The 272,610-nt window shown below is 41.0% G+C and overlaps 3 protein-coding genes across 4 annotated transcripts; 1 reads left to right on the top strand and 2 right to left on the bottom strand.

Moving 5' to 3' along the window:
• Positions 1 to 70,573: 70,573 nt before the first annotated feature.
• Positions 70,574 to 93,405, bottom strand: SLC18A1 (solute carrier family 18 member A1). Of its 2 annotated transcripts, XM_055300275.1 has the most exons (15): positions 93,282 to 93,405; positions 92,223 to 92,580; positions 91,549 to 91,607; positions 88,126 to 88,209; positions 86,907 to 86,999; positions 84,626 to 84,715; positions 84,135 to 84,178; positions 82,053 to 82,113; positions 81,865 to 81,960; positions 75,068 to 75,146; positions 74,087 to 74,138; positions 72,429 to 72,492; positions 71,855 to 71,974; positions 71,504 to 71,637; positions 70,574 to 70,687 (listed from the first exon to the last, which is right to left on the bottom strand). In XM_055300275.1, the coding sequence occupies exons 1-15, from the start codon at positions 93,403 to 93,405 to the stop codon at positions 70,574 to 70,576; spliced, it is 1,572 nt and encodes a 523-aa protein (XP_055156250.1). The 2 variants fall into 2 exon arrangements, with proteins under 2 accessions (XP_055156250.1, XP_055156251.1); XM_055300276.1 differs by lacking the exon at positions 81,865 to 81,960.
• A 22,045-nt stretch (positions 93,406 to 115,450) lies between these two features.
• On the top strand, positions 115,451 to 140,719 carry ATP6V1B2 (ATPase H+ transporting V1 subunit B2). Its single transcript, XM_055300282.1, has 14 exons — positions 115,451 to 115,623; positions 122,045 to 122,100; positions 127,164 to 127,262; positions 128,024 to 128,117; positions 128,245 to 128,322; positions 128,750 to 128,889; positions 129,264 to 129,365; positions 129,708 to 129,805; positions 130,940 to 131,063; positions 132,633 to 132,783; positions 134,710 to 134,792; positions 136,168 to 136,272; positions 137,131 to 137,260; positions 139,286 to 140,719. Exons 1-14 carry the CDS (start codon positions 115,488 to 115,490, stop codon positions 139,423 to 139,425), a joined length of 1,536 nt encoding a protein of 511 aa, XP_055156257.1. The 5' UTR covers positions 115,451 to 115,487; the 3' UTR covers positions 139,426 to 140,719.
• Positions 140,720 to 159,706: 18,987 nt separating this feature from the next.
• On the bottom strand, positions 159,707 to 211,194 carry LZTS1 (leucine zipper tumor suppressor 1). Its single transcript, XM_055300212.1, has 4 exons — positions 211,078 to 211,194; positions 168,672 to 169,149; positions 166,591 to 167,391; positions 159,707 to 164,218 (listed from the first exon to the last, which is right to left on the bottom strand). The coding sequence occupies exons 2-4, from the start codon at positions 169,014 to 169,016 to the stop codon at positions 163,535 to 163,537; spliced, it is 1,830 nt and encodes a 609-aa protein (XP_055156187.1). The 5' UTR covers positions 169,017 to 169,149; positions 211,078 to 211,194; the 3' UTR covers positions 159,707 to 163,534.
• Between the last annotated feature and the right edge of the window lie 61,416 nt (positions 211,195 to 272,610).

Raw genomic sequence — 272,610 nt, forward strand, 5'->3', positions numbered from 1 at the left:
GGTAGCAAATGCCCAACTGTGCAGTCCTGCCTCCTGCAGATGGCCCTGTGTGTATGCTGGGAGCAGGGATGGAAAATGGTGCCTGTGAGCTCCCCTATTTTTGGAGAAGTCTCTGAGCATACTCTGAAATCAGTATGAACAGATGTTTCCCATTTGCCTCCAGCATTGCAAAAACTGCCATTTTTATGTTGTTTCTCTGTGGAGGCTACTGTCTCTTTAAGAGTAACAATCCTGCTATCACTCACCCTCCCTTCTAGACCAGTGTTGAGTTAGACTTTTAAAGCTTCAGGCTCCAAGTCTCACTGGTTATACAACCTCTGGTTTTCTTTTTTCTTTTTATTTTTTTAAAGACTTTATTTACTCATGAGATACACAGAGAAAGAGAGAGAGAGACAGGCAGAGACACAGGCAGAGGGAGAAGCATACTCCATGCAAGGAGCCTGATGAGGGATTCGATCTCGGGACTCCAGGATCATGACCTGAGCTAAATCGCTGAGCCACCCTGGGATCCCCAGCTCCCCTGGTTTTCAAAGTCATACTTCATTGGGATTAGTCTTCCCCATGTGAGCTCCCTGAGACCTGTTTTTCTGTGTGCACAGCTCTTTCTGTCTTACAGGCAACCTTCTTTCTGACCTTCCTAATATTTCAGATGCAGCTTCTTCTCTGTATTTAATTGTGGAGTGTTTTCTGTCAGTCTTCTGATCACTCTCTGGTTTATTGACTTGGATGTGACTGATACCTAGTTGTTAATGTGAGATGGGGTGAGATTAGGTCCTCCTACTCTTCCCATGTTCTCTAAATTTTTTGAAATAAATTTAGATAGTAATAGAACAGTATCAATAAAAGTTAGTATTTATTGAGGCTTACCATGTGTGCTAAGAACTCTTTTAAATACTTTACAGATACTGGCTTTCCCAATATTCATAATTACTACAAAGTAAATACTATTATCTACATTTTACAGATAAGGAAAATGAACTCCAGAGAAGCTAGTAGTTTGTTTCAGCTGAGTTAGCTAATGAATGGTAGAAGTGGAATTGGACCTGGACAGATTGGAAGCAGACCCCTAGAACTTACACACTCCCTACGTTTGCCTATTTCAAATCTTGAGTGGATTGTTGAAAAGATAATTTGTAAATTGAAAGGTTAGAAATCTGAAATAAATCTAAACAGAATTGTGTGCTAAATTCTGTGCAAAATTCACAAAGATATAAACAAGCAAATAGCAGGTATAAAACATACTGGATAAATAGAGAGGGCCCAATGTTTATCTATTAAAAGTTCTGGAAAAACAGACTAAAAGAAATTAAGTTAAAAGACCATATTTGAAGAAATCATTGAGAATTTGCCAAAAGTAAATGAAGATATAAATCTTGAATGGACTGCTAAAGAGAGAATTTTTGAATTGGAAAATTAGAGAAATGAAAGAAATTGAAGCAAAATTTAACAATGTGCTAGAAACAAAGGGCATGTCACCCATGAAGAATCGGACATATAAGATACTTCTCACCAGCTACAATAGATGACAATGGGGTAATATTTTGAAGTGTTGAAGTAATGTAATTGTCAACAGGATTTTGTGCTCAGTAAATATGACAAACAAGAAAATTTATCAGCAATGGATCCTTACTAAAAGATCTACAAAATATCAGCAAGAAAAAAAGTGAACTCAGGTACAAGAAACAATAGTAACACAAATTGACAACAAATAGCAATTTAATTAACTACTGAATTAAAAAAAAAGTTTTATTTTAGGCTAAAATTAATAACACAAGAAACAACAGGTATTGGCAAGGATGTGGAGAAAGGGGAACACTCTTATACTGTTGGTAGGAATGCAAGCTGGTGCAGTCACTCTGGAAAACAATATGGAGTTTCCTCAAAAAAATTAAAAAATACCCTACAATCCAGCAGTTGCACTGCTGATTATTTACCCAAAGAATATAGAATATTAATTCAAAGGAATACCTACACCCTGATGTTTATAGCAGCATTATCTACAATAGTCAAATTATGGAAAGAGCCCAAATGTCCATCAACTGATGAATGGATAAAGAAGAATACTATACATATACAGTAGAATATTATTTAGCTGTTAAGAACAATGAAATAAAAGAAAAAAGAAGAATGAAATCTTGCCACTTGCAAAGATACGGATGGAGCTAGAGAGTATTATGCCAAGCAAAATAAGTCAGTCAGAGGAAAACAAATACCATATGAATTCACTCATGTAAAATTTAAGAAACACAAAGAATGATCATAAGGGGAAAAAAAGAGAGGCAAACCAAGACCAAACAGACTTTTAACTATATAAAACAAACTGATGGTTACCAAAGGGGAGCTGGGGGGAGGGGATGGATTAAATAGGTGATGGAGTTTAAGAAGTGCACCTGTGATGAGCACCCAGTGTTGTATGGAAGTGGTAGTGGTAATTTTTATGCATGATAAAATATTTTTTTTTATGATAGTCACACAGAGAAAGAGAGAGAGGCAGTGACACAGGCAGAGAGAGAAGCAGGCTCCACGCACCGGGAGCCCGACATGGGATTCGATCCTGGGTCTCCAGGATCACGCCCTGGGCCAAAGGCAGGCGCCAAACCGCTGCGCCACCCAGGGATCCCCTGCATGATAAAATATTAACAATTCATGAATCTATCTGAATCTAGGTGAAGAGTATATTGATGTTCTTTGTACTGTTCCTAAAATATTTCTGTAGATTTGAAATTTTTAAAGTAAAATGTTGGGGAGAAAATATAGTAGGAAATACACCTGGATATCTCTTAAATTTTAAGGTAGAAAAACATTTTAAATGACAAATATAAAAAAAGATCATATAAGAAAATATTTATATATTTAGCTATATTAAATTAGAGTTCTGTTTACTGAAAGAAACAATTCTATTTATTATATTTTTGATAATTTTTGTTAACTGCCTAACACTCCTCATTAGAAATGTAGATTTTGTGGAAGCAAGAAGTTTTGTGTATTTTGTTCACTGACTTATTTCTAGTTCCTACAACAATGTTAGCATATAGTGGAAACTCCATAAATATATGGTGATTAGTTACTGAAAGAAAACGTGATGATTAAATTCTAATATTAGTAGTCCTTTTAATAAATTATGAAGCACTGTGGGTCAGTAGGTGTGGTTAACATCTGGTTTTTGGTCACAATTCTAGAACTCTGACTTAATTATGTCACTTAATACTGAAAATGTTTCTATGACAGTCTGCCTGGGTTCAAATTCTGATGCTCTCACTAACTACGGAGCAATGATCACAGATAAATCATATAAATTCACTAAGCCCCACTTTATTTATCTTTAAAATCAGGGGAAATAATTGTAATTACTTCCTAGGGCTATTGTGAGTAGTAAATATAATCAAACATGTAAAACAAAGTGTTGGATTCATACCAATGCTCATGTATGTGAGCTGCTAGGTTTGCAGAACTTTATCTGGCCCTTTCTCCCTCCATCATCATCCATACCGCTTCCACTTTATGTTTTATTCTTTAGTCACTGTGAACCTCTTTTCCTTGAATATTCATGCTCTTATTCACGTATAGACCTTTACATATACTTTTGTTACCCATGATATAGAACAATTTTTCCCTAGGTTTTTTGTTATAATTACTACCATTGTGAACGTCATATCTCAGAAATATTTCCCTTGGGGAAGGGACCTTCTCTATGTCCCACCCCCATTTTAGTTCAGGTGCCCTCCTATGTGATCACAGAGGCTGTCATAACCAAACACTATTGAATAAAAGCTCAATATTTGTTAAATTAATGAGTTGAAGTACCATTCCCAAAATGACTAGACAGCTTTCTAAATGCACTTACCTGGCACAAAAGTGCTCTATGAAGAATTTTAAAAACTAACAGAGACTAAGAGTTATTAAGGAGTGATTTCCTTTTTTCCCATCCCTATAACATTCTCTGTGCTACTACTGTTCCTTTTTTAAAATCTATGTTCTGTCTAACCTAAATAGAAGGAACCATTAAATCACTCCTTGACCAATATTTAGGCACAAGCCTTATTCCCTGGCTTGGAGAAATGTAGTTAGTTTTTACATGACTCAAGGCAGGCCTTTTTGAAAAAAAGAACTTAGTGAAACTTTCCTGCCCACCTAGAGCAGGAACTCTCAGCTCTGGGATTTGTACATTTGGGAAGTTAACAACTACCCAACATGTGCCATTGTTTTTTCTCCTGTGAATCACAGAGCCTGAAACCTGAGCTGATAATATTCTATTAATATAAAGAATAAGTATACATTGCATGAAGAGGTAAGTCAGGATCTGCCTCCTATCACTGTAACCTTGATAAGAAGTAGCTTTGAAGACGATTGCTTGCCTAGAGGTAGAAAAATGTTGGCAAGACAGAGTGATTCCATTACATCCACTACCATCTGACTTAATTCCTGTTCCCTGTATCATTAACACATTGTTCTCTCATGTTTGAGGTCAGCTGGTGTCATCTCTGTCCAGCTTGCTTTCCAGGGCAGGCACCCAAGCTTCAAGGACTCACAGTTTGTACTCAAACCATCTTATAGGCATCTGAGGTGGGGCACACATGTTCTCTTGGAACTGAGCTCTGCTGACTTTGAAGGGTCTGCAAATCTGAGAGATATGAACTTGTCTTCTTACAGAGAGTTTGTGAGGGTAAACCATAATAGTTGTTAGCCACATAAACTGAATGCAGTATCAAAGAAAAATGTGTTGTAGAAGAGAATGTATATATTAGAGAAGAGCAAAGCTGCTGTAATCCAAAAATTGACCAAAATTTTACATTGTATTACCTATTCTATTATTCTAATGATTTCATTAGTATTCGTGGAGTCAGAAAATTCTTACATTTGGTTCATTTCAAGAAATAACTCATGAGCAATAATTGTATGCCCGTAATATGCAATGTGCTGTAGGAAATTAAACACACACACACACACACACACACACACACACACACACACACCAAAACCTGCTCCTGTGTTTGAGAAACACAATGACCAGTTACTCTAGTCATAATCTTATCTTTATTATCCCCTTGGCAAAAACTCACGTTTTTTCCTCCTTTACCTAGAGGTTATCTATTTCTTTAGTAAATTTAGTTCCCCATGTCTGAAATCTTCCTTTACAGTTATATTAAGACTTCCTTGAGGTACATTGTAAAATTATACACACAGTCTTCCTACTTTAGCCAAAACATAAATTTCCACAAGATAGAGTCATATTTTCTGTTTATTTTTCACTGCTTATACATGGTATCCAATAGAATATTGATGCTTCTTGACTTTAGGAGAGCTTTGTAATCACTTCTTCAAGGATATCTATATCCATTTCTTGAGTGATGAACTAACTATTGGATGCAGCTTAAGTCTGTATCCAAATCTGGTTTACAGTACTTATGCCTAAATGTGATACAGTATATTTACACATAACCACACCTAAGCTCCTATGCCATTTTTCTAGCAACTTTTTTTATTAAATTAATTTTTATTGGTGTTCAATTTACCAACATACAGAATAACACCCAGTGCTCATCCTGTCAAGTGTCCCCCTCAGTGCCTGTCACCCATTCACCCTCTAGCAACTTAAAGTACTTTTCACTTTGGTAGTTTATCATATGGTCTACTTAAATTCTCAGTGGCTCAGTAATGATTCTACTCTTTGGTGAATGTCCTTTTGAGACACTTTTTGAAAAGAAGTTTCCACAATTAAAAAAAAAAGTTTCCACAATAAGAAGTTATAATCAAGAAACATGCGGCAAAGAGAGAAAAAAGAGGTTAGGAACCAGACCAAATTAAAATTGTGACCTACCTTTGCCAGTTTGTACATGAACTTGGACAAACCACGAGCCCTTCTGAGGTTTGATTTTCTTAGTAGCAAAAATGCGGTAATAACATTTACTATAGAGATGTGTGAGAATTAGGAATAATGCTCATAAGACATTAGAGAGTGCCTGTACCACAATCTAATAGAAATTTCTACAATAATAGAAATTCCCTATTCTTCCCTGTCTTATATAGTAGTTATTAGTCAGATGTAGCTACTGAGGATTTTCAATGTGGCTAGTGTGACTGAGGAATTGAATTTTTCATTTTATTTAATTTAAATGTAAATAATTCCATGCTGTTACTGTTTTAGAAATCACAGGTCTAGACTATGACAGGTCCTCAATAAGTGATAGTCATTGATATGATTATTAATGGAAGTTTGGATTTTCTGAAAGATGGTCTAACATGGAGAAGAAGAGCAACAACAAAAATAACTCCGACAAACTGACCAAAATTCTCATTAAAGTTTTCTGATATTTTCCTTGAGAACCTGTGGAATATTCACTTAAGAACATCTAAATATGGCTTGCTAGATTCTTATGGCCTCATATCTCCATGTCCTTTCTCTAGCCCTGGCAACAGCAAGACTTCCTTTCCTCCTCACTATTGACATGGCCACCTCTGCTACCATTATATTATGTCCATTAAGGAAGAGTCCTCCTGAGGTCCTAAACTGAGAATTCTGTACCATTGAAGCTGCAACCATCAAGTTACCAAAGGCATTCTAAAAAGCCCCTAAGAAAGAGTGTGCACTCTTTTGGTAGTTGAGGTCAGCTTCATTTAGAAACTTATGGAAAAAAATACCTCTGAGTACATTAGATCCCATACTCTGTATCCCACACTCGTTCACCTAGTCATCACAACACAAAACAAGCTTCAAGATTATTCAGTTCAGCCAAGAAATACTGCTGGAAGTAATTTTATCACACTCACATTTCTCAATAGAAACTCTATACCAGTTTCTAAAAATACCAACTATTCTGGGCCAGGTGACCTTGGACACTTCAAGGTCTGGGTAACTTGGATTTCAATAGTTCCAACCTCTCCAAATTCTAGTGAGTCCAGCCATGAAGAGATGGTACTTATTTTGAAAATTCCTTTGATTATAATTTAGAGACTTGGTCCTATAGTCTGGATAAATAGGGTTGATTCTGAAATATAGCAGTTAAAGCAGAGAAAACTAGATATTAGTTGCATGCTTTATAAACCAGACCTAAAGGAACTAGGGAGAAATAAATTTCTGTTGTTGATAAGACATCCACTTTGTAGTGTCTAATTTTAGCAGCCTGAGCTGACCAAGTTAGGCATGTACAACTACCTAAAGTTGTATACCTTCCCTTCAGAGATTTTCAATACTTTGTAGGGCCTAGGGAGTAGGGAAAAGATAAATATGAATGCAATTCAATGCTAACTCAATTATAACTCAGTTACACTTAGAAATGAGTTACATATGAGAAAATGCAATAATTAAATCAGATATTTGATAAAGAGCAAGAGCAGTGTAACTGAAAGGACATCATGAGAAAGATAGACAGGGTAAAGCATGAGTGTAGGCAGAGAAAAAGGATTGAAGAGGAATTGAACCTAACTAAAATGAAGGGTGAGGGTTAAGTACTGAATAAAAATTTGTTTTTGCCACATCTGCTAATTCTTAGGTGCAAGAAAAGTCAAGTTGGAACTGTTTTCTAAACCTATATGCAATTCTGGCTGTACAAAATTATTTTTTAAAATAGCTAATCTAAAAGGATTCTATTCAGGGCCCTACTAGTCAAAAGAGGTGACTGGGGGAGGACTTTGACCTCCTCCTCCTCCTCCTCCTCCTTCTTCTTCTCTTTCTTCTTCTTCTTTCTTCTTCTTCTTCTTCTTCTTCTTCTTCTTCTTCTTCTTCTTCTTCTTCTTCTTCTTCTTCTTCTCCTTTCTTCTTCTTCTTCTTCTTCTTCTTCTTCTTCTTCTTCTTCTTCTTCTTCTCCTTTCTTCTTCTTCTTCTTCTTCTTCTTCTTCTTCTTCTTCTTCTTCTTCTTCTTCTTCTTCCTTCTTCTTCCTTCTTTCTTCTTCTTCTTCCTTCTTCCTCCTTCTTTCTTTCTTCTTCTTCTTCTTCTTCTTCTTCTTCTTCTTCTTCTTCTTCTTCTTCTTCTTCTTTTTTATATTTTTAAATTGGAGTTCGATTTGCCAACCTATAACATAACGCCCAGTGCTCATCCCTGTCAAGTGCCTCCCTCAGAGCCTGTCACCCAGTCATCTCATCCCCCTGCCCACCTCCCTTTCCACTACCCCTTGTCATTTCCCAGAGTTAGGAGTCTCTGGACTTTGACCTTCATTGTGGGAAATTGGTTCTCAAACTTTAGCTTCCATCAAAATCACTTGGGGAGGGGATCCCCAAGTGGCTTAGCGATTAAGCACCTGCCTTCGGCCCAGGGCATGATCCTGGAGTCCTGGGATCAAGTCCCACATCCGGCTCCCTGCAGGAAGCCTGCTTCTCCCTCCACCTGTGTCTCTGCCTCTCTCTCTCTCTCTCTCTCTGTCTCTCATGAATAAATAAATAAAATCTTTTAAAATAATCACCTGGGGAGCTTGTTAAAAGACACTCCTTGACAGTTTCTGATTCAGTAGGTCTTAGTTGCATCTGAGAATATGCATTTCACACGTTTCTGGTGATGCTATGTGCTCCTTCAAGATTGAGAGTAAAGCTAAATGTGATCTTCTATTCCTGCTTATAAAACTGCATAGTGATGCCAAACAAAGACATGCAGAAGCTTCCATATCAACAAACTCTAAAGTATCCAGTTAAATGAACTGAGTTTGTTTTTTGAGATTGTGAGACATAAAAAATAAACTTCACAACATGACTTTTAAGGATACTAAGATTTTTCCCCCTAGCCTACTAGCATCTTCTCCTTTAAAAAAATAAATTTATTTTATTTATTTAACTCCAGTAAAGTTAACATACAGTGTTATATTAGTTTCAGATGTACAATATAGTGATTCAACAATTCCTCACATCATCCAGTGCTCATCATGACAAGAATACTTCTTAATTTCCATCACCTATTTAACCCATTCCCCCAGCCACCTCCCCTCTGGTAACCATCAATTTGTTTCAATAGTTAAGAGTATGTTTCCTGGCTTGCCTATCTCTGTCTCTTTTTTCCCTAGCTCATTTGTTTTGTTTCTTAAATTCTACATGGAAATAAAATCATATGGTATTTGTCTTTCTCTAACTTATTTCACTTAACAAACTTTCTTTCTCTGTCCATGCCATTCCAAATGACAGGATTTTATTCTTTTTTATGACTGAATAATATTCCATCACATATGTATCATATCTTCTTTACCCATTCATCTGTCAGTGGATACTTGGGCAGCTTCCATAGTTTGGTCATTATAAATAAGGCTGCTATAAACATCAGAGTGCATGTAGATGCACAGATGAATGCAGAGTGCATTCAAACTCCCTTTGAATTAGAGTTTTTGTATTATTGGTATAAATACCAAGTAGCATGATTACTGAATCATGGGGTAGTTCTGTTTTTAAATTTTTGAGGAACCTCCATACTGTTTTCCACAATGGCTGTACCAGTTTGCATTCCTACCAACAGTACATGAGGGTTCCTTTTTCTCCACATCCTCACCAACACTTAGTATTACTAAGCCTTTTAACTCAATAGTAAGAAAAGCCATATCAAATTATTAAGTTAAAAAAAATCAGTGTTTTTGCCGTTGGCTTTGTGTTTGGCCTTTGGTACAGCATGAGTGCAATAATCAGAGTTCTTCAGAGAAACAGAACCAATAGGATGTGTGGGGGTAGGTTGAGGGGGTGGGTGTGTGTGATTTATTTTAAGGAACTCACTCATGCATTTGTGAGCCTTGGCAAGTCCAAAATCTGATTGAGATCAGCAGGCCAGAGTCTCAAAAAAGTTGCAGTTTTTGTAAAAAGGCAGTCTACTGGCAAACCAGGAAGAACTGATACCGCAGATGGAATCTTAAAGCAGTCTGCTCCCAGAATTCCCCTTTGCTTGGGGGGAGGTCAGCCTTTTGTTTTCTTCCTGCCTTCAGAGATTCACTCATATTACAGAGAGCAATCTGCTTTACTCAAAGTACATCTATTAACTGCAAATCTCATCTAAAAAACACCCTACAGAAATATCCAGAATAATATTTAACCAAATGTCTGAACACCATGGCCTGGCCAAGTTGACACATAAAATTAACCACAGCAATAGGTTTATTCCATTTTTGTTTTCAGATTTGGTTCAATTAAATTCACAAATATTTCATGTGCCTGATAATTTCAGTAGACTGTAGTTTAGTAAGGAGGGGTTATAAAAATTTTGATTATAAAAGTAAAAGTTTATAGTTCATTCATTTCTTCATTCAACAAATATTTATTGAGTACTAATTTTGTCAAAGCCTCTTGATGTAGCTTAATTTTAGACAGAAGCAGTCACCTACATTTTGGTTTAAGGATGCATCTATGGTCAGGGATGGGAGGGGCTGAAGAGAAGGTCCTGGCTTTGCTTCAACTGTGTTCATTCTGGGAAAACTGTTATGTCTAGGCATATGGCCAACACTGGAGGAACATCAGAGTTGATTTCTTAGCTAACTCCATGAGAGTTTGGGTGGAAGAGGTGTGAAGGAGTACTAGAGAAGGTGAATGGGGAGAGTGATAAGATATAATCTCAGGGATGGATCTTTCAGTCCATCATGGAATTTATCTGGGACCTGGGAAATAAAGTCTTTGGGACTAAAACTAAGAGAGGTTGTGGGGTTTTGTTTGTTTGTTTGTTTGTTTTTATATTTTACTCCAAGGCCAGGGACCACTTAAATGCCCAGGTAAAAAAATGATAAGAATGTGTGAAAAGAGAGTATAGAGGGCTGAATAGTGCCCTCTACACACACACACACACGCGCGCGCGCACACACACACACACACATATGCACACACATGCACACAAGATATCTTGTCTATATCAATCATTGGAACCTATGACTGTGGAAAGGTATCTTTTGTCAGTCACATGCAGAAGAATGAAACTGGACCACTTTCTTACAGCATATAAAATATACTAAAAATGGATGAAAAACCTAAATGTGAGACAAGAATCCATCAAAATCCTGGAGGAGAACATAGGCAGCAACCTCCTTGACCTTGCTAGACACATCTTCAAAGGCAAGGGAAACAAATCAAAAATTAACTAATGGGACCTCATCTAGATAAAAAGTGTTTGCATAGCAAATGAACAGTCAACAAAACTAAAAGACATCCTACAGAATGGGAGGAGATATTTGCAAATGAGATATCACATAAAGGGCTAGTATCCAAAATCTTTAAAGAACTGATCAAACTCAACACCCAAAAGACAATCCAGTCAAAAAATGGGCATAAGGCATGAACAGACATATCACCTAAGAAGATATCCAAGTTTTCAGACACATGAAAAGATGCTCAACATCACTCAGCATCAGGGAAATGCAAATCAAAACCACAATGAGATCTCACCTCAAACCAGCCAGAAAGGCTAAAATTAACAACTCCGGAAACAAGAGATGTTGGCAAGGAAGTGGAGAGGGGGGAACCTTCTTACACTCTTGGTGGGAATGAAAGCTGGTTCAATCACTCTAGAGAACAGTATAGAGGTTCCTCAAAAAGTTAAAAATAGAGCTACCCTATGACCCAGCAATTGCACTGTTAGGTATTTATTCAAAGGATACAAACATAGTGATTGGAAGGGGCACATGCACCCCAATGTTTATGTCATCAGTGTTCACAATTGTCAAACTATGGAAAGAGCGCAGAAGTCCATTGACAGATGGATAAAGAAGATGTGGTATATATTTACAATGGAATATTATTCAGCTATCAGAAAGAATGAAATTTTGCCATTTGCAATGACATGAATGGACCTAGAGGGCATTATGCTAAGTGAAATAAGTCAGTCAGAGAATGACAAATATCATGTGATTTCACTCATACATGGAATTTAAGAAACAAAAGTGCTCAAGTAGGGGAAGAGAAGGAAAAAATAAGACAGAAACAGAAAGGGAGACAAATCATAAGAGACTCTTAACTATAGGAAACAAACTGAGGGTTGCTGGAGTGGGGAGGTGGGTAGGGGGATGGGGTAACTGGATGATGGTCATTAAGGAGGGCACTTGATGTAATGAGCACTGGGTGTTATATGCAACTGATGAATCACTAAACTACCTCTGAAACTAATAATACACTGTATGTTAATTAAATCGAGGATTTATGTAAACTAAAATCTTTAAAAAAAATCTTTACCTTTTGCAAAGTTAAAGTTAAAAATCTTGAGATCATTCTGAATTATCTAGGTGGGTTTTACATCCAATGACAGTGTCTTTATGAGACATACAGAGACTAGGTACACGGAGGAGACAGTGATGTGAAAATAGAGGCAGTATTGGAGTGATGGGGCCAGAAGCCTAGGGATGTTTGTAGCCACCAGAAGCTGGAGGAAGCCAAAGAAGTTTCTCCCCCGTATCCATGGAAGAAGTATATCCTTGCAGGATTTCAGACTTCTGGCCTCCAAAAATCTGAGAGAATAAATTTCTGTTGTTTGTGATTGTTTGTTATGGCAACCTTGGGAAACTAACACAGAGAATTTGCCTACTCCTGCTCAGAATACCAGTTGGCTTTGGTTCTTCAGGGTCCTGGGAATTGTTAAAAAGGAGTATTTTGCAAGTTGCGTTTGGAGCTGGAAACACTTATTTCATTGTGAAATACTGTGACATTCCTTGTGTAAAAATAAACTCCCCCCCACAACCTTCTTCCTCCCAATCATCAGGGTATAGATAGACGGCAGATTGATGGTAGATAGATATATATATGTAAACATACAATATATACACATTAATACTTAATAGTAATACTATTATTAATATGTAGTATTCTTAATTGCTAATATTCTAAGATGGTACTTAATACTATTTCATATCCTAACAATACAAGAGCCACTTGTAGCTCTTAATAATCTTTTAGCAATAGGATAAAAGCTTCAGCCCAGGGCCTTATTCTGAATAATTTACATTTTACACATTTCCATCCCTGAAGGAGGAAAGTAGCTGTTTCCCACCATTTCAGAAATTCTATCTTGTGTCAATATCATAAGAGTCAGCTTGATCTGCTTTGTGTTTTCTTTTGGAGTATTTTCAAATCTCGATTTGAAGCTCATCTCAAAGCAAGAAAACAACACTTATGAATTAAAATAAAGATATTTCACTCATACTTAATTCACTGGAAAAACTGGAAAACTGTACCTCAGGATAAATCAGAGAACTGAAAGCACGCATGGACAGCATTTGGACCTCCTTATTGTGGGAGTTTCCTCTGATGACTTGTACTTGTGTTGTGGTATAAGGGTATTGCATGCAATTCTTTTATCTTTATTTCATTTGTTAAGAGATAAAAGATGCCTCTGTTTTCTCCAGTGGGGGCCTTTTGGCTTGAGGTTATGAAAACAGTATGATCAAAGGGGATCTAGGATTGGAGAGTTAAAGGAAGGAAAAAGAGGTTTAATTGAGAAAGAACAGGGCATCCTCAGTGGAGAAATAGGATGCTGTGTCAGAAAACAGCTCTCATGGTGACTAAGACATAGGAGCAATCTGTTGCCAGAGGTCTCAGTTCTGTTGCTTCAAGGATTCTCACATCACTTATAAACCCAGAAGTCAGGAGATGGGGCATGGGAAAGTACATGGCTATGGGCACCCCTCTGTAAATTGGAGCAGTGACTAGGGACCCAAAGACCCTTGAGAAAACAGCTGCTTTCTTCCCCAGCACAACTTGATACCGTGAGAGATTTCATAAGAGGAAATTTGCTTAGCTTATAAACAAAGTTTATTAACTTAGGAGATCTGTTTGTTTAACAAATGTCCATTTCTGAACTCCATTCATCAAATTGACTCAGGCTTAGCGATCTGTGGAAACGACTGTCAAAGACCCTGCAAAGACAGCATAAGGAAAAAAACTCACACCCCAGGGCTTGGGGAGGTTTGCAATAAACACAAGAATTGAAGATAAATCCTAACTGTTTAAGATTATGAGCTGGATAAATAGATGTAGAAAGGAACTACCCCATGTCTTGTTGGGCATGGGGGTGAGGAATAGGAAGGAGAGAGGAAGGAATAGTAATGGCTAATTTGCCTGCCAGGCAAGTCATTCCAGATGAGGTTCAATGCTGGGCTGGGTTCGGGCCAACTATTTGCCAAAATAAAACCATGTTTTATCTAGGGGATATTAGAAATCAAAACTGGGAAGATGGAATTCTGCTATTGAGTTCCGAGGGCAAATGTGGAGCTAGAAATAAGAGATAACATCAAGATAAGGAAAGCTGGTAGTTGATGGCAGGGCCAGCCCTTGGTTCAACTCCAGGGAGCACCATTCATGCTGTAGTCTAATATGTATGGTGTCCAGTAGGGCTGGGCTGTGTGTAACCTACACTCCCTTGTAGCTGTGGATAGTTAAATAGACCATGGCACATGGGTGATAGACTGCATCAAATCTAAAAATGGCCTAGAGTTGGGGCACCCGGATGATGCAGTTAGTTAAGTGGCTGACTCTTGGTTTTGGCTCAGGTTGTGTATGTTGACCAATTCTGAGTTGATTCTGTGCTCAGCAGAATCTGCTTAAGTTTTTCTCTCCCTCTCCCTTCGTGCCTCTTCCTCCCCACACTCTGTCTTTCATTCTCTCTCTCTTTCTAAATAACTAAATCTTTTAAATAAACGATCTAGAGTTTTGCATTTTTATTTGTTCCCCATTGTATTTTTATTTACTTGTTTGTTTGTTTGTTTATTTTTTATCGCTCCCCATTTTAAAAGCATAGATATCCTGAGATAAAGTCAAGATGTTGTGGAAAGAGAAAAGATCTAGGAATGAGGAGACATAGGGTCATATCCAGATCAAACAACTTTCTGAGAAGTTGATAAATTATTCAATATTGTCTGAGTCTGGTTCTTCATCTCTAGTTCAATGGTATCTGCTACACTTTTCTACCCCACCAAAGTAGGTTTAAATTTGATCAAGAACATAAACAAGCACAAAATGCTTTGCTAATGATAGGGATTACAAATGAAACTATAGTTGGTGTAAGCAGGATGCTTTGATGGTCTACACAGCCCCACACATTGCCTGTCCCCTAACACCTCACCTCACCTCCTTCCACCCTGACTTCCTTCTCTCTGCTCTAGCCACTCCAGTCCTTTCATTACTGTGTGCTCCCCATGCCACTCCAAAGCCTAACCAGTTAGTCTTTCCTCTGCTGGAAGGCTCTCCTCCAAGATACCAGTTTGCCTTTCTCCCTCAAACTCTTTTAGGGTTTGTTCAAATGCCAACATCTCAGTGGAGTTTTCCCTGATGGCACTCTATTTTAAATTGCCTACCTTCTAGCACATTTTAATTTTTTTTCCAAAATGTATCACTCTCCAATAGCAATTTAATTTACTTGCTATTATGTGTAAATTCTGTCTTACAGAATGCAAGCTTATTGAAGGCAGGGATTTTTATTTGTTTTATAGAGTAAAGCCTAGAAAACTGTTAGGGAGATAAGGAGATACATGGAAAGGGAAAAACCATTAAAAAACACAAATTCTCTCTCTTAACAGGATGCCTTTTGCACTTCAGTTGAAGTGGCTCTACCCAAAATAATGTGTGTATCTGCACTTTGCTAGCTGTATACCTGACTTTAGCTCTGGCTCCTTTTGACATTACAGGACATTTTACTAAAATTTTAATTTATCCCTCTTGGTTTTTGCCCAAGATAGAGCATTAGGAAATGTAAACCAGTTATTTACCCGATTTGCTGACTAATAAAATGAGATATTCTACAGAGAAGCCTTGAGTTAAATAAGATGAGCAGTAAGAGCCTTATGAGGGAGAGAAAACAGGTAGCAGCACACCACAGAACAGAATGTTTACTAAGTATTCAAGAAATACTTATTGGTTATTGTAAAAGAAAAAAAAATGATGTCCATTGATTTCTCTCTCATGCTTTAGGTTTTTCTTATAAAACACATTGTCAGAGCTCAGTACCTTAGAAAAATCTGCTATGCTATAGAACTATGAAGCATATATGAAGTTCTACAAACAAGAAACCTATTTCCCTTTGGAGATTATGTTCTAATTTTGAATTATTTTCTTCTGGCCTAGAACATGGTGCTAAATTATTCTTAAATAGCTTGCTGCTGGATCAGTTTTGTACACAAGGACAGAATCACCTCACTGTGACCTTGTCAAAGTCAGTTTCTGGCCGGATGGGGATAGAAGAAGAGCTGGAAAGAAACACCACCCTTTTGCCACCTGAAAATACATATTGATAGCTTATTTTCTTATATAGGTGGATACAACATTAGGATTTAAATGTTCACACCATATGAAAGCATCTATAGGGTTTATAATATACTGTGGGGAAGCAATTAAACAGAAGTCTTTAGAATCTGCTTTGGACTGAGTGCATCCCTCCAAAATTCATATGTTAAATGTTAATGTCCATGTCCAATGTGGTGATATTTGGGGGAGGGGCCTTGGGAAGGTGATTAAGTTATGAGTAGATCCATCATGAATTGGGTTAGTGTCCTTATAAAAGAAACCCTAGAGACACCCCCCCCCATCTCTTTCTGCCATGTGAGGAACTGAGAAACCAGGATATCTACAAACCAGGAAGTGTGCTCTCAGAAGACACCAACCAATCTGCTAGAGCCTTGTTCTCTGACTTCTCAGCTTCCAGACTGAGAAATATATTTCTATTTTATTTTAATAAGATATTCATTCTATTTATAAATCTCTCAGTTTTATTCTATCAGCCTGAACAGAGTAAGAAAGAATCAGTCTTGGATATAAATCTTAGTCTTTCTACATACTGGCTACATGACAGAGCCAATTACTTAACCTACCTGAAACTTCAATTTTTCATCTCTAAAGTGGGTTTAATAATGGTCAAATGAGATAATGTACGTAGAAAGTTCAACAAATAGTACTTGCAAATAGTTATTCTTCTAAAAACTATGAAGCATAGTTTTGTTAACCAGAGAAATTTCCTCTTAATTAATGAGAGAGAGGACCAGAGCCAGAAAAAGGATGTAGCAAGAAAGGTGATATAGTCCCCTGGTAAAATTTTGACCCAATGACAAAATGGTATCACTCTTCTGAGAACTGTTTAAGGCACCCCACAGCAGACCATCAGAGCTTTTTGTCTGTAGATGAACAGAAGGAAGCCAATAGGCAGCTGGACCATACACTCTGAAGACAAGGAAAATGGCCTGCCCATCCTTCCTTCTGTTTTCCTTTTTCCTTCTCTCTCTCTCTCTCCCTGTTTCCATCCTTCCCTCTCTCTTTACCTCTCCGTCTCTTTCTGATATATCTTTGTAACTTCATCATAGTTACCATCTTTAATCAGTGTTGGTGTGGCTACACTGGATGCTCTCTGGACTTCAATGCAGAAAACCTCAACTCTAGTCCACTTGGTTCACTAGTTGAGTTGGACAAATCATGCTACCTCAAAGTATAAAGGTTAAGAACATGGATTCGAGGACAGCCTGTCTGGATTGCAATAGTCTGCTCTACCACTTAGCACTAGGGTGACTTTATTAACTTTCTTAACTCTCTTTGCCTCAGTTTATCCACAAGTGAAAAGGGAGGCATAATAGTATCTACTTCGTTAAGTTGATATTTGAATCAAGTGAATTATTAATGTGAAGCACTTAAAATAGTACCTAGTACATAGGCTTTTGAAAGTTTCCTATTGTAATCTGTAAAATAAGGAATTGTGCTATCTCCAAATTCCTACTAGAGCCAATGGTTTGTGAGTCTTCTAGGATTCTCCCTTCAGTGACTGGGTTTCTCACTACCTTTTCTATCCCCCTTTTCTTATCTATTCCACCCCATCCATCTTTCATGTTATGACTTTGCTCCTTGTCAAGAATTAGGAAGCTGTCCAAATGTGCCACAGTTGGCTCAATTAATTAAATAATATAGCTGATCTTTGCTAGGCATTTGGTTCTTTTGATCAGGTGTTTATTATGTCACATGATAGTCTATGTTCCTGTGCAGGAAGGAGACTTTAAGAGACTTGATTTTTTTTTTTTTAAGATTTTTATTTATTTATTCATGAGAGACACAGAGAGTGAGAGAGAGGCAGAGACACAGGCAGAGGGAGAAGCAGGCTCCACGCAGGGAGCCCGATGTGGGACTTGATTCCAGGATTCCAGGATCATGGCCTGGGCCGAAGGCAGACCCCCAACCACTGAGCCACCCAGGCATCAGGAGCTTTGATTTGAACAGGATCAGCATATGAATCTGTATCATCACTCAAGAGAATGAGGATGGGCTGCATTCCACAGGACAATGGAAACATGTAGAGTGTAGCCACTCAGGCAAGAAGAGCCAAGGCCAAGTGCCTCAAGGCAGCATGACGTGATAGAATGAAGTCAACCTGAAGCAAGGAGGCCCAGATTTATGTTCCAATCTTTGTGTTAGTGCATGGCAGTTTTGGGGATTTGTAAACTTTAGAGACTCAATTTTCTCATCTACTACTACTAAGTGGGGACAACAAAACCAACTTTGTAAATTGTTCTAAGAATTAAAGAAGAAATAAAACAGTCTAAGGAGATCAAGGAGTAGAGGGAAATACTTTATAAATGTATAGGCTCTAAAAATGGTAGTCATATAGTTATTCTCGTTAGAATTTCAGCACATGGAGGGCCTTGAATTTGTGAGTTTTCCTTAAAAGAGAGGACTTTTATTTTATTTTTCTTATTTCTCTGATAATTGTTTTAATTATTACTGTTTTTGCCGAAGCAATATATTTAAGTAGTTCAAAAAGTAAAAACAAAAAACAAACCCCCAAAAAACCAACAAAGCAAAAAACCATAAGAAAGTATAAGAGTGAAAGATCTTCCTTCCCCACTCCTAATTCCCACGCTCTTCCTGTTACTATATTAGTTGGTGTGTGGGTGTATGTGTGTAAGCTCCCACAACTTTTGGATGCATAAGCTGGCAAAGATATTTATACATTTCCAAATATGTTCCCCTCTGCCCACCCCCTTTTTAACCACAAATGGTGACACACTATACTCATTGTCCTTTACTTCGCTTTTTTCTTAAATCTGAGAGAAACCTCTGTTTCAGTACATAAAAAGCTTTCTCATTTCCTTTTTCTCTTTAACCACTAAATGAGTTATATTGTATGAAGGTACCACAATTTAAGTTTCCTCTGATGGAAATTTAATTTGTTTTTAATCTTTGTTATTACAAATTATTTCATGTATATGTGAATATATTTATAGAACAAATTTCTAAAAGTGTAATTTCTGGGTGGAGAAGTTTAAGCATTTATAATTTTAACATTTATTGACAAACTGGCCTTTATAAGGATTGCACTAGCTTATTCTCCCAGCAGAAATCCATTTCCCCACCACATTCTTGCCAAAAAAAATCTTGAAGATTTTGCCAACAAGTTTGTTCCTAAATGGACTATATATAGGAATCATTTATTATTTTCTTTTTTCTCAATTGTTTTTCTCAATTGTTGCATTTTCTCAATTGCATTCTTTCATTAGGCTTTCTTTCCTATTCTTTCTTTTTTTTTTAGGGAGAGTCACTTTATATCTGTGATATAATTTGAAAAGTATTTCTTCTCAATTTGACACTGTCTTTTGGATTTGTCTATGGCATGTGCATGTATGTATGTGTTTTATCATATACAACTCACTAAACTTTTATGTTGTCACTTTATCAGCCTTTTATCTCTATTGATTTTGAGTCATAGTAAGAGCTTTTCCACTCAAAAGGGATAACAAATCTTCCATGTTTTGCTCTAGGTCTTTAATAAATTTGTTTCTTACATTTTAATATTGGATTTATGTGGATTTTATGTTATGTAGTTATGTTTGGAGTATAGATCTAATTCTTTTGTCCCCAAATGGTCCCCTAATTGTCATTTAGTACTTTCCCCCACTGATTTTGAGATGCCATCTCTATCATAAACAAAATTCCCATGTGCACGGAGTGTATGAGAACTGTAACTTCCAACAAGTGACTCCACCAGAAAGTGTAAAATTGTTGGAAGGGAAACAAGAAGAGCATGGGACTTTGTCAGGAACATTATCATCAATATGACCCTGTGTTCTATATTCCTGCTATTACTTTAGAATCTTTTTTAATACTCTGGAGGAACTGTGCTACAGGAGGTGGAAGTTTCTGGGCAGGAACTGGTTCCACATTTGTAGAGAGTAAATTCATTATGGAATCACATCAAAATAAATATAAAATCTACTGTGGCTGGACTGAGACTACCTGTGTCTGTTGAGGGTCATAAAAGTCATAAAAAGATACCTAACAAATGGAGTCAGATTCAGCCTCAGTTCCAAAGCTTCTAGTGTCCCTAGGAGACAGAGCAAAAATCTATTTAATGCCATTTTTCTTTACTTTTCTCTCTAGTTACCCCTTCAAAGTTCAAGTCATTGTAATAATAATAACTAAATGTATTGAGAGTTCTTATGGGACGAGACCCTGCTAAGTGCCTCATTTACATTATCTCATTTGATCCTCACAGCAGCTCTGTGAAGGAGCTTTTCATATCAGGTTTTTTAAATGTAGACAATGGAAGCCAACTCTACCCAAGTCAAGCCCAATGAGAATTTATAATAATGACATGAGTAAAGGATGGTCACAGAATTCAAGGAATTGCTGAAGAAACAGATTTGGAAAGGGCAGGGAAGAGTAAGTAGGATTTGGATGAACAGGAACTAATTAATATACTGGTCTGTTGGAATTTCCCTGAAGAAATGAATTAACGTTAGCCCTTTCTCATCATTTTTTTTTTTACATCACTTGAGCCAAACTGTCCAATAAGCCCAATTCTTTCCAATTCACCAGCTAAATTCAACCACATAAGTGAACTCAGGTGAAACCAGTAGAAAAATTGCCTATCCAGAATTGTGAGAAATACCAAAATATTGTTGTTTAACTGTTAAATTTAGGAATAGATAGCTGATGTTGTTAGATTGATCTAATTTGAGTCATATCTCCCTCTTGCCTCATGCCCTTTAAGAGAAAGCAGAGAATATTAACTAATAGTTCAATCAGGACTAAATACAAATGAGTGATTTCTTAAGGATAGGGGAATGTATACCGAGTGATCAAAAAAACCAGCAAATATATACTAGACTATGGTCTTATGTATATGTATATTATAATCATGGTATATATAGTATATCACTATAACTATTATGCTTTATAATACTATAACCATTTTATAGAAAATAAAGGAAATTAAGACTTGGAAAGCAAAGTCTTTTTATTTTTTAATTTTTTAAAGGTTATTTATTTATTTATTTATTCATGAGAGACATATTGAGAGAGGCAGAGATATATATAGGCAGAGGGAGAAGCAGGCTCTCTGCAAGGAGCGCAATGCTGGACTTGATCCCAGGATCCTGGGATCATGACCCAAGCCGAAGGCAGATGCTTAACCACTGAGCCACCTAGGCATCCCAAAGCAAAGTCTTTTTGGTCTCTAAAGCAGTGAAATATTATGGGATTCTGTTACAGATATTTTTCATTTTGAAATAGTTTCTCACCAAAAATTTCAAAAATAGTATAGAATGTCATTATGTACCATTCCCTCAACTTCCTCCAATGATAACATCTTATACACCCATAGTCCATTATCAAATCAGATGGAATTGGTACCAGTTTTATCTGGTTCTGAAGTCCTCATTAATAATGAGGACTCTAAGTCTCAGAGTTGTGCTTATTACACAATAGCAAGAAAAACCATCAATTTATCTCAAGCCTTTTTCTTTCCTTCTCCTTTATTACCTGACTGCTTCTAGCAAGAAGAATGCTACCACAGTGGGGTGTTCTCCAGCTTCATGAGTGAAACCATCTTATAGGGCCTCACATGGAGCCCCAGTAATCATCTCTCCAACTGGGAGATACATTCTACATAGTCCTAAGTCAGCATCTATGTGAGACCTTCCAGAGAAGAGTTAATAAGTTCTTCCTATTTTTGAAATAGCTGATACACAATTTGTATCAAAATTATTTGAATTTCAATTAGATCATGAAGCTTTCAAGACTGGCAGACATTTTATTCATTCTTATAGACCTAGAAGTTAACACATTCTCGGTAAATGTTTGCTGACTTAAAAGAAAAGGAGAGGATCTTCTATGATTTACTATGGCAAAGGACTTTTTAATTTATTGAATACTGGGATCCTTGGTCATCTTGACTTTACATTTGCTTGTTTCACATCATTAGTATTGGTTGAAATACAGGTTCAGTCTTTTTTATTTATCTCAATTATTGTACAGCAAACTGCACACCAGAAACCACTATTGACTTAGCTAAGAGACAACAACTCAAATGACTAGAAGTTCCATCATTCTCCCCACCATCACCCACCTCCATTCTACCTTTTCCAAAAAATGGAACAACAACAACAAAAATCCTCAACACCAAAAACTATGCAAGATGAAAATGGGTTTTTTATTTTAGTTATCTTCAAACAGTGCTTTGAAAACTAGATGTACATCTATTTCATCTTGGGATCTTATTAAAATGCAGATTCTGACTCTGTTGATCTAGGGCTTAGGAAATATGGTATCCTACATTTCCAACAGCTCCCTGGAGGAAGTCAAGGCTACTGGTCCGTATATCACACTTGGAGCAGCTTGAACCTAGGGAGACCAGCTGATAGAGGTGTTAGATAAACAGATGAGCAAAAAAGATCAGAAAACCTGGGAAAAACTTATCTCAAAGTTAATGGATTGCTTTTGGGTCATCTGTAGCTGGTCTCCCGGTTTAGTTGACTAACAGAGTTTGCAGCTGTTATAAATTGAGAAATGTCTCCTATGACAACTCTTCCACAGGACATTCAGAACTTGGAACTCAGCCCTAACACACTGATAAATTTCATAAAGCTACAAATGTGTGAAAAGAGCAATGGATGGCGGTTTGTGTGTTTTTTATTTCAACAATATGTGCCAAAGCCCACAATTTTGGCACTTGAACTTAATTTCTTAACTCAACTGGGAAACCCTTGACTTGTTGACATTATTCTATATGATTTGAACCCAAAGATGCATCAGATATTATAACTGATTCTATTTATGTAAGTTGATAAAATATAAGACTACATATGTAATCTCTGCATCTGGTGAGCACCTAGTATTTACTCATACTGTGAAGGAGAAATAGAAGTCTCTATCCATAAGATGCTTGAAACCAAAATGATAAGTTAACTATAATATAGAGGGATCCATGGTGATTAGTATAAGGTAGAAATAATTCAGTGCTGAATTGTGTGGTACAATCCACACTAAAATCCCAATGGCCTAGCATTAATCTAGTTTTGAGACTTCAGCTATGAGTTCCATAATAAGATAATTAGAGATAAAACAATTAAAAAATAATAAATGAGTCACTTTCAAAGAGTACAGCCCAATCTCAAGGGCAAGAATAATCTGACCAAGGTAATAACTAGTTCCCACCAGCACTTTGCTATTTTAGATCTACATCCTTAATGGTGTAGTTAGCCTCTGTCATTAGCTCTTGGTAATGGTAATGGTAATAGTCAACAGGTTGTGGTGGGCATGCAGTAGTCACCCACTTTCCCACCCATACTTTACGTAATTTATTTTGCCTTGACCAGAAACAAAGTTCTTTATCTCATCAGACTATAGGCAAGAGTGGGTGAATAAAATAAACATGTACATATTGTCACCTTCTAATAGTAATGAGAAAAATAATTTTAAGTCTCTAAGAGATGATTTCCCCATGTGAGGGTAGTTTCTTCATGTTGCTATCAGGTATCTCAAGGGAATAAATGAAGGGATATTAGCAGTAGATGAAAAATCAGGCTCCACCTTAATGTTTATGTTTTATTAAAGACTGAAAGTAACCTTATAGTGATAACAGCTAGCCCCTCAAGGTCCTGAGAACATCGCTTCCAAATTCCTTAGAGACTTACACTATCTGTAACCCCCACTAATTAAAAAAAATTTTAATTAAAAAAATATAATCAGTTCCTCCTCACAATCCCAGTGCAGTTCTTTCTGGCCACAGGTCCTGTCTCTGTGCTATAATAAAACCATGTTTTTGCACCAAAAATGTCTCAAGAATTCTTTCTTAGCCATTAGCTCACAAACCCCAAAACTTCCAAATTTCATCATTACCATCTTGGAGAGATAGCCATGGGGCTCTCCCTTTGATGAGTCTGAAAGGTAGAGTGACTAGGCGTTAGGTCTTAGGTAATTTTAAATACAGGTGTTATTACTTAGGTACAGCAAGGCCAACAGGTCAGCATCATTGAAAAGATCATCTGTTACGCTCACAGATCCCAAGAAAAAGGGGCCCACGTTATGCTATACAAGGTCACAAGGGAAGTATCAGGGTTGGTCAAGAAACACAGGGAATGGGGGGAGATGAGAGCAAGTGCTTTTATTGTGGTTTCCATGGGAAGGAGCAAGCAAAGAAGGATGAACAAACAGGCTTTAAATTCACTGGTTTGAATAATTTCAGCATTATAGACTGTGGCTCAGATTGTGAGAGCCAGTTAGGAAAGGTGCTTATGAGTGTAGGCTCTGGATTGGCTAATTTGCTTTTGAAAGGCCTTCAGTGTGAATTGTTTACTGTCTTTGTTAGAGCTAGGAGGAGCAGTATGTTGTTTAATAGGCTATCAGATTTCCTGGCAATGAAAATATCTGTGGCTGAGGTTGGAGCTCCAGCATTAGGTAGGTTTTTGTTTTCCAATTTAGCCAATATGTGTGTGGGCCCTTTTTCTCAGTCGTTGGTTTCATCAGTGACATTCTTTGAGTTATAAGGCTTGTCTTACGCAACTAGAAAGCACATGGGTCTCAGTATTTGCCATGTCTGGTCAAAATAATGGCTTACTTGGAAGATTTGGGCCTCTAGATTGCAAATCAATGAAAGCCACCAGATCAATAATAATGAAACCAACAGTCAACAGAAGGGTGTTGAGCTGCGCTTGACAGTTTTTGTTTTGCTTTGATTTTATAAGGCAGAAGTTTATGATCAAATGGATTCCACATAGATGAGTAGGTACCTGGGTCATGGGGCAATCTATGGTCAATGAGTCCTTGGTTAATATTAGGCATTCTCCATCTGGTCTTTAGCCTTTATGGAACAGAAGCAAGATCAAACATGTATAAAGAAAGAGGAAGACAAAGGATCTCATATATATTGAGTCTTTATATACACAGATGTGACACATATCCTCCTTTACATATAGGGATAGATGAGGAGAAAATTTTTTTTAAAAGATTTTATTTATTCATTCATGAGAGATACAGAGAGAGGCAGAAACAGGCAGAGGGAGAAGAAGGCTTCCTGTGGGGAACCCATTAGGGGACTTGATCCCAGGACCCGGGGATCATGACCTGAGCCAAAGGCAGATGCTCAACCGCTGAGCCACCCAGGCATCTGGGGGACAAAATTTTTTAAGTTGGTACTCAATGCAAGTCATTCAAGGAATCTTCGATTAAGAGAGATTGAAGCCTGGGGCAAGGTGCAGATCTTTTTAGGGATACCCAATGCTAAAATGACTGAATAAAGTTTGGCTAATTGTGTTGATCTTTGGATCCTATTATTTACTGGGGACATCCTGGCCAAGGAATGGAAAGTAGCAGCATTTCACTGAACTCCATTATTTTGATGGTTGGCAGTGCAATTGGTATGATCTATCAATTCCCATTGCTGTTTACTTAGTAAATCCCAAGTAGCCAAGGGATCTAGGGTAAGGGTGACCACCTCTAGCACTATGGAATCTGGTAAAAGGTTGAAGTCAAAGGAGACCACCCCGTCCTATAGATGGAATATGCCAGAGACCTCAGGTTTGGCTCCGTTATGTATTTCAGAGATCTTGATAGACATCCTGAACTTGTGGAAACTGTTTCCATGACTCAAAGAAAAATGGGCAACTAGAAATGGAAATCACAGAGGTTTAGCCTCTATAACAGCCTCTAGTTCCCACAAAATCCAGTAAATAACCAGTCATTTTGTTTTTTGTTTGCTTGTTGCTATTTGTCTTTAATGGTATATAGCACGAGGCTGAGGAGGGCAGTTTCTGGCATCAGAAGCCCTTGGGCAATTCATGGACATCAGAGGTGGTCCAAAGATTTAAGTGGGAAAAGTTTGTCAAAGTCCTTATAGTGAAAGAGTCACTGAGGCACTAATGGGAGTGCCTGTTGATTTCAACTGGGACAGTTTTTAAGTCTTTTGTTGGAGTGAGCCCAACTTAAGGTGGGCTGATTTGTGGCAGCACTAGTAAGATTAAGTAAAATTTGTAAATGAGGAATATGTTGCCACCAGCAACCAAAAAAGACTGAAAAATGTTGGACATCTATGTTCTTAATTAGTCTGTCAAAGGAATCTCCTTGGAGGACAATGTCATTAATGCAGCAACATTCATGTGCTTCTGGAGAGAGGTGGGTACAGTTAGATCTTGTCTGCAAAGATGGTGTGCCATGGCAAAGTAGTTGAGGTGCCTCAGGGGTAGCCTTGAAATGTATTGTGCGCTTTTGAAGCTGAAGACAAACTGTGGCTGCCCACCTGCTGAAATGGGCACTGAACAGAACATATTAGCCAGATCTATATTAGTAAGATGTGTACCAGTTGTGGATTAGACAAAGCCAGTGATTTTAATAGTGGGTATTGGGTATGGGGACCCCTGCATTAGGGTTTTAATAATCTACCATGAAGCACCATTTATTTTTTCCACAGCTAAGAATCAGAAAAATTGGGCTTTTGACTGGAGAGGCAATGGGGATAATTATCCCTTTATTAATGAGATTTTATATAAGTTTTAAAACTTGAAGGCCCTATTTTAACTTAATTTGGGCCATTTTAACTGGGAGTCCATGGAGTTCCATTTTATCAAGGCCAAATTGTAAGTGCCAAAGACTTGATTCATTTTAATTTATTACTCATGGTGTTGAGAATGTCCATGCCCAATATGGGACATTTTAGAGCAATAGTTACTACGACTATGAGAGATTTAGGCAAGGTTATCATTAAAATGAGTCATACTTACTTTTCCTCTATTCTATTCTTAGTTACTTTCTTAAAATTATAGGGCATACAGTGTTCAAACTTAGCAGTATCTCCAGATATAACTATAATTTGAGCCTCGGCATTAAGTCTATGAAGCTGTGTCATTTGATTGCATTTTAGCAAATGCAAGAATTATTTAGAGACTATGCTATAGACACAAAAAGTTGATCAGCACCCTTTTGTATTTTTCTGTTATTCAAATTAGTAAGCTTTGGTATATGTAATTATTATATATCATTTTTACATCATTATTATACATACATTTTAGTATATAAATATTAATATAACCCTAACCCTCATCCTAACTCGAATGCAGCAAATATTTTCAGCCACAACACAAATGCATACCAGCAGGCAGGGAACCTTCTCAGGCTGCCGCTACCATCTAGTGAAACCAGTTAGCAAGCCAAGAACAGTCTAGTGCTATGTCATTGCAGTTTGAGACCAAACCTCCCTGCTCACTGCATCAGTTGTTTTAAATACAGGTTTTATTATTATTTAGGTGTGACAAGGCCGACAGATCAGGAAATGATTGCCATTGAAGAGACAGTTTGTTGTACCCACAGTTCTCAAGGGGAGGGGCCCACCACACATTGGAGGGTCATATGAATAAGCACAGGGTCAGTCAGAAGGTAGTGGGGTTGGGGAAGTGTAAGGAAGAGCCTTTATTGTGTGCCAAGTTTCTATATATCTCTTACAGGGACATTTGTCATTGGATTTAGGACCCACCCAGATAATCTACGATGATCTCCTTATTTCAAAATCCTTAAATTCATTACATCTGCAAGGCTCCTGGGTGGCTCAGACAACCAAGTGTCCCACTCTTGATTTTGGCTCAGGTCATGATCTCAGAGTCCTGGGATCAAGCTCTGAGTTGGGCTCTGTGCTCAACAGTGCTGTGTGAGGATTCTCTAACTCTCCCTCTGCCCCTCCACCTGCTTATGTCTGCTCTCTCTCTCTTTCTCTCTCTCAAATAAATAAATAAATCTTAAAAAAATTAATTACATCTGCAATAAGTTTTCTAAATAAGGTAATACAGGTTCCAGGGATTTGACATGGATTTTTTTCTCTTTTGTGGGAGGGGGAGGGAGATTCCATTCAACTCACTATAACTGCCTTTTAATTATATCACAAATCTGACCAAATCTCACCATCTCTACTGCTACCTCCTTGGTCCCAGATATCATCATCTCCCCCTAGACAAGAGCAAAAGCTCTTTACTGGTCTCTCTGCTTTCATTCTTGCTCCTGAAGGAGTTCAAAACAATCTCCCCCTCCACCCTCCCTAAATATGCCACTTTGGCAGGAGGCTTGTTTAGAACTAAAGAAAATCTAAACCCATCGGACTCAGGAAAAGCTCTTTACCACCTTTTTCACTGCCTAAAAGAAATACAGATCTCCCCATACGTGGGAAAACCTGGAATTATAAAGGAAATTTACACTGGAAAGGAAGAAATTTACATTTACCGGGAAGAAAGCTATTACCAGAGATAATTTTTTTTTTTTTTAAAAAGACAACTAATCTACAGGGCAGGGCAACCTTTGTTTGTGGAACATTTCCTCCTCTCAGCTTCCTATGAATTGACTTCCTCCTCTGTAGCCCCAGCTCCCTACTCCTTTCCTTGGCTCAGGATGGTATAGAAGACTCAATTGTTAGCTGCCTTTTGAGTCTTCTATCTTTATGGAGATCCCCTACATGTACATAATTTTATTTTTCTCTTGTTATTCTGTCTTATATCATTTTAATTGTTAGAACAACTACAGAATCTAGAACGGTAGATGGAAAAGTTTTTCTTCCCCTACATCCCCTATGTATTCTCTAAAATGCAGCCAAGATTATTCTTTTAAGATCCAAGTCAAGTCAAAATCATATCACTAGTCAGCTGAGAAACTGCATTGGCATAGGCCTCCTTCTCATGTAAAATAAAATGTGAAGCCCTTATTCTTGCCTTTGTAATTTGGCCTCTAGATTACTCTTCAATTTTTATCTCCTACAACTTTTTTCCTGTGACCCCATTCTCCAGCTTGCTTGCTATTCTCTCAAGCAAGCCAAGCAGCTCCAAGGCTTTCACATTTGGCCCCCACCACAGCTGGACTCCTCTTCTCCAGTATGTATCCCTGGCTTGTTCTAGTACCTCATCCTGGTTTCTACTCACTTGGGTCCCATCTCTTCAAAGAAGCCTCCACTGAATACCTTACTTGACTTAATTCTATATCTTGCAACTTTTTCTTGGCACTGTGCGGTGTATAATATTCTATGTGTTCACTGTCTGTGCTCCCAGAAGGCAATAGCTTCTCTGTTCCCTGATAGTACCTAAAACAGTGCAGGGCACATAGAAGGCTTAAAGAATGCTTTCTGTTGGAAGGAATGAACAGATGAATGAATGAATGAACAAATAAATCTGTTGAGGGTTTTCCTAATTAGAGTCATCTTACCATTTGCCAAATTACACCCAGTGGCTGCCCCATTTCTGAACTAAAGTCCACATAAAAGCACTACCTGTATTCAAGGGAACAATGAGAACGTTAAAAATAAAAATTTTTATTGAAGTATAATTTTATTGTTTTTAATTTATGTTTTAAACAGTAGAAACTGGGCTTATGTTGAAGAAACTAGGACATGAGAATTATGTAGTTTATTACTTAGGAAAATGTGCAGCGATATCATTGTTGTTTACACAGAGACAAGGGAAAAGCAACCATAAGGATAATTCCTTTCAAATCCTGCTTTCTAGGGATATGGGAAATGGCCATTTCTGACCAAACTCAAATTGAGTTTGAGTTCTCTATAATGGCCAATTCTATTGAAATTAATTATTAATAATTTACTGCATTTTTACTGAGTTCGTAGGTACTAGATTGAGAAAGAAAAACTGTGTATTCTGTATAAACAATTATGTAAACAATAGACAAATTAAATAAAGAAATGAAAACATAAGAGAATGTTAAGTGATACAGTAAGCACAGTTGAGAGAGGCAGCTGGAGATGAGCTGCTCAGAGCCAGGCTAAAAGTGTTCAGTATCATGCAATGAAGGGCTCAGGGGCTCACCTTAGATCCAGACCCTTCTGTGCCATGCTCCTCTATCAGGGCACTGCATCCTGGTCCACATTTCTCCAGCTATTGGCTGAGAGTAAACATAATTCTTAGAATAACAAGGTACTTTCATATGATGACTCTCTTATCACCTACTGCTTGGAATTCCTTGTCAGCTTCCCCACTGACTGGACTGACCTCTTAATGTGCTTTTGTAAGCAATGCCTGATTTAACCTCTGCCTGAACAAGGCCAGGCCAGGGCTCTCTGACTACATGTGCTAGGACTGACCTCTGCAGTTGTATGGGTTTCCCCGGCTGCTCTCTGCCCCTACCTGGCACTGTTCTCCTCCTCCCTGGCGCCTCCACCTCTCTCACTCATCATGTTATTGGCCCTGAGCAGAGCCAAACTCTCTCTTGGTCCTGTGCCCAGCCAGTCTCATGTGTTCCCCAAGAAGTAGCCAAGAACTGGAAGTCCCTTCTTTCTGTGTAATTCAGATAGACCTGCAGGCAGACTGTAGGCAGGCAAGTGCCCCAGGCCATCTGTCTGCCCTGGAGGCTTCTGTTCACAGCATAGATTGGTGGAGGGGGTGGGTGATTTGAGGCAGGCATAGACACAGGATTTGCATTTTTTCACTTCTGTTTCATTTCTCAAACCTCTCCTCTGAAATGCCCCTTGCTAAGGCCTCTAATGACCATCATGTGCCCAAATCTTATTCACCTAGCTATCAGTCCTGATTTTTTTTTTCTTTCCTTGCTTATTTTCCTGTGGCTGCCATAAACTGAGTGACTTAAAACAACATAATTTCTTTTTTCTATCACTTTTAGAAGACTTTTATTAATATGATTGTATATATTGTGACCTGTGAACCACAGTGTGGTTAACACATTGGATAAAGTTATACTGAACTCTCTAAAAAAAAAAAAAATACAATGAGCATTCTTGGAAATTTTTTTTTCATACATGTGCCATCACAGAGTATTTTAAAGGAAGCACCTTCTGGTAAACACCTTCATTCATAGAAATAACACTACTCTTTTTTTTTTCTTCAAGATTTATTTAAATTCCAGTTAGTTAACATACAGCATAACAGTTTCTGATGTAGGATCTAGTGATTCATCATTTATATACAGCACCTGGTATTCATCACAACCAGTATCCTGCTTAACCCACAACCCATTTGACCCATCCCACTGCCCACCTCCCCTTCAGCAACTCTCAGTTTGTTCTCTATAGCTAAGACTCTGTTTCCTGGTTTGCTTGTATTTTTCCCCATATATTTATATGTTTTGTTTCTTAAATACCACGTATGAATGAATTTACATGGTATTTGTCTTTCTCTGATGACTTATTTCACTTAGCAAAATACACTTTAGCTCCAACTGCATCCTTGCAAATGGCAAGATTCCACTCTTTTTTATGGCTGAGTAATATTTCATCGTGTGTATGTATGTGTGTGTGTATCACATCTTCTTTATCCATTCATCAGTCAATGGACATTTGTGCTCTTTCCATAATTTGGCTATTGTTGATAATGCTGCTATAAACATCAAGGTCAATGTACCCCCTCTTTGAATAGTATTTTTGCACCCTTTGGGTAGATACCTCATAGTACAATTGTTGGGTTATAGTGTAGTTCTATTTTTAACTTTCTGAGGAAGCTTCATGCTGTAAAAACAACAGAAATTTATTTGCTACGGTTCATGAGGCCCAAAGTCTAAACTCAAGATGTTAGTGGGGTTGGTTCCTACCAGGGACTCTGAAAGAGAATCTATCCCATGCTTATCTCCAGCTTCTGGTCATTACTGGCAATTCTTGGCTTTCCTTGGCTGGTGGAGGCATCTGTCTAATCTCTGCCTCAGTCTTCACATAGACTCTTTCGCTGAGTTTCTTTGTCTCTTTTTGTCTCATGAGGATACCAATGATTGGATTTAAGGTCTTCTTTATTCAATATGATCTTATCTCAATCCTTAACTAATTATAACTGAAAAATATACCCTATTTCTAAATAAAGTCACACTCTGAGGTTCTCGGTGGATGTAAATTTTTTGGGCACACAATTTAATCACTACATCTACCTAGTAGCATTTAACAAACTTTCCCACTCCTCCTCATCTTTCTGTCCAATTGTCTCAGTACATTTTCCATCTATAAGAAACATTTAAAAAAAAACCACACATATAGTTTCTCTTGAGAAATCTCAGAGCCTATGTTTCTCATAGCTGCTCCTTTTAGATGATGGCTACCCATTAGTACTTGCCTAATCCTATGAGTATTTGAGTTTGTGATTCCATTATATGTAAAAGACTCTCTGCAGTTAGTATAAGATGAGCTGAAATAGCAGTAATGACACAATAAAATTTCTATCATGCTGGGAAAATCTATTTATTGATTTCATTATATATCAGATAGTGCCTAAAAAATGAATGTCCTCTATAGGGTAAAATCTATACTTGGCACTAGATATTCCATTTTCAGCAAATGTTGATAAACCTGCCTTAGTGGAGCTTCTCGTCTAGTAAAGAAGAAAGATACGAATTACACAAATAAATAAGAAATACACTTATGATAAATCTTATAAATGAGAGGTCCATGGTGCTGGAAGATAGAATGGGAGAGATTTTAATTAATCTGAAGAGTTAGAGAAGGCCAAGATATGAAGGATGAGGGATTTAACTAGATAAGGAAAAGAAGCAATTCAGGCAAATGGAACTATGTGCAAAGTCCTGTGGCTGCAGGGAACATTATATTCAAGACTAAAAGAAGAACAATGTAATTGAAGTGGGAGAAAAATGTGGAAGAAATAAGGAGAGAGAGGCAGCAGCCAGATCATGCATTACCCTGTTAACCATACTAAGGTGTTTATATTTATCCTAAGAGCAATGGGAAGCTGTTAACATGTTTTAAGAAACAGAACATGTGTAGATTTGTCTTATTAAAAAGATTACACTGTATGCAATTTGTAAAGCAGATTAAAGAAGGGTGAGGGCAGCTAAGGGTACGCAAATTAAGAATTTTTTGATAAAATCTAAGTGAGAAATCATGGTATTTTGGAATAGGGTAGCCTGATAGACATGGACAAATATGAATAGATTTGAGAGAAGCTTAGGAGGAAAAATCCACAGAAATTGATAATGGGTTAGAAATAGGAGGCCAAGGAGAGGGAGGCAAGGGTAACTCCTAGGTCTAGGAAGTATACAATATGCTATTCACTGAAGTGAGGAGCAAAAGCTGGTCTTAAATGGTGGGGCAGGGAAGGGGATGTGAGTATGTGCTTGCTTTAGGACTTGTTAAACTTGAGATGCTATTGAAAACCTCAAGGGGAGATACTGAGGTAGGAGATGGTGATTTGAGTCTAGAGCTCAGAGAAGTTTGGGTTAAATTAGATAATGTGTAAAATGCTTGGTTCAGCATTGGTTCATAAGCTCTAGCCAACACTATTATTTTCCAATAACATGTTTAACATGTTATTAACCAAATGTTTAACATGTGGTCAAAACTGACTTGATAAAAATTTATACGATTAAATGTGATAACATATTTTAAGTACTCAGTGCCCGGTACATATTAAGAGCTTAATAGAAATTAGGGAGAAAATAAAAGAGATTATCTTTCTGGAAACCTTTTTATTTGTACCAGTACAATAAATTATTATGAATTCAAAGTTTGGCCTAGCTTTGGGAACTTCACAAAAGGGATAAGTATTTGAACCCATCATTTAGAAAATCTTACTTTGCTTTCTACATAGAAATTTAACATTTCTTAAAAAAAAAAAAAGAGCCCTTCATACTGTTATTTAAAAGCACTGAATAAAGAGACAAGAAACCTAGTTCTATTTTTAACCCAAACTTCCCTATTTGGGTGACTTCCTTTAGGTCTCCTGAATGAATTATATAAGATGATCTCTTTCAGTTTTAAAATTCCATATCTGATTTCTAAACATCTCAGTAAAAGACAGCTTTTTACCACTCGGATGGGGGAGCCCACAGGAAAGACACAGAAAACTGGACTCCAACAGAGAAACTGGGCCACATGCTCCATTACTACATTTCCAGTTGTGATGATAATACAGAAATGGCATGATCATATTATTAATAGGCATTTTAGACTTTGTATGTCGAAGGTCAGTGATTTCCCCACTTCCTGCTTCTGAGACTGACAGAGAAAAATGAGAAATGCAAATACAGCAGGGTTCAGAACTCTGGCGCGTAGGGACACATTTGTTTAAGGAGCGAGGATGTGGGTGTACTGAGGCATCACTCTGGGCTCCCAAACCCTTGGGACACTTGAACCCTGGGAAATGGGTGAGGCAGCAGCAAACAGCTGAAAGTAGATCTAATTGAAGACCATCTCTACCAGGTGACACTTCCAAGAGGAAGCAAACATTTAGGAGAATACTTGGGGACATTGATTGCTCACAGTGACTTACTGACTACTGTGTACCAGAGTAAGACTGCAGATCACAGAATTTAGGGGAAAGCAAAGGTCTGTTGGTGGATAAGGTGAGTTGAAATCCTAGCTTGGCCACATAGTCTGTGGCCCTCATCAAGTCACTTTCTGAACCTTACCTCTGTCATCTATAAAATATTCATTATTCGCCTGATTTATCTCACAAGATTGTCATAAAAATAATAGCATTACAAGTGAGGGAGCAAACCTCAGTACCTAGCACACAGTATGGACTAATTTCTCAGTAAACATCTTAGATCATCTACAAGGCAGACTTAAAATTTGACTTATAGTGTTCAATGAGAAACTTTACTGTTGAGATGTTTATAGGGATACATTATTTTCTTGGTTCTAATTCCCTTGGCGTGATCTTTTCACAGAATTCTGTTGGGATAAAGGAAATAAAGGAAGAGGAATAAAGGAAAAAGAGAGAGGCAGAGAGAGAGAGAGACAGGCTCTGAACCTGTAAACCCCAAACTCTGGAAAGCCTGAAAGGGGTCAGTGGAACAGTTTTGGGAGTGTTCCGCCTGTGTTTTCAACCATGTAGAGTACTACAAATGTTTTTTGGATCATGGGTCTTTTGGAATGCATTTGTAGACAACTTTTTGGTATAAACAGAGCTATTCTGAGAGTGTGCCAAATCATTAACTCTTCCCAGTGTCCCAAGAGAAACAAGAAAATAGATCTAATAAGTAAAAAATTGGTTTTGTCAATTGCATGTAAACTTTGAAGACAATTTCTTACACTGATACACAGAATGTTTTCAAAGTTATCATCTTTTTATTTTCCCTTTAACTTTTATTAAGTTCTTACTATGTGCTAGCTACTGTTTAAGTATTATCCACGTGTTACTGTGTACATCATGTAAATTTAATCATATTAGTTTTCATTACCACGTTCCCTCTCCCATAATTATTAGGGCAAGATATTCCTACTTTCCTCATATCCTCTGTTGGTTGATTTGACAGAGAACATCCGCCAAACTCCCTGTGCCTCCTCTGCCAACCACACACCCATTAGAGTAGCTCAGGGGAAGATTCATAGACTTCTGTCTACTTCTGTCAAGACCCCTGCCTCCTCTCCAACACCTACAACCTCACTGCTACATCTGCAAAAAAAAAAAAAAAAAAAAAAAACAAAAAAAAAACCATCAGGGTTAATCTCCTGATAACTGGTCCCAGTTAGCCTGCAAAACAAATGCCACTGGGTCACTCCTCACTGCCTCTTGCCCAGACAACCCTCACATTCCACAGTCTGGCCCAATGCCCTCTGTGGCCTATTGCCCCTCATCAGGAAAATACCATCTAATCTTAGAATCTTCCTGAACTTTACCTTCATTTTCTTGCCCTAACTCAGTGGTTTTTCCCTGGCTGCACATCTGAATTGCCTGAATGTGTAGAAAAAAAATTAAGTTTAAAAATCCATCTTCTCTCTCCCACTAATTAAGTCAGAATTTGGGTGGATGGGGTACAGTACAGGTACTTTTTTAAAGTTCAAATAGGAAGTGGTTTATCAAAGAATATTAGGTATTAATATTAGTGTACAGGATTTCCAAGAGAGTCAGAGCACCAGGTGGATCAGCTGGACCACTAAGAATAAAGCTCAACTCTCCTCCCTGGGAGCTACCCTGGAGATGGGGATGTTTCCACCACCACCTTCACCAGAAAATTGAATCTACTCATTGCTGGCTTCCCCACAGCCCAACTACTGGTAAAAGGGCTGTTTTGTTGTTAATTTTTTTGTAATTAATATATAGAGAAATTGACATTTTAAGTTGGCATACAACTATATGATTTTTAACATGCATACACAAAACTATTCCATCACATCAAATAACTCAGGAACCCCTATGTAGTCACACTCTCCTCCTGCTGTCACCTACCTTGTCCCCATGACTATAATTTTGCCTTTTGGGCAGTGTGATATAAATGGAATCATACAGACTGCCTTTATTTTCACTCAACATACTGCCCTTGAGATGAATCCAAGTGGTTGTGTATCAACAGCCTGCTCCTTTTTATTACTGAATTGGTGTTCCATTGTATGAATACACCAGTTTACATATCCATTTGTCTGTTGAAAGACATTTGAATTATTTCTGGTCTTTGATCATCAGCAATGGAACTGCTATAAGCACTCATATGTAGGTTTTAGTGTGAAAAAAATTATTTTTCTTGGGTCAATACCTGGGAGTGGGGTTGCTGAACCATATGGTAAGAAACTGCCAAAATATTTTCCAAAGTGGCTGTACAATCTCACCAGCTGCTCTATCTCCTCGCCAGAAGTTGGTATTGTCAGTATGTTTGTTTTTCTTGTGATGTGGACTTTTTATTGAGGTATAGTTGACATATAATTATATTAGTTTCAGGTGTGCAATGTAATAATTCTGTATTTGTGAATATTGCAAAATCACACCACAATACGTCTAGTTAACACCTGTCATCATACATAGTTATAATTTTTTCTTATGATGACAACTTTTAAGGTTGACTCTCTTAGCAATTTTCAAATATGCAATATAGTATTATTAACTGTAGCCATCATGTTACACATTGTATCTCCATGACTTGTTTATTTCATATCTGGAAATTTGTACCTTTTGATCCACTTCACTCATCCCCAATCCCTCACCTCTGGCAACTACCAATCTGTTCTGTATTTATAAGCTTGTCTTGTTGCTTTTGTGTTGTTCCTTTTGTCAGTATGCTCCATCTTAGCCATTCTCATAGGTGTGTAGTACTATCTTTTATGGTTTTAATTTGCATTTCTTATCAGTATTTTTTAATGTTCTCATGCAACTCCAATATGTAGCTAGAATTGCAAGCCATTGAAAAAACTAAAGTTTGTTCACTCAACAAGGCCAGTTTTCCGCTACAAACTCTATTAATGCACCTGCACATTTATGCTGTGTTTGCAACTGTGACAATGAGTGAACTGCCCATATTCCCACCAGATGATCCATCTAGATTCTATCTACACACTGGAGTTTGTCCCTTCTTCCCTGTCCAATGATAGTACTTGTGTAGTTGTTCCTTCTATTTCTTAATATTATCATTTTATCCTATGGCTGGATAATATTATCAACTACAATTTCTTTACCTCACTTTCACCTACCTCTGTAGCTACCACTCCATTTCTCTACTTTCCTTTCAACAAAAGTCTGTTGAAATAGCTGTCCATATTTACTATCCCTACAACCTACCCCATTCCATCTTTTTCTGCCATCATCTTTTATATCTAGTGCAACTAGATTTTTGCCTCTCTCCTCCAGTCCAAGAAAACTACTCTTATCAAACTCACCAGCTGCCTTCATGAGCCAAATTCAAAGTTCAAGCACTCTCAGTACTATGTATTTATTCATCTGTAATCTTCAGAATTGATCACTGTTTCTCTTTTTTCATTTTCTTTCTACTTGTATTGTAGGCTACTCTCCCATCTCAGTAGGTAGTCTGTCTCTGCTTCCTTTTCTGGTTCTTTCTTATCTTTCTGACTTTTATGATTTGGAGTAGCTCTGGGCTCAGTTCTCAGATAGCTTCTCTTAACATTCATTTCCTAGATGGTCTTATTCTATCCTATAGCCTCAAATACCATCTACAGATTAGTGACTTCCAACCATATATCTCTTGGCCTGTGCATTTGGATGTCTAATAGGCATTTAAAATATGGGCATGCCTGAATTCTTAATCTCCCAATTATCTTTTTTCCATATAGTCTTCCTTATTTCAAAAAACAGCACTTTCATTCTTCCAGCTACTCAAGCTAAAAACCTTGGAATCATGCTTGATTTCTTTCTCTCATACCTTACATCTATTCAACCAGCAAATATTGTTGCTCTATCCTTGAGTAGATTCAGAAGGCAAATAATTCTAATTCCACTGCTATATTTTAGTATAAGCCACCATCAAATCCCATGGAATTATTGGAATACATTTATAAATAGTCCCCTTTTCCCACTTTCCTCCTTCAGTTTATTCTTCACATAGCTCAAGAATAAACATTAAAAACACTCAAACTTTAAAAACATTAGTCAGACAATACCACTCTTTCACTTAAGTTTCAGTGGCTTCCCACCTCATTGTGAATAAAATGTAAAGCCCACTGACTTTCCCAAAACCTTGCCTTAACTGCCTTGTTAACTTCATTTCTTCCTACTCTACTCATAAGCAATCACTATGGCTGGTAACTTACAGCAGATACAATTACAGTTGCATTCTTTTTTTTTTTTAAGATTTTATTCATTTATTCATGAGAGACACAGAGAGGCAGAGACACAGGCAGAGCTCTGGAGAAGCAGGCTCCATGCAGGGAGCCGGACGCGGGACTCAATCCCACGTCCCCAGGATCACGCCCTGGGCTGAAGGCGGCACCAAACCCCTGAGCCACCTGGGCTGCCCTGTAGTTGCATTCTTAGTGAGTCTGATTTGGGGGAACAGGGATGAAACTGCATTAGTGTACTCATTGGCCATTCTGAGCAACCTTCCACTCTGGAGGGCCTGCACCTGCTTTTCCCTCTGCTCAGATGTCCTTCCCACAGATACCTGCTTGAATCATCCCTCCCTTTATTCAGGTCTCTCTGCAAATACCTTCTATCAAAAAGGTTTCCCTGACCATCCTTTCCATATTCTAATTTATTTTTATTTATTTTTTTATATTTTTTAAATTTAAATTCAGTTTGCCAACATATAGTATAACACCTAGTGCTCCTCCCATGAACTGCCCTCCTCGTTGCCTGACCATCCTTTCTAAAACAGCATCTCTCTCCTCTGTCACTCTCACCCAGTTTAGTTTTTCTTCAAGACACTTAACATCACCTCACAAAGAATTAACTCCCCTTGAAGTTCCCTCTGCCTTCCACCTTGAATAAAAGCCCCATGAAACAGTGATCTTTCTAGGTATTCTAGGTTTTAGTCCTTGATTTAATCCATGTGCCCGGTATTAGTGTATAGTACATTGAAAGAGTTTAGTATGAGTTGAATGAGTAAGTGAATGAATCTTTTAGTGATAATTTTTCTTTCTAAAACTTCTCTAAGTTTCATTTGAACTGGGTTATAATGTGTTTTTCCCAACCACATTTTCTAGAAATGACTCTGAGACTCTAAGTCATGCCTAGGAATGCTCTAGCTCTAAATCAATTTATGATGGCATCCCTTCAGAGGAGACTCCTATTTGGAAAATTCACGTGAATGGAAATTAACCACAAATGCAGTGCTCTGGGTTGACAGTTTACATACAAAAATGCAATGCATAAATATTCACAAACATTCACCTACACACACACATAGTCTCATGAACTCACATATGGACAGTTTGGTCTCTTCGGTAAATTATATATTTTGTCACCAAGTAAGATATATGTTGTATTTATTCTCTGGAATGTGTATTTTAGCTTTTCAAATGTTTAAAATAAAAACCAAAGAGTTTAACTCTATAGGGATTTTTTTTTAAGATTTAATTTATTTATTAATGAGAGACAGAGATAGAGAGTGGCAGAGACATAGGCAGAGGGAGAAGCAGTTCGTAGGGAGCCTGATGCAGGACTCGATCCCTGGACCCTGGGATCACGACCTGAGCCAAAGGCAGACACTCAACCACTGAGCCACTTAGGTGCCCCCATAGGGATTCTTACAGAAATAAGTTGGCAGCTTAAGTATTTAAAAGCAGGTCATCCACAATGTAGAAATAACTAAACACAAAACGAAATAGAAAGGAATTCAAAATGCATCCATTCATGTAATAGACTTCTACTTTTAGGACATAAATTGAGAAAATTTTAATCGTGTTGATTTTTTTCAAAGTCCTAAACTGACATTATAGCAAATTACAAGATTACCTGCCTACAAACGTGCTATGTGTGGATAACACTCTATAACTCAATCAATGTTATCACTTTCATGTGTTTCTATATGGAGTTATATTTTATAAACTTAGCCCATCCTGGAAATCTGCATTTACTCCATAATGCAGGGAGATTATTCATGGATGTAATTATGGTTATGTCTATAGTATTTAGGCTTTAGAGGAACGAAGGTAAAAGTAAAGTAGTCTGAACATTTGCATCTTACTGGCTTCTGAGTATTCTTTTCTTACTAAGTTGTTAAAGTGTTGTTAAGGATTTTGTACCATTCTAATATAATATCCTTATTCCTTTCATCATCCATTCAACAAATATTTATTATACTTGTTATATTATTATACTACTATGCACCTGTTCTGAAAGTTTGGGGCATATCAATGAAAATGACTAGAAAAGATTTCTGTCCTTATGGCAATTTTTATTAAGGAGAGACATGTAATAAGAATGTATTATTTTTCTACTGTTGCATAAAAAATTATCACAAACTTGACAGTTTAAGAAAACATACATGTATTATCTCACAATTTGTGTAGGTCAGGAGTCAGTGCACAGCCTGTCTTTTAGGAGCTTCCAATATCACTAAAAAAAAGAGTCATGTGAAAGTATTACTAACAGTTTATTAGATACTAAAATCTCCTAAAAAATTAGCAACTTAAAAACTAGGTCATCAACTTAATACCATTCAATTTTAGTTTAGGGATGAAAAGACTATAGCTATGATTTCAAATGTACTTCTTAGGGTCGGATTCTAATCGCTGTCTTTATAGCAATTTACTAGGACTGGTATTTATAGTGATGACCTTTAATCATATGAAAAAGTTAAGAATCTGCTCAGTGTCATCTGTACAAAAGTCTGCAAACATATATTTTAAATTGATTTCTATCCAAAACAGCTAGAATGTATTCATATTTTGGTGCTTAAAGGCATAGGCCTTCTCTCATTAAAATTAAAATTGGTCCTCAGAAATGACTAATTCCCTAATGTTAACTATTCAAAATTTGACTACACTTTGAAGTTGAAGAGGAAAGGCTGTGAGAGTTTTCTTGGAGAATGCTCAGTGGGGACTTTCCTCCAGTGTAGGTAATCCTGAGCATGTTTAGCTTGTAACCTATGTCCCAATTTCTGGTGGACATATGTAGGTTCAAGGCATACTTCCCTGTTTCTCCTTAAATTATTTCTCACTTTCTTTTTAAGTCAAGTAGCAGCATGATTCATACAATTACTCCTCCCACAAAATCTTAGAAAATGTCTTCCAAATGAGAACAACAAAAAGATTACTATGGTTATTTAGTGGCAGGTCAAGATTAGCTCATTGAATTGCAAAATTTCCCCTTCTGCTTTTAATTCTAAAATGGAAAGAGTTGGGTGGGATTCATGTAAGCATTTAGGTTCTGATTCATATCCGCCCCCAATAACTCATTCCTTGTGACATAAGGGACAGTTTCATCCAATAGTACACAGTTATGAGTGGCAACTTTAATGAGGATGTAGACATTCTAGCATTCACAAAATATTTTCCTTTCTACTTGTTAAAAGTGATTAATTACCTTAAGTTAGACTACAAAAGAGAAACAGGTAAAATTAATAGTAAAAGGAATGTTGGAGCTCGGAGATATTACTCTATGATTAAGGAAAAGTCACCTAAACTCAGTCATCCTCACTTTGCTCACCTGTAAAATGGTGTTTAAGAATATATATTTTGCTTACCTTACAGGCTTGTTTTGAGGATGAAATAAGCAGTATTTTGTAAGCTTGCCTAGTCATAAGAACTACTTGAGCTGCTTATTTTTTTTTTTTAAGTAACAGTTTACCCAGATTCCTATATTTTCCTGAGAACTTAGTAATTCTTATCATTAGATAGGTTTGGAAAACAATGAGATAATAGGAAATGTAATTTGCCAACTGGAGAAGATTACAGAAATATAAGATGCTTGCTTTTCTGATAGTGTCTTATAACTGTACAAAAATTATTTAAAAAATTATTTTACATTTGTCCTTTATCTACTCAGAGTAGAGATTGTTTTGCTATGGTTATTGTTGTCATTTTTGTTACTTAAGACCTAGGTTCCAGTTGCAACTCTGCTACTAACTGGTTGGGTAATTTGGGTGATTTTTTTCATTTTTCTGGGCCTCACTTTCTTATATACAAAGTGACTAGGTGGTATTCATGTGTGAAGTCCTATCTTCCCTAGATAATCTTTCCAGCTCCTAGTCTCTAAGCGCCTACCATTGTGAAGTATTTGATTATTCCAGAGTTTAACATACCATCATTATTAAGGAGTGGTTGTAATTCTTCAGTTATGTCATTTGAGGACTTACTATTTTAAGACTCTATGGTAATATCACAGGAAATGCAAAAGAGTTCAAAACATTCAACAATTTATTTATTTTTTTTTAAGATTTTATTTATTCACAAGAGACACACACAGAGAGAGAGGCAGAGGGAGAAGCAGACTCCATGCAGGGAGCCCGATGTGGGACACGACCCCCGGTCTCCATGATCACGCCCTGGGCCATAGGCAGGCCCTAAACTGCTGAGCCACCCAGGGATCCCCACATTCAACAATTTAATTGGGGAGAACAGAGATAAGTGAACAATTATGTGTGAACTCAAAAGAGGATACTGATAAGAATGAGATATAAGTGAATGTGCTATGAATACAGATACGAGAGATAACACTGTAGGTAAGAACAATTGCTAAATGTTTTGTGAAGGTTTTATTCCTCTTTTTATTTTTAATGACAAATCATGTGTATTTTTAAAAAATCAATACTACACAAGAATAAGCAATTAAAAGTAAATCCTCCTTCATCTGAAACTAATGATGTAGTATATGTTGGCTAATTGAATTTAAATAAAAAAAAAAGTAAATCCTCCCACCAATTAGATTCCCAACCATTTATTCCTCAGAAGTCAACTTAGCGAATTCTGCATCTCATTTTCCAGAAATATTCTATACATACACACACATGCACACACAAATCCACAATACACACACATACAATGAACAAACCTTCACACCTTCCTTTTTCCTAAGAATTTTACTAACATATCTTGTAAAACTATCCATTTCAGCACATAGAAACATTGTATTTCACATCTTTAAAGTGTTTCATATAGTTCAGCATCATTTACTTTATGATTCCTCATACTGATGAATGTTTGAAGGTCTTTTGCCTTTTTGCTATTAACCAGTCACTAAATAGACCTTCATTAAATATCTTTGCACATATGCCTTTGCATATATCATAGGGATTATCTGTAGGATAATTCTTCTAAATGGAATGGTTGAGTATGTGCATTTAGAACTTTGAAAGATACTGACAAATTATTTTTCCTTTAAGTTGTAGCTATGTAAGAGTGACTGTTTCCCTACACCCATATAAAGATTCTGTTTATGAACACCTTTTGCTCTTCGGCATTTTAATAGATAAAAATGAGGCATTATTTTCCTTTATATTTCTTATAATAAGGCTAATTTTGAGAATATTCTGTTTTTGCTTCCTCATTTTCTGCAGTTCTTATTCATGCCTATTGTTCATTTTTAATTTGATTTTATTCTTATTTATAAATTCTTTAATAAGAAATTAAGCCTTTGTTTTAACCACAGGTCTTACAAATATTGTTGCTAAATATTTTTGTCTTTCAACTTTGGTACAGTGTTTTTGTGAAGCACAAAATTTTATGAAATAAAACTATCAATATTTTTTTCTCATAGTCCTGAGTTTTGCTTCTTACTTAGAAATTCCTAACAAAATAATCCCATTTTTTCTTAGACTGTAGCTTATTTTTCTAATGTTTACATTTATGAACTACCAGGGAAATAATGTAGTGTGAGAAGTAAGTAGGACCCACAACTATATGGTCAACTAATCTTCAACAAAGCAGGAAAGAATATCCAATGGAAAAAATACAGCCTTTTTAATGAATGGTGCTGGAAAAACTGGATAGCAGGATGCAGAAGAATAAAACTAGACCACTTTCTTACACCATACACAAAAATAAATTAAAAATGAATGAAAGACCTAAATGTGAGACAGGAAACTATCAAAATCCTAGAGGAGAACACAGGCAGAAACTTCTTTGACTTTGGCTGCAGTAACATCTTTCTATATACATCACCAGAGGCAAGGGAAACAAAAGCAGAAATGAACTATTGGAACTTCGTCCAGATAAAAAGCTTCTGCACAAAGAAGGAAACAACAAAACTAAAAGGCTACTATGGAGAAGATATGGGAGAAGACATTTGCAAATGACACATGAGATAAGGTATAGTATCCAAAATAACTTATCAAATGCAACACCCAAAAAACAAATAATTCAGTTAAGAAATCAACAGAAGACATGAAATAGACACTTTTCCAAAGAAGACATACAGATGGCTAACAAACACATGAGAAGATGCTCACCATCACTCATCTTCAGAGAAATACAAATCAAAACCATGATGAGATACCACCTCATACCTGTTAGAATGGCTAAAATTGACAACACAAGAAACAACAGGTATTGGCAGGGATGTGGAGAAAGGGGAATCCTCTTCCATTGTTCGTGACCATATAAACTGGTGCTGCCATTCTGGAGACCAGTCTAGAAGTTCCTCAAAAAGTTTAAAATAGAACTACCCTGTCATCCCTCAATTGCACTACTTAGTATTTACTCAAAGGATACACAAATACAGAATCAAGGGGATGCACTGTGATGTTTATAGTGCCATTATCAACAATAACTAAACTATGGAAAGAGCCCAAATATCCACTGACTGATAAATGGATCAAGAAAATATGGTATGTATACATATAATATTATGGAATATTACTCAGCCATCAAAAAGAATGAAGTCTTCATTTGCAACAACGTGGATGGAACTAGAGTGCATTATGCCAAGTGAAATCAGTCAGAGAAAAACAAATACTAAATGATCTCACTCATATGTGAAACTTAAGAAAAGAGATGAACATATGGGAAAGGGAGAAGGGAGAGAGAGAAATAAACAATAAAAGATTCTTGATGATAGAGAACAAACTGAGGGTTGATGGAGGCATGTGGGTGGAGGCTTGGATAGATGGGTGATGGGGATTAAGGAGAGCACATTTTATGATGAGCACTCAGTATTGGATGTAAGTGATGAATTACTGAATTCTACTCCAAAAACCAATATTGCACTGTATGTTAACTAAGTAAAGTTTTAAAAAAGGAAGGAGGAAAAAAAGAAAGAGAGAGAGAGGGAGAGGGAGGGGGGGAGAGAGAAATAAAGACAAACAGAAAGAAAGAAAGAAAGAAAGAAAGAAAGAAAGAAAGAAAGAAAGAAAAGAGGGATTGGGGTTCAGTCAGTTAAGCCTCCAACTCTCGATTTTGACTGAAGTCATGATCTTAGGGTGCTGGCTCTGTACTCAGTGTGGGCTGTGCTTGGGATCCCCTCTCTTCCTTTCTTTCTGCCCCTCCCCCAATTCATGTGGCTCAATAAGTAAATAAATAAATAGATAAAGAGGTAAATAAATAATTAACAAATAAATAAATAAATAATAAAATTCTTAAAAAAAAGGTAAGGTAGGGATTTATTTTTCTACAGATGAGTAGCTTGTTGTTTCCAAACTATTTATTGAATAAACCATCATTCCTCCAATTAATTGCAATACTTTTTAAAATTACATATTAAATTCACACATACATTAAGTCATATTTCTAAAACATCTATTTTATTATATTGATTGAACTGTAATTATACATCCCACTATAATTGTTTCAATTACCATAATTTTATAATATATTTCAATAACTGGTAGGATTTGTACCTTGATACTCTTCTATGCAGATTTTTTCTAGGTACTCTCACTAGTTTATTTTCTATATTAAAATTTAAGAGAAGTTGGTCTAGTTTCTAAAAACATTTATCTTGGTATTTTTACTGGGATCATGCTAATTATAAATGATTTTGAGGAGACCTGACTTCTTTACAATATTGAGGTTTTTTTTTAAATACAAAACAAGTTATATCTTTCCACTTACTCAAATCTTCCTTGGGTATTGGGAGCAGAGAGAAATGGAAATGCAAAGAAAGGGCAGTAAGATTGAAAAGCTGTAAAAGAAACATTTTGGGAACCTGAGCAGATCTATTGTTTGGAGTCAAAGGGAGAGTAAATAAGACTGGGGGTGTATAGGAGTCAAGTTGTTGAAGAATCTTGAGTGCCAAGTTAAAGAATGTAGACTTGATTCAGGTTATTTAATAAGCTTGCTTCAGGAAGATTCTTAAGAGCTGTCAGTGGTTCTCAACAAGAGGTGATTTTGCATCCAGGGGACATTTGACGACTCCTGGAGACTTTTGTATGTCAGAGTGGCATGGAAAGTACTACTGGCATCTAGAAGTATTGGCCAAGGATGCTGTTAAGCACCCAATAACACACCAAACAGCCTACAACAACAAAGAATGATCTAATGCAAAAGGTCAGTAGTGCCAAGGTTGAAAATCCCTTAACTGGAAGGATTAAAAGGCAAAGAGATTCCAATTAGGAAAACAATTTAAGAGGCCGGTGCAGACACAGTGGGCTCTGACCATGCCTTAATGTAATTCCCATTGTCATCTCTCCTTCCAGCACCTACTATTCAAAAGCAGTGAGGCCTAGACAGTTCTAGTGGACCCCACCGCTGCAAAGGAATTGTTATTTAGTGATTTGCATACTTCATACTTAGCTACGTTAATTAAAACAAAGAAAAATCTTAATCCAGAAAACGTTTTGAACAATTCTTGCTGTAAAACTTTCTTTCAAAAGAAAAGCTTGCTTAGAATTTAAATGCTCCGAATTACAGAAACTACATTAGGCTAATTTTAGAAATTCAAGTAATTGTGGGTGGCTTTTCCGATCTTGAGAAAAACGAACAGCATTTCCTGCTAAGGAAACACATCCCTGAAAATGTTATACTTCCCACTGTTCAAAGTGGGCTTAGTTCCTGGGCCCCTAAAGTAACAGCATAATACACGCAAATAGTAGGCACTGATAAATAAAAGTGAGTACATAGTAAGGGAAAAGTAAATAAATATATATAATTATGCTATATGGAACAATTGAATATTATAATTGACTTACAACAACTAAGTTTATTTTGCCTTTAATATGAGCAAACACTCTGAGTGGATTATCTCACTTCTCACAACAATGAAATGATGAGGTAGGTGTCGTCATTGCACATAAGAAAATAAGGCCCAGAGGGTAAGTGGATTGTCAATGGCCACTTAGCTAATGAGTAGAGAACTGGGATATAGGAAATCTGTCACTAGAATCTATCACATTAAGCATTAGGTTGTATTGACTTTGCTACTCCTCTTACTAATGATACACAAATCCCACCCTCTATCTGATTTGACCTCAACAATGTCTTTGAGGGATAAGCATATGGTCGTGGAATTTGAGGATCAGAGTTGAACCTGCCTGAGGTCCTACATCCAGTGAGTCGCAGTATTATGTCTATAGCAGCCTGATGTTTTTATAAGATGTCACAGCCTATATCAGTTTTCAATTCATTGCCTCTTAGATCAAAATTCACACTTCACTGCTTTGTGAAAATTCATTTACTGCTTTGTGTAAATGGAGCTGGATCCCATAAATATATCTCCTTTGCCAGTTGACATAATGTTAGTTTTTGTTAGTAGAAAATGTTGGAGAGACACTGCCAGAGGAGGAGGTTTTTCTTTTCTTGGTTCTAGAGTGCTTCTTTCTTGAAGTTCTGGCAAAGCATGATCTGCCCAACATCCAACTCCTGCAGTGAATGACCTCTTTAGCACCCAACACCTACTAGGTCCAATGACTGGTACCACTCTTTGGCAACCTCTTGGGAAGCTTTGCAATGAGTTTTGAGACATGGCATTTTCTTGTAAGCAGCTGTCCCTCATAACCCAGAGGTCAGGTTTCCAGCAAGTTCAACCAGCATGTTACCTGAGCAACATCATGGCCATCCAGTGAGTTATGGCTATGCCCTCCAAGAGACCTCAATCTTAGCCTTAGGGAGAGTGACTGCTCTTTATATCTGCAATTCTATATTCTTCAGGCCTCTCTTTCCTCCTTACCAAACAATTCCCCATAAATTCAACGTCCTGTTATAGTTAATCACTCTTTATTTTAAACTTTCTCTATTCCAATGACTGTGGAGTCTCTCTCCTGGTTGGTTAATTCCCTTCAGAACATCTTATTAAGAGTAAGACCAGAAAATTACCTGGCATTCCATAACATTAGCAATAGAATCAGAAGATAGGAGCCAAGGGAAATTTGCTTTTATCTTCTTTTCTTTGTCTGTTATTTAAGTTTCATGGAGTGCAGGAGAAAAGGATAGACCATATTGCACTTTTTATAACTGACATGTATGAAATATATAAATATTAATAGTTTAATGTTCTAAAATAATTCAAAATCCTATTTATATCTAAACTTATGTTTCAAATACATCTCTAAGTTCAATAGCCAGCATCCAATTCTCCAATCATGGACTTGATTGTTTTCTATCATTTGTAATCTCAGTATGTCCCTTCTTGCAGGAACAAGTGCTTTTGATCACCAGCTCTCATGAGAACAATATCACCTCACATGAACATGGCAACTTTACATATGTTAGGTCATTAAGCTCTCAAAGAACCTCCTGGGACATCCACAGCAAGTTTCCCTGCAAAACCTGTCATTGGGAAAGTTAAATGACTTTCAAAAGAACGAGTGATAAACATCAAAGCTGAAAGCTAGGACTAAAATTCAGACCTTCCGAGTTTTATTTTATTATTTTTTAAATCTTCCCCTTTTTTAAATCTTCCCCTGCTCCCTATCTCCCTGTTTCTTGAACAGAAGCTTTGAGGAATTTCAAAGATAAACATCTGAGAGTGTATAGAGGACTATTTGAGAGGCCGCAAGGTTTTTCTAGCATCCCTCCTATCACTGTTGGGCAGAAAGTATCTCAAGTACTGGACCAGCTACACCTCCAGCCTGAAACAGAGGCAGTGACCGAGGAAAGAAAGTTTAGTGATAAAAGGTGAGGTGGAAGGATAGTCTCCAAAACCGAATGTATTAGGACCCTCCTATTGGAACAATAATCACTTTATCAATCTCTTCCTATTAGAGTAATAGTGAGCATCCCTCATATCAAATGCAAATAGTTTCTTTTTCCCCTTCAAATGGCTTTTGCATCCACTCTCTGTCTCAATCTTGATGCAAAACAAAGTTGTTATTGCTTAAATCCACTTAGGGATGAGAAAACTGAGGTACTTATAAGACCATACAGGCTAAAGTGAATATTTAGATGTCCCTGATATAAATGCCTGATTTTACAGTTCAGGTCTTTCTCCGGTCACATTGTTCACCAAGTCACTTTCCTTCTCTTGGCTGGGCTCCTCTAATACACAAAGCTGTGTTTGGATTCAGATTATGTTTATTCTGGGAGGCATATCAGAAATTGGTGGGTAGATGATATAAGACTTAAAAACAAAGCAGATTGTTGGTGAGAATGCAAACTTGTATAACCACTCTGGAGAACAGTATGGGGGTTCCTCAAAAAGGTAAAAATAGAGATACCGTATGATCTAGCAGTTGCACTACTAGGTATTTACTGAAAGAAAACAAAAATACTAATTCAAAGGGATGCATGCACTCCAATGTTTATAGAAGCATTGTCAACAACAGCCAAATTGTAGAAACAGCCCAAGTGTCCATTGATGGTGGCTAGATAAGGAAGTTGTGTATGTTGGTGGCAATGCAAACTGGTGCAGCCACTCTGAAAAACAGTATGGAGGTTTCTCAAAAAGTTAAAAATAGAGCTACACTATGACCCAGTGATTGCACTGGGTACATATCCAGCCCACTCACACCTTCTTCCTCCAAACTCTTGGATCCTGGGGAGAGGGGATTGAGGGATTGGGATATGAATCAGCTTTCATTGATATAAATGATCCAGAAATGGTTCCAGGTATGTTTTTAGAATGTTTGTGGTTGAGAGGTAGGAGTTAAAGGGTAATTTTTGCTAGAAACTAACAGCAAATTTAGCTCAGAGCTTCTCTCTTTTCCTTCTTCTCCTGCCAGGATTGGAAGGAACAGAAAATTAGGTGTTTCTTGGCTTTAATCATAAATAATCATTATCAGCTGGTTAAAAATCAGGTCAAATATGTAATATAAACAGCTATTGTAATCACTGCTTTTATAGATCATTTACTCGGAGAAGGAAATAGGTTCACATTTTAAAGAATCAGGAATGCCTGGGTGGCTCAGCGGTTGAGCGTGTCCCTTCAGCTCAGGGTGTGATCCCGGAGTTCCAGGATCAAATCCTACTTTGGGCTCCCTGCAGGGAGCCTGCTTCTCCCTCTGCCTGTCTCTGCCTCTCTGTGTGTCTCTCATGAATAAACAAATAAATCTTAAAAAAATAAAATAAAATAAGGAATCATCCTTTCAGTGTTCAGAAAGTACTGTGGCCTGAAGTAAAGGAGACCTGATTTGCATTCTGACTCTGCCATCTGTTCGTTAAGTGACCTGAGCATGACACTGAACTTCACAGAATGTCTGTGTCTCCATTTACATAGTGGAGCAAATAATGCCTGCTGTGTGCAATCTGGATCAAGGGAGGGGATTTCTATATGTTGTAAAGTGTCACAAAAATTTAAGATGATATTATTATTTGCCATCAGGGACTTTCATCTGCAAAACCTATGCTAATTTCCATCTCTCCCAAGACCAAAGGAGACCCTGTCTGTGGTTTTGTTGGTCCCAGACCCACAAAAAGATAGAAGGTTGCCAGAAGCTCTGTTGTTCCCCTCCTCAGAACTGAATGTGCTGTGCGGCTCAATACCTTCAACAGAGACTGCCAGAAACAGAAAGCTCTGTCTTGATCTGAACACAATTTGACATATGATAAGATATAATACAGTGTTATTGCTTCGATGGATCCAGTTTCAGGCCACACAGTTTTTCAGCCAACTTCCTGTCCTGGGGCTCTGCAGAGCAAGGGTGATTCGACCATGGACTATACTCCAGAAACCACTGACTTTAGTGTCAGAAATGACTACATCTTTACCACATCTAGCGCCCTGAAGCAGCAGACTTGTGGGAAAAATCAAGGCAGATACTGCTTGCCATTGGTTTGGATTTTTTTTTTCTTGATTTAAGATTACAGAAGTGTGTGGAGAATTTGATCAGGCCCTCTTTCACCTAAAAGGATGTGCCTCTAGCTTTCTTTGCCAAGCATAATGAAATGTCTTTACCACAGCTCTCAGGGGAAAAATGGTCATATATTTTAGAAACATTTGGCTCAGCACTGTGAATTATGAAATGATTTTGAGAGAACTATCCAGTGATATCCATTTGGATAGAAAAAGAATGTGAGTTTTTTGTTGTTGTTTTGTTTTTTAGTGGAAAGGTGAATCTTACAAAATCAAGCCAATTTCCTCTGCTTTCTCTATTTCCCTTCTCCTGTATGTAGGAGAGACAATATAGAGGTTGTCAGTGTCTTCATACTTCCTACTAGACAGAGAAATCATATTCCTACCAGTGAGCACATTAATCCCATAGTGACCTCTCAAATGCAGTGTATCTCCTCAAAATTGTTTGTCTCTGGCACCTTGAGATATGTGCTTATGATCTGTTTCTCTGGACTGCCATATGCTTCTTGGCTCTCCTCATGCTGTTCTCTCATTTCCTTGATCCAAACAAGATAACGATTTTGAAGAGTCCCTTGGACTTCTGCACCCTACACTAGATTGTGCCATTTTCTCAATTCCGAGAGAAAACAAAGTCAGAGATTAACAGCTATAATAGGGCAACTGCAATGCAAGACCTGAAGCTCTGGTTCAGGCTCTGCTTCTCCCAGGAGGAGGCACTGCTGCAGCCTCCTTCCCAGTAGGCCTGTCTCCTACTGCCCCCTCTCGGTCTTGCATAGCCCTGCCAACATCATCTTCCTGGACCATCCTTGTCATGGAGCTCCTTTCCTATCATCAGTAAGATAAAAGCCAACTTTCCTCAACCTGGCTTTAGAGGTTTCTTATAACCCAGGGTCAGCACATTGCTCCTTTGGTTCCCATTTTGCTCAACGTGAAATTTATTTCCTATCCCATTGCCTCCTTCTTCCCATTGTCACTGGTGTTTTGTTCAAAGCATCTGTTTGCTTTCCTAAGATACATTTCTGAGCATTTTTGCTCAGCTGAAAATAAGCTTCTTTTTTCTTTTTTGTTTTCTAGTTTTTATTTAAATTTCAGTTAGTGATATAGAGTTATAAATTCTATTAGTTTCAGGAGTAGAATTTAGTGATTAATCTCTTGCATACAATTCCCAGTGCTCCTCCTAAGTGCCCTCCTTAATCCCCATCACCGGTCTATCCCAGCCCCCACCCACCTCCCTCCATCAACCCTCAATTTGTTCTCTAACATTAGGAGTCTCTTATGGCTTGCTTCCCTCTCTTCCCCTTCCCTTATGTTCATCTGTTTTGTTTCTTAAATTCCACATGAGTGAAATCATACAGTATTTATCTTTCTCTGACTGACTTATTTTGCATAGCATAAAATCAGCCTTTTTTTTTTAAAGAGTTTATTTATTTATTCATGAGAGACACAGAGAAAGAGAGAGAGGCAGAGACACAAACAGAGGGAGAAGCAGGCTCCATGCAGGGACCCTGATGCGGGACTCAATCTCGGGACTCCAGAATCATGTCCTGGGCTGAAGGCAGGTGCCAAACAGCTGAGCCACCCAGGGATCCCCCAAAATCAGCTTCTTCTTGAGACTACAGTTCAAACCTTACAGCTTCCATAGTGCCTTCCTTCACATGAACTGATCTCTCCATCCTTTGAACTATTTCAGAAATTTTCTCTATTTTTCACTTCAGTCAACCAATCTCCCACAACTGTAATTTTCAATAATGGCATGGACTGAATGTTTGTATTCCTCTAAAAGTCATTCGTTGTAGCCTTATTCCTCAATGTGATGATATTTAGAGAGGAGCCTTGGGGAAATAATTAGGGTTAAAAGAGGTCATGAGGGCAGATGCCCTGATGAGATTAGTGCTCTTATAAGATTATAAGACATGAGTTCTCTCTATTCTCTCTCTTCCCCTGCCCCCTGCCTCCCTTTTCTCCCTGTAGGCAAGGACTAAGGAAAGTACATATGAAGACAAGACAAGGTGGTGTCCATCAGTAATCCAGAGAGAGGGCCATCACCTAACCATGCTGGCCCTTAATCTTCACAAGGAAATTTTGTTCTTTGTTTTATTTCTTACTTTCCCAATGGGATAAGCAGACTTGTGGGAAAAGGTCTTCAATACCTTAACACCCCCCCATAGGGCTTGATATTAAAAATATTTTTTAAGATTTTATTTTTATTTATTCATGATACACGGGGGGGGGGGGTGCAGAGACACAAGGCAGAGGGAGAAGCAGGCTCCATGCAGGGAGCTGGATCCCATGATCCAGGATCATGCCCTGAGCCAAGGGCAGAAGCTTAACCGCTGAGCCACCCAGGCATCCTTGATATTCAAAATATTAATTGGTAACATTTGAATTCAATTTAGCCTTTCAGGCCAATAGAAGAAAGATCTATCTATATTTATGGAAGTATGTTTTTAAAAAATAACCCAAGAGTTATTTATATCCTCAAGCTTTATATCCTCAAGATCATACCTTAAGTAGAATAATGATTCCTAAAAATATTGCTCAAAAAAACTGTTTTTGAGTCTTTAATGTATAAATAGAAATTATTTCCTGATTCCCTTAGTAACTGGATAATCATGTGTAGTCCTTACTCTTAACAAGATTTAGTTTTTCACCCTTCCAACAGTTTGAAACTCTGACCTTCCATCTTGTTTATATGACATCTTCACAAAAGCCCTTTATAATCACAGAGGTTAATGTCAGTTTATCCTCCATCCTGAACCACTGTGACTTTTCAGGAAGCTGAGTCAGAATTGGTGAGGTTTAATAATATAAGCATTTTACAAAATAAGTTTTCTTTCTTTCCCAGTCCACATTTTGCAAAAGCTTTATTTTTTTTTTCTTAGCATGCCTAGTACTATGTGGGAGAGGAAAAAAAGCCCCGCCAAATGGCCAAGGATATGTTGCCCACTCCTCTCCTACAACTGAGGTGGGGTTCTGACTCTTTGAAACACGTCCTGAAAAAACTCCAAGAATAGCAGGAAGGAAAGGACTGACTTCTGGGAACTCATTGCACTTCCACTTAGAAATTCAGGAAGACCAGGTGGCCCAGAGATGTCAGCAGCTGATGAAAATAAGTGTGTAAGTATTGGACAAGTGACCTAATTCAGTGGGGCTGCTGTTCGCTCATGGGGAAAAAGTCCACAATGCATTTTCTGTCCTTAAGTAAATGTCAGTTTGTCAGATGTTATCCATAGAAAGCATATGATTAACAGCTCAGTCTATTAACCCCAAGGACCTAGGCATGATTTAGAGTGCTCTCCAATTTCTCCTTCTTTACTGCAGTGGCTGCTTTCTGGGGATTCTGTTTCCTGACTCTCTGACCACTGCTCTCCCTGCACTTACTGGTCCCAAGTGACTGTGCTCAGCATACTTATTCAGAAGCATTTGATGGCCTTTAAGAGTCTACAACATTAATTCTAAACAAATTCAGAACGCTTTTGAAAGCCCTCCACAACATCTCTTCTCTAACCCATTCAGGCTTCTCTCATTATATCTCATACATGTTATCCATAACCCAGTGGATCTGAACACACTCTAGTGCTTCCTACCTTTGCTCAAGGTATTCTTCTTTCACATGCCCTTTCCCTCTTTACTGACTTGGCCAGTGTTGTGCCAACTATGTTGGAGTCAAGGCAAAAAGGAAGAATACACGCTCTCAGAGACACTTTTCAAAGTATGCTCTCATTTTTGGAAGCAAATGCAAAAGTCAATAAAAATTCTACAATAAAAAAACTTGACTATCTACAAAGCTCTATGTTGCCCACTCTATTTGCAGGTCATTGTCAATCCCCACCATTTATATGGTAAGGAACTAGGAACTAGGAACCTGGGAGCTGATTGAAACCAACGGTTCCCATTATACAAGAATGCACCATTATAAAACAGACAGACATCCTTTCTTTATTGAAATTTTGATGTTCTAGTCATCATGGGCTTTTTTTTTGTGTTCAATTTTTAAAAAATATTTCATTAAAATTCTATTTATCTCGATAACTGAAGTTTTTTCCCCCCTTATTTTCCACTTCTTTTTCTTGGAGTACAGTTGACACACAATACTATATTAATTTCAGGTGTGCACCTTAGTGATTTGACAAGTTTATACATTATGCTATGTTCACCACAAGTGTAGCTACCATCTTCACCATACGATGTTGTTATATTATCATTGATTGTATTCCTTGTGCTGTGCCTTTTATTCACATGATTTACTCACTTCATAATGGAGACCTATATCTCCTTCTCACCTTCACCCATTTGGCCCAACTACCCACCTCCCTCCCCTCTGGCAACCATGAGTTTGTTCTCTGTTTATAGGTCTGATTCTGCTTTTTGTTTGTTTATTCATTTGGTTTCATTTTTGTTTTTAGATCCCACTAGTGAGTGGAATCATATGGCATTTATCTTTCTCAGGCTGACTTATTTCACTTGATTGAATGCCTTCTAGGTCATCCATGTTGTCTCAAATGGCATAATATCATCATTTTTTATGGATCCATAATATTTCTCTTTCTCTCTCTCTCTCTATATATATGTCTACATGTGTATACATATATACATTTTCTTTATTCATTCGTCTAATAACTGAGTTTTTTAGTAGCACTCTTTTACATTTCGTACCCTAGTCAAAGTGTCTTACTTGCCTTACCTGAATCCTTGCCCTGACTCTGGCAAAACAGGGCTCTTAGATGCTATTTCCTCTAGTAAGCCTTAGCAGATCGCATTCATTGGAATCTCTCTCCATCGTCATACTTCTACAGCATGCTGCTTGGGCTGTGTCTTGGTCTTAACTACTCTGCTCTTTCCCAGGTTATTGGCATGTGGATCTTGCTCACTTACCACTTGAGGGCTCTTAGAGAAGTTAGTTCACACCTTTTTCATCTCGATATTCTTTGCTGTGCTTAACACAGCATTCTGCATGTGTAACTATTCAATGAATTTTGGTTTGATTAAATAGCAAATACTAATCCTCTGACCTGAAATCCCATTCAGATATTATTTGTTGTAAAATACAACTTAGTGTAAATCCTCTTATTGCAACTGAGGGGAACTTGGTTCCTGAAGTTCTGAGGATATTAGTTAGAAAGTAGTCTCATTATAGACTGGAGTGTAAATGTACGGCACAGACAAGCCTCCCAACGGCCTCCTACTCTTCTCTGTTAGTGTCTCTTTCCAGTGAGCCTCTTCCTATTTTTCCCCATTAGATCAGTGAGGGATTCTCCACAATGTAGGCTGCCCACATTCTTTACTCTCTTTGCTAAAGAACTATGCCTGGGCTCAGTATTTCTAGTGATTCTCATATTTGTGCTTATTCCTGATGCTTTCCACTGATCTCTTTCTTCCGGGTAATATCTCTCAATGGGATAGGCCACTGTTTCCCCAGATTATGGGGGAAGAAGGGAGCTCCTGATCTTCACTAGTGTAGCCCAAGGTGCAACTGTCCCTGATTTGAAAGTCTTTGGGCCTACTGGTAATTCCCCAGGAAATTTGAAAACATCTCTCCATATGTTTAATGGCATGTTTTTGCATGCTTAAATTAAGTTGCTATGAATTAAAGCAACTCACAATAGTGGAAATAAATTTTTAAACCAAGAGAATAAATTAACAGCTGAGTAACTGTCTAGGTAAAATGGTCTCAGAGACCTCTCTACCACCCTAAAGGTGAAATATTCCTAGACTCCAGGGAAGAAAGGAAGGAAATGTGGGCCTTTTTATTTGTGGCAGCGTATAAGGTTTTATAGCCTACATCCAAAAAAATTCAATTAGGGACACAGGGTCCCTAAACAGGATAAATTCCCCCAAGTCAAGCACTGTGACTAACCTGTTGCTTCTAGGTCCAAGAAGCATTGAAGCATCTTTTAAACTCTGTTACAGTTTGCTGTTGCCTGCTGTGGACACCTATCACAGACTCTTTTGGCCATGTGACATAGCTTCCTGGTGGCCACTGCTGATACAGCCAAAGCATGCAGCCCAACTCACTGGGCTAAGCCTGGAAATTCCTCAAGAGAAACAAACCACAATGCCATGAAAGAGTTACAATAGCCTTTAATTTGGGTTAACACTATACTTGCTCTATTCAATCTTTGCATCAGCCAATTCTACAGATTCCCAGAGAAAGTCACCAGAACGCTCTCGTTCTCAATCCCACATCTGACAGACTGCATTTACATGTCCCAAGGGAGCAAGTATGATAGGTGGTTTTTCTAGAATAAACCCCTACATGGCCTCTCAAGCCAAGAACAAGCCCTGAGAAGTCTCTTTAGGAAAGATTTTCTCAATATTCTAACTTCTACTTTTCCTACATCACATCAGTGTATATGAAGTGTGAGTGACACAAGCACTCTATGAAGTTGAGCACACCAAATTCCAAGGCTGATCGGCTTTAGACACACACTGAAGCATACATGCTAGCCTGTTTATTCACCTTGCTCTATTCCCAGTACTATGTTCCATCAGTATATCTCTTTCTCAGCCCATTTCCGTTGCTATTCCATGTTGGTCTTTGTCTCTTGAGTAAATGAGTCAAATTTATTCATTCATACCCTCACATATTCATTTCTTCATCAAACATGTTTTAAGTAACTTCTATATCCAAAGCACTGGGCAGGTGCTGTGAGGGCCCTGTCAGAGACGACTCCCAGGGCATCTGTGAGCCCTGCCAGCTGCCACTCTCTTTTCCCTGTCATCCCTTCTCACTGCCAACACCCTTTAGGTTCAAATAACCTATTCCCCTTCCTCTATCCATAATTCCTTGGATGAATTAAGTTTAAGTCTCTAATAGGAAACATTCTGGCGACATCCTTACAGGAAGAGGAAAAACAAGATTCCTGAAACCAGTAGACAGGTTTTTCAATTTGAAAATAGAAGTTTGGGTTAGTTAAATACTACTAGGCACCGGGAACTGTGTACAGGCAGAGAAATTGTCTGCAGCAGGGCCTGTGCCAGGAGAATCTGCTGCTCAGCTCCTGTGGGAGTTCAATACAGGCCAATGTACTGACTCACCAGGGAGGGCTTTCTAAGAAAGATGGCAGGACCAGTATTTTTCTAATGGCAAATATGCTGTTTTTCTTGTGGCTAGTTCAGCCAACTCCCACCCTAAGCCTACTGAATAAGACAGTTCATTAGCTAGGTTTTTGAGTGTTCAACCTGCCTCACTCTATACTAAATATCCAGTACCCTGCAGTAACTAGAGGCTCCATTTCCTGGCTGGGAAGAGCCCAGACATTGATGTGCGTAGAGAAGATCTACAGGTACATATAAATAGAAATAAGCAAACACCATCATGATTGCAGGCAACACTTGAGAAGGAAGAAATATTATTGTCAGGAACCCCTTATTAAGAATAAGCATGAAAATAAGAAGCTTAGAATTTGCTTGCCACATCTAAGAAGCTTAGAATTTGCTTGCCACATTTCAGGTGCAATGTTGCTAAGCCTCACCACAGCCCCTGAAAAACAGATGTTAATCTCATTTTCCCACAGGAGAAAACTGAGGCACAGAGGTGACCTTGCTTGTTTCATGTGACTGTAGACAGGGATGCCAACCCAAGACTGTCTGACTCCACCTCTCTCTCAAATCTTTCCCGGAAATCAAACCCTTCATGCAATACTGTCCTCTGGGACATACAAAAGCCAGGGCTGCCCATTCAGGCAAGGAGGAGACCATGTTTTTTGACACTTCCTTTTATTCCTCAGTCTCCGCATTCACCCACACAAAGTCCTATAAATTCTACTTTCTTTTACTTATCCTGTCCCCTGTGTTATTTCTGCTACTGCCCCTTTTGAGTCCTTGTTTTTTCTCATAATAAAGAGACTCCCAATGGATCTTTCTGCTCATAACATCCCCACTTTAGTGGAACCTCTACATGACTGTCAAAGAGATTCTTCGACTGTATAAACATGGTCATATCTGTACATGAATAAAAACCTTATACAACCCTGATTCGCTATAAGATAATGTCTGAATTCCATGGATTAGCCTTGTTACAGAGTCGTTTGCTGGATGGCCTGCAACCACTTCCACCATTTACATAGCTCTCCAGACTCTCAGAAGGACTTGTCACTCCTGAAAAGCTATGCCTTTCCATTTGTGCTGCTTACCTCTCCTTTGTGAGGAGCACACTCTTATCCATCCCTCAAGGTCCAATCCAAGTATCACCTCTTCTGGCCAAGTCCCTCTACTCTCCCCAAATTCCTTCCCCCAAGAATGATGGAACTGAGGTGCCCTTTGTACATCCACAGCACTTTCATCCCAGCCCCCAAGCCTTCTTTAATGAGTTGTTGGACAGGTAAGAGCCAGGTTTTGTTTAACTTTGTATTTTTCTAATACAGTATCCTATGATACATCATAGGAACCAAATAAATGATAATCATGATCATTAAAATACATGAGTGAATAAACTATGAATTTAAATTCTTCTTTTAAGGGCTTTCAGGAAGGAGGGAAAAAGAGAGATGGAGGTAGTTAGAAGGGGAAGCAGAAGCAATGAACAGGGTAGCATACCTTAGTTTACCAGATTACCAGATTTATTTATTTATATATATTATACCAGCTATATTTAAATGAAAAGGCTATATTTAAATGAAATGACTTTTATTTCACAGGAAGCCAGCTGGCAGTTTAGTACTAGAGGCTGCTTAGGAACCCCAGGCCAGGTAAGAATCTGTAGAGAGATGACGCCAGTCCTAAAAATGGGAATGGTTATACCAGCCTCTGGATGCCTGTGCATTCTGAATTGAAAGAAGATAGAAAAATGATTAAAACAAACTCTTCACAAATTTCCGTTGGGCCTTTTTGTGGAGTGACAGTTTTCTATGCCTGAAGAAAACTCCCTAAAATTGAAAAAGCTGGAAGTTTCCAAGGAGAGGAGCTAGGTTTCCATAGTGTGATCAGGGCTCCTCCTGGTGGATCTCTATAAAATGAATCTTTCCTAATTTCATCCTCTTATCCATTTATTTAGCATTCTCTGTCTTCATCAACTATTGTATGTATATCAATTTTATACTGCTACTGTAACAAATTATCACAAATGTAGTGACTTAAAACAATATAAATATATTATCTTATAGTTCTGTAGGGGTCAAGGGCCCAAGATGGGCCACTTTACAGAAAGATTATTTTGAGCTGAAGGCAATTGAGACTCTGTAGGTTGTCAGGAAGGAGGAATACCTGTCTTCTCAAAGGTCCTTCTAGCTGCACTAAGAATAAAGTTTACATGAGAACAGATTAACAGGAAAAAAATCAAATTTAACATGCATATGTTTGAGGACTCCAAATGCACATGCAAAAACCAAAGACAATCAGACAAAATAATATTATAGTCATTCTGAACTAAAGAGAAATGGATGGGGTCTGGGATTTCAGAGGAAAAGAGTACACTTGACAGGAAGAAAAGAAGTGCAGATGTTTGATAATTAGATGTTTGCCCTAATATACAGATGGACCACTCAGATAAAATTTATCTCCACGAATAACATTTATTCTGGGAAAGACTCCCAATTTAGATTATTCTGTGTGGTTAAGGGAGGGACAGAAGTTTCTTTTGAGCCCAGAGGGTCTCAAGTGACTTCAGCTCAAAATAATCCATATACCAAAGTGGCACATTCGTGGCTAGGGGAGAGGGAAGCTGTCCTGAACCCCATCAGTCCCCCGATCTGAAACTTCCATGGGAGTATCACATATTAAAAGTTGGGCTGGTAGGTTGTTTCACTCATTGATTCAGTCTTTTTGTCCTAACAATAGATCAGTTTAATTAAACTCATTTCAGGAAACAGTGGTGCAGGTGTATTCTCAAAGCTAAGCTTATGGTTCAATTAAACAGATATTAAATGAAAGACATTTCTATGGAAATAAAAGAACACCAATAATTATTAATTGGATTAAATGTTAAGCCAGTGCCTGAGTTCTAAGGGTAGCCAGTTGAGAAGATTTCTAGATGTCAGACTTTAAGCATCTTCACATAGAGTGAGGGCAGGTTGAGGAACTCTGACAGATGTTCCTGGTTTGTAGTTCAAATATTTCTGGGGATCTTGTGAGTAGCCCATAGAGCAACAGGCACAAAGATTGTCTATGAATTTGTTATTATGGTGATTTCTTTACCTCAAGTTATTGATATTTAGGGAGCCTGGTTGGCTCAGTCAGTTAAGAGTCTGCCTTCAGCTCTAGTCATGATCTCAGGGTCCTGGGATCCAGCTCTGTATTGGGCTCCCTGCTCAATGGGGAGTCTGTTTCTCCCTCTCCCTCTTTCCCTCCTCTCTGTTCTCTTTCAAGTAAATAAATAAAATATTTTTTAAAAAGTTATTGATATTTAGTTTGCAGGGCCTCAGAAAAATAATGGGCAATTTTAGTTTCCAAATGATTTCAAGTCAGAAAGTTCATATCAAAATGTTAGTTAGGTACTACTGGAGGACACTAGAAGAAATCAGGATCTAGTCAAGTTTATAATGAATAGTATTAAAATCTAACACCTAAAAAGATTATTGTTGAAATATATTTTCTTTTATTATAATCACTTTCATTTTTACCAAAGATAGCCAAATTGACACTAATGTGTTTGCAAAATAAGTCTAGTCTCAGAAAAACTTGTTTATTTACATAAGTGCAGCAAGACTAGTGGTTGACAATATACACACTTTAAAACTTGTTTGCTGAGGGAAACAAAAGCAAAAGTAAACCTTGGGACTTCATCAAGTTAAAAGGCTTCTACACAATGAAGGGAACAACCAACAAAATAAAAGGCAACCTTGGGAACTGGGGAAGATATTATATTATAAATGATGTATCTGATACGGGTTTTATATCCAAAATCTATAAAGAGCTTATCAAATGCAATGCCCCCCAAAACAAATAATCCATTTAAAATGGGCAGAAGACATAAATAGATATTTTTCTAAAGAAGACAACCAGATGGCTAACAGACACATGAAAAGTGCTCAACATGTACTCATCAAGAGGGAAATACAAACCAAAACCACAATGAGATACTACCTCACGCTGATTAGAATGGCTAAAATTAACAACTCAGGAAGCCAATAGATGTTGGTAAGAATGTGGAGAAAGGGGGACCCTCTTACACTGTTGGTAGGGATGCCACTAGTGCAGCTACTCTGGAGGACTGTACAGAAGTTCCTCAAAAAAGTTAAAAATAGAGTTACCCTATGACCCAGCAATTGCACTACTAGGTATTTACCCAAAGGATACAAGAGACATGAATTCAAAAGGATATATGCACTCCAATATTTATAGCAGCATTATCAACAACAGCCAAATTATAGAAACAGCCCATGTGTCCATTGACTGATGAACGGATAAAAAAGAAGTGGTATACACACACACAGGAATATTATTCAGCCATAAAAAAGGAATCTTGCCATTTGCAACAACATGGATTGATCTAGAGTATAATGTTAAGAGAAATAAGCCAGTCAGAGAAAGACAAATGCCGTATTATTTCACTTATATTTGGAATTTGGTCTGTTAAACCAAGTAACAGACTCTCAACTACAGAAAACAAACTGAGGATTACTGAAGGGGAGATGGGCAAAGAGATAGGTTAAATAGGTGATGAATATTAAGGAGTGCACTTGTGATGAGCACTGGGTGTTGTACATAAGTGATGAATTCTACACCTGAAAATAATATTATACTACGTTAAATAACTGGAATTAAATAAAACATCAGAAAGAAAAATAAAAAATTTGTTTGCTGGAACTTTTCATAAGAAAGCTCTAGATGAAACTCATAATAGCCTCCTCAGGCCAGAAGCAAGCCAAACACTTGCCATCAGACTTTGCCTGTAATACCTATAGATTTAGTGAATTATTCTCTTCTCAAGGTCCCCAAAATATCCTGAGGTTCCTACACCTAGCAAGAAGTGACATTCTTTACTTATCTGATAAAGATGTTGGGAACTCTGTAAGCAAAGTACCAGGATAATATTTCCAAAGGGTATTTATTGGCTCCATAAAGTCAACATTTGTTCCTTAAAACTGTCTGATCATATTTGAGTCTATGTAGGTCTTTCTCAAATATGACATTATGGTCAAAGCCAGGTAACATAACCAGTGTTTCCAGTTGTATCTTGTTAGAAAGAGAACAGATTATAATTGAATTTACGCAAATAAATATATTGCCATAAAAATATAAGAATATTTGCTGAGAGTTTCTGAGTTCTGGAGAACTCAACTAGAGAGAAACAAATAAATATCGCAATATGTACACAAAGGTATATTGTATAAAATTGCTGACTGTTCACTTAAGAAAAAAATGTTTTCTATTCCCCAGTATAAGCAAGAAGAAACTGTAGAAGAAGGACCATTGGGAAAGAGTAGCCTAAACCCAACAGCAGAGAGTATACGTGGCATACACCTGAAACAGTTCTTGAAGTTTTTATTGTTATTACTGTTGTTTTTCTGTTTTTTTTTTCTTTCTACCTTTCTTTTCTGGACACAATGACAAGACAGAGAAATTCACCCAAAAAGAAAGAGCAGTAGATAGTACTCAATGCCAGGGATTTAATCAATATGTCTGAACTAGGATTTAAAACAACAATTATAAAGATAATAGCTGGGCTTAGAAAAAACATATAAGACACTAGAGAATCCCTTTCTGTAGAAGCAAAAGAACTAAAATATAATCAGGCTGAAATTAAAATGCTATTAATGAGATGTGGTCAAAAATAGAGGCTCTAGGGATCCCTGGGTGGCGCAGCGGTTTGGCGCCTGCCTTTGGCCCGGGGCACGATCCTGGAGACCCGGGATCGAATCCCACGTCGGGTTCCCAGTGCGTGGAGCCTGCTTCTCCCTCTGCCTGTGTCTCTGCCCCTCTCTCTCTCTCTCTCTGTGTGACTATCATAAAAAAAAAAAAAAAAAGACACGAGTCTCCAGGTAGTATACCTGGTGTCTTGTTATAAAAAAAAAAAAAAAAAAAATAGAGGCTCTAACAGCGAGGATAAACAAGGTAAAAGAGAGAGAGTCAGTGATACATGAGACAAAATGATTGAAAATAAAGAAGGTGAAAAGAAGAGAAAGACAACTACTGGATCACAAAGGAAGACTTTGAGAAAATAGCGATTCCATAAAGCAAAATAAAATCCTGGTAATAGGGGTCCTAGAAGATGGAGAGAGAGAGACAGAGAGACAGACAGACAGACCGAAGGTTTATTTGAATAAATTATACCTGATAACTTTCTTAATCTGGGGAAGGAAATAGTCATTCAAGTCCAGGAGGCACGGAGAATCCCCCTCAAAATCACTAAAAGTAGGTCATATAATAGTGAAGTTCACAAATTTCAGAGATAAAGAGAAAATCCTGAAAGCAGCTCAGGACAAGAGGTATTTAATCTACAAAAGTAGAAACATAAGGCTGGCAGCAGACCTACCCACAGAGACCTGGCAGGCCAGAAGGGACTGGCATGATGTGTGCTAAATGGGAAAAAAATATGAAGCCAAGAATACTGTCATTCAGAATAGGAGGAGAGATAGAGTTTCCAGATCAAACAAAAACTAAAGGAATTTGTGAACACCAAGCCAGCCCTGCAAGAAATATTAAAGGGGATCTTTTGAGCAAAGAAAGAGCCCAAAAGTACCAAAGCCCAGAAAGGAACAGAGGCCATCTACAGAAACAGTGATTTACAGGTAATACAATGGCACTAAATTCATATTTTTCCATAATTACTCTGAATGTAAATGGAATAAATGCTCCAATCAAAGGACATAGGGTATTCCGGATGGATAAAAAACAAGACATATCAATATGCTGTCTACAAGGAACACATTTTAGACCCAAAGACCCTCCAGATTGAAAGTGAGAGGGTGGAGAATTATTTACCATGCTAATGGACCTCAAAAGAAAGTTGGAGTAGAAATCCTTATCCCAGACAAACTAGACTTTAGAGCAAGGACTGTAATAAGACACAACGAAGGACACTATATCATAATAAATGGGTTTGTTCAATGAGAAGATCTAACAATTTTAAATATTTATACCCCTAACATGGGAGCAGCAAATATATAATCTGATTAATAATAGAATGAAAGAGGGGATCCCTGGGTGACTCAGCTGTTTGGTGCCTGCCTTCGGCCCAGGGCATGATCCTGGAGACCTGGGATCAAGTCCCACATCGGGGTCCCTGCATGGAGCAAAAAGACAAAAGACAAAAACTAACTAACTAAAATAAATTACCTAAAATTTGAAACCAGAGTATAGAGTATAATGGATTCAAGAGTGAGGAAGCAGGAAGCAAAAGATTCTGTATTTTTTTGTATTATACACTTGTGGAATTGTTTATTTAGTTTTTCATTTTAAGTATCTGATATATTAAGACAGGATACATTAAGCAAGACAGAGAGATGCTGATATAAAGATTACATTAATCAAGTTACTTTAATCAAAACAGGGAGATACTGGCTTAATGAGTAAAAATAGATTAATGGAATAGAAATAAATTCCCAGAAATAAATTCTGACACATGCAGTCAATTGACTTTCAAAAAGGGTTTTGAGAAAATCCAATGGTAGAAGAAATAGTATTTTCAACAGATGATGCTGGGACAACTGGATATTCATATGTAAGAGAATGAAGTCACATCATATACAAAAACAAATGCAAAATGGATATCTAAATGTAAGAGCTAAACCTAAAAACAGTTAGAAGAAAATACAGATATAAGTCTTCACGACCATAACATAGGCAGTGATTTGTTAGCTTTGATGCCAAAGTACAAGGAACAAAGAAAACATTGATACATAGACTTCATCAAAATTATAACTATTTGTGCTTCAAAGGGCACTATCAAAAGCATGAAAAGACAACCCACAAAATGGGAGAAAATATTTGCCAATCATATATCTGTAAGGGATTTGAATATAGAATATGCTTCATTCTGGTTGTGTGATCTTAGGCAGCTCATTTTCCCTTGTTGGACCTTTGTTTACTCCTTGAGATAAGAAAGTTGGAATAACTGATAATAGAAAGTAGCACTTGAATAGAACTTTATGGTTTATAAAACGTGTTCTTACTTATTGATTATCTTATTTAATCTTCATTACAACTCTGTTATGAAGGCATTACTAGTATTCCAACCTTACAAATAAAGAAGTTTCTATTGTGACATTGCTTTTATGTCGTGGACTTTTTCCTGTGCTTCACTTTGTAAGACTGCTTTCCCCTCCCCAGACCCCTGACATTCTATGATGATTCCATGGTAGACTGAGGTTGAGCACCATGCCACCTGAACATTGTCATACTTCACTTTCCTTTGTTTCTTGTGAAGATTTGCTAAGCCACCTGTTGTGTCATCCACCCTGTCTGCTGACCCACAGCACACTCAGGACATCGCAACCCTTCCTTTAGGAAATAGTTGCCAGTTACTGAACTGGGCAACGAGTCTGAGTAACCAACACAAGAAAGATTCGATCCAACTTCACTCTTCTCCCATGTGATTTCAGGCGACTGCATGATGACTCACTTTGGAGGATAAATGCAAATAGTCCTTGATCACTCCTCCTGCCTCTGCTAATACTGTGCTCTTCCAGAAAAAGAACAAAGACAAAAAAGGGGGAGGAGAAGGAGGAGGAAGAAGCAACACATCTTATTTCCAGTAATTTCCTGAAAGCAGAAATTCAAACCTAAAGCAACATTTGTATTTCTGGAATGATGTGGAACACTGGACTGACCTCTCAGGTTTGACTCAGGCTCCTCCCAAGGCCCTGCCCCTGGCCCTCACTGAAGGGATGCCCCCAAATGAGCCAGTGGTGGAAAGGAAACACAGAAAGATCTGCAGATGGTGATGCAAAGGCCCAGAGATATGAATGATCTGTACCAGGTCACACAGCTAGATGAAAACATCAGGATTAGGCCTAAAACATTAGGATTAGGTGTACTGCTGGCTTTATCCTCCTATCACTTATGACCAATGATCATTCCTCTCTGAAGACCCTCAAGACAGTAAGTATGGAGAGTGCTGTGTTCCAAAGCTACCTCATTCCAATCCTCCCTTGTTCCAGAAACAGTTTTTCTCCTACAGACAAGACTGTAGGGATGAGCTGTGTAACAGGGGCTCCAGTGTGCTGCCCATGAAGCTCAACCTGTGTGGGGAGAACTAACAGGTTTGTTACAGACCACAGAGGGACTTGGCCACATCCTATCCAGGGACATCCCGGAATGCTAGGTGGAAGGACTGCATTGCCCTTTCTTTCGTGTCAGCCTCAGAGGACAGACTTATTCCTGCGTTACAGATCTGCCTCCAGGAATAGAGTCAATTCGATTTGGGCTATATCCGGGAGTAATGAATTCTGTAAGTAAGACAAGACAGTGGGGTATAATATCCCTTAATATTAACTCTCATCTTAGCTCTCCAGTGCTTTTGGAGTGGCCCTTTGTGGGAGTGTTCTAAGACCTGATCACCACGACTGGGAATTACTTTAATATTTTAGCTATTTTAATCACATCCCCTCAGATTGGGGTCTCTCCCTATAAGAATTTCCCTGTCTCTCTCTACATCACTCTCCTTGCCACTGATTCATCAGCTCCTGTGCCTCCTCTGCATTTTCTCCACCTCCAGTCACTGCCTTAATTTGTGGTGCTGTGGATTTCACCCAGTTTTGTACTTTGGAAACAGAATATCTTCTGGTTTGTTTCTAATGCTCCCTCTGAGAATGCCCAGTATTTCTCTCTCTGGCCTATTGAACACAATGTCTTATCAGTCCTACTGTCTTCTCTGCTGGATCATAATTGATAATTTAGAGCCTATCATCTTTTTTAAAAAAATTTTTGTTTTGATTTATTTATTCATGAGAGACGCAGAGAAAGGCAGAGACACAGGCAGAGGGAGAAGCAGGCCCCCTGCAGGGAGCCTTATTCGGGACTCCATCCCACGACCCTGGGATTATGCCCTGAGCCAAAGGCAGATGCCTAATCACTGAGCCACCCAGGTGTCCCCAGAGCCTATCATCTTATAAATATGTTTATGGCCTCCTCAACTCTTCTCTTTCCAAAGGGGAAAATGCATTTCTTTAACTTTTCCACAGGGGAGGTCATCTGACATTTTATGCTACATAAAAAAAAACAAAAAACAAAAAACAAAAAACAAAAACAACAACAAAAAAACCCCAACAATTTATTGTGGCTCATTTTCACTGGATTGATACTTTCACTTTTCGAAGAACTTAGTGTCACCTGTGAATGTGGGAAGTTTTTAACACATTCTTCTCTTCATATCATTTATAAAATCATCAATAAAAACTAATCTCATTTTCTATTTTTATGGGATTCTCCTTTTAATGCTTTTCCATACCTAGACTATGTTTATGATCTATTTGTGAACTAAAATTTAAAAAATATTCCTGACTTACTTTGTAGTATGTAGTGTTAACTTTTCTATAATAAATTATAATTATACATTATACCCATTGTTTTCCTCCAAATATATGTTTTATACTGCTTAAACAGTGTTAACTGGCAAATCAGGGATGAGTTACTCTTTTAAAAATTCTTCCTATTTTTTAAAATGTGTTAACAATTTTTGCAACAAGCCATTCTTTATTATAAATTCTCCCCCTGTAAGAGTAAGCAGTGTACCATTATCAGTACCCCTGACTCCTTGTCATCCTACCTTACCTCACTCCCACTCTTGTATGGGATCCAGTGGCCATTCACTCAGTCTACATTTGTAGTTATAGCTTGCATATTTTGACAAAGGATTTTCTAATTTTACCCCTGGGTTCTTCAAATTCTGAGAAAAATATCATCTTGGCTAAATGACAGCCTAAACACAACTGGTTTTGAAAATCAAGTAAGCCTTGTTAATGTTAACCCTCTAGAAACATATCCATAAATGAGATATCCATTGTCTGAGTGATAAGGATTCATTGAGGTTCAGCTTGAAAGTGTTCCGGTGATTTGATACTTGCACTGAGCCCACCAAAATTCTGCAAAGTAGTGCAATGATCAAAGCCAGATAGCACTCCAGGGTAAAGTTTGAACGTCTCAATCTGATATCCAGATATCCCCACAACCTGCAATTGCAGGTCTTTCCATTCCTACCTCTGCCTCCATCTCCACCATTATTCTCCATCCAGACCATAAGCATCCCTGCCTCTTCGTTCTTGAACATACAGTGTATCCTCACTTGCAGTATTGATCGTATTTATGCCATGTATATCCTGATTGCTCAAGTAGATGAGTGGTTAAAAGTGGGTGCCATGTCTCCCATCTCTTTGAAACCCCATATTTAATAAATGTTCCAAAAAGGTAATAAAATGTCAAAATATTGGAGTACCTATATATTTGCCCGCATATTCTCTTTTGCTATGAGAGAGCATTTAATCGACCGTGTCTGAATCAGGTATAATTTATTCACTAACAAGTGAGAACAATTCCTCATCATAATCCCCGTATTAGGGAATCCACTATGGAGAGGGATTTCAGAGTGGTTGCTTTCAACTTCCTTCAATAAAATCTTGGAGTTAATAATTTTTTTTCTGTCCTTCTCCATTTATTTCTAAGAGTCACAGAGGTTTAGGAAAGTATAAACCCAGCCCTCCTTTTGCAGAGGGCACAATCACTTTAACAGCTATAGGTTTAGCCACAGAAAAACTACTCAGCTTATAAAAACCAGGCAAACAATTTCCCAAATTGGCAATCTGGCAGCAAGATAATATTGAGGATACTTTCTCAGCTCAGCTGAGAAAACTCAGGAAGGACCACACGGAGGAACAGAGAACAAAAGCTTTATGGTCTGTTGGGAGTGTGCCAAAGAAAATCAGACAACAGATGAAACGAGGTTTGTCAGTCACCCCACTGGTTTCAGGGTCACATTGTGCTCACTGCTGTTTCCATGGAATGAGTCACTCCTTGAAGAACCCACCAGCTCAAGTTTAATCAGCCTTACAACAGCCTCAGAAAAGTATCAATATCTCCTATAAAAGATGGGCACCAGAGGCAGCAAAGCTTAGAGGAAGAGCTATACACAGGTAAGGAGAGAATAAGGAATGGTATTTATGGGAAGGGAGGAAAGGAGATACTCAGGGGAAAGAGAAGTGAAACCCATTGAGCGGCCCATAGTGATTTAGTGATCAGGGAAAGAGGTGGTCACTTTGGTCACTGAAGTTCAAGGCTCATGGATCCACATGTGACAAGGCTCAGAGACCACCTTCTCCTACTACTCCTCACTGCCAGGCTCCTCATCGCTGTCCTCCCTCAGTGGAAATTTCCTTTTGGGCTTCTGAGTTGCGTACATCCGAGTCTCCATGACGCTGTCCTGGCTCAGAATTGCCTGAAGCAAGATGCAGGAAGAGAAATTACTGCGTATCTTTTACAGGATACTGCGTATCCCTGTTCCCTTTCCTTGCTAGCTCATCCAAGTCTAGTGTTGCTCAGGAAAGATTCAAGAAACAAGCATAGGATTCTTTTTCTGCTTCATGTACAGGCACAGGCCTCCCAAGGCACCTGGGTGTAGCAATCCTAGTCAACACAGATATCTGGTATATCCTTAATTAAATCCTAACAGTGGTAGTACAAGTTATAGCAGGGAGCCGTCAGAAACTGGTACCATCCCTGTGGTACCAGCCCCTATGTCCATTGCTAAGCTACCCAAACCATTTAGGGTGCTCATGCTACAATAAAAGGAAAGTATCTTATTAAGTAAAATCACATGTTATGGTTCTCTTCCCTGGGATTTTACACTTAAATGATGACCTGGTAAGGATAATGGAAAAGAATGAATGAATGAATGAATGAATGAGCCCAGTAGAACTTTGCCTACCTTGGGGAGATAATTTGTTAACTCACATTTTGCTGGTAACTAAAATATGGCCCCTCCCCCCAACTCTTTATAAGCTTCTCATTTTTTCCCCCTTATTTAGGGCCCTTCTTAACCACCCAGTATAAGAAGTGGAGTCATTATGTAGAAAAGGTAAAACAAGGAAGAGCACAAATGAAAAATAAAGGTGAAAATTGGATCAGAGAATTTGGTAAAGGAAAAAGACATCCAAAGAGAGGAAATAGCATACAATGAAAAGCAATGAGAAAGAGATGAAAAAACAAACAAACAGATAGATTATTATTCTTTTAAATGATCAGAGCCCCTTACAAGATTTTCCTTCTTAGCTGGGGGGCTTCTCAGGTAGTAGCAGAGAGGAGCATAGATGATGTTGATGACACCAATGATGACCATAAGCCAGGGGAAGCCAATGGCATGCACAATGGCACCCCCAGTTGATGGGCCTGTGAGGAAAAAAACCAAATTCACAATATTTATTTACCCATGATCACACAGAAAACACCATGCAAGGGGCAATGGGTGACACAAAGGATGTCCCAAAGTCAAATATCTTCAGAACCTTGGGAGAATCAGCCTCCTGGGTTTACTTCCAGCTGGTAAACAGTGGATAAGAGAAAATGGGACACCAGGTCCTGGGTGCTCTCTCCCCTGCCAACATACCTATAGCAAAGCCCATACAAAAAGCCACATCAGCTATGGCATAGACACTCCCATATACTGAGGTGTGACGCAGATCCACCAAGTGTCCCATGATGGGCATCACAGAAGAATCAACCATGCCTGTGGCCAAAGGAAACAGAACACTGTCAGCTCTACCACCAGTCCCTTCCCTTTTTGTGGCACCCTTCCTTCCTCTCCTCCCTTTAGTCTATTCCCTTTGCCTGCTATCCTCCCATTCAGCACTAACACCTATTCCTGGTAAGAGTTAGGAGCCCACCCCTTTGTCAGCCACCCTCTTCCTCCTTCTGCCTTTCCATATACCTCTTATGATCTGACCCAAAGCCAAAATTCAGGGGCTTGTTGTCGCCTTTTTTTTTTAAGATTTTATTTATTTATTCATGAGAGAAAGAGAGAGAGGCAGAGACACAGGCAGACAGAGAAGCAGGCTGCATGCAAGAAGCCTGATGTGGGGCTTGAACCTGGGAATCCAGGATCACACCTTGAGCCAAAGGCAGGCGCTCAACCGCTGAGCTACCAAGGCATCCCTTCTTGTCTCCTTTAAAAGTACTCTTACCTATAGAAAAGCCAAGCCCTGCATTGGGGCCAATGAGACCAAATATATTGTGAGCCAGAGGAACCTGCAGCAGGAAAGGAGGAAGAGTTCATTAGGAGTCCAACTGAGTCACCACAAAAACAAAGGGTTTTCACATGATATGCAATTATCAACCATGTGCTATATATCACACGTTTTATCTATCTGGATTCTCACATATCCTCATGAAGAAGAATCCTTGAGCACTGGATGTCATACTATATGTTGGCAAATTGAATTTAAATTAAAAAAAATGTAAAAAAAAAAAAGAAAGGCTATAAAAACCCGTTACTTCTATTTTAAAGATATGAAAGCTAGATTGATGCCATTTGGGTTAAATGCCCTATCCAAAGTTAAAAAGCTAGTAAGTGGCAAGATGAAGTGTAAATCTCAGATTTGACTCCATTATATATATTAATGGTCCTTTCCTATTGCATGAATTCTTCTTCCCCTTCCTTAACCTGCCTCCCAGACACACTCTGTCCTCACTCTTCCCTGAATGGAGTTTCCTCTCTTTTCAACTAGCAACGTTCAAAGGTTTTAGTTAAATCCTAATTTGGTAGCTACTGGAGCAAAAAGACAAAAGACACCAACAACCATTAACCTATAGTCTAGAGGGGCAAGTGGCATGTCTTAGGGTGCTGCATCAGCAAGCTTGTGAAACTCGTTCTTTTGCCTTCCCAATCCTCCACTGAAAGACTTCCTTTCCTCTCTTGTGGATTCCTTACATGCCTCCCTGAGTACCTGTTACCTAAACCTGCTACCCGAACACATTTACTCCTCAGAGGCTAGAGGTTAGTGGTTAATAATTTTAGGGATTATTCCCCAAAAGGTAATTATATTTTAGTAATAGTTTGGGTTAGGATTTACAGTGGGCTTACTGTGTGCCAGACATTGCTGCAGTTTATATGGACAACCCTATGAGAGGCTATCAGAACCCTCTCTACACAGATGAAGATGCTAAACAAAAGGAGGTGATAGATCTAGCTCAAAATCACACAGGCAGCAAGTGGTAGGTAAAGCTGGGAGTCAATGTGGAACTCATGCTCCTGATCAAGACCTCCCGCCTTTCTTGAACACTGTACTCAGTGCTTTACAGCTCTAGTCTTATCACCTTTAAGCCTAGGAGGTAAGGTGCTTATGGTCCCATTATGGGGAGGAGAAATGAAGGCTTAGAGAGCTGAAAGGGGGTTATTGAATATAGGAAAGGACTTCTTTTTTTCTTTTTCTATGAAATATTCTGGCATTGGAGACTACCTCTCAGATGATGGTTCCCCTGGTGGCTTATGGGGTCCTGTCAGGGTGGGATAAGAAAATTATGTCATAAACAAATTTGATAGCTTCATAAATATATATCAACATGAATTGTTTCATGTGCCCATACATAGGGCTTCATACCTCTGTCTATAGCTGCTTCATTGCCCTTTCCTCCTTCCCCACCTTTTTTAATGGGATGCCTAGTGGCATCTCTCCCAGAGCTAAATTCTTACCTATGCAGAAGGTTTTTCTAACAGTCATTCATTGCCAGGTTAACCTTCTGTTCATTTTCAAGGAAAATGGTCCTTAAATGTTTGAGTCTCTCTCCCCCCCTCCCTCCCTCTCTTTCTCTCTCTCTCTCACCTAGACCTTGTTATACTTACACAAAGCAAGCTGGTGCCTACTACCATCATCCCAATCAGGGAGCACAGCCACCTGGAAGAAAAGAGCCATCAGCAAATAGTGCTAAAGGGAGACATCCCTTTCACCTGCCACCCCATCTCTACCACACTAGCCAGTGCTACCACCCCTAATTCCAGGAACCCCTTAGGATGGGAGAGATGAAGACATCTTTGCATGATCTGTTTGTAACCAGGTGAGCCCTTCCCTTGCCCTCCTCCTTGCCTGTCTCCATATCACTTTCCATAGTAGAAGCAGAGGAAGTACAGTGGGACATATTCTTTCTTCCTCTAGCAAAGGAATCAGCTTGCTCAGAAGATACTTGCCCCTTGGAAGTAACCCTCAAACTTAATTCATGCTGTTTCCCAATTCAGACTATCTCTCACCTATTCATATTTTATCTGGTCTACGAAGTGCATCTCAAACCCACAAAAAAAAATACCAAACTTTTTCCTTTTCTTATTTCCTATTACAAGGTTTTTAAACTTATTTTAAAAATCTGTATGCTGAGCTTCAAAGATAAAATTGAGGCTGTTCTCACTGCAGTAGAACAGAATCCAGACTCATACCTTTTAGCCCTCAACCCTTTGCACTTGGTGGCCTCTGATAAACCTCTTTAGAACTCTCTAGGGCTCCAGGGAGCACAGTTTCACGACACTGCCTCCAAAGTACTGAGCTTTTTCATAGCTATTCTCTGTGGGGTTATTTTAGCTCTTCAACTAGATAACAAATATTGAAAAGTAAAGGTTATCCCTCATATATTCACAACCAGCTCAGGGCTATCCTTTGTCCATATCATCCTTAACACCTACCCACTGCTATCCTCCCTTGTAGTCAGCTTTTATCCATGTGTTCTAAAGTTTCAACCTCAGAGAAGCTGTTCATTATGCTAGATGGAGAACAATTTCAAAAGCCTCTCCCATCTTACATTCCTATTACTATCCACAGATTCTCAGGCTACATACCGACCCATCTTGTTGGCCAATACACCAAAGATGTTGGTGCCTATGAGGTAGGACACACTGGCGGGCAAGAAAGCTAGACCTGTAGAAAGACACAGTCCTAAGATGAGGACATGCCAAGTTTACTATAAAACACCTTATTTACTACAATACAGTGAAGTCAGGGCACCTGGGTGGCTCAGTTCATTAAGCATCTGCCTTGGGTTAAGGTCATGAACCCTGGGTCCTAGGATTGAGCCCTGCATCAAGCTCCTTGCTCATTGGGGAATCTGCTTCTCCCTCTCCTTCTGCCTGCCACTCCCTCTGCTTGTACTTTCTCTATCAAATAAATAAATAAAATCTAAAAAAAAAAAAGATAGTGAAGTCTCTCTGTCACCTTCAAGGATTCCAAACCACTTTGTTTTAGGTGTTGGAGGTCCTTGTGCAACCCAGAACAGTTGGCATAGGGCTCTACACTTCCATTTTCCTCAGACGCAGGGCTTTGTTTAGCTTCAATATGATGTACTCCCAGCTCTCTACTTAGACTTCCTAAAGAATGACCCTAATGAGCCATTCTCATGTATAAAATCATTATGATTATCAGCATAAGAATATTACCAGTCTTACAGAAAGAAATACATATTTCCTGGGGCGGGGGGAGTGAAATTCCTGCCTTGCTATTCACCCTTCTTTCTATTGCCCTGGTAATGATCTTGAAGAAGTTACTAAATCTTTCTGAGTTTTAATATCCATATCTGACAAACAACAAAGCTATAATTCTATCATACCAATTTACATTGAGGAGGAAATTGAATAGCGTTCATAAAAGTATTTTATAAATTGAAGCACTGGTCACATTGCTTTTTCTAAAGCAAAGGCTTTGAAGACACACAGTTCTGGATCAAACTGTGGCGTGGCTACTTTTTAGCTCTGACTTTGGGTAACTTACTTTTTCTGAGTCTCATTCATTCATTCAGTATTTTTAATGAGCTTTTACTATGTGCTAGGTGTGCTGGGGTAAATAAACTAGACAAAAATCTTAGCTTTCGGGGAGTTTACATTCCAAGGGAGGGAGCCAGACAATAAATAAGTAAACAGATGAAGGAAAAAGATAATTTTGACAAATGATGAGTTCTGTGAAAAAAAAATTAATGTTGTATCACAGAAGTATGACCAGGAATAGAACTAACTTCCATTCAGGGGCCAGGTAAGGCTTTTTTGAAAAGATGGCATTTCAACTGAGATCTGAATAACCAAAACAAAGCATTCCAAGCAGAAACAAACAAAAACATCTAATGCAAATACAAAGACCTTAAAGAACCAACTATTTGTCTGTTATAGGAATAGAAAGAAAGTCTGTGTAGCTGAAGCACAATGAACAAAGTGAAAAGTAATGGAAAGCGTAGGCCTGGAATTTATAATTTGTAATTTATTCCAAGTGCAATGGAAAACTTTGGAGAGGAATATCATATTTTAATTTATATATTTTTAAAGTCTTCTGGTTGTGGTTAGATGAAGGGTTCACAGGACAAGAGTAGAAGCCAGAAGACTATTTGCAGAAGCCAGGAAGAAATGTTTCATCTTAGAAGTCATGATGGAAAGAAGTAAATAAAGTAAAAGGTATTATTATGGTGGTAGAGTCAGTGGGATTTTCTGTTGAATTGGGTATGGGTATAGTGGGAATGACACAAGGAGAGAAAACAAGTATTACTCATTTTTTTCTTAACTGGGTGACTGGAGATGGAGGAAGAGCTTGGGGAAAACATGAAATGCATATTAGATATCCAATTGGAGATGTCAGGCAGTGAGTGTACAAGTCTAGACTTCCAAGGACAGATCCTAAGCACAGATACAAATAATTGACTATTGGTTTATATATGGTTCTTAAAGCCATAAGAAGAGCTGGGGTCACCTCTGAAAGATCAGAGAAAGAAGAATAGAGATCCAAGTTGTGAGCCTTCAGGAATTCCTACCTTTAAAAGTTAGCAAAGGAAAACAAGCTAACAAAGGTGTTAAGAAGTAGCCAATGAAATAGTTGAGAGGGGATTGAATGAAGAAGAAGAAGAAGAAAAAGAAGAAGAAGAAGAAGAAGAAGAAGGAAGAGGAGGAGGAAGAAGAAGGAGAGGAGGAGGGAGAGGAAGAAGAGGGGAGGAGGAGAAAGAGAGGAAGAAGTTTGGCCTCTGAAGAAGTTGAGATGCTTCAACCATAAAAAGAAGGTAATGAATATAGGTACAAGCACAGGAAAATGAGTATACTTATTGACGGGTACATGTGCATTCCCATCTCATTGCTTCTGATTTCCCAATGACTAGGAGTTGAGAATGATGAAGATAAAGGGATGAGGGTATGGAGGAGGTTTGAGTGGGCAAATATAAAATTGTCATTTCAGAAAATAGGAAGGAGAACATAATTGGGGACTTAGAGGAAGATTGTTGGGCAATGTGAAGACCTACTTTAGATTTGTAGTTATAAATATAATGTGTAACTGATAGCCCAGTTGTGTGTTTACCCACAGCCCCAATCCACCACTCATGCATAGGCAGGGAGTGGGAGATCAGATTGGCTTATTCAGAAATAATGCTCTGCCAGCTGACAACCCCAGCGGGAGAGTAGGGCAAAGGAATTAACAATGGTTTCAAAGGAGTGACATCATGATGGAATCCAAATTGAGTACATAAAGAAGTGAGGACATGAGAGGGGATGGAAATAGAAAAAGAATTGAGGCCAATGGATTGGAGACCTCAGAGTGGCCCAAATTTGTTGATATGGGGATATTAGGATATCTGAGCAGGGAATATGTGAGTTGATAAGTGGACTGCTTGGAATTGAAATTTAAGAGAATACAGTTAATGTCAAGGTCAAAATTATATAAAGGTTTGGTTAAAGTGGAGAGGAGAAAAAGATCATTGTAAAAAATTATTGCAAGAAAGTAGATTAAGGGCTAGACCAAAATGTTGGTAGGGTTATCCACCTGGATATTGAAGCCACCAAAAGTGGTGACAGGAGTAAAGGAGAAAAGAATATGATCCAGTTAACTTTAATGAATGAGAAGGAGTAACTATGAGTCAATAAGTGATTGCAATGAAGAGAGGTGGAGGGGGGTACAATGTAATGGTATGATCTTCAAGGGAGTTGGGGTCTTTGAAGAAGAATTAAGAAGAGATGATTCTGGTCTGCCTGGGTGGTTCTGCCTTCAGCTCATGTCATGATCCTAGGGTCCTGAGATCAAGCCTGGAGTTGGGCTCCCCACTAAGAGGGGAATCTGCTTCTCCCTCTCCCTCTGCTCCTCCCCCTGCTTGTGCTTACTCTCTCACTTAAATAAATAAATAAAACCTGAAGAAGAAGAAGAAGAAGAAGAAGAAGAAGAAGAAGAAGAAGAAGAAGAAGAAGAAGAAGAAGAAGAAGAAGAAGAAGAAGAAGAAGAAATGATTCAGAAGCAGCAAAAGGGAGCAAAGTCTAGAAGAACAGATTTCCATCAAGATGGCTGGGAAACGGTGTTTTCAGGAAACATTCGACTCTCAGGGCTAAGAAGATGAAGGGAGTGTTTAGAGAAGAGGCTGAGGACATGGGGACACTTGTCAATGACAAGAGGTTCCACAAGGCCCAGGATTTTTAGAGGGGGAGATATGAAATTGGGTCAGTTTAAGAAATTTCTGAGAAAAGGGGATAATAATAATTCCTACCAGATAGGCTGATTGTGAGCCTTAAATGAGGTAATGCATGCCAATCATTTTGCACAGTGTCTGGCCAGAATAAGTGCCCTCTGAGCATCAGCCTTAACTATTATCATCATAACCAGTGAGTAACAGGATCAGGACTTGAACCCAGGCCTTCTCCTTCCAACTTCATGTCTCCACTACCCACACCAGCAGTGTGACAGCACAGATGTCTCTGACTGACGTAAGGTACTTTACAGAATCAGCAGTGCGAGTTTCTTCATCTCACCAGCCTCTCTAGGCCTTTCTGTACCTATAGGAAACAGTGCTGCCTAATAGAAACTGCCGTGATGATTACAATTAAACCTAAAGTCAACAATTCACCAGTTACTCGTTGATAGCTTGTTTGATTTTAATATTCTCTTCCATGGGGTGGAAGTTAAGCATATCTTAGTGTAATTGTCTATTTGTACAGGGCTGCAATCTGTTTCAAACCGTACCCATTTGTTTAATTGCTTTTAAAAATTTAGAACTATAACTACTCCACTGTTTACCTGAGATCTGGAGATAGGCATCTCCAGGAAATGCACTAGCTTCTTAGATACATCACCTTACTATTGTTTTAAATGATGGGAAATTTCCTAAATGAGATTTTCCTCAACTCATGTTGTTTGTTCTTTAAGACGGAGATAGAGCTTGCATTTCAGTAGCATTTTGTGGAAAATAGGTATTTCAAATTATATGTCTACAAACAAACATACATTTTTCACAGCATATCTCCCAAGGAGCAGGAAATTACACATAGTTGTGACTGTCAAAATAATTTCAATAAAGGGACGTCTGGGTGGCTCAGGGGTTGAGCGTCTGCCTTTGTTTGACTCAGGGCATGATCCCGGGATCCCAGGATCAAGTCCCCCATCAGGCACTCTGCAAGAAGCCTGCTTCTCCTCCCTCTTCCTATGTCTCTGCCTCTCTCTCTGTGTGTCTCTCATGAATAAATAAATAGAATCTTAAAAATAAATAAAATAATTTCAATAAAAACAATGATGAAAATAGTAACAATTTTTATTTATGGAGTATATCCTGTATTCCATGCACTGTGCTAATCCCATTATGTATTTTTAAAGATTTTATTTATTTATTTGAGGAAAAGAGTGTGTGGGGGTGGGAGGAGCAGAGGGAGAGTGACAGACTCCACAATGAGTATGGAGCCTGATGGGGGGCCTGATCTCAAGACCTTGACATCATGGCCTGAGGCGAAATTAAGAGTCAGATGCTTAATGGACTAATACACTCTGGTGCTCCTTAGGATACATAGCTCAGGGGCAAGGAGGCCCCAAAATGCAGAATAAAAAAATGCTCAAGCCAAAAAAAAAAAAAAAGAAAAGAAAAGAAAAGAAAAAAGAATACATAGCTCTATTTAATCCTGAAAACAACCCTGAAAGCATCTCCATTTCTTCAGTGGAGTTTGAAGAGGTTAAATAACTCATCCAAAGTCACAATCATGCAATCAGGATTGGGCACAAAATGGGTCACTTAGAAAGTACAGTCACGGATTACAAATCACTCTCCTTCAAACAACTGTGACAGGTTGTCTGCATTTAGTCGTATTTTTCAGTGTGGTCACAGATACCATATCAGCATCACTGGGAAACTTAAAAAAATGTAAATTTGATTCTATTGAAATTCTGGGTGAGGCCCAGCACTCTGAGTTTTAACAAGCTCTCCAGGTGCTGTGAGAGCTTCCTGAAGCTAGACTGAGAGATGCAGATAGCATTGAGGAAAGTTGTAAAGGATGGTGGGAGACAAAGCCTTTTCAGCGTTCTGACTTTGTCTCCTGAGGGCTTTCTACTGTAACTTCACCTGCATAAGGGACTGTGTAGAAACAGCCCAGTGAGTTTCTTTGGGTTTCACTAGCTTCTCTATGCTTTTCTGTCCCTAGAAGAAACAGTGCTGCCCACTAGAAATTGTCATCACAACTATAATTAAAGCCAAAGTCAACAATTCACCAGTTACTGAAGGCTAGTTTGCTTTTAATATTCTCTCCTGAAGAAGGGCTGGGGAGGAGTTGTTCTGAGCTGTGTTTGTCCACCTGTACCAAGAGCCTGAGCTGTCAGAGCCTTGGGGCAGAAGATTCTTTTCTGCACCAAGCACCAGCTAACTCAATTAATTGTCATGGTCAGAGGCAGTTGCAGCCCAGAAAAATTCAATTTGAGGCTAGGAGTACAGCTTGGAGACTTGCTTAGAATTGTCCCCTAAAAAAAAAAAAAATTAGATTTAATGCTTTTCATTGCATGCTGAGCCATATCAGGTCCTTATCAGCTTCCCCTCTGGCCGCATAAGCCTCTTCTCTCAATAGTGACTGAATGGCTCATAGCCTTCTCTGTCCTCTTTCCTCAGGCTTCCTGGGAAGGGCCAGAGCCTTCTCTCTAAACTCAAATGAGTCACAAGGACATCTCTCCATAAAGCAGAGGAGACTGGAGGACTTTTTCTCAGGATAACATACTCCATAAGCACCTTGTTAGAGGTTAAAAAAAAAAAGGATAGCAAAAGGGCAATCTAGGAAAAGAGTGGTTGAAGAGAGAAAGGCATGGATGGTAATGGTGGTACATATTAATATTCTACAGGTGCAAAGCATTTCCACATATCATGCCATTTATTTCCTCAAATTACCTTTTGAACTAGATAGTATTCTGATGTCCCTTTCAGAGATAAGAAAATTGATCCTTAGAAAATTGAACTATATCTGAAATTAATGATGTACTATATGTTGGCTAATTGAATTCAAATTTTAAAAATCCTTGAAAAAAAAAGAAAATTGAAATGGCTGCACAAATTTGTATGGCCAATGGAGCTGAAATGAAAACCTAGGTATTTTGACTAAAAATTTATTGATCATTCTACCACATAGTGAGGTCTGTTGCCATTCAATAGCTGCTCTCAACCCCTTCCACCCTGCCTTTCTTGGGCTGCTTCTTGGAGGTATTACCTGCCCACTCAGGTTTGATTTACAGGTGTGGACAGAGAAGATAATTCCACAAAGGAAGCCCAATGTGCTTCCGTGACTCCAAAGACCCAGGTCCCACAGAGCTTCTCAATTACTTGAGAAAGGGCTCATGGTACACACCTCCATCCACGCCCAAGTTGGGGAACATGGTCACTTACCTAACTGCCATTCGGGTGAGCACATGGTCTGCATCATCCAGATGGGCAGTGTGGGCTCCAGTATGGCCACTCCCATGTTAGCAAAGCAAAGGGAGCCTAGAGGGACAGGTCTGTGAGCCATCAGGGCTACCCAGAAGCCCAGACTCTCCCAGCTTACCTGCCCAGAAGCCCAGACTCTCCCAGCTTACCTGCAGCCACCAAGATATAAGGATCTTTGAGAAGTGTAAGGAGAGGAGTCCCCCTGGCATTCTGAGAACATGGACAACAAAAAAACTTCCATTTGTACAGTTTACATCTCTCCTATTGTCAAAGAATGTGAGAATATGCAGACAGGACCTTAGAGACTATATCAACTCCTTTACTGAAGAGACCAGGCACCCAAATCAAAGGAGATAAAGTGACTTGCCCAATGTCACAGAGTCACCGGGCAGTGCACCTCCTGTGTTCAAGGCAAACACTGTGGTAGTCATAAAGAGCAGGACAACATATTCCAGACATGCTTCATGCTTTCAAATGATCATCAACCAGATGAGAGTAGATTGTCAGCAAGGCCAGCAACGGACGATGGCTATCTGGATTCCCAGTCTTGGGTCTCGCCACTAGATCTTGCTGGCACTAAACTTTGCCCTTGGAGAACCACAGGTAGAGAGCTGAATCCCAAAGGTGAGCACAGAGGTATTAACTCAGAAGTCTCCTCAAGCATTCTAAAGGCTTTATTCTGACCATTTTGAGCTATATTGGCAAGTCTAGCAGAACATCTAGATTAGAAGGTAAGCCTAAATGTTCAGTTCTCATTTCCCTCTCCCCTCAGAAAATCTTTATTCCAGTTAAACTCAATCACTTTGCCTTCTTCCCATGCATTCCAGCAGGTTATTTTTGCCTAAACTATGTTCATGGTTAATTTTGCCTAAACTACCTTCTTTCTCTCTACAGGTCCAACTCCTACCCATTCTTCAAAGTCAGCCTTAAATGGCTCCTTCTTTTCCACTGTATTCCCTGACTCAGTAGCTGAAACTTTTCCCTCTTTCAAACTTCCTGAGGACTGTACTCTAATCTGTGGTGCTAACTACATTCTATCTGGCAATAGATTTAATAGTTTTGATATGATTACCCTCTCTGCATACTCACAGGGGTGGATTAAAATATTCAGAAATATTCAAATTAAATATATAATTCAAAATAAAGAGATAGATCTAAATTACAAAATACAAATAAAGAAGTCCAATTAGCCCTTTGGCCCAACAATTCCACTTCTAGGAATTTATTCTATAGATTACCTCCAATGTTATTAAAAAAATGCATATACTTAAGGTTATTGCAGCACTATTTGTAACTGCAAAAAACTGGAAACTACCTAAATGTTCAAACATAGAGGATTAAATAAAATATGGTATGGACACAGTGGTGTTTCATAGAGCCAGAAAAGTAACAATTGAATTTTTTGAATATGTAGAACACTACCATCTAAGTCAAAACTATTCAGAAAGATATTAAAGGGAAATCATTTCTCCTCTCACAACACTTTTAGTACCAAATGTGGGGGGTTTTCCACCAAGAAATTCTTCAGTTCTCTGTGGGCACCGAGTGTCCTATAATATAATTCAATTCTGACACTGATTATTTAGAGTTAGCACAGACCCCACAGGTTAAGGGCTCAGTCCCCCAAGGCTGCTCCCCTTCCAGATCCTAACTGCAAATAATGGGTTCCCAGGTTACCCAGACTTCTGTCTGACTTGGCTGTAAAAACAAGGTTTTTAGATCAAACTTTCCCTTGTTTTCTGTATTTCCTTATCTTTCATTCTTTGTGGTTTGATATGGATTTCCCAGAGCCATCTTTGGCTTAGAGTCAGACAAATACCAACTCTGACATTTAACCATGATAGAATGATAGTCTATAAACATATTCTTGGGGGAGAGATTATCTAAACATCCTCTAAGGTCTTCTCTAGCTCTGAGGAATTATGACTATGAACATACAGGTCCCACTGTCATTGTCTCCTGGTTCTGAGTTTATATGTATACATTTTGTAATGTTTCCTTGGTTCTTCAAAAGGCCCTTCCTCCATCTTTGTCCAACATCAAGCCAGACTCCCCCATCATCCCTGATGCTACCCTAAATATGACACTATCTGGGATTCCAAGTATGTTTTTACTTTCCTTGACTCCATTCTCTTCACCTTTCTTCTTATGCTTTGACAGGGATAATCAAGAAGTCTTAGTACATAGTCATTCTATACATTTTTTGACAATGGAGCTTTGTGTCTACTTACCTCAGGAGAGACTTTGGAAGGCTGTAGGATACACAGCTGGAGTGCTAAGAAAGAAAATGGGAGAGAAAGAGACAGCTTAGTTTGTCTACTGATTAGTTGGAGGCTCCAATAACAGGCACATTGATATCACCTTATCATGCACATGTCTAACTCCCCGAGTTTCTTCCTTCTTTCCCAGAATGAGGCAGTCCTCGATCTTTTGAGCATGTCAAGACACATGTCAAGATACTCAGCATAGTGCATTCCCAACCTGACTTCAGCTATCATTTGTCTGGTGACCTATTTTTTTTTAAGATTTTATTTATTTATTCATGAGAGACACAAAGAGAGAGAGGCAGAGACATAGGCAGAGGGAGAAGCAGGCTCCACGCAGGAAGCCCAATGTGAGACTCGATCCTGGGACTCTGGGATCATGCCGCAAGCCAAAGGCAGACGCTCAACCACTAAGCCACCCAGGTGTCCCTGTCTGGTGACCTCTTATGGTGACTTACCTCCATCCAGTAGTGCTAGGAAAGCCAATATGAGGAAAGGTGAAGACCTCCCAACAAACACATACATCACACTTCCAAAAGGAGCTCCCACTGGAAAAGCAAAACAGGTACAGATTTCAGGAGTAAGCACAAATTCCTAATTTGTGTGACTTGTCACCATTTACCCAATGAACTTCCACATGAGGTTCTGAGGATTCAGAAATGAAGAAGACCTGGTTCCCCGTAGCTCACTTTCTAGTAGAGAAAATGCATGTGGTAGGATGCAAATAATTAGACCACGGTAAAAAGTAGAGTTCAACAATAAAGGTTCAACTTGCAAAGTACTGTGCAGATTACAGTGCAATGAGTTCAGATGGCCACAAGGACTTTGTCAAGTGGATACGACAGGTAGAGAAGAAGTATAAGTGAAGAGCATTGAGGAATCATAAAAGAGAGTGTGGTTGCAATATGGAGGCTCCTCAAAAAGTAAAAAATACAGCTACCTTACAACCCAGCAATTGCACTACTAGGTGTTTATCCAAAGGATACAAGAATAGTGATTCTGAGGGGCACATGCACCCTAATGTTTACAGCAGCAATGTCCACAACAGCCAAGCTATGGAAAGAGCCCAGATGTCCAATGACAGATGAATGGACAAAGGATATATATATATATATATATATATATATATATAGTCATTTGCAATGACATGGATGGAACTAGAGGATATTATGCTAAGCAAAATAAGTCAGCCAGAGAAGGACAAATAAATATGATTTCACTCATATGTGGAATTTAAGAAACAAAACAGATGGACATAGTGGAAGGGAAAGAAAAATAAAATAAGAGGAAAACAGAGGGGGAGGCAAACCATAAGAGCCTCTTAGCTATAGGGAACAAACTGAGGGTTGCTGGAGGGGAGGTTGGGGGGAGATGGGGTAACTGGGTGAGGGGCATTAGGAAGGGCACTTGAAGTAATGAGCACTGGGTGTTGTATGCAACTGATGAATCAATGAATTCTGAAACTCTGAAACTAATAATACAGTATATGTTAATTAAATTGCATTTAAATAAAAAAAATATAAGAGAGAGTGTGGTTGGATAACAAACAGAAGAAAATCAGGATTCGGTGTTCAGTCACTGAATATAAGTATTTGGGAGAGGGAGAGTAGAGGTGGGGAATGTTGAGGCCAAATAGTCAAGGGCCCTGTATATCTAGATAAGGCATCTATTTGGCTTTGTGTGGGCAATGGAGAAACATGTCTTTTAGCAAGAGAGAAATACCACCAGCTCTGGGCATAGGAAGCTTCTTCTGGTGGCACCTTGAAGGAAGGAGAGAAGGCACAAGAGATCAGGCAGTAGGCTGGTTCCAACTGAGATGTGATGAGGAGCCAACCTTGAGGAAGTGGCTGTAGAGAATATAATGGGTTTGCCAATCTGGGAGTGAGAAGTGATAAAGGAGACAAGGACATACCAAAGTTTTAGCTTGGGTGTTTGGGAAAATGGATATTAACAAAGAGCAGGAATTTTGTTCCCTCTTCTCCCATGGTTGTGGTGGGGGTGGGTGGGTGGGTATGGACTGGGAAAGAGACCTTTGGTGTTTTCTCCTCCACTAGCTTGTGGAGCCCCTAGAGGGAAGGAACCATGTGTGAGGCTTTTTATCTATATCCCCTGTGTGCTAACATTGTCCTTGGCATATAATAAGTGCTCCACAAAATGTTACTTTTTGGTATAGTCAATCAATATTTATGAGGGATGAACTTCAAAGAATGTGTTATGGTTTAGAGCTTGGGGTTTGAGTCCAGAAAATCTGAGTCTACATCCTGGCTCTGACATTTTTTGGCTCTGTAACCTTAGATGGCTATTTAACCTTTTTAGTCATCATCTCTGTAATAGAGACAATCATTCCTCCTTCATAGTGATTTGAGGATTAAAAAAGATTATATCAGCAATGTATTTAGCATAAAACCTGACAAAGCACTCCTCTCATTTTGAAAGCACTGACCATGTGTGGAAGTAGAGGTGAGACAGTGGCTGCTAATATGGGGCTATCTGCTCACTGGAATAGACTAGGTTTCTTCCGTTCCCAGGACCTCATGGGCTATTTGCTTCTTAAGGGGAAAGAGATTTTTTCCTTTCCTGGAAAAAAATTTCAGAAGGACTCAAAACATGATTGGACAGAAAAGGAAAGAAAATACTGCCTTCCACGAACCTTAGGGACACTTGCCTCCTGGAGCCATCTTCGAAGAATATGTAGTATCCTACCCTCTGAACCTAGATTTGCAGCCAGGTGCCACTTACCCAGCACTCCCAAAGCCAGACCCCCCAAGGCGATTCCCATGGCACGCCCTCTCTCATAGTCATCAGTGTAGACACTTGCCAGCATCCCAAGACCTGAAAGGAGAGTATGGAGTTAGCATACAGGAGACCTCTGTCTGCCTCTCTCACTGAATCCTTGATCTGCTAGTCCTTAGTCCACGATCCCTATTATGTCTTCAGGGATCATCTTAGATACAGTTGCAGTTTGAAGGATTTTGTAAAACTTAACCCATAGTATTTTAGAAATACTGGACCCCCCAACACCCATATTTTTTTAAAAGATTTATTTTTATTTATTTATTTATTATTTATTTATTTATTTATTTATTCATGAGAGACACAGAGAGAGGCAGAGACACAGGCAGAGGGAGAAGCAGGCTCCATGCAAGGAGCCCGAAGTGGGACTCGATCCCGGGTCTCCAGGATCACGCCCTGGGCCAAAGGTGGCGCTAAACCACTGAGCCACCCGGGCTGCCCCCCCAACACCCGTATTGCTCACTCCTGTTAGCAATATTGTTGGAACTGCAAAAGTCCTTGGCAAGGGTAATACAAAATACCGCTGTCCATTGTTATAGCATTTCATTGTATTTCCTAGCACATTTCCCTGAATGAATGGATATGGAGTAAGTCAAAGGAAATTCTATAAACACAGAACACTATTCTATTCAATGGAGGTGACCAATGAAGAAGAAAGTACAGAAGACATGTAGAAGACAGTATGGGCTGGGCTCTCATGTCATTTACTCATGTGTAAAATGGTATAGAATAGCTACTTTTATAGGATTACATTAAATATTGTATTTGATGATACTTTGCAAAATGTGATAGTGTTACTGGTAGTATTAGCATTATTCTTCTTATAAAATGTTAAGGAGGAGGAAGAGAAAAGGTCATAGAAGGGCATTAAATAAAAGCTGGGCTTACTTTTTGGTTTTACCTTGGGCTTGCCTTGACCTTAGCTGGCTGTATCTAAATATTATCAGAGGAAGTTATGTCAGGGTTAGGGATTTAGAGCACAGATGACAACTCTATAATTATCTTGTTTTTGAATCATAATTTCTGCCTACCAGAATACTTTCCTATCTATTCATACAAATCTTAGAGGGTAGTAAGATATGGTAAGAGATGTGCGTGTGCAAGTGTGTGTGTGTGTGTGTGTGTGTGTGTGTGTGTGCGCGCGCGCGCAAGATGTCAGCATTACCTGCAACAGATGAAAATGAGGATCCAATGCCTTGAAGGGTTCGGGCCACAAACAGTAGGGTATAGGTACCAGAAAAAGCAAACACTGTGTATAGAGAACAGTAAGAATGCTCCGGTTAGCAAACTGTCTTTATTCCCTTTCCACCAGAAAATATGCCCATGATATTGTAGATATGAGCCACCATACATATGTTTTAATAAAGCATGATCACTGCCTCCTGTTTTTGGAGTTGTCTTTCTAATCTCCCACACCTTCATCAGGATTGCATTTTAATTGACGTGAAGACAGAGAAACCACAGAAGTATAAGCCAATTCATCACTTCCAGTGGATGGAAGTCTGGATTTTCACATTTCCTGCCCAAAGCTCACAACATCCTGTCCACTGGAATCATGGCTGTCTGAAAAGTACAATGGCCTTAGACCCTACTTCTCAATTCTTCATATTCAACACTCCGATTTGACCTTTGCCATTGTTGGGCTTCATTGGGTCATCGACAGTGAGGGAACAAAAACTATACGTAATTGAAGGACCATAGGCATTGGGTAGAAAACAGTATCTTGAGATCCAATCAGATATTTCCTCTTATCTTATACTGGAAAATATTTTAGCTAAATCAGATCAGTGAGTATGTAGCAAGTAATATCAAACATGGAACTATACTAGAAGATGTGAAATAAAGAGAATATTCAGTTCATGCTCTTTAAGAGGTTCCATCTACTCAAGACTAGCATACACAAGACTAAGTACCAAACAGGAATATGTTATCAAAAACTAAATTACAGGGCATTGGTGGTAAGCTTGGTAAATCCAGACATGTCTCATCTCCATTTCAGGACAATGCCCTCGAAAGAAAGAAGAATTCCTCCCAAAGTATCTGAATCAGCAGAATTTGAATCCCTTTGCCCTTTCATTACAGATGTATTTGGTTGTTTGATGTCTTATAATCTTCTCCCATTACTTCCTGACATGATCACACTGTCTCCCAAACATGCACATGCTTGGTCTCTCTCTGCTGAGCTTCCAGTGCTTTCTCCTAGGACTTCTGATTTCCAGTCTGTTCAAGGTTAGCTATTCCTATGTCCTTTTTTTTTTAATGTCTTTTAAATATTTTATTTATTTATTTGACAGAGAGGGGGAGAGAACACAAGCAGAGGGAGCAGTAGGCAGAGGGACAAGCAGATTCCTGCCTGAGCAGGGACCCCAACCCAGGACTTGATCTCAGGACCCTGGGAACATGGCCTGAGGCAAATATAGTTGCTTAACTGACTGAGCCACCTAGGTGCCCCTATTTCTATGTCCTTTGAGAATAGTGTGATCAACTATCTCAGTTTGCCAAGGACTTTGCATTCTGGGAAGTCCCTGAATTCCAAAGTAGGATGGCTGGTCACCCTATTTAGGAAAACCAAAACAATTTCTTTTTCACTTTACCCCCTAACATTGGTTATCATTTTGCTCTTAATTACATTACTTATGGCTCTCAGCTGGGGGCCCTTAAGGGTAGTAATGGACATCAGCAACATCAGCAAAAAACTTTTTTTTTTGCACATTTTCTCCAGTAAACATTTATTAATTGATGAGAAGTATTTCTACAACACTTGAGACTCCGCTCAAATGCCATGTCCACTCAGAAAACTTCTCTAGACTTTCCAGCTCTTATTCCACCCCACAGATCTCAAGACTTGTGTGGGTCTCTCATAACAAGCACTTCGTGGTCTTCAACCCTGCATCTCCCCCCAGCTCCACAGGGCCCACCGTGGGGCCCCTAGATGAAGAATCCAGTCCAGGAAGTGGGCATGCAGAACAAAAAAGAGTACACTCACCTATTTTTCTTTTTTTAAATATTTAATTTATTTATTCATTAGACACACACACACACACACACACACACACACAGAGGCAGAGACACAGGCAGAGGGAGAAGCAGGCTCCATGCAGGGAGCCCGATGTGGGACTCAATCCCAGGTCTCCAGGATCACGCCCTGGGCTGAAGGCGGTGCTAAACGGCTGAGCTACCGGGCTGCCCCTTTTTAGTATTTTAAAAATCTTAAAGACATGCCACATAAGATTCCCTAAAGACCAAACATTTGTTTGAATTAGGCCAACTCAGTATAGTGACACTGGTTATGGTGCAGAAATAATGTAATTGCATAGACTTAAGCAAGGACTTCAAGCTAAAGAGTTTGGGATACTCTAGCATTAACTTATTTTGCAGGGTGTTTGTTATATCTCCCCAGGCAAGTATCATAAACTCCCAGGCTGGAACCAAGTCATTTCATTCTTTATCTTTCCCCAGTGACTTTTGCCATCAAGATGTATGCGTGCCTCATAAAGTTTTTTAGAGAGAATTCGAGTCTCTTTGATGAAACGGAGAATCCTATTAGTTTTTAATTTACTGTTTGGCATGGGCTGAGATTTTAGAATTTCAGTGAGCATTTCTAACTTGAATTGCCTCATTTTCTTTGATTTACCTAGAATTTTCACAAGTAAGCTGCAGTTCTCAAAACTTTACACATCAAGCTTCTGCTCTTTCCAGCCCTGAATGCAATGGATTCCTGTTAAGCATTAGTTGATAAGAGTCAAAGCTGTACACTGAAAGGGAAGAAAACTTGAGGAGGAGGAATAGAAAAAGCAGAAACGTAACGAAAAGATGATAAGAAAAGCAGGAGGTATGTTATTGGGAGCAGAGTCAGCAGAGGCATCAGGGAGCCACTAATGGCTCCAGATGCGGCCTTCTCTTTCAATTAACCTCTAACCCCCCCACATCATTCCTTCTTATTTTAATTCTCAGGGTCAATTTCCAAACAATATGTTTACTTACTGTTGTTATTCCATCTGCATTTTATTAGGACATTTATCTGATACTGGATAGACTGTCTTTCTCTTTCTTATTTGTTTTTTTTTTTTTTTTTTTTTTAGCAAATTTATTTCTCTGAGCTATAACCTTTAATGTCCTTACTTGAAGGCAGTAGACTTTTTGGTATTACCCAGTTGCTATTATCCAATTTAGATTCTTTGTTGGTGGCTCTTTACCTCTGTGTATCAAAATAATAAAACTTCTTCCCAAAGATGGGATGTTTGTACTAACCTCATTCAAGGGACTACTGACACACACACACACACACACACACACACACACGCACGCACAGAGTCATATCTATTAAGACAGCTTTTACAATTTTCCCCAGCTGAAGGAAGTGAAATAGCTGTTCTTCTACAGCAGAATATACAAATTCCAACTAGACTGATTTGCCATTAGTGTTCTAAGGCCCATATCCCAAACTGCAAACCATTTAAATCAGTGGCATAGGCCATTTAGTCAAATGTCTAATTAGCTAATTTGACCCTACTCTCTTCACTGTAGTGCATGTGATAAAATCAAAGGTAATCAGTGAGAGAAATAAAAGAGGAAGCAAATTACTTACTAACTGTGGAGAGAAAGAGGATAACAAAGCCAGCAAACATGGGGATATGATATCCAATCCTAAAAGAGAATTAAAAAGAAAAACGATACACTCCCAATAGGCATGCATATACTGAGACTATACTTTTTCATGTAATTCGGAGCATAAATGCAGTTATTTGAGTACATAATAAAATATGTTTCTGAATGCAAGTGTGCAGATGGGATATGACAACATTAATGTGTATAAGTGAATAAGCAAACATGCATATTTACCCATAGACCAGGGTCAAAATCCTCATTTTCAGAAAGGATGGCCTAGTCAGAGTGTATATCCCTTTGAAACATCAGGATAATCTCAAACACTGCTAATAAGCCATTGCTCTAGATTGCAGTAGTCCTGCCTTCAAGCCATGTTCCAGAGTACTGAAATAACATCAACAGTGTACTTCTGATCACTGTTTTTTTTTTTTTTGGTGGGGTGGGGGATCCTCAATAGTCATTATATTACCAAGAAAATTTGAAGCCCATGGCATTTCATCAATATCATGTTATCTTTTGGGCAGCCAGCTTTCCAAACAGCTGATTTCCCTGGAGACAATGAGTTTTCCCTTATAACTACCTTTATGATACCTTAGCCCATCATTTCTTATTCCTGAGCCAGTATCATAGAGAGTATTGCACCCATTGAAATACCTGTTGGTGAGAGGTCCCACAAACGGGTTGACCAGAAGTTGCATCAGAGCCTTTGAAGCAAACAGAACACCAACCCGTACGTTCTCTTCCTCCAAAAACTCTGTGCCTTGGAAGCAGTTGTTTTGTTGTACTGGGATGGCTGCAGTGACTGGAGGGGGGATGGTGCCAGAATTGTCGTCTGTCCATGTTGTGCCACTGGGTGCACTTTCTTCAACAGTCATGGTGTTGTTATCAAAGAAGAAGATGGTGGAAAAGGCAGAAGTAAGGACATGCTGAGAAATTGTGGTGGGGCCAAGGTACAGAGGAGTGTTGATTTCTTTGAACTCTGTGGCGTATAGGAAGTTGGGTATGATGGGCACTGAAAATCAAGAAGAACAAGTGATAAGAACTAAGGATACTTTTTAACACTAATTGGTTCAGGGGGATTACTATGAGCTTTATATTCATGCTCAAGGAAAGTGTCTAAGTGATATGATTTGAAGTCTATTAAAAGACTGTGCCAATATATTGGTTAAGTTGAATTTAAATAAAAAAAAAAAGATTGCCCAAATTCCAACCTGTATACAATTGATCCTCATTCTCCAAAATTCTGTATTGGCCAGTCAGCTACTTGCTAACATTTAGTTGTAATCACAAATCAATACTCACAGAGTTTTCATAATTTTTCTTAGACACACATACAGAATAGGGGAAATTTCAAGTCATCAGATGTTTACTTCCACAGCCGAGGGCAAAGAAGGTAGGCTCTGTCTTACTGTTTCAGCTCTAATACAGGGATGACAGCATGAAAATGGTAGAAGCAAGAAAGTATGGTGCAAGAAGCGCCAGCCCTGGGGTCAGTTGGACAGGACTTGAACACCAACCTGGCACCTAAGGCAAGTCACATAACATTTCTGAACCTCATTTTCTATTTTGAGTTTTCTAAGCATAAAAATAGAAATTCTCAAGTCCATTTACTGCTGAGTTTTAGCAAAGTGTTTGTTGCCTGCTGGGGCCCAGAGCAAATTAACCCAAATTAATTACAATTTATTAATTATGAATTGATACAAACAAACATACCCACTACAGTTAGCAGCATGTTGTCCAGCAGCAGAGCAACAAACACGACCACCAGTACCAGCTTCCGTGACTTTCTCCCCTCCTTTAGCAAGCGCTGAGGAGTGTCCAAAAACATCCTGAGCATGGTGACAGCTGGGGTGGGGGCGTCTTCTCCAGTTTCTTACGAAAGGTCCTGTTACAGCTGTAGGTCTTCTGCAGCCTTTATAGAAGAAAGGAGAAATCCTGCTGGGACAAAAGAAACTCACTATTAGAGTGAAAGGTACAAGTAGTTGCAAATACTAGGATGGTGTTGAACCATTTCTATGCCTGTGTCTCTGCTCACTTCTTATACATCTCAATAATTCCACCTGGTTCCGCCTTCTAAGAAAGCACCGCTTACCAGCTTTTTGTATCTGGAATTCTAAGCAGATTCTAGCCCTGTTCACCTAGCTCTGTGTCTCAAATGCCTATCATTTCAATGGTTTATGTAGATATCTGAGGCCTACTTGTATTATTACTTGTTCAAGCTTTCCTCTAAATCCATTCTTTATAAAAACCAAAATACTGTTGTTTTAAAAAATAAATGTGCCATACCAAACAAATTATGATTTGTGTGCATGCATCAACCCAAAATTATAGCCTATATGGTCTGTATCACCCCCAAACATGTCATGTGCCACAAGTGTTACTTGTGCTGCCCACAGAGAAACTTTGGGCTAGACCAACACTGACAGTTCACAGATGAGAAATCTGAGACTCAGAATGCTAGAAGAGCTGTTTCATACAATTAGTATCAGACTGGAATGAGACTCCAAGCTTTTTAACTTGCAGGGTTATGTTCCACCACCTTCTCTTGTTCCGTGGTACTTAAAACACTTCTCTGTTGTCTGAAACATAAATCCCTGCTCAGGAAGGTGTGTTACTGTGTGTAAATGAAATACTATCATGATTAGTTCTCTACTTAGGATTTCATGTCATTAGTCAGCATTAAGTCACAGTATTTTGTGAAACTTCAGGTAATGGGGATGCCTGGGTGGCTCAGCCATTGAGTGTTTGCCTTCGGCTCAGGGCATGATCCCGGGTCCAGGGGTCAAGCCCCGGCACATCAGGCTCCCTGTGAGGAGCCTGCTTCTCCTTCTGTCTGTGTCTCTGCCTTTCTTGTGTCTCTCATGAATTAATACATAAGGTCTTTTAAAAAAAAATTTCAGGTAATAGTTTCAGGGAAGACTATTTCTGTTTTGGCTTCTATTGTGGTATCAACAATACTAATCATATACATTTTAAAATATACTACTGTCATGAAATGCATAGGTTCTAAAATTTATGTAACCTCTGATTCAATAACTCTACTTCTAAGAACATATCTTAAGGAAAAGTTCAGAAATATGGCCAAAGATTTATGTTTAAAATTATGAATTGCTGAATTATTTATATTAGTGAAAAAAAGCAAACATTTTAGTAGTGGAATATAAACAGCTCTTAAAATCAATTTTTAAAAATAATTTCAATGTCTTAGAAATACCCAATAAAATATTAAGGTAAAAATGGGTATTAAACTGTTTTTGCAGCTTGACCTCAATCATATAAAAAAAATTATGTGTATACTTTAAAAGGCTAAAAAAATATACACTCAAGTATCAGCTATTATAATCACTGGCTTAAATTATTTTCTTTTTGCTTTTCTGTAATTTCTAAATATTCTTTAATTAACTATTTTAATACAAGTAGTAAATAATTTTAAATGATTATCACTGGAGTTCAATAGTGAGCCTTGTTGGGAGTGTCCTAAGCCCTGAGTTACTCTGTTCTATTCTAAGACCAGAGCTAGGAGAGAAACATCATCCACACTACAGTTGTAAGTGACTAAGTGGTCCCAACCAAACCAAAATCCCAGATAAGTTTTAACCAGAAAAATGCATGCAGTGATTTCAGATCTTTTAATTCTCTATAAAAATAAGGTGTTTCTAAATGCAAATTTACCTCAGATACATAAGGAAGAAAATAAGAGATGAAGAAAAAAGGCAATAGACAACTAGAAGATGTAAAATGGATAAGTACGATAAAGACAGATCAAAAAACCACAACCAAACGAAACCAAACCAAACCAAGAATTTGCCAACCAAACTACCGTAGAGTCAAAATTCTCTGTTGAGAGACACAAATTATAAGGAAGGATTAAATGTGTCCAGGGAAAGAAACATCTTACCTTAGAGCCCATCTTGTGTGAGGTACTCAGATATTGGCAGCTGTTAGCGGTATAGCAGGGACTCTGTTCTCTGAGTGGTTGTGCTGATGGATTTATTGCCACCTGTTATCTGAGGATGTCATGTGTGCCCTTTGTCCACAATGATTTAATTGGAACTTCCAACAGGTTTCATTCAGAGCCTTAGTTCCCTGCGTCAGAGGCAGGAAAGCAGGACTGGAGAGGATAAAGAGAGGGAGAAATTATTCTAACCAAAGATGGACTGGGCTGGGCTGTTTTTCATCTGTGCTTATCTATCACTGAATTCATTAACTCTTGCATAGGTCTGAATATAAACTGGAAGAGAGAATGAAGCCAGAGTACAGTTCCTATCCCTTGCTATTTAGTCGAAGAGACTCCAATGTACTCCAGTTGCTTTCCGGGAAGAAACAAATCTTAAAACATCCACCAGACCAAAAGCAAGAAAAAACAAAAACAAAAATAAATCTATGCATGTTGTTCTCAAATCATAAAAATCCAAGCTCTATGTCCTCTGTAAGGCGTAGATTGTGCTGCATCTTTGCATCTCAATGCTAGCTGATTGCCTGGAACATAGTAGCCTCCAGTAAATACTTCTTGTATGAATGACTGAATTAATGGCTACAGGAGAGAGTGTGGCTCATCGTTAGGTTCTTGGAGTACCACTACAGTTCTTTATTTTTCTGAGATTAAGAATCATTAGTGGGCAAAAAAAACCAAAACACAAACAAAAAAAAACACAAACAAAAGAATCATTAGTGGGGCAAAGGACATAAACAATTCACCAAAGAACAAGAGCAGCAGTAGAGGTTTCCAACTTATGGCCCCTCCTAATTGTTTTAAACAACTTGGAGACTTTTACTTTTGGCCAAAAAAGGAGTTTTAAAAGAAACCTAGAAAGAGAAATAAGGGGAAGAGGCAAGGAAATTAAGGGAGCATATGAGTTTCTTATTGCTGTGTAACAAATTTAATGGCCTAAAATAATACAAATTTATTATCTTAGAGATCTGGAGGTCAGAACTCCAAAATAGGTTGTATTGGCAAAAAATCAAGGTGTTGGCAGAACTGCAATTCTTCTAGAGGCTCTGGGAGAGAATCTGTTTCCTTGCCTTTTTTTTTTAGCTTCTAGAAGAGACCTGTATTTCTTGGCTTGCAGCTCCCTTCCACCTTCGAGTCAGCAGCAAGGCGCCAGCTCATTTAACACAAATTCTCTAGCTCCCTAATTCTTAGCTTCCGGTCTATTTCCTTCACTTACAAGAACTCAAGTAATTGCATTGAGCCCATCCAGATAATCCAAAATCATCTTCTCCATCTAAATATCCTGAACTTAGTCACATCCAAAAAAGGCTCTTTACCACATAAGGCAACACATTCACAGGTTCCAGGATTTGAATGTAGACATCACTGGGGGCATTTTTCTGCCTACTATAGGGAGCATAGCATACTACCCCCTCACACATGCCGTGGCCTGAGTCTTTATGAAGAGAGAGGGTTGAGGCCAAAAAATGGAGGAGACATATTTATTAAAATGTCTTTATTAGACATTTACAAGACTGCAGGCATAAGGTAGTGTCCTACAGGAAACCCAGGGGACACTTCTACAACCATGATGTCCACCCTAAGTGTGATTCTGGTACACTGAGGGCTTAGGAAAGCTACCAGCAAAGCAAAGCTATGACTAATAGTGAACACCAGCAGCAGAGGGCTTGGTTGGAGCACCTCCACAGTGAAGAAAAAACTGTTCTGAGTTTTTTTCCCAAAAAACTGGGGATGCCCCACGTAACTGGAAAGCTATGGCTTATGAAAGCTGAGGGCCTGAGAAAGCAGGTACAGGTTAAAAATCATCATACTTTGTGCACTAATAGAAACAACAGCAATAATAATAATAATAGTTATCATTTTTTGAGCATCTATTATGTAAGGTATGTTTCTAATACATGTATATATTTGTATTTATATTAGTACTCACAGGCTAGCCAAGTCTGGGCTGATCTCACAAATGCTCATCACTGTTAATATTCAGAGTGTTATCTATTAAATAGGAATGAGCTTTTGTCTTCCTCTTGTTTAGTTTTTTAAATATTAATTCCAGTGTAGATAACATATAGTGTTATATTAGTTTCAAGTGTACAATATAGTGATTCAACAGTTCCATATAGTACTTAGTGTTCATCGAGATAAGTGTACTCTTAATCCCCTTCACCTATTTCAACCATTCCCTTACTCACCTACCCTTTGGTAGCCATCAGTTTGTTCTCTATAGTTAAGAGTCTATTTTTTTTGTTTGTCTCTTTTTTCCTCCCTTTGTTCATTTGTTTTACTTCTTAAATTCCACATATGAGTAAAGTCATATGGCATTTGTCTTTCCCTGGCTGGCTTATTTCTCTTAGCATTATACTCTCTAGATCCATTCATGTTGTTGCAAATGGCAAGATTTAATTTATTATGGCTGAATAATATTCAATTTCATTGCATATATATATACACCATCTTTTCTTTGTCTATTCATCTGTTGATGAACACTTGGGCTAAACCACTTCCATGGTTTGGCTATTGTAAATAATGCTGAAATAAACATAGGGATATATATATATATATATATATCCCTATATATAGGGGTCCATATATATAGGATTCCAGTGTCCATGTCTCCTCTTGCCATAAAGACCAAAAGAGGCTGGGCCACTCTGCTCCACCTTGGACTTCTGCAGCAGCCACTTCTCACCCCCTTCTGATGCCTGCAATGCGCCCCCACCCAAAGACGCTGGGTTGCTCCTCTTGGCTTTCCCCGTTGTGTCACAAGCCCACTTGTGGTTCTCCTCATTGGCGAATTAGTGTTTTTGAATTAGTGTTTTCATATTCTTTGGGAAAATACCCAGCAGTGCAATTACTGAATAGCAGAGTAGGTCTATTTTTAACTTTTTTAGGAAACTCCATACTGTTTTCCACAGTGGGTGCAACACTTTGTATTCCCATCAACAGTGCATGAAGGTTCATTTTTCTCTACACCAACACTTTCTTGAGGGTTTTTTTTAGCCATGCTGACAGGTATGAGGTGATATCTTTGTGGTTTTGATTTGCATTCCCCTGATAGTCAGTGATGTTGAGCATCTTTTCATGTGTCTGTTGGCCATCTGGATGTCTTTTTTGGAAAAAAATGTCTGTTCATGTCTTCTGTCCATTTTTTAATTGAATTATTTGTTTTTTTATAAGTTCTTTCTATATTTTGAATACTAACCCTTTATTAGATATGCCATTTGCAAATATCTTCTCTCATTCAGGCTGTTGACTTTTAGTCTTGTTGATTGTTTTCTTTTACTTGGCAGAAGCTTTTTTATTTTGATGTAATCCTAATAGTGTATTTTGCTTTTGTTTCCCTTGCCTAAAGAGATATATCCAGAAGAATGTTACTATGAACAATGTCTGAAAATTTACTGTCTGGGCTCTCTTCTAGGATTTTTATGATTTCAGGTCTCACATTTAGGACCTTAACCCATTTTTTAAAATTTATTTATTCATGAGAGACACAGAGAGAGAGAGAGGCAGACACAGGAGAAGCAGGCTCCATGCTGGGAGCCCGATGTGGGACTCGATCCCAGGACTCCAGGATCATACCCTGGGCGGAAGGCAGGCGCCAAACCGCTGAGCCACCCAGGGATCCCCCCCTTAACCCATTTTGAGTGTATTTTTGTGTATGGTATAAGAAAATGGTCCGGTTTCATTCTTTTGCACGTAGCTTTCCAGTTTTCCCACCACCATTTGTTGAAGAGACTGTCTTTTTCCCGTAGCATAGTTCTTGCCTCCTTTGTCAGAGATTAATTGACCATATAATTGTGGACTTATTTATAGAAACTCTCTTTTGTCCTATAGATCTATGCATCTACTTTTGTGCCAGTACCACACTCTTTTGATTACTACAGGTTTGTAATATAACTTGAAGTCTGGAATTGTGATACTTCCAGGTTTTTTTTTTTTTTTCTGTTTCAAGTTTACTTTGGCTATTTGAGGTCTTTTTTCATACTAATTTTAGGATTATTTGTTCTAGCTCTGTGAAAAATGCTGTTGGTATTTTGATAGGGATTGCATTAAAAGTGCAGATTGCTTTGTGTAGTATAGACATTTTAAGAATATTTGTTTTTCCAATCCTCAACTGGGGATTTCTGTTTCTTTGTGTTGTCTTCAATTTCTTCCATCAGTGTTTTACAGTTTTCAAAATACAGGTCTTTCACTTCTTTGGTTGAGATTATTCCTAGACATATTATTATTTTTGGTGCAATATAGGTAAATGGAACTATTTTCTTAATTTCTCCTTCTGCTGCTTCATTATTAGCATGTAGAAATGCAATGAATTTCTGTACATTGATTTTGGTTTTTTAAATTGTTTTTTAAAAGATTTTATTTATTTATTCATGAAAGGCCCACAGAGAGAGGCAGAGACACAGGCAGAGGGATAAGTAGGCTCCCGCCGGGGAGCCTGATACAGAACCAATCCCAGGATCCTGGGATCACAACCTGAGCTGAAGGCAGATGCTCAACCACTGAGCCACCCAGGTCCCCTGTACATTGATTTTGTATCGTGCAACCTTACTGAATTCATTTATCAATTTTTCATCCTCTTTTTAAATTTCTTAATCTAAAAAAAATAAAGCTGATGTATATACAATGAAATGCAAATTCATGTACTATTCATGCTATTAGTAGCTATACAAACAGATATAATTCTTTTATCAACCAATTTGGGTTTCTATCTTTTGTCTTTTAAGTCATAAAATGTTCATAACTTTTGACCCAGCAACTTCATTTCTTAGGAATCTATTCTAAGAAAATAAGCTAAGATATGCAGGGAATATTATAGGTACAAAATTCTTAGCATTTAGGGAAAAATTAAAAATATCAAACATCAAATATCCAACTATAAAAAAATGTGTAAGTATGTGGGCTTGAAGAACTTTAGTTGCTGTTAAAACAGAGAAGAAAAGATTATTATGAAGACTACCTAGAAAAATTTATGCATATACATAGATATTATAATGGAAAGTGAAAGGTAGGACATAACACTTTATATATATTCATGGCAGAATTATGCACAATTGTCAAAAGGTAGAGGTAGCCCCAAATATTCATTGATGTATAAATAGGTAAGCAAAAAGTAGTATATCCATATAATGGGCTATCAAAAGTGGGATATATCCATACAGTGCTTCCTTAAAAAGGAAGGCAATTCTGGGGCACTTAGTGGCCTAGCTGGTTGAGCAACCCTGTCTTGGTTTCATCTCTGGTGAAGATTTCCTGTAGGTTGGGAGACTTAGCCCCAGAGTCAGACTCCACCCTCAGCTCTGAATCTACTTGAGATTTTCCCCTCCCTCTTCCTCTACCCCGCCCCCCATGCTCTCTCTCTCTCTCAAATAAATAAATGAATCTAAAAAAAAAAAAAAAAAAAAAAAAGGAAGGAAGCCAATTCTGACACATGCTCATCTTGAGGACGAATCTTGAGGTCATTATGCTAAGTAAAATAAGCCAGTCACAAAAAGACAAATACTGTATAATTCCACTCATAGAAGGTATCTAGAGTAGTGACATTCATAGAAACAGAAAGTAGAATGGTGGTTTCCAGGGTCTGGGGGAGAAGAGGAAATGAGGAATTCTTATTTAATTCATAGACTAAACTAATAGAGTTTCAGTTTTGCAAGATGAAAAACTGGAGGTGGTTGCACAACAATGTAAATATACTTAATACTACTGAACTGTATGCCTAAAAAATTTTAAGATAATAAACTTTATGTATATTTGACCACAACTAAAAAAGGTTCAAAACTTTATGTATACTATAATTATATACCTATAAAAACTCCACTCAAATAGGATAAATAAACTTATATTAGTGGTTATGCTAAATGGCAAATTATGGGAGATTCTTTATTTATTATCTAAGTTATGTGGAAAATGTAAAGATAAAAAAATTGCCAGTAAAAAAAATAATAGCTCAGTCTATATGTTTTTGGACTAGAGAACTCTGAGTCCCTGATATGGACTAATGATTTCTAGCCAGAGCAGCCTATTGAGAGCAATTTGGGACTGAAATGGAAGTTTAAGGCCCTTGATAATGGTTCTGTTATCACTCCAGTTAAAGTGGCTGGCACACAGCATCATCAGACAGTTTTTTCTCCAGATCAAATAACATGTATAACCTAATTATACCTACCTTTGCTTATGACTGACATGGCCTGCCAGAGCAGATGGTCCTGTAGCTCAAACCTAGAGGGTGCTTTTGTTTCTCATTGTTTCCTGTTTTCCTCACTGTTGAAATATTGAACAATCAGTTCAGACTTCCTCTTATATCAAGTGTATGTCAGTGTTCCGGCCTCAGACTAGAGGGGTTTGGTTCCCTGTCACAGGCTTCTGAAAAGAAGGCCAGGAAGATGTTACTTTATGGCTATGACTTACATGACATTGTAGACCCTATAGGGGTGGATTTATGTCCCAAAAGGCAGGGAATTGCTGTGCCTAGTAAATTGCTGTGCCTAGTAAAAGAGCTCGTTTCAGATGAAGGAAAATGAGGTGGTTTAAAACCAAACTCAAGCTGGAACTTCATTGAATAATTGTATTGTAGGGACCCTGGTGGCAAACTGGATAATCAATGAATAAGTAGACTTGAGATTAGGAAAATTCAGCATTGCCCCATTCCCAACCGATGTCTCTTGATCCCTAGTGCTCTTGAGGACATAGCCCTGCCTATGGAGATAGCAAACTCAGAAATGTTTAAAACCAAAGAAGATATAAAATCTGCCCCCTGTGAAACTAGCTTCCTTATCCGTAGAGCCAGGTCCCTTCAAATTGCCTTGCCTTTAGCCAGGCCTACCAGGGGAGCCTGCAGCTAGCTGTCCCTTGACAATACTAGAGTGCCTTTGTAGAATTTACCCTTAGGGGGCTTTTCTAGCTGTGGCTTTTCACCGATATCTCAGTTATTTCCTTTGTTTCCTCAGTATAGACCTAAGCCTCATACCCACAGGCCTGCCTATCTTGTACTTTTTACATATTTTTACCTTAACCTGGTAAAGTCTCTCCTTTTCTAGTTTCTTATTGCTTTTTAGTATGTCATTTCAAAAATCCTCCCTTCTATCAAGTCTCAGCCTGCTGTTTTCCCCCTTGATTATCAGGGTGCATCCTCTCTGCCTAGATTCATGCCCACCATGCTTAGGAAATGCAGCCCCAGCTACCTTTACCAGTCAGTGTTTCCATCTCCTTTCTTTAGTGCCCACCTTGGAGTTATGCAGGAGTTGGTTAAGAACAAGACTGGCCAAAAGCCAGAGCAGAGATATGATATTTTATAACACTTATGGCATTTTTCTTTGATCGCAGTTACCTGCTTCTAGACTGTATACTACTTAAGGGCAAGGTTTTATCTTCTCATCTTTGCATTCCACGTGGCACCTGGCATCTTGCTCAGTAGAAGTAACTGATAACTATTTGTTGTTATTGTTCTTATGATGATGACAATGATGATGAACTTTCTGGCATTTTTGAGTATCACTTAAGACTGGCAAGGTATTAGATGCCTTGAAGGAGACTTGCACTTTTCAGAACTTCACTGCTTAAGAATGGAAATAAGGAAATTCCACCTTCCATATGGAATTCAGCTCCCAATCTCACTCACTGTGACTGTATGAGCAGAATTCCACAAGCAGAGTTGAGAGTATTGACATCTATCACTGGCTCTTGGGATCTTAGCCTCAGCAATAGCTCCTTACTAGCCATAATTCATAGAGCAGGGATGGAAAATCTACCATCTCATGCACGACTGCACTGGATCAGAGTCTGTAGAAATATTCATGAATGCTATAGTCTCTTAAAAGCAAGGGCCAAGTTTTCCATAAATATCTTTCTATAAATACCAGGAAACAGAAAAGAAGCACCTGAATTAGCAGAGTTTAGGGCCAACTTCTGCTATTCACCAGGTATGAAACCTTGGATAAACTACCTGATTTCTTTGTGCCTCAGTTTACAAACGTATAGAATTGATGTGGAGATTCAATGAGTAGATTAACAAGGAGTACCTGTGAGACTGCCTAGCACATAGTAGTCATATAATACTAGAGTCTGTGAACTTATTTATCAGAAAAACAGTAAAACCCTGCTGCAACTGAACTCTATTTTGGAGTAGAATTTACAAACAATTAAGTTCCCTAAAATAAATTCCTCTTCTTAATGGACCATCCACCATGAACTGCTTCACTGCAGTTCTTGTTTACCATGATAATTTACATGCCTTGCTCAAGACTGTCATCAGACACTGAATTAATGTTCCTCTAATCCAAATGCTCTCCAAATTCTAACCAGAAAGATCTGCCTTTCCATGAAGACCAATGTAACCTAAGTAAATCTTAGGTGACTTTTCCCTTACCAGTTAGACAATCAGTGTGTCATTTTATGCTGTTTTGCACGTTCTTCTGTCAAATCAAATGTGTTAATCTTGTCTCCACCATTTAAACTTAAGCTTCTTAGAAATAAGATTTTAGATACGTCACCTTTACTTTAATGCGACACTGGTCCAAAGAAACTGTCTGCCTGAAAGCACAAGGCTCGATTCAATGGAGTCCAGTCTGCTTACCACTTAGGAACAGAAACATGTCCTCTAGTTCTCCCAAGGCTTTCCAGTGCCTAGCACCATGTTGAGTTCATTATCAGTACTCACTCAATATGCATTTATTGATAGAAAATTTTATTCAGGCTTTAACTGCACCTCTTTAATGAGTACATTGTAAGTAAATCAGGACTTAAGGCCTTCCCATTTAGGAGGGTCAGATTCAGACATTGAGATAGTACAGGTATGTTGCCATGACAACCAGTGGGAAAATAGGGATGGTCCAGATCAGAATAAATCCTTAGAATTTTTCCTGAGAATCCCAGATGTTCTAAGTCTAGCTTGTCCCCAAGTCATCTTTGCAGCCAAAGTAGGAGCTTCAGGCTGACCTTAATTCAGTGCCTGGGCCTTGGATTCTTATTTTAGAGAATTAGAATCCCCCGCCCCTCTGAGAAATAATTTGGTCTTTCAAAGGACCCCTAAATAGGGATGGAATAGACCATCTACAATTACCCTTCATCAGAGGTAATTTCCCAGACTTAAAGAAATGTATACATAGGTGACAGAGCTAGAACTGAGCAGCTATGGAAGCTATGGACAAAAAAAAGATTCTAAAGTTTAGGAAGGTTAGATTGCCTTCTTAGCCCTGCTACTATCTTGCTTCTGGAATTTGGGAATATCACTGTACTTCTTTGAACTTCAGTTTCTTCACCTAAAAAATGGAGAGTAAAGTCTAGTTGATTCCTAAGGTCTATTCTAAGCCAAATAATCATGAACTAATCTTAGAGGTAAAACAGTGAGTTCTCATCAAATGCTGATTCTGTATCATGTCACTACTTTAACCCAGATTACTTCCAGGTCTCTGTAATACAGAACTTTTCACTTGCCTGATTGTATACTTATTTTACCACCCTCTGCCTGTTAAAATAAAAACTCTACTATTTTAACCAGAAGCATCTTAACATTCTTAATTTTATTGCCGATTAAAAATGTAATGAAGGCTCATGCAAAAAAAATATTGACGGAATACAAAACCTCCCATAACTCAGAGACTACCACTGATAATATGTTCATATTCCTTTCCAATATTTCCTCTGAGGGTATGTGTAGATAATAGAGATTATACTGTATATACCATTTCATATAGAATTTCAACTTAATACTGTATTGTGAAAAATTTCCTATGGTTAAAATATTTCTCTTTGTCTTAATGTTTGAATAGTACTCCCACACATAGACACATCAGCATTTATCCAACTGATTTCCTTTTGTTTGGAACATTTAGTATGAGAAAGGCTTTGACAAAGGGCAGAAAAAGAAAGGCTTTTTTTTTTTTTTTTTTAAAGAAAGTCTTTGACAAAGGGCATCGAGAGTTTCAAACTTTTTCCCACTTCACACTACAAGGCATGATACAGCCACTACCTGGTAAAAGAATTTCATTTCTTTTTCTTGGATTTACATGTTTAAACATTTGTACCATTTGTTCAGTAGCCATTGTACTGATTATAGGGGGCTCTCTATTGTTCTCTCTCTTTCCAAACACATCAACGACCCTAGTGACAATGAAAATAATATAGAATAAAATTAGAGATCTATTTTCAGGAGGTCAATACAATTTTCAGCCTATAAAGCTCACTTTTCTGTCTGATAGTCAGAAACACAAAATAACCAACACATCAGCAACAAAGAGAAAATGCGCACGCACACACACACACACACACACACACACACACACACACACATACACACATGCAGGAATTAATTAGCTTCCTTTCCCAACTGCTGCCAAAAATTTTATATTGATGATTTTATATTGGTTTTTGCCATGATACAGGGAAATATACAGCTCTGTTTATTTAAACTGCTGTGGTTTGTCTTCATAATGCTTTCCTTGATCAAAAATTTCCAGCAAGTCAAGAGAGAAACACTGCATATGGGGAAAATTAGATCACTGGCATGAGCTTTTCTTTCACTTCCCTTCTCTGATTTTCTTCCCCCAAAATCATTTGTGATAAAAGAATAAGCTTTTGCATTTCTTTTTGAGATATTGATTTCTAGAAACCTTCTTTTAAATCGTAGAGAACTATCACATAAAATCTTCCCAACTGACATATGGATGTTCAGAGACAGAAGGGATTGAGTCACGCTGTGCATTAGAAGATAGTCCATACTGAGACTGTAGCTGGTGACTCTGAATCTCATGTTTTGACCACATTCCCTAATGCTGGGGCCGGCTGGTCTTGCATTCCTTGGGGATAAAGTAAGGACACGATTTCAACAAATAATAAAGGAACAATAACCAGCATGCAGGATGAATATACCTTAGGGGAGAAAAAAAATCCTTCCACGTGAAAGTATGAGATTGGTGAAAAGCTGCTCATCCTTAGAAAAGGAGTGACACTTTTGGTTCATCTAATAGACATTTATTAAATGCTATGTGCAATTTGCCTTGCTAGGTACTATAGATATAAGACACTGGAAAATTACAACACACAATGTCTGCTTAATACAAACTAGTTAGGGAGACATGCCATTTATAAAAACTCTTAGAAAAGAACCTGACACATAGCAATTAATATGTAAATGTTTGATCAATCAAAGTATATAATAATAATGCTAGCTGATATATATTTAGCTTTTGTTGTTTGTCAAATTAATCTCTTTTAAGGCATTAATATCTCTTAAGGCTTACAAGTTTATGAGGAAGGTAGTCTCATATTTCTCAGTTTACAAATGAGACCTAGAAAGAATAAATAAACAAATTTTTGTCCACGATCATAGGACTAATAAAATCAGGACTTAAATTAAATCTGTCTGGCTCCAGAGCCTCTAAACCATTCCTGAGGTTACACTCCCTGCGTGAGTAAATGCGAGTTTCGATAGTTAATGTCCAGTTAAAAGGAAAAAAAAAGATACCCCCTAGAAACTGCACTTATCAATTATTTATATCTCCTGATTTTTATCAGGGTACAAAAGTGTTTTATGCTATTGCAATTGGTCTATATTTGTGTCTAGCTCTTTTTATTCACTATTATTTTGTACAAATAGTTCCATATACTTAAAATCCACTAGCTATATATGTATACCAGTATCCATTAAATATAGAATCCTTCTACCAAAAATCTATTAGAAGTAATAAATGAACTTACTAAAACTAAAGCACACAGAATTAATGTACAGAAATATGTTGCATTTCTATATACTAATAATGAAGTAGCAGAAAAAGAAATTAAGGAAACAATTCTACTTACAACTGCAGCCAGGAATAAACTTAATCACAGGGGTCAAAGACCTATACTCTAAAAACTGTAAGACATTGATGAAAGAAATTGAAAATAACACAAATAAATGAAATGATATCCCATGCTCATAGATTGGAAGAATTAATATTGTTAAACTTTCCACACTACTCAAAGCAATCTACAGATTCAATGCAATCTCTATTAAAATACCAATAGCACTTTTCACAGAACTAGAACAAATAATATTAAAATTTGTAGGGAACCACAAAGACCCAAATAGCCAAAGCAATCCTGAGAAAAGGTAAAGATGGCAGTATTACTATCCCAGATTTTGAGATATCTTACAAAGCTATAAAATCAAAACAGCATGGTGTTGGCACGAAAATAGACATAGATCAACAGAACAGAATAGAGACCCCAGAAATAAGACCACACTTATAAGGTCAATTAATCTACAACAACAGAAGAAGGAATATTCAGTGGGGGTAAAGACAGTCTCTTCAATAAATAGTGTTGGGAAAACTGGACAGCTACATGCAAAAGAATGAAACTGGGTTACTTTCATACACCATATAGAAAAATTGATTCAGATTAAAGACCTAAATGTGAGATTTGAAATCATTAAACTCCTGGAAGAAAACATAGGCAGTCATCTCTGATATTAGTCATAGCAACATATTCATGGATTTGTCTCTTGAGGAATGGGAAACAAAGGCAAAAATAAACTATTGTGACTACACCAAAATGAAAAAAAAAAAAAGCTTTTGTACAGAAAAGGAAGCAGCAACAACAACAACAAAAAGGACAACCTACTAAATTGGGAGAAAATATTTGCAAATGATGTATTCAAGTTAATATCCAAAATATACAAAAACTTATAAAATTCAACGCCGATCCCCCCCAAGATATTTTTTCAAAGAATCCCCTAGATATTTTTTCAAAGAATATATTCAGATGGTCAACAGACACATGAAAAGATACTTTAACATCACTAATTATCAGAGAAATGCAAATCAAACCACAATGAAGTATCACCTCACGCCAGTCCGAATAGCTAGTATCAACAAGACAAGAAATAACAAGTGTTGGTGAGGATATGGAGAAAAACTCCATGTGCACTGTTGGTGGGAATGTAATTGTTGCAGCCTTGTGGAAAACAGTATGGAAATTCCTCAAAAAATTAAAAATAGAAATAGTGTATGATCTTGCAATTCCATTACTGGGTGTTTACCTCCCAAAATAAAACCATTAATTCAAAAAGTTATATGCACCCCTATGTTTATTGCAGCCTTATGTACAACAGCCAAGATATGGAAGCAGGCTAAGTGTCCATCAGTAAATGAATTAAGAAGACATGATATGTATGTGTGTGTATGTGTGTGTGTGAGAGAGACAGAATATTATTCGATCATAAAAAAGAATGAGATCCTGCCATTTGTGAAATTATGGATGGACCTAAGGGGTAATATGCTAAGTGAACTAAGTTAGATTGAAAAAAAAACATATTATTTCACTTACATGTGGAATCTAAAATAAAACAAGCAACACACAAAGCAGAAACAGATCCAGAGGTTGCCAAAGGAGAAGGGGGTACAGGTATGATCAAAATGGATGAAAGGGAGTGAGAGGTACAGTCTTCCAGTTATGGGAAGAATAAGTCATGAGGATGAAAGGTACAGCATAGGGAACATAGTCAATGGTATTGCAATAGTATTGTAAGGTGACAGATGGTGCTACACTTTTGGTGAAAATAGCATAATCCTTATGTTGTACACCTGAAACTAATGTAACATTTTGTGCCAACTATATCTCAATTAAAAAAATAAAATTGTTCATAGCCATACACAGATATAAATTCAAATTCTTTGTCCAGTTCACTATTTTTAGACATTTGGGTTATTATTTCATTTTTCCTATGATGAATAATAGTATTACTGTAACAAGCTATAAACATGGTTGTATTTACTTTGTTTAATAATCACATTCTTGAGATTACTGAAACAAATTATTGGATCAAACACCATGAACAATTTTGTGATCCCTAACCCATACCAGGTTACTCTATAGAAGGAATGGCCAATTTACAAAGCTAGGAGAAAAGTGTTGGTGTACCTCTTAGTCCCTAATCCTGTCAACATTTTAAAAAATCATTTGGTTAGTTCTGATAACTTTAACAGATGCAGTGAAACCTCATGGTTGTTTCAGTTTGAATTTCTTCATTATTAGGGAAACTAAAATTTTTCTGGATTTTCCTAGCTTTATTTTTCTATATGTAAAATATTTATTTTGGCTTTTGTTTTTTTATATGAAGAAAATGTTTTTTAAAACATGAGGAAAAAATAAAAAGAAAAAAAGTCAAAAGAAATCTTTGTATGTGTCTAAATATTAATACTCTGAGGAACTCTCATGTTCAATTTCAATTGACTAATATTTTTGAGTTATCTGTCAATTATATCATAAAACCCTAAGGAATTTTAAAATAAAAATAATTATAATTGTCCAAGAAGTTGGAGATGGTGCCAAGTAATACCAACTACCTGACACAATCATATAGAAATTTAACACCTGTGAATCTATAAACGGGTATCTCGTTTATCCAATTACTCAGTGATGCTTAATTATTTTTTCTTTAAGAGTTTCAGGTTCCTTTGAGAATCTAATAAAAATTTATGAGTCATTTCCATGAAAAACACTCATATGCATAATGTTTATTTTGTATAAGGATTCTATTCCCAGATAATGACACCTGTTTTACAGCAATCTTAGACTTATCTCTATTATTTTTCCTTTCATAATGTTTCCCCTAAGTGTACTCTTCTCAACCCCATTGCCAATCCCCTTGCTCTGTATCTGAAATTACAGAAAGGTATAGCAGAGGAGAAAAATATAAATGGACACTTATCAGTGCTGTCATTAGAGGTCTGAGTTCTGTGACAGAGATAAAGCCAGAGTGCTGTGGAAGTGCTGCAGGAGAGCCATCAGTCTAGTTTGAATCATTCCTGATCACCCAGACCATTTCAATAGCACCCTAACTGATCTCTCAGTTTCTTTCTCGTCTTTTGTCTCAGTTCTTCACCCAGTAGAACAAGATGTTTTAAAGTCTAATTGGATAACATTATTCCTTAAAACAACTTTCTGCTAACCCTAATAAAATTCAAACCCCCATCCATATCTTCCAAGGCTTTATCTGACCTGGCCCAGCCCTCTCTCCTACTACTCTTTCGTTTAGCTAAATTCTTTCTGGCTGCACTTTAATTCTACCTCAGGACTTTCTACTTACTATTGTCTCTACGTGGTTCACACATCTTCTGGGCTCCCATGACATCCTTTCTCTTTTCATTTGGGTCTCAGATGGCTGAGACCTTGACTATACCACTTAAAATCTTCTATCCTTCACCTTGTTTTGTTATTTTTCATCATACTTGTCACTAGGCACTTTATTAATCTGTTGCTTGTTTTCTGACTTTCCCACTCTTTTATTTTTTTAAAGATTTTATTTATTTATTCATGAGAGGCACAGAGACAGAGAGAGACAGAGACACAGGCAGAGGGAGAAGCAGGCTCCACGCAGGGAGCCCGATGTGGGACTTGATCCCAGGATCTGGGATCACGTCCTGAGCCAAAGGCAGACGCTCAACCACTGAGCCACCCAGACATCCCGACTTTCCCACTCTTATAAGTGCCATGAGGACAGAGACTTTGTTTATTTACTGGTATATGTCTAGGGCTTAGAACAGTACCCAGTACATATTTGTTCAAATATTTGTTAAATGTAAATATAAATCAATTGTCCAAATATTTGTTAAATAGATTTTGAAGTTACATATTTTTACAGAACTGGAACAAACAATCCTAAAATTTGTATGGAACCAAAAAAGAACCCAAATAGACAAAGGTATGTTTAAAAAGAAAATCAAAGCCGGGGGCACCATAATTCCAGACTTTAAGCTATATTACAAAGCTGTAATCATCAAGACAATATTGCACTGGCACAAAAACAGACACAGAGATCAATGGAACAGAATAGAGATCCCAGAAGTGGACCCTTAACTCTATGGCCAACTAATCTTTGACAAGCAGGAAAGAATATACAATGGGAAAAAAAAGAAAAAACTCTCTTCAACAAATGATGTTGAGGAAATTGGACAGCTACATGCAGAAGAATGAAACTGGACCACTGTCATACACCATATACAAAGATAAACTCAAAATGAATGGAAGACTTAAATATGACACAGGAATCCATCAAAATCCTAGAGGAGAACAAGGCAACAACCTCTGTGACCTTGGCCACAGCACTTCTTGCTAGACAAGTCTTTGGAGATAAGAGAAACAAAAGCAAAAATGAATTATGGAGACTGCATCAAGATAAAAAGCTTTTGCATAACAAAGGAAACAGTCAACAAAACTAAAAGACAACCTACAGAATGGGAGAAGATATTCACAAATGTTTTGTCAGATAAAGGGCTAATATCTAAGATCTATAAAGAACTTATCAAACTTAACACCCAAAAAACAAGCAAAAAATTGAGTCAAGAAATGGGCAGAAGACACAAACACACATTTCATTAAAGGAGACCTCCAGATAGCCAACAGACACATGAAAAAATGCACAACATCACTCAGCTTCAGGGAAATACAAATCAAAACCACAATGAGATATCACCTCACACTGGTCAGAATGGCTAAAATTAACAACTCAGGAAACAACAGATGTTGGCAAGGATGCAGGGAAAGGGGAACCCTCTTATACTGTTAGTGGGAATGCAAACTCTGGAAAACAGTGTGGAATTTCCTCAAAAAGTTAAAGATAGAACTATCCTGTGACTTAGCAATTGCACTATGAGGCATTTATCCAAGGCATACAAACAGTGATTTGAAGGGGCACATGTACCCCAATGTTTCTAGCAGCAATACCCACAATAGTCAAAATATGGAAAGAACCCAGATGTTCATTGCAGAAGAATGGATAAAGAAAGGGTATATATATCGAATGGAATATTACTCAGCCATCAAAAAGAATGAACTCTTACCATTTGCAACAATGTGGGTGGAGCTAAAGGGTGTTATGCTAAGCAAAGTAAGCCAGTCAGAGAAAGACAAGTACATATGATTTCACTCATATGTGCAATTTAAGAAACAAAACAGATGAACATAGGGGAAGGGAAAGAAAAATAAAATAAAAGGAAACAGAGAGGGAGGCAAACCATAAGAGACTCTTAGCTATAGGGAACAAACTGAGGGTTTCTGGAGGGGAGATGGGTGGGGGGATGGAGTAAATAGTTGATGAGTATTAAGGAGGGCACTTGAAGTAATGATCACTGGGTGTTATATGCAACTGATGAATCAATGAATTCTACCTCTGAAACTAATATATATATATTATATATATTAATGAATGTTAATGTTATGTGATGTAATGTTAATGTTAATGAAATTGAATTTAAATTAAAAAAAATGTTTTAAATAAATGTTGAGGTAAATACTTTAGGCCAGGTCATGATCTCAGGGTCCTGGGATTGAACCCCATGTTAAGCTTTCCATTCAGCAGGGAGTCTGCTTCTCCCTCACCCGTTGCTCCCCCTCACCCCCTCCATTTGTGCTTTCTCTTTATCAAATAAAGAAATAAAATCCTGAAAAAAAAAAAGTAGAGGGGCCCCTGCATGGCTCAGTCAGCTAAGCTCCTGCCTTTGGCTCAGGTTATAATCTCAGGGCCCTGCATCAGTCTTCCTGCTCCTGGGGAGCCTGCTTCTCCCTCTCCTCCCTTCTCATGCTCTCTCTCTCAAATAAAGAAAGAAAATATTTTATAAAATAAAAAAAATTAAGAGATAGAATTCTCTCACATATATCTACATATATACTTATATATGTACATATATACATACATACTTATATGTAGATATATGTACTTTTCTACATTTGTGCTTATATAAACATATATATATACTTATAATACTACATATTTATATACTACCTAAAATGCCTACAAATTTATCTACTTTGCAGTTGCTTTTTAAAAAACTTACTAATTTAATTTGATATATATATATATATATATTTTAAATTTCAACACTTAAGTCTATGCTGAATGTTAAGGAGTAGCTTTGACTTGATAGGCCATAATTTAGGAATGGACATCTAGATTATTTCTAGATTTTTGTTATTTTAAAATATTTCAATGAATATGTCTGTATATATCCATGTATATGTATATCAATATAGATCACATATCATATAATACTATGTGATGTTTATCATATATAATTGAAAATATTCATCATATATACTGATATAGATAAATAGGTGAGTCTGACACCACCAAACTGCTTTTCTAGATATCATACCAATTATACTTTTAGCAATAAATATGAAAATTCTTGTTTCCTTATGTTTTTGCCAACCTAATTATTGTCATTCTCAGAAATTAAAGCAACATTATGTGTCATACTGTTTTCTCTTTCTTTGCTTTAATTATTAAGACATAGTAAATGATTCTCAATATCACTCAAAATTAAGGAACACTTGCTTCAGTGGTATGGTTCAAAAGAGCTGTGGGCATTTATACCAAATGGCATGAAAATGAGATTCACTTAAAAATAGACTTTAAATAACCAAGTAATATTTGCTTAATTTGTAATATACCATCATGACATATGGTTCAAATCCTAAAATTTTCGCATATGTGAAAAAGTTTATTGCTCTCTTAAGCATCCATGGTCCCATCACATCATAATGGTTTTCTAATGGCCAAATACAATGAATATTTGTAATACTTTTATGACTTGCCTTCTTTTTGGTTTTTGGCATTATACAATAATCTGTCCTAAAGCTTTTCTCTTCCTTTTGCTTCTAGGACATGTGTTCTAGGTTTTCTCCAACTCTAATATCATCCCAAATTTGATTGCAGGATACTCTACATTTGTTCATCCCCTAATCTTAGTGATCCCATAGAAGTGGTCTTTAGCACTTCCCCACAGTACACCCATTCTCTGACTTATTTCTTTTATTTCTATATTACCTACATGGTGATAAGTTATGAATTTTGATCTCATTCAGCCTAGGTATCGTCTCCTGAGGCATTTACCTATATAATCAAATAGAAATCTCATTCAGAATACTCCACTGGAAACGTAACTAAAACAGATCCCCAATTAGCTTTTCACTTTTCCTCCACCACCACCTGCAAAGTTCTTCACTTCCTTCTCTATTCCCCACCTAAAAAATGCACCACAATCAATTCAATCACTCAGGCCCTACCTAAGCCTGCCTGGCCTGTCTGTCTTCCACAACCACCTAGTCATTCTTATATGAGTTCTATCTCTTAAATAGTATCGACATATGTCACACTTTGTGTTTCACACTGCTAACAGTACCCTACATATTTCATCCTATGTTTTTTGAATAGATGCATAAGTGAATTCATTGGATTAGTAAAGTGCAAGAAATGATGGCACAAAGTGCCCTATGTTAATCACTAGAACAAATTTACTCATTTTTTCTCTCTCTCTTTTAAAAGATTTTATTTATTGATTGATGAGAGACACACACAGAGAGAGAGAGAGAGAGAGGCAGAGACACAGGTAGAGGGAAAAGCAGGCTCCCCGTGGGGAGCCCGATGCGGGACTCTGATTCCAGGACCCAGGGATCACCCCCTGCGCCAAAGGCAGATAGATGCTCAACCACTGAACCACCCAGGTGCCCCTAGAGCATCTTTCTCTTTTACAAAGTGCTTTTTCAGAATTTGAGGTTTCGTTATTCAAGGTCATGGAAATGGACACCAGTTGACCTTTTCTTGTCTGCGCTCGCCTTTCTTCCCCCTCCGTGCCTTCAGGCGCCTCCCTTTTTTCCTTCTCTTCCTTCCTCTCTTATTAAGTCTTGCCTTCCTGGGACCCTCTCGACGCTTCTCCCTGCCGCCCTGGCCCCGCGCCCTCCCTCGCAGCACGCTGGTCAGCTCCCCTCGCCAGTGCGCGGACTCAGCCCCGCCCACCCGGAGCCGGAGTCACGAGGCTGCAGGAGGGGAGCCGCGAGGGGGCGGGGCGATGGGCGGGGCGTGGGCGGGGCGTGGGCGGGGCAAGGCCGAGGCCCCGCAGCGCGCATGGGCGGAGCCGGGAGCCTAGGCCACCCCGGCTATATCTGCGCCTGCGCGGCGCGCCTGCGGGGCCAGTCGGGACGGAGGAGACAAGATGGCGCTGCGGGCGATGCGGGGGATCGTGAACGGGGCCGCACCCGAGCTACCCGTGCCCACCAGTGGGCCGGTTGCGGGATCTCGGGAGCAAGCGCTGGCGGTTAGCCGGAACTACCTTTCCCAGCCTCGCCTCAGTGAGTATCAGAGAACGAGACGAATCCTGCCTTGCTCCTTACTTAGCTCAGCCTCTTGCTCCCCATTCACTTGCTTAGCGGGGGAGGGGGGTCTGCTTCTCCGCCCCCCACCCCGCCCACCCTGACCCCTTAGTCTGTCCCTAGGAGGAGATCTGAGTGTACCTCGTGTTCTCGTAAACCCGGGTGGGTCGAGGGCAGGAGCCGCGGCGAGAACTTTTTCCCGGGGTTGGTGGGCTCCCGGCCCGTGCCCCGCCCTCCCCAACTTCCCTGGGCTGGAGCCGAGAGTTGGGCCCTGGCTTCTCGTCTCCAAGGGAGGGCCGCGGCCTGGCCCCTTCAGTCTCAAGCTTCCCCTGACCTCATTTGGGTCTGTGGGGTCGAGGGAACGCCCCTTCCCATCGCCCTCCGCCGGTGTGGACCTCCAGGGATGGGCAGGAGCCCCTGCGGGGGGAGCCGGCGTAGTGCGGTCGCTGACGTGGATGGAGGCCAGGCCCGCAGCCCGAGGGAGATGTTCCGCGGAGGGGCCGCTGCGCCGGAGCACGCCTTGATAGCAGAGAAGCTACGGCTGAAAAGTACCCTGCAGGTTATCTAGTCTAACCCTCTCATTTTACAATTGGGAAGCTTAGGGTTCTGGGAGGGACGGGGGCTTGCCAGGCTTTAAACACTTAATTATTGACAGAGCAGAAACTAAAAATCTGTTTTTTGTTTTTGTTTTTTCTTTCTTTCTTTCTTTCTTTCTTTCTTTCTTTCTTTCTTTCTTTCTTTCTTTCTTTTTTTTTTTTTTTTTTTTTTATCTAGACTCCACGTTGGGCGTTGAGCCCAACCCGGGGCTTCAACCCACGACCCTGAGATCAAGGGTCACATGCTCTATGGACTGAACCAGCAGGGGCCCCTAAAATTCCATTTAATTCTCACTTTTTTTTTTTTTTTTTTTTTTTTTTTTTTTTTACCGTCGACTCTTCATTTACAGAGGAGTTCAACCTATCACAGTTAAATGCAAGGCTGTCTTGGGAAAGCCAAGCAGCTTTGCCAGTATTATTATATGCAAAACTTATCATATGCATGTTTAAATGTTGTGATTATTTAAAGAAAAAAAAAACCTACCTTAATAAATAAATCCAAAAAAAAAAAAAAAACCCTACCTTAATAAATAAGCCTTTTAAGTGGGCTCCCCAGCCGTTCTGAAAGAAACGGATTTTTATTATTAAACAATACAGTTGTGTGGCATCGGTTCTCTTTGCAGCTTCCTTAAGGAATTGGGGATGAGCCCTGGAAATAGACTCTCTTCAAAACTTGGGAAAGCTGGTGTTTCCCCAGGTGGTGAGACTATGTTTGCTCTGGTTAGTTGCCAGAATGTTGGTTTGTGGGTGGCAAACTGGTTAAAAAGAATTTCAGATGAAGGGTTTCAGTCCAGGCGCTCTCCTGTCTGACTAATCCCATCCTGATCTGTCACTGGGTCATATGACAGCACTGCAGCGTGAGGAAGAAGGAAAACACAGTTGATTCCATGGTTTGCTGAGATGTGATTTTTACACTGAGAATTATCTAAGAGAATGCCTCCTGGAGGCTTATATAAGCTGAAGTGAATGTTTCAGGAACATGAACAGATGTTGCATTCTTACATAGATTTTGACAATAAATTGATAACTAACAATTCGTATTTGCTTTTATGAATTGCATTTGCGTGCTTTGCCTTTCTTTGGGTTGAATAGATAGACGTTAGTGGTGCTTCTAGGAGATGATGGTAAGGGTGCAGTAGCCACTTCCCGTATAATTATTCATTCTGTGTCAATTCAGAGAGTATCAACTGAAGTAATACAATTGTTTATAAGTAGTACTCTATGATTGTTAACCCTTAAGAGAAGTGAGTTTGGTTTTTCAGCATTCTTTGCGCGTTTAGCCGGTGGCTAAAGAATTCCAGATGAGATTGCTCCTGACAGAGTTGTTGCAATACAATGTTTCATACTGAAAGTCAGGAATCCTTTTCGTATCCTCAGTGCCTAGTACAGCGCTTGACACATAGAAGGTGTCTTGTAATTGTTTTATCACTTGCCTTTAAACCCCTTGTTCTAATAATTTAGTCTATTCTTAATGTGGATGGAATCATTGCTTCTGAGTAAATATTGTTTAACCTCAATTTTTCTAAAGATTGATTATACCATCTTAGGTGGTACGTTATTGTAGTTATTTAATGTGAGCTTTTGAATGAAGGAATGGGACTAATAATATTGGCAGTACCACTGTACAAATTGGATCCTGTTTTAAAACAACTTCATGATTATAGTCTGTTAACAAGAAATGGAAAATGAGATCCACAGGCTTAAAATAATCTTGAGCACTTTAGTTGAATTTCTAAGTTTACAAGGAAAGAAAACTTAATTGTGGTTTAAACTTTGAGCAAAATTCAGTAATACATATAGAACTTTTAGACACTGAACATTTTGAATTAGATAATCTTGAGACCTTAGATCAGAACTAACCTTAGGTTTTTTATTTCATGAAGCAGAGATAGCCTTAGTAAAAAAGTCAAGTAAATCGTAAGGCCTCCTTTTTCTAGAACCTCTCCCTCATTGCCCACCTGTCAGGGTGTGGGTCTGTGCTGTTCTTGTGCAATAGAAGATGATTGCTTGGGGTTTTTGTTTTGCTAATAAGGTGGAGGCTAGAGCACTGGATCTCTTCTTGTGCAATGACTGCCTAATTTTCTCTTTGAAAATTTCACAATCATTAAGTGGTGTTTCTAGTGTTGAACAATCTCATATCCTACAGGAGGAAGAGGATGTCATCTGATAAAACATGTGCTTCTTAAAACCTTTGTAAATTTTGGTTTTGAAATATTAGTCCATAAATATTTATTGCCTTCTTGATCAGAATCAAAGATGTAACTTTTTGGTTGTAAAATGTGTTCACATGTAAAGTAAATATGTATCGTCAGAAGTTCTGAATATTCCTTGCAGACCTAACTTCGTACTCATTTGGAAATTTTCATAATGAAGAATGGTCATTATTTTGGTAAATAGAAATGTTTGTATAATTTGTGAATGGGTTTTGACTTTTTAGAAGAGCAGCTTAATGTCTTTGACTGCCTTACTTGAAACTGTTCTCTCTGCTTTGGGCTGTTAATGGTAATGGTGAGAAAGTCCATATCAATATTGTCGAGAGTTAAAAAGTAGTGTTTGATATCATTTTCTCTTCTTGTATTTTTTTAAATAGTTTTATTATCATGAAAAAGAGCTATAGTTGCTATATAAACTGTCTTCTAGTACCTGTTTGTAATACAAATGTTAGGAACTGTGTCATCTATATTTTTAATTATATTGTAAACTAAGTTCAGAACTATTATAAGGTCATAGATTAGCAACCTTAGAATTGGGGGTGGGGGGTGGGGGAGAAGCCAAACAAACAAAAACCAGTTTTAAGTCTGGTTCTCCTATTTAGTAACAGATTTCTCAGAGCCTTAGTGTAGAGTGGTGTATCAGCCTTGCCTACCTCCCAGCAGTTTGTGAAGCTGAAATGAGGTAATCTGTCTGAAGATATTCTGTGTGAAGTGTAAAGCACTCCTCAGATGTAAAATTTGGTGATATTTTTTATTTAGTTTGAATTATAACATTGGCTCAGTTTGTGTTTTGTCAGTTTAATTTAAATCAAGTGTGTTGCTTAAGTTCTGATTTGTATCTGAAGTAGTTCCCTTGCATTTTCCATGCTTTGCAGTGAGGGGAAGCTGCTGAAGTAAGCATCTCCATTAGGTTCTCCCTTTTCTGCTTAAAAACTTCCAGCGACTATATTACCATTAAAGAAACATTGTTTAGCAGTAGTGACAAAATGTAGACACAAGAGAAATACTGTCCAGTGCATTAGTTTTTTTTTTTTTCATAGCTAAAGTTGCAGACTCATGAAATTAATCTTGAGTGGTATAGCTACGTAACTCTTGCAAATAATTACAAGAGTGTACCAGGCTACAAAAAACAACCAGTGCAGTTTTGGAATTTGAGCTGTAGTACAGAGTTAAAAGAACAAGTGACTTTGGAGCCAGACTATGTAAGTTCAGGTCCTTGGGCAAGTTGATTTCTGAGAGTCATTTTTCTCTTCTAAAACTTGGAATATTAGTTAACTCATAGATCTGTTATGGAGATTAAGTGAGAATTCCTAACAAATACTTATTAAATATATATTAGTGGTGTAGGTATTAATCAGTTAATTTGGATGATTATTTATAGGCTTTTTAAGGGCTGTATACATTGCTGCAAATTTAGAGACTGCTTTTGATTGAAGTAGAATCTTCTGTAATAGGAGTCAGGTTGATTCATTGTTTCCAGCAAAGACAATGACTAGTTTTTCTCTTGGTCATGCTTTTGCTTGTGACTGGCAAAACTTCATAATTTAAATGAGCTTGAATTTAAACATGAGATTCTGAAGCATCTTTGTTGTAGAGGTTAAAGTTCAAAGGAGGTGCAAATCATGGTGGAAAAAGTAGAGAGAATTCTCAGAACCTGAAGGGTTTTGTTGGTTAGATTTTATTCAAGACAATTAATTGCCTCTAAATCTCAAAAGTAGATCCTCTCCCCAACCCCACCAGCCCACACCCTACTCTTATCCCTGACTGTTTAAGTGAAGGTTTTGAGATGTTGTTTCTATATTTTTAAAAACTAGGTTCTAGGGATCCCTGGGTGGCGCAGTGGTTTGGCGCCTGCCTTTGGCCCAGGGCGCGATCCTGGAGACCCGGGATCGAATCCCACATCGGGCTCCCGGTGCATGGAGCCTGCTTCTCCCTCTGCCTATGTCTCTGCGCCTCTCTCTCTCTCTCTCTCTCTCTCTGTGACTATCATAAATAAATAAAAATTAAAAAAAAAAAACTAGGTTCTAAGAAAGTATGTTTCAAATGTAGCTCCCTTTGCATTTCTATATAGCAATTTTAGAAAGTCATTTAAAAACTGAATGCTTGAACACACTAAAAATGAGAACAACAAATAAATTTTTTTAGAGGTGGGAATTATTTTCAAGAGTATTAGATTATTTTCATGCAGTGGGAAGGACTTTCATAAAAGTAAATGTAACAGCTTAGATTTTTCTATAATTTAAAGGGAACAAATGATTAATTCTTTTACAGTACCATACATTCAAGTACTTTTTAAATTTGTGACTTGCCTTTTATTATCTAGGTTAAAAAATAATTTGGGAGCCTCTGTTGAGATATTTACAATTACAGATATTCAAGCAAATATTTGGTATTAAGTTTAAATGTCCTATGAGTGTGAATAACAAGTGTGTGCCCTGATACTGCTTTCCTCCTCCCTGCATTCGTACCAGGGCACTTGCTTCCTGGATGGAGAAATGGTTTTTAAGTTCGTAAGCCCCCTGAGTGGACAGATGGTTATAGTAAATGGTTTCCTCATTCTCGGGAGTCTACACTTGTGCCAGAAATCTCTATCCCAAGACCTCATAAGAAATCAAACAAGTGAAAAATTCTCAATTAGTTGACAGATTTTCATCACCTATTCAAAGCCTTCTAGTAAGTTTTCTTTAGACATTTACTTTTTTTAGCGGTTCTGATTATGAAGTGTGGTTAATTCTGATGTTGTTAGATTGTCTCCTGAGTGTTCTGTTTTATACCTGATTCCCATTATATTTGATTGACATGTTTGTAGGTGTAGAATTGCAGGATAGCTACCTCCTTTCTAAAATGAAGGATTTGGGTAGTTCCTTATAGACTAATAGATAAGTTATTGCTAGAGAGTAATTTGCAGTGAAAATAGAAGCCTCTGAACTGACAGTAACACTTTTTTTTTTTTTTAAAGGATCTTGTTTGACCTCTGGTGTTTCATTCTGTTGTCACTCCCCTCTCCTAAAGCTCTTTTCCCTGTGGTTTTTATGACCTCATTTAATGATCGCTTTTTATCTCACAGATGACATTTTCTCAGATTTCGACATTTTCTCAGATTTCCTTTGTGAGTTCTGTCACTTATGCTTAAAGTTTTTGAGGCTTTCCTTTCCCTTACCTACTTTGCTAAGTGTCACCTCTAAAGCATCTCCTTTTCTCTTCTAGGTAAGAACTGTTAGGATTTTGCTCTGCTCCACAAACCCTCTATACCACTGTTAAACAGACCTTAACTCTATCCCCCTTCTCCATATAAAACTGGGAACTCTTAAAATAACTCTGCCCCTCTGTGCCTCCTTTGTTTTTGTATCCTGGGTCCTTAGACTGACTGACATATGGTAAGAATGCATAATGCTTTGGTTGGATGAGGGTAGATGGTGAAAAGGTGTACAGGTACAGGCATGCTTTATAAATTCAATAAAAAAAATTTGTATCTGTTTTCTCTGTTTTATAATAGGTGCAGTAGAGAGAGGAGCTTTTTGGTAATACTGCAGAGATAATTGGAGGTTGTTGTCCTGTTTGACTAAAGCTGATTCTTCTGTTTCTTTCCAGCATACAAGACAGTATCAGGAGTCAATGGTCCACTAGTGATCTTAGATCATGTTAAGGTAATACCACTATGATTATCATTTCACCATTTATGTAGTTAAAAACATGGCACTAAGTCCTTTAAATTTTATGTTAATGATTCTTAACCCACTCTTTAGTCTGAATGTCAGTGCTATATAGGAGATGAGTTTTGAAAGTCAGAAGACTGTATTCCAGTAGTGGATATGCAAATTTAAAAAAAATTTGAGGGGGGTGTCAGTTGTACTTCATAGATTTATTGAGGAAAAACAATAATAATCTGTGAGTGTGTTTTATAACTTTTAGGTTATTATATAGCTATGTGGCATCTTATGGCTCTTGTCACAGACTGCCATGAGTTTTAATTATTTCTTAATAGTATTTGTCCTTTTTACTAATTTTTTTTCTTTTTACTAAATTTTAAGGTCTTTGAGTGAATGAACAATTACTTTTATCTTTGAGGGCCTGACACTGGTATTTAAATAACAAATAAACAAGAAGAAATTATCTCAACAGTAACTAAAAACCTAACGCAAAGAACAGTTTTTACTTAGTTTGTTGTAAGGATCCTTAGTTATATGTTGGCTTTTTAGCCTCACCTATACATAAGAATTATAAACACTATTGCTGTTATCATAGATTACAGACCATAATTGAATACCCTAGGAAAAGCCTCCTACCTGAGCTCTATGATCAAAATATCTTCAGGAAAAAATAGTTTATATAGTATGCTCTCTAGAACAGTAATTCTATACTGATTAGTGTTGGAGTGCGTTAGGGGGAAAGGCACACAATTATTAGTTTGTTGAGAAAAGTAATGATGGAAGTATGTTTGAGATGTGACTCCTCTGGAAGCAGAAAATAAATTGAAAAACATTTCTAAAAAGAAAGGGCAAAGTGCATTGTCGCTTCAGTTTTATCACTTTTATATTTCTGTGTATCACAAGGTATCTATACAGGGGCATCCGTGTGGCTCAGTGGTTGAGCGTCTGCCTTTGACTCAGGTTGTGATCCTGGGGTCCCAGGATCGAGTCCCCCATCGGGTTCCCCATAGGGAACCCACCTTTCCCTCTGCCTATGTTTCTGCCTTCCTCTCTGTGCCTCTCATGAATAAATAAAATCTTTAAAACAAAACAAAACAAAAACCCCCACGAGGTACCTATGCAAATTAACCTCAGGATTAAACAGAACAAATTTATCTCCTGACCACAGTCTCCAACTAGTCTACAATTTGATTCAAAGTCTTAATATAGTGCAATTTGTGCAAGATTTAGGCAGGTGTACATTAATGTTTTGTGAAAGAGAAGATCCTACACTTTTAATTTTGAGGGAAAAATAGGAAGCTTTCTTTGTTTTTTGTTTTTTTAATCCTTCTCCTTTTTTTCCTACAATCTTTATTAGATAACATTTTTGGTTCATATTTTAAAAACATGAAACTTTTTTGTTAGTATGTTATTGAAAACAAAAATATTCCCCACTTTCAACAAGCGTCCACTTTCAACATCACTGTCACCATGACTGCCAAGATGCTTGTCCTGCTAACGGGCAAAGAAGGTGTCCACGGTGGTATGATCAACAAGAAATGTTATGAAATGGCTTCCCACCTGCGGTGTTCCCAGTACTGACCTCGTCCGTCCCCGCCCCCTACCACTCCCCACTACTTTTGCACCCCTCTCCTCCCCAGACACACACGTACACCATTTTTATTTTTTGGGCTATTACCGCACACCTCTTATTGCTGCCAAAACCACATGGGCTGGGGGCTGGGGCTGGATGGACAGACACCTCCCCCTACCCAAACCCCTCCTGTGTGTGGTTGGAAAACTTTTTTGTTTTTTGGGTTTTTTTTTCTGAATAAAAAAGATTCTACTAAAAAAACAAAACAAAACAGAACAAAAACCTCACTGGGACAACCACCCATCACTGGGCATCAGATGCCTGAATGGCAGGTACCCGGTCAGTGTTACTGATTAAGGGTTGACTTCAAACGACGTCTAAACCATATTTTGGAGACCTCAGCTCCAGCACTTTCCTGGATGTGGGGAAGTACAGCCCTGCTTCTTCACAGCACCGGGCAGAAATCTTAAAGATTTTGTTTATTTGAGAGAGAAGAGAAAGAGCACGAGCAGGGGGATGGGCAGAGAGAGAAGGACAAGCAGACTCCCTGCTTAGTCTGACACAGGCTAAATTCCTGGATCCTGAGATCTGGATCTTAGCTGAAGTCAAACTGAGCCTCACACGTGCCCCCCAGATATTCATGTTTCAATTATGTTAAACACTTAGAATAGAAGATAATGGTGAACAATGGACTCTCCCCCAGTGGAACATCATGTAGTGGAGAAGCAAATATAATGCAGATAAACACATCTAATAAGCAAGTGCTATGAAGGCTAAGTGTGGGATGCTGTGAGAATAGTGAGAAGGACTTTAGAAAACATTTTGAGGAAATAATTTTAAGAGTGCTTAAAAAGTTTCGTTGAATGTTTGCTTAGAGTACAGCTCTAGCTGAGGAAAACTCACAAATAAATTACATATAGTTGTAGGAATGGCTTTATAACACCAGATTTAGAGTGGCTTTGTTTTTGACTTAAAAGATCAAGGAGTAGATAATCTTTCACAAATTATGTCAGAGTAGAAGACCGAGACTGCTACTGAATTCATGTTATAAAGTTGGTGTATCTTTGCTTTCCAAAGCAAAGGGTGTACTAGAAAAGAAAGACAATTATCCTCACTTAGAGACACAAATTCCAAAATTCTTAGTAAAAGTACAGCCATATATTGGAGTTAAGCAAAAATAACTGTAAAAAAAAAATCACTGGAATTATGACAAATAGAATTAGTAATACAAAAGCTTGTGGTCTTCTTGATAAAAATAGTGTCTGATAAAGTTACTCATTTCTTTAAAAAAGAAAAGATCTTTTGGAAATACGGAGTAGAATATACTTAACCTCTTACAAGATATCCAGCCATAACCTATAGCAAACAACATACTTAAGGAGAGACTCTGGTTAACGTTCTCCTTTAAATCATCAGTAAGATGAGGATGTCTGGTTGTCACCACCACTGTCCATCTTTGTATTTGGAACCAAATAAAGGTGTTAGGAGGGAAAAGGGCCAGCTGTCATCATATCTTGGTCTTAAAATTAACGAAAATCCAAGGCATTCAGTGGGCAAACTATTAGAAACAATGGTATAATACAGAGTTGTTGGACACAGTCAGTCTACGAGAAATCAGGAGTGTTGTGTATACCGTAACTCATTATTTATAGAAAACCATAAAACTTTGTTGAAAGGCATAAAGGAAGACTTAAAATAATTGGAGATTCCTTCATGAATGAAAAGACTGAGTGGTAAATATATTGATTCCACTAGGCAACAGAATCAGTTAGGGATAAAGTAATTAAGATTAAAGATGTGGTGCAGGTATAAGCAGTTGTATCACTGGAGCAAAATTAAGCACCCTGAAACCGGGTCTTGTCACGCTGGATATTTGACTTGGTAAATGGTAAAAGCAGCATTACAAGTCAATGGGGGACATGTTGTGCTGCTTAGCAAATAATATCGGGGTGATTGACTTTCTATGTGAGAAAGAATGAAAATGAGAAAAATAAAATTGCATACCACAAACAAAGCCAATTGGATTAAAGGCCTAAACCTGAAGAACCTATTAGAAGACAAAACTGAAGACCATTTGTATGAATTTAGATTAGAAGGTTTTCCTAAACAAGGCACAAAAGGCACAAATCATAAAGGAAGACAAGTCATTTTATTACATAAAAGGTTTTGAAACTTTTGTATGATGAGATACCATAAACAAAATTAAAAGACAAGAAACGGTGGAAGCACATATTTTACAAAAAGGATTAATATCCAGAATCTATAAAACTCCTACACATTAAAGAAAAAGCAGATCCACTTGAAAAGTGAATAAGAGATATAAGCCAGTCGTAGGTAATGAAGTTTGAATTGTCAAACAGCATGAAAAGCTGTTCAGTATTAGGAAAAATAGGAAAATCCAAGTTGAATAGATGCTATTTTTTTTTATTTTATCAAAGTGGCAGAAATTAAAGTTTAATAATACAAGATTGGCATCAATGTGAGGAAAAGATGATTTTGTATACTGCTCAGGAAACTGTAAATACAGTTCCTTTGCAGAGTAATTTGAAAATTTAAAGAACGGGCATAGCCTTTATGTAGCCCACCACATGGTAACCAGATACCTTAGGGAAAACCCATATGGCATGAGGAGCCACATGTTAGAATGCTCTCGTAGCATGTTTGTATAGTGTAAATTTGGAACAACCTTGAACTCCATTGGTAGAGGACAATTAAATAAAATGTGTCATTTGATTTCAACTACATTTGTTTTGTATACCCATTTATTCACCCTAGCATCTCCACAATCAAAAGTTTCACAGTGGTGCACCATATTTTAATTGAGAGGTATTTACCTTCATATCACTCAAAGTAGTGATGTACTTTTCAACAGATTATGTTGAAAAAAATGAGGTAAATATTACCATACATAACAGAATCTATAAAATGCCAAGTGAAGAAAATGAAAAGTTGCAGGATGATATATTTAGTATGTTGCCATTTACATAAATAGAACACTAAAATCTATTTTTGAAAACCTTTTAGTATTTTAAAATACTAAAAGTGGAAGAGGAATATATATTTGGTTAGGAGAATTTGAGGGGTGAGCATTTATCTTATGATAGCAATTATTGTATTTTTAATTGGCATTTTATTGCCTCCCCACAAAGTATACAGGTGAGTATACAAACGGCCCAGAAGCAAACATCAGTTCTGAGTAGTGGGAGCATGGTTATTGTTAAGTTTTATGCCTTTTCTTTAGTCTCAGAGTTTAAAACATATACATGGGAGAAAAATGTAATTGCTCTATTTTTAGGGAGCTTTCTCTGGACCTTATGCTGTGTTTACCATTTTATGTGCCAGTGTTTAAGTATTTTAAAGATGTTACCTGAGGATGTTATAGACTCTTAGTATATATCTGTGTGGTTTGGGGGGGTGGGGGAGCATATAGAGTAATATGGGGAGTTTTAAAATATTGGTTATTGATCTTTTATATTTTCCTGTATAGTTTCCCAGATATGCTGAGATTGTCCACTTGACATTACCAGATGGCACGAAGAGAAGTGGGCAAGTTCTAGAAGTTAGTGGTTCCAAAGCAGTGGTTCAGGTAAGTATCACTTTCAAAACCTGGCCAGTTGAACAAAAATATAAGGAACACCTCTTACCTTTTTTAGAGATCGTAGCGTAAGTCTGTCTTTAGAGACTGATTACTGGCTGTGGGGAGAAAATATTTTTTCTCGTCTTGCCTAATGTTGGCTACCTGTATCCATTCTAGCCCAACAGCTCCACTGCCACTGGCGAATAACCTTTTTTTTTTTTTTTTAAATGGTTAAAACAAAGCAGATAATCACATGGAAGGAGAGAGATGAAAGGCAGAATTTATAGGTTATGGGATGAAAACAAAACAAGATCCGAGTCTGTTTCCTTAAGTTGTCTCTTATAATACCTAGTTTTTAATGTTACGAATTATAGGAAATACCAGTTTTCTCAAATACGTATTCCCCTAAAAAGTGATCTAGAGCAAGGGTCAGCAGATTTTTGTAAAAGGCTAGATAATAAATTTTTTAGGCTTTGTGAGGCCACTTAAGGTCTTTGATGCATATTCTTCTTCCTTTTCCTTTTTTGTTTTTTTAAACCCTTTAAAAATGTGAAAACATTTTGATGTTTGATGGAGGTGGACTAGAGTCATGATCCTTGGTCTATAGGTTGGCAATTTGGTTCATCACCATGGACATCTCTTTTGTTCATTATATTGAAAATAGTATCCTTTTATGTATTTTTATATGGGCTGTTGAACAGACAAATAATATTTAAGTACTTACAGTCTAAATTCCTTTTGCCCTTCTGATTACTTGTCTTTCTCAATAGGTATTTGAGGGAACATCAGGTATAGATGCCAAGAAAACGTCCTGTGAGTTTACTGGGGATATTCTCCGAACACCAGTGTCTGAGGATATGCTTGGTAAATGGATGTTATTATGCATTCTGAGCAGAGATCTGTTTTCTTTTAAACGTAATTCCATGGGATGTTTCTTAAAAATTACACCTATTTGAATCATAGTCCATTCTGTCCTGTTACTGTTTCACAGGTCGGGTCTTCAATGGATCAGGAAAACCCATCGATAGAGGTCCTGTTGTACTGGCTGAAGACTTCCTTGACATCATGGGTAGGATGAATAAATGGGTTTCTGTTTTTTGAAGAAAATAGCTTCTGTTTTATATCTTTGTCAAATAGTGATTTTTGTGATATTTTAAGTAGATGACCAATATAGTCCATATTAATTGCTCTAATGTTTAATAAATTTGTTTTCTAGAAATCATCTTAAAATTTTATATAAAATATTTTAAGATATTATAAAGTATTGTGTATCTGAAATGTAGATAGTTTTCAAATGTAAATGGCTTCTAAATTAGGATTTTTCTCTTATTTGCATACTTTAATTTTAGGAATTTATTCTGCTACCATGTGTTTTGTGAGTCTACAAAAGACTATTGGAAAATTTCTTAAACTTTCAGATTTTAAAAAATAATTGACTTTCTAAGAGAAGAAAGAAAATCTTAATGTCTTAATTTTCTCTTTTGGAAATGCATTAGGCCAGCCAATCAATCCTCAGTGTCGAATCTACCCAGAGGAGATGATTCAGACTGGCATTTCAGCCATAGATGGCATGAACAGTATTGCTCGGGGGCAGAAAATTCCAATCTTCTCTGCTGCTGGCTTACCACACAATGAGGTGAGAGCTAGGTAGGCTCTGTTTGGTGTGAAATTTAACAAGGGAGAATTTCTAAATGCTTCATTTATTAGTAAGAAGCCAAATAAAAGGTTTTCAGCAATACTCACTTGTACTTAATACCCATTTCAATAATACTCAATGTTACTGTTTATATAATCAAATTAAATTGAATCTTTATCCATGCCTGATATCTATATTCTTGCTTACTCTTACAAATCTTTACAAAAATACAAAATAGCTTTTTTTGGGTAAAGTCCTTTAGAACATTATTTCATATATGTAATTGCAATTCCAAAAAGTTTGGGATAAAAGTTATTTTGATGTAGAAATGTTATTTTAGAGCTCAACTCAGTTCTTTTGTACTTTCTCATCAGATTGCAGCTCAGATCTGTCGCCAGGCTGGTTTGGTAAAGAAGTCCAAAGATGTGGTGGACTACAGTGAGGAAAATTTTGCAATTGTATTTGCTGCTATGGGTGTAAGTATTTTTTTTTGTTTTAGCGTAACAAATAAGATTGTTTATTTTATTAGAACAGTGTAGAAAACAAAACACACATACTTGGATTTATTTCTAGGCAGAGGAGTTACAACTTGGCATTTTGGGTAAACTCAGGATTAAAATTTAACATTGACTACAAAATTTAAGAATAATTTTCTTTATGTCCAAAGCAGGCTTTTTACTCTGTTGGCTTTTGTTTTTGAAATTTTGGAGGTTCTTGAGATTTCAAAAGAAGGAACAGTGTAGATCCATAGATGAGCTTTCCTCAGAAATACTGGGAATTTTTCTTCTCCCAGCACTGATAAACTCATTGCTATTTAGGTAAACATGGAAACTGCCCGGTTCTTCAAATCTGACTTTGAAGAAAATGGCTCAATGGACAATGTCTGCCTCTTTTTGAACTTGGCTAATGACCCAACGTAAGTAAATAGAGCTATTTCTTTCTGTTCACTCAGGCTTCAGATAAAAAATGGTACTTAAGGCAAGGAAAGTAAAATGTTACAGTGAAAGCAACATGGGGCTAGGAGTGGGAGAGCTGTGTTTAATTAAATAATTAAATTAATTAAAGCTCTATGTCTTGCTGGTTACTTGGCTTTTGACGAATCACGTAGGCTCTGAAGTTCAGTTTTCTCTTTCAGAAAATATGACGAATAATACTTGTCTCATATAGTTATTGTACTTCTTAAATGAGAGAATACATGTAAGTTATCTAGTACCCAGACCATATTCAATAAATGATTCTTTTCCTTCTCTCTAGTTCTTGGCTGAGAACTAGCCACTCTTGTTTTTTCCCCTCCCTTCCTCTCTGTTTCTCTCTCAGTTTTGAGAGGGCTATAATTTTTTTTAAAAAAGATTTTATTTATTCATGAGAGACCTGCAGAGAGAGAGAGAGGCAGAGACACAGGCAGAGGGAGAAGCAGGCTCCTTGCAGGGAGCCCGATGTAAGACTAGATCCCGGGTCTCCAGGATCACTCCCTGGGCCGAAGGCAGGCGCTAAACCGCTGAGCCACCCAGGGATCCCGAGAGGGATATAATTTGAGTAATTATGGACCCATTTCTAAAATAATATAATTTTGTAGCATTAAGTAATTCTTATGAAAATATATAATATATGACTGCTTACTTCTAAAGTAATAATTGCTTTCTTATTTATTAAAATAAATTTATTTACTTAAAACTTAAACATATTTAAGTTTCCCAGAATTTATTTAAAACTTTGAAGAGAGGGCAGCCCAGGTGACTCAGCAGTTTAGCACCGCCTTCAGCCCAGGGTGTGATCCTGGAGACCCGGGATTGAGTCCCACATTGGGCTCCCTGCATGGAACCTGGTTCTCCCTCTGCTTGTGTCTCTGCCTCTCTCTCTCTCTCTCTCTCTCTCTCTCTCTCTATGTGTCTCTAATGAATAAATAAATAAAATCTTATAAATAAATAAAATAAAATAAAGTAAAATAAAATAAAATAAACTTTGAAGGGAAACTATAATTTCCAGAATCATGTTGTTTTGTCTTTGGCCTTTTTATTGTAATAACAAAGGACTTAATGTTCCATTTCAGTATTGAGCGAATTATCACTCCTCGCTTGGCTCTAACTACAGCTGAATTTCTGGCCTATCAGTGTGAGAAACATGTATTGGTTATCCTAACAGATATGAGTTCTTATGCAGAAGCACTTCGAGAGGTAACTTTTTTCTCAAAATGGATTACTTTTTAGAGTTATCGTGTCTCTTTAGTTTTCATTTTTTTTTAATCATGTTTTTTTAAATTCACTCATATATTAGTAGAATACCTTAATTAATTGAGAAGGAAAACTGTCAACTTAGTTGAAATGATTATGAGATTTAAATCATTAGCCTAGTCATACTGTCACATCTCTATGCATTTAAGAATTTATTCTAAAAAAAAAAAAATTTATTCTAAAAGGGAATGAATGATGCAAGCTATTTGTTCAGTTACTCTCCCAGGATGTTCTTTGTCCAAATTGTCAATTTTTAACCCTCTTCAGAATTTCATTTTTAATAATGTTAGTATTTGAATAAATGAAGAGCATACTCTAACAGCACCCTGTTTAGAACTTTTTCCTTTAGAAAACTTGGTGTTTATTTAGGTGTTAAGATTCTAGCAGTTACACCCAGAAGTTTGGAGTGTTCATTATAATACAAGTTATTGAAATTGTGATTAAGTTACTCTTTTAAACATGTGAAAAGGGGAAAAAAGACTTTGAAGAGACCTGCTACATAAAAATGTAGCTTCTTAAAAGTCCCTGAGATCTATCACCATATCTTACTCTGTTGCAGTGCTTTTCTAGTAAAGGACTTTTTTTCCTTCCATCACAGACCAATAATTTTCTAAAGTAGGATTAAAATGAGTTAGTAGAAAAGGGCATGTTTTAAAGAAGATACACAACTTATAAGCCTGGTTTTTTTTTTTTTTTTAACTAATTTCAACAGACAAAATTATTCTTAGATTGCCATTAGAGTTTTTCAAATGCTTACCCTACTTTCTGTGTTATCTCATTGCACATTAATAAAAGCTGGCCTGCAGACCACACTTTGAGTAACACTGCTATGGCATACTCTTTTAGAGGTGCCAAAGTAGCACCTGAAAGTTGGGCTTAATGCTTTTAGGGTTTGGCTGTAATGTAATGTTCATGTCTCCAGGAGAAAGACTGTTCATAAGTATTATGTTGTGCAATGAATGGACTTCCTGGCTCTGTAATTTTGGGAAATTATTTAACTGACCCTTGGTTCCAACTGTAAATTGGGGTTAACAACATTTCCTTCCTCATTTTGGAAGGATTGTGAGGATTAAATTAAATATGTAAACTGCATCAAATGATTCCTGGTATATATTTCCTTCCCTTTTGACCTTTTTATCATTAGCTTATATTAATATGGCAAGATCCATGGCATGAAATAGATCTTTGAACTAAGAATGTTCTTCTAGTTCTAAAATAGCTTCCTTTGATTTATAAAATTGCAAGGAAATTTTTTTCTAGCAAGTTATTGAAGATTTTCATTATGGTGATAGGACTGTAGCAAAAAACTTTTGGTCCCCAGTTGTCAACGTTTTTGTTGCAGAATAATCTGAACTTGTATTGGTAAATTTTTATATCTTCTTCTAGAGACAGTATTTAAAATTAAAAGATGATGCTTCCAACTTTGTGATTGAGCATGTTCAGGCAAATGTGTTCTAAGCTTTTCTTTTCATATTCTAGTATGTGATTTTCTCCTTCTTGTCTTACTGTCAGGTTTCAGCAGCCAGGGAAGAGGTTCCTGGTCGACGAGGTTTCCCAGGTTACATGTATACAGATTTATCTACAATATATGAACGCGCTGGTCGAGTAGAAGGTAGAAATGGTTCCATTACTCAAATCCCTATTCTCACCATGCCAAATGATGGTAAGTTTTTGGTCTTTGGATTAGAGCAGACCTAATCATTGTAAAGACTTGATTCTAAGAACATCTATGTTTTTGAGTTGAAATTTTTTAATTTCTTTCCAAGTGTTTACTTAAATTCCAGCTGGTTAACATCCAGTGCGATATTAGTTTCAGGTATAGAATTTAGTGATTCATCACTAACATACAATACCTGGTGCTCATCCCTAGTGCCCTTCTTAATCCCCATCACCTATTTTACCCATCCCCCTACCCACCACCCCTCCAGTAACCCTCAGTTTCTTCTCTGTAGTTAAGAGTCTGTTTCTTCGTTTGCATTTTCCCCCTATGTTCATTTGTTGTGGAGTTGAAATTCTTTGGAGTGCTTATCCTTTGAGAATTTCTTAACTAGTGATTTGTTTCTAAATGAAAATTTTCATTTGTAAACTGCCTATAATAATCTTCCTTTTATGGATGCCTGAGTGGTTCAGTGGGTAAGCGTCCGCCTTCAGCTCAGGGCACGATCCTGGAGTCCCGGGATTGAGTCCCACATGGCACTTCCTGCCTGGAGCCTGCTTCTCCCTCTGCCTATGTCTCTGCCTCTCTCTCTTTGTGTGTCTCATGAATAAATAAATAAAATCTTAAAAAATAATAATAATCTTCCCTTTATGGAAGAAGAAAAACAATTTTCTTTGTAATTAGAATTTTCAGTTTTCATTTATTAGGTTACTGTTGAATGTCTGCTATTTGTGTGACACTGATCTAGATATGAGGAAATTTTTTTTTTAATTCAGTCTCTATTTAACATAAGTTAATTTAGTTGGATATTTTTATGTACATGCACCAATAAATTAAGGTAGCTTAAGTATCAGATGAAGAGCACAAATAGTAAATGCCACCAAGACTTTAGGGACAGAGTGATCACCAGAGGCTGATTGAAAATGACTCTGTTTTACAATTTTGTATGTGAAAGCACACGCTGCAGTGCCTATTTGAGTGTATGCTTGGAGATGAAACCAGTCAGTATTCCTCTTCTGTTCTCCTTTTTTGTCCTTATCTCAGTGTTTAGAAAGCACTTTTACAAGGCATTTTCAGAAACAATAATAACATTATAATTGAGCACTGTTTACATTGCAAGTATTAACCTCATTTGATCCTCGTAGCAGCTTTCAGGTAAATGCTGTACTCTGAGGCACAGGGAGGTTAAAGTAATCTATTGAGGTTAAGAAGTGATAGCTTTAGAACCCAGGCAGTCTGATTTGGTAATTCACACTACACTGTCTCTGAGATAAACATTATTTGTTCCAAGAAAGTACCTAAGAAATTACTTTATGTAATTTAACCAACTTAGGAACATCTTGCTTTATAGAACTTTTTTAGTGCTGACCGCATAGTGGAATTTTGTTCATCTAACATTCCTATATTTTCCATATTGAAATGGTGTGTATCCATCTGAAATAGCTTATGAACTAAGAATGTTTTTTCAACATATATTAAATTGGCAATCCTCTGCTGGGGAACTTTGTGTTTAAAATGGAGTTCTATTTATATTTTGGGGAGAAATAACTAGGAGAAATGGTACTTTTTCTGAAAGCTGTATTACCTTATGTGCTAATACGTATGTAACTGTGCTGCAGCTCTGTAAGTAATACCATCCAATATGATAACCACTAGCTACATTTGGCTGTTTAAATTCTAAAGTTCACTAAAATTAGAGGAAATTTGAAATAAAGTTTTTTGTTTACGTTAACAACATTTCAAGTGCTCAGTAGCCACATTTGTCTGGTGGCTTAACATATTAGCACAGATACAGCACTTTTCTTTTATCACAGAAAATTATTTTAAAGAGCACCATTTTATGTAATGCTGTAGGTAATGCACACTCACTTCCTGTGGATTTGTTTGTATGCCATGGACACTGAGACTAATGTCAGATGTCTTCTCTGGTAGATATCACTCACCCCATCCCTGACCTGACTGGATATATTACCGAGGGGCAGATCTACGTGGACAGGCAACTACACAACAGACAGGTGTGTGACATTTCAGCAGTACTATGAAGCTTAAACATTGGCTCTCCAGTCATCCTTAGGGATTAGTGACTTTGACTTCACTCCTAGGAATTATTTTTTTAGAAAATAATAACTTATTTCTCATGTAATTGTCATCTCTATATACCAAAATCCTGTTGTAAGAGTAGCAGTATTAAGAATTAAGTTTCCACTTTTCTGTACTGTGCCTTAAAATGGAGTCAGTGGTCTCAAAGAACTTTTATGGGTCTTCTCTTCCATAGTAATATCTACCAACCTTATTAATACAAAAAAATACATTTTTAATTTTTTTACTGATGTATAATTAACATTATATTAGCTTTACCTGTACAAAGTAATGACTTGATATTGATATATATTGCAAAATGATCACTGTAAGTCCAGTTAACATCCCTCAGTACACATAATTACAAAGTGCATTTTCCTTAAAATGAGAACTTTAGGGCAGCCCTGGTCGCGCAGCGGTGTGGCGCCGCCTGCAGCCTGGGGTGTGATCCTGCAGACCCGGGATCGAGTCCCACGTCGGGCTCCCTGCGTGGAGCCTGCTTCTCCCTCTGCCTGTGTCTCTGCCTCTCTTTCTCTCTCTGTGTCTATGAATAAATAAATAAAGTCTTTAAAAAAAAAGAGAGAGAACTTTACCTAGCACTCTCAGATACATAATATAGTATTATGCATACTATAGACCTTATGCTCTGGATTACATCTTTATGACATTTCATTTTGTAATTGGAAATTTGTACATTTTGACCCCTTTCACCCATTTTGCCCAGCCCTTGTCTCAGGCAGCTACTTGTCTGCTCTCTCTATCCATAAGCTCACGGGTTTTTTTAGGTTCCACATATAAGTGAGATCATAATAGTACTTATCTTTTTCTGTCTGACTAATATCATTTAGCATAATCCCCTCAAGGCCTATCCATGTCGTTAAATGACAAGATTTTTTTTTTTAATGACTGAATAATCAAAAAAAGATTGATGGTTCTGTAACAGATGCCAACTTCTATTAGCTTTTAGGTGGAATTATTTACTGTTAATCTTTTTATTTGGTATGTCATCATTATGAGTTAGAGCTCAGAAGGCTGTTTAGATTTGATGCTATAGGCAAATGTTAAAAATCTAGTGAAAATCTACTGAAAAAAAATATCATATTGCTTTTTGTAGACTTCATTTTTTGAGTTTGATTCTTAAATACTATGCCATAAAGTCTCACTTCATTTTCTTACTAGCAAAAGATATTAGAACCCCTCTAGGAAACATCAGTTTTATATAATTTAAGGGATAATAATGAGTTTCAAAATGTTTCTGGTAATTCTTGAGTTTGTTCTTAAATGTATTTTTTCCCGTATGTTCTATGCAAGATTTACCCACCTATTAATGTGCTGCCCTCATTATCACGGTTAATGAAATCTGCTATTGGAGAAGGTATGACCAGAAAGGATCATGCTGATGTATCTAACCAGCTGGTAGGTATATCCTTTTAAGGATGGTGCTTAAAGAAAAGAATACCTTTTGTAGTCCATTCTTTCTGCTGTCTTATATCTCTTCTCTTTCTCCCATATCACTGTACTTATTCCCCTTCCAAGTAGAATTTTAGTATAGGTTACATGTAGAATATATAATCATTCAATAGAATCAAGCAAGCAGTCATCTTTTTTTTATAAGGATAGATGCTGATAAGCAAGATTAAAATATGCTTGAAACCCACATCTAATGCTGTACGAGTAGTTTGTAAAATAAAAAATAAAACAAAAACAAGCCATAAGGCCATTTTAACCATAATAATTAGAATAGTCCTGAAAATCTTCTCTAATTTTGTACTTTAGAAATGAAGCAGTGACTAGAACACTAAGGGATACATACAGCTTTATATATTCTATGAAATCCTTGGTTTCTCTGATTGTTTGAGAGTGTACACCAAGCATAAATAAAAAAGGATACTTTTGAAATGTTCAACCTTACTCATACCATGGATATTTTTCTTGACCTTCAAGTAGATTTCTCTGTGGTATGAGTTCTGACTTTCAAGTGCTCTATAAAATGGAAGCTGATTGACATATTGAGGAAGTATATTTTTTAGAGAGTGTTAGTAATGCCCATGGACTACATGCCTGAAGATTCCTTTCTCAATGAGACTACTTAATAATAAAATCTTTCTGATACTTTCATATGAACTTTATGTGAATTGTGTTTGTAAATGTGAAATTCCGTTTGTGGTCTCTTGTGAAGAAGATAGCTACAGATACTCTTAATATATAGCCCGGATTATTGTTAACATTTATAAAATCTTATCTGCATTCATATAAATATTTTTTTCTCTTTAGTATGCTTGTTATGCTATTGGTAAGGATGTACAAGCCATGAAAGCCGTAGTTGGAGAAGAAGCTCTTACCTCAGATGATCTTCTTTACTTGGAATTTCTGCAGAAGTTTGAGCGGAACTTCATTGCTCAGGGTAAGATGACTATTTTCTTACAAACACAAACAAGCTCATGTATAGTTTTGAAGACTTCTTTCCCACATTTGCATTGGTTTCTACATGATTTTCTTTCTGATTAGAGAAGAGGGTTCTTCAACTCATGTCTTCTTGCACTTAGCTCTCTGGCGCCCTCCTCTCTGCCTCCAACTTCATAGTCTGTTTAGCTTCCATCTGAATTTTTCCCTTCCTTACACTTGGCTGCCTTCTCTGCCACCTCCGTTGCTGGTTCTCTTTCCTCCTTACCTCTCTGCAGTGACCTCCTCTTGCTTTGGGAAGTTGGGGCTTTTCAGATCAGCTTATTTTCATCTCCTTTTCTGATTTTGTATCTTCCTGTTCCTTCATTGTTTGTGTTCTCAAAGGCCTAGCTCCCTGTTCTTTCTGTGCTTCCTCCTCCTCTCCAGCTTTGACTTTTTCCCTATGCTGGTGACTGAATTGCTGTGTGTGATACCCTCTTTCTGAAGTTCTAATCACACACGGCCAACTAGGATACCTTTGTTCATGGTGCCATCTCTTCAGGCTCAGAGTGGTCAGAACCCAAAGTTTTTTGGTTTTGTTTTTTAAGCTGGCCACCTGGCTAGTGATTCCCTTTTCATTTTGTCTACCTCCTGCATGAACATTATCCTACCTAGCCCAAGCTCAATAATTGGGCATTATTCATAACTTTATTCCTTTAATTCCCAGTGATCAAATATTTACTGATTTCTGTTTTTCTTATTTAAAATATCCTGTTCCGGTTTCACTTCTATTACTGAACCTTAGTCCAGTGTTTCTCAAATTTTAATATGCTTTTGAATCAACTGGGGAGCTTGTTAAGTTGCAGATTCTGATTGAGTAGATCTGGATAGGGCCAGAGATCCTGTTTCTAGACAAGTTTCCCATGTGATGCGGAAAGCTGCTGATCTCTGACCACACTTTGAGTCTTAAGACCTACTCCAAACCCTTGTCCCATCATCCTGGTTGTTAGTGCCAGCTTTTTCCTCATTTTTCCTGATTAAATTTATTATTGATTCTATTGCAGGCCCCTATACTGAAAAGACTGTAATGATTTTCATTACATAGCACATGTATAGTTTTCAAAGCTGTTTGGTCTCTCCCTTCCCACTAGTTCTGACCTTACTGGTACTCAACACAGATGTGTTAACTTTGGAATAATGCATCACACTACACTCTTATATTTATTTGATGCATGTTTTATTAACACTGAACCCCACAAAATATGTATAATTTTTTTAATGGAAAACTATAATACCTTAAAAAGATAAAAATTGAAATTCTTCTGGTAGAGAAAAGAACCCAGAATTTCAGGCGCTGATTCCTTGGTTAAGAAATTAAATTTATTTGCAGAATAATGATGACTCTGCTATTAAGAATAGCTAGTAACAACTTTGAAAACAGCTGACCTATTCAAAGTGTTCAGATGGCAGTCATCCTCTGTTCCTGGAAAACTGCCTTTTTCAATCCATAGACAAAACGCTGGGTCTAGTTTTCATTACTCCAGGTATTTAGAATCCTACCCAGTTGTCCACAGAGTTGTCCCCCACACACTAGATGGCCTGCTGCCTCTAGCTTGTAGGCCTTGCCCTTTACTCTGATTTCTTTTTTTTTTTTTTTTTATTTATTTATGATAGTCACAGAGAGAGAGAGAGGCAGAGACACAGGCAGAGGGAGAAGCAGGCCCCATGCACCGGAAGCCCGATGTGGGATTCGATCCCGGGTCTCCAGGATCGCGCCCTGGGCCAAAGGCAGGCGCCAAACCGCTGCGCCACCCAGGGATCCCTTTACTCTGATTTCTAATGGTACTGACTCTTTGAACCCTCGCCTACGCATTTGGTTGCATCCAGTGTTAGGAGACCTAACTGCTTGTCTCTTTCTTTCTTTCTTTCTTTTTTTTTTTTTTTTTTTAATACTTTATGCCTATAGCAGTCATACGTGGAATAAATATTAACACTGATAAGTTGCAAGTAGTTTGCCTTTATTCATTCAATTTCAATTTTTTCTAAGGTCCTTATGAAAACCGCACTGTCTATGAAACTTTGGACATTGGCTGGCAACTACTCCGAATCTTCCCCAAAGAAATGCTGAAGAGGATCCCTCAGAGCACGCTGAGTGAATTTTACCCTCGAGACTCTGCAAAGCATTAGCTGCTACTTCATCGCTGGCTCGATACACTTGTGAAATACTGGTTCTGTTTTCTTTATTCCTTTTGCACTCCCCATCCCCCCATCTTTGTGTTGGAGTTTACCTTGTTACCCTGTAATTAAAAACAAAGAATAGGTAACATATTGTGCCAGTGTTGCAATGTTTTAAACTTCTAACAGACTTTAAAATATCCCCTGTTCAGAAAACCTGGATCATCAGTGCTTTTTTAAAAGTAGCTGCAGGGATGGAGGTACAGTTTTCCTATGGATGTGTGTGTTTGTACATAGTGGTGTAGTTAGTTGCCTAATAATGTCTTCATTATATGGTCTCCTCGACCTTACCTCTCAGCCCCCTCAAGAGTTATCATTGTCTGAAGTTATAATGCTTTGATCTCCCAAGTTAGAGCTAGGATCAGGTCTGAAAGAAGCCTCCTCTCTGTAGAGCCAAGAGCCTCTTCCCTGAGCATTTGGGTTTTGGATTGTTGCTGTGCCCATAGGTCTGTGCTGCTACTCTAAGCAGATGGTTTTTACTGTCCACCTGCTCTTTCCTATTTAATGACTAGATTAGAAAAGGAGTTTCCTTTTTCTCTTTAGTCCTTATGAGTTGGGACTCCTGTGTCTTACTGTTCTCCCTCCCTCTGAGTAACACAGAATCCTGCAGCTTTTGCACAGCTGGCATTGATCTGATAGTAGTGAGATGCCTTGTCTTAATGATCCGTACTGTGTTTCCCTGCAGAGGAATCATAATTAAAATAACTAATAGAACTGTTGCTTCGAAAGAGTTGGGGTACAATAAAAGAAGAAAGAAAAACCCATATCCATTCTACATTCTGACATGTTAACAGTGGTTTAAGTTTCTAAAGTGTTTACCAGATGCTGAGGGCAAGGTGGGGAGGAGAAAGCTCTTCTGTGAATGGATATTTTAAACTCTGTTAGCAGCCTCTGGAAGATCCCCTATTTGGTCCTGTTTTCTGACCCATCTCTACCTTTTCAGGGTAATCTTTGTGGCACAAGTGATAGCATTTAAAAGCTTTAGCCTTTTAATTCTCGCTCCTTGCTGTGAGCCCTGAGCTGTCTTCTATGCACTTTGGCTATGTCTACTGTTTGGTCTCTTTGTGTTCCTTGTTACTTGGTGCAATAGCAACTTCTTTGTGCATTCCATCTTTCCAGTTGTGTAAAGTTCTTCACTTTTTTCTCTGAGGGTGCAGGGGGTGGGGGGAGTCAGCATGATTATATTTTAATGTAGAAAATGTGACATCTGGATATAAAATGAAAATAAATGTTAAATTAAATGGAAGTTACCTAAAGTGACTCTGTATCTTCTAATCAGAAAAGCAGTATCAACAAATGGATATATAATATATAATAATGTACCTCTTTGATTTACAGTTTTGAACATCATGACCAGAGTTGTGAACTGTCCTCTATGTTATAGGGAAATGGCCCAGTTTTTATATCCTGTCTTAGGCTGCCCTTTCTATCCTTTCACACGCTTTCCACAGTAATAGATCTTCCAGCATGGTGTATTTTTTAAAAAAGATTTATTTATTTATGATAGACATAGAGAGAGAGAGGCAGAGACACAGGAGGAGGGAGAAGCAGGCTCCATGCCGGGAGCCTGACGTGGGACTCGATCCCGGGACTCCAGGATCGCGCCCTGGGCCAAAGGCACTCGTTAAACCGCTGAGCCACCCAGGGATCCCCAGTGTGGTGTATTTTGATCCAAGCTTGAGAGTTACTGCAGGTGTTGTATAGCATTCTTTGTTTCAGATCTATCTGCAATAAATGATAGAGGATGATAAACAGTAAATGAAATACATATTAAAGCAAGCCAAAACTTGCTTCAAATAAAATCTTAAATAGATGTCCAGAATATTAAGAAAACATGCTGGTTAAGGACCAGGGTGTGGCATCATGGAGGCCTTCCATTTTTCTCCCCTCTTCAAGGCAACTTTTAGGAGATACAGAGGAAGAGGCTCAATCAGGCAAGAACTAGGTAGACCTGTGTTCTAATTCGGGTTCTGCCAGTAACTGTAGGACCTTGTTTACTCTTCTGACAAATTTGAGTCTGTTTGCTTGTGTTTCTTTGAGGGTTATTATAAGGACCATAGATACTGTGTATAAATGACTAGACAGTGCTCGAACCATAATTGGCACTCATAGTAGGCTACTTTTATTAACAAACTTTTATTAAGGCAGATTTGACTTAATATTCTTACATAATATAACTTAGGACTTGGTAGCGCTCTTAGTTATTTTTTAGTGGAAACATTTTCTTTTTTTTCTTTTTTAAGATTTTATTTATTTATTCATGAGAGACAGAGAGAGACAGGCAGAGGGAGAAGCAGGCTGCCAGTGGGGAGTCTGTAGTGGGACTCAATCCCGGGACACCAGGATCACGACCTGAGCCAAAGGCAGACGCTTAACCGCTGAGCCACCCATGCATCCCAAGTGGAAACATTTTCTTGATGTACCTTTTTATATCAGTGATAAGACCAAATGAAAGGACCAGTTAAAATGAGGCTTTAAAATGGATTCTCACTGTGATTATGTCATTTAATAAAGGAAATATTTCAGTCAGCTTAAAATACCTGGGAAGAGAAAAAGTATCTTCAAAGGTCAGGCTAACTAGATGACTCATTAAACATTTATTGCTTGCAGTTGACTGTCACTGCAGTTTGTGAGATTTCATGTAAGTGAAAAAATGTTTTCAGACTAACGTAATAAATACCTCACCTCACTGAGCTGTTTTATTTTCAGATGTCTGAGGTCAACAAAACATTGTGTGCTTTTAAATTTTTCTCTTTTTTTTCTTTTAAAATTTTCTGATTGTTAACACAAGTAAGGGAAATTTCTGGGTTAGCTTAATCAATATTAAAAACAACAGAAAATAGTTTTCTAGACTAACATGTACCATTTGTAGACTACAAGAAAAACTTGGCAAGGCAGTTCTTGAGGGAAAATGATCTTTTGGGGAAAACTTAAGTACAAAGAAATGGGTTTTAAAAATAAAAATTTATAAAAGCTACCTTATTCAGCTACCAACCAGTTTTATTCCAAACCCCTTTACCACGTTGGGGTTGAACACCTGCCTATCCTTAGCTGCCCCCTCTTCTGTATGAAGCCCTGCAATGGCAACAGTGAGCAGCTGACTTGATGTTTAGAAACAGTGAGAAATCTCTTCCAGTGACTAATCAGTTCCAGAGCTTTGTGCCCTCAGCAAGAGTGGCAAAACCTGCCTGGAAAACTTAATAAATGTTTTCAACTTATCTCTCTGTAATCATTCTGATGCAGTTCCTATGGAAGGAAAAAGAAGAGTCTCTGCCTGTGGCTATATCTGGAATTGAAGACACAAATGAATAAGATCTACAGTTGTCTGGTTCCCTTTGTTAGACGCCTGGGGGCCCCCTAGTCTAGAGCAGAGCATAAGGCCATTTGCTGTGTTGAACATCTGTATGTGGTGCACATCTATTTGGCAGACCGCTTTCCCAAGGATTGCATCTACAAACTCTAGAACATTTTATAAATGTAATTTGTGACTTGCTCAAGTTCAAATTACAGAACATGAGCTAGAACCTGGACCTTTAAAGTTAATCTAGTGTTCTTTCCATAGCATGTTGTTAACATCTGAAGTTCACTCCATAAACTGAAAGGGCATCCACAGATTCTGAGTATTCTCTGGAAATCAGTATTTTATATTGTGACTAGAGTTCCAGTATTGCATGGGACATATGCTGTGGTGAATGTGAACAAAAGGCCCTGAGGGGCTAGGGTCTGGAATTTCAGGGCTTATACTTTGGTATCAGAGTCCAGCTTTGGAAAGAAGACAAGGCTGTACGTGCTGACGATAACCTCAAGCGTGTCTTGATAACTTTTAAACAGTTGTATTCTTCATTCCACAAGAGGGCAGCAGCTCTTAACGGCCTTGCACTGGCTCAACACGGGGCTCCAGAAATGGGGACACTTCAGCTCTGGCAGCAGGACAGTCAATGATCATTGAGTCATGTGGTGGTTTTTTGGGCTACACATTAGCCTGAAGGCTACCAGGGACCATGCTGTAATAAAAATAAAACAAAAGAAACCAAAATTGGTGCCAAGAGCCCTGGACTGGACTCAGAAGTTCTGGGTTAGAAGGACTGCAGAGGTCCAGCTCTCCTGACAATTGAAGGCCCTTTTATAAACATCAGAAGTGTGGAACTCTGGTTCTGGAGAACATGGAACATGTCTCAGGAGGCAGTCTACTTAAGGAATTAACCTCTCTGATGGTTGGGGTATTCCTAAGTCAAGGTAAAATACTCTATAACTTTACCTTTTTTTTTTTTTTAACCTTGGCCTGTTCCCCGGGACTCTTTCATGTGATAACCCTACACTGCTTTAAAGATAGCTGTCACTTTTAAGTCTTCTTCAGTCAAATTTTCTTAGTTAACCTGTTTATGGGTGATGGAATTTTTTACCTTCTCAGTTACTGAATAGGATTAAGACCCATATCTAACCTTCTAGAACAGGAAACTTTGTACTTCTAGTATTAGCCTTATGCTGTCCCCAGGAGAAGAAGTTCTCCAAAACATAGAAGCTCAGCTTATGAGAATCAAGTACCCTCCCAAGCATAACTCTGGAACTGAAGTCATGGAAATGCTGAACATGGTCTTCGGGACCAACTCCCATTGAGGCTAGGACTCTGAGTCATCAAGCCAAGGTTACTGGAAATCTCAAAATGCTCTGAGCTAAGACATTCTGTTCTCTGGTTCTATTGTACTTTCCCCCAGGATTTGCTTATTTGGTAGCTCTCAGACGGAACTAAAGCACTAGGAAGTTTCATTAATGGTTTATCTAATAGATACTCGTTGTACAGATGAGACTCAGAAAGTACAGATAAGTACAAAGAAATAAGAATCCCATACCTGCCACTCAGAAACTTCACAGTTTCAACAGTCCTGGCTTTGCCACCTGTGGCTTTGCCCACTTAATCTTGTTAAGCCAAAACCCATGGCGATTATGGCTTCTTTCTCCCACAGACTGTGTATATCAGATGATGTGAATCATGTCAACAAGAAATGTGTCTAAGCTACAAACTCTTAATACATACAAAACAGCAACGTGTTCTGATCTGAGTGGTATCAGAGTTAAAACAACCCAGCTCATGTAACAAAAATAACTTCAAATAAAGTTCTGTTTGGGTCTCTTCAACCACCATGAAGGGATTTCTGGTTCCTTCCTAGTACTCCTTAAAGGTCCCTCCGTATTGGTCCACTCGCTACTTCTATCTCCTTCAGCTGCTTTGATCAAGGTCGCAGGCAGGTTTGAGGAAACTTTTCTTTCATGCTGCTTTCTATGCTTTTCCATCATAAGACTTCAGGAACCAGGGTGGTCAGGCTGTGGGAGGGTGAGGGAGGAGAGCAGGCTAAGGTTGAGCAAAGCAAACCTGAAGGCAGAGACAGGGTAAAGGCTGAAAGGTCTGTATGCTCTTATCTGGGCCATCTGGAGAGTGACTTGGCCCAAGAAATGTACCTCTGAGTGCTCCAACGATGCCAGACAGTTCCCTGTGTGTTTCGCCAAGGATTCTGAATGATAAACATGAACATCAAAGATGTTTTAAGCCAAGAAGGGCTGGATGGAGAAGTTTAATCACAGGTTCAGGCTGCATGCCATGGTTTACAGGAGAATCTGCTTAGGCAGATCATTATCTGGACCATTGTAGGTCATACAGGAGAATGGTTACTCGTGTGTGTGTGTGTGTGTGTATTTTAATAGCAGCTGTACTGATGTAGAATTTACATGCCATGCAATTCACCCACTTAGAGTATGCCAGTCAGTGTTCTTAAGTATAGTCAGAGTTGTGCAACCATTACCACAATCAATTTTATACATTCTGATATTTCCTCCCAAAAAAAATCCTGTACCAATTAGAAGGCACCCCCTATTTTTCCCCAACCCTATTGATCCCTATGTGTTTGCCTATTCTGGACATTTTACATAAATGGAATTATATAATATATGGTCTTTCATAACTGCTTAACCTAATGTCTTTAAGGTCCATTCATGTCTAAGCATGCTTCCTTTCTTTTTATTACTAAGTAATGGTCCCTTGTATGGATATACTACACTTTATTTATGCATCAGTTGATGGACATTTGGGTTGTTTCCACTTTGTGGCTCTTCTAAATGGCACTGCTATGACCATTCATGTACAAGTTTTTATGTAGACACGTATTTCATTTCTCTGGAGTATATACCTAGAAGTAGGATGGCTGGGTCATGTGATAACTCTATGTTAATCTTTAGAGGAGCTACCAAACTGTTTTCCAAAGCAACTGCATCATTTTACATTCCTACCAGCCATGTGTGAGGGTAGGATTTTTTTAATACCAAAGAATTTAGTTTGCTTGAGAAGTGAGTAACCTCTAGAACTCGTATATACGGTGTTTTTTTAAAGATGTATTTAATGCCTTTTTTCAAAAAATTAGACCTTACTTCCTATGAGACCAAGTGCTTAATTACATACAGTAGGAACTAAAGAGACAGAAGTGCTACATCCTGCCTTTTTCCGTGGTTGCCTATGAAGCTGCATTTACCAAGCATTCAGACAGCTTAATGACTATATAACACTTTATCAAAAATAGACCATATTTTCTCTATTGTTAAATATTTGGGATAGTTTTAACTCTCATGCTGTGATGAATTTGTTGGCATATAAATAATTGTCTGTATTCTGAGATATTAAGAGATTTCCAAAAGTATAGGAAAAAGAATATAAACACTCCTAAAGCTCTTGACATATATTGGCACGCTGAGTTTAAAAGATATTTATGCCAACTTATGGTCCTGCCATCAGTGTATGAGTATTCATTTCACTGTGCCCTCACCAGGATTAGGTGTTCTTTCTTGCTAAACAGAGTCAAAGACAAAACCTTAATTTTATTAAGAAAAAAATCCCATCAAAATAAGATACATAGAAAATTGCATAAATCATTAATATATAGCTTGATGAATTTTCGCAAAGTGAACACACCTATATAACCAGACACAATTCAATAGACTGGAAATTTCCAGTCCCTCAGAAGTTCTCGTCATGCTCCCTTCCGGTGACCCAACCATTCTGCACTCCCTCCCCAGGGAAACCACTATCCTAACCTCTGATACCATGGAGTGGAGGAAGCTTTGCTAACTTGATGCATTTTAAAAAATGTGTGTTATAATAATTGAAGTAAATCAAGTTACCACAAAATTCCCAACCTTTTTAGCCACTTGTGTTACTTTTGGAAACCTAGGACCTATACTTTGCAAAGATATATTTCCTTACTTTAAGGTCACCAGTTGGATGGAGAACCAAGAAGCCCACATGATTTCTAAATCCCATGATCAGTGAAAGGGAATAGAAGGGAAGGGAGAAGAAATGGGTAGGAAATATCTGAAAGGGAGACAGAACATGAAGACTCCTAACTCTGGGAAATGAACTAGGGGTGGTGGAAGGGGAGGGGTCGGGGGGTGGGGTGAATGGGTGACAGGCACTGAGGGGGGCACTTGATGGGATGAGCACTGGGTGTTATTCTGTATGTTGGCAAATTGAACACCAATAAAAAATAAATTTATTATTTAAAAATCAATCAATCAATCAATCAATCAATCCCATGATCTTGAATTTGACCTGGGTCAGTGTGCCAGGCTTCTTTGCCTAGATCCCTCTTGGGAATCCAATGGCACTTTTTTTTTTATCATCTTGCTTAGGTGATGAGGGCTTTTTCCTGCCCCCCATATATCATCAGACAAATCTCCAAGGATGTCACTCCAGGATTCTAAGCCAGCAACAGAAGTTTCACACAATGAATGAAACATTTTACCCAAGACAAGTCTACCACTAAACTCATGGCTCTACTGATCAATTTTTCTGAAAGTGGTGAACTCCTTTCTAGAATAGGATAGAATAAGTTTCTTAGGAGGTATCTCTTTACTCGACAGACCTGGGCAGAAGACTGGAATAGGAGAACTCCTGTTTTTCCAGGTCTGGGAACCCAGGACACTTTTCTCAGAAGATCAAGCAATATTCTCTAGTCCCACCTTGTCTGCTCTGTTTCCTGGTCTTTCTCTTACACTGAAACCCAAAGGTTAACATACCAGAAGTGATGTCACCACAGATTCAAGAGACTAGAGCATGTACTTCTCTGCTGCTGCCATGTAAAGGGAAGAAATAAGGAATATAGGCTTATATAGGCTCTCGGAAGCCCCAAGTGTATTGCTGTTTTCCGCACTATCTCCCAACCCCACTGAAGCCCACCATATCATAATAGTCTTTACAACTACCCCAAGATAGGCCAGAATAACATTATTCCCTTTTATCCAAGAAGCAGGAAAGTGAAATAATTACTTGGATTTTTTAGTAGAACAGGGATTAGAACTCAGGAATCCTGAAATCTAGTTGAGTGCCCTTCTGTCGTTCTCTTTCTTTGTCAGGAATTGTCAGACTCCGCCAGCCTTGTGTGGATTAATCTTGGGCTTTGGAGAACAACAGGCCCAAGAGGAAATCTATGTTCCACCAATATATTATGAGAATTTAGGCAAGTTATTTACCATCTCTGGCCCTGTTTATCATATAAATGGGGATAATACCTACTCTAAACAGATTAAGTGAAAACATCACCAAATACCTAGCAGAATATCTAGGTTTGAATCTGGCTTTGCCGCTTTCTTACTGATTGAAACATTGTTTAATCTCTGGCCCTTCATTTCTATGTCTATAATAATATGCCTTTTATTAAAAAAAAAGAAAAAAACTTATTTTATTGATGATCAACTTGTTCACCAGTGGAGACATTCAAGGCCCACATCTCAATAACTAAATCAGTTAATTTTGATTTTCAACTTTATTTTTTTAAAGATTTTATTTATTTATTCATGAGAGACACACAGAGAGAAGAAGAGACATAGGTGGAGGGAGAAGCAGGTTCCCTGCGAGGAGCCTGATGCAGGACTCGATCCCCAGGCCACGGGATCATGACGTGAGCCAAAGGCAGATGCTCAACCACTGAGCCACCCACGTGCCCCTGATTTTCAACTTTAAATTATTCTGAGCAGGGGTCATCCCTATAATCACCAGGAGGTAAGAGAAATCAAAAGTAAATGAAAACCACTTTATAATGCATGATCTCAAAGCAAGGTAGAAATATTAAAACTTGATGTTTCTTAAGAGTTTGTAATCTTAAGCCTTAAGTCTTCAGAGGAAGCTAACAAGTCTCTTGTATGGCTGGTGAGATACTTTCTATTTTATTAAGGTCCGCACTGAAGCTAGATACTGAGTAACTTGCCCATAGATAGTACACAGTTGACCTGGGTTTAACTCACAGTTTGTTCTCCAAAGACAATGTTTTTTAGGATAAGAAGACATGAACAGGACCTTAAGTCTTACTAGAGAAATGAGATCCATAGCCATAAAGGTGAGTCATAAGAGTTTCTTAGTGGGCTACCAGGCTTGTATCTTTAAACCAAACTGAGGGAAGAGGGGGTCAGGACTGGCAACTTTATTAGTTGCAGAGCAAAACAAAATGGCAAAACATAGTGACTCTACTGCCTTCTCTCCCCACCCACCACCACTGCTCCCAACCAGATTAGCAGGGACACCTCAAAAGAGCTGCCATGGGGGTGGCAGCATGGGACCTGGGAGATCCGATTATCCCACTGACCAAGAAGACCTTTCATCTTGCCATGTGATATCCACCAAGGACTAGGTCTCAGAGGACAGAGGTGCCAGTGACTAGGTTGCTCTCACAGCCTCGGGGCAAGACAAGGTTCCTGTGGCTTCTGAGGCACCTAGGGAGGAAGATACAGGAACAGAGTTCAGCTCCAGGAAGCCTTTACCCTACAGGCTCCAGAGTTTCAGTGGCATAGCCCTGTCCCCTCCAGGAGAGGGTGCTCTTCCCCAAGAAGTTCTCAGAAAGGTAGCCTTGGCACAGCCCCAGGTAGCAGTTGGACAAGCTTGAGACAGGGAGCCCCCATCCCAGCTCTGGCTAGGTCCTTAGGCCGCAAGCCCCAGGCACCACGGCCCATGGTTTGATCATCAAAGGTCCTGCATTTCGGGAAATGCCTGGTTCGTCTTGCAGCTGGAGGCTGTGGACCGTGCCCTGTCGATCTCAGCCAAGACAGAGCAGCACTGTGGCCCTGGAAGAGGCAAGTGACCCTGGTAAGTGGTAAAGTGACCAGGGTGGAGTAGGAACAGATGAAGGGAACGGGAGGAGGAAGAAGGAAGGAGGCATTTACGCCTCCTGCATGTCTGAGTACCAAGGCCGCCCTGACAGCCATAGGCCTGATGTTTTCCTCGCTTAGCCCACCTCCCGGCAAGGGGGAGGGGGGTGCTGGGACCTCAACCTTTCCCGAGGGCCCCCGAGTCCTAGCGGAGAAAGAGCCTGCCCAATACTGCTGTGCGCTCTATTGTATGTACTGTCTCCCAGCGCTCCGCGCAGTAAGCACTGATTCCCATTTCACAGATGAGAAAACTGAGGCTTGCATGAGCTGCTGTGACCCCAGCCCCACAGAAGCCGAGTACCGGCAACAATCACCCTACTCGTGCTTCTGCCAAACCCCGGCTTTTGGAGCAGAGCCCTGCCTTGCTTTGGGCCTGGGGTTTCAGGTGGAGCCAAACAGTGTCCCTGGAGCGCCCCTTCTGCCAAAGGGACTTCTTATCATCAAGTTCACCGAGTCTTATCAGAGCCATCAAACGTCCTGTCCCCTCCTTGTAAACTAGCTCAGATGGCCCTAGGCTGCCGGGAAGTAAGCTGCCGGTTAAACAAAGAGCCACCGGTCCCCCTCCCCTTGCTCCGCCCCCGCCCCCCCCCACATTCCCTGTGGGGACAGCAGGTATCTAAGCAAATGGTGAAGCGGGACCGCAGCTGCCGCCCAGCACATGAAACACTGTTGTCTTAATTCGCTCTCCCACTAAGTGGTGATTACCCGGACTGCCTGGGGCCATCCTTCCAGCCACCTGACTTCAGCCCGTGGGGCACCGGGAGCGCAGGCGGGAGCAGCTGGCGGGGCCCTTCCAGCGAGGGGGGCAGGATGGGGCGGGCGGCAGATGCTGGGCACTGATTATTCTGGGGTGGGGGGTGGGGGGTGGGGGGTGGCTGAAGGGAAGGGCCAGCATTTGCACTTCAAAGGGGGACAGGCCCCAGTTCTCCCCTCGTGGGACCTGGGTCTATTCTGGGGGAAAATCAAGTTGCTTTGAGTGAGTTATACATTGGGGCCCACCCCTTTCCTCACTGGAGGGTGGTTTTGACTCACCCCCCCACCCCCCCTCCCCGGGCCAGAGCTAAGGGGCTTTCGCTAGAGGCTCCCAGGGACCCTCCTCCCCTCCTCCATCCTGCAGCTCTCCTCGGAGGAGGTCTGTTTCAGGCTGCGCTGGGCATGAGGGACTCCCCGATTGGCCACCACTCCGTACGGATGCCCTCTGAGCTCAGTCTTCCCAACAACCCCTTGTTAATGGGCTGGCTTGTGTCCCCCAAAGAGATAGATTGGCATCCTAACCCCCCGGTCTATGCAGGCCGTAAGCACCGTCTACTGTAAGAGCTCTCAATACCCACCACCCATGGCAATGGGTGACCTAATGGATCAGAGTGATCTTACTTGGAAATAGGTGTCATCAGTTAAGGTGAGGTGACCCCTAATCCAATATGACTGATGTCCTTGAAGAAGAGAGAGACCCCGAGAATGCCATGTGCGGACACAGAAGCACAAGGAGATCAGAGGAGACGCCAGCAGAGATTGGTGATGCCGCTTCAAGCCAAGCAGCATCACCAGCAGAAGCTGGAAGAAAAGGAAGGATCCTCCCCTGGAGGCTTCAGAGGGAGCAAGGCCTTACCGACACCTTGATTTCAGGCTTCCGGCCTCCAGAACTGTGAGAAAAATCAGTGTCCATTGTTTTAGGACATCCAGTCTGTGGCGCTCGTTAGGCAGGCCTAGGACAAAGAGGTAGGTGACATTATCCTTATTTAACTGAAGAAGAAACAAGCTCCAGAGCTACTCTGACTTCTTGACTTCCCCAGAGGCAGGAAGCTAAAGTTGGGGGGCCTCTGCTGTTCACACACCACCCCTCTTGGCATAGTTTTGCAAGGGCCTCTGTATAGGCCCAGAGCAGAGTCTGCTGTGGCTACAGGAGACCAGCCCTGGTGCCACTCCCTTCCCTCTGCCCCCTGCCCCCTGAACCCCCATGATTAAGCCCCATGGGGATTAAGGTGTGGCCACATAATGAAATGGAAAGACTAGACTATAAGCAGCCCTCCCTGCCCAGATCAATCTTCCCATCCAACCCCGCTGTGCTGTTGGCCAAGTTGGCCTGACGATTACCCCTGTGCGGGTCTTCTCCTCAGCCTGACAGTGGTCTTGTTGGAGCTGTGGAATATAGGTGAGGTTTGGAAGGGTGAGGTCCTGAGCTGACGACCAAGAAAGAATTCTTGAGATGTCTCTGGTGCAAAATGGTGGTTTTATTAAAGCACTGGGAACAGGACCCATGGTGGGAAGAGTGGCTGCCTCCGGCCTGTGAGGGGTGGCTGCTTATATACCTGGGAGTTGGGAGGGGTTTGAGGATAGGGTACTAAGGAATTTTGGAAGCAAGGTTTACAGGACCTTGAGGGGGCTAGGTATTGTTGGGAAAAGGTCATTTGTTACTGTCTAATAAACCTGAGTCATGAGAAACTTCAGATGTATCCTCGTGGGCCGTGTGCTTGGGGGATGATTGCCGACATGTATCTTGGGCGGGGGGAGGTTTAGAGATAAAGGAAATTTCTAAAGAAATTTTTATACATTAAAGTAGACTCACAGGATCCTGGGGGTTGGGCTAAGATTGCCTTTTGCCCTCAGCAAAGTATTAACATTGAGGCATCTGAGAGAAGAGGAGGGACAGTTACTGTGCCTGCTCTTTTTGGGACACAAAGCAGAAGACCGCCCCCCCCCCCCAGCCCTGTACTGCCCCAATCTTCTTTCCAGGATGCTGAAGCAGCCTTCGTGATTTCTACTCACCTCATTAGACTGTTGAGTGGAGAGCCCTCAGCCCTCCCCAGGCCAGTGTCCCCACTCTCACAGCCATTTCTCTCCAGGCCTCTTCCCTGTCTTCTGTATAGAGCACAATAATCTGGAAATGCCTACCTCCTCTGTCACTTACTGCCTGGATGGTTTTACCAGGCAGCCTCGGGGTAAGAGACTTGCCATGTGCCCTCCAGATCACCAGGGCCATGTGGGTATCCAGGAATCCAGGTCCTTGGAGTTAAGGGGTTTGCTCAAGGTCATTTGGCAGCTGGCGATGGAGATCCATGGGAAATCTGACTCCCCATCCACAGCCCTCTGCCAAATACTGAACACTCCATGTGGCTGAGGACGTGTTGGGCCAGCTTCTGGGGCCACTGCTCAGTGGTTAACTACGTCTGAACTGGCAGGCTGGCTGTTAGGCAACCCACAGAACAACACAACACAGCACGACACAGCATAACCCCCTTAGCCCTCCCTCCCTTGCCAACTGTTAACTCTGGCTGGACTAGCTGCCCTGCATGCACCTAAAATTCCGCCACTGGAGAATAGCTGGAGACATCCAAGGATCCTTACAAGTGTGTGTCAACCAGGCACATTGGAGATAGTCAACAAATGTACCTTCTCTCCTCTGTAATCTGTCCAAATTCATGAAGTTTGGTTCTTGGCAGTAAGCATCACCGAGCATCTATACAATGGTATTTTGGAAGCAGGAAGAGGGGACTTGTGAATGCAGCCTGTGCTTCAGCTTTGTCTGGGACTCTTGGTTTGGTCTCGGTGCCATCCATGAGGGCTTGGAGGGTAACTAGAGCCAGGATGGAGATCCCCCCCGACTCCATCCATAGTGCTTTGGTTTATGGTGCAGTGTTAGGAGGGGGGAGGCAGTTATAAGGGTATAGAGAGGAGGGAGAGAACAGAGAGTAGGGGACCTGGTGTAGGCCATGGTGGGTGGCCCAGACTCCCCCCTCTAGGAAGAGACTCGTTCCCTCACTTGCTCCTGCACTTCCCTCAGCTGCAATTCTCAGCTGAGTCCCTCTCTGAGATTTGCCCTTGGCTCCAGAGAACTTCCTAGCCCATAGTCTCAGGGGTCCCCAGGTGATGGCTAGGATGGGGGGACAGGTGAGAGGGTTGTGTAAAGGCCCAGCCCTTTCAGCCCACCTTGCGTGAGGATCTGCTAAACCCTCTATTGTGACTGCTTCAAGGTGAAATGTTCCCTGATGCCCGAAATTTCAATATCAACTTAAAAACACCCAGAAACTAGAGAAAGGAGCACGGTCTTTTTTTATTGGTTTACTCTGCGCGTGCGTGTGTGCGCGCGCACGCACTCATGCATGGGCATGTGCAGAAGAAAAAGAAATGATCTATCTTCCTAGGTTTATTCCCTTTTTGAAATAGTTATGCTGAATTGGTAAGTGGAAAAATACCCTATGAAACCAAGATTTTTTTTTTAAGATTTATTTATTTATTTGAGAGTGAGAGGGAGCAGGAGGGGGTGGGGGGACAGAGGGAGAGAGAGAAGCCCAAGTAGACTCCCTGCTGAGCTTGGAGCCTGATGTAGGGCTCAGTCCCAGGCCTCCGAGATCATGACCTGAGCTGAAATCTAGTCGGCCACTCAACTGACTGACCCACCCCAGTGCCCGCAAGCTAAGACATTTCGAAGATAGCAGTATGACATTGAACCTGGGAATGTTTTGCTTTTCTTGGGCTCAGGAAGCAGGAGGAAGGGTGGTGGTAATGAGACTGGGGAAACCACTCTTTGGGGTGGAGGGTGTTACTTTGGTTTTCCTGTAGCTGTCTTTCTGCGACACCGGCTCTTGCCTGGAGCTGGCCAGTTGGCATTACTGCAGCCCCTCCCGCTTTCTAAGTACAGTTTTTGAGGCTAATCCAAATGAGAGCCAGAGCCAGAATTTCCCTGGAAAGCATTTGCTTCCACAGGGGCAGGGCCCGGGAACCTGGTGCAGGACGCTGGTGGGCCTGGAGGGTGTGCTCAGCCCCCTCCTCATTTCTTCTTTCCGGGAGTGGACAGGGTTCCCTCGGGCTCTCTGTCTATGTGTGACAGACTTGGGTTGATTGTCCTGAGGTTCCTCTCAAGCTGCCCCTCCCATCTGGTGATAACCAAAGCTGGGGCCAGAGCAGCCCAAGTTCTAAGCTGCTCAGATTGGCATTTTCAGGGGCTGGAGGATGGGAGGCTCTAGCAAGCTTGGGCCACTCTGATGGACAGTGGGGGAGAAAAGCAAGATGACTTGAACCAATCGACATTTGTCTACTAACCCTTGCTCCCATTTGGCACCCGCTTCCCCTCCACCCCCTAGCCTGGAGCCCAGCTTTCTCTCATAACCCCATTTTTTCCCAATTTGGGAAATGCCTCAGAAACCCATTCACTTACTCAGAGGTCACCTCTCCTGGGACATGCATGCTTCTGAAAGCTCAATCCAAAGATATACATTTCTAACAGTGGAATTTCAGGATTCTGATGGAAAGGGCCTGCACTGAGGGGAGGGTTGGGCCTCTCTCCGTATGTGGGACAGTGAGACACAGGAGCTCAGAATACAACCTTCCGTGGCTAGTCGGGGATGGCTGGATCCAGGGGTTAGAAGAAAGGTTAGAAGGAAGAAGCAGCCTGGTGTCAGAGCGAGAGCTTGTGCTGTAGCCATAATTAGCCCCCCCCCCCACACTGGGGGCTGCAGGGTTGCTTTGAGCAATAAATACAGATGCCAGGTTGAGATGCCAGCCAGCCCCCAGCCCAGTAAACGTTAACTTCCCTCCTCCTGGGCATGGGCAGCACCCCGCTTGCCCTCACCATCTAGTCTGCTCTATTGCACATGTCTTCTTGCCTGGATGAACTGATCAAGTAAAGGGAGACTTGGGCCTTGAACACCCAGGCTACGTGTTTACTGTCTGGCTCTGGGCCCCCACAGCCTGAGAAGGTGCCAGCAGGTGATGGGTTGTAGCAGGCAGATTGTCCTGTCACTTTGGTGTGAGGACTTGAATTTGTCTCACCTGTCACTGATGGCAAACACTGTCTAAGGCTACTTACAGCGAGCTCAATTAGCCATAACTGAGGCCGTGAGGGGTGGTGGGCACTGATGGGAGAATGTACTGGGGACTCTGCGTGTGTGCATATGTGTGTGCTGGGGCTGGCACATGTGGCAGGGCTGAAGGGGGTCTGTGATAGGAAAGGCTGCACCTAGGGGAGTAGAGAATAGGATTCTAACTGGTTCCCTGTGCTCGTGGGGTTTTGGTGTCACAGGCGGGCTCCAGCCCAGACCTGCTCCACTACACCCCCTGGCAAATCCCTCTTTGCTCCTTTCTTCTACCAGCTGTGCCCTCCCTCTCTCCCAGGGGTTTTGTCCGACAAGTCAGCCTTCTGGAGGTGAGAGCTAGGGAGAAAAGCTTGGGCGGGGGGCCAGTTGACCAGAATAAAGCCAGCTGTTCCCCAAGGGGTGGGGTTTTCCTGAAGCTGCTGGGGTCTTGGGCCCCAGTGTAGTTTAGCACAGCTGGAAGCAGTGACATTATATTAACAAATAATAATGGTAGCAATAAATTATGATAGTAGTAATAAAAATAATAGCAATAGTTTAGCTAACTTTCAGTGGGCAGTATAGGTCATTGAATGGTCAAAAAAATCCTCTGAAGCACAGGTTAAGTAACTTATCCACTGTCATGAGCTCAGCAGTGGTGGAGTCTGGACATGAACTCAGCTCTGATTCTGCAGATTGAGCACTTGACCCCTTGCCACACTGAATCCCATTGAGGTATCTCTAGCCAGGTCTCAGGGTTGAACAGAGGGCTGGGCAGCAGAACAGGTTTTTCTCACAAAGATTGTAACAGATGAGAGGAATGTCTTGACATTTATTGAACTTATATTGATGGTAGATGTGATGTTTCAGGAATGTGCTTTAGGTTTGCTGAGGGAGGTGCTGGAACCACGAAGTGGAGACACTTGAAGCCAGCTAAGGGGATTTCACTTTATTTGGAGGTCAAGGGGGAGTCCCTAAAGATTTTGAACAAAGGGGAGACATGGTGGGAGAAGCACTGGGTTTGGGGGGGTGATGATGGTGATAAACCTGCACCTTGTATGTCAACAGATTTAATGGACCAGAATGGGGGCAAAGAACCCAGTAGGGTTATTAGATTGTCAAGGTGACTACCTTATCATTCACTAGCTGGGTGACATCGGAGAAGTCCTCTCTCCTCTTTGGGTCTCTCTTTTGTCATCTGTAAAAGTGAGGTGGTTGGAATTCGATGTCTAAGATGTCTTGGGCACTCGGGGAGTCTTTTGGTGACCTTAGCTGGCCAGAAGATGAAGAAAAAAGGATGGAGGGGAGGCCTCTAAGGAGATTGACAGGATCTAGGATCTGATTGGATAGCGAGGATGATGCAAAGGCAATGATGGGTCAAGGATGGCTCCAAACTGCAAGGATAGATTGGCAGAAGAGAGAGATCCTGGGAGAACAGTCTGGAACAGTCTGGATTATATAGTAGGTTGAATACATTCCTGTTTGGGGCCCCAGCAAAGCAGAGCTCTTCCATCAAAACAGAGACGTTAAAAAAATACATATATGGGTAAGTTAATTGAAACTGAACATTTAACAATCACGTCACATGGAAAGATGCTATTTTAACTTTTAGCATCCATATAAGGATTGTGTCATTTCACAAAATTTTGTTTTTAATTTTCATGTTTGGAAGGACAATGTTTGGCGTTGAAATCAAGCTTTTAGTGTTCTTGTTCTTCAATGAAAGGGATGAGAGCAATTGTTTCTGAGGGAGAGGAAGGTGAGGTTATAGGCTGCTCAGGGCTGCTGTGGGGGAGGTTTGGGACAGCAAAAGGGAAACTGAGGATGGAGAGGCACTGCCAATTCTCTGTTAAGAAGGTGTCTGCTGAGGCCCCCAGAAAAGGTGAGATTTCCAAGAGAGGAAACTTGGGAGGCCCAAGTTAGGAAGGGATAATGACTGGCACAGTCTTCCAAAATGTTGAAATAAGAGGACATTTTGGTTCTCCAGTCTTCCCTTCCCTGTAACCAATCCCCCCCCCGCCCCCCGCCACCCATCTACACGTACCACCTGGGCCAGTTGTCTTATATCGTCCCACTTATTTCCTTCATGGCATCTATCTGACTGAATTAAAATCATCTGATTTACTTGTTTACTTCCAGAAGGTAAGCTCCATAAGGAGAAAGGCTCTTCACTATTTTTGTTCATCTCTGTATTTCTGGTATCTAGAACAGGGCTTGGCATAAAGTAGAGGCTCAATAAATATTTATTGAATGAACACACGAATGAACGAAATGGTGATATTTCAGGCCTTGGGTTGGAGAGAAAGTTGGGGGCAGCATGACCTTCTTCATGGAACTCAGAAAGCACCTGCCACGGAGGCAGCTTGGGGACGGTGGCCACTCCGCCTCCTGCCTCAGGCACAAAGTGTGCACACTCTGTTCATGGCTTGATGAGAACCCCGGGGCTGCTCCCGGTGCTGGCCAGGCTGAGGCTCAGCAGCTTGTTCTCAGGGGAGGAGGAGCCCTCTCTCTCCCTTTTTCTTTTTCTTTCCCTTTTTCTTTTTTTCTTTTTCTTTCTCTCCCACCCTCATTTCTCTTTTGTTATTTTCTTTCTTTCTTTTTTCTTCTAAAATAGTAAGTAGGTTTGGGGGCTTAAGGAAAGCTTATGTCCTCAACAGCACTCCTGGGGAAGTTGGGCAGGAAGAAGGCTTCGCTCCCTACTTTGCTGCCCTTCCTGCCACTAAAGCAGTCTTTTCCATGGCCCTATCCCTTTCCAGAAGTCCTGCCTTTCTATTACTCCAACCCAATAGACAGAGAGAGAGGCTTGTTGAAGTGGCAAGGAAGGGGGTTGCCAGGGAGTGGTTACCTATTCCTGTGCCATGTAAGAAGTCACCTTGAATTTGGTGGCTTAAAAACCCTGCCATTGAATGTGTTCTTGGTTCTAGGGTCAGGATTCTGGAAGGGCGGAGTGGGGGAAGCAAATCCCTACTCCATGGATCTGCTGGATCAGCTGCACTTCGCGGGAGCCTGGCTGAGACAACAAGAGCCCCCCTACTCCATGGGGTCTCTCCAGCAGACGGGAGGGGCTTTCTACATGGCAGCTCAGGGCCCCCGGGGATATAAAATTGGAGGCTTCCAAGCTTAGGCTGGAGCTGGTAGAGGACCACTTCTGCTGGCTTTAACTGGTTAAAGTGGGTCCCAGGGCCTGCCAGAAGCACAGGGGCGTGATTAGTGGGAGGCGTACTTCAGTGGGTGCCACCGATGCAGCAGCCTATCCGCCATGAGCCAGGTCCAGGAAAAGAACAAGAAGGGGTATTCCAGGCCTGATAGGACTCCTTTGTCTGAGTGCTGGACCCCGGAATTAGACAGATGCAGGCTCCTGTCCTGGCTTGGTCACTTCTCAGCTGCCTGACTTTCCTTGAGCTTTGGAGGTCCCCCTCACCCTGGCCTCTTGCCTCTCCGACCTCCAGTTCTACTCCTGTCACCTGTATAGACAGGCAGGGAGCCCTAGGCTGGGGTGGATGCCTGCTCGGGAATGAGCTTCCTGTCTTTCTCTTCCTGCTCACGTTTCCTCTGTCCCAGGCTTGCCCCCCACCCCAGCCCTCCTGCCTGCCACCTTCCCCAGACACCCAGAGGCATTGCCATTTACCCCTCATGTGTTCCATTTCCTTTTTTACATGTCCCTTCAGTCTCCTGCCACCTGAGTAGAAGCCGTTTGAGTGTAGGATCTGAGCCCAGAGCAGTTGGGAATGCCTGTTGAGGTGAACGAGGCAGGTTGGCATGGACAAAGCCGGACAGATGGCCACTGTGGAGACCGCACCTTCCCAGCTGGGAGGCCCTGAGGTAGTGGTAACAATAGCCACTTTGGTCTCCTGCCAAAGAGGCTTCAATAGGCCAAGGAGTTGGTTGGTGAGGCGAGCAGCTAGAGAGTGAGGGAGGGGAGGCCTAAGGTAGGGGCAGGAGGGGTTCTCTTGGACCCTGTGCCTTGCAGACAACCATGTCCCTTCGTCTCCTTTTCTCCTTCCTCGGGGTCAGTTCAGGTCCCTTCACAGATAAAACCACAGGGTTGGAGAGTGGCACAGACCGGCTGGAAGTCCACCTGATGCCAAGGCCCATGCTTTCCCCCAGCCAGCACTGCCTTCATCAAGGCTGTCTGCACCTCCTTCACTGGCAGGAAGAGACATCACCTTTCCCGTTCCAGATGGAGGCGCCCCAAGGAACTGCCATGCCATAGCCTGGAGAAGCGGGGTAGCTTGAATAGACAAAGGTAGTTCTGGAGGGCATGAGAAATGGCATTCTTTATTCATAAATAGAAACATAAAATTATCAGAAATAGTTTACATGGCCAAAAAGGGGCATCAAAAATAAAATGAAGCTGTCAAAAGCAAATCAAACCAAACCAAACCAAACCAAGAAACAACCCAGAGAAAAATAACTATGTACATAGTCTTCCAAATGCCAGTCTATCCAAAGCCAGCCTTAGCTGGAGGTTCCAGCTTTGCCTGCACTCTCAGCACAAGAGCGACCCCATAAGAAGCATCCACTGTACGGGGTGCACAGCCTCCTGCCATGGCAGCTCTGGCTCAGGAGAACTCAGGACCCACAGGGAAAGCCCTCTCCCAAAGCTGCTGCTCCATCAGCAAGAGGTGGCCCAGGCTTGGCTGGGACAAGAGCAGGGCAAGGAACAGAGGGTCAGCTAGTGTTTCTCAGGGGGCAGCTAACCCTCCCCAGGCCCTATAGAGCTCAGTGCCTATGGAGGCCAGAGTGCACCCAGCAGGAGTTAACCTGAATGACACAGCAGCCAGGAGACATATCCCCAGGGGGAGCCCTGAGAGTCTGGTCCTTGCAAGGCCAGGAGGCAGAGTCCCCTTCTCGGTGAGGTGGTCCTGGATGCTGCTCTCTCTTCGTAGGCAGCCCGAGCATTTTCAGGCCAAGCATCCTTTGGAAGAGCAGAGCAGGTTCATCTGAGTGAGTGAGCAAGCATGCCAGCAGGAGCATTCAGAGCGAGGGGCAGCAGGCTCATGCTGGCTGGCCCTGGGCCAGGCCATATGCTCTGAAGCCCCTGACATCTGACTTCCCAGTCCCCGCTCAGCCTCTGTTGTTCAGAGCCTCCTTCCGGAAAGGCTGAGTTTGGCATGGTCCAGGAATAGTGAGGATGTTTTTCCATAGGGAAGGGAAGAAAAGTCACATGGTGGTAAGGTCACTAGGTTACAGGACCCTGTTGCACTCTGGGGCCACCGTGGGTCACCCTGGGGCCTTCAGTTGCCCCCTCCCGGGGTGGGGGACATCCATGGGTTGGCCTTAGGCAAGGAGTCAGGGTGCTTGGTATGGTCACACCATGGTGGAGCACAGACCTTGCCCCTGAGTGTCTTCCCTTGGGCTTAGCACCCCAAGGTCTTAAGGGCAGGGCACTGGGCTTTTGGCTGCTCTTTAGGGGTGGGAGTAGTGGGGCATCTCCAGCCTGCAGGGGGAACAGCAACCCCTTTATCTCATGGCAGTCTCACTGGGAGAAAGGACTCCAACAAGGCACAGGCTGGTGGAAATAGAGGGAGTGAGGGCTGTGTGTAGGAGTGCTGACAATGCGGACTCTATCTTTGGCTCTCCATCTTGCTCGTGTTCACTCGATGACCTCCCCGGCGCTATGTGTTCTGGGTCCCTTGGAGGTTAACGTGCATACCTCAGAAAGGCCTTCGCAGGCTGGGATTAAGGGAGGCTTGTTTTGGCCCCTCATGAATCTGTTAGAGAGAACATAGTCTTTCCTTTCCTGACACACAGGTGGTGCCACAGATCTAATTAAAGGTTAGCTGTCCTTTGAGGTGCACGCAAATCCTCTGATCTCACTATAATGCCCGTCTGTGTGTCCCCTAGCCTTATAAAATCTGTAGACTAAGGGTCTAGATTTTGTGGAGCATGTAGCATCTGGATCACCCTCCACCTGATTCTCCCCGTCAGTAAGTTATCCGGAATAAAACTCTGTGTAAACTGTCTGGAGTCACCTGCTTTGTTCTGGTCTCAAAGTGCCTTCCCAGTGGAAGGCTCATTTACCATCCCCTCTGCCGCCTTCTAACAGCGTGGCACAGGGAATGGGACGTCTTTGACTTGAGGGTCTGCACTGTGCCCAGTGGAGGGTGCTGCCCTCCAAGCAGGAAGGGGGCTTTAGCCTATCCATTTCAGGTCTAAATCTAGCCTATAACTAAGACCAATGGCTTGAAATTCCAAAAAACTCCTCTGCCATGGACACAGCTTGACCCCAGGGAGCAGAAGGCAGAGCCAACTGCAGGGAAGATGGCCCTGCCCTTAGCCCCGACTCAGGGAGAGAGACTGTGGTGGCCCTCGAGGAATACGGGGGTGGGAGCAGGGCAGTGGCAGGGGGTGGAGGGTGACAAGCAGCAGCTCCCACTCCAGCTCTGGGTCCTGTAAGGACTGTGGTCAGGGAGGCAGAACCAGGGGGTTTGGCCTCAGACTGCTCAACACCCAGACTCTCTCATCCCTCCTACCTCAGTGAACCCCTCTCAGCAAGCAGGCATGAAGCTCAGGAATCCAGCAAGGCTTGGCTGTCCTAAGAAAGAACAACAGCTGTAGCTTGAGTCAAAAATAGAACATGGAACAGTTCTGGCTGCCTGCTAGATCTGGCTTGCTTCTGAAAAGACAAGAAAGAAAAAAAGAAAGAAGACCAAAAAAAAAAAAAATTTTTTTTTTCCCTCTGAACCAAGCAACTAAGAAACTCCACCATTCTCTCTTCCTCCAGCTCGCACATCTTCAGAAGAGAAACCCCAGCCTCTCCCAAGCACTGGCCCAGCCCCCCTGCAAACTGAAGCTCTCTGGATTCTTTACAGCTGGGGACTCCCGTGGGGCCCAGGCAGAGGGAGGCCAGCCAGGGGCCATGGGACGGTTCCTAAGGCTGCTCTGTGTCTCTTGTCCTTCCCTGGGGCTCTGGCCCACCACACTCCCGACCCGAAAGGAGTCTTGTGTGAGCTCAGTACTGGCAACCCCAAGGGGAAAGAAAGGGTGTGCCACGAAATTGAGCCACGGGCAAAGGAGGGAATTGTCAGATCATCCCTGAACATTTTAGTTGTATATAAATTATTCTGGATCCAGAAAAGGCTGGATTCTTGAGAAGAAAGAGTTCAGGGTAGCCACTGGCCAATTTAAACCAGGTGGAGAAACCCCTATCTCTAGCCCTAGGCGGAAAGATCCGAGGCTCCGGAGGCTCCGGAGGCTCCCGTAGGGACATTTGTAAAGCCCCTCCCTGTGTCACAGCACCTTCAATCTTGCCCTCCCCGGGGCCGCAGTGTCTATGGCTTTAAGAAGAGTGGTCACTGAGGTCAAAGGCTACCAGCTGTCCAAGGGGTGGCCTGCCTCCCGTTAGCAGGGCCCCGCAGGGTCTGGCCATTACCACCTGACTCTGACTCCCTCTGGGCTTTGCTGAACCCAGACATGCCTGGGCTGCCCCAGATTTCCCCTCCTTTCCTGTGGCTTTCCAGGGCTGAGACAGCTCTGATGCTGCTAAGCCAGGTTCTCCACACCAGAACCGAACCCCTACAGCTCTGAGGCCAGAGAAAAATAGCTCAGGTTATGACCCCGTCGGGTTCCAAGGTTTTTGATCATAGATGGCTTCTTTCGACTCTCAAGGCATCCCAGTGTGTCCAGGGGCAAAAAAATAAAAAATAAAAAATAAAAAAGCGGTTGTGGGAAGAAGCAGAAGGGAAGCTTCTGTCCTGGGGTGGCCATCGGCCAATACAGCAGTTACCACCATTCCTGGGAGAGGGTCTAGGGATTTTTTTATTTTTTATTTTTTAACAAAGGGCAGTGTTTAGAGATCTCTTCACCAAATGACGGAGATCCCTGGACCCATCCCTTAGGACAGCTAGAGGCCTGGCGGGCTGCAGGGATGGTAAGTGCTGGAATGTGGGCAAGGGCTGGCAAGATCCTGTAGCAGTCTTTCTTCTCCTCTCCCCTCCCCTGGAGAGTCTCAGGCCTGTGCCTCGGAGAAGGCCTCTCAGAGGCCTGAGTTACTGAGCAGGGGAGTGGGGAGAGGAGCCCTCCTTGACAGGCTCGGTACCTCTGCCTCCCAACGCCAGATCCCTCACCCCCCCCTCCCAGGGAGCCCCTCAGATCTCCGTGGCTATGATGTCCTCATAGGGGATGTCGGCCCCTTCAAGGTCAATTTCAAAGGCCTCCCCTGCACCGTCCTCGCGGGCCAGGTGCTGCAGAGCCTTCTCCAGGCGCTGGTTCCGCTGGTACATGGCCAGGTAGCTCTGCTGTAACTGCTTCTGGTACTGGATCACCTTCTCCTTCTCCTCCTTCCACACCAGCCGCTCGTGCTGGAAGCCCGAAGACATCTGGTCATGGCCTTGCCGCTCCTCCTTCAGCTCTGCACGCAGCCGCTCCAGCTCCCGCTGCAGGGCGGGGATGTCCTCAGAGAAGGCAGGCCCAGGCCCAGGCCCCAGCCCAGGCCCCAGCCCCGGCCCCAGAGACACGGCCTCTCGCTGTAGGGCCGCCTGGGCCCGCAGCTCCAGCAGCTCCTGCTCCAGCAGGTTCACCTTCTCTCGGAGAAGCTCAGACTCATTTTTCTTGCGCTGTAGCTCGTTCTCGCAGACTTCCAGCTCTAGGCCCTTGGTGCGCAGAGCACTCTCCAAATCCTGCGTCTTCAGCTCCATGCCCTCCAGTTTGCCCCGGGTGTCCTTCAGCTGCGCCTTCAGACTGAGGATCTCACTAGCCTTGGTATTGATCTCTGTCTGGGACTCCTTCAACTGCTGCTTCAGGAGAGAGATTTCACCTGACTTCTGGCACACCTGCCAAGGGTTGGGGAGGGGAGAAGACAGAGTGCTAAGAGGTAAGAAGAGGTCCTTACCTGGGCCAAGTCCCATCTTAACCGCCCAAAGAACTAGGCTGGTCCTGACCCAGTCTCTCAAGAGCATGATGGTCTGGGTCTGACCCATGAAGGCACAGCCCCTCTCGGGGGTTCCTTTCTTTCTGCAGCCTGACTTGGTCCATCCATAGGCCTGCCTCAGTCTCAAATCAGAGTCTAAATCTCAATCTGGACCCAAACCCACGGTTATATGTCAATCAGTGATCATTACTGGTAGATCCATCGTCCACACTTAACGTAAATGATATTATTTCCATGTCTGCCAGACTTCCACCATTCATGTTTGTGCCCACATCCTCTGACCTCATCCCTGCACACACCCAGCTCCTCTCCCTCCCTACCGGGATAAAGACTATTTTCAGTCATTAACTGCCGCACTCCGATGACTAGCAACACATTCAGAGTGTCCAATTCAGATCTGCCAAATGGAGAGCTATGTTCTCCCCCTGCCTCACCCCTCCACCCTCTCTATCCTCATTTCTCTTCAAAAGTTGGCCAGACGAAACCAAAGGCACTGATTCAGATCCATGTGATTCAGATCCCGTGTCTTCAGGGTCTTGACCATTTGGGGTCATGGGTGGCTCAAAAGAAGATCAAGACTAGTCTGACCGACTGTGTCACAAGGGTGTTTCCTGCCAGCCTGTGGGAAAGCTGGACAGAATGAAGGTCAGGGCCTGGGCCTCTATAGAATGGATTCTTGGATCAAGACCAGAAACCACCTAATTTCTCCTCACTTCTCCACTCACAGTACTAATCTGAACCCCTTGTTCTCATGAACCACTTATGAAGCAATGTAGAGCCCCACTTACAATGCTTGAGTGGGACCAAGAAATGCCTTTCTAAGACCAAGCCTATATTTGTTTCATGGAGGGAGCAACATAGAGGTCTGGTTGACGCATGGGCCTGCCTTTGAATCCTAGCTGGACAATGTATGATACGATCGGCTGGGCTGGTCCTGGTGATAAACTACATTAGTCTTGTGGCAATAGGGAGTAGTAATTAAAGATGTGAACTCTGGAGCCAAACTGTTAGGATCAAATCCTGGCTCTGATGCCTATTATGTGGTGACTTCATTTAAGTAGCTATTTGCTACTATAAGCTTTCTGTGCCTCAGTTTCCCTTACTAAATTAAAGATTAGTAACAGCACCTATTTCATAGGGTTATTATAAGGATTAAATGGGAGAACTTAGGGCTTGAAAAATAAATTTATTATTAAAAAATAAATAAACACTTGATAAATTATTATTCTAAATGTTTATAATATATTTACATGCTACTATAAATATTTATTTTAGGGATCCCTGGGTGGCGCAGTGGTTTAGCGCCTGCCTTTGGCCCGGGGCGCGATCCTGGAGACCCGGGATCGAATCCCACATCGGGCTCCCGGTGCATGGAGCCTGCTTCTCCCTCTGCCTGTGTCTCTGCCTCTCTCTCTCTCTCTCTCTGTGACTGTCATAAATAAATAAAAATTAAAAAAAATTTATTTTATTTATTGTTTTGCTATATAGCCTGACTGGACAATCCGGGATGAGGTCACAGCAATGCCCGGCTTAGTTGGGGATTAGGCAGTAAGGATGGATGCTCAGTGCTGGGACTAGCCTGTGTCTCTGAGCCCTGGCTGAGAAACTATGGCTGGGGTGGGGTCTGCTGTGCCAACATCAGTGGGAAAGAGGAAAGGCACTGCTCCATGGCCAGCATCCCCTCCTCTTTGGGAGACTTGGCAAACACAAGGGACTCTCTCCTCTCACGTGTGCAGTCCCCCCGTTCATCCCTGTCATAGAGAGGATCCTTTCCCTCTACTCCTGGTAACGCTTGTCACTCTAATTTCTAGAGTAAATACAGAACGCTCCAGTGCAAATAGGCAGCGGTGCTACTGAGGATGGGTCACTCGGACCTGGGGCTGGCGAGGGTCTAACCAGATACAATGCCTCCTCAGTTCCTTTCCAGGGTGGGAGTCTTCTTTTGAACCTCCTGCAAACAGATGAAGTGGGTTGGCACTCGGATTGCCCAGTGAGGCCTCTGTTTTCCTGGTACCAGCTTCTCAGTCAATGACTCCGTCAGTAAATTCAATTCTGGAGGCCAAGAGGCCCAGAGGTAGGAAAGAGTAGGAAACTCACACTAATTGTATCCCCAACATGGTTTACCATGGAGCTCCTTCCTTGGGTTCCAAGGCTGGTGCTTTGGCTCACTTTGCTTGGGCAATTTGTGTTCGCACACCATGGGCTTAGGACCTAGAGAACCAGGGACTGGCATCAGACGCCTGACCACCCCAAGCCCACCCTGTAAAGCCTCACCTCCCACTGCGTCTCTTCCAGCGCGGGGGCGAAGCTGGTCTTCTCCTTCTCATAGGACCTGAGCTTGGTCTCCAGCAGGTCCTGCTCCTTCATGAGGCTCTCTAGTTCCTGCCGGAGCTGCCGCTTTTCCTGCTGGAGCTGGAGCACCTGGAGGTGCAGCACCTGCTGCGTGCGCTGGCTCTTCTGTGAGGCTTGCTTCAACTTGCTGCACTTCTGCTCCAGGCCCTCCAGCTCCTCCTTGCAGCGCCACGGCCGCTCTTCATAGGCCTGGCTGGACGCCAGCTCCTTCTCCTCAAGGCTGCGCTGCAGCTTCTGGAGCTCACCTTCTCTCTCCAGCAGCTTCTGCTCAAGCTCCTGGATGGTGCACTCGTCTGTGGAGATGGGGGAACGGACACATGAGGAACCCTTGTCTGCCTTGCTTGGGTGGGCCAGCTTGCTACCCCCATCAGAGAAAGACAGAGCCTTCAGGCTCATCATGTTGCTGTCCTGGAGGATGATGCCCTGGGTGATGTTGTGGGCTGAGCCCCCAAAACGGCTGGTGGGCCCCACCGGTGTAACCAGCGGGTCCAGCTGGTAGCTGCTGCTGGTGCTGTGTGTGGGCAGGCTGGACATGGAGTTCCGGCCAGAGTCAGACAGTGCTCCAGAGCACAGGCTGGGCTTTGGCTCCTGTTCCTTGGGCTTGTCTGGAGGGGCAGGGTGCAGCTGGTGGCTGGCGCTCTCAGGGGATGAGTGGAGGATGGCTCCTGACCGTGGCAGCACAGGCTTGAATGCCGTGGGCCTCACTGCACCCTTCTCTGAGCCCTGGTGAAGAAAACAGCCATATTGATCCCATATCTCCCTTCAAATCCTCTTTCACCTTCCCTTTCCTTGTCTGGGTATTTGTGCCTGCCAAAGGGCATCGGTCCTGGCCATAGTGATAGGCAGCCTCACCTGAAGCAGCCAAATATTAGGAGTCCCTCTTAAGAAGGAAACATTCCTTTGTGGCTAGGGGACATCCTTAAGGATCCCTGAGGCACTTTGTTTTATAAACTACCAACCAGTCATGAGCTTGTCCTGGCCCTCCTGAGATGATGAACAGCATTTTTAGGTTCAGCAGCTGAGATGAACCATGGCTGGGCCAGGGCTCTGACTCTGGGTCTCTGTGTGCTGTAGGGTAAGGACATTAGACTGGAAGAGCATGATGTCCTCATAGAGGTCAATCCCTTCTTCACTTTCACTGTCCCTTCTAGTAGGCCACGAGCAAGAAAACTGGCTGTGACTAGTATTGAAGGGTTGTAAGGATCCCTTGAAATAACAATCCTTTTCTGAAAACTGTCATTTCACAGAGAGAGTACACTACAGTCTACAAGCCCTTTAATTTGAAAAACTTAAAGTTCTATGCAAACTAAGGGAGTCATTTCCTAGTATCAAAAGCCATGGATTCATCCCCCCATCTGGGGGGAGAGGATTAACTAGGAAAATTGTTTTCAGGTCCACTCGTGGGACCCCTGAGAGCCTGAGGTGGCACAAGGGCTGGATTTCTGAGTCTGTAGGGCTCTTTTAACCTCATCCTTGCTAAACTGATGATAACAAACTCAGTTCTCATCCAGCCAAAGACATTTCCAAGGCCTGGCTTGTGAGTGAGGGAAAAGCCCACCTCTAGGAGATGGCTAACAGAGAAGCTGCTCGCTCTCTCCAAGTGGACCCTCCATCTCTGGCTTTTCCAAAGATAACAGAGCTCCTTCCCCTTGCCATGCACGTGAAAATGCTGCTCTTGGTCCCGTTTTGACAATTCAGAGTTATATTCCAGTAGAGCTCAGAAAGGCTTTCATTGCCCCTTTGCTCTTTGCTTGGGGCTCACCCAAGGCTTCCAGATTAGGGGACTGACCAACACTTCAATTTCCTCATCCAGCCTTAGATCTCTGTAGTGTAACTACAGTAGTGTAGGGTAGTGCCCTCACCACCACTGCTCTGGCTTCTTGGAGGTTTGCATTTTAGTATCATTGCCTCTATTTCCCCTCCCTGCCTCCATTCTCTTCACCCCCATTTTGCTCTTCCTTGGTTTTCCAACCCACCCACCCTTACCAGGACCCTTTGCTTACCATTTCTAGCTGATTGGAGAAAGGCATAAGCGTGGGTGGGGTGGACGGGCCAAAGTCCACCCCAGCCTGGCCGCCTATGTCCCCACTAGACAGTGCAGTATAATCTGGGTGGTGGGAGCCCCGGGCTTTCTGGCTGACCTTGATGTAGAAGAAGTCTTCACTCTTTCCCATTTTGGAGCTGGACTTGCCATGGCCCGAGTCCTGGGAGAAGCCAAATCTCAGCAGCCCATCTGAATACCGATTGAGTTTCTTGAGATGGGAGGACTTGCCCAACTTGTACCGCGAAGCCCGGCAGTGCTTGCCGTGGAAGCTGTGGCCAGAGATGAGGCTACTGACGCTACCCATGCTGACTTGGGGCCAAGGACAGACAGGGCAGAGGAAGGACCTGATGTGGCTGTGGCAGCAAGGGGCAGTCCTGGTACCACGAGGAAGCTGCTGTCATAGCAGAAGCCTCACGGAGCCTGGGAGAGCTGTACACCTGGAAGGGGACAGAAGGAAGAAGTCAGCCTGAGATGGGCCAATCACTGCATAGTCCTCGATGGTGACTTGGAGAGGAGTTGGTTCTGACTGCTAGATCTGAGCAGTTGAGAAATATGTGCTTCTCCTAACGAAAGCTTTGCCCTGTTACTGGACTCTTTGTTCATTCTTCCTTTGTCTGTGAATTCAACAAACATTCACTGAGACTCTCCTTTAGAAGGGCCCTCTTCTGAGTCTTGGGTTACAGTAGTACTAATAATGCTACAGTCCCTGCCCTTGTGGGGTTTGTGTTCAGTGTAGTGTGGACAGGCCATCAACAAATCAATGTCTACTATCCTTAGTGATAAATGTGCTATGGAGGAAAATAAAGCAGAGTGAGTAGCATAGAATTCTGGGAGGTGGCTATTTTATACACGCAGCACAAGAGAGGCCTCTCTGTTGTGGTATCATTTGAAGAAGCCTCAAGAAAATGAGCGAGCAAGCCATGTGGAGATCTCGGGGGGAGAGAGAAGAAGATCAGAAGCCCCTGAGCAAAAACCCTAAGTCCCAAGAGCAAAAGCCCTAAGTCTCTGTGGTGGAGTGTGCTTGGCATATGTGAGACCAGCCAAGAGACCAGCCTGGAGGAGAATAGTTAGCAATGGGGATGGGGGTTGGGGGGGGGGGCAGAAATCAGGATAGGCAGAAATCAATCTAACAGGTACCAGGAAACATAGAGCCTGATTGGCCATAGGGCTGGAATTTAACTCTGATTGAGATGAGGAGCCCCTACATGGCTTTACCCAGCTGATTACTTGATCTGACTTAGGCTGCAGAGTCACTCTGGCTGCAGGGTGGAAAAGTGGCGCTGATGGGCCTGGAAACGGTGGGCCAATTACATTAGGTGAATGACTAACATGACTGGGCCAGGGTGGTAGCGGTAAATTATATTTTAGATGTAATTTTAAAGTCAAGCTCATAGAATTTGCTATAGGACTGGATGCAGGGAATGAGAGGAAGAGAGGAGTCAAGGATGACTTCAATATTGTTATCCAAGCAAGTAGAGGACATAAGTTGCCATTTATTGAGATATAAAGAAAGATATAAAGAAACCACAAAAAGAACCAGTTTAGGATGAGGTAGGGGTAGAAAATAGGAGTTTGGTTTAAGACATTGTTTGCAGAGCTTATTAGACATCCAAGGAGTGCTGTAAGGTAGGCAGCAGGATGGGTGAGGAGCTGCATGTAAAAGCTGTTTATTATAGAAGCCAGCTATTCGACGAGGTGACGTAACTACAGAAGTGAAGGCAAGAAGATAAGAAAAGTTCGAGGACTGGTTCGTGGAGGTCAGAAGGTGAGGAGGAACGAGGAAGAGAAACTGAGAAGGCTCTGACAGAGAAGACCTAAGAAAGAAAATGCTTCATAAGGATGGTGTCAAGGGCTGCTGCTGCTGCTGAGAGGTGATCAATGGATCTGGTCCTGTGGAGGTGGATTGTCATTGACCTTGAGGAGAGTAGTTTGGATAGAGGGATGGAAACAAAGGCCTGGCTGGAGAGGGTTCAGGAGAGTACGAAGAGGCGAATAATTGTATCCTCGAATGTTGAGAGAAGTACCTTCAGTTTCACAAAGTAATTCTAAAATACACTTAAACTGTGTTTAAAAGTAATAGGAATGCACAATCCAAGAATTGCACGATTGGGTATTTACACTAAAAATACAACAATAGGGATTCCTGGGTGGCTCAGCCGTTTAGCACCTGCCTTTGGCCCAGGGTGTGATCCTGGAGTCTCAGGATCGAGTCCCACATCAGGCTCCCTGCATGGAGCCTGCTTCTCCCTCTGTCTGTGTCTCTGCTTCTCTTTCTTTCTTTCTTTCTCTCTCTCTCTCTCTGTGTGTGTGTCTCATGAATAAATAAATAAAATCTTTAAAAAAATTAAAAAATTAAAAAATTAAAAATACAAAATACAACAATACTAGTTTAAAGGGATACATGCACCCAAAGTTTAATGCAGCATTATCTACAATAGCCAAACTATGGAAGCAGCCCAAGTGGGATGGATGGATCCATCTTTATGGATGGATAAAGAAGATGTGATACACACACACACACACACACACATACACATATATGAGAGAAAAAGGCAAAACAAAAACCAGACTCTTAACTATAGATAACAAAATGATGGTCACCAGAGGGAGGTGGGTACAGGGATGGGTAAAATAGGTGATGGGATTAAGGAGGGAACTTCTCAGTGATGAGCACCGGGTGATGTATGGAAGTATTGAATCACTACTGTGTGTTAACTATACTGGAATTAAAATACAAAACTTAAAAAAAAACCAGTAACAGGAATGCATTTTGTAACCAAAGCTGAAAATAACAACAACCTTGCCAGTCACCACACAGAGGAATACATTGGGATGTCAACACTGGCACATTTGCAAATTTGGATAAATCTCTAAGCGTAGGTCACATGACTTTCAAAGCTGGAAAAAACTACGTGGTTGTCATGCACTGTGAAGGAGTATTGCTTAGTCAAAAGATAGATGATAGAAAACTCTGAGTTTAATAAGAAATCCTGTATTCTTTATTCTGCTCTAAATTACACTGTCAATCCTAAAGGTGTGAAAGAAGTCCCAGGTGGGTTATAGAGCATGTACATGCATAGTGGAAGAGAAGACTCTTCAGACTCTGAACATGAAGGCTGGAGTTCAAACTTGCATTGCTAGCCTGAACTATGAAGAAGTTATGTTACGAATAAACACATTCTATATTCCACTCATAGAGACGCAACACAACAAGACATCAGGGTGTAAGTGTAATGTATGGTTTCTTTGAGAAGCTATTATTATATTGATGGCCTCTTAGACTCAAGAAAACACAGTTATGTCTACCTCATAAGATTGTGAAGAGACCTTTATGAGACACCAAAATAAGCTAACAGTTCTGGTACGTTTACTGAAGGCCGAGTACCTAGTTGACACCCCATAATTGCCAAGTATTTTCCTGGGTATCCATCATTGTTCTTCTGTAGCATTCATCATCCCTATGCTATCTTCAATGCCTCACCTCATTTTCCAGAACTACTGCTCTCCATTCCATTGGCATGCAACTTTCCTGCATCCCAATCCCCAACGAAGTTACTTAGAAGTACAGAGTTCTGTTAATTTACCCAGTTGATGATGACAAAGATGTATTTTTCACTCCCTCCCCACATTATCCATTTCTTGCTTAGCTGGGCCTTCAGATCCTAAGAAGCAAAAATCCTACTGTTCTCCATATGTAGGGAAGTTATTTTTGGCCAGAAGCCTCTTCCTGCACTCTGCACATTGCACCACTTGGGCAACGGGTGACTTACTTTTTGCCTATCCGCTACACATTTATGAACATTTATATATACAATGATGTAGAGGTAAGACAGTTGGCTCTGGCATCAGACAGATATTTCAGAATTAACCTGACTGATGTTCCTTTGCTTATGAAATGGAAATAATAGCTATTTCACAGGACCAATATGAGTATGAAGCAAACTAACAAGTCAAGGGCTGTGCTGGGCACATGGTTAAGTGTTCTACAGATGTGTGTGTGTGTGTGTGTGTGTGTGTGTGTGTGTGATCAACAGAAGGCCAAGATGGGGGTATTGCCCTCAAGAAGCACATCATATAATTGGAGTATAACTGTAGTACCTGGCAGACAGGCTACATGAGTCCGTTCATGGCTCTCCAGTTCCAGTACCATCTCTCCTCACGTGGTCCCTGAGACCACCTCCAAATATGTCTTTCCCCAGTCTGTTCTTCCTAAGCACCTAAAGTGTCAGTGTCATTTCAGGCACTCCTTCAAAGCTTCTGTTCTAGAATAAGACCCTGGACAGGCCTTGGTTTCTGCCTACCGCTCCAATCTTATCTCACCCCATTCTTTCCTTGCTCACATACTCAAGGAGTATAGCCAGACTCCTCTCTCCTTTGTTGGTGAATACACCAAGGTTTTACCCACTGAGGAGCTTTCATACCTGCTGCTGCCTCTGCTGACAATTGTCTTTCCTCAGTTCTTCACCTGTCTTTCTCATCCTTTAGTTCTCGACTCAAATATTACCTCTGCAAAATGACTTTCTAGGGTTACTCTTGAAAAAAATCCATGTCTCCCATTACCCTCTATTATACCAACCTATTTCCTTTATAACAATTTCTTAACCTGAAACAATCTTATTTTTTAATTTGTTTATTGTGTGCATCTCTACCAGAATATAAGTTCTATGAAAGCAAAGGCTTCAAATCTATAGCTCCTAGAACAAAAATGAAGAAGTAAGGCATGAGGTTACATGACGTGGTCTCTGTCATTTAACTGGCCAGTGGCTAAGCTGGGACTTGAACTTAGAACCAAATTCTAGGACCTCCATGCTATAGCACAAGGCTGGGGACTACAGGTAAGGCTCAGAGCCTTAACAAGGCTCATGTCCTGAATAGCCAAGTTATGTTTCCAGGGATGGGGAAGAGAAACCCTGGAGGAAAAGTAGGGTCCATGGCCTCAAGCCATAGCTTCATTTCCCTTTTGGGCAGATGACAGGGTTTTAGGGACTGGTAAGTTTCTTGGTTCACCTGAGCAGCAGCCTGGATGACCTGTGACACATGAACACTGTGTTAGGCTCTAGAGGATTGAGAGGAGGAAGACAAATGATGCCAGGGAGCACAGGAGAGGAGTGGGTGCAGGATAGGGCCTCTGGGCCTCTGAGTGTATTCCTGTCCTATAGCCCCAGATCCTCTGTTCTCTGCTTCCTAGATCCTGACACACAGAGGAGCTTTGAAGTTTGAGATTATCCCCAGATCCACTTGAAGCTGAATTAATTACCTTTAAGTGTCTAGACTTGTTCTGCTTTCAACTTGGAGAGAGGATCACAGAAAATGTGGCTATGATCCCACTGAGTTCCCAAACCCTAGGTCTTCCCATCCACCCACCCCTGCCAGGCTTGCTATCTATACACTCAGGAAGGACAAAGTAAAGGGGCACATTTATATTCCTGGGAACAAATCCCTACTGGCCCAGAGTATTATACATACTTGGGGTGAAAATAAGTAATCACACAGATCCTGGAGATTCAAGAAGGGAAAAAAAAAGAGAGAAGAGGACAAGAGAGGAAAAATGAAAGAGCCACAGAACCTCTCACTGTGTCATAATGACCTTCTCCTGCATGTTCTCCTACTGACTTTCCAGAAAGAGTCAAGAGAGAATTAGACTCCAGGCTTAAGAGAAGGGAAGAAAAGAAAAGAATAACCAAAAACATCTGGTAGAAAAGGACACCCTAGCCTATACGTCTCAAAATTTGGCCCTAGAGAATTCAGGAGACTCCCCCCCAGTACCAGACCAGATCTCTCCATCCTCTGCTTGACCCCACCCCCTGCCTGCCCTCAATCTAGCTGCTATGTACAACAGGACCAGAAAGACCTTAGAATCCTGGGAAGCTCTCCCTTTTGAGCTACTTCTACTCCCCAAACAGTTGCTCCTCCCTCACTCCATTTTGCACTCTCCTTCCCAAAGGAAACCAGGGCTCATGCCAGAGTGACAAATCTCTCCGATCCCCTTTATGGAATATGGAGGTCGAGACATGGAGTTGTAAAGCGGTCTCTCGGGTGACAAGGAACACTACTCACCCTCCTATCCCAAACCCTGAGGAAAAACATCTCTGGCGTTGCCTACACAAATCCAGACTTCTGGCCTGGGAAGAGAGAGGATCTACACCCTCCTTCCCCTCTCCCCTCACCCTGTCTGGAGAAGTCACTCACAAGATCAGTGTACTCAGCCTCCAGAAGGGTTATTTTGCCTCCTTCTCCCACCTTCTCTCCCTCCTTCACCCCTGCCTGTCTCTCCTCCCCTCCCAGTCACTGTCCAGGGAGTGGTCCTGCAGGAAGGCCCAGCAGGGACCCACTGCCCTGCTCTGGGGCATCTCTGCCCTGCTCTGGGCATCTCCGCATGCTGCATGGCACCCCCTGCTGAGATGCCAAAGCCCAGAGCTCACTGAAGACTCTGGGAAGGAACAAATAGTTTGGTCTTAAATTCCTGACTTAACTAATGACTCCTTGCTTCCCGTTAGGGTCTGGGGAGATGGGAGCAAGGAAAGGAAGTGAAACTATAGAAATTCTGTTATATCACCTCAGTGTACCCACCCTTCTCCACCTACCCTCCCATGCTCAGACTCCAGGGTCCTGCAACCCTGTTTCCTAAAACTTGAACAGTTCCTTCTGTGGAATTGCTTCAAAGAAGGTCATAAGGTGAAGGGCAGCAGACACTGGAGAGGGCAGCCACCTGGATTGTGATGAACAAGGTTCCCCCCAGGCAAGGTTTCTCACCAGTGCTTGCTTGGGGACCTGACATGCCGCTCTTAGAGTCTTCTTCACCTATCTAACTTTAATTTCAATCCGTTTGTAAAATACTGAAATACTATAAAAATAATCTAAGTAACGTGTTCAGAACTGACAATTGTTAAAATGCTACTTGCTTTAATAAAACATTTCAGAGTTAAAATCCCCATTACCTCTTCCTTTCTCCTCTCTCTCTCCTCTCTCTCTCCCCAGGGGGATTCCCTAGCATGGATTTCATGTGTACATTTTTTAATCATTAAACATTCTTAACATATAATAATACTATATATGTACTGCTTTGCTTTTTCACTTTATATAAATGGCATCCTGCTGTATGTATCATTCTGCGAGCTTGATTATTTTATTTAACATGTTATATTTGGGACCAGTTCATGTTCCTTCTTTTACCTGCTGTGCGGTAGACTCTCACTGTATTTCATTCATTGCTCCCTACTCAGATGTTCCCATTTTGTTGATAACTCCTCTTGTATAGAACTACTTCTCCACATGGGTGGGAATTTTTCTAGGATTTCTTTTCTCTTAGATGTCTTGTTTTTAGGAGAGCTGACATCTGAGACACTTATTGGCCAATACATCACAAGAGGGTAGTAAGCGAGACACAGAGACCCTAAATCACACCTCACCATATTACCCTTGGGTGGGGGTGCATTGCTGTTACTATTTTTTTAAGATTTTATTTATTCGTTTGTGAGAGAGAGTGTGGGCACACTCGTGCATGAGTGGGGGTGGGGCAGAGGGCAGAGGGAGAGGGAGAAGCAGGCTCCCCATTGAGCAGGGAGCCCCATGCAGGGCCCAATCCCAGGACCCTGGGATCATGACCTGCGCTGAAGGCAGATGCTTATTACTGACTGAGCCACCCAGGTGCCCCACGTACTGCTGTTATTAATAAGAGGGTGCCACTGGCAGAGCAGAGGTGAGAGGTAGCAACCCTGTGGCAGGGTGGGGTAAAGGAGTTTTGACCAAACAGAGAGATGATCCTGCTGCAGGTGATGAAGGGCCTCCCTGCTCTGAGGCAGTCTGATCAATGAGGGCAGCATCTTCCTTGGTCAAAATTCCATAATGCTGGAGATAGCAGGACCTCAGAGATCCTCTACCCTAACTCCTTTACTACATAGAGGCTACCCAGAAGCCCAGAGCAGGAAAGGGACTTGCCTAGGTCACATCACGAGTCCTGGACTCAGAACTAGTATCCTTTCCATTTTACGAATTGAATAGGGCCAACTGGGTTCCATTTTCCAGATTGGGGATGGGGCTCTATTGGGGCCACATGTGTAAAGAGGGGCTGTGGGGAGTGTATGTGTGTGTGTGCAAGGCTGCCTGAATCAAATGGGATTCCCACAGGACGGAATTCCACAGGTTGGCAGTGGTGCACCATTCAAAGATGATCATTCAGTGGGTACAGTGACTGAGAAGGCAGAGGAAACCACTCTAGGCTCCACCTGGGCCCCAGCCACACATGAGAGCGCTGACCAACCTCCAGGAATGGCTGCTGGCTGATGATCTGGGGCCTGAGCTCTGCTTGTACCTGCTTCCTTCCTTTTGGTGGGGTGTCACCAGTCTAGAATAAGTTTGAACCATGGTCTGCATCCTCATGTTCAGTTCCATCTGTGGAAGTTGCAGAACTTCACACTACTACATTGTCCCTCAAGGTGGACCACATGCCAAGCATCGTGTTGGGTGCTGAGAAGAGGAGAGACAAGGCCTCTCACAAGGAAACTGACCTGGTAGTCACACCACAGCTTCCTTTCAAAGGAACACGATGGCCCTCTTTCAGGCCTGACTGGTATGGCCCCACAGGAAGACCTACAGACCACAAGCAGCCTCTCTACTGAGCCCACGGTTGCTACTCAGTGCTTAGCTCACTAGGCGCTTGGCCTTCAAGGGCCAGTGATGGCTCCTGCATTATTTGATCTTTCAGGGATGAACAGTTATCTTTAGACTTCCTTGAAGGCAGGAAGGACTGAAGCTTCTTTGTATCCCACACGGTATTGAGAAGAGTGCTAAGAATACAGTAGGTGCTCAATACATGTTCTTAATTAAAATCAGCTCACAGGGAATACAAGGATTTGCTGAGCGAGCTTGTGGAGGGGAAGGTGAAGCACGGGGAAGGTATGTGACTTAATCTGAGGTCCCACAACAGGTAGTAGGAAGCCAAGTCTATAAAAACAGAATCCAAATCTGGTTTCAATCCAAATTTCCACCTCTTAGACTTTAAGTCGACCAGTCACTTGGGGCAAAGCAAATTTACCCTATCCTTCACGTTCCCGTCCTGTTCAAAGTTTCTGGCCAAGACAAAGAACTATAAGGCAGTGCCTGTTTTTATGGATCCGGTTGAGAGACAAGACAGGTACACCTAAATAAAAAGAATATAAAAAGCAGCACCGGTTTAACTGAAAACACAGGAGGGACTGGCAGGAGTTTGCCGAATTGGAACCAGCTCTCTCTACCCCTAGCACATGAGTGCTTTTTCTTTTTTTCGTTTTTCTGTTGTATAGAAGTGAGGTAAAGGTTCTCAACTCTATCGTCTGCCTGTTACAGACTGAAGCTTTGTGTCCCCCATAAAAATCATGTTGAAGCCCTAACCCCCGATGTGACTGATGGTATTAGGAGGTAATTAGGTTTTGATGAGCATGAGGATAGGACCCGTATGATGGGATTGGTGCCCTCACAAGAAAAGACCAGAGAGCTTGCTCTGTGCATTTGTTCTCATTCTCTCTCTCTCCCCCTGCCAAGTGAGGATACAACAAGAAGGCAGCCATCTGCGAGCCAGAAAGAGAGCTCTCACCAGAGACCTAATCTGCCAGCACCTTGATCCTGGACTTCCCAGTCTCCAGAACTGTGGGAAATAAACATCTGTTGTTAGCCCCCCAGTGTGTGGTATTTCGTTATAGCAGTCTGAGCTAAGACACCCCCTCTACACACGCACACGCCAGACACCTTGGCCGAAGATGCTGACTGGGCTGTCAGGTTACCCTGTTACTGGCATTGTCTGCATAGTCTTCCCTCCTGCTTCTCTGTCTGCATGGTGTTGACAGTCCCAAAGTGTACAGAACTGCTGTTCTCGGGGAGAGTCCTATAATGGAAAGATGCTTGGTGGGAAGCCAGGAAAGCTTTCTACTTCTAGTTCTCCCTCACCCCAGCTCTGAGATACACAAACAGTTCACTTTCTGGACTTACCTGCTAGGACTTCTTTGCTCCTTTAAGCAAAGTCCTCAAAGACAGGACCTGTGCCTTCAGTCATGGGTTCACAGGAGAAACCATCAGATAGCACTCATTAGGCCCCCTACATGGTGTATGTTCTACTGGCATTATTGCATTAGGCCCTCAACAAAGGATCACAGATCAATGGGTCTGTTCCATCATCCAGCGGGAGACTTAACCTTTTGGCATCTCTATTTCCTTAGGTGTCAGATGAGCACAGTTGATACCTAACTCACAGAGCAGGTATTCACAGGATAAATGAAATTACATATTTGATAATGCTTGGCCCCAGTAAGAAAAATGGTATATATGGGATGGATTTTTAAAGCAAGTGCTTGTGAAATTATAAGTCAGTATAGAAAGATGCTAGAACTAGAGCTCACATGTCTTGAAGCTAAAAGAGCAAGTCTTAAAAAAAAAAAAAGAACAAGTCTTTACCTATAAATACAGAGAACAAACTAAGGGTTGCCAGAGGGGAGAGGGGGATGGGCAAAATGGGCGAAGACACGGGCTTCCAGTTATGGAATGAATTAAGTCATGGGAATAAAAGGCACATCAGAAGGAATATAGTCAATGATATTATAATCGCAGTGTTTGGTGACAGATGGTAGCTATACTTGTGGTGAGTATAGATAAACTTGTCAAGTCGCTATATTGCACACCTGAAACTAATGTAACATTGTGTGTGAGCTACATTCAAATAAAAAAAAAATTAAAAAGCAGGTCTTTAGGGAAAGATTACCACCCCCCACTCCCACCCGCATCACCCTGTGGCAGGCACGGCTGGCTTCAGAGGGACTTGCAGCAGCCAGACCTGCCTCCTGCCTCCAGGAAGGCAGCTGGGCCTTGCAGAGATGTGAGAGCAGCCTTGTGGCATCTGCCAGCTGGGGCTGGAGGGGGCGGAGGGGGGCGGGGGCTCCACCGGGCTGGTGGGTGGGCCCCTAGCCAGCATCCAGGCAGAGGTCTCTCTGGGGCTAAATGGGCCACGTGCCCAGAGTTAATTGACTCCCCTTTCAAGATGACTCTCCCCCTGACCCTCTGTTCCTCCCCCTAGTACACTGCCTGATTCAGCCTTTCTTATCTAGAATTCCAGTGTTTGTATTCCTGTCCTTGACCTCTCCTCCCATTTGCTGCTCCAGGTGAGGGGCAGGGGCAGGGGCTGGGGCTGGGGCCGGTGCTGGGGCAGGTTAATCAGCTCAGCTCAGCCTGCAACCCCCCCCCCCCCCAAGTTTGGTTGGCTGATGCCTGGAGGGCTCCATGTGCAAAGCTCAGTGCATATTTTCTGAGTGAAGGGGTGAATGAAAAGGAGGCGAGAATGGAGGAGGAAGAGGGGTGGGGGAGTGTGGGCAGTGAGGAGTGGCTGAGGTCTGAGGGGGAGCATGTGGCCTCGAGGGTTGGGAGCAGAAGCCCACGCAGCTCTCAATTAAGTGCACTTGGGTCTGTGAAAAGGCAGAAAGTGAAAGGGAAATCACTGGCGGGCTGAGTCATTCCACCGGGGTGAACAATCGGAAGCAATTCTGCTTCCCACTGCTCTGGAGGAATCAAAAGCCATTCTCCCTGGCAGCCTTTTGTGTGCAGGTCGTCAGCTTTCAGCTGTGGCGGAGCCATCCTCCATCCCGGTGGGCAGCTTGTGTCTTAGCGCTGATGATTGACATTTCTCCTCAGGAACACGATTACCCACGGATCCCAACCTGCCCTTCTCTCTTCCAAAAATAAAGCCACAGTTACATGCAAAGCTCATGCAAATGTAACCCCACTGCTTTCAGTGCAGCAGCTGCTCCTCCGTGAGAAAGCAGAAGGCAGGCCTCATCCACATTCATGACTCAGGTGCCACCAGGCCCAAGGGCTTTTGTGAACTGGGCAGCACCCAGGGAAGAGAGCCACTTCTCCTCCTGGTGAAGGGGGCAGCATCCAAAGGACAGTGACTCAGATCTTAAAGGAGAGAGTGGGTGGGATATCCAGAGGAGGTCTGGGAGACTTCCTAGGCTCTTTCCCAACTCACCTGGTCAGACAGAAGGAACCCAGGACCATTAGGACTTTGGAGACTAGAAAGCAGGAGTCAGGCAGCACCCCTTCCTGCCAAACCCTTACCACTAGAATGTACACTTGAGCTGGGCACCTCCCAGAAAGGTGGATTTGAAGATAGGTCTGGGGCAGCCCTGGTGGGTCCACGGGTTAGCCCTGCCTTCGGCCCAGGGCGTGATCCTGGAGACCCGGGATCGAGGCCCACATCGGGCTCCCTGCATGGAGCCTGCCTCTCTCTCTGCCTGTGTCTCTGCCTCTCTCTGTCTCTCATAAATAAATAAAATGCTTAAAAAAAAATAAAGCGCTGAGAAAAAGAAATGAAGATAGGTCTGCATCTAAGGGACTGATGGGCAGAACCAATAGGGCCTTGGACAGGGATTTAAACAGGTTTTGCCTATTTGTCACCTTTATGGTTGTCTAAAGGTCAAGTTCAGGTTCAATAGGGAAGAATCTGTAATAAATTAGCAATGCGGGCCATGGTTTAAGAAAGGGGGTGTGTGGCAACACTGCTAGCTACATGACTTCCCTGGTCCAGGTACCAAAGTTGGCACCTGGTTAGCCTTTCGCAAATCAGACAATCTTGCATCTTGAATTGAATAGGAGAGGTTTCAAGTTCCCTCAGGATTTTGACGCTGTGGAATGCCTTTGTGGCTCCACCTCACCAAATATCTGACTCTTCCTATCCTCAGCTCCTTACTGTGGTGCTCTTCATTCTCCAGATCAAGTTCCTTGGTCAGAGGAAAATAAGACAAGGCGAGCTACCTCTATTTCATCCCAGGAGCCAGGGGGAGGGAAAGGGCCACCTGAACAATGAGAGGGCTTTAAGGGTCACAGAGACAAGGTTCTAATTACTCTACCTATTCATGAAACCCATCCTAAGGGGGCAGGAGTTCCAGGGCAATCAGGATGAGAAATAAGTTGGTATCAGATCATAGGTGGAAGAGCAGAAGGGAAAAAAATGTTAAAGCCCTGGGGTGCTGCATCATTGTTCCACAGTAAGAGGCTACGGATGCCCAAAGAGGTTGGGTTATTTGTTCAAAGCCACACAGTAAGGCTGGGGCTAGACACTTGGCTTCCTGGCTCCCTAGCTGGTATTTTTCCCACTTAAATCTTTGTTAAACAGGAGAAAAGAAAGGGTCGGAGTGGAATTATTCTATGGTGAGAGAATCTCCTTCAAAATGCTCAGATCAAAAGAGTCAGACCAAAGATGAAATCAAATCCTCCACTCCATATACCAGCAACCTGTGACTTCATGTAGCATCACCAGCCATAAACAGGAACTGAGGTCAGGTGATAAGCAGTATCTTTCCACAGAAAATCAGTGGAAAATTGGACTTCCTGAGTTTGGTTGGTGTGGGGGTGTGACAAGAAACAGTGGGTAGCAAGACAGAGTAGAAAGAAGCAGTAAGTAGGAAGCCTGTTTCATATACAAGACCCCTGGGAGAGAGCACCATTTGGGGAATAGAACAGGAAGATTTTATAACAGAAGGCAATGACTCTTCCAGAAGGTAGGGAAGTATGAGAGAAGGATAGAGGGTGGATAAGGTGGGGGGAGCACGTGGTGAGTGCTTGTCCTAAAGAAGCTCCTTCCCCCCTCCCCTTTCCCCTCATCCCCACCACAGACTGCCTTTTATACCCAATGAGTATATCATATATGTATATATGAGCGTGTACTAGGGGGCAGGGAAGATACCTGGAAGGTTTTGGTACTCAGAAAGGGATTGGAATTGGGGAAGCCCTGGCAGAGGGTCAAGCTCAGATTCCTGACTCTGGATGCTAGAAATGACCTTGAGTGGTTTGATGAGTTCAACCTGGTCCTTTAACAACTGTGGCTTTGGGGATCTGGAGTTGCCCATGTGCACTTGAATGTGTTTGTATGTGCTCAACTGTCTGCCTGTTAGGATCTGTGTGCACAACATGGGAATCCTGTAACCATTCCCAAGTTAATGTTCTCCCAGTACCATCGGATGTGTCTGGCTGGGGAATTTTGACTTCTGTGTCACCTCTGCCCTGACTTCGCACCCTCCCCACTTCCTGTTCCAGGGTGTGTTCCTGTCAGTGAACTTGAAGCCTCACATCTTGCAAAGGCGGCTCTGGTGAGCATCAGGCAATCTCTCTGCCCTCTTGGCGCCTGCTGTCCCCTCGGATCCTGAAAGTAAGATAATTAACCTCTGTCCAAAGCCTAGGGATTCTATAGGGTTGGCCCATGGCTGCCCCTAAGTCCCTCATTACTGTACTGATCTACTATCTCTGAGGATTAAGAGAAAAATGCAAGTAGAGCACTTAGACTCAGCAGCCAGCTTATCATAAGCACTCAATAACTGTCAGCTATCATCATTTAATGTCTTAAACCCTATTTATCTTTCAAGGCCCACCTCAAAATGCCTCCTCTATAGAGCTTCCCACATAAATTGGAGGTATGCAAATCTCTAGATCTTCTTTGGCAATGGTTCTCAAAGTGTGGCCCCCATATCACTAGCAACAGCTTTATCAGGAACCTTGTTAGAAATGCACATTCTCGGGATCCCTGGGTGGCGCAGCGGTTTGGCGCCTGCCTTTGGCCCAGGGCGCGATCCTGGAGACCCGGGATCGAATCCCACGTCGGGCTCCCGGTGCATGGAGCCTGCTTCTCCCTCTGCCTGTGTCTCTGCGTCTCTCTCTCTCTGTGACTATCATAAATAAATAAATAAATAAATAAATAATTAAAAAAAAAAAGAAATGCACATTCTCAGGCCATTGCAATCTTGATGTCTGGGGACCAAAGATCTGTGTTTTAATGGCCTTCCAGAGGAAACTGAAGTTTGAGAACTGCTGTTGTGGTATTTTCTTTGTATTCTATCATTGTATTAATCATAGCCTGACTTCAATTATCACTGTAAGCTCCTTGAGGGTAGGAACCTTGTTTTATATTCTGAAATGCTGGATAAGTCCTTGTGAATTTGAGTAGGTGAGCATTTTAATTATATTTCATCTGAATAGATTCTAATCTCCCATTTCTCCCAAACCCTGTCTCCTGATCCCATCAATCTTCCTATCTACCCAAGGCCCTTAGGAAAATCTTACCTGCCTTCAGTAAGAGAAAACTGCCTTCATCTTCCTGCCTTCATTCCTGCTCCCTCTTTTGCTTCCTCCTCGACTTCCATCTTCCCAACTTAGGGCTTATGAAATTAATGGTGAGTGTAGAGCAAGGGTAGAGGGCACTTCTGGAGTGTCAGAAAGTGCCAGATATTAAAAGGTTTGGGTCCAGAGTATAAAATGTTGTCTCTGTCCCAGTAATGTTGCAAAGACATTAAAAACCTTTTAGGTGCTTCTCAGGTTGAGCTGATCTCTCAAAATGCAAAACCAGAGCAAAGAAGACTAGCCCCAACCCCCTTATACACAGCATCCTTCAAGGACACTCCTGAGCAGCCTGCTTACTATAAACCATCACATTATAGCCCATGGAAAAGAGCAGAAGGTATTAGAACTCCCTTTGATACCTACTCATCCTGCCATACTGGCTATAGGGCTCCTTTTCCCTGCCCTGTGGGTAGTATAACTAGAAGATGGAATGATTGTGGCCAGTGAGATACATATGTTGCATAAACATGTTATTTAGGGGTGATCCCTGGGGGGCGCAGCAGTTTGGCGCCCGCCTTTGGCCCAGGGCGCGATCCTGGAGACCCGGGATCGAGTCCCACGTCGGGCTCCCGGTGCATGGAGCCTGCTTCTCCCTCTGCCTGTGTCTCTGCCTCTCTCTCTCTCTCTCTGTGACTATCATAAATAAATAAAAATTAAAAAAAAAACATGTTATTTAGCCAACCTGCCACACAGATTTGGTTCTGTCTGTATCCAGCTAAAGCCACATAAGCTTTCCAGGGAACACAGAAACTGTGAACATAGTATAGGTTATAGTAGGGTGACCATATAACTTGGGCACTTTTGAAAGTGAAAGTATCAATAATACCAGAACAGGAGACATACACTGAGGCATATGGTCACCCTATGTATCAGTCATTATTTCTTCCCACGAGGGCCAGGTTGTGGATGAGGATGTCAGAAAGGAAGTTTTGGTATCTCTTGGCCCCCATCCCCTCCTTCCAGCCACTTAGTGTTCATTAACTATAAGAAACAAGGAACAGGAAGCAACTAGGAAGTACTAAGTCCAGCTAAATGGACCACATACCAGGTGCTTTACCTACAGTGATACACGGGTGCTATGAGACCTTACATGTCCATCACCTTTGCATTGGATTCTTATCCCATTTGTGCTTACCAAAACCCTGGACAGGTATTATACGCAGAGTTTTGGGGAGTTACAGCCAGAAAAAATGATTCTGGAACCCAGGACTCGGGTTTAAAGGTCAGAGCTCATCTATTGCCTCATATAGCTTAGTCATGGGCCGGCATAGTGAAAGCAGGATTGAAATGCCTGATGGGGCAGGCTCGGCTAACTGTTACCTCCCAGTACATGTGTCAGCAGTAACTTTGACAGGTAGAGAGATCTGCACTGTGGAGGTGAGCTGCTGGAAGTACCTGCTGGAAGTACCTGTCTGACATTCACAACTATTTGGTGAGCATTTACTATGTGCAGTCACTATCAGGGCTCTCTGGACACAGCAGTGAGCAGAACAGACACGTAATACAGAAATACAGAAGACATGCAATACAGAAAATGACAGGTCTGGCTTGCATTCAAGGTCCTGTGCAATGTAACCTCAATCTGCCTCTCACCTCACCTCCCACTATCACGAGCTTCACCAGCTAAGCACTCTTCCCAACTGGCCCCAGTACCCAGCGTCATGGACACTCGGGGTTGCATCTGACATCTAGAGTGACCTCCTTGCTAGCACCCCTGCCAGCTCTTAGGGGCCCATCTAGTTCTTCCCCTTCCCCATGCCTTTGCTTGTGTTGCTTCCTCTCTCCCTTTCCTGGATCCGGTCCTCCCCGTCTTCTTCTGCTTACTACTGTGTATTGCTGAGTAGTGATTTTTGTCAACTAAATGGATGACAAACTCCTTCTGAGCCTGGATTCTAGTGTCCACACTAAAGAATCAAGATCTCCCAGCAAACTGGGGCTTTTATTGGTGTCTTTTGTTTTTCTCAAGTCTCATCTGTTAAACCTTCTCCAGTGTGTAAGCCCTGTACCACCTCTGCATCTTACTCCCTGAAGGCAACTTCATCTCTATAATAGAGAGAAAAGTAGAAGCACTGGGAGCAAACTCCCTCAATTCCCTGAACTCATAAGCTTACCTGCAAGTGAAGTGATTTTTGCCTCTTTTGAGCCTGTCACAATGGAATATTTTCACATCAGGCTAATCCTTCTAGCCATGGCATGATTCCATCAACTCCAACCTTCTCCGGTTCCGATTCCAGAATTGGTTTCTCACTAAGAATTATGTTCTATTCCTTCTATTTCTCCAAGTTTTGATTTTCCATAATTCCCTCTCATGAGCATTTAAACACACACAAGTCTGCCAACTCAAAAGCAACACACACAGCAGCCCCTGAACTCCATTTTCTCTCTAGGAATTACTGCCTTTCCCCCAGTTCACAAATAGCTTCTTGAAAGAGAAAGCCATACTCACTCTTGCCACGTGCTCATTTCCCACTTGTCCTCGGTCTACAGAAGCCTGGCAACTGCCCCTGATAATACACTAGAGATGCTCTCCAGGGATGTTGGTAAATCCAACCCACACTTTTTAACAGTTTCAAACTTGACCTCTCAGTCACTCCATATTTGTTTGTTCATTTTTCTCCACTCCATTCTTTTGGAAACACTTTTTCCTCAGCTTACATGATACTATGATCTCCTAGCTTTCCTCTTAACCCCTTGGCCTTTCCCTCCATCACCTTTTCCTCTTTCAACCTGAAATATTGGTGTTCTTCAGGTTCCATCCTGGACCCTATGCTCTGTTCCTGGTTGGCCCATCCTTTCTCATGGCTATAGCTGTATTCACATGGTAATGATTTTTGGATTTGTGTCCATAGCCAAACCTCTTTCCTGAGCTCTTAACCTCAAAATCCAACTGCCTGCTGGCCATCTTCACTGGGATGGGCCACCACATCTCAAAATCAACATATTCAAAATGGAATTCACCATTCTCTCTTCCTTGTCTTTACCCACCTTCCCCTAGCATGTCATGTCCCTCCTTCTAGGTTCCTAGTCTTGGAGAATAGTGCAACTGTGACCAAGCCAGAAATCTGACCCCAAGAAATTTGATCAAGTCTGGAACCCTTTATTCCTTCTTCTCACCCCTATACCTGACCAATCACCAGGTCCTGTCTTATTATTGATTTTGCTTAAAACCAGCATTTCCCTCCAATTCCACTGCTATTGTCTTAGTCTAAGTTTCTGTCATAGTTCCCTTGGGATACTAATAGGCCTGTTATTTGCTCTTTTCCAACCTTTCCCAAGGCTTCTATATTGCCCAAAGAATAAAAATCAGAATTTCTCAAATGGCAGAGAAGGCCTTCATGAGAATGGTCTATCTTTGGGACACCTGGGTGGCTCAGTCAGTTAAGCGTCTGCCTTCAGCTCTGGTCATGATTCCAGAATCAAGCCCTGGGTGGGGCTCCCTGCTCAGTGGAGAGGCTGCTTCTCCCTCTCCCTTTGCCCCACCTCTTACTCATGCTAGATTGTTTGCTCTCTCTCTCAAATAAATAAAAGTCTTTTTTTTAAATAATCATTTATCTTTGTATCTCCATATTATACAGCACTGCTGTCTTCCTTCCCCTTCCCCCTCCCCTCTCCCTTTCGACTGACTTGAGATCTGTAAATGTGTAATATTTTTCCACGTACTGCTCCCAAGGCCTAAGTCCCTGAGACTTTCCTCAGTCAAGGGCTTCCACTAGGAGGCCTTTCTATGTCTTTAATGCATCCTCTACTTGTTCTTAAAACAGAGTTAATCACACTGTAGTACAGGTCCTCTGTATTCATACCCCTTTCTCAACAGTTTACAAGACTATTTTATATACTGTTCTCTCGGCCCAGAGCTCAATAAATGCTTGTTGAATAAATGGATAAGCATGTGTTTAAAAACCATATCCTAAAAAAAGAAAATAAAAATTGTATTCTATTTTATGATTCATGAGTTGCATGAGCTACCCTTTTCTAGCTGGGACACCATAAAACACTACACAGTGGTAAAGTTTTTCCTCCCCAATCTATCCCCCAGGAGGCTTCATAGAGCACACAAGGTAGCCTGAAACACAGCTGTGACAATTTTGGCTCCATCATGCTTTAGAGAAGGCTTCTCTGTGTGGCACTTGTGCCTCGGTGTTCCCCTAATTTGGTCCAGGGCTCTGGGTGTGTTGGAATTAGTAAGCTTGTGTGTTAGACCTTCCTCACGGGGTAAGAGTACAGCTGAATGACAAAACCTGCTAGGGCCAAGAATATGCACTGGATTCGACATCTTTATTGGTGCTGTGTTTTTCTAAGTCATCTGCACTCTGAGTTCCATTCTGTGAAGAGAATTCTGTGGAGAGACCAATTGTGCTAATTTGACTGGGGCTGTGGAAATTCCTGGGACAGCAGACTTAATATAATAACAGGGAGTCTCAGTAAAACCCAGATGACTCGGTGGCCTTATCTAGTCAGGAAATTGGGATTAGCACAAAAGAAAATTGAATTAGTCCTTAGTAACACCTTGACTTGGCTTTTGGCTCCTCACTGGGCAGCTCCCTGGGCTGACATTGACAGAAAACAAAGAATGGCTGCATGTGTGGGTCTCAAATGGTTTGCCACTCAGGGGTGTGATCTTGGGCTTGTGGAGGGAAGTGTTTGGTGGGCTACAGTGGAGTGCAAAGAACATGTGTAGAGGAGATGGTGAGTTAATTTGTGGGGTGGAGGTGGGGAAGAAATGAAAGAATTGAGAATATCGGTTAGCTCCTATCTTTACTCCTCAATTCCCTGCTCTCCTGCAGACCCCAAAAAAAGAGGTGAGCAGGGAGTGAGGCAAACGCCTTAGCAGGAGGAGGAGGTCGAAGAGGATGTGGGAGGGGAGGGGTCCATGGGGGTGAAAAGAAACCTGGAGGGAAGGGAAGAGAATGGACGAGTGAGGAAGAAGGAGGAAAGACGGAGAGTGGATAGCTGCCAGAGGAGGGGAAAGGGCTTTCATTGTGATGAAAAAGCAGTGATTGGGAAGTGGGGCGGGAACAGCGTGAGGGAGGAGGAGGGTACTGTGTAGAAACTCAAGTGGAGATGAAGGCAAAGATTATATCATAGCTGTTGGTCATGGAGATCTGATTTCTTTTGTGCAGGCGTCACATGCCGAGTGAGCTGTTATTAACTAAAAGAAGTCAGTGCTTAGTAGCAAGGAGGTTTGTGGTTGAGTGCATTCTAGCACAGTAGAAGAAATCATGGACTGGAGCACATTTTAAGGGAAGAATAGTTTTTACAGCTACTAGCCACCTATACCTTACCCCATGACCATGATCCAAAACAAAACAGAACAGCGTAAGATGCCTGCCGGCTATCAAGAATTAATATAATCCTGGGATAGATTTGCTTTGTTTTATACATTTTAACACACAGTGAAGGTGTCCCCAGAATCAGGTATGAGGATTGAAGGTGATTTTAAGGCTGGTATTTATTTTAACAGAACAAAACAAAAAAAAATGTTTTAAAAGCTGGGCTTTTATCTGGGGATTTTCACTCTGAAGGTTCCACTCTGGAGGATTTTTCAGAGAGCTGAAGGATGGAGGGAGAGTGATAGAAAACTCCAGCAACCCCAGATGGGAAAACTGTCCAAAAAGCACCCTTTTCTCCATTTCTACCCACCACAGAGGTTAGAATCTTGTGCAAGATCCAAAACAACAGGACTTGTCAGCATCCTGGAAATTTCCCAGGAGGTTTTGCAGTCTATTGCCAATTCTGGCTTGATGAAAAGTTGGGGAATTCTGGGACTTCTGGGACCAGAGGGAAGCTGGCAACAGGAGAATATGTGTGAAAACCCCTCCATGCAACCAGGAGTGACCTGGTGTGCCTTTGGAAGAAGTGTAGAAATAGTATCATCAACTGTGCGTCCCTTGCCACTCTATCAGTTGACACGGTACCTGGTACACAGCTGGGACTCAGTAAATGCTTGCTGAATGAATGAATGAATGAATGGATGAGTGAACTTCCTGCCTTAGGTTTTCCTCTAGCTCAAATTGGTCTTCCACACTGCAGCAGCTAGACATTACCTTAAAATATAGACCTGGTCAGGTCATGTTGAAGTCCTTTTCAGCTTCTGCCCTTGGGAAAATTCCCTCAAAGAAATATACTCCCATTAATGACTATACTGGACCTGAGCCCCAGCCCCCATTTCCAGTTCTATTCCCCACTTCTCCTCCACTGGTTCCTCACCATTTCCTCCAAATATCTCTAAATACATAAGGCCCTCAGAGCCTTGCTTGGCTCCATTTAAAATTTCCTTTACAACTTGCACCTATGACCCAAGCCTTCAGCCTGTTGATAACCCACTTTTCAGGGTCCCACACAAATATCACTTCCTCCATGAAGCCTTCCTGTCTTTCTTGCTTCTTTGCCTGTGGTTTCACAAGAGAAGCCCTGAAGCTATGGCAGCACTGATTTCACGTTATCTCTTAAGTCACTTGTTCTTTACCTGTCTACCACCCCACTAGGCTCTGGGCTTCTCAAAGACTCACACTTTGATTTGTCTCCACATATTCAGCTAAATGACTGTTATATGAAGGAGTGAGGGAAGCCAGAGAGACTCAAGGAGGTTGGAAGAAGAAATATTAGTGAGATAATACTGGGAAAATATAAAATTTCAGATACCTAGCTGTTTGCCTCAGAAACTGTGTAATCAGCCCTGAGCCTCCTGTTTCCCAGCTTCCATCCCAAGGGGTAGTAGAACTTCTACTGACCACAGGAGGAGAAGGAAAGGCCCTTTGGCCAGGGAAGATGTTCTCGTTCCCTTAGGCACACCATACCCCACCAAATGTCGTCACAGTAAAGATAGGCTGAAGTCCCCTACTTTTCTCAGTCCTTTCCTTCTATGATCTTCTTAGGGCATCTCACACTAAGGGTGTGCCCTCCCTCCTGCTTTAATCTGCCCGGTAATAGTGCTAATTGAAGGGACTTCAGCTCCTTCTGCAGCCTTGTTTTGTCAGGCATAAAAGTCCTCTCTAATTTTCTGGATGTGGATACCATTCCCGTTGGCACCCTTCCTTTGGAGTTCAATTGTCACTCGGGCCTCATGAAAGGCCCCTTACAACTCACTCATTCACTGTACCTCATTGTCCCTGTTCATTCATTGACATTCACTGGGATAATTCCTCCTGCTGCCACATGCACAGAGACGCGTGCACATGTGTTCAGACCCCACATCCCATTAACGGTGAGGGCACTTGAAATAAAGAGCAGCACTGCCTGAATGTGGGACTGCCCTCCCCCTCTAATAGCTGGGGAGTCTACCACGCTAATGTTGTTTTAAGAAGTATCAGGAGAACTGACGACCTCTGCAGAGCAGGAAGGGAGGAAGGGGTGGGGGTGTTCCTGGCAGCTCCTGTCATTAAACACCATCAGCTGCATCACTCCAGACAGATACTGCTCCCCACCTCTCTCCCCCTGCTTTCATTCTTCCCAGAGCCAGCTAGTTCCAGAGATCCAGTCTCTGCCTTCCTCTTAGGCATTAGTCTGTCCTTCAAGGCTCTCCAGAAGACAAGCACCTTCCACCTGGCTTATGTGCTATGTCCTTGAATTGAATTCTACCTCTATCAACCAGGTCTGCTCCTATGATCTTTAGCTCATGCTTTGCTTATATATTCTCATCACCGCTTAGGAGCCAGCTGCTTTCAATGGCATGGAGAGTCCATTATTCTACCTCAGAAACTCAGCAAAAACAGGGTCTTTTCAACATTTTTTAAGCTAATGGTTAATAAGATGGTTATTAGGACTATGAAGAAAGCCGTAGAGGAAGCAGAGCAAAAGTAAGACTATGAAGGAAGAGACACAAAAGAAGAGAGTCAGTGGAATGGTGGTCTTTTGTTATGGTCTACAGCCTACCCACCAAAACACAGCGCCCCGTCCAGCCTGGCCTCAGAGCAGGCTCATTTCTCCCTGGTGTTAGGATCCCAGTTCTCCCCTTAGTACTGATATCCAACTACCAGGCCTTCCAAGACCTACTCTAGCCCTGCCCTTCCATGAGGGAGATAATCCTTGATCCCCACCAGGGCCCACAGTTCTTCTGATGCCCATGAACTTCTTGGTAATACCATGAACTGGCACCCGAAAGGCTTCTGCATCTGCATATGCCATACCTACTCGAATGAGATTCTAGATTTCTGGTCTCATACCTCTGTAACCCCCCAGATCAATCTGGGAGGCGGGGAGTCTGCATTTTAACAACTTCTCCCTAAGCTCACTGGGCTTGTTGGCAGGCAGATGCAAATTGCTTGCCTAGTCAGAGACAGTGATTTGTTCTTTCCCAGGACAGAAAGGACCTGGTGGGCAGTTGCTTTAGAAAGGGGGCATTTTGTAACTAAAAGGACAGATGTGGACTACAGCAGAGCTCAGCCACTGACTACCCGTGAGAGCTGTGGGGATGCTACCTCACTACTTTGACCCCAGATTTTCTTTTTGCATTTGAAAATTTAGGTTGGGCTTCTCATCCTTAGTGTTATTGACAGATTGGACTAGATAATTCTGTATTGTAAGAAGCTATATATACATATGGATATATACCAGATATATATGTGTGTGGGGGGTGGATAGATCGATTGATAGATAGATAGATAGATAGATAGATAGATAGATAGATACCAGATACCAATTAAACCCACTCTCTGCCCCCCTCCTCTGCCCAACTGTGACAATTAAAAATATCATAGACATTGGTGAATGTTAAAATCGGGGTGGGGGGGTTACAGAGGTATGTAAGGGGGTGGGTAAAATCATTCCCAGTTGAAAACCACTGAAAAATACCTTGGGATTATTCTAAAGATTAATGTGATAGCATATGTAAAGCATCTGACAGCATCTAGCATATAATAAGGACTCAGTAAATGTTAGTTTCATCAGATATTTTAGGTAGAATTTGGCAGTTACCTTTCTTTTTTTTTTAAAAGATTTATTTATTTATGATAGACATAGAGAGAGAGAGAGAGAGAGGCAGAGACACAGGCAGAGGGAGAAGCAGGCTCCATGCCAGAGCCTGACGTGGGACTCGATCCCTGGACTCCAGGATTGCGCCCTGGGCCAAAGACAGGTGCTAAACCGCTGAGCCACCCAGGGATCCTGGCAGTTACCTTTCTAGCTTCACCCACCATGAAGAGTCCCTGAGGCCTCAAGAGGTGGGTGGTGTGGGGATGACTCTAGAAAGGAAGTTCGATAGAAGGTGATCTCTCCAGTATGTTCAGTGGCCTCAGAGGAGACATTTCTTGGATATTCATGTATGTCTTAGAAGTGTCTCAGGGTAAAGGGGTGATGTAGTTGGAGGCCCAGAGAGACATGGTTCAATAGTCTCCACAGAGAGCCTTTTGTAAGCAGGTTGCCCATTTGTGCTTCAATTCCACCTCCCTATCTGGTTGTTCTGGGGAGATATATGGCCCATTCCAGATGAGGGATATGACTTCTGTAGAGAAGCAGTTTGTATCAGCAAAGAGAGGATGTGGGAGATATTGCTGAGACACTAGCTGGGCTGGGGCACAGGAAGGAAAGACTCAGAGGAAGCTGGCTATAACTGTAGACCCCAGAGGATAGCCTTCCTGCCCACCTTGCCCTTGTGCATCTGGTCTTTGCAGCTGCCACACTCTGCTGCCCAGATCTAGGCTTCTCTACTGGGGTGGGAAGACAGAGGAAGGAGAGAAGTCTCCAGAGGTAGTATTTCATTCAGGCCTAGGATATATGGAAATCTTCCAAGTCCACAACTGGCTTCTGTGAGAGGCAAAACTGACCCACTATAAGGAATTTCAGAGTTGTCCAAGCTATAGACACCTCGACTAATTTTTTTTTTTAAATGATAGAATAGAAAGGACAATGGTAGGGCCTTGAATTGCTCCTCTGGGCCACTGGCTGGTTGTGTGGTCTTGAGTGAGTCATTCTCTCTGGGCTCCCCTTCATCATGTGCTTTTGGGCAGCACTGCAACTGTTCCAGCGCAGACACTTTAAGAGGTTCTGGTGAGGTCAGCAACTAAGCATGCTTTGAGAAGAGAGAAAGAATTATTGGTGCACGCCCACCACCAACTTCAGCCTCACTGTGAGAGAGAGCAGGCTGCACCAAAGCCATTTCAAAGGGAGTCAGGCTGAAAGGACTGAGCTCCCAGCATGAGGACAAACCAAGGTAGACCACCTCTGGGGGGCCAGGGTGGAGCTATCCCCTGGAGGTTACTAAGGTCAGTGTGTAATAGGAGCTGGCAAAGGGGGTCTAGCAGAACAGGTGAGGAAGAAATAATTCATTGTTTGTTTTGATTTGATTTTGGTTTTAATCATGAGATTAGCCAAGAAAGGGTAAACACATGCCATGTGTCACTCTTTTTTAAGTGGGGAGTTGAGATCCAAAAGCCCCAAAGGAGCATTCCTCACCTGTATGTGTTGCTCATGGGGAGCTGTGACCTGACACAGTGGGTACATGGCACACTGTGGTTATTTCCTCTGCATTTGCTCTCCCTTCCCTCCCTGAGGGCCTACATCATCTCATGCCTAACATGTGGTGACAAACTTCAAGATGGCCTGCCTCCTCTTCCCATTAAGCCATCCTGCACAAAGGTCTTCTAAACACAGATTTCAACACTTGCCTCACTTATCTTCCTGATAACCTTTTCCTGCTCCCAAGGCCTAGCTCATCAGGACCAAGGCTACCATGTGATAGTGTTAGAAACCTCCACACTAAGTAATAATATCAAAAAAGGCATGTGCTTGAAACCTATCTTACCTGGACTTCCTCAGGGAGGGAACTCTCTGAGCCCCCTTCCTTATCTCTGAAAATGGCATAAAGACCTGACATGTGGTGGTTTCATAGGAGTGCAATGATAGTCAATGACACAGTGGATATAGAAAGGCTTTACAAACTAAAAAGTGCAGCACTAACATTAGAATCCATTCAGAGCTCTTGAATATCTCTCAAAGTTCATTCAAGATGGTTTTCTTGTTCTCCTGTTGTTTCTCTCCATAGGGATCTTCCCTCCTTTAATTGGCCAGGTAAATCCTTTCTTCCAGAGCTCAATAACCTTCCTATTCTGATGTTTTCCTTCACTATGAACACCCTTAGTACTGAGTTGCTGACCTGCCTCAGTTCTTCTGCACACAGATCAGAGTTAGTGAGCCCCCACCAACAAATGTACGTAGGGTTTACTCATGATCTCATTTAATCCTTGCAATAAATTTGGCAAAGTGTCTGGATACAATGTCAGTATACAAAAACCAATTGCACTTCTCCATAGTAGCAACAAATGAATAGAAAAAGAAATGTTAAAAACATACCATTTTAAAAATGTACATTTTAAAAATAACTGAAGTTATATTACGCATGAAATGCATTGAAAGTACATTGAAAACTGGAAAGTATTATTTAAATTGTTATTTTATTAAATTATATATTACATTAAATTGTTACTTAAAGTATGGTGATGAAGAAAATCTAAACAAATGCAGACATATAGCAGATTTATGCATTAGAAGACTCAATATTCTAAGGATTTGAATCATCTTCAAATCAATCGATATAGTCAATACGCTATCAGTCAAAATCCCAGCAGCTTATACATTGAAATGCAAACGTCCAATAATAAACAAAACCACCTTGAGAAAAACAAAGCTGGAAGGCATATGTTACTAGATTTCAAGACAGAAGAAGTAGCAATAATCAAGACAACGTGCTATTGACATAAAGGTAGACAGACTGACCAGTGGAAGAGAATAGAGCCCAGAATAGAGTCCCACACATACATAATCACTCGATTTGTGACAAAGGGAACAGTGCAGAGCTATAAGAAAATAAGAGCTATTTTTATTAATTGCTGCTGGGTCCACTGGTATCCATTTATAAAAAAGTTATCTTGACTCCAACTTCACACTACATACAAATAATTTCTGATGAATTGCAGCTATAAATGCAAAAGGTTAAACACTAAAGCTTCTATCTAGAAGAAAACAAAGGAGAACAACTTCTTGGTCTTTGAATAGGCAGAAATTTCTCAATCAGGACATTAAAAAGCACTAATCATAAAGGAAAAATACTGAAAAGAATTTCTCTTCATCAAATGTCTCCACTGAGAGTAAAAAGACAAGCCAGAGAGTGGAAGAAGATATTTATACATATCTGACAAAAGACGCTCAACAGAATACATAAAAGAACTTTTGTAAATCTCTAATAGAAAGACAGAAACCAAATTAAAAATGAACAAAAGATTTTAATTAGTCACTTCATAAAATAAAATATGCAAATGGCCAAAATGTATAAACAGGTGTTCATGATGATTGGTCATCAGGGAAATGCATATTAAAACCATAATTAGGGACACTTGGGTGGCTCAGTGGTTGAGTGTCTATCTTTGGGTCAGGTTGTTCATGGTCCTGGGGCCCTGGGATCCAGTCCCGCCACCAGGGTCCTCAGAGGGAGCCTGCTTCTCCCTCTGCCTGTGTCTCTGCCTCTCTGGGTCTCTCATGAATAAATAAATAAAATCTTTAAAAACAACAACAAAAAAAACATAACACAACCACAACAATGACAAAATGAAAAAGCCAGATAACCAAGTGCTGGTGAGGATGTGAAGATATGCTCAGCCACACTAGGAAAATGGCAGTATCTACTCAAGTTGGACATATACACACCATTTGACCCAGCAATTCACTCCTAGATGCACACCCAGTAGAAATGTTCCCATGTATTTTAAAAACCTAGCAGCATTATGCGTAAGAGTCCCAAAGAGGAAATGCCTGGAAACCTAAGTCCTATCCACAGTAGAATGAGCCACGGTATATTTATATAGTAGAAGATTATGGGGTAAGGAGATCCATGGAGCTACTGTTACACATAGCAGCATAGCCCAGTCTCTCACAAAAGGATGCATGCTATATGGTCCTATGAGTAAGATGTTGATAAAGAGGGCAAAGTTATAGTGTCAGGATGAGGGACAGAATTATAGAGTATAGGGGAACCAGAGGAGTTTCAGGGGTACTTTTAATGCTCTGTCTTTTGCCTTGGGTTCTATTTATATAAAAATTTTTGAAAATTCATCAGTTTGGTCATCCGCGCTTTGTGCACATTTCTGTATGTATACTATATATTTGAATAAAATTTTCACTTAAAAAAGTTCTCACAATGACCCAGGAAGTGATTCTTTCTCCCAATTTTCCAATGGCTAAGAGGTTCAGTGGGAACAAAGAAATGGTCAGATGTCAGATGGGGATGAGGTATTCAAACACACCCTGTGTGGGTTCCTCACTGGGGCTTTGTGCCTTCAGAAGCAGAGACTCTGAGTCCTACCTTGTATCCCCTTTGCTGCCTGTCCATGGCTGGACACGGCAACCCAACATATGTTCAGTTACGGATTGAAAGTTTTTGTCCCCCAAAATCTACATATTGAAGCCCCACCCCCAATGTGATGGTATTTGGAGGTAGGGTCTTTGGGAGACAACTAAGTTTAGATGTGGTCATAAGTGTAGAGCCCCTACAATGTGATTAGTATCCTTTTTTTTTTTTTAAAGATTTTATTTGTTTATTCATGAGAGACAGAGAGAGAGATAAAGATCGGGGTCCCTGTAAGGAGCCTGATGTGGGACTCGATCCCAGACCCCGGGATCATACCCTGGGCCAAAGGCAGACGCTCAACCACTGAGCCACTCAGGCGTCCCTAGTATCCTTGTAAGAAGAGTAACAGACCAGAACCCTTTCTCTACCACATGAAGACACAGCAAGAAGGTAGCTGTCTGCAAGCCAGGAAGTGGCCTCCACCAGACACCAAATCTTCCAGCACCTCAGTCTTAGATTTCCCAGCCCTCGGAACTGTGAGAAATGAATGGTTATTAATTCAAGCTACCAGGTACTTTGTTATAGTAGCTCAAGCTAAGACATTCAGTAGGAAGAAGAAGGCCAGAAGCTAAATCTACAAACTCGCCCACCTACCCTTTTCCTCTCCCTGCCTACCTTCTACTCTCTTTTCCTTCCTAGCTGTAAAGAGTGTTCCTGAGCTTGCCTGGCTCTTGACTCTGTCCCCCTACTTGGCAGAGTGCTGCTACCTTTAGCATGGGGATAACAGGGTGGTTTCAGCAAAGTGGCTTCAGCGGTGCTCCCAGAATGTGGTGCAGAGGTGGAACAGGAGAGGTGTCCTGATGCCCTCCTCTCCCTTAGGCTACCTGCACTGGGCCACCACCCAGAACAGTGGGGTTTCTTCAACTCAGCTACTCCTAGAACGATCCTCAGGGGTGAAGGGGAACCAGACTGGTGTGGAACCAGACTGGTATGGCTCAGCTCCTAACTCTCTCTCTGCCACCAGGGCTTGGTTGACTCCACTTCCACTTCAGCCTTGAAGTTCTTTTCTCCTCCTGCAGAGGAGGGAATGAAATGGTCCCTGTTGGCAGATCCCCGACCAGAGCTTCCTCCCCAACACAATGGGGGACTCTTCAGTGTCTACATCATTGAAGAATAGGATCTGGATGCTGTCAGAAGCCTCCTCTGGAAGGCTGAGGGCCAGCCTCCCATGGCTAAATAAGGAGGTCACCACTGCCCAGGAAAGGCTGTGGAGAGACAGTTCACCAACTTTCTCATTGCCTCTGGCCAGAAGTATATGCCCAAGCTGAAATAGCAGAATCCAGTCCCCTTGGATGTCAATCTGGGGGACACAGTCCCTCTTAAGCTCCCATCTGCTGAGTGTTTCCTTAGGTTTGGATGAAGGACTATACATACATGATCTGGAGCAAGCTATACCCCAGCACTGAGGGGTAACACCATCATTATTCTCATACAACAGATGCAGAAAATGAGGTTCCAGGTTTTACATCTAACAAGGGGCAATGCCAAGCTTTGAATCTAGGCTGTAGTCAACAGTGCTTTAGCCATACACACCACCTGTTTACCTCTAGTGGTATCAGGTGCTCTGCAGACCTCACACCAGCCAGTGCCCCCCCACCCACCCAATGCCCAACCCTCTCCCCACAGGCATGGCTGCTCCTCTAGAACTCCCCCTAACTCTGTCCCATGACCCCCACCCTGCACTCCAGCTCCAGTCCATAATCCTTTTTAGTCCTTTGCACCTCTAGTCTTAGGCCACCACTGCAGCCTCTCCAAACCTCCAATCGTATCTATAAAGTGGAGCTAACAGTAGTACCTACCTCACAGGTTTCTGTATGTATTGAGTGAAGTTTTATTTGTAAAGGAACTGCGATATAATTAAGAGCTTAGTAAATGGCAGTTAGGTTTTATCTTTGTTTTTTAACATATGGAACTTGGTGACTCAAAGCATCTCTGGGCTCTAATCCTGATATATTTTTCTTCAACTTTGCTGGTCTCTGGGCTCTACTTTCCTTTCATTATCTAAAGAATTGGGGACATTTCCATTTGGGGGCTTTAGAGATTAGATTTCTAAAAAATATCAGTAATCATCTATCCATTTTTTTGTAGAAATTGCTCTTAAAGTATTTAGAAATCACTAGTCTAACAAATAGTAAACTCCCTGAGGATGCCAAATACCCTTGGGGTCTAGCACAGAGCTGGGCCCAGCAGAACTCAGTACATTCAAAGGAACAGACAGTCGGCAGCACAAGTTTGAATAGTGGGGAACAGTCCTGGCCTCTTAAGCTAGTAGTCCCCATCCTTTAGAGGGCTAGAGGATGGGGTGTTTTTAGCTAGAGACATCTCCTCATTCCCCCTGCATGTGCTCTGAGTCACGGCCAGCTAATAACAGGTCAGCCCCAGGGTATAGATGAGATCAGACACCTCTGTCTTCCCCAGAGGCATTTCTGTGGGTCTCTGGCCCTATAGTCCCCTTGGGCTGAGGCAGGTGATGTTGGACTACTCCTGTCTCTTGCTGCTAATGTTCAGGCCACACTCTCTGCCACCACCTCCTTGAGGAAAACTAAGCAGGAGCATAGGTAAAAAGTCCTTTTCACCCAAGTCCACGGAGGGCAGGGTTGGATAGAGTGAGGGAACCCAAGAGATCATATCACTTCAGTGGCTTAGAGCAGAGAGAAGCAGCCCAGGGGCTGGTTTGCACCAAGCAATGCCAGGTCTTGCACCGGATCGGGTACATACTGAACACCCCGTGGTGTTCTGGCAAGAGAAACCTTCACAGTCACCAGTCTTAGAAACCAGACTCTTCCTTCTGCTGGCACCCTCTTGTGCTTCAATGCGGAAACATATTTGTCTGCAAAGAATGAGATCCTAAAAGCCTCTTCTGGTCCACAGGAGAAGTGGCGGATCCCTGAGGTCCTCCCACCACCGTGCCCCTGCAGACACGTCCTGGCTGCCTTAGAAGTGCTGTGCAGCCAGCACAAGTCTGGGCAAGGCCGGGAGACACTGCTGCAATTAGACCAGATCCCAGAAACCCCACCTGCCTCCCTGTCCCCGTGCCTGAGCTGCTCCAGGGCCAGGCAATGGAGCAGGGTGCTCAGTCGCTGACAGAAAAGGTGTGAGGAGGGAAGAAAGAAGAGACGAGCTCTTGGTTTGTGTTCAGTCCCTTCATCCTGTTTTCCTGTCCTGGGACACACCTCTCTAGAGCCTTACTGGGTTGGAGGCATCTTAAACAAGGGCCTCAACAGAGCACCGTAGTTTCTGACCCTTGGCAGGCTTCCCTGAAACCACTTTATGCTGATGAAAGTAAGGCCTAATTCTGGGCTGCCTTGTGTTTCTCTCACAGGTTCCACATCTCCCATCAGCCTCTGAATCCATGAAGTGCAGTCAAATGGGAGTTTATAGCTGCTGTCCCAGGGACTGTGCAGGGGGCAAACCTTTGAACTCTGTCTTCCTCTGCTGGGGGGAGGTTCCCACCATTACCTAATGGGGGAGGGCAGAGGCTGCTGGAGGGAAGTCCCATGGCTGCCTCTGTTCCCCGACAGCTCTTTAAGATCTCTGCAAGCTGTCCTGGCTCTAAAATCAGCCCTGAAACTGAACTAACATCCCCTCTCACAGATGTTCCTAAAAGCCATGAGGGCCTCGTGTTGCTGGAGGCACTGTCTTCTCCCCGACAGATACCAACATGCTAGAATCGAGAAACTGCCGGACTCTGAAGATGCAGGTTCTAATGTCACATCAGAGACTAACAGCTGTGTGCTGTGTGCCATGGAAGACACCACCTCAGCTCTCTAGGCCATGCCATTAACGTGGAAAAGTTTCCTTCACTAAAAAAAAAAAAAAAAAAAAAAAAAAAAAAAAGCACAGAGGGAGGTGAGAAGGCAGGTGGACGGTGCATGACTGATGCCAGACTGCTCATTTCACGTGGGAGGATTCGTGTATGTGTCCCTGGTATAGAATGTGCATCAAAACAGGAGCAACTTCCCCTCGGTCCACCCAGGCTGCCTGGCCCCATCTTGTTTAATGCCATTTAGGCAGAATAATATTCCCCTAATTTCCCAAGGCAGAAGTCGACTCTTCAGCCTTCTTTATTCTCCTCCGTGAGACTCGACCAGATGTGGGCCTTCTTGCGTCTATGCATCTCTCATAAGCTAAGTGCAGAGAGAAGTTTCATTTTATTTGCTTTTATTTCTTCCCTTTTCCTAACCTTATGTGTTACATAATCCAGAAAATGATGCAGATGAGAAAGGCATTGGCAGGAGGGGAAAAAAAAAAAAAGGTGCAGTGTGAAACACCTTGTATCCAGGTGTTCACCTTGGGGAGAAATCTTCCTCCCCTTACTCCGTTCCACACATGTTCCAGATGGCCTTGTGGGGTTTTCCTGAGGCTAGACCTTCAGGGTCTCTGAGCCCTCCCCTCTCCTGCATTCTGTCCTCCACACATTTGGTGAAAGACAATGTGAGCAAGAGATCTACTTTCAACACCGAGTCTCCACCTCATCTGTCCTTCAATGATGGACATTCAATGATGCCACAGTCATCTGTCCTACGTAATTTTATCAGTCCATTTTAATTTAGTCAAATTGACAATGTAGATGGGGATCCAGAGTGACAAAGGTGGAAGTGTTTCCTCCCATATTGTTTTCAGTTACAACTGTTTCCCTCTGCCAGAGTAAGCAGATAAGAGAGTAGTTGTCAGGCAATAATGCCTGACCCTAAAGTTTCCCTTCCCTGATACTCTGGACATGTCCTACACCAAGGGCTCATGACCTTCCTACACAGACATCTTAATCTCATGCCTGCTTTCCTTCCATTGGAGCTGATGGGAAGGGGATGAGGGTAACATGAAAATAGAGCTCCTATTACATTTCACACGCCTTTACTTATATTGGGTCATGTAATGTTCATAAAAATTCTCCCTGGGACACAATGCATTTCATAGATGAGAAAACAGGCTCAGAGATGCTAAGTGACTTGCCGTACAGCTATTAGGTAGCAGAGCCACACACCGATCTATCTGATGCCAAAAATCATATTCATTCTGTTCTCCACTCCCAAACTTGCCTGGAAGGGTTGACAAGCATGAAAAAGCCCACGCCTCACCTTTATGGCTCACCTGTTCTCTCTACCAGGGCTGTAGGCTGCTGTCCAGGTGAGGATGAACTTCTCTGGGAGACTGAGGGAGCATGGCCTGAGCTGAAATGTTTCCTGAGCAAAGCCTTGTCTCCAGGGGTCACCTCACTGGAGATGTCACAGGACACTGCCATGGCCTTGCCCTCGGCTACTCAGGTTTTTAGCAAACACAAGGGAAGTTCCTAGGCAGGTAGAAGAAGATGATGTTCTAAGATCTTTTTAGATTTTGTGGGCAGGAGGACCCCTGGCACCCTGTTCTTCCAAGATCGAAGGAGGTCCCTATTTGACCGGACCTGCCTCTCCTGGGATGCACACTTGCCTCCTGGCTGGGAATCTTTCCCAATGTGGCATCAGCTCTCTAAGTGGTTAGCATCGCTCACTGGCACCTACAACCTTTCCATTTTGCTCAGGTTTGGCTTAAATTGAGCACATATGAGACAGAGGCAGTAAACTTGATTTTCATTTTGGAAAGGTGATAATTGGTCACAACTGTGACTGTGATAGTAAACCTTCACTATCACATTAGATGGGAGCTTCTCAGAACTCTTAGAACAAAGCAGAGGGCAGAGGAAAGGAAGGAAATCAAACATCTGAAGATTCCAGAGAAACAAGAAGGAAGGCAGGACAGAAAAATGGAGACTGTGAGTATCACCTGTCACCAAAGTCCAGGGCCTCCCTTGCCCTGGGGGGAGAAATCCACAAAGACTGCGAACTTTCCATTATTGACTAGTTCTCCTATGTCCTCTCAGGCAAATCTGTCTGACACTAAAGGTGAGAGGATCTGATGAGTTCTACTGGCCCTGCTGTCTTTGTCCACAAATAGCAGTGGGCTAGTAAGGGTCTGAAGTGGTAACACCAATCCTGGTAATGCCACTAATCAGCTGTGGGGGGGGGGGACACTGAGCAAGTTCCTCCTCCCCAGTGTGAGCTTCTGTGTCTTTATCTGTTTAAAAAAAAAAAAAAAGCCCCCTGTGATTCCATCCAGGTCCAAAGTGGTGCAAAGCAAGGTGTTACCCGTGTATCCTATTATAAATAAGTCTCTAAACCCCACACATTGACACCTGACCTTGGATGATAGACTAGGAACTTTCCTCTCCTTGAAGCTTTGGCTACCCTATGTTTCCAGGCTGTGTGAGATCTCCCGGACCATGTGCTATCAACCAGGAGACAGGAAGGGGGATAGAAAGTCATTCTAATAAATAATCTTATTTGGAGAAAGGAGTCTCTCCAGCCTCAAATCTATTCTATTCACCATTGCTAGACTGACTTCCTAAAACCAAGGTCTACTATAAACCACTCCTCGACCTATCACATCGGTGACTTCCCACTGTTTGCCAAACAACAAGCAAAGTCCCAAGGGATGTACTAAGCCCTTCTCAATCTGATTCACCTTGCTTTTGTTTCCACCACTGATTGTGCCCTCTCTTTGCCACCCCTCCCTCTAACTCTTAAAAGTCGCACCCAGACCACAGCGTGCTTATCATGTTCTATATCTCCCATTTCGACCAATTCAGCTTTGTAGAGTGATATTTTCTAATGCATCTGCTGTCTCCCCTAATACCAAGCCTGTCTGGAACGGTGTCTGTCTCATTTTTTTTTTTTTCTCCTCTCAGGTTCTGGTAGAGTGCTTGATACAGACCTGGCATTCCCTGACTTGAAAAAGAATGTAACTAAGATAGAAAGAACTAGGTACCAGGGGTCCAGAGCAAGAGTACTTGGAAGTGAGTAAAGACAACAAGTTGGAGAAGAAGAGTTTTGGGGGATGTGGGAGGAATGCATAAAATAGAATTTAAGGGTCCTCTCAACTCTGAGATTTTGGGTTTCTATGCTGAGTACTGGACGTTTCTTCAACACAGGCTCCTTAGTTTCCTGATAAGTCTTGGAACCCTGGACTTGGAGGTCCTGTGTGTAGCTCCAGCATAGAAGTGACTCCAGTCAAGAGGAGTTTTTAAATCCTGGGGGAGGCTGAATGCCTGGTGGTCCTGGTAGATGAGGAAATGTCTCAGGAAAGACCAAACATCCTGCCCATGGTCACTCCCTGCTAGTGCGTGTCTCTGAGCAGGGCCGCTGCAGGCCCACGGAGGGGAGGAGCGGGCAGCTGTGAGCACTCCTTCAGTGCAGCGCTGCCTTTTTAGTGCAGGTGGAGGCTGGGGCTCTGCCTCCTGGCTCTTGCTTTCCCCACCTGCCTGCAGTTCAGTTTCCCTGCTGGTGCCACCACTGAGGCACTGGGGCTGGGGAGGGTTGTCTTCTCAAGATGTGAGCACATTCTAATCCTTCCTAGCCTCCTCTGCATGTGCACGGTTGAGATACCCTTCAATGGGAAGGAGGAGAGGGCCAAAGCTGGAGTGTCTGAAGGTTGCAATAAATAAGGGAGGTGCTCTGAGTGCTTAAAGTGTCCTTCTGAAACCCTGCCATCCCTGACCTGGCTGCTGAGGTGACGAGGGCAGACTCAGCACAGGCATCCTCCAGACACACTGGTCAGACTGCCTCTTAACAGTTAGCAGAAGGTCAAGAGCAACCTCAGGGCTCATTCCCCTAGACTTCTATCCCTTGCCATGCTCTGCGAATTCCCCATTGTCCCTAGTTGTGTGGTGGCTTCTATTCTCAGGATTTTCTCATTATCTTCCTTGAGAAGAGGGTCAGAGGACAGGAACCTGGATTGGGAGGGCCATTGGGTTCCAGGCCAGGTTGTGTTGGTACTGTTTTCCCCTTCCAACCCTTTCTTGGGAGACCAAACAAAAATTATCAGTGGTTCAGAGAACCTCCTGTCAAGGTCACCCTGTTCCATCTGATGCTGTCTGACATGAGAACCAACTGTGTTCTTCACCTCCTACCAGCCCCAGTGCAATCCTGGGTGCTAGATGAGCTAGGAAAGAGTACCCCATCTGTTGGCTGGAGATCGCTTGCAGCCTCTATGCCACAACAGAAAGTCTCTAAGTTTCTACCTCCCTAGCTGGCCTGTTCCTGTGTGGCATAACCCTTCCCTCCCTAAAGCTTCCTCACTGAGACAATAGACCCAGCCTCGAATGTTCCCCTGTTATTCCTTTTCTTCTTGCCTGCCTGGGTTCCCAAACCCTGTGGCCCTTGGACAGCCCAGGGAGATCTGAAATGGCTGAGAAGGAAGGGCCAGGCCACCATAGGCCTCATCACCATTACCTTCAGCACTTTGGGGCTGAGCCCTGTTTTCCAGAGCCTGTGTCACCTGAAACATGACACATTTTCCTTTCAAGAGATTTATAATCTAGACAGGGAGAAAGGATAGAGAAGCTAAATGCTAATACATGGGAATAGATGCTCAATGGGTGTGACAGTACATGTTGCAGAATTTAAGCAACAGGGAGCTGATGGGGGGGTGTCTTTCCTCACAGAGGATGTCCTTTCTTCCTTCCAGGTAGGTGCAACCCCTCTGTAGTGAGTGTGCCTCTCTCACCCTAGAATTCTGTGTCTCCTCCTATTGAGCCAGGACACTCACCTATTGCCCACCACCCAACTGTCCAGAATTATTGGAGTTAGTAGGGAAAGGTGCTGGCAGATCCAAGCTTTGTTTCCCTGCCTCCTTAGCTTTCCCTTACCTCCTTCCCTTGCATGCCTATACTCAATTCTCTCTTCAGCAGGAATATAATGTTCAGCTGCTTTACACCCACTCTGTGAATGCTGCCAGCGAATAATGACTAAGGTAGTGGGTGGAAGTACAGCAAGTTGAGACCAATTTAGCAGTCCAGGGTGCCAGGAGGAGGGTGATTTAGCAGCAAATGGCTTTGCAACAGCAAGGAGGGTGAAGATGCCCCCAAAGCCAACAGGCCAGTGAGCCAAGTGCACAGCCCTGCCCTGGTGCCTCAGGCGGGGATTGCCTCAGCCACCTGGCAGTCTATGCACTGCAGTTATATTCATGCACAGGGCAGGGTTCATCCCTAAACAGCAACTGATTTTCAAAGCAATACGTACCCTCACCCCTGATCTCAGTTCTACTTTGGCACTTTTGAGGGCCTGTGTCCTTGGGTATGCCTTAGCCTGAGAGTCTTACCTAGATTGGGCTCTCCTTCTAGTAGATGCTGTGGCCTGGGAGCTTCTGAAGCTCTGAAGAACTAATGGTAATTCAAAAGACTGCTCTGGGCATGGCAGAAATTGAGGTTCTGTGCCATCGAGGAGGGGGGCAATCCAAGCACACTTTAGATCATGCCACAGAAAGACCAACCCAAGTAGGCATAGGGTGTGGATCTTCCAGGTCCTGCCATCTGGGAATGTCTGAGGATTCACGTTATGGGATATGACTGCGAGTGTGGATATCAGAGGAGAGCATGCCTCAGTGAAAGAGATGAATGAATGAATTCGGGTGTGCATGTGTGTGTGTGTGTGTGTGTGTCTGCTGGCTGTCATTCTGAAGGCATTTATCCTCTCCCACAGTGATTAACTGACATGGAAGCTAATCTATGGGTGATCTGGATAGGGCAACTTTTTACTGCCTTTGTTCCAGGTACTGGACAAAACCCATATCACATCTATTTAGACACCAATTTGGCCTATCACTTAGCAAGAAAAATCACCAGTCTACTGGATTGATTAGAACAATTAATTTTAGCTTTTAGCTAACACATACACACGCTCATATTCTATTTGCTAATTAATGAGGCCTGCCAATTGGGTGATAATAGCAATGAATTGGGAGTCAGGACAGCTGGGTTCAAATCCCAGCATTCCACTTAAAATCTGGGGTGAACCCCTTCACCCCCAATAGGTTCCTTCAGTTTTCTCATATGCCAAATTGTGGAAGATACTTTCTCACAGGGTTGATAATGATACTAACAATAACCACAATAGCAGCAACAATAATAATATCCTTTTTAACATGTAAAGTCCTGTACAAATAAAAAAGGCTATTAAAATTATTATTACAGGCAGCCTAGAGATGGTGGTAGACTGTCAGGTGGAAGTCGATGTCTGGCAGGAAGCAGGATGGAGACTGCAGATACAGAGGCAGCACTGCCAATCGGCAGCTAGCCCGAAGCCCAACGCAACCATGCCTGATTTTGACACATCTCCACCCACTTCTCTAAATCCTTGGAGAAGGGGATCCAGAGCCAATCTGCACACTCATTTTGCTGGAGGCAGTTGTTAGAGGTGAGTTACTTCACATCCTTCATTTCCCAGCTCTGTCTGGTCTGGGTGCCTTGCTGAGCTACATGGAAGGAGGAAACACTTCCTACCTGGGTTCCCTTTGGAAGAAAAAGCTCCATTTCCTCAGGTCTCAGCTTGCATCTTGGAACTATGACCTCGCCGCTGCTATGTCTACTTTTTATACTTTCCTGAGGTTTGACTTCAAGGTTTAGTTCATGACCACTTCTTCCTTGGTGTCTTTGAGCTCCCCTCCCTCATGCTGAGCAGCTGCTGTGTTCAAAGTTAGTACAATCCAATTTTCAATGTACTTGTCATTGATTTATGTATATGCTGGTTCCTCTTCTCAATTCTCATCACAAATTTTAGTCTCAAGCCATTATTGAACCATTTTTTTTTAAATCCCCCACCTCTGTGGCACCTTGAAAACCTTCAATAAATAGTGATGTACAGTTCTAGGGAAACTAAAATAATCACAAACCCCTGAGAAGGCACGTGGCAACCATGCTATGAGAAATAATGGGGTGGTGTAAACGGCATGAGACAGGAGTCACCAAACTGTAACCATGTGACCTTGGGGAAATCATGGCCAGATTGCCTCCCTAAACATGGTAGCAATTCACACTCCCAACAACAGCGTAAGTGTCTATTTTAGATCAGCAATTTTCAGACTGCAGCAGCATAAAGATCTATTCAAGGGGAAACTCAAAGAACTACCACTTAAAGTGCCTAAATATCCCCCAGACAGCTGGCTACTTTTTTGTTAGCAAACCCCTAGAAACACCTCATCACTGCCTTGGAACCCGTGCCTTCCTGGGGTTCCAACTGCACAATTTTTAAAACCTTAATTCTAGATCATACCTAGCACTTCCCACTAGTATATATCCATTGGTTGACTGACCCCGAGATAGAGTGCCTAGGTTGGCAGGGTGGGTAGGAGCTAGGTTTTCCTTGTGTTCCCAAACTGGAGTTAGGAACGGAGACGAAGGAACCCTGTCTAGGCAGAGGCCCTGAAAGAAGGCCCAATAACAGGGGCAGGAAAGCCAGAGGCCATGCAGGAATCTGTGCTGGGAAAATGTTCCTTGCCAACAGTCCCTGATATCTCTTCTTCCCATTGCTTTATTAAGCAACCATTTACTAAGGGCCTACTCATAGTAGCCAAATAGTATACTATGAGCTGGGCATTCATGACATCATCTCTGCCTCTAGGAACCATTTGGGCTCTTCAGGATCAGTGGGTAAATGTCAGAATAGTGTGAAATGATGGTAGGAACTCAGAGAAAGGCATGTAACCCAGACATAGGGAAAGAAGAGGGGAAGATTTCTTGGATGGGTTGATTCTCATGGTTAAGACCAGAAGCGCAAGTGGGAGCTTGTTAGGTGGAGGTAGAGAGACAGGGTAAGAATATTTGACAGAGAGGAAACGTGTATTTCTCTTTTCAAAGTTAGTAGAAGAACATGGAAAGAGCCAGAGCTGAGCTGAGTGGAGTTCAAACCCTGCTCCTCCATCCTCTATCCTAACTACATTATTTAACTCTCCTCATCTAATAATCATACACACCCTGCAGGGCTGTGCTGAGAATTAAATGAGATAATGAATAACAAGTACTGGGCACATAGTGTGTACTTAGTGAACAGTATTAGGTGTTGCTAAGTATTACCCATGACACCAGTCTATAAGCTAATCAACCACAGGTTTGCCCTCATTACCTTACGCATCTTCATAGTCTAATGAGGCTATGCCTGGCCCAGAGCTTTGCATTTTGTAGGTACCCAATGAATATTTATTAAGTGAATGTTGAATAAGTGCAAAGGCATATACATAACTTTTTAGAATTAGGAAGCCATTTTTATATGGTTGGAACCCATCTACCTCCTTGCCCATACAGGCACAAACGTGGCTTCTCAAAACTGCATGGCGGATCTTTCCCTCATGCACTCCCAAAGCATTGGCTCTCCCGGACAACACACTGCACAGCGGCACACTTTAGACGGCAGCCACCTCAACACACATCTACTGGGATGCACATGGCAAGACAGGAGGCCCCTCGACAGACACACAAATGCACAAGCTGAATTGTTAAAGCAGGTTTTACTTCGTGAGGTAGGTGCACAGAGGCTGCCATAAATGGTTAAGTAACAACCATCTCGAACGTCCAATCCTCCTTCTTGCTTACACATACACACTCCTGAAAGACTATCCTTTTTCTCCACCTGTTTTTTTTTTTCTCACTTCATAAAGAGTGAATGTCCACACACCCATCTGCTCAGCTGAGACCTCGTACTTGAACTTCCACTTGCTAAACTTAACTTTGCTCCTACTAGCTGTGGACCTTAGGGAAAGCCCGGCCCCCGTTCTTCACTGGTAGAACACAGAGAATGAACCATGCTTCATGCCAACCTGGTAGTTACATTGTGAGGATAAAGGAGATAACAAATGAGATAACGTCTGTGATGTGGAGAAAGCACCTCAGAAGAAAGGCACTGGATAAATATAAGGTGTAAATGCCAGACCTGATTAGTGTGTATGCCCCTGCCCACAGATTTCCACCCACACACTCTGCTCTTCTCACCCTTGAACACAAACACCCTTCCCGCCTGTAAAAGCTGTCTCTAATACCCATTTTCGTGTGTGTGTGTGTGTGTGTGTGTGTGTGTGTGTGCTTTAGCACCTATATGTTCCCCAGTATACCCACCGAAAATTGTTTTTGGACTTAGAGGAAGGTCAGGTTACAAGCACTGTCTAGTCCCTACCCACAGAGTCTTCTCAAGGGTCGCTGGTTCTGGAAGACTTGCCAAGCACACACACAGCTCATCTCTCTCTGGCTAGATTTCTCTGCTCCTCTGATTGCCACTAGGCTGCACTTCCAGCAGAGCAGGAGACCCTTTATCTGGCACAGCTCCTGCCAAGAGCTCTCCAGAACTCAGTCCCTCCATGCTAGTCTGCCCAGCACCTAAGACCGAAGACCAGGGTTGATGGTTGCAGGAGGGTGTGGATGTAATGGGAAAGGGGGGGATCCAGGAAATCTAGATGCTCAGATCCCTAAGCACTCTTTTTGTTCTTAGGGAACCGAGGGCTCTGAAGCTAACAAGTCCCAAGCACTTTCCTAGGCCTGACATACTTGTGGGCAAGCAGAACATTCATTTGCTCCAGAGTTCACTCCTTTCCATTTCGAGCAAGAAGGAGACAGATCACCTGGCCTGTGGTGTTTTGATGCCTGTTGCTGCTGAGTTTTATGCTCTGAAAGCTGGAGTTCAGCATGCTGAAGAGTGTGTGTGTGTGTGTGTGTGTGTGTGTGTGTGTGTGTAGGGGTGGGGAGGGAGTCGGGGGCTGGCTGCCTTTGGCCGGTGAGAGAAAGAAGTGAACGTGGTGTGTGTGTAGGTGTGGGACTGTGTGTGTGTTAATCTGGCTGAATGGCAAGTCTAGGACTGATCCTTGTTGACCCACAACTCCAGGGGGCCACTTTCCACGTTCATGGAGCCCCTCTCTATCCAACTCAGCCCCCGTGACACATTCCTTCAGTGAGACATCCCAAACCTCGAACTGCACCAGTGTCCCTGCCACCCCGTGAGCACGGACACGGCCCATCTCCAGAGTTCAGACGGCCAAGTGCAGTGTCCAGACCCCAGCTGTCACACCCTCCGTCTGGGGCCAGGGACCCTCTGGGCTCACGCACACTTCCCCTTCTGCTCATCTCAGACATCAGTGTCACCCAACACTTCGTGTCCAGCAAGATCAGATTCGGGGCTGGAAGCAGACGAAGCCAGGGTGCAGGAGACAAAGCCGTAAGGACGGGCGCAGCATCCCTTTCTCCAGGCTGGGTCCCGAGCAGCAGCACCCACCCTGGCGAAGGGGGGGAAAGAAAGACCCTGACAGTTTCGTGCAGAGACAAAGACACCCAGACAGACGCCGACACAGACAAAGACCGACGGACGCCCGGACGCCCGGTACGCGGCGGGGAGCGCGGTTGCCCCCGAGCCCGAGCGCCCGGGGCGCGGCGGAGGAGGACCCCGCGTGCAGCGCACCTTACCTGCCCCCTGCGCCTCCGGCTGACTTGGGCATTGTTTTGGGGGGGGGGTCGGGGGGGCTGCAGTGAGGTCCCGGCCGTCTCCGCAGGGCTGCGGGCTCGCGGCTCCGGCTCGCCGGACCGGGCGGCGGGAGAAAGTTTCGGCCTCCGCGCGCGTCCGCAGCCCGCCGGCCCGCCCGCTCCCGGCGCGCCGGCCTCCGCGCGGGGTCCGGGAGCCGAGGGCGGGGCGGGGCGCGGGGCGGGGCGGGGCGGGGCGGGGCGAGCGCCGGCGCCGCTCATTGGCCGGGCGCGGCTCGCAGCCTCTCGCTTGCTGCTCGGCGGCCTTTGTTCCCGGCTGACAGCTGGGGCTGCCCCGCACTTGGGGTCGGCGGCGGCCGCCGGGCCCCGTCTCTCCGCTCCCACCCCCCGCGGACCCCTTCGGGCGGCCCTGAGCCTCTCTCCCTCCACCCGCCGGCCCTTCCCTTCCTGCGACTCTTCCCGTCTTGTTCTTGTCCCTGCCTTCTCAGTAACGCGCACTCCGTCCTTCCTCCTTCGCGTTTCCCAGATTCATTCCTTGGCTTTCTCCTTTCCCCCTGGATCCTTCTCTTCCTTCATCCCCCTTGCCCCCCGCCCCATCTTCTTACTCATCAGTTTGCTTTCCCCAGCCCCATCCCTGCAGCCCCTAGGTCTGGATTTCCAGGTGAAAGACGGGACCAGCAGCCTAGTGATGGGCATTGCCTCACGTGCTGGGATTAAAGGCAGGAGCCCGGAACACTGGCACCCCCACTCCCAAGACATTTCTTGTTCTTTTTCTTTTTTAAGATTTTATTTATTTATTCATGAGAAACACGGAGAAAGCGAGGCAGAGACACAGGCAGAGGGAGAAGCAGGCTCCCTGCAGGGAGCCCGATGTTGGGACTCGACCCCGGGGTCTCCAGGATCACGCCCTGGGCCCAAGGCAGACGCTTAACTGCTGAGCTACCCAAGCGTTCCAAGACATTTCAAAGGCAAACTTTTCCAGCTCCCTCCGGGGGACTAGGTTTCGGGTGAAAGAATGAGTGGGAAATATCAGAGAGGGAGACAGAACATGAGAGACTCCTAACTCTGGGAAACGAACTAGGGGTGGTGGAAGGGGAGGTGGGCGGGGGGGGGGGGTGACTGGGGGACGGGCACTGAGGGAGGCACTTGATGGGATGAGCACTGGGTGTTATGCTCTATGTTGGCAAATTGAACTCCAATAAAAAATAAGTTTATATATAAAAAAAAGGAAAGCTGAGTCGTGTTCCAAGTTTATAGCTATAAATCTCACCCAGGACCTTTTTAACGCCATCATTTTCTCCACCACCCTCATTTTTAACTTCTAGCAGTTGGGCTAGGAAGGACACCAAGTTTACAGGCTTTGGGAGGACAAAAGGCCAGTTAAATGGGGTGCTGGGTGTGGCATGAGGCTCTGGTCCTGGGTTCACCCAGGTTAATTAATTCACTAAAACCAGGCACGGCTCTACCCAGGGAATGCCAGCCTCAGCCAAGTGGAGGAGGGAAGACTGAGGTGGCTGATCTCTGACTAAAAGTGGAATGAGGGATCCCTGGGTGGCGCAGCGGTTTGGCACCTGCCTTTGGCCCAGGGCGCGATCCTGGAGACCGGGGATCGAGTCCCACATCGGGCTCCTGGTGCGTGGAGCCTGCTTCTCCCTCTGCCTGTGTCTCTGCCTCTCTCTCTTTCTCTCTCTGTGTGACTATCATAAATAAATAAAAATTTAAAAAAAAGTGAAATGAGGGAAGACAGCCCAAACAGAAGCAACACCATGTTGTTTCAGCCACCCTGTTGCTCTCAATCTTGTAAAATATCTTTCCCATTTCCAGATCTGGACTCTGAAAACTTCAACTCTCAATTCTAAGCTTCCTGGAAGGAAACACAACAGACTTCCAGAGCAGAGACAGGCTCTGCTAATTATCATCTTTGTGACCCTGAGCCAAGGCCATAACCTCCTTATATCTCAGGGTTTTTGTTTTTTGTTGGTTTTTTTTTTTTTTTTTGGTGGTGATATTGTCGTTTATATATATATTTCCCCTTTATAAAATGGGGAAACAATTCCTGGAATGTAAACTTCCTGAGGGCAAGGACTTGCTCAGTTTTGTTCATAGCTGAGGGACTTGATCTGTTCTGTTCACAGATGTACCCTCAGCACCTAGAACCTGGCTGGTATATCATAGTCATTCTATAACTACTTGTAAATGAAACAATCCCTACTTTATAGGTTCGCTATGAGGATTAAATAAGAATCCTTGGCATGTGGTGAGTACATACACATGGTAGCTATTACAAGGAACATTACAACTTCTCTGTGTAAACTCCAAAGGCCATTTCAGCCTTCTCTGAAGATCACCTCTTCGTCTCCACCTTTGCATATATTTGTCCCTCAGTTTCAAAGGCTTTTCTCTACCTGTCAAAATTTGAGACCTAAAATGCTTTCCTTATTCACACCATCTTTGATCATCTCAGCCAAAATGACAATTCCTTTTTCTAGAGCTCCACGTCTCTTGTCCCATTCATATGTATGCTTGCTTGCATGGTGACTGTGACTGCAGGTCTGTCTTTCCCTAGACTATGAGCTATCTACAGTCAGACACTGGACTCTACATCTCCAGAGACAGATGTGGTGCCTCACAGGTGGGAATTTCTCAGAAACACTTGCAGAATGGATTAATATAAATCTAACATCTCAGCACTTAAAAAAAAAAAAGTAGAATCTTGGAAGGTAGAATAAAGGATTATGGGATGCTGGGTGGCTCAGTGGTTGAGCATCTGCCTTCAGCTCAGGATGTGATCCTGGGATCCTGGGATTGAGTCCTGTATCAGGATCCTCGTGGGGAGCTTGATTCTCCTTCTGCTTATGTCTCCGCCTCTCTCTCTCTCTCTCTGTATGTCTCTCATGAATAAACAAATAAAATCTTAAAAAAAATAAAGAATCAGGTGGACTTCTGATTTCAATCAAACTCATTTTTCTGTTTTTAGATGTGGAATTCCATGGAAGGAGAAAAATACTAATCTTGAAAACCTGTTCCTCATTTTGGCCCTACCACTACTACTTAAATGCTCTTGGATAAGCCATGTCCCTGGCTAGGCCTCAGTTTCTATATCTGCAAAGTGGGTAGTTTGAGTGAGTCTCTTTAAGAGTACGCATCCAGCACTGACATATTACGGTTCTCTGTCAGAAGCATTCTAGGTAGCATATAAAGCATGACATGTAGCTCTCTTATAATGACTGAGTTAGGCAAAGGATGCGGGCAATGCATTGGTGTGTATGCAAGGGGTGGAACCAAGATACAGTATGAAACAACAGAAGAACCCTGTGCAAGGGATGCTTCAGAGATAAAGTGGGGTGCATTGAAAATGGGGGTGGAAGTAAGGAAGCAGAATAAGGGGAGAAGAGCTGCCATGGTACAGCGTGGTGTGTGTGTGTGTGTGTGTATGCATGAAATCCTCAGGAATGTGGACTCCAGAAGTAGAAAGCCATAATTAGCTCCCTGATTCAGCTGTTGAGTATGGTAATGCAATGACTGGGTGTGTCTGCTCCTAACACCCCTGGTGGGATTCTCAATGTGGCTCCTCTTCCTTTGTCTGTTTAAGGAGTGCTGCCCTGACTGGGCCCTGGGTATCCCATAGGAATCTCTGCCAGACTTTCCCTTGCCTGAGCTGAGTCTGGAAAGCTGGGTCAAAAAGCATGTTTTTGTAAAAAAATTCCCTGCCTTCCTCATCTGTTCACCAACAACGATTCAAGTAGTTAACCTTTCTGGCTTATCATTTTGTCCTTCATCTCTAGGGCCTTAGATTGGCCACATAGGACCAGGCCCATGGACCAGTTAACCTAACACTTTCTCTGGATTAGAAGCGCCTCTGCCTTTCTCAGTGTGCTTTCACCTATTACAATGTAAATAATTGCCCATCTTCTTGTTTGTGTGTTCAACTTTTCTGTAAGCTTCTTACTCAGAGACCACATCTTTCTTGTTCAACACTGAATGCCCAGCGCAATTGATATACAGAAAGCACTCAAACAATATTTGAAAGAATTACATTGAGAAGAGAAAGATGATGTTTTAGGGAGAGATGTGAACTCAAATACAGAAGATTCACATTTCTTCTCACTTCAAATTTGTGGTCTTGTCACAATATTTCTGAGACTCCATTTGCTCATTGTAAAATGGGCCTATTAACATTTGCTCTACCTGTCTTATGGCAATGATGCAAAGATGAAGAAAATTAATCAAGTTGAAGATGGTAAGAAAAGTAAAAAATGTCAAATAATTCTTTAACATTATTTCAAGTCTAAAAAAATGCAGATACTTTTGTTAGATGATAATAAAACTTGACTATAGGGGCGTGCCTGGCTGGCTCATTGGTGAAACATGTGACTCTTGATCTCAGGGTTATGAATTCAAGCCCATGTTGGGTGTGGAGATTACTTTAAAAAAATTAAAAATCTTAAAAAAATAAAAAAGCTGACTATATTTAACTGAGGCTGTGTAATCTCCAAAAGTAGGTAAGAAAATATAGTGATAGATCACTTAACTGCTACTCCATCTGTCTCCAAGCTACCCTAGGAAAGTATAAAAAGGCTGATTTTCCTGAAGGTCAACCTAATGCCTCTTGACCTTAAAGGATGCCCCACCAGTGTCCTGTCTCCCTCCAGGATAAACAAAAACAAAAACAATCAAACAAACAACAACAACAACAACAAAAAACAGTTCTTCTGGAGTTTCCCCAGATGTGCAGTTTTTATAACCAGAATTTACATTGCTTACCTGAATGCAGCTCTTATCTCTGAAGTTTACTAAACTCTTCTTTACATTGGGAGGAACATCTCTTCTTTGACTTCTCTGAGCACTAGGGAGACAAATAGGATAAAATTCAAGTAATGTTTTTCTTTCCTAGAAAGAACTGACTCCAAGGAATTGTTAATCATTATCATCAGGAGGATTATCATCCGGAACTTCATTTAGAGTACTTAATCTATATTCAGGAAACCAGAGGGCAGTTGTAGAGGAAACAAAACACCTTTAGGAGCTCTAGAGAGAACTTGCTGACATCAGAATTCCTATTCAATGACGACTCATTCACACTAACATGCTCAAGTTGCCTTAAGAAGTATATCCACTCCACTCTTTGCTTCAAAGGAAAACTGAGTCAAAGAGCAAGGTGAGAAATTTGCCCAGCTTTACTGGAGTTGGCACCCCAGGGTTTTGAGGCATGTACCCTCTAACTGCCTCAGAAACCTTGAGACTGATACAATGCTTAAATGTGGTTTAGTTTGGTTAGTGTAGACCACTGGCAGGCGGCCTTCCTCTGAGCAGAGCAGTGAAGCAGCCACCTTGGCAATACAAAACCAGGGCTCAAATGGCACTCATTGGCTTCTAGTCTGAATAGGCTTTGTTCAGCCATCAGCTGACAAGGGTCATGTGATAACCGTTTAGCAAACTCTTCAATGTAAATGCAGGGTTGAACTAGATTACAGAGAAATAAGGAGGAAGTATTGTGATTTGACATGTCTTGCTCCACCCCAAATACCATTTTCAGTAGGACACAATAGGCTATTTCTAATTCAACATCCTAGCTGTGAATGGGCCTGGCCTTTCATCTGTTCTGGAAACTATCTCTTCTGTTGTTTTAACTAGTTTGCATCAACTAGTTTGCATTGAATTAGGAGGATATTTCTACTTACAAGAAACAAAAAAACCTGAATTAAGTTGGCTTAAACAATAGGTAACAAAAATCTCATGAATTAATACATTAATAAATCAGCTTCCAGGTTAGTTCATACCATGGCCTCATAATGTCATCACAGATCAAGGCTTTGCATCTCTCTTTCTGCCATTCTTGAACTATGGGCTTTGCCCTCATGGTGCTTGCTCCATGACTTTGGTTGGATCTGCCAGTCGAGTTGTCACACCCAGAACCAGTGATGGGCTAAGAAATAAAAGACCTTTGTTCCTGCATCTCTTTCTTAAGAGCAAGGAAACTTTTCCTGAAAGGCTCTCAGTTGACACTAGACAGGACTAGAGGCATCATCTAATAATCATTGGCAAATTGAAGGAGACTATCATCACTGGCTTTGACGGATTGGTTGGATACTGGGACAATACATTTCACCTTTTTCTTCAAGGGTGAATAGGGAAGCCATGGAGAAAAACAGTCATTGCTTGCCTATTATGTACCTCATCTTTGCTGGACATTTTATCTAGAGTATTTTACTTAATAACCATAGAAATCATTATCTGAGCAGAGATAAAGAAATCTCAGCTCAACGTGATTAAGTAATGTACCCCAAATCCACCACTAGTAAGGGGAGGATAAAGGACTGGAATGCAGGTTCATCCAAAGCCTTTTCTCTCTCTACTGTTCCAAGCTGTCTTTTTTTTTAATTTATTTATTTTATTTTTATTTATGACAGGCACACAGTGAGAGAGAGAGAGGCAGAGACACAGGCAGAGGGAGAAGCAGGCTCCATGCACAGGGAGCCCGACGTGGGACTCGATCCCGGGTCTCCAGGATCGCGCCCTGGGCCAAAGGCAGGCGCCAAACCACTGCGCCACCCAGGGATCCCTGTTCCAAGCTGTCTTATTAGAATTGACTCTTCTCAGGTCTACCCAAAGCTAGAGATGCCCCAAATGAATTGAAACCTTCCAGGAACCACTGTATGCACAAGAGATAAATAGCTTTGTAGTGTCTCCAGCACCTCCATAGTGTTGCCCCCTTCCTTAGCTATTCACCTCAGTTTCTCCTTCTTCCCTCAGTTCTATACTGCCTCTTCACCTTCACCAAGGCCACATTCACCTCTCAGCTCTTGGTCTTCTTCAAACCATAATGGAAGTCTTTCAAGGATCTCCCTAAGCCCTGACCTAGTCCTCCTGAATCCCCCCTTCACACTCCACTGAAGTCCTATCAAATAGAGCATCCATATCCTGCTATTCTTTGATTCCTTGTGCACTTTGTAACTTGTGTTCTATTGTTTCAGGTGAATGCATCTCATTTTCCTAGTACATGTTTCAGTGCTCAGCCCAATGCTTGGCACATGATAGGCACTCAACAAATATTTAGTGACTAAATGATGGCAGGGACCACCTTTTATTTTTCTATATCTCTAATAACATTCAGCCTGCTGCTGAGCACATAGGTGGTAACTAATAGACTGATTGACTTTGGGCTAATTTCTCCCCAGGGCTGAGGAATGGCATACAGATGAAGAAGTTGACATGACCTTTGTCAGTTCTGAGGAAGGTCTTTGGCAAATGGACCCTGTCAAGCTCACATTTACTTGTAGCCCTGAACTCATTTAAACAAATAGAACATATGAGACCATGACTTCTGGGAAATCATTTAGTTCCCCTATGGGGAATGCTGGCATGATCATTTCCTTCCCTCCAGGGTGGAGAAAAAATATATCAGAGGCTTTTGAGATCCTGTGTGCTGAAATTTAATTTACGTATTTACTCAGTCATTTCTCAGGAAGCTGCTGGGTGAAAGGGATCCTAGACAGAAAGGTCGATGCTATGCCCTAAGAATTGGTAGGATCAAGAACTGGTCTTCTGGGGTGAGAGGTTACCCTGGGCTTGGACTCCTACTGACCTGCCTGAATTTCTATTTGAATCTTCCAGGTCACTGCATGTCTCAACAAGCATTGCCATTCTCCCCTGAGGTCTTCTGGAGTTAACCTCACTCACTGTACTTTGTGCGTCAAACTGTCTACGTGTTGACTACATATTTTGCCTTATTCCCATTACTGACTCTAGTCACCATGAGAAAGCTTCAATCTTATTGCCTCCAAAAAGAGAGGAGCTAGAGAAAGGGACAGAGGAGTGGAAGTGGTGGATGGCTGTCCCAGGTATTCTCTGAGGTTTATTTCAGCATTCTCTGACTCTTTTTAGCTAAGTTTGCTGGAAACAACAAAGAAGGACTGTTGCCGCAGTCAGGTGAGCATTCCATCCAGAAGAGGCTTTTGGTAAACTTTGACAGGTTTTGCCTTCATGAAATAATCATGGCAAAATGCCAAATAGCATCAGTTTCCTGGATGTTTTCTAGTACTAGTGCCTACTCCACTATGCTTATCACAGCACCTGTCATACAGGAAACCCCTTTAATTATTATTTTCTTTGCCACCCCCCCCCAATCAGAAACCTAGCTAGGTGACCTTGGCCAAGTCTTTTGCCCATATCCTCAGTTTCTGGCACTTGTGAGTGGTATTGACAATATAATTCCACAGGGAGGGACACACACACACACACACACACACCCACACCCACAAATATAGAGCAGATTCAAATGCGTCTACTAAAGTTTTGGGGGATACTGTAATTGCTATAAAATGGAACACGGACACTAACAGCTTTCCATTGCTTCCTTCCCAGCTCCACTTCCCACTCTCTTTCCAAAAATCTTTGAATTTTATCAAAGAATATAATCTAATGAATGAGGCAAGAGTAAACTTTCTAGCACTATCAGTGATAGAGGAGGCACTTGGGAGGGCAATAAGACTTCATCTATCCTTGAGTTTCCAAGGTTAGGTTCCCAGCAAAGCTGGAATGTTGAGAACGAAAGAGCTAGCTGGAGGTTAAGGGGGAGGCAGCCAGAGGACCCTGTCCAAAATGGCAGCTTGAGAGGAAGTAGCCGGCAGCCTGTTCTGGAACCTCTCAGAGCAGTGTTTAGAATGTTCTCTCTCATTAATCCTATTTAAAGCTGAGAGGGGAGGCGGGAGTCCTGTTTCAACTTGCAGTGGTGAGGTTCCCTGCTGCCACTGCTGCAGGGCTAAAGCCCAGTGCTGGGAGGGGGAAGGGGCTTTCTGGGGACACCTCGGCAGGCTCACAGCTTCTTAAAGAGTTTCTAAGATTCCCCCCACCCGTAGACCTGATTTTACTGGCCTGCCCCTGGCCCTAATCTGTGTTGAGGAAGAGGGTGCTTGGTGAGAAGGCGGAAGGTGTAGGCTGGCAGGCTGGCTGGCTGGCTGGCTGGCTGTTCTGGTAATGAAGGAGTGTTGGGAGAAAGGTGAGGAACTCTCCATTGAGGTGTAGGTGGGGGAGGGAGTAACAAAAAAGAAGGGGCTCTTGTGCAAGAGTGTTTTCTGGGAAAGTGCCTCTCCCTCTGGGCATGGGGAGATCTCTAGCTGGTTTAAAAACACATTCTGTCTTTGGGGTTCTTATAAAAAAGCCAGGTCTAGGGAAAGGGGGCCTCCTTGGTCTTGACGAGGGAAGGTGTGAATGAACTTACCCTTAATAATGTAAGGTCAGCCTTATGCAGAGGGAGTGGACAGTGCTTTCCTCTATAGTATTATTTCTGGGAGACCAAAAGAGACTTCTTTTCCTAAATATATTCGTGTAAGTGAAAATCAATACTCGAGATTCACTTACAGGTGAGACAAAATCTTCTAGTGTTGTCTGAAGATCAGAATTCATAGGTAGCTCTAATGTTTACTAGCTACATGATCATGGATGTCATTTAAGTTGATTATTTGTGAGGTGCAGAGAGCACCCTCCCACCCCATGCACATCTGTCATATATATCTCACTGGATTGTCACCAAAACCAAATCAGGTGACAATATCAAAGTTATTTTAAACCTTATGTTGGGCAGCCCGGGTGGCTCAGCAGTTTAGTGCCGCCTTCGGCCCAGGGCCTGATCCTGGAGACCCGGAATCAAGTCCCACATCGGGCTCCCTGCATGGAGCCTGCTTCTCCCTCTGCCTGTGTTTTTGCCTCTGTGTATGTGTGTGTGTGTGTGTGTGTGTGTGTGTGTGTGTGTCGCTCATGAATAAATAAATAAAATCTTTAAAAAAAAAACTCACGTCACTGTATACATATGGCAGATGCATACCTTTTATTCAGCCCCTCCCACTAATGTAGTCTTTAAGCCTCTAGTATTTACTTGTTCCTCAAAATTCTGACAAACTTTAAGGGCCAAACACTAAAATTTCACAAGGACAAGCTTTCTCTCCTAGTTATTTCCTCTTGTCCTGAGGATCCTTTCTTAGCCTGGGCCTCTCTTAGGTTGTCTAGAAACATGCCATGATAAAAGTCAGAGCCTTTCCTAGCAAGACCAGCCAATGGTTGAAAGATCTTCATGCCATGCCATAAGAGTGAATTGGAAGTACAATCAACCCAAGGGAAAGGCAGGATCATCTAATGTCTAATGGTTTCTAAAGGCTTGGTAGTAAGAGTAATGCACCAATAGGAAGCCAAATTTTTAAGCTCAGGCCTAGCATCAGCCACGTGACTTTATAAAAGCACTTAATTGTTTTGTATTTTCGTTTTTCCTCTCAGTAAAATGGGGATAATAAAACCCATCTTGTATTTCCCTTTGGCTTGCATGAAGGTGATGGGGGATTGTGAAGGAAAGGCTGCAAATGTGAGGTAATTTAGACTCCTGGGGCTGTCAGGCATCCTTGATAAACGCCCATTTGGCAGTGCTCTTGTTATCTTGAAGCACAGCCAACTTAACTATGATTTGCGTTAAACTCCCACAATGCCAGGCACCATCATTATTGCCTTGAAAGCAGTAAAGCAGTAGGGTTGAATATGCTATTTTAGGACTTAAAACTGAAAAGCAAAAAAAAAAAAAAAAAAAAAAAAAATCAGTGTGAGCATAAAGAGATAATTTAACAGAATTGTACTCATGAGGAAAGGGAAGACATTATATATTAACTTCTAGTCAAGTGGAACTTGACATTTAAGTAGCAAGTGAACTCACCACAACTAAAAAACAAGTTAGCAGCCCTATTATTCCCAGGCAGGGAGAGAGAGAGGGAGAGAGTGAGAGAGAGTGAGAGAGAGAGTGAAAGAGAGAGAGAGAGAGATGAAAACTATCTCTAAGATGTCTAGAGGGATTTGAGGAAAAACAGTCTTGCTTTAGAACGACAGAATCTTGGCCTGGACATCAGAAGACATGGTCCTTCATGATTTCTTTTTCTTCCTCCAGAGAAGAGATTTAATATATTTGTAGAGCACTTTATACTTTTGAAGTGCAAACATTATCTCATTTGATCTTTACCAATCTGTTAAAGTAGGAAGAGCAGGTATTATTAACCCCACTTAACAGATGAGAAAACTGAGTCTTGGCAAGACTAAGTTGTATACTTAACAAACCACAGAATAAAAACAGAAGCCACTTCTTTCTTTGGTTTACATTCTTGACATCAAAACTGAAAAACTCACCCTGTAATTAGAATTTCATAGAATTTGATGGGGATAAAAATTATCCCGTCCAACTTCTCACCCAATGTAAGACTCATAACTACAATACACAAAGTACGTAGTTAATGAAATCTGCTTGTTGATTTATTTTATAAGAAATCTCACAGATCATTCTATTTTTGATAAGCCATTCTATTTTTGACACCTGTAAATGTTGGGGGAATTTGGTGAAATTAAAATAAAAATCTCTCTCCCAGAATTTCTGCCTATCATTTAATGGTTCATTAAATGTTGAAGCTTGAACAGAGTTTAGAAATGATGAAATGAGGGATGCCTGGGTGGCTCAGTCGATTGAGCATCCCACTCCTGATTTCAGCTCAGGTAGTGATCATAGGGTTGTGAGATCAAGCTTCACATAGGACTCCATGCTCAGCACAGAGTCTACTTGAGATTCTCTCTCCTTTGCCCTCTGCCTTCTGCCCACCCTCCACTCATGTTCTCTATCTAAATAAATAAAAATATTTTTTTTAAAAAGAAGAAGAAGAAGAAATGATGGAATGATGGCTCCAGTGTAAGCAACAAATCTACCATGAGTTGGAGAGTGAGCTCTGGCTCTGATTGCTAGTCTGGTTTTCTTATCACCAACACCATGCTAATTCTGCTCACTTGAGGCCTTAATAATCCTATTCCCTCTTCCACATTAAAATCTTGCAGGTATTTGAAAACCACAATCTAGTGTAAGGAGTCCACAATATAATGGAAAGGAGTTTCCTCCTTTCCAAATTTAAGGTTCCCATTTTACTTTACCATTGCTCATACGATGTGATTTTCTGATTTATTCAAGAAACATTTCAAAAATATTTCAAGTATTTCTTTTTTTAAAGATTTTTTTCTTAAGGAGAGAGGGTGTGGGGGGAGGGTCAGAGGGAGAGAATCTCAAGTAGACTCCCCACAGAGCATGGAGCTCCACACATGGGTCTCATGAGCCATGAGATTATGAACTGACTGAGCCACCCTGGTGCCCTTTAAGTATTTCAACCATTCTCATCACTGTGCTAGGTACTAGGGACAGAGCATTGGACAAGACAGACATGTTCTTATCTTCTAAAGCTTCAAGTTCAGTGGGAACTATGGTCCTTGAACAAATAAAATAAGATGTAGCAAGGTGCTATAGGAGGTACACCGATGTCTAGGAACTATGTTGAGAAGGACACCTAACCTGTGCTGCTGCTAGCCATCCTTGTTGCTGTGTGCCCACATGTCTAGGTAAGATCTCTATAAACTGCAGAGCCCTGGAGAGTCACATTAATCCAAGAATTTATTCAAGGCAGAGTGCAGCTATTCTCCTCTCTCTCTCTCTTTCTGTGTGTGTGTGTGTGTAGTGTGTGTGTGTGTGTGAATGTACTAAACATCTGTTAAAGAAGGTAAGATCGAGTTTGCTTTTACCAGATGCACTGAATTGAGGTCTCTTCAAGTCTATATGATCTACTGTCTAGTCGGATCTGGTTAATTTTTTAAATTGAAGCAAAGCAATTCACAATTTACTTGTATTACATTTCATCTTCCAAGTTTGAGTCCAGGATCATAATCTATAATAGCCTCTTCTTGTCTCTATTTCTATTAACAAAGATATGTTTGCAAGGACTAGAAACTTTTTCAGGTTATCCTAGTTTATGAGAGTTTATTGTAAGGATAAGAATAGCTTCTGCAGACTCCCAGCAAGGGCTTTCAGAGGAGGGAAGAGGAGGTGACCAGAGCAGCCACAAACGGAGAACAACCCTGGGGCCCCATCTGCCGCATAAGTATTCTCACTCCCCTACCTCTTCTTCCTATTCTACTCTCTATTCTTTTCCTTCTTATTTCCGCTTGTGGTTTCTTTTTATTTTTGATTTCTTCCTGTTGCCTTTTCTCTTTGTCTTTCCACTTCTACCCTATTTGTCAACTACATTTGCTGCTTTTGGACACCCAGAAGATCTGATTGAGGCAGTCATCCCTCTCAAGAATCAAGTGTCCATATGGCCCCGGTTATTTGGATCAGGTTCTGTCCCTGACCTAATCATCTATAGGCAGGATTGTGGCATTGTGTAGGAACAAGCACTCTTAGCTACACATAAGCAATCTCTCAGAAGAGGGATGTAGATATGCAGACCCCAGAGCACAGTCTCTTAAAGGCACTAAAGGTGTCTGAGTGCGTCACAATTATTTCCTTACCTATACAAGGAATTAATTCTCTAAAATATTTGTTTTCTGTTTTCTGAGTTTTATCCACTCATGTCTCAATTTCAGACCTGGTACCTCCTTTACAAAATGAGCAATTTCACTTTTCCTCTTCACGGTGTGCTGAAAGCAAGAATCATGACCCCAACCACCTGTCACTTGAACCAGAAGAGATTTATTACTTTTAATCTAAATGATGCCTGTTATAACAGGAATGTCTTATGCATCAACAAAGATACCATCCGAACTTATGGGAGAACTGGCAGGCATTATTTGGTTTCTCTTCTTGTCACTGAATCCAGCCTTTGAAGGACAACTGGGAAGGGATACTCAGAGGCTGGCTCTCTGAAGAGATGGAGACATGTACAACTTTCATCCCTGTGGTTAGCTATTCCAACACTCTGTTTGGAAGAGCTTTATAGTTTCTGCAAAACTTGAAGACTGCCATTAAAAATGGTAGTTGGCCAAGTGTTCATTGGCTGCCTACTTTGAATGTGGAATACAATTACTCTTCCAGTTGCTAGCAAGGAAAGAATGAAGTTCTTCATAAAATCTGAATGTGGTTACATACATTATGATATATGTTAAGGTCAATAGGGCAAGAGAAGTCCTTCAGATATGAAATTAAAATATCCAAAGATAAGTGTGTCTGCGGAGTATCAGTATACTCCTATTGTGTGTCCTACCATCTTCAACATGTGAGAATTTCCTAGGAATGCAAATTCCCAGGCTGGTGCCATCTATTGAAGGAGGTCCCACCTACTGAATCAGAAACTCTGCTCTGGAGGCCACCAACTTATGTTTTATTTATTTATTTTTAAATATCTTATTTATTTATTCATGAGAGACACACAGAGAGAGAGAGAGAAAGAGAGAGAGGCAGAGACACAGGCAGAGGGAGAAGCAGGCTCCACGCAGGGAGCCCGATGTGGGACTCGATCTTGGGTCTCCAGGATCATGCCCTGGGCTGAAGGCAGGCTCCCAACAGCTGAGGCACCCAGGGATCCCCCCAATTTATGTTTAACAGGTGGTTTTCATGCATGCTCGGTCTGAGAATCACTGCTTTTAATTTGAGAATCAGGGCCCCTTTTATTTTTGCAAATATTGCTAACCAGGGCAAAAGTCAAATAGATGTACATTCAAGATGTTTACAATGGCAAATGACAAAACTGTATGTGTGTGTATCTATGTATGGTATGTGTATATATATGTTAATACAGTATATTTATAGATATATTTCACATATAATTCTTTTTTTTAAAGATTTATTTTTATTTATTCATGAGAGACACACAGAGAGAGGCAGAGACATAGACAGAGGGAAAAGCAGGCTCTCTGTGGGGAGCCTGATGTGGGACTCGATCCTGGGACCCTGGGATCAAACCCTGAGCTGAAGTAGGCACTCAACCACTGAGCCATCCAGATGTCCCTATATTTCATATATAATTCTTATACAGTTGACCTTTGAACAACATGAGAGTTAGAGGTGCCAACCCCTGTGCATTTGAAAATCCATGTGTAACTTTGACTCCCCAGAACTTAACTGCTAATAGACAACTGTTGACCAGAAGCCTTACTGATAACATAAACAGTCAAATAACATATATTTTGTATGTTATACATATTAATTATATACTGTATTCTTACAATAATACCTAACTTTAATTTTTTTTCAGTATTTCTAGGCTATGCAGTTTATGTAAAGGTTTTTTTCAAATTGTTGCAAATCCCCCCCCCCAAATTTTTCTACTATGCTTATTGAAAAAAAATTGTGTATAAGTGGACCCATGTAATTCAAACCCACTTTATTCAAGGGACAACTGTATACATTTCATTATGAAATTATTTTTCATAATATGTGGAAATATATTATAAAATATAAAATGTATTTTCCCTTATAATATTTATAAAATTATATTTTGTATGTCACACACACATGTGATATATGGATATGTGAAATAAGCTTTGTAAACTACCGTGCAATTTGAAGATGATATTCTTTGGGGGCTTGAATAGCACCATTCTTTTCTACTCTGCATCATATCCAGTTGTCAATAAGACAAAGAAAGAGTAGCTGTGGCTGAAAATTGACACACCACCTATATCACTAACGAAGACCAGATTGGAGAATGTGGATTGGGTCAGTGGTCAAATGTAATTCTTAATATACAAAGAAACCCATCTGTGGGGACATGAAAATCAGGAATGCCACACTTCACATTAAAAGAAACACCAAGAATGAGGATGAAGCATTTCTCCCCAACAACTCTAGATGTTCAGCCATTAAGTTGAGTCAACGAAGAATATGGCCCTCTTTGAGTCTGGAGATCAGCACTAAATCAGTTGTGTTGTCCCCTCAATCCCCACTTCCCAGGGACCAGCTAAGGCTTCTTTGAGGATCTTCCTGGGAACCTCTTCAGGTTAGTTTAGTTGATCCCTGAAGGCTCTGAAATGGGTGAAAACAGCCTCCTTGTTAAATAAAGCCAAGACTACTTGGTACTCACAGATGAAAACTGACTCCTTTTCTTATTCCAAATTCTATCTAACCACGTTTTCCAACATAGTATATCAGGTTTTTCAATGAAATTAAATGACTCACTAAGATCTTCCAATTACAAACTGTATAAAGACAATTCAATACTAAAATGTCAGCTATTTAGGAATGTCTCAGATTTGAATATAAATATCCCTTATTATCAAATTCCCAGAGGGAATTTAAAGTTCAAAGACTAAATTTCCTTGCCAAGTCAAAGTTCAAAGAAACTAATCTCCATAATCAAATTTACTTGCTTTTATGAGTTAAAGTTCAAGGAAATAAAAGTCTAAAATTCATCAACTTCAATTTCTTATTGTGCTTTTGACTCAGCCAGAGAACTTCCTGATGGTTGGATCAAACTGAGATTCCTTAAGCAGCTATACCCTCACTACAATTCCTTCAGGGCCTCAGGAGTTTTCTTAATCCAGCATCAAGCCTCACATACCTCACTTTTAAAGAACTTGATTGTTTGATAGAACAATTAATTATTACAGTACAGACTCTCTGTATCCCCAAGCTCCAGACAAATATTCTCTCCTTGACCAATCTCTGTTCAGGGTCCTCTGAGCTCTTTTCAACTAAGCTTGGTCCTTGGGCATGTTCTCAAGAGTTCAGATTTAGCAAGAATCCTGCTAGTCAGTTTATCCAGAATCCCTCATCCTTGATATCTGATCTCTCACTCCTGATATTTATTCAGGTTTTCATCCTATATTACCGTCAGGTGACATCTGATCATCCTGGCCAGACTCCAGCAAGAATCCTGTTAGGATGATTTACAAAATCTCCTCTTATCCCTGATGTTTCCTGTTAGTAATTTTCCAACTGTTGGCCTCTATTCTGCTCCTTGGCTATTATTAATCCCCACTTTTTCTTGTATTTAGAATTGAGCCCAATCTCTCTCTCCTATGGCAAAACCCCATTGTAGTAATCCCTGCACCTGTAATAAACTTCTTTAATAAAGTTCCCTACCATTCTTTGACAAGTACCAGAATGAATATTTTTTTTTCCTCAATACCTTGTCCCCACCAAAAGCCTTCGTACATGCCATTTTGTTCTGAAAACTCAATGTCCTGCCCTATGCACCAAATAATGAAGTCCCTCATTGGACTCAATCAATGGTATCACTCCTGATGCAGATAAGGGCAAAGTCATAAGAACGGCTCACATTTGTGGGCAAGTGAGTTTTCTAATTTCCTGAATTATGAACACATACCCAACTAGTAACAGAAAATGTCAATCTGAGTGAGGACTCCTCACCACTCTCCTCTTTCTCTCCAAGACATAAAACCTAGCATGGAGTAGAAGAGAACTGCAATTCCCCCATAGGCAGCTGATTCTTGAGAGGACAAAAGGAAGAAATGAGCTGAGCATTCTTAGTTTACTATCTTTAATTTCACTAACACTATTAAATTATACCTCTTCCCCTGGGAAGTGAAAGGTAGAGAGAGAGTAGGAGTATCACACTTCTCTGTGGAAGAAGCATCTAAAATGAGGAGGAATTATCCACTATCCATGTGAGAGAAGTTATATTACATAGGATTATAGGAGTGGTGTTTGATAAATCTACTATGCAATCTAGTTCCTAAACAGAGTCCATTCCTTCTTTCTTTAGCTTTTGCTCTAGAAACATGTTAAAAACGAACAAACAAACCCTTTACATTGTTATGCTTGCTTTTTATAAGCTATCCAGTTTATTCTACCTCTAAACCTTCTGCCATTCTTACCACTGCATAATTCATCTCTGAAATAGTTAACCATCAAAATGTTTTCCCTTAAATCTAACAATACCTATGGCTACCTCACATCTCATAGAGTGTCTTGTCCTTTTCAGTTATGCAACCTGTTTCTCAAACAAGATGGTAAACTGGGCAATTGATTTTCCACATGGTGCCAAAGCATTAAGTGAGAGAAAGAATAGTGTTTTCAACAAGTATTGCTGGAACAATTGGATATCCACATGCAAAAAAATGAATTTGGACCCCTATCTCATATCATATCAAGAAAAGGAACTCAAAAGTGATGATAAATTTAAATGTACAAAATGCAGGAGGTGCCTGGGTGGCTCAGTTGGTTAAACCTCTGCGTTCAGATCAGGTCATGATCTCAGGGTCCTGGACTGAGCTGTATGTGGGGTTCCCTGCTCAGCAGGGAGCCTGCTTCTCTGTCTCCCTCTATCCCTCCCTCCAGCTTGTGCTCTTTCTCTCAAACAAATAAATAAAAACTTTAAATAAATAAATAAATGTACAAAATATAGTGATCTGAAGGGGAACCTGCACCCCAATGCTTAGAGCACCAATGTCCACAAAAGCCAAACTGTGGAAAGAACCCAGATGTTCATCAATAGATGATATTGCCATTTACAATGGTGTGGATGGATCTAGAGGGTTTTATGCTAAGTAAAATAAGCCAACCAGAGAAAGATAATTATCACATGATTTCAGTCATGTGGAGTTTAAGAAATAAAACAGAGGATCATTGGGGAAGGGAGGGAAAAATAAAACAAGATGAAATCAAAGAGGGAGACAAACCATAAGAGACTCTTAATCATAGGAAACAAACTGAGGGTTGTTGCTAGGGAAGGGTTTGGGAGAAATGGGTAACTGGGTGGTGGGTATTAAGGAAGGCACATGATGTAACAAGCTGGATGTTATATACAACTGATGAATCACTGAACTCTACATCTGAAACTAATTATATACTATGTGTTAATTAACTGAATTTGAATAAAAAATTAAAAATTAAAAAAATCAAATGTATACGAGAAAGACATAAAACTCTTAGAAGAAAATATTGTTATATAGTTATGTCTAATTTATAACTTAACTATAAATTAGTTAAAATTAACCATAAATATAGTTATAGTTATAAATCTTTCTGACCTTGGATTAGGTAATGATTTTTCAGATACAACACTAAATACTGTAAATGCCTGATTGACAAAATAAAAGTAAATAGATAAATTAAAATTACTGTATTGTAAGTGATACCATAGTGAAATGACAAACCACAGAATGGGAGAAATGTTTCCAATCATATATCTGATAAGGGACATCAGATATGCAGAATATATAAAGAAGTCTTATAACTAAGTAATAAAAGAAAACCCAGTTTGAAAATGGGTAAAGGATCTGAATAGTTCTCCATGGAAGACACAGAAATGCTTCATAAAGATAAAAAGTTACTCAAATTAGTCATGAAGAAAATCTTATCAAAATACAATGAGATACCACATGTATTAGAATGGCTATAATCAAAAATAGATCATGATACGTACTGGTGAAGATGTAGAGAAACTGGAGTCCCATACATTGCTAATGGAAAAGAAAAATGGTACAGCTGTTTTGGAAACCAATCTGGTAGTTCCTCAAGAAGTTCTACATAGAGTTACCATATTACCTAGCAATTCCATCTCTAGTTATAAACCCAAGAGAAATTAAAATTTATATCCATCCAAAAGCCTGTACATGAATATTCATAACCAAAAAGTGGTTGTCTTTCAACTCAGCTGTCTATCAACTGATAAATGAATAAATAAAATGTGCTGTATTCATTTTATGGGATATTATTCACCATAAAAAGGGATGAAGTACTGAACAGGCAAATCCATGGAATCAGAAAAAAAAAAATTAGTGGTTGCCCAGGGCTGGAGGTAAAGTGTTAAAGGAAAATAAAGAGTGCCTACACATAGCAAATGGGTTTCTTTTGGAAAGATGAAATGCTCTAAAATTGATTGTGATGATGGCTTTACAACTGACTATACTAAGAACCACTAAATGGTATACACTTTAACTGAGTGAATGGTATGATACATGAATTCTATCTCAATAAAGTTCTTAAGAAATCAAAACAAATAAATTTGTGTATTTCATGAAGGCAGAGGTCATTTTCCATGCTTCTTTGTGGAATGTGTGTGAGTGTGTAAAGGACTGGGCTTCATTGATTTTGCTCTGGGTTGACCTCCCACCTAAAAAGACTTGACACCATTGAAAACAATGAAAAGTATCCATCCTTTTCTTAATGATATTTCTGAAGACTTCATCAGGAAGAGGTAGTGTTCACTTCCCCATGCTCATCTCCTTCCTTTGCTGTTTTTTTAAGGAATGTGGAGAGAGCTGGATCCAGAAATACCAGAACAGCAGGCACTAGAAAACCAGCCATATCCCCTCCATGCCTATACCTGATGTACTATCCATCACAGTTGAATTGCACCATGGATCTAACCCTGTCCCTGTTGGTCCCCTCTCATTGTCATCATCCCTCACAAAAGTGCAGGGGCAAGTATGTCATACCTCCATGTACACTTCTGCCTAGACAAGTTAGAGATCCTCCATGCATCTCCAAAGTGTGAGCTCTTACAGGTCCCACTGTGGGCTCTCCGTTCTGGAGAGTCTCTGCCTAAGACTTTGTTCTACAGATATTCCTCCTGTCGCTTTGTACTGAGCTTGGACCCAAATGCCACCTCCAGGAAACCAAACCCGAGGCTCTTACCATGTTGAACCAGGGGATCATTTCTTCTCTGTCCACCGCTGGTTCTTTCTGTCATCGCCCTCTCCCCACCATCCTCTTCCTGGAGTTTCCAGCTTATTTTCTGGCAAGCCATGTCAGATACTGAGGAACACAGAATTCAAATTCTGACTAAGCTGCATTAACATCTTCACTTTTCTTACTTGCATGAACTCAGAGGAGTTACTTAGCCCCTCTGAGACTTTATTCCTCTCATTCCTAAGTAGAGATAATTATAACTTGCTGAGAGGGGCAGGGTGGAGAGCAGTGGTGGTGTAAAGATTAAATGAGATAATGCAACTGAAGCATTTAGCATAGAGTCTGGCCCCTGGATTGTGGTCTGGAATTGGTAGCAACTTTTATTCTTTCTGGAATTAGACTGGGCCAAAACTCACTGGAGACAATGTGGTAAGGAGATGCCCTAATGCTGAGCCTCACAGCTTCTGGTTTGCTCTCTTCTTAGGGGACAAGATTTACATCTCCCTTCCCTCTCTCTGTGAATCCAGCTACACTCAATGCTTTGATAGGGGAAAGGCAACTGGCTTAGTCCCTAAAACATCCAAACAGTGACTGCAGTCCTCCTAAGTTTGAGACTTCTCGGTTGGTCGTGGAGTCAGGGCCAGAGGAGAGCATAAGAGCCACAGAGCTGCCTTCACTACATTTCTGCTGCCCTGTCTCAGGAGATCCACCATCCTCTTCAATTCATCATATTTGGAGAGAACTTTGTCCTCTCCTGGGGACATGTTTTTTTTTTTTTTCAAAGATTCTATTTATTTATTCATGAGAGACACAGGCAGAGGGAGAAGAAGCAGGCTTCATGCAGGGAGCCTGATGTGGGACTCGATCCCGGGTCTCCATGATGACACCCTGGGCTGAAGACGGCACTAAACCACTGAGCCACCCAGGCTGCCCAATAGGGGACATGTTTAAATGAATTAATGCACTGAGGCCCTTAGGTCTTAAGCACTTTCCAGCAACCTCTTATCCTGTACCCCTCCTTAGCTCCACACACTCCAAGGGCCAAAGCGTTCTTTCTCAGGGCTAATGGCCTTGTTTAAGGTGGTCAGGACAGGGATTCTCACAAACCTGGGAGCAGCTCTGAAGCCCTGGGCTTGAGATGTGGCTTCATGTCTCCTCACAATGCGAAGTACTTGGATAGTGCTCAGTAAATATTTCTGGACTGATTGGTCAGCGTGGGCTGCTTTCCTTCCCTTTCCATCCCTGAGAGCCCAGCTGAGTATGGAATGAAAGGGAAATGAAATAAACATCTCAGGCCCTGTAGCCCACCAGGGTCAGGATATTCACAGTGCTGTTGTGAGTCAGAGCTGACCCTTTTTGGTCATCAACCAAGGCACCGGAACTAAGAGCATAAACAGAGGCAGAAGAGGAGGAGGGTTTTTAGAACAGAGGGACTTGTCCCTGGATAACACTTTATTAAAGCCCACAGCTTTCAACAATAAGCTTTTGGTAGAAATGCTTTATAGGCCAGATTAGTTTGTGAGCTCTTGTGCACAGAATTACATTACATTCTCACAATCCCTTTGTAAGGGATGGTTTTCAACAAGTTAAAGAAAGATTTAGTCGGAGCTGTGATCATGTCCCCTAAATGATTTTCTCCTTTAGCTTATTTTCAAAGAGTTTCACTGCATCAGAGAGGGGAGGCACTTGGTCTGTCTCATCAGGTATGTTGCTGGGTTTGGAAAAGAGGAACAGGGCAGTCCAGGTGGCTCAGCAGTTTAGCGCTGCCTTCGGCCCAGAGTGTGATCCTGGGGACTCGGGATCAAGTCCCACATCAGGTTCCCAGCACCGAGCCTGCTTCTCCCTCTGCCTGTGTCTCTGCCTCTCCCTCTCTCTGTGCGTCTCATGAATAAATAAATAAAATCTTAAAAAACAAAAAAAGGAAAAGTGGAACAGATGTTTTACCATTAATTGTTATTAGGCAGTCTGGAGGTCTGTGATTTGAAATTAGGTTTTCAATTTTGTCCAGAAGCATTTAACAGAAATATTTTAGGGAAATTCCTTGGGGGTTCATAATAAATGTTGAATTTAAAACTTTTCCTACCCCCCTTTGGTTTATAGATGGGCCAAAATAGGGCATAGGGAAGTTAAGAGACTTGTTCAAAGCATGACAGTAAATAGGGATCAATGATAAGACCAGAACCAAGTTTTCTGGCTCTTAGTTCATGACTCTCTTCAACTCCTCAGGTTGCTTCTTCCCCCTATCTGTGTCTCATTTCCCCTTCAAAGGCTGTGTACAAAGACCATGGAATGCTTGCTAGTTTCTCCTGGGTAGGAAGGGAATGGTGAGGTAGTTCAAACCTTAGACCCAACTCACTGTTGTTCAGCATTGAGAGTAGGATAGGCATAAAATAATGGAAATTAAATCACTTTTCAAGGTAAGCTTTGAAGAACACTATTTCCAGATTTTGGCAGATGACTCAGAAATGCAGGGTTCAGTAGACCTGGTTACTGCCAATTTTCTGTAACAAATAATCCCATACAATTAATAATTCTTTTGGTTCATGTCTATGCAACATTTTGCAATGAAATAATGTATGTTAGCACTTGCATCTGAAGAGACACATTTATACCCTTAGTCATTAAACTTGCATTGTTATTAACTTTGCCTGTGAGTTTCCTAATCGGATCATAACTTTCTTGACTGCAGGGACTATTGCTTATATTCCTTTGTATTTCTCACAGTATTTGCGAATGTTGGATATTATGATTTTTCAAGTGCTAAATTTTGTTGCAGAGTAGATGCTAAACAAATATTAATTAAATGGATTATAAATAGAGCTGAGATGAGTCACTTAGGTCCCACTATCAACTTGTGTCAGTAATTCAACTTCTCTTATCTCTTGCCACTCAGACATCCCAAACAGCAGACTAGTCATTTACAGATGAACTTGATAGCAATGAGCTCAGTTGGAGGAGGAAAGAGAAAATGTTTGGCTACATATGAAGATTTATTGACTGAGAAAATGTTAAGAGTTTGAAAATACCATAGAGATGGTCTAGCTTGAAGATTTTCAAACTTTTCTCCAGAAGGTAAAGCAGAAGACACATCTCCCCCAGAATGGTATATAACAAATGTCTTTGAATTTGTATGCATTTTATTTTCAAAATCATATATATATGCCCACTGCCCCTCTCCACATACTAGTCCATAAGGCCAGGCTCCAAGCAATTTTTCTCACCTTAACTAAAGGATTGGCAGATCCTTTACCTTGCCAAGTCTTTCAGATGTTATATGTCAGGAATTTAGAATTTAAATCAAAACAGGTTAGGAGTTTAAAAAAAATAAAAGAAATAAAACCCCAGGAACTCCTGCTGCTGAGGCCTTCAAAATTGCCCTGGCTCCTACTGTTAACGATGCCACCTTATTCAGACCATGAGATTCTCCAATATCCTGTTGATACTTCCCTTTTGGAAGCTAGCTTGATTTTAGTGGTCATCTATTATTCTGCACATGTAAGATCTTTAACAGATATGTGTCAGTTTTATACTCAGTTCAGCTCTCATAAATAATTATTTCTGACATTTTCATTTCATTAGTAAAACTCCTTTGTCCCTGATTAATTTAGACACCCTCTGACTTTAATAATGTAAGACAGTTTGTGAAAGGATAGCTCATATTAAAACAGGGAAGAAAATGTACAAGATTAAATCATTTTAAATTGCTGATATTTGACTATTTTTGAATGTACAGCCATTTCATATGGTTCAAACTAATACCTTTTAAATTAACCATTATAATAACAAGGAATATGTACAAATATCCAATCAATCACTCCTCATCTCAATAAATTTTTACTGAACACCCATATGTGAAATTCAGTCCATGTGAATCTTAAAGATTCATGAAAATAATGATATGCAGACTATGTTCAAGAGGTTTACTGAAGTGGTTATAATGTAAGGTAGACAGTGATACATATGATAAATGAAGTTTAGACTAAGTTATTTAGAGAGGAAATGGAGATTTCTTCTTTTTTTTTCAGATTTTATTCTTTTATTCGTGAGAGACATGTGGGTCAGGGGAAGAGATTGAGAAAGGCAGAGACACAGGCAGAGGGAGAAGTAGGCTCCATGCAGGGAGCCTGACATGGGACTCGATCCTGGGTCTCCAGGATCACGCCCTGGGCTGAAGGCGGCGCTAAACCACTGAGCCACCCGGGCTGCCCAAGAGATTTCTTCTAAAAAAGAAAGAAACTTTAAAATTATTGAAGTTTTCATGAATGTGATTGTTTTAGAGTGGGGATTTTGAAGATAGGTAACATTTTTATAATCAAATATTTGGCATAAGGAAAGTATTCCAGAGAGAGAAAAGAAAGTGTGAACCGAAAGAGAAAGAAGAAAGCTGTGAAATTATGGTTCATGCACAGGAACCAGAAATTAATGTCTTGGTTAGAATGCAGAGAAGGAAAAACATGAGACAGAACATTAGAAGGGAAAATTGTGGCCAAATTATGGAGAACATTGTAGCAGTCAAGAATTATAAAGGTTTTCTAATCAGGGAATGTTATGATTAAAGTTGAATTGTAGGCAATATTACCAAACCGTATGAGGAAGTTCAATTGAAGTGGGGATGACTGGTGGCAATAGTCCAGGAGCAAGGTGATGGGGAAGAATTTGGGTGATAGCAGTGAGATGGACTCTTGAGGGTTAGGTTGGCTTAACCAGACCAATGTGATCACATACAATGTCAATTCTCTTTGATACTTCAGAAAAATTGATCATATCTCCTTCATTCTATGAGATTCTCAGAAAGGAGAATTGAAGGGACTTCAGTAAAAGGGAATCCAGCAGATAGCTGGTATTAGCTTGAAGTAAGGAATCAATGTGAAGGACTTGCATTAAGCAGGGGAAAATATAAATTTGAAACTTGTTTTATCATAAATTTAAATCCTCATTGAATTATAAATAAACAATTTTGATTGATAAAAATATAAATTTTGGAATCACTTCCACTTAGTGAGGCCTCAATTCACTTTATCTATTTGCTCTTGGGCATTTGAAATTTAGTGCTTCTTAGAGCTGCAAAACCCAAATATTGTACAGAGAATTCTAAAGTTTTAGCCAAGGAAAGTTCTCCAGATGTGAAGGGGTGACAATAAAAGCAGCCCTAGGGATGCCTGGGTGGCTCAGTGGTTGAGCGTCTGTCTTCGGCCCAGGGCATGATCCTGGAGACCCAGGATCGAGTCCCACATGGGACTCTTGTATGGAACCTGCTTCTCCCTCGCCTATGTCTCTGCCTCTTACTCTTTGTCTCTCATGAATAAATAAATAAAATCTTTTTTTAAAATAAATAAAATCTTAAAAAAAAAAAAAAAGAAAGTCAGCCCTGAATTTTCTTCCTTGCATTCATCTTCTTGGAGGTCTCATAACTAGGTAGTATTGTCAGAACCATGCTGTATCTTTGGGTACATGTTCTGGAGAAATTTTTGCTCAAACCTAGGAAGGTTTGTGGCTTAGTTTACAAAACAGATATAAGATTTTCAAGTCTGTCCATGTTGCAATAACTGGGACAATACTCATCTTCCTGCTGTAAATAACTAGAAAACTAAAAAAAAAGGGCAATAGGTTTTGGACATTGGACAATAGATAGTACAAGGCTGTAGTCCCAAGAGAAAGAAAAAAAAATAGTGTGAGCTCCAAGATTGCTCAAGCTTTCTGCTGTGAGGCACTTTTCTGGATGTCAGCACAAAGAAAAAGTCCCAGACAGAATTCAGCAGTCTTTCTGAGTGGAGTGAACAGAGATCAGAGTTTGGGAAAGCTAGAGTAGTCAGAATTTCTGGGACAGTGTACCAGAGATAGTGTTGTATGGAAAAAGAGATTCACAAATTTACATAGTGGTTTTCTTAAGCTCAATATTAAACTGCACACGCATAGAGTAAAATCCTACTAGAGCAGCCAAAGGACAATTCAGGGAAATGCTAAAATGAACATAGTCTGCAAAGTGTTTAATTTCTGAGCAGTTGGCATTGAGTCTTCATTGAGCACTCAGGGCTTACAGTGGAAACTCCAGAAGTGTCTTGCCCTAATAGTGGTGCTAAATTAGTGATATTATAAGGATTTTTCTAAACCCACTCTCATAAAACTAAAAACAAGCTTTCAGAGAATCAAACATATCCATAAAGGATTTAACTGTCTGCCAGAATAAAGTCCAATCTCCCAATACCTTAGAAAAAGAATCCAGCACACAAAAATATAAAACATGATCTCTAGCATTCAATCAGAAATTACTAGACATGTGAAGAAGCAGAACTATGTGACTTATAATTAGGAGAAAAATCAGACGATAGAAATAGACACAGAAATGATAGAAATGATAAAAATTAGCTTATAAGGACTTTTAAAACAACTAACACAAATATGTTTAAGAATTAAAAGGAATATATGAGTAAAAGAAATATACTTTAAAAGACACATATGGAACTTCTAGGAATAAAAAATAGAAATATGAAATAAAAAACCCACTGGATGGAATTAGTAGAAAGTTAGAGATCCTGCAAAAGAAAAGATTAGTGAACTTGAAGATATAACAATAGAAACTCAGTTAAATAAGCTACACTTTCACTTTAGGAAGCTAGGAAAAAGTGAGCATATAAACCAAAGTAAATAGATAGAGGAGAAAATAGACAGGAAAAATCAGTAAACAGATAATCAGAAAGAATAGAAGAAACAAAAACCAACAAAACAGAGCAAATGCTTATTCTTTAAAAATATAAGTGAAATTTATAAAGCTTTAGCTAAATTGATCTCAACAAACAGAAAAGAGAAGGTATAAATTAACAATATCAGAATAAAAACAGAGGAAATCCTTACATTGACAAAACTGACAGGTTTCCCTGTTTAATGTGTGGGCTGAAGAGGTGGTGAAGGCATTAAAGATGTTAGAGATCTTTGTGGAGTGAATTTTAAAATGGTCTCTGCCATTATGAGGAAGCAGAATGAGAATAGATAAGTTGAATGGCTATAGTGGACAACAAGCTAAAGAGGAGTAAACCATATCTTGAGAAACCCTTTTAAAAATATTAACTCATATAGTCTAGCTACAGAGCTATATCACATCTAAAGAACAATACTCTAAGCAGGACATCAGATTCTTACTGGTGTCTCTCACAGTTATTCAAGAGGATATAAGTGTACTCCATAGAATCTCTTATTAACATCCCTTCCCCTCATCCATTCTTTCATGCTCAATAATTCCTGGGAGTCTGTAACTCAGTTATTCTAGAATATAATCTTATTCTCCATGTTTTCCTGCTTCCACAACATTGCTTCCTCTGTCATTTCTCTCAATCTGGCCATGTCCTTCAAGAAAAATGTGCTTCAAATACTTGACCCCTTTATCCTCCCAGGCAAAACTCCCTAGGGTTTCATCTTTATTTCATCTTCATTTTGACTGTTTTTTTATTTTTGGAATCGAGTTGTTTGGATTTTGTCCATGTATTTCTCTTAAAATAGAGAAGTAGACAGAAGCTATGGTGGTGATGATAATGGTGGGATACATTTTTTAATTCCCCACACAAACATTTTAAATTCTGACACACTTGTAAAGCTTGCTTATTTAGCTTGATGTTATTTTAGGTATTTATTTTTCGTTCATTATTTACAACTGTTTTGTTAAAAAATCATGTTTTATTATTTGTCCTATTAGGAAAAATAATATAAAATTTGTAGTAGAAAAAATAGCATAGTGCATTAAAAACCTTCCTTAAAGATAGACATATTTTACAAATTTTATTTCTAAGAAATAATCTTAATGAAATCCTTATGAAGTTATGCAAACATTTACATACCAGGATATTTATACAACAATTAGAAAGAACCTTATGTCCAAGCAGGTGGAAAGGAGTTAATAAAATGAATTATGGTATGTATTACCTAAAATAATGCTAAAAATGATTCTTGATGGCAAAGCTTTAAAATGTTCATAGTTTATGGTTAAATAATTATAGAAAACAATATAATTAAAATCTCATTTTTTTAAAGAATATAGTTCATCCATATTTAGAAAAAAAATAGAGTCATGTGGAATAAATCAGTTTAGTGGTTGGGTGGCAGGTGACTTTCCATCTTTGTGTTTTTCTGTTTTTGACAATGTACATGTATATCAGTTAGAAGTCCTCTTGGATCTTGGCTGCCTATATCAGCAGTAATGCTTTATAGAAACCTGATTTCAATGGTTTAATCAAATAGTTCCCTCTTTTATTTCCTAGAAGTTTGAAAATGGATGGCATTTAGTCCTGGTTTAGCCTATTGACAATGTCAGGGAGGATGAGCATCTTTGAGATTCTTATGGCTTTTCCTCACATTTATCACAAGATGGCTGTTGAAGTTTAAGTGGTAACCCCTACATTCTGGGCAGAAAGAAAGAAGAAGGGGAAAGCGGGAACACAATAGACCACTACTTCAACCTTATTGGCCAAAATTATAAAGTGTGCTCTCTGGCCCTCTTCAGCTCTAAAGGATGCTGGGAAATTGAGTATCTTAGTTTTTGCATCTTTATAACTATAGACGGACAAGGGAAAAATGTCTAGGAATGCTTGGTTGAGCCAATTTCTTGTGTCGGTCTTATTTTGCATGTAATATGTATGCCTGTCAGTATGTACTATTTTGATAACTAGATTAAATTTTATTTTTATTTATTTTATTTTATTTTATTTTATTTTATTTTATTTTATTTTATTTTATTTTATTTTATGATAGTCACACACACACACAGAGAGAGAGAGAGATAGAGAGAGAGGCAGAGACACAGGCAGAGGGATAAGCAGGCTCCATGCACCGGGAGCCCGACGTGGGATTCGATCCCGGGTCTCCAGGATCGCGCCCTGGGCCAAAGGCAGGCGCCAAACCACTGCGCCACCCAGGGATCCCCTAGATTAAATTTTAAAAAGAGGTTAGTAAAAACCAGTAAGTCATTTAAAATGGAGGCCAAGTTATGTAGAATATAGAATTTGAAGATATCATTTCAATGGGTTATATTGTTTATAGTATTTGTTATGTGCATAACATTGTGCAAAATGCTTTGGAGGAAAAAGGAATTTCTGACACGGTTAGCCATTGAAAGACTTACAATCTCATCTAGGAGACATGTCCTATCTTCAGAAAATAGTATAGTATGGACTGTAACATGAAAGAAATGTCAAAGGCAATGGTAGGAGCAAGTATTTCCCTGAGATATTAGCAAGGAACTAGATAGGGACAGAGAAGCTTTCTGGAGGATATATCACTTGAGCTGGGTTTTACCGAATGCAAGTATTCAAAAGGGTAGGCATAAGAAGGATTCCTTGAGCTCAGCAACAGCCATGGGGAAGCCACAGAGATGGCAATGCAAATGTCATGTGTGGGTAAATGTGGAGGTTGGGTGAACATGAAGAGTTAGGGAGTGTTATGGTGAACTTATAAAGGTTTTCAAACATATTAAAATGTTTCATTCCAAGGGAAGGCCACATGTCCTTCCAGGGAGCTCTTACCTCATTCCTGTGACATCTGTCTTGCTGACTCAGGGTCTCTGCAGGCCAGTTTCTGTTGTTTCCAAGGGCCTTAGGTGTCAAGAGCCAATTAGTGCTTTGGGCACTGTCCTGAACTTTTTGTCCTGCCAGGGGCTGTCCAGCTTAGATATCAGCCTCCTGGGCTTACAGACTTGCTTTGGTAACTCTGCCATTAGTTTTCTACCACCATGAAGAAGACACCTGACCAAGACTTTGTGAGGCCACAAAAGTGCTAGCCTTTGGCATTTGCGCTTTGTGCCATGCCCTGGGATTCTTTACAAGACACTTGGAGAAGGTGGTTTTAGGCACCCCAGAAATAAGAGGTGAATGATAGGTATAGTTTTGACTCAGAAGGGGGGTCATTGTTGTAGAGATGGAGGACTAAATGTGACTGTTCTGTAGTCCCCCCTATGCATATTCATGATGATGCTTCTCCTATTATACTTCTTGCCCGATATTGCACCTCAAATTGCTCACAGCCTGGTGAGGAGGAAGACACATACATAGATATTGCAACATAAACAAGACTGCATCAAAGTTAAGTCAAGGAACCAAGGGGCTCAGTGATTCAGGAGAGGTTCCCTAGAGGAGGTGATATCTGAGATCAGGCTGTTGTCAAGAGTAAATGTTGAAAACAGAGGAGTAATCAAATCTAAGAGATGGTTATTACCATGCCAGGGACACAGGTCACTCATTTGATCCCTGCTCTTTGTCCTAATTTGCATCTAACCTTTTTACTAGTTGCTTCTTTTATACATAGATGAATGAAAAGAATTTGAGACATGGAGTCTGAAGACCTGGATTCTTGTCCTAGCTACTAGCAATTTATGACATGACCTGGGGCATTTGCTCCATCTCTCTAGATCACCATTGCCTCTGTTGTGGTATGAAGAGTAGGTGAATATTTGCCATTGAATACTTTCCTTCATTAAGGGTATTTCCATCTAAAGAATTTTGGTCAGAAACAGAGTCCACATCTCACTAAAGAGTGTGGAAATATGCTTGTTTTCTGCCCTCTTTTCCACCAGGGTGGAGAATGATGACCTAGGCTCTCCCAATCAGATGTGCACTGGCCAGATTCTGAATTTAAAAAAAAGGCAAGGACAATGGAGGACCCTCCTAGGGGTGGTACCTTTGCAAACAGGCAACAGCAACCACAGTTAGAACTTCAAAGTGTATACAAAATCAATGCCCAGAAATCAGTGGCATTTCTGTACACTAACAATGAGACTGAAGAAAGAGAAATTAAGGAGTCAATCCCATTTACAATTGCATCCAAAAGCATAAGGTACCTAGGAATAAACCTAACTAAAAAGGTAAAGGATCTATACCTTAAAAACTACAGAACACTTCTTAAAGAAATTGAGGAAGACACAAAGAGATGGAAAAATATTCCATGCTCATGGACTAGAAGAATTAATATTGTGAAAATGTCAATGCTACCTAGGGCAATTTACACATTTAATACAATCCCTATCGAAATACTATGGAATTTCTTCAGAGAGTTGGAACAAATTATCTTAAGATTTGTGTGAAATCAAAAGAGACCCTGAATAGCCAGGGGAATATTGAAAAAGAAAACCAGAGCCGGGGGCATCACAATGCCAGATTTCAGGTTGTACTACAAAGCTGTGATCATCAAGACTGTGTCACGGGCACAAAAACAGACACATAGAGCAATAGAACAGAATACAGAACCCAGAAATGGGCTCTCAACTCTATGGTCAACTAATATTCGACAAAGCAGGAAAGACTATCCACTGGACAAAGGACAGTCTCTTCAATAAATGGTGCTGGGAAAATTGGACAGCCACGTGCATAAGAATGAAATTAGACCATTCTCTTACACCATACACCAAGATAAACTCAAAATGGATGAAAGATCTAAATGTGAGACAAGAATCCATCAAAATCCTAGAGGAGAACACAGGCAACACCCTTTTTGAACTTGGCCACAGCAACTTCTTGCAAGATACATCTATGAAGGGAAACAAAAGCAAAAATGAACTATTGGGACTTAAGATTAAAAGCTTCTGCAGAGCAAAAGAAACAGTCAACAAAACTAAAAGACAACCTAGAGAATGGGAGAAGATATTTGCAAATGGCATACCAGATAAAGGGCTAGTATCCAAGATCTATAAAGAACTTATTAAGCTCAACAGCAAAGAAACAAACAATCCAATCATGAAATGGGCAAAAGACATGAACAGAATTTTCAGAAGAAGACATAGACATGGCCAACAAGCACATGAGAAAATGCTCTTCATCACTTGCCATCAGGGAAATACAAATCAAAACCACAACGAGATACCACCTCACACCAGTGAGAATGGAGAAAATTAACAAGACAGGAACCAACAAATGTTGGAGAGGATGTGGAGAAAGGGGAACCCTCTTGTACTGTTGGTGGGAATGTGAACTGGTGTGGCCACTCTGGAAAACTGTGTGGAGGTTCCTCAAAGAGTTAAAAATAGATCTTCCCTACGACCCAGCAATTGCACTCTTGGGGATTTACCCCAAAGATACAGATGCAGTGAAAAACCGAGATACCTGTTCCCCAATGTTTATAGCAGCCATGTCCACAATAGCAAACTGTGGGAGGAGCCTCAATGTCCTTCAACAGGTGAATGGATAAAGAAGATGTGGTATGTATTTACAATGGAATATTACTCAACCATTAGAAATGACAAATACCCACCATTTGCTTCAACATGGATGGAACTGGAGGGTATTATGCTGAGTGAAGTAAGTCAATCGGAGAAGGACAAACATCATATGGTCTCATTCATTAGGAGAATATAAAAAATAGTGAAGGGGATTATAGGGGAAAGGAGAGAAAATGAGTGGGAAATATCAGAGAGGGTGACAGAACAGGAGAGACACCTAACACTGGGAAATGAACAATGGGTAGTGGAAGGGGAGGTGGGAGGGGGGATGGGGTGACTGGGTCATGGGCACTGAGGGGGCACTTGATGGGATGAGCACTGGGTGTTATGCTATATGTTGGCAAATCAAACTCCAATTAAAAAATACACAAAAAATAAAAAATAAAAAAGGGGGGGGAAGAACTTCAAAGTATAGTGTCCATGAGAGTGGTAACTCTTTTCTCACCTGACCATCATGTTGGAAGCATAGCTCTAGGGCTGGCTCCCCTATGTTCCTACCAGCATTTTTGACACATTCCTTTCCTGCCCATTTAAGCTTATATTAGTTTCTGCTGCTTATAGCTAAGTATCCTGATTGATACGACTGTTTGGACCATATGCTCTCCAAGGTTCCTTCCAACTCAGTGTCGTGTGATTCTAGGATTTGTCTTCAGACTGGCTAGCATAGTGCTGGACCCTTAATTAATGTTTATTGACTAGGTGACCAATAGTCATAGGATCTCCACCTTACACTTTCCTTCCGCATGCTTTTCATTATTTCACTCAGTGATCTAAGAGATATCAACATGAAGCAGCAGCAGCCACGTCAGCAAGAAAGAGAAATGTTGTTCTTAATGCCCTATAATTTTATTTGTTTTTTGAAAAATTGGTCAACACAGAAGCACTCCCTCCCTCCCTGCACGATGTTCATCCCACGGAGATGTAGAAGATGTAGAGGGCATTTTTTTTCTGTCTTCAAAGAATTATAGTCTGATTAGGGAGATAGGATTATTATATTTGGAACTTTTAGTGATAAACAATGTGGAAGAGATGGGCATTAAGGAGGGCATATGGTGTGATGAGCACTGGGTGTTATATGCAACTGATGAATTATTGAACACTAAATCTGGAATTAATGATGCTGGCTAATTGAATTTAAATTAAAAAAATAAACAATGTGGAAGAGACATGAGGACTCAGAGGATGAAGATATCGATGAAGAGATAAAGGGGGAAAAAGTCAGAGTATGCTTTGAAAGTTTAAACAGGATTTAGATAAGCAGGAGGGAGTTCATACTTGGTGGGGAACACAGCGCCAGCTGATGCCAAGAGCAAGAATGAGTCAGAAAATATGTGGTGGGGCAGAGGGTTCACACTGGGGGTTCGCAGGAACAGAAGTGAAGCCTTGTTTTCAAGGGCCTTGATCACTCAGTGACTATGGGAAAGAGCATCTTCTACATTTTACTGATGAGCTCAGGAAACAAACAAACAACAATAAGAACAAACAGGACGAGTGCCTGGGTGGCTCAGTTGGTTAAGCATCTGCCTCCAGCTCAGGTCATGATCCCAGGGTCCTGGGATCAGCCACCTCTGGCCCCCCACCCCCGTGGGCTCCCTGCTCAGCCCGGGGACTGTTTCTCCCTTTCCCTCTGCCTGCAGCTCTGCCGACTTGTGCTCTCTCTTTGTCAAATAATATATATATATATATATATATATATATATATATATATATATATATATATATTAAAGAACAAATGAAGAAATCACTAGGTCCAGTTCAAAAGGAAATCATTCAGAGACTAATAGAGCAGAATTCACTTTGATTCTATAAGTGTTTTGAGTGCCCCATATATGTCAGGCGCTGTTCTGGGTGCAGAAATACAGCAACAAACAAAACTTAGTCTATTCTAACAGAGCTTTTGTTTTTCTAGGATTGAGAGACAGAAAGACAGACACACAGATGTATAGTCATCAGGTAACAATAAATGTCTGGAGGAAAGGAAGCAGTGCTAAGAGTACATGAGAGTGCTGCTGGGGGAGGGCAAATTGTATATGGGGAGATTAGGTCATCCCACTGATAAGGTGACATTTGAGCAGAAAAGCAAAATATAGAGAGCTGTTATTTAGATATATGAATGGAAGACTATTCTAAACAGAGGAAATGGCAAGTGCAAAGGCCCTGAGGCATGCTTGATGTGTTCAAGGAATAACAAGAAAGCTAGTGTGGCTGAAGCAAAATGAGCCAGGAGAGACTGGTAAGGGAGATAGAGAAGTAATGGAAGTCTAGACCCTGATAGGCCATGAAAACCCCTGAGGAAAATACCACATGCTATATCAGAGTAAGCACTACTGACTACAATCTATCCTCATCCACCCCCCATCCCCCACCAATTTGCGTGGTTCCCATTGGTGAGCTGCACCTGGACCTGTCAAAGCTCACAAGGGGATGATGGAGTGAAGAGATTGTCCCTGAATCCTTGTATTTCCGTTGGTTTTCTTCAGGCAAGTCCACTTCTGCTTGTTTACCTGATCAGCTAATCTCATACCACCAGGCATGAAGCTGGCTTGGGCTTATGCTGTCTCTGGTCCTATACTTGATCTGACCTGAAATGGGGGCTGCTTTTCCAAGAGTAACTATAGAACCAACAACTGGTAAAGGTTTCTCCAGGAATTATTGCTTTAAACATCAATACGGGCAACATCAGCAACCTCCACTTGCATATAAGTTTGCTTCAGGTTCTACAGTTTCTGTGTCGTAGCCACTCCCTGCCTCACATTCACTCAGCCATAACGATTAGAAGTGGCCATCACTCTGCAACATGCACAGTCATAACTGCTCCTGACATCACTTTAGACGCAGCTCTGAGCTTCTCTCCTTCCTCTCTGTTAGTACCCCACCGGAGTCTTGGTTCCCTACCAAAAGGTGGTAGGCCCCTTGTGTGTAACTTCGGTTTTCTCAGCAATGAATACTATGAGGATCCACTCTTTTTTTAGCATCTGCTGATCATCTTTCATGTCCTCACTGGACATCTCCCTTTGCATTGCTACCATACCCATAGAATAGAGGAAACAGATTCTGTGGTTGTTAGTAGGTGATATGAAAGTGTGTGAAGGGTTGGCCTTTGGGCATTTTACCAAGTCAGAGAAGAGTGAAATTGCATAGAAATGTAAAGGGCAGGTTTTGTGGCAATCAAGGACTCCTGTGTTGGGAGCCTGGCTAATATCAGGCAGACAGGAATGCCAAGCTGCCTCTCAGAAACCCTGTATCAGCTGAGCTCCAAGTGGCAGCTCACGGGAGGGGCTCAAAATGTCCTTTTAAGGAGAGGGCTTGCAGGGGCCTGGGAGTGGCTCAGACTGAGGTGCTGGCACTCTTCATCACTCTACCTCAGCAGGGCTCTACAGTCTCTCAATAGCGTCATGCCCCTATCCCTGTGTCCCTCCATCCTTGGATGCCCTGTGACTCCTACCTGACATGCAGTACAGTGGAATGCTTAGGCCTATGGGCCCTGAGCCAGATGGCCTGGCTTTGATCTGACTCTGTACCTTACTAGAGTGAGACCTTGGACAAGTGGCTTAACATTTCTATTCCTCAGTTTCATTATCTACAAAGTGGGGATGATGATGGCCCCTGCTTTGAAAGATGCTTATAGGGTTTATATGTGTAAATAGAGGTAAAGCTCTTATAATCATCAATGCATGAAAAGCATCTAGCCCTTATTTTTGATATAAAGACACTATCTCAAGGTCTCGTGCAGTGTCCCAGGTTTGTGCCTATCTCTGGCCAAAGTCCACCCAGCATGAATTAAATTTGGCAGATATACTCGGTACTCTCATCTCCTTAGTGAATGAAGAAATACATGAATGAACATAGAAAGCCTCAGATATTGAGGCATGTGGCTAACTTCCCCTTTGTGCCCATCTTCTTGGGGCTATAGTTTCATTTTACCGACATAGAGAAGAACCCATAACAGGAGCATCAGGGTGAGGGAAGAAATGGTCTGATGCAAACTGAGATCCCTCAATTAATCCATATATTTGACTTTGCACTAGATCACCATGAAGGAGATTTAAAAATAAGCAAATTGTGATTTCTGCCCTCTAGGAACTTCTGATCTTGTTAAAAGACAGGATGAAAGAAAAGGAGAAGCTGAATCACAGTGATGGTTCAGAGGATACTGAGGAGGGTTAGAGTATTCTGGGGGTGGCTCTTCACTGCAGAGACAGGAATTACGGGAGGGACACGTTTGAACAGGTGGAAAGGAGAACATATCAGGGGGAGGGCAGGCACCAGTGTAAGAATGGAACATATCATGTTTGTCCATGAAGAGAGCCAGAGGAAGCAACTTTACTTCCTGAGGATGATTCCAATGTAAAGGAATATGTATCATTTACATTTATCTCCAGGCCTTCTCTTAGCTTGGGGTAGCTCAGATGTCCAGGTCTATAAGATACTAGAGAACCGTAGCAACCTCAGATCATTAACATACTTGAAGGACAGGCTCAAGGACTAGCTGTCAAGGCAGTATTGTTAAAATAGACATCTCATTCTGTTCACAAGGATGCCGAAGTTGGTTTTCCTGTACATATTTTACATATGGAATCAAGAGATCGAAGGGTAAAGCTATACCTTGAACCTGCAGACCTGGTGAAGGTCAGAAATGAGGATTGAACCCAGCTGCTCTCTTCAGGTGTTCTCGCAGTACCACACTGCCTTATACACCTCAAGACTCCAACTTCACTTGCTGCAGGAAGGAGAGAGGGCCTTTAGGGGTACTCCCGCTGCACACAGATGGGAAGCCTATGAATAGCTCTCTCCAGGACAGTCTCCCACACAAGTCTTTTATGTGTCCTTCTCCCCTATGCGGCAGAATGTTTATAAACAGGGAGCCCGAGGTAAGAAACTTATGCAGAAGGAGCCGTGCAGTGACAGAGAACAGAAGGTGAAGGGGAGAGCACTGAGCTGGGAGTCAGGAAAGAAGGCTTCTTGTCCTGATTTTGCCATGAGCTAGCTGTGACCACACACACCCATTTCTGAGCCTCATTCTCTCATCTGTAAAATAAAAGGCTTGGACTAAAGGAACTGTATGATTCTTTTTTTTTTTTTGCCCTTGAGTTTTATAAAAGGCAAAGTTGTGTCTGTAAAATTGTAGGATTCCTCTTCTTTGTTGCATGTTCTCAATATTAGCTGACATCCCTTTTGTCCAAGACGGGACTGGAGGTTTATTCCTGGTTTCTGTTCCTTGCCCTTCCTTTTCATCTGTCCTGTGTTAGCAGCCTGAATTGTCAGGATACCGGGAGCTATAGAATCAGTAGCCAAAAGCTTCTTTCCCGCCCTAAAGCAATTGAATTTCCCCAGGGTGGGTTGCAGGAAATCAGATTGGCTTGGCACTTACTCTCTGGTTCAGGCAGGTGGGGGAAGGCAGGAGAACTGCTGGTTATATTTGGCGCCAGGGGCTGTCGGGTAAGAGCTGGGCGCTTGGCAGATTTCCTCATAGCTCGGAGGGCTTTGGAGGTGTGGGGCACTGCCTGCCCAATTCCTGGAGCTCAGGCACAGATGGCCCCTGTCAGCCCTTGAATGGGGGTGGGTTCTCACTCTGGTGAGTCTAGGGGGAGCTGTCTCCAGAGGCCTCAGCCCAGCTGGCCATGTCCTGCCTGAAAGTGTTTAGTGCCCGGGGAAGGGGGGGTGGGGGGGTGGGAGGGGGGAAGAAAGACCAGATGGGCCACAGCCTTTGGGCCTGAGGATGCAAACTGTGTCCCACCCTGCATCATATTGGGTAGGGGAGGAGAAACACTTCTTTATTAGGCAGCTGTTTGTTTGGCAATTAACCTGAGGAGCCTGGAGGGCACTGAAGATTAACCTCAGTGTGGCAGTCAGCTCTGCTGCTGAGGCCTTTGCGGGGATGGGGTGCGTGTGGGGCAGAGCCTTTAGAGGCAGACTGGCTTGAGATGCTGGACCGCTGGACACCACAGGTGTCCACAGGTAGGGTTTCAGCTATAGATGAAGCCATTTAGAAGGGGGGTCCTGAGGGGGAAGATAAGCCCTAGAGAGAATGAAGGAAGCACTTCCTCAAACTGTTTGTTCTGGCCTAAGGCTTCAGGAGAGTATGTTGTAGCAAATGGTCCAAGGGAAACCTCTTCAACGCTGAGCTGGCCCTAATGCCCCTTGTAGCTTCTCTTCTTCTGGAGGCTGCACCCATGAGCCTTTGCTCCCTGAGGCAGTCATTCCCTCTTCAGAAAGATTGCTCCTGTGTCTCCTGAAGTCCCTTGGGATAGGAAATGGAGAGCAGAAGAGTCCCTAATACAGGGTTGTCATTTCATGCTGATGTGGTGCCTAAAAAGCCAACTGGGCTGGAGAATGAGACCATGTGGGCAGTGAAGGCTGGCATGTGGGCAGTCCACCTGTGCAACCAAAATAGGGTACCTGTGCAGGGCCTACCAGGGAGCTCCTGTTGCCATGGTGGTAAAGGAAGTGGCAGGCTGAGAGGAGAGTGGGTGAGGAGGAGTATATTGTAGGGAAGAGGATAGATCACCCTAGGGTCGGATTCTTGCTTTCACATTCGTGAGCTGGTCAACATTCAGCAAATTGCTTAAATCTCTCTGGGTCTCAGTTTTTGAGGAAAATGGCAGTGATAACACCCTACCTGGGGTTGATTCAAGTGTTAAATGAGTTAACATAATAAATGTGCTGCGTAAACTGTTGGGTACTAAGTTTGGGACTGAGAGTGATGGCCAGGAGGGTTGTAGACAGTGCCAACCACTAACTGTGCTGGGCGGTGGAATTCTAGCTTGTAATGAATGAGGGGGAAAAAAAAAGCAAAAGGAATCTTCTAAGTGCCAGATCTGTCTGCTGGTTCAACAGGTAGAAGAGATTATGAGATGGAAAGCAATGTCCTTGGCCAGTCAGAATCCCTGGGGATTTTAAGGTGAGTTATTTCAAAAGATTTTCTACTTCATGGCACAAGGAATATTTTAGAGTGAATGGGTAATGTTTTCCTATGAAACTGTTTTTCTTTTTTTTTCTTTTTTTTATTTACTTATGATAGTCAGAGAGAGAGAGAGAGAGAGAGAGAGAGAGGCAGAGACACAGGCAGAGGGAGAAGCAGGCTCCATGCACCGGGAGCCTGATGTGGGATTCGATCCCGGGTCTCCAGGATCACGCCCTGGGCCAAAGGCAGGCGCCAAACCGCTGCGCCACCCAGGGATCCCTGAAACTGTTTTTCAAGTGTGTGTAGATATGCTTGTGATTATTAAAATATGAATTAATTATAAAGCATCATGGAACCCATGTTGGGTTTTCAGCTTGATGAATTCTCTTAAACAAGAGAGACTATGTGGCAGGGATACTGGATGATTTGGTAACACTAAAAGATGAGTGGGGACTCTATTGAAGGGTAGGATTTCTTCATGGATATAGAAACAATGCATCTGAGGACAGTGGGGCTAAGGAACCAGTGCCTGGTTTGTGGTGTGGAGGTAGAGGCCAGCTTGTGAAGCCCTAGAGAGTCATGGGAAGCTGCACCTTGGAAGAGTCTGAGCTCCTCTGGAGTAAGCCAGGATTGGCTTGAAATCCCAGTTCTGCCCTTCATACCAGCCTTAGGTAATAAGCAAATATGTGCCTGTAATCTTCAGTCTTCCTAGAGTTCATAAGGATCAAGTGAAATGTTATTTTAAAGCTATAGTAAGTCCTTGGAAATGTGAGTTGAATAATGAAAACATAGCATCTCCTCTTTGCCAGTATATTTTCCTTCTTATATTTTCTCTGGTCCACCTTTCCCTGGGCAAGGAGCTCAGAGAAGAAGGCCCAAATTTACAGGGTTTAATTAAGAAGAAAAATAACCTATGATGTTTATTTTCTCTCCAGAAACAGGAAAGGGGAACAGTCCCATTATGCAGTCCTTGGTTTACCTTCCTTGATGAAGAACACTGCATGAATTTCAGCAGGTTTAAAAATTTTTTTTTATTTAAATTCAATTTAGTTAACATATGCTGTATTATTAGTTTCAGGGGTAGACTTTAGTGATTCATCAGCTACATATAACACTCAGTGCTCATTTTATCAAGTGACCTCCTTAATCCCCATCACCCCATACCCCCACCATTTCCTGTCCAGCAGCCCTCAGCGTTTTTCCCAGAGTTCAGTGTCTCTTATGGTTTACCCCTCTATTTTTCTCTTATTTTATTTTTTCCTTCTCTATTCCTATGTTCCTCAGTTTTGTTTATTTTAATTACACATATGAGTGAAATCATACGGTATTTGTCTTTCTCTGATTGACTTATTTCACTTAGCATAATACCCTCTAGTTCCATCCACATCATTGCAAATTGCAAGATTTCATTGTTTTACACCATAAACAAACAAAGAAACAAAAAAACCTCAAAATGGACAAAAGACCTAAATATGAGATGGGGATCCATCAAAATCCTAAAGGAGAACACAGGCAGCAACCTCATTGACCTCAGCCACAGCAGCTTCTTGCTAGACATGTCTTCAAAGACAAGGAAAACAAAAGCAAAAATGAACTATTGGAACTTCATCAAGATTAAAAGCTTCTGCACAGCAAAGGAAACAACAAAACTAAAAGACAACCTACAGAATGGGAGAAGATATTTGCAAATAACATATCAGATAAAGGACTAGTATCCAAAATCTATAAAGAACTTATCAAACTCAGCACCCAAAACCCAAACAATCCAGTCAAGAAATGGGCAGAAGAGATGAACAGACATTTCTCCAAGGAAGACACATGAAAAAATGCTCCACATCACATGGCATCAGGGAAATCCAAATCAAAACCACAATGAGATACCACCTCACACTAGTCAGAATGCCTAAAATTAACAACAATAGATGTTGGTGGGGACATGGAGAATGGGGAGGTGGAGAAGGGGGAGCCCCAAACACTGTTTGTTGAAGAGACTGTCTTTTTCTCCATCGAATATTCTTCTCTATTAGCAGGTTTTATCCCTCCATCTCAGTGATTTGGTTGACAGTGCTCTTCCTGGGTGTTTGAGGATTAAACATCCTTCCTGCCATCAGGAGCCCGTAATGCTGCCAGTGGTCAACACTTATAGGGGGTCCATACTCTGACACGAGACATTCATCTGTGGCAGAGTAGGTGTTCACAACCTGGGGCTGAGTAAAATGAACAAATTGATGAAAGAGTGAATGGATAATCCATGCCTTGTCCTGCCTGGGCAGTAGTTAAGGTTTCTGAAGTGGTCTGTACCTCCTCCTGCCTGTGTGGTCACCCAGGCCCACCTCAGAAGCCAGGTTTGGATCACCAGCTTTTCTCAGTTTTCTTCTCTGAGGTAGTCAGGCCACAGATGTAGGGTGTTTGAGAGCAGCACTTTCCATTGTGCGGTCTGATCCTAAAACTTGAATCTCAACCTTGTTCCATGATGGCAGGAGAGGAGCCAGCTTTTTTTTTTTTTTTTCTGAGGCAACATGTAGTGTGAGAAGGGCTGCCAAAATCACAGGCGTGAAGTATGCCCCTCCCCACCCCTTTCTATACTCCTTTCTAACCAGACTGAGTTCAATTTAAAAAAAAAAAAGGTGTTAAAGCATTGCACATCACTAACATTAAGGTGCTAATGACTTGGAGTTAGGCCTCCTAGGGAACATTTGCATTTTAATAGAGTGTGCTGTGGACCATTGAAGTGCTACTAAAGGGAAGTTTTTGAACAAGGAGTCTGGATGTTTGGATTTAGTCCCCTTGCTACAATTAGTCCTTCAACCTTGGGTGAGGGATCTTTCTCAGTCTCTAAATTTTAAAAAAGTTGGACTAGATACAACAGCTCATAAAATAGAGTGAGGACTATTCCATATGTTCTCTATAACAATCTTGAGGGGGTTATAATTAATGGCACTATTTTGCAGCTGAGAAAACTGAGGTCCAGAGAAGTTAAGTGCGGTGCCTGAGATCTATAGCCATTAGGAAGCAGAACGTGACACCAGCATCTACCCACATGCCTGGCACTATCCTGCTTCTCCCTCTCACATCCAAATAATAAGCAATCCTGTACAATCACAACAAGGAAAAAACTGAGCGTAGATGAGGGTGGAGGGAAAGTTTGCTTAGAGTCTGTCAAGTGCCTCATCTCCTCTTCCCTTCCTACATCTCTTCTCCCCACCGAGGTTGCAGATGCTGCAGGGGGCGGGGTTTGGCTAGACACAGGTGTGGTGTTCACAGCCTCATAAAAGGCAATCCCTCAGCCCCTTAACCATCTCTCAAGCTCTTCTTTAAAGTATCAGGTAACATCATGTACACATGTTCAGATCTGTATATTTGACAGGAACAATTTCTAGTTTACAGATAATAGTGTTTCATGAAAACAAAGACCTCCCTCCAAATCCTGTGTGTTAAAGCTAAACAATAAATAATCTGAAATAACAAACAGAAATAATCAGAATATAATCAGGCACTAGCTATGCTAAAGGGTGTGTGATGAAGGATATGAAGCTGAGAAGTGTGCCCAGCAGAGGTGGTCCAGTTCTCCTCAGGTCTTAGGGACCTAGTGGGGGGAAATGTGTGCTCAGGGGCTATGATGTTTAGAGGTGTGGGTGGGAGCTTTGGAGGTGCACACATCTGGCAGGGCTGTAGGAGTTGGATGGAAGGGGAACAAATAGAGATGGAAAGTCAAGTTCCTGAAAGATCTGTGGCCAGTTTCTTGGGAAGCTGTTTCGATGGAGTTCAGGAGGTGGAATGAACACAGACTGAAGTTCAGAAGCTAGTGATGACCTAGAGAAAGACACAAAGAAACCTCATAGTCTGAAGACCTGAAAAAGAAAATGCAGTTAAACCAGAAGGAAAAGGAAAGGAGTATGAAAGACAAATAAGACAAAAGTGCTGATAGTTCTAGATCCTTCCAGGGCACAGGCTGCGTGCTAAACACAGACGCCACCAAAGCCTTGCAGCTAGATAGTTATTATCCCTGCTTTAGATGAAGACACAGAGCACACAGGCTAAGAAACTTGCTCTTGGGCAAGGATGCAGCCTATATTTGAACAAATGGGCTGATTAGCTGTCCATGCTCCTGCCCTTCCTTGTACCTTGAGCAGCTGGTTGACAATGTTTCAGAGGAGATGACTGGGCATTAGCCAGGAGGCCCAGGAGATGCACAGCCAGTATCCCAGGCAGGGCTCTCTCCATGGCCTTCCTCACAGGATAATGGGGGATGCTCTCCTTCATGAAGTAGAGCCTCTCAGCAGGTTTCATTGTGGTCCTCTGGGCCTCCTTTTGTCAAACTACTGAAAGATGAGGAAATCCTGATGGGCTACACAGATGGACAATTTGGTTTTGCCCACCTTTAAGGACAGTTCTCATGAATTTCCCTCAGTTCAGATACCTGAGTCCAGGAATTTGAGTCTGGGCCATGTTATCCTTAGTCCCATTTTAGAGAAGCAGGCACCACAGTGCATGGGCAGGGGTGGGGTGGAGGGGAACAGGAACTTGTGGGTCCATATACTCTTTGTATGGACTTTCACTCCTTTTGTTTTCACCATGTCTTCTCACCATTCTTTCCTGGGTACCTGGAACCTCTTAGGAATCTATAGGCATATTGTCTCCCATCTTCTTGGTGTTCTCTCTGTAGGCTTGAAGCTGTAAGATGAATCAATTGCCATGTCTCCAGCATCTCCTTTTAATGGCTTTACTGAAGTATAATTGACATACAGTAAACCACACATGTTTATGGTATACTTTTTGATAACTTTTGACAAATGTATGTACCTGTGAAACCATCACCAAACTCAAGATAGTGACCAAGCTCATCATCTACAAAACCTTCCTCATGTCCATGGTAAGCTGTCCTCCTATCTCTGTCTGAACCCACTTACCCAAACAGCCACTCATCTGCTTTCCCTCACTCTAAATTAATTGGCATTTTCCAGATTTTATGCAAATGAATCATAGAGCAAATACTTTTTTGTCAGCTTCTCTCACTCAGTATATTATTTTAACAATGCAACTATTTTAGTTTTAGAAAACAATTTACACGGGACGCCTGGGTAGCTCAGAGGTTGAACGTCTGCCTTCAGCTCAGTGTGTCTCTGTCTCTCTCTCTGTGTCTCTCATGGATAAATAAATAAAATCTTTTTAAAAAAACAATTTACAATTAAAGCAAACTCTATACCTATTTGATTGTTAAGAAATTTTATATTTTCAGTACAATTGTGACTGCATCAAATGGACAGTCCTTAGTCTGCAGGATTGCTATTGATTGAAAACAACATATTGCTTTGATTTCATTGTGTAGTTGCATTTATTAACAATCCATACTTTTATTGTTGAGGGGTATTCACCGCATAGATGTACCACCTAGTCAAGGCATCCAGGCCCTAGTCCAACCATGTCTAGAAATAGAAACTAATGAATATCTATAATGTCCTGACATGCTCATTTAAAAAAATTGTTTTTGACAAATGATAAGCTTATAAATAGTTTTACATGATTTTAAAATATTTAAATATCCTAAATGGTGTTGTTCTACTACTGATAATAAATTATTCTGAACAGTTTCCTCTCACTATTTTTTCAAAGCCTTATGATTTGTTTGGCTGGTTGACATGGTTTCTTGCTGGAGGCAAAACATCACTGGACTTATGCACTCATCTTCCCTCTTCTCCCCACCAGATTTTGTCCATTGCCAGGCTGATTATACAAACAATAGAGTGTTGTTTTTTTTTTTTAAATTAAAGAATTTATTTCTAGAACAGATTTAGGTTCACATCAAAAATAAGAGGAAGTTACAGAGAGTTTCCATACACTCCTTGCCCCCATACATGAATAGCCTCTTCCATTAATCAACATCCTCTATCAGAAAGTTATATTTGTTAACTGAACCTATTTTGACACATCATCATCACCCAAAGTCCATAGTTTACAGTGGAGTTCACTCTTGGTGTTCACATTCTATGAGTTTGGACAGATTGCATAATGACATGTATCCATCATTATTATGTCACACTGACTTTTTTACTACCTTAATAATTCTCTGTGCTCCACCTACTCATCCCTCTCTCCCCCCAACCCTGGCAATCACTCATCTTTTACTGTCTCTATAGTGTTGCCTTTTCTAGAATGCCATATAGTTGAAATGCAGCACATAGCCTTTTCAGATTAGCTTCTTTCACTAAGTAATATCCATTTAAGTGTCCTCCTAATCTTTCACGGCTTGATAGCTCATTTCTTTTTAGGTATTTACTATTCTTTTTAGCTAAATACTATTCCATTGTCTGGATATACCACACTTTATTTATTCATTCACCTACTGAAGGACATCTTGGTTACATTCAAGTGTTGACAATTGTAAAATAAAGCTGCTATAAACATCCACGCACAAGTTTTTGTGTGGACATAACTCTTTTGGGTAAATACCAAGAAGTGCATTGCTGGATTGTATAAAAGTATGTTTGTTTTTGTAATAAACCACTAAGCTGTCTTCCAAAGTGGCTGTGTTGTTTTATATTCCCATCAGCAATGAATAAGAGTTCTTGTTGCTCCATATCCTTGTCAACATTTGGTGTTGTCAGATTTCCAGATTTTGGCCATTCTAATAAGTATGTAGTAGTGTCTCACTTAAGTTTGTGTTTCCTTGAGTGTCTTTTCATACACTTATTGGCTATCTGTATATCTTCTTTGATGAGAAGTCTATTAAGAACTTTGGTCATTTAAAAAAAAACAGGTTCTTTGTTCTTTTTTTTTTTGGTTCTTTGTTCTTTTATTGTTGAGTTTAATATGTCATTTTTACCAGAAACTGTTTATTAGTGGGAGGAAGGCCTAGCCAAAGTTCTTGATTCACCATCAAAGAAGTCGAATGTCAGAGCTAGAATGACTTTAGAGACTAATAAGCCCCTGATTTGAGCTACTTTATGTCCCTCCCCACGGATTTATAAGTTGAAGACCTAACCCCTACTAGTATCTCAGTGTGACCACATGTAGAATTTAACTAGGTAATTATTTAAGATGAGATCGCTAGGCTGAGTCCTAATCCAATATGGCTGGTGTCCTTATAAGAAGAGGAGATAAGGATACAGACACACACAAAGGGAAGACCATGTGAGGACACAGGGAGAAGACAGCCATCTATAAGCCAAGAAGAAAAGCCTCAGAAGAAACCAACCTTGGTCTTGGACTCCCATGCTCCAGGACTATGAAAAAATAAATTTCTGTTGTTTAAGACACCCAATCTATGGTACTTTGTTATGGCAGCCCTAATAAATCAATATAATCTCCTACCTACTATTTTATTAAACAAGCATTTACCGAATGCTTACTATATATCACACAGGGATATATTAGGAAGGAAAAGACAAATTTCCATCCTTTAGAAACTTATGGCCTAGTTGTGTCATTTTGCATAGAAAGAAACTAAGTCTTAGATGGGTGAACTGACTTGCTTGAGAATTGTCTGCTTCCTCTTAATTCCTTTGGTTCCCTTCCCCTGACATCACAAGTTGAGTCCATTTGTAGACTTGGAGGACCCTTTGATGTAGTGAAAAAGTGCCCTAAAATAATGGCCAGAAAAATTAAGGTCTAATTTAGACTCTGTCCTTATTAGTTGGTAGCCTTTAGTTTTAGACATGCCTTTGTAAAATAGGCATGAGAATCCCTACCCAGCCTCCTCCTGAGGTGGTCATGAAGACCAAAGGAGATAATGTAGGTGAATCACCAAGCAGAAAACAATTATTGAAAGGCCTAAGTGGCAGCCTCCTGGACCCTGTCCAAGGCCCAGGGCCCTGAGACTGCAGTTGCCCCCAAAGCAGACCCTTGCTATCTGGCTTCCATTGAGAGCTACTGCTCCAAGTGTGCTAAAGACATGGGCCCACATAGCCCTCTGCAATTACTTTCAGCAAATCTAGGAACGGGGGCTTCCAATCCAGAGACAGCCTTGGCTTCTGGGGCATTTTAAATATCTGATACATGTCTAGTTTGCCACTGAGGAAGTGCACCCAGATGTGCACATGTGCACCTGCCCATTATCTTTAGTTACCCCTGTGACAGTTAATTCTAGTGTTAATATGTGTCAACCTGACAAAGCCCCAGTACCTAGATAGTTGGTCAAAAAACAGTCTAGATGTTACTGTGAAGATAGTTTTTAGATGAGATTAAAATTTAACTGAGTAAATTGACTTAACATATTACCCCCCCATAGTGTGGTGGGACTCATTCAATCTGTCAAAGACCTTAAGAATAAACAGACTGAAGTCCCGCAAGGAAGAAGGAATTCTGTCTCCAGGTTGATTTTGGACTGAAGCTGCAACATCAACTTTTTCCTAAGTCTCTTGCCTACTATCCTACCCCATGGAATTCCTTCTGACTTGCCAGGCCCCACAATTACATATGCCAATTTTTAAATACAGGCAAACCTGTATTTAAGATATATTGCAGATTCAATTCCAGAGCACCATGATAAACAAAGTATTACAATAAAGGCAGTGAAATTAATTCTTTGGTTTCCCAGTACATATAAATGTTGTATTTATACTAGTCTTTTAAGTGAAATAGCATTGTGTCTAAAAAAACAACAGACTTTAATTTAAAAATACTTTATTGCTAAAAAAATGCTAACCATCATCTGAACTTTCAGTAAATCGTAACATTTTGGTGCTGGAGCATCTTGCCCTGATGTTGGATGGCTCCTTGATGATCAGGGGGGTGGTTACTGAAGGTTGGCGGGGGGGGGGGGGGCGGAGGGTGGCAATTTCTTAAAATAAAGATAATGCTGAAATCTGACACACAGATTGAATCTTCCTTCCATGAATGATTTCTTTATAGCATGTTTGATAGCATTTTTTGCACTAGTAGAAATTCTCTCAAAATTGGAATCAAGCCTCTCAAACCCTGCTGTTGCTTTATCAAATAAACTTATGTAATGTTCTAAATCTTTTGTTGTAATTCCAACAATCTTTACAGCATCTTCACTAAGAGTAGATTCCATCTCAAAAAACCAATTTCTTTGCTCACCCATTAGCAGCAACTCCTCATCTGTTCAAATTTGATCATAAGATGGCAGCCATGGACTCACATCTTCAGGCTTCACTTCCAGTAGTTCTTTTGGTATTTCTACCACACCTGCAGTTACTCCTACTATAATCTTGAACTTTCAATTTGTAAAAAACAAAACAAAACAAAAAAAAAACCCAATTATCTGGCATGTACAATAAAGCAAAGCACAATAAAATGAGGTATGTCTGTATATACACACATATATTCATGTGTTTCTCTAGAGAATTCTGTTACACTTCCTGTATAGGTCAGCTTGGGCTGCTATAACAAAATACCATGGAATGGGTGGTTTAAATAACGGGCTTTTATTTCTCAGGGTGCTGGAGGTTGAAAAGTCCAACATCAAGATTCCTGCAGATTCTGTCCCAGTAAGGGCTCTCTTCTTGGCTTGTAGATGATTGTCTTTTCACTGTGTCCTCACATGGAGGAAGAGAGAACTCTGCTCTCTCTTCCCCTTGCATGGACACTAATTCCATAATGGGGGCCCCACCCTCATAACCTAATTCAGACCTACTTAGCTCCCAAATGCCCCACCTCCAAATGTTTCAATCTCCCTCCCATTGGGGGTTAGGGATTCAACATATGAATTTTAGGCAATCGCAAGCACTCAGTGTATAACACTCCTTTATCCCCATCCTTAAATAACTTGCGTTTATTGAGTGCTTGCTAGGCTTAGGAGACATTGTTCGAAGCACTTTAAAAGTATCAACCCATTCAGTTTTCATAGCAGCAACATGACGTAAATATTGCTCCTGTTTTATACTTGACAGTGCTGAGGCACAAAAAGGTTAGGGGATTTGTTCAACATGACACAGCTAGTGAATACGTTTCGAGTCTGCTTTCTTGATCTGTGTGCTGTGCTGACTCTTGGGTACAAACCCACATGCCTGAAAAATGAATGCTCACCCCTGCCCAAATAGCAGAGGCCACACATTCTCTCAGGAGAGTGCACCAGTGATCTCAGCCATAGAGACACATGCACACTGCTGTGGTGTTGAAGCACTCTTGCTCAAGTTATATCAATTGAGGTCTGGCTGCTGCCGCTATACTCCTGTTCCTATTCTAGCTCATGAAGTCTGGGATGGTCCCTTGCATGGACACTGACACTTAGGAGCTCAAGGTGGATAATTTAGGTGGATGTCCTGACATGACACTGCAAAAGCAAACCAAGGAAGTGCCTTCCATCTGGCCTTCCATGGGTAAAACTGGTAAAGATTTATATCATCTGAAAGAAATGAGGAGCTTGTGGCTCAAGCCTGAGTTTACATGTTTGTCTCCCTTGCTTCCAAAATCCCACTGAAATAACAGCAGATATGCAAAAATGAAATCAATCCATCACTGTGCTGAGAACAGCAGGGATGGCCCCGTGTGCCCAGAAATTTTGATAAATCTCTAAAAGACAGGAAGTAGATGGGAACATATGGAAGGATAAACTGAAGAACAAGCTACGACTTAGAACATGCTTAGGAAAGTGTGGTAGGTTACCCTTAAATACTGCTTGAAAAATAGATCATGCACAGTATTGCTTTCATGACAATCCTGATAAATATAAGAAATAATATATTTCCTCACTTTCAGTCTGCTAGGAATGGTCCCTAGTGACACTGTGATATTCTTTCTCAAGGTAATATAACCCAGATCTGGGCTGCTATTGTCAGGTTCCTGGTCCTGGGAATGGGCACTTTTAATCTGGGGTTCAGGGACTTGCTGGAGGCCCATGGATAGTTTTAGAAAGTCCAGGAAGCTTCTGAAATCATGTGCAAACATTATTGCTTCCTTGGGCATTTTTTCCTGGGCTCTTAGGTTCATCGCTTTGGGTAGACTGCAAAAAAACTCCACGAACCAAGGCTGTAGTGCACTGTTAAGCTTTTTATGATGACTTTCCCAGTTTACTATGGCTGGTTAGTTTGCGGCTAAGTGACTCCTCTTGGCTCTTAGTCATCAGTACTTTCTGTCCTCACTACCAAAATTGTGCTTTTCAAAATGTTTCTGTGTATATTGTCCTATTTGAGTCTCATAATAGCCCACAGAGAAGGAAAGAACATGTATTGTTATTCTTACTTGAGAAAGGAGGAATCTCAGATGCAGTGAGGTTAAAGGGTTTATCTAAAGTCACATAGCAAGACAGTGATAGAGCTGTTATAGGGCCACAGGTCTCAAGGCTTTAGGTCAGTGTTCTTTGCTGCTTCCATAGTATACTTACAAATGAGAGACTCACTTCTGTTTCTTAATGCACCAAATAGAGACAAGTAGGAGTATGTTCAGACTCCTCTAAAAACCTGGTTCAGCACCCAGGGTGTGATCTTAAAATAAGTCCTCTTCTGAGCCCAAATCCTTCACATATGCTTTCCCTCAAATAAGAACTATCATTACAAAGGGAGTGGCAGAGGCGAAGAAGATTCCAGTCCCTTTTTAAATCCCCTGTGGCATCCACAGGCACTTTCCATTGCCAAATGCCCAGGAAGAGGTGGCCTTCTCCTCTTTCTGTACTCAGTCTCTTTGAAAGTCAATGTATCCTACTGAGCTCTTTCCTTGGTTTTAATTGATGCCACTAGGTAATCATTAATTATGGCCTACAGTCCCCCAGCATGTAATAAGTGATGAGCCAATGCCTTTGGGATCAACTAGAAGTCCTTAAAATCTGAGCTGTTTGCAGTGATGACCTGAGCTGCTCTCCTCTTTTCTGCCTTTACTTATTTTAGAACAGCATCATGCCACAGAGATTTGTTCCACATCTGTATCCTGACTGGCAGAGGCTACTGATGCACATTTGTCCTTCGTCCCGGCCAGAAACCACAGCAATCAGCTGGATTGGGCTTAATTGACCATTTCTTGTCTCAATCTGTAGGCACATCTAAAGATTTGGCTTTGGGAGGTTCCCAGATAATTGGCTTGCAGCTGGCTTTTGGATTTAAAAAAAACCTGTCTTTTGTGGTAGCCTCATTCTCAGCCTAGGTGGACATTTTCAAATTTCACTGAGCTTTAAATTACTGATAAGCATTCAGTGGGAGTGGGAAGGGATTGTCTAAAGTGCCATTTTTGCTCTAAGTTCTCATTTAAGTTGGGTGCTAGAGGGAGGACATGGGCTTTGGATTTAGACAGACCTCAGTTTGTCTGGAAGATTAAATAAATTAATACATATTTACATGTTAAGAATAGTGGCTGGCCCATAGTAAGCTCTCTGACAATGTTAACTATTGTCATAGAGATTAGAGACCATGTGTCTAAAGCCTAGTACCTAGTGGCTATTATTATTATAAACCTAATACAGTACAGGAAGCCTCCCAAATTAAATCATCCTCTTTTCCCAGCCTGAGCTTGGAGCCAAATTGGTGCTCCTTGAAGACATGTATTTGTGCCTTAGAAATCACTCTGGATATGGGAGCACAAGGCCTGGACTCCAGTTTTATTTCTGACATTAATTAATTGGCCATATAATCTAGACTAAATTACTTTAGTCTTTAGGATTTATTCTCTTTCTGTGGATTGGACATCTAAGATGCTACATTGGGTTGAATAGTGTCTTCCCCAAATTAATGTCTATCCAGATACCAGAATGTGAACTGATTGGGAAATAGGGTCTTTGCAGATGTAATTAAGATGAGTTCATATACTGAATCAGGTTAATCCCAATCCAATAAAACTGGTGTCTTTATAAGAGAAAGAAATGTCACAGAGACTCAGGGATTGAGAGATGCCTAGGGAGAATGCAATGTGTTGGCAGAGGCACAGATTAGAGGGATGTGTGTATGGCCAAGGAACTCCAAGGATTGCTGCAACCTCCAGAAGCTGGAAGGGGCAAGGAAGAGGCCCCCTGAGGCATCAGAGAGGAGAGGCCCTGCTGACACTGTGAGTTCAGACTTCTGGCCTCCAGAATTGTGGGGGAATAATTTCCTGTTATTTTAAGCACCACAAACAAAGTACTCAATCTGTGTGCTTGATGACAGCAGCCTCATAAGACAGACACGTATCTTCAGTGTTTTCCAGCTCTAAGAGACTTAACTTGTTGAGACACACAAAGCCCTGTCCCCTCAGTTGACATTGTCCACCTGTTTTCACCATCCTGATCTCTGAAGGTGTCTTAGATCTGGGCTGTCCCTTAAAAAACAAAGAGGGGAGAAAAGAAGAAAAAGAAAGAAAGAAACAAAGAAAGAAAGAAGAAAGAAAGAAAGAAAAGAAAGAAAGAAGAAAGAAAGAAAGAAAAGAAGAAAGAAAGAAAAAGAAAGAAAGAAAGAAAGAAAGAAAGAAAGAAAGAAAGAAAGAAAGAAAGAAACAGAACAAGCTTGAAGATGGAGTGGGGGTGGTGGGCAACAGAAGTCAAAATATCAGAAGCAGCTCTGTAGAGCCTGGGAAAGTGGCATGGAAGAAAAGAGCCTCATGGCTGGGGAAGAAAGGCCCTGCTAAGTTGTGGGCTCCCTTCCAGAAGCAATGAGTCACCAGGGAAAAAATTCCTTATGTGGTTCAGTTAAACAAACAGAAATCAAGGATCCTTATGGTTTGAGGAGGGTTTTGTCATCGAATCAGTTCTGAGGATTTGGGATACCTTGGACCTGCATTTGTCAGTAAACTTGTAGGCCTCTTCATAGCAAAATGTTTTTTAAGCTATTTGTCTCTGGCAGGTAGAGAAGAAATTGAGACTTTTTCCTTATACATGTGTTGGGCTAGGTATTTTTACAAATATTTTCTTCATTTACTTTTGAAAATAATTAGTTACTAATAACTCTAGATTGCAGAGGAGACTCAGAGTTGTGAATTGCTCACCATGGCTTACCATTCAGGGATGAAGCTAAGGTCTGTCTGACTATGAAGACCAGATTCTTAGGACTCAATATGGCCAATTCCTCTTTTTGTCCCCATCCATCTCTTTTTCCTCTTCCTCAAACTCATCCACACATTTGGAATGCTCACAGTGCCATTCTTATTTGCAGAGAAAAATTCAAAGAATCATAAAATGTCAAGTAAGAAGAAACTTTCACACCTTTTCATTTTAGGAATGAAGAAATTCTTTTCCTGCCTTAGTTTCTTCTAAGGTGAACTGACTCTTTAATCCTTTAAATCTGTTACACCTCTGAAGTGTCTGATTCTCCAAAGTCACACAGAGAGAAAATGACCCCACCGAAGATGTACAGGCAGAGAAGGTAAGTCAAAGCTTGTCTGGAAACATCGGCTCAGTTAATTCCCCTAGATCACAGTAGCTTTGGTGAAACTTTGCTATCAAAGAGAAGCCAGTGCACAAGCCCCTTCATCTGTGTCCCTTAAATTTCTAGGAACCAGAAGAAATTCTTTCAAAGCCTCTTCCATTGATAAGAAAGCAATGAAAGACAGTTACTTTTGTCTATGTGGCCTATAAGAATGTAGAAGGCAGGGTCTAGATATGGAGCCCATGGGGGTCCTGAACTCATTCATTCACTTTCTTACCAACTTTGATTATCTAAAAATCACCGATGACCAAAAGCATTAATCAGAGGCAAGCCAGGCATAAATTTCTCATCATGTTAATTTTTTTTCCTAGAGAAAAAAATTTTAATGTTTTATATATTTTATTTATTTCAATTCATTTTTGCAACTCTTTTGAAATATTGCTTATATGCAATAAAGTGCACATATGTAAGTATACAATTTTTATGAGTCTTGACATATGTATACACCTTTAAACCATCACCACAATTAAGATATCAAACATTTCTGGGGCACTGGGTGGTGCAGTTGGTTAATAATCTGATTCTTAGTTTTGGTTCAGGTCATGATCTCACTGTCATGAGACTGAGCTCTGCATCTAAGCTCTGCACTCAGTGCTGAGTCTGCTTCAGGTTCTCCCTCTGTCTCCTGCTCACTCTTCCCGCCCTCAAAAATAAATGAGTAATAAAAATCTTTAAAAAAAAAGGATATCAAACATTTCCATCATCCACTCTCCAAAATTTCCTGGTGCCCTTTGCAATCCTTCCCTCCCTTTGCTCCTATCACAAAGCAACCATTGATCTGCTTTCTGTCACTATAGATTATACGAATTTCCTAGAATTTTATATTTATAGATCATATAGTACATACTCTTTTTCACTCAGTTGAGTTTATTCATGTTGTGTTTATATCATAGTTTATTCCATTTGATTGATGGGTAGCACGAATCCTTTGTATGGATAAACCACAATTTATCTATTTGCTTGTTTTGGGTTCTGTCCAGTTTCACCATTGCTTTCTAATACATACACACAGGACATTCTAACATGTTTTTCTTATGGTTAGCCCCAGTGTGACTAAATGCCCTGATCACAGCACTCTGATTCTGTTCTTATCTCTGGGGACCAGGATATGACTTTTTCAGTCTCAGAAAACCTGCAGTTCATGAGTTCCTTGGTTCCACCCAGAAACCTGGTAATCATATCTCTTTATGAGTAAGTAATACAACTGTATATAAGAGGATTAGGACAGAACTTTACCAGGCTGCACTAAAACAAAAGGATCAAGCAATAGGTATTGAAAAGTCACTGAACAATTTTCAAATTTATATCCAATGACAGATATAAAAAAAAAGCCAAAAAGTTCATTATTTTCCAAAACTTCTTTAATAAAACATTTGTTCCTCAGATGATAATACAGGTGACCCTTGAACAATACAGGTTTGAACTGTGTGGGTCCATTTATACAGAGATTTTTTTTTTTTACAAATACACTACTATAAATGTATTTTCTCTTACTGTCTTTCATTTTTTTTCTTTCTTTTTTTTAAAGATTTATGTATTTATTTGAGAGACAGTACACACATGGGTCTGAGCAGGGGAGGAGCAAAGGGGGAGGGAGAGGGAAAAGCAGACTCCACGTTGAGCCAGAGCCTAACCCAGGACCCCATCTAATGACTCTGGATCATGACTTTAGCCAAAATTAAGAGTCAGGCAGCTCAATTGACTGAGCCACCCAGGCTTGCCTCTCTTATGCTTTTTTTTTTTTAATTAAATTTTCTTTTCTCCAGATGACCTGACTATAAGAACACAGTGTATAATACATAAAACATGCAAAATATGTATTCATTGACTATGGTGTCATTAAGGCTTCTGGTCAACAGTAGACTGTTTTTACTTAAGTTTTTGGTGAGTCAAAAGTTATTTGCAGATTTTTGACTGCACGGAGGTGGGTGGTGGCCAGCACCCCTAAACCTTGTATTATTCAAGGGTCAACTGTAGTTGTTTTGCACACAAAAACAAAACAAAACAAAAACAATTTTTGGGGTTACTTAAATTTTAGAAAAAGCAAGTTAAAGTTAAACAGATTTAAATTTCATTATTGCAAGACTTTTCAGAGCTTCTAACACATTAATGGTAATGTTCACTCACTATGCATTCCAAGTATGTGAATTTAATTTAAGATTTCCCAAATGTATTTATTCACCAAACACTTTTTTTCTTGTAAACAAGTATTCCACAAAACCATACTTTGAGGAATGCTCTTTTAGTGACTTAATCATTCCCCAAAGTAATTTTAATGTAAATTTTAAGGAAGATAGATAATAAAATGTAGAAAAAATGAGTTAGAGTCAAGGGATCCAGGTTCCACAGAATTCCGTGAATCACAAATAGGTAACTCTGTTACTGTATAAGGCATGACTAAGTCTTATCTCCCTTTTCGGAGTCCTTTGCCCCCAGCATGACAATATTTGTACTATTTATAGTATTTTTTTTAAAGATTTTTATTTATTTATTTATTCATAGAGACAGAGAGAGAGACGCAGAGACACAGGCAGAGGGAGAAGCAGGCATCATACAGAGAGCCCGACGTGGGACTCGAACCAGAGTCTCCAGGATCACGCCCTGGGCTGCAGGTGGCGCTAAACCGCTGCACCACTGGGGCTGCCCCTATTTATAGTATTTTTTCTCATAATAAATAGTTCTTTGATGGAACCTTTTCCCTATGATCTCAGAATTGTTATAGATAGTCGTTCTCTCAGCTAGCTTCTCTCTTGGTCCTTGTTTTTGGCATCACTCCTGGAGGTGGATGGTGCTATGTGGCCATTCCTCAGTAGGTGGGGAACCTATCACAGCATTGGTTAGGCTACATCCAACAGGTGTGCTCTTCATGACAAGAACAACGTGCTGATACTTATGGGATTCCATAAAGCACCATCGTTCTGCTTTATGAGCTCTCTACTGTAATCCAAACTCCATAAATGAGCAATTCCTTTGCATAATGAACGGATGAGACTGTTTTATGCACTTTTATGTTGTTCCAAGTCTGTGGTTTTACTAAATTTCCACCTCAAAGATATGTAATTAGAGCCTCAATGATCTGCTATCCTGGCCCTCCCCACCCTCTTCTGGAATCCACAATAATCTCGAGGGCTGATTTCTGACAGGAGTAAACACAAAGCAGGGGGTGTGTGTCTGTATACACTTGCATACATGCATATGTGTGCCTGTTGATTTGTGTGGGTAGAGGCCCATGGATTCAGTCTTCTAGAGGGTGAGATAGATGAGTGAATGAGGCCTGGGTGCCACATCTCTCCCTTTTTCTGACCTCTGGCTTTCTAGCCCACTATGAGGCCACTTACCATCTCCTCTTCCTATGACCCAGGCCTCATAGAGATTTATTTTCTCACTGTCCTTTACACAAGCCTGCTCACTTCTCTCACTCAAGTTTCTTCTTATGCTGTTCCCAATGCTGAGGGGTCTCCTTCTTCTGGCCATTTTTTCCTTCAAGGCTCAGCATAAACTTCTCTTGCTCCACAAAATCTTTCTTTCCCCTTTAGTTCTTAAGGATCTTTATTTTCTCATTTTCTTATACTGTAGTTTAGTTCCACAAAGCTCAACATTTACATGTTTTGTGTCTTTTGATGTAGTCCCCAGAGGTTAAGCTCCCTTGGGTTGAAGACCACAATTTTGCAGATTTGCCTAATATGCAGTGATCTCTGACTGCTTTTCGTTTGGGAGGAGGGACTGAAGCCACATTTTATGAAGTTTCAGATAGGGGCTCCAAGCTTCTGCAATTATTCCTGTTTCTTTATTCACTGGAATTATGTGATATTTCAGTTTTCTACAGGGTTAGAATTTAGGGTGAAGTAGACCCAATCCAGATTCTATCCAAGGTAGATATGAAGCAGCTGTATCAAGAAGTGCTATGGCCCTGTTCATAAATGGCAGAGTACCTGCCCCCACTTGACCTTAGCTCTGGGAGATTATGGCAGGAAGTAGAAGACTCTTGGATGGTGCCAGGGACCGAATGATGTAGTAGAAAAGGTTGTAAGCTTTAGAATAAGACAAATTTGGGTTTATTTCCTGGCTTTGAAATTCCTAATTACGTGACTCAGGCAATTCACCTCATCATTCTGAACTTTAATTTCTTCAAATTTAAGATCAAATAAATAATACTGTCCAGTGTAAGATGGTTAGGAAGATGGACCTTCTATAGAGAATGGTCATTACCATTATCAGAAAAATGGTGGCAATAGATGGAGGGCAGAGAATGTTTTATCCTTGTATAGTCCAATGATTTATCCTTGTATATTCCAATCAGACTTATATCTAGATGAAAAGTCATCTTTTTCCACAGCTATTTCTGAGGCTTACTCAGGATCACGCTATAAAGCATCATGTCCTGTGAGTTGCAACCTAAGTTTGCTAGACAGATTGCAACTCTCCGGATCTGAGACCCAGTATAATCTGGATGTCTGAGCCAATCTCCAAAATGCAGATGTTACATGTATATTCTATCTCTGACTCCCCTCCTGCCTTGCAGTATCTTCTAAGGAGTCTTAACTACCTTTCCTTAGTCCTATTTTCTGTCCCCACCCCCATAGGGACAGATATACTCCCCATCCATATCTACTGGTTTTTATAAACTCAAAGGATTATGCCATGGGGTGAGTGAAAAGGGTTAATGCATCCTTACCAGCAATTCAAGGAACGTTATTGGTGAGAGAGCCTAGAGGCTATCAAATGAAGCTTCTACTTACAGTTAGGGAAACTAAGGTATAGAGAGAAGAAACTGATCATGCTCAAGAATACAGTCAACGAGGGGCACCTGGGTAAGGCAGTTGGTTGAGTGTCCAATTCTTGATTTCAACTTGGATGGTGATCTCATGGCATGGGATTGAGTCCTGTGTCTGGCAACGCACTTAAAGTGGAGTCTGCTTGAGATTCTCTCTCATTTTCCCTCTGCCCCTCCTGCTATGCTAGTGCTCTCTCTCTCTAAAAAAAAAAAAAAAAAAAAAAAAAAAAAGAATATGGCCAATGAGTGGTAAAACCAGGCCTGATGCAGCCATTGCCCAGTTCCAGTTCAATTCCCTGATATCACACTGCAGAGCCGTATATACATTGAAGAAAAACCTATAGGTTGGATCCTTCCTTTACACTTTTGACATTCCTGAGAACTAGGTAAAGTTCTTCCAAATCCTGGTTATTCTATTTTCTTGCTAAAAGAAAGGAGAGGGAAAAAGTCAGCTCCACCAAACAAATTTTATATTAATGGATTCAGGAGGCAAAATCTGAAAGTAGAGTGTATTAAGGCTTTGATTCCACACATGCAATTATTCACCTGACTAGTTCTGATGCTGGTATCTATATGCATTCAATTATTCACATAGACACAAAAACACATTATAATCTTTGCTTTATACCAAAACTTGGTGATACTTAAAGCAACAACCATTTTATTTCTTCGCAAGTCTGCAGATCAACAATTTGGGCTGGCTCAACTCTGGAAGAAGATCCTGACAGAAAATGGAAAATCACCAGGTGGTGCCAGGCTTGGCACTCTCTACACTTTCTGCAGAGGGCACTATTATATTTGCAGTCAATTGGTGGGCCTGGGTGGTCTGAGATGGCCTCACTTACATGTCTGGTGGTCAGTGACTATTGTTATCTAGGCCTCTCTCTCCACATGGTCTCTCATTCTCAAGAAGGCTAGCTCAGCCTTGTCAGTGATAGAAATTTAATCTACAGGAACTAGAGTGAAACTCCAAGTCCTGCTGAGACCTCATCAGGGGAGCCATATAGTATCATGTCTACCATGTTCTAGTTGTAAAAGCAAGTCACGGGACAAGCCAAGATTTAAGGAAAGGAGACATAAACTCTATTTCTTGATAAGTAAAGCAAAATCTCATTAAAAGGGACATGTATACAGATATGAGAGAGGCTTTTTAAAAATGTTAAATGGGTTAATTAACGTATAATGTTATTAGTTTCAGAGGTAGAATTTAGTGATTCATCAGTTGCATGCAACACCCAGTGCTTATTACTACAGTGCCCTCCTTAATGCCCATCACCCAATTAGCCCATCCTCCTCCCCACCCTCCAGCAGCCCTCAGTTTGTTTCCTAGAGTTAAGAGTCTCTTGTGGTTTGTCTCCCTCTCTGATTTCATCTTAAAGATTTTATTTATATTATTATTTGATGGGGAGAGACAGAGATAGTGAGAGAGAACATTAGCAAGGAGGAGAGGGAGAAGCAGGCTCCTTGCTGAGCAGGGTCCACCCCCCTAGTCCCCCAACCCAGTTCTCAATCCCAAGACCCTGGGATCATGACTTGAGCTGAAGGCAGATGGTTAACTGACTGAGCCACCCAAGTACCCCTCTGATTTCATCTTCTTTTATTTTTCTTTTCCTTCCCTTATGTTCATCTGTTTTATTTCTGAAGTTACAACTATGAGTGAGATAATATGGTATTTGTCTTTCTCTGACTGACTTATTTTGCCTAGCATAATACCCTCTAGTTCCATCTATGTCATTGCAAGTGGTGAGATTTCATTCCTTTTGATGGCTGATAATATATATATATATATTAAAATTAAAAAAAAACATCCAGAGAGAGAATGAAGTGAAACATGAAGATACTGCTTCACTTCACAAACTTTTATTGAGTACCTGGAGGATACCTAACATTGTGTTAGGCTGTGTGGGTGTTAGAAAACATACAGGGAAACTTCTTTGCTTTAAAAGAGTTTACTACACACTAAGAGAGCAAGTATTTCTGTGCAGATAGTAAGAATATAGTTATAAATAGGCCTACTTACTATCTCACTGAATACTTCTTCATTTCTTTCCCTTTTTTGACTCTTTTTTTTAAAGATTTATTTATTTATGATAGACATAGAGAGAGAGAGAGAGAGAGAGAGAGGCAGAGACAAAGGAGGAGGGAGAAGCAGGATCCATGCTGGGAGCCTGATGCGGGACTCGATCCCGGGACTCCAGGATCGCGCCCTGGGCCAAAGGCAGGCGCTAAACCGCTGAGCCACCCAGGGATCCCCCTTGACTCATGGTCTTTAGAATTGATTTATTTGCTCATCTGTCCACCCAACAGTCCATCCATCTATATCTCCATTCATTTGTCCCATTCATTTATAGGGGAAAAAAAGGTACTGGAGATACAAAGAGGACATGATAGAACGTGCCCTGGGGAAGGGATGTTGACTCTGTACTAGAAGGCAGCAAAATGTAGCCTTGGTTTCAAAGACGAACTGAGGCTAAACACTCCGTACACTCAATTGTAGCAATCGCTGTGTTTATCTGTCCCACTCATCTTAGGTCTTATAGTCTCAGTATTCTTATCCCTTAACATAGTTCCCAGCCCAAGTAAGAGCTCAATAAATGTTGAGTGAGAGAATGAGTAAAATAAAGCACAGTTTTGTAA

The sequence above is a fragment of the Nyctereutes procyonoides genome, unplaced genomic scaffold, assembly GCF_905146905.1.
Source record: "Nyctereutes procyonoides isolate TBG_1078 unplaced genomic scaffold, NYPRO_anot_genome, whole genome shotgun sequence".
Classification (NCBI taxonomy): Eukaryota; Metazoa; Chordata; class Mammalia; order Carnivora; family Canidae; genus Nyctereutes; species Nyctereutes procyonoides.

What these genes read in the sequence shown, in the direction of transcription:
- SLC18A1 (XM_055300275.1), bottom strand. Translation starts at nt 93,405, where the DNA reads ATGCTCAGGATGTTTTTGGACACTCCTCAGCGCTTGCTAAAGGAGGGG. An exon ending in CCTCTTTCTCTCCACAGTTA is followed by an intron (nt 88,210 to 91,548) that starts GTAAGTAATTTG and finishes CTCTATACACAG; the next exon opens with TGTTTGCTTTTTCTGGTACC. An exon ending in TAGGCACCAGCTTGCTTTGT is followed by an intron (nt 72,493 to 74,086) that starts GTAAGTATAACA and finishes TTCCTGCTGCAG; the next exon opens with GTTCCTCTGGCTCACAATAT.
- ATP6V1B2 (XM_055300282.1), top strand. Translation starts at nt 115,488, where the DNA reads ATGGCGCTGCGGGCGATGCGGGGGATCGTGAACGGGGCCGCACCCGAG. An exon ending in AGTGTCTGAGGATATGCTTG is followed by an intron (nt 128,118 to 128,244) that starts GTAAATGGATGT and finishes ACTGTTTCACAG; the next exon opens with GTCGGGTCTTCAATGGATCA. An exon ending in GGCAACTACACAACAGACAG is followed by an intron (nt 134,793 to 136,167) that starts GTGTGTGACATT and finishes GTTCTATGCAAG; the next exon opens with ATTTACCCACCTATTAATGT.
- LZTS1 (XM_055300212.1), bottom strand. Translation starts at nt 169,016, where the DNA reads ATGGGTAGCGTCAGTAGCCTCATCTCTGGCCACAGCTTCCACGGCAAG. An exon ending in TCTCCAATCAGCTAGAAATG is followed by an intron (nt 167,392 to 168,671) that starts GTAAGCAAAGGG and finishes TTTCTTCACCAG; the next exon opens with GGCTCAGAGAAGGGTGCAGT. An exon ending in TGGAAGAGACGCAGTGGGAG is followed by an intron (nt 164,219 to 166,590) that starts GTGAGGCTTTAC and finishes AACCCTTGGCAG; the next exon opens with GTGTGCCAGAAGTCAGGTGA.